Genomic DNA, 288,358 nt, shown 5'->3' with positions numbered 1-288,358 from the left:
TTCCATTTCCTATCACTCTCTGCCCTCCCTCACTCCGTTCTAGACAAACACGTCTTACCTGGCAGCCTTTGAACTTGTGTTTTCTACTTGTAAGGTTGTTCATACGGCTCTCACTATAGTGAAATCCTATAATTTGTCAACAAAAACGGTCAAACTCTATAAAATATTTGGAGAGATTTATTCTGAGCCAAGTATGAGTGATCATGACCTGAGGCAGAGTCTCAAGAGGTTCTAAGAACATGTGCCCAAGGTGGTCAGGCTACAGCTTGGTTTTATACATTTTAGGGAGACATAGGCATCAATTACTACACGTAAGGTATACATCAGTTTGGTCCAGAAAGGTGGAACAACTCTAAATGGGTGGGGGAGGAGGCTTGCCAGGTCATAAGTGGATGCAAAGATTTTCTGATTGGCAATTGGTTGAATGACATAAGTTATTATTTCAGGACCTGGAATCAACAGAACGGAGTGTCTGGGTTAGAAGAAGGCATTATGGAGAACAAGCTTCTTATGCAGATGAAGCCTCCAGGTAGCAGGCTTCAGAGAGAATAGGCTGCAAATGTTTCTTATCAACTTAAAAAGGTGCCAGATTCTTAGTTAATTGTCTCCTGGATTAGGGAAAAGACCTGGAAAGGAAAGGGATGCTCTACAGAATGTACATTTTCCCCATAATAAACAGTTTTGCAAAGACATTTCAAAATATGTCAAAGAAATATATTTTGGGGTAAAATACTTTTTTTGACTTATTTCAGGGCCTGCAATCTGTGGTGTTGGTATCTTACTGCTACAAATTATCTGTTGAAATGTTAAGGCTGGTCAGTTGTACCTAAATACTAAAGGGAGCAGGGTATAATGAGGCATGCCCAATCTCTTCTTCCCATCATGGCCTGAACTAGTTTCTCAGGTTAACTTTGACATGCCCTTGGCTTAGAGTAGGGGTCCATTCAGTGGGGTAGGAACTAGAATTTTATTCTTGGTTTATAAATTTTATGTTGCTTCAATATGCATCTTGAATATAAGTTTCACTTTCTCATACCAGAAGCAGGACTCATTTGTCCTTGACACAGTTTCCAGTTACACACCCCCTCCCAGTTCCTCTATGTGGTCAGTCCAGATATCACCTTTTACCACTGCCTTTTGGTGACCAACTCTCCAACCTCCCTATGGCTCAGCTAGATACTCCTACTTGACTCGCCCCTCTTGTTCCCCACACCCTACAGGCACTGCATAGAAGTGCTGCAATAACCACCTCTCAGTCACTGCGTGACCCCTCGGAATTCATGCCTGTTGCCTTTAAACCCACCAATTAGAAGCTCCCTATAGGAAGCCTGCTTGGGTAACACCCTGGACTCCAGTAAAGACTTTGGTCCCACAGATCCTCTCTTGCTCCCAACTCACTGGTTGAGCAGGCTTGTAGGGGACAACTTCCTCACTCCCTCACCTTCCCTCTGGCCCTGTGAAGCCTGCTGGCTTCTTCTCTTTGGGGGCTGTGAGTGATCAAAATGCTTCTGCCATTTCATGGGTTTTATTGTGCTGCTTCCTCTGTGTCTCACCTGACTGATACACCCAAATCTAACTTCTTTTCTGTTCAGGGCTAGAATTTATAGCCACTCTCAAATGAGACCTTGAGACCAAATTGGAAGGAAATGATATCTACAAAACAGCCCCTCAGTTTCTTCAGATCTCCATTCAAGTTTCTGCTTACAGACTTAGGCCTTCTATGACAACTTTCGTATGTAACAGCACCCATTACCCCCTATCCCCTTACCCTGCTTTAGTTTTCTTGAGGGCACTTATCACCACCCAACATCATGTGTATTTTCATAGTTCTTCTCCCCATTTTTTCACTGTTCTATTCCCAGCACCTAGTACATCTAACACAATGTGAAGAGTGCCTGGCTTTCTCACATGGAGCACTTTCATGGGTGATCTGTCCCAGGCCTGGGACTGAAACTCCATGATGCTGCTCATCCTTCACTCCCAAACTCACTTTTCTACTGGGTCTCTTCACCAGCATAGCCATCCCTCTAGCCCTTGAGGCATTCCTGGTAGACAGAGTCCAAGACTGACTCTCTTACAAATGGGCTTCACATCTGGTCCCCAGAAAACACATTTTAATTCTGCTAATACAGAAAATTTTAGTACCTGAATATGCCAAGCTCTTGTCTGGGCCTCCGCATTAGCTGTTTCCTTTGCCTGAGAATCTCCCAGCCTCTTCCCATTACCCCAATTTAACCCTCACTCCTCAGATTAAATACCACCTCCTTCAGCGGCCTCTGACTCATTGGCCTAGATTAGGGCCAGCTGATGCATTGTTTCTCAAACTTTAATCACCTGGAGGCTTTGTTAGGTATGTTCCCTGAGCTCCATTTCCAGCCTCTGATTGAGTCCATCTAATGGAGTTAGTAAACCTGTGGTTCAAAAAGCTCACAGGTGAGTCTGATAATGCTTGTCTAAGGCCCATGCATTGAGAAGCACTAGATTCTCTGCCTGACACATCCAGCTCACCTTTCACAGCCCACTTTTATTTCATTTCTGTTGAAATCTTCCCTGATCATTCCCAACAATGAATCATCCTCCTCTGTGTATAGTTTGCCTTGAATTATGGTTAACTGTAACTGCAAAGTATTCATCACACTTTATTATAATTAAATATTTAAACACATGTATTTCCAGCAAAAGAGTAAATCCTATAAGTACCTGTAAAGTACTCAACAACAAATAATTTTTTAAAAAATAAGTACCCACTTTGGGGTTGAGGAATATGGAGTTCAGACATGTAAAGTAATTTCCCCAAGGTCACAAAACCACTAAAGATAGAGGCAAGAAGGAAGAATATGGAAAGCAAAGAAACTACTCCAGTTCTAAAAACCCTGAAAGGCAGTGAAAATGCAGCCATTCTAGGACCAGAAATATTGTTACTGGGGGGCCTTAGCATTAACCTGTAGTTGAAAAATCCACAAACTAGTGGAATAGAAGTGAATGTGACAGAGGTTGAATTCTATCACCTCTTCCCTTTTCCCATCTTCCCTTCCTTCCTAGATCCTTCATCCCCATCACACACACGCACCTGCTTCTATGTCAACATTTACTGAGATCTTGAATACAACCAAGTCGGAATTGCTGATTGAGAAAATGGCTTAAAGGGTAGCTGGGAGGTTTCAATTGCCTTGCAAGATATTAGGAACCTCCTCTGTAGAGAAGCTTGCGAGGAACCCTGAGACATACCTTTGACAGACCCCAAGGAAAAAAAATTAAATTAAAGGAAGTGAGTTGCTCAATGAACTAATACTCCCATTTCCATTTTCCAGAAGTTCGTATTTGAAGACTGACGCAAAGGCTTAACAGTCACATCCTGTTTACCAAAGTCATACTGCTGTTCTTTGCATTTCAGTGAATCAAAGCCACATTACAGATTTCTGTAAATGGAGGAAGAGATAAATGTATTTAAAATTAAGCTATGTAAATCTATGCTATATGACTATGCTTGGGAAATGCTTAACTCTCAACTCTCATGTGTCCATAATACAGTATAGGAATTTTTACTTCCAGGAGGGAAAAGTCTGGAAGGAGGAGTTCTAAGCCTCTTTTTCTCTGGCTCCCTAGCTTACTTCTCCTCAGCAACTAATGAGTTTGAAAAGAAAGGGAGTGTATGTGGACTTTTTTTCTGTTCTTTCTTTAGGACTGGCCTGTCCTCACCCTGTTTCTCCCTGCAGTGAACTTAACTTAACATGTTCTGAATCTGCAAGGGGAAGGCCTGCAGTTTGGAGGTGGGGAAGTAAAGTCAATTCCAGGAAATCAATTCAGCCTTATCTATAATACAGCTGAACATGTTGGTGTCTGAGGGATCCCTGCTTTACTTCTCAGCTGACTCTGAAATTCAGGAGAGGGGATGGGGCGATCATTTATTGCACCCCTAAACCCCAACAAGCCCTCGTGCTTCAAACTTTTGCTCCTCTCAATTTTTTCTCCATTTGCCATTCTCAGCCTGACACATTCAACTCACCTTTCACAGCTCACTTATTAGTTTTTATTGAAATCTTTCCTGATCACCCCCAAATAAAATGAGCCATCCTCCTCTCTATATAGTCTGCCTGAGTGATGGTAAACTGTGACTGCAGCTGTCACCCTTATGAGATTATAAACTCTTTGTAGATAAGGACTATATTTTACTCCTGTTTGTGTGCATGGAACTACATGGTTCCTTGCCAATACAGTATTCAATGCAATGTCTTTTTCCATTCACTTATCAAATTTTTGCTGACAATTGGTTATGTATCAGGCTGCTTGTTAGATGCTGGGACACAGACCGAGACAAGATAGATACAGGCCCTGCCACCACTTTGTTGAATAAGTACGTTGACCATAATGAGCCCTCAAGAAAGTTGAATTGATTTGCTGCAATAGATGAAGGACTGCTTCCCCTGCCTCAATGTTCACTCAGATTCTGAGGGTTGAATGGGGAAAAATGAGAGATGAAATCTAAGATCAATATTATTTTCTACAACAGCTTTCAGGATATGACACACTACACCTTACATGATAATTGTTCTAAACTCCTATCATGTCTAGTATTTATTGAGTACTTAACTACGCACCTAGTACTTTATATGAATTATTTACACTTACTCTTCATAACCATACTACCAAGAAGCTGATGCACAGGTTGTGAAAAGTAAACAACCACCTAAAAGCAGATTTGATGTTAATTCTAAAATGGATACTAGATATCACTTAAAATTATGTTATCTTCCATGTATATGTCTCGTAGGTATAAGAAAAAGAAATTTTTAAGCATTTGTTTACCTCTAAGAATATTGCACAGATTGGTTATTCATTTTTATCCTTCTAACACTGCTCTTCAAAGAAAGTCAGTGTCTATTTTCTAGAGAATCATTCTCTGTATAAGTCAGAGTATAGTCAGGAAAATAAAAGTCACCCCAACCCAGGCACAGTGGCACGCACCTGTAATCCCAGCTTCTTGGGAAGCCGAGGTAGGAGGCTTACTCAAATCCAGTTCAAGTCCAGCCTGGGCAACTTAGCGAGGCCCATCTCTAAAAAATAATAATTATTAAAATAAATTAATTTTTTTAAAGCCACTCCAGCTATTTTGTATAGGAAGAGTTTTAACACAAAAAAAATTATTACAGAACCATCAGGAATTGGGAGGAGCAAATATCAGGAAGAACTCGGGAAATTCAAAAGAACAGAGGCCAAATTCAGGGAAAAGGTTCCACCAATGGTCTCAACTGCCTGCAATGCCAAAGTGAGAGATTCTCAGGAAGTGCCCACAGCTGCAAGCAAGAACAGTAGCAGCTCTTCTAAAGCAGGTCTTCTGCTGCCTTCTAAACTTTGTGCTTGAGACTTCCATTGACAGAATCTAGCTGGCACTCTGCTGGCAAGGGAAAAAGCAGTTTCCAGGCTCAGTGCTGCTGTAGTATAGAGAAAGTTTAAAATGTCAGGGATGGAACTGTAACAATATCTGGTAATTTCTACTCTTTGGATATTCAGTGTCCATTCACAATCTTTGGCCCGTCATTAACCTTCCAAACAATAATAATATCAAAAATGCACTTCCAAATAACATAATAAAACTATATCTTATACTAACAAAGACACATGCAAATTCTCTCCCAAAAAAGAAAGAAAAAATTCCCATAAATTACTGTATCAATGTCTGAGTAATATTCATTTATTTTGTAGCTCAGACACGACCCCTCTTTAATAGATAATTTATAATGTAAACAATAAATGATAATGTTAATTCCAACCAATACATATCATATAAAACAGTAGAGAAAGGGGGAGAAAGACAAACAGTTAATATATAGAAATATATATATATATATAACAAAGTGATGATTTAAAAAATATACATAGTTGCCCTTGATTCTGAAACTGTTCCCAAAGTCAGAATTGTTAAATTTTCTTCTACTACATTCCATTTCGCCTTTTGCCTTAACCAATACTGAAATTTGTCATTGTTGGAAGACAGTTCATGGATCTCTCACTTTGCTATACATCTTTTGAGCACAGACACTGAAAGTAGTTGTTCTGGAATTCTTTTAAAGGATAGTTGCATAGCGAATCACCTTTGAAGACAGAGATAGGGTATCCCTGCAGAGCAAAAGGTAGATTTATTTATTGTCCAGTATAATAAAGACAGTATCTCTCACTGATACATGGCCAGGCAGGCTTACAGCCCTTTATAAAGGACTGGGGTTTCCTAAGCTCAGGGTCCTTCTTCTGTAATGCAACTCAGTGTGTGTATACATTTTCTACCACCATGTGGGAATTGGTACTTGAGAACCAGCACAGATGCAGACATTCAGCCTATTACTATTGGTAAAAAGTGAAGTCTTTTTTTTTTTTTTGCCTATCCCAAGAATCTCATGCCATTTGGCAACATTCATTAAACTGTGACAGGCTAACTTGTTAGCTTGCAGTAAAGTCTCAGCTTCTCCAACTCTTGACATTCAAGACTCTATACTAGTGACCTAAACTTTCATTCCTGAAGAGCCATTTATTCCTGAAGCGATGTGCGGTCTTGCGTTTTTGGGTTGCTATAGCTAGTCTCCCATTAACTTTTATTACAAAATGTGGAACTATTAAAAGACAACCCAATAAATCTTTTGGATTCTCAACATACTCCTCTCTGTCTCCATTAAGAAGTAGCACCCTCGTTCCCCTCAATAGACAAGATCAGTCACATTAACAACTTTGTTAACCCCTTTATTTGTTTCTTTGTTCAATGGCATAAGAAGCCCGAAGTGGCCAAGTGATAGTCTCAACCTCCAGTTTGATGGAGTTGCTGTTGAGTCCCCTGGTAGAAACATTTTTCCCTTGGTAACTAAGACCACAAACTAGCAGAGCTCAAGATAGAAAGCAAAATTTTACAAGTGATCACTAAGGAGCCACTTCTATTTCTATTCTTTTGTTCCAGAACCTGGTTCCATAAGGTGCTATGACCTATACAACACTGTAATTGAGCCTTCAATAGATCATTTCATCATCCCAGTCATCAGTAGGTAATTTCATCATTCTATCAGGCCAGTTGTTTCTGGGAATTGAGCATATGGAAACACAAGTGAATTCCATGGACATAAACCTATACATCATTTCTTTAGCTGTTCTTTAGTCAGAGGAAATCTTGCGTGCAAAAGCAAGGTGGTGAATAAAACATTGGAAGATGGTGATGACAAAAGTAATGTGCACAAGAAGGACAAATCTGTATCCAAAATATATGTCTATTTCAGGAAAGACTCGGTGACTAGCAGATGCCACTGGGGAACAGTGTCATGTTGGAAGCCCAGTATTGTTCGCTGCTGTTAATAAGCTGATTAGTCATCAGTGGTGGCAGCAAGATCAGGCTTGATAAGGGAAAGTCTACATATTCCGTCTTTGCATAGCTTACATCCCTGACATAATGGTCAGTTTTAACACACAATTATTGAGTAAGCACTGGGGTGACTGGAGAGAGAAGCTAACTTATGCCCATAAACTGGATCTTCTGGTCTATATGATTCCTGACAGACTTATATGCAGTAGATCCCTATGATCATGAGATACAAAAATAATCCATTCTGTGGCTATTCTGAGTGGTTCATCTTCACATACGTCTTCTTGACATCTTCTAATCAACAATCTTTCAGTTTTATTCCTTCCAAGTCCCTAATCACTTAACCAAAATTTCAGCTACTACCTACCAATGACATAATATAGATATATATTACCTCAGACCATCTCTTCTTCTAGGCAAAGTGAAAATCCAGATTTGTGTTTACACTTCTACCTTCTAGGAGGATTTTTCTTTACCCACTATCCATCAGGGCTATCTCTGAGTCGGGATAGAATAATGTGTCACTTTTGGTACATTATTTGCTCCCCATGATATCATAGGGTTGAAGAAAAAGCAGTAATGCCACAAAAGGAGGTGTCACATGGGTTTGAGCCACCTGCTCAAGCAGCTTAGCTTGTATCTTGGGATCTGCCAAAGCTCAGCATCATGGAGGACACAATACAACTATTTAGGGCTGAATTTGTAGCTGGATGGGTTAGATCATTCTCAGTTCATGATTAAACAGTTCCAGTTGCTTCAAAACTCTGAGTTTTCTCAGAGTCCCAAGCTGCATTTCTACCTACCATTATTTCAAGTGCCAGTAGATCTGTTGGGTCATAAGGCTAAGTGGTGTACCATTGCATTGCCTGAACTGGTTGCAGAATTTTATTTTGTTCTGGGCACCAATCAAAGCTGAAAATCTTAATAGTTATTCAGGAAATGGATTAGAGCAGCACACACTCCAATGCACCTCAATGTGGTGTATGTTGATCTAGAGTCCAAAGATTCTGTCAGTCATATCACAATCAAGATGGAAATGTGAGAGCTTAATTCTGAGAATTTTTTACGCTGATTTGCCAGCAATACTGCATGCTGTCTACAGAGCAATCCAGATAAACCTTTGGCTGCAGGAAGCACTACTTCTTTACCCCCTTTGAGAGTACCAAAAGAACTTGAAATCCCATATTTTCAGTCTTTTGAGAAATTACAGAATTTGCTAAAGTTCCAAGCAGAATATGCATAGAATAAATTGGTATTGTTTACTTCCTGACTCTCATTTTGAGGCATTCTAATATAAGAGGAAGTTTTATTGAAGCACTCTATAGCAAAAAACAATTGTTGTCTGACCTTAAATTAGAAACGACAATAAAATTAATAGAAGCCTTAGTACAGAAACTATTTTGAGATAATCATGTCTTGATTATAAGTACTGATGTTCTTACAGGCATGCAAGCTTTATCAGAAATCCCAGCAAATATTTCAATGCCTGAAATCTATTGTTCTGGATCTAATATGATTCTGGGATAACCAGTTTAAGATGACAGCATTAACAGCCCAATTAAATCACAGCATGGCACTACACTTTTCTCCCATTGTGCAAATTCACTGGAATTCTCCAAGGTAATGTCCTTATCTTAAAAATCTGTAGTTAATGTTTTTGCTCAAGGAAGCTGAAGATTATCAATACTCCGTGGTTCTAGCTTGTTAAATAAATCTTAGAATTCATTTCTTAGCACTTGCTTTTGACTCAAAGAGTATAGATCATCTTGGTTTATCACTGGGTAAAATCTTCAAAAACAAACCATTCTGTAATTACATGTGTGATGTGAAATGAGGCATTGGTGATATCTGAGTGGTTTTCAGAAAAATGTCAACAACTAGAGGAAGCTTTCTGTGATGTGACACTAAAATATGACATATTCCTCTGTATATCAGAGAATTGATGTTTTTTTTTTCAGGATACCTGCTGGCAGGGGTTATTTTCATCCCAACCTATTACCTTGGTGATTACGTAGTAATGAATATGATCCTCTTAGTAAAGGAGAGATTATTAAATCACTCTGACTGGCTGAGTCATATTTTGGGTGGAACATCAATCACAATTTGACCTTCTCTAACAGTGCTGTTTATACACTATCACCACCTTTCTAATAAGCATATAAAATAATTCATTTTTAAATTATCTCATATCAGTGAAGTATTAGCAATGTGTTTCTGCAGAGGGTAAATTTTTAAAGAATTCATGACAGATTATTGAGTTATAGTATATCTTTTCAAATGAGAAAGATAACTCACAAATGGCTTAGCTACAAAGATAAATGCCATAATAGTTCATTTCATATAGATTGGTGAACCTAATATTCTAATATTCTATTGCAATCTTCTTTCTTCAAAATTCATTTCCATTGAAAGTTTTTCCATTTATGCACCAAGACATTAAAGCAAACAACAGTCACTGTACATCAGAGGAAAGCAGCCTGATGAAGTAAATCTAAATGAAAAACAAAAAGGCTCTGAAGCCACTCCTAATGCTTTTCCTTCCTATGTACGAAACTGTCCTGCTTCAATTAATAATCAAAGAGGTCAGTCATTTCAAAGCTGATGTTCAGGCCCCTGAAAAATTGAAAGCAATGAAATTAGATTTTTTAAAACCTATTTTTTCCCATGAATTTCCATAAGTTGACTTAAAATAGTTTGAGTATTTTAAAACAGAAAGCTTCTTTTCTCAACAACTGTATTAGTAAAGACACAAGAAGGAAGAAATCCCTGGGTAGGTTCCTCAAACAACATTGCACAATATAGTTAAAGGTTTTGACCATAGGGAATCATCATTTGCAATATGTTTTCAAATAGTGATTACTAAATAAATGTGAACTCAAAAGAAATGGTTTTCCAAACAGTGCACCTCAGTTCAAAGTTCAATAAAGGCCTTATCACTCATCAGTATGCACCATTTTGTGTGAATTCAATGTCTAAGCAAGATAACTTTCCTCATTTTTAATGTCTAAGTTCTTAAGGTAAAACCATATATTTTGGAACAACATCTTAAGACCACACTCAATTATTTATCATATGAGACCACCATATCTTAAGAAAATCTTATCAAAAGGTCCTTAAGAGTATTTAGTAACTCAATTCCTCCTGGAGAGTACTCAAGATACAGCATCTTGATATGGAAACGTATCTTGTATTCTACAGCAAATATTCTAGCAAGGTCCCAATGTGGTAGCAGAGGGTAAATTTTTAAAGAATTCGAGATAGGCTCCAAATTTGTGTTTACTCAGAAGTCATGTTATAGTAAAAGAAACAAATTAAGCATTATCTAAATGTAATGCCAAGGGATGTATGCTCCCCACAATGCTCACTTTCAAAGGCAAGAAATAGTCAAATGTGGTCGAATATAAAAATCCTTGATTAAACTGCTCCACTTTTAACTCTTATGCTTTTTTTTGTGAGAGATTATTTTATTGTGACAAACATAATCTGTAAATATGCAAGATGTCCACTGGCCCAAAAATATAAAAAGACTGCAGGATATTAAACTATAAACCATTTCTAACTCTTCTCTCTTTCTTGGGTTAAGAAATCAGTTAATAGACTTTCATTTCCTTCATTTCTTTGTCATTCTACTGAAGTTTGGTTTTTTTGTCTGTTTGTTTTTGTTTTTTGTTTTTGAGACGGAGTCTTACTCTGTCGCCCAGGCTGGAGTGCGGTGGCTCCATCTCAGCTCATGCAACCTCTGCTTCCCAGGTTCACGCAATTCTCCCTGCCTCAGCCTCCCCAGTAGCTGGAATTACAGGCGCCCACCACCATGCCCGGCTAATTTTTGGTGGTGGTGGTGGTGGTTGTTGTTTTTTGTTTGTTTGTTTGTTTTTAATTTTATTATTATTATACTTTAAGTTTCAGGGTACATGTGCACAACGTGCAGGTTTGTTACATATGAATACATGTGCCACGTTGGTGTGCTGCACCCATTAACTTGTCATTTAGCATTTTTAAAATCTTTAAAGCTTTTTAAAATCTTTCTTAAATGTACTGGTAAACTTAACTCAATAAATAACCTCCACACCTCAATACGTTAATTTTCATAGCATTATGGATAACTAAGGCCCTTATAACCCCTAAAGAAGATGATGACATACGTCAGTTCTTGTTGAAAAATAATTGTAGATGAAGACAAAGACAGAGCTAAAGACTGAATCAAATTTATACTCCAAGACAAATGCTGAATGTCTTTTAAAAATAGTTTCCCTCATCTGAACTTATTTTTTCTTCCACTTGCCTAACTCTAAAAATAAAATAGCTCTGCCCAAAAATACATTAAGCTGAGGGGTTTATGAGGGGATCCTAACTCCAATTAAACTCTAGGATAGCCACTGTACCTATGTGTTATGTTATTTCATTTAATCCTCACAAGAAAACTTAGTGATAGGAATAATCATTCCAACTTTACGAAAATGGAAATAGAGGTTCAGGAAGTGTAGTTAACTTGCCAAGGTCCACAGCCAATAACTGAAAGAAGCAGTTATGCCTGTGTCCAAAATGTATTATTCCCAGTACATCACGTTGCTTCATAATCTAGTTATCTGGATTCTAGATATTGGAAGATGCTCAGAATTATGAAAACGTTATTTGCAACTGACCTTTTATAATTTATTCCAATAATTTTATTTACTTATTATTTATTGAGTGGCTCCTACTAACTTCATATCAGATACCATTGTAGGGACAGTAAACACAACAGTGGGCAAGGTGTAACGTCCACTCTCAGGAAACTTATAGTTTAGATTGACATAAAAAAAGAAAAGTAGAAAGACAAAATAATCACAAGCCGTAATAGATGCTAGAAGCAAACAAACAAGGTGAGATAGAGAATAACAATGGGAGACCTGAATTTTTCAGGTGATTTTAGGGTGATCAGGAATTAGCTATCTGGTCAGGGTCCTGCCAATGCTGGGACATCAGCAACACAGGCGAGTGAGAAAAGCAAAAAAAAAAAAAAAAAAAAAAAAAACCACACAGAGCTGAGATTCAACAGAGCAAAGAAACCCACATGAAAGACAAACCTGTTAGAAGAGAAATCTAGAAGGCCAACTACACTTGGAATCAGAAGAACCCAGAAAAATCTGTCTGGATGGAAAAGGAAAGAGATTAAGATCTAAAACCCCTAAAAGAGATGTGACGGAGATTAAGCAAGGCTATAGGCATATTGTCAAGGAAACACCTCAGCCCTAAACAGAAACTGAGGTTCAGTGAGGCAATTGTGCAAAAACTACGAAGGTTGGACCCAAAGCAGGCGGCCAAAGGAAGATGGGATACATAGTGCTAAAGGCATAAGATTTCAGGACTGGTTGTCAATGAAGTAGCCTTCTGCTATGGTTTCAATGTTCCCTCTAAAACTCATGTTGAAATTTGATTGTCAATGTAACAATATTGAGATGATTAGGTCATGATGGCGCTGCACTCATGAATGGATTAATGCCATTATTGCAGGAGTGGGCTCCTGATTAAAGGATAAGTTTGGTCCCCATTTGCTCTCTGTTTCAGGCACTGTTTGCCCTTCTGCCATGGGATAACATGGCTCGCAAGATGCCAGCACCTGGCTCTTGGACATCCCAGCCTCTATAACTGTGAATGAAATAAAATGTTCTTTATAAATTATGTAGTCTGTGGTATTTTGTTATAGCAGCAAAAAATGAACTCAGACACCTTGGAAGAGGGAGGGCACATCAGAATTATGTAACTAAGGCCAGGTTAGTGGATTTCTCATTGAGAATATAAACTTCTCTAGGATGAAGCTAAGGTCCCTGATACGACCAGGCCCCACCTTCTGAGATTTTGATCTGATTAGCCCAGAATGGGACCCCAGTAGTGGTATTTTTAAATGAACTTTTTTTATTTTGAGATAATAGAAGATTTCTATGTAGTTGTAAGAGATAAGATTCTATGTATATTTTGCCATTTCCTCCAATGATAATATCTTGCAAAACTGTAGCACAATATCACAACCAAGATATTGGCAATGATATAGTCAATATAGAGAGTGTTTTCCTCACTTAAAAAAACACAAGTTTTCCATGACATTGCCTTTTATAGTCACATCTGTTTCCCTTTTACCCTCATCCCTTCCTTAATGTCTGGCAACAACTTTAATCCTTTACAATTTCTATAATTTTTTATTTCAAAATGTTATATAAAAAGAATAATACAGTATGTCACTGTTTGGGGTTTGGTTTTATTCAGTCAGCATAATTCTGCAGTGATTTTTTGAGTTGTTGTCTGGACCAATAATTTGTTCATTTTTGTTACTGAGTAGTGTTCCATGATATAGATATATCATAGTTTAGCCGTTCATCCATTAAATAACATCTGGCCGGGTGCGGTGGCTCATGCCTGTAATCCCAGCACTTTGGGAGGCCCAGGCGGGTGGATCACGAGATCAGGGGATCAAGACCATCCTGGCTGACACGGTGAAACCCCATATCTATTAAAAATACAAAAAATTAGCTGGGTGTGGTGGGGGGCACCTGTAGTCCCAGCTACTCAGGAGGCTGAGGCAGGAGAATGGCGTGAACCTGGGAGGCAGAGCTTGCATTGAGCCAAGATGGTGCCACTGCACTCCAGCCTGGGTGACAGAGCGAGACTCCATCTCAAAAAAAAAAAAAAAGCTGGGTCGTTTTTATATTTTGAGTATCATGAATAAGGCTATTATAAACATTTATGTACATGATTTAATATAAAATTAAGTTTTCATTTATCTTGGATAAATGCTCAGCTGGGTCATATGGTTGTTGCATGTTTAGATTTTTACAAAACTGTCATGTTATTTTCCATAAGGGCTGTATCATTTTACAGTCTCACCAGCAACGCATAAGTGACCCACTTTCACCACATCCTCTTGAGCAATTGGCTTTGTCAATATTTTTTATTACAGCCCCTTGGTTAGGCATGTAATTATAAGTCACTGTGGTTTACATTTGCATTTCCCTAATGGCTAATAATGTTGAACATTTTTCCATGAGTTTATTTGCCATCTGTATATCCTCTTCAGTAGAATTTGTCTTTGTGCCTTTTGACCATTTTTAATTAAATCATTTCGTTGTAGGTTTGTGTATGTATGTATATATTGGGTTGGTGCAAAAGTAATTGTGGTTTTTGCAATTAAAGTAATGGCAGAAACTGCATCTACTTTTGCACCAACCATATACACACACATTTATTTTGTTTATTTATTTATTTTTACTGTTGAATCTTGAGAGTTCCTTATTAGATTATGTGCCTTGCACATATTTTCACCCACTATGTAGTTTTTCATTTTATCCTCTTAATAGGAATTTTCACAGATAAAAAGCTTTTAACTTTGATGAGGTGCAATTTATTCATTTTTTATTTATGAACAATGCTTTTTGTGTCAAGTCTCAGAACCTTTTGCCTACTTCTAGATCCCCCAAAATTTTCTCCTGTCCTTTTTTCTAAAAGTCTTACAGTATTTTACATTTTACAGTTTAAGACCATGATATATTTTGACTTATTTTTTTGTATAATGGGTGAGACATGTTAAGGTACATGTTTATGCCCATGAATGTTCGATTGTCCTAGCAACATTTGTTGAAAGGCTATCTTCTTTCCATTGAATTGCTATTGTGCCTTTGTCAAAAATTCAGTGAGCATACTTGTATGGGTCCATTCCTGGGGTCTCTGTAACTATTCCACTAATCTAAGTATCTATCCTCTGCCACTATGCCCCAGAATTGACTACTGTGGCTATATTTCAGAACTTCAAATTGGATAGATGGATTTCTCCCATTTTATTCTTTTTTTAATACTATTTTATTCCTTTGCCTTTCCATATAAATTTTAGAATAATTTGGTCTATATCAACAAAAAGGTCTTATTAAAATTTTGATAAAACCTCTATATCAATTTGGAAATATTTGTTTTTTAAACTATGAGCATGGTATGTCTCTCAGTTTATGTAGATCTCATATAATTTTTTTCATCATCACACTTATAATTTTTATCATATAAGTCCTGTATGTATTGTGGTATATTTTTAACTAAAATCTTTTATTTTTAACAATTGCAAATAATATTATATTTTTAATTTTTTTGTTCAGGTGTCCACTGTAATTATATAAAAATATAATTAATTTTTGTTTGTTGATTTTGAATCCCATGGCCTTTCTGAACTCATGTATTAGTTCCAAAGTTTTTGTAGATTCCTTGCGATTTTCCACATAGATAATCATATAAAAATATAGACAATTTTATTTCATTCTTTTATTGCCTTTATTGTATTTCCTTTTATTTCTTTTTCTTGCCTTATTGCACTGGCTGCTAGACTTTCCAGTAATATGCTAAAAAGAGTAGTAAAAGCCAGTAGCCTTGTCTTGTCCCAGTCTTAGGGGTAAAGCTTTCAGTTTTTCACCATTAAGAATAATGTTAGCTATAGGTGTTTCATATATGCACTTTATGAAGCAGAGGGAGCTCTACTGTTTGCTATTTTTCTGAGACTTTTTAACATGAACAAGTGTTAAGTTTTGTCAAACACTCTTTCTGCATCAACTGATATGGTAATATGATTTTTTTAGCCTGTTAATACGGTTGATTGGTCTTTAAACACTGAAGCAGTGTTACATGTTTCAAATAAACCTCACTTGGTCATGATATAATTCTTCTTATATATTGTCGCATTTTATTTGCAAATATTTTGATGAAGAAATGTGTGCCTATGTTCATAAGAGAGATTAATTTGTAGTTAAATATTTGTACTGCATTCATCTAGTTTTAGTAACCAAATAATTTGAATTTATTAAGTGTCCTCCTCTATTTTCTGAAAGACATTATATAGAAATGATGTTAACTCTTCTTTATACATTGGTGGAATTCTCCAGTAAAACCATCTCGTCTAGGGCATTTCTTTTTTGGGTGTTTCTAAGTTACAAATTGAATTTTCTTTATAATTATAGGGCTACTCAAATTACCTATTTCATATTGGGTGAGTTATAGCTGTTTGTGTTTTTCAAGGAAGTGGTTCATTTTGTCTAAGCTGTCAATTTTATGTGTGTAAAACTGTTCGTAGCATTCCCTTATTCTTTTGATGTCTGTAAGGTAGGTTGTGATATGTTCTGTTTCATTTCTCATATTAGTAATTTGTATCTTCTCTCTTTTTTTCCCTTGTCCATCTTGTTTGTCAATTTTATTGTTCTTTTCAAAGAAACAGGTATTTGATTTATTGATTTTCTTCTACTGGTTTTCTGTTTTAAATTTAATTATTTTCTAATTTCTGTTCTTACTTTATTTTCTTGTTTCTGCTTGCTTTGAGTTTCTGGTGGGAGATAAGACTATTATCTTGAAACTTTTACTCTTTTCTAACAGACAAAGAGATAAGTAAACAGATAAAGTAAAAACTAATGTGTAAAGTATAAATTTCCCTCTCTGCATTGCTTTAACCATGTCTTATGAATTGTTATATGTTGTATTTTTATTTTCATTCAGTTAAATGTATTTTTATTTTTATCTTGAAACTTCCTTTTTGATCCATGGATTATTTAGAAGTGTACTGTTAGTTTCCAAGTGTTTGGAGATTTTCCTATTATCTTCCTGTTATCCTTTCTGGATTCATTCTTTCATGGATGGAGAACACACTCTATATTATATAGATACCAATTCTAAATTTGTCGATGTTTGTTTTATGGCCTATCTAGGTGTATGTTCTGTGGGCATGTAAAAAGAATTTGTATCCTGATGTATTGGGGTGGACCACTGTATAAATATCAATTACACATGGTTGGTGGATGTGATTTTCAGTTCGTTTACATCCTTGATGGTATTTTGTCTAGTTGCCCTATAAATTGTTGAGTGATATTGAGGACTCCAACTGAAACTGTTGACTTGTCTATTTCTCCTTTCAGTTTTATCAGTTTTTGCTTTACATATTTTGCAATTCTGTTGATCATTGAGTACATAGGTTGGTGCAAATATAAGCCTGTATCAGTAAATACAGGTTTACTAAGTGTTAGTAAACCTAACATTTAGGATTACTATATCTTCTCGGTAGATAGAAACTTTTATCATTATATAATATCCCTCTCTGTCTCTAATCATTTTCTTTGCTCTAAAACTTATTTCATATAATATAGCAGCTTCTGCTTTCTCCTAATGAATGTTTTATAATACATATTTTTCCATTCTTTTACTTTCGATCTGCCTCTATTGTACAATGAAGTGAGTTTCTTGTAGATAGCATATAGTTGGATGAGTTTTTAATCCACCCTACCAGGCTTTGTTTTTTAATTGTGTGTGAAGACCATTTACATTTAAGGTAATTATTGATTTGTTAAGACTTAAGTCTGACAATTTTATTTTCTGTTAGTTCTCTCTGTTTTACATTTTTCTGTTTTCTTTTTTCTGCCACCTTTTAAGCTACATTTTTAAATTTTTATATTTTATAACATTATTTAAATTCAATTTTGATTTATCTACAGTGTTTCTAAGTGCACATCTTTGTATAGCTGTTTGACTGATTGCTTTGTTACATTATATACATGTAACTTAACATCAGTCTTCTGGTGTCCCCATTTTCTCAGTTTGAGTGAAGTATAGAAACCTGCGCTTCCTTTATGTCTCCCTTTGCCCTAACCCATTTAAAATATAATTGCCTTAATGATTTCCTCTATCTGTATTTAGAATCATTTCAGATAGTGTTATAATTTTTGCTTCAACTGTAAAACTTAGAAAATTTAATAGAGAAAGAGATTCTATTCTATTTACTCATATTTCTACGTAATGTGTTCTTTAAGTATTAAGAACAACAAATAGGTGCTTCCAGATCAGGTTCTATTTTTTTAGTTCCACTGTCATTGAAACGAATGAAGCAAATTTTTTTTTTTTTTGAGACGGGATCTCGCCTTTTCGCCCAGCCCAGAGTGCAGTGGCGCAATCTCGGCTCACTGCAAGCTCCGCCTCCCGGGTTCACGCCATTCTCCTGCCTCAGCCCCCAGAGTAGCTGGGACTACAGGCGCCCACCACTGCGCCCGGCTAATTTTTTGTATTTTTAGTAGAGACGGGGTTTCACCGTGTTAACCAGGATGGTCTCGATCTCCTGACCTTGCGATCCACCCGCCTCGGCCTCCCAAAGTGCTGGGATTACAGGCGTGAGCCACCGCGCCCGACCAAGCAAATCTTTTGTGATGGTTTCAATGCCAAAAAAATCTGCCATATGCCTTTTTAACTCAATCCTACAATTTTCTAATGGTATGCAGAAAAATTGAAGTTTACCAATGTTCTTTTATGGCTAATTTTATTATAAGTCTTCTGGCAGTTTTGAAATTAGGAAGTAGAGGCTGGCTGCAAACAACAAAGCTGATATAATCAGTTTATCACAGCTCCAACATGAACAAAAGCATCAAGGTTGGTTTTCTTCTATTATATATGACACTTACTAATAGGCCATGCTATCTATAATCTGAATATGTGTCCTGCAAAATTTATACACTGAAATCCTAACCCCCTAGGTGATAATGTTAATGGAGGTGGAACTTTTGGGAGGTGAAATGGTCATGAGAGTAGAGCTTTCATGAGTGAGATTAGTGCCCTTGTAAAAGAGGCCCTAGGGAGCTCATTAGCTCCTTCTGCCTTGTGAGGATGCAGTGAGAAGGCAGCTGTTTGTGAACCAAGAGGGCTTTCACCAGAGGTCACATTTGCCAGCTCCTTGATCTTGGACTTCCCAGCCTCCAAAATTGTGAGAAATAAATTTCTGTTGTATGTAAGCCACCCAGTTTATGTTTTATTATAGCAACCCAAAGGGACTAAAATAGGACAGACACATAGGTACACTTCAGGTAAGGGGTCATTAACACCAAAATCTATTCTCATTTATTTATTACCAATGAAATATAGATAGGTAGTCATGTTAATTAAACTGTTTTAGAATCATATAATAAAACTAGAATAATGAATAAGCCAAATATGGTTTTTAATTTACTATCCACATCTGTCATTCTTTAATTATCCTACCATTTTATAGAAATGAATCGTTGAAAAAACTGTTAAGCCTGTAATTTATTCCATCTTAGGAATTCTTAGGAAACAAAGCAATAGACAAATCTCTTAAGTATATATGCTATATAACAGTGTCATGTCTGAAATTTGGCAAAACGATTTTGAGGTCATGAAGGGTAGAAACTTAAAAAAAAAAACAAGATTGACATTTAAAAGTCACATGCAGTTCCTATCTCAGAAAGTAGAATTCTGTTTTTTGCTTTGAGAAACTGTTTTCATCCTAAGAAAACCACGTAATAGGCTCCTAAGTTATGCAAAGATAAACCAAAGTATCTGCCCATTTTTTCTGTGGAAAAAAAAAATAATAAAACTACCCATAATCTGAAAGCACATATTTTAGACAAGGAAGCTAAATGTTTGTTTGGTATAGTAATACAACTTTTATTGGATCAAAGTTCTAAGCCTTAAACCTGCAGATTTTATTGCTTTTATGAGACGAGTGAGAATGTTTCTGTAGGGATTTAGGTGACAGGAATAAATTCCTTTCTTTTTGGACCTTGGAATTGTCGAGTATTCCTAGGGGTGGGGGAAGGAAGTGAAGGTGGGGTTGGTGGGGATTTCTGTATTGCTAATGGAGGGCAGAGAATTTGTTAGAAAGTGCCTTACCTTGTAAGGAAATCTAACCCTATAGGGAAAGTTTCAAAAGTTAGCTGATGGTTTCTACTTTTTTTTTTTTTTTTTTTTTTTGTGACAGGGTCTTGTGCTGTCACTCAGGCTAGAGTGCAGTGGCACGATCACAGCTCAAGCGGTCCTCCTGCCGCTGGGTATCACTATGTTGCCCAGGCTAGTCTCAAACTCCTGGCCTCAGATAGGAGGCCAAAGTGCTGGGATTACAGGCATGAGCCACGACACCCAGACAGTTTCCACTTCTTAATGGAGAATCAGAGTCAGGCTCTATTTTAAGATTGTTAAAGTGGTAAGAACAAGAAACAGTGCTGCCTACATTACAGCAACCATAAGCAGAGCCAGCAAAGGTGGGGCATAGCAGCCTGATGAGGAAGCAAAGCAGATCATGAGGAAATTTGCCTCTCAGCACATGAATGCAGAGTATGAGGAACCACTCAGAAATGACTAAGGGGCACGATAAAGCGAACCAAACTCTTGGGATCCAAGATTTCTCGGTGTCCATTCTGGGGTGGAATCAGTCTATCTGCACTTTTAACAAGCTCCTGGACTCTTCCAGTGCAGTCAACACTGGGGCCTCATTCTACTGGAGGTCACAAGGCAGTGGTTCTCATGATTCAGGATGCTTAAGGATCTCCTGAGTGTTTGCTAAAAAGACAGAGAGATCCCAGGCCTCCAGTCCAGAGAGCCTGATTTATGTCTCTCATTTTAGTAAGCACTCAGATAATGCTGATGCAGACAGTCAAGACAACACTTTAAGAAAAATTGCCTAAAAACTTACAGCATTTTTATCAGGTATTAATGTGAGACCTATAGCAAAGAGTCAAGCCATTTCTTAGTTAAAATAAGACAATACATTTTAGCTCTTTACATCTCTGGCTAAAAGCTATTCTCTAATCAGTGATAACTCTGGAGCTTCATTTTGGAATAATTAGCTTAAATGTCAGCACTAGAAGCTATTATCTTAATGAATTCTTCTTAAATATTAATATAATATGTTCCTGTTTTATACTTTTAAAATCAATAATAATTTTATTTTTTTTCCTCCATCCACATTTTTTTTTTTTTGAGACAGAGTCTTGCTCTGTTGCCCACATTTTTTTTTTTTTTTTTTGAGACAGAGTCTTGCTCTGTTGCACTGGCACGATCCTGGCTCACTGCAACCTCTGCCGCCCAAGTTCAAGTGCTTCTCCTGCCTCAGCCTCCAAAGTAGTGGATTACAGGTGTGCACCACCATGCTCAGCTAATTTTTGTATTTTTAGTAGAGACAGTGTTTCGCCATGTTGGCCAGGCTGGTCTTGAAAACTTGACCTCAGGTGATCTGCCCGCCTCAGTCTCCCAAAGTGCTGGGATTACAGCCGTGAGCCACCGCGCCCGGTCACAATATTTTTTGAATGCCTACTATATGCAAGAAATAAAGCATGATAGAGAACATAATGTTAATTTAAACAAACTTGTTTCAGGTACTTTAAAACCAGTGGGTTTTTAGAATTAGTGAACTAACACTTATTGGCCTTCTGGCTAAGATCAAGTGTAGATTAGAATTAGTGAACTAAAGATATCTACTAGGTATTCTGTTCCATGGAAAATGTCTGATTATATAGGATTTAAAAATAAATATTTTCTTAAATAATGATTATGTACATAATTCCCTCCCTTGTGTACTGCAATTGGATTTTAAGTGCTTCATTTATACATTGCTGTAAATCTTTTCTATTTGCTATTTTAATGATTTCCCTAATTGATTTTAGATAATTTGTAAATGTGTTTATTGAATTTTTTATTTAATAACACTGTATCATGCTCAAAACTATAGAGTTTATTTTTATTTACTTAGCTAAGTCAAATTCTTTTTAAGGAAAAAAACAGGTAGGTACCATTGTTATATGGGGATATTGCTATTGGAATATATGAATGTTCAGAGTGATAAAAGCTAGTTTTTAAAAATTCACTTCCAGAATATCAACACAAGAGGAGTTATTTCAGATAGCTTGGAGTCCATTTCTTATTACAGCAGTAAAAGTATTTCCAGGAACAATTAGCTTCTCATCTTAGAGTTCACATTTACAAACAACATTATAAAAGCATCTTTGAAATATGCTTCTCTGTTTTAACTTCAAAGAAGATATTCATTCATGAGCTTTTATAGGATTTGGTGAATTCTCAAATGTCAATACCGGACCAATATTTAAAAGGAACATTTAACTAAACTTTTTAAATAAGTGGTTCACAAAATTGCTTGATATGTGCTGTGATAATTTTATTCATTTTAATTAACTGCACTATAAATTGCCAAATTCAATCACTAGCAGGATAATGCATGCTGATCAGATCACAGGAGTCACACAGAACTGTGAGGGAAATGGAGTCAGATTAAAGCTATAATTAAGTATCTCTTCAGTCATAGAGGACAAACGGAAAGATAAGGTAAATCATTCAAATGCCAAAAAAAAAAAAATGGTGGCAATCAGACCTTAGAGCATGAGAATTAACCCATTGGCCAAATGATGAGTCATGTTCATACTAAGCTCCAAAAGGCTTTTCTAAGAACCATTTATCTATCCAAATATTTTCATCTTCAAACTATTCTATTACTAAAACTATTATCAGAAACTCTTAGCCTTCCCTTTTGGAGTTATCTGAATTTCGTGTTTGACTTGGTTCAATAAACTAAATGGAAGATATGGGAATATAAAAGAAAGGGTATGTTTTATTTACAAACAACATTTTGTTATTTAATCTGTCTTATAGTAAAAGGCTGACAGAGGTACTGTATATTCAATGACTGAGGAATCACGATTTCTAAATGTCTGGCAGAAACCTCTTTCACGTAATTCTAATTTTCATTAACTGTGTTAGAGTGTTGGATTTACTGGTTCATGGCACTTGGCTAGAATGTTTTTGCTGAAGTTTAATTGGATTCAGGCAGTAGAAACTGTAAGTCAAAACAAAGAAATAAAATCACATGATATATTATTGATAAAGTCCACACTACACATGAAAATATGAACTGTTCTAGTGAGGAAAATTTCATGTTCTAAAAATTTAGAAATTCTATTCCAAAGTGTTCAAGGTCATTCATGATTCAAGTCAGTATGCCAAGAACTATTATATCTCTATACTATTTCTTAAACACTACATACGCATCCTCAAAGGAGAGATTATTGAATGAATAAATAAAACACAAATTATTGTGTTTAATACGTCTTTTGATCAGTCACACAGCTCCCATCTTTGCTTCCACCTAAGAATAATAGCCTCATCAGCTGATAATTCATGCTTTTAACCCATCTCTTTTTTAAGCCTTTCATAACACTTCCTCCCCACCTTTTCCTATTCCCGTCCTAACTCTTCTGGTCCCTCTACCATATTTCATTCCCTTCACCAAGTGGCAGACAGTGCTAGGGATTACTCACCATCCATTCTCACCTTCTTCTTTTTTAGCATTGATTTTGTATCAGATATACATGTGCTAGGTTAAAAATACTCATCTGTCGGTCTCCCAAGTAGCTAGAGGTGAGCATCTGACTCAATTCTAGCCAATGAACTAAAAGCTGAAGTTAATTAAATGGGTCTTACCAAAATAATTGCTTTAATCAAAGTGTTGGAAGCAACTTTTGACTTTCATTCTCTCCTTTTACTTCTTACCTGGAATTTGAATGCAGTGCCATCCTTTGCACATAAGGACTAAGGCCACATGCCAAAGACAGCAGAGTAAGAGGGAAGTGGATCCTAGGAAGTTGATGATTTTTTTAAATGGCTTCTTGCTGCATCAGAAAAATGAAACTGCTATTTGCTTAAGTCACTGTGAACAGGTTTCTTTTTCTTTTTTCTTTTTTCTAAGACAGAGTCTCACTCTGTCGCCCAGGCTGGAGTGCACTGATGCAATCTCGGCTCACTGCAACCCGCACCTCCCAGGTTCAAAGAATTCTCTTGCCTCAGCCTCCCGAGTAACCGGGATTACAGGCGCCTGCCACCACGCCTGGCTAATTTTGTATTTTCAGTAAAGACGGGGTTTCACCATGCTGACCAGGCTCATCTAGCACTCCTGACCTCAAATGATCCACCTGCCTCAGCCTCCCAAAGTGCCAGATTACAGGCATGAGCCACCGCGCCTGGCCCCCTTTTATGTGTAATCAAATGTAGCATTAAACCAAAACAAACAGGAAATGAGTGCTCTTTCTCTTTACATTAACATGCATATAAATGTTTAAACTAAAATCTTTATTTTTTCTCATACATCAATACAGATTTTTAAAATAAGGGAAAACAAATATTCAGCCAAAAAAATTTAAATATACACAAAATTGTTAAATATGCATTTTGCTAATTTTGGTTTTTGTCAGTTTTGTTGTTGTTGTTTTTTTGCCCCTGATTAAACAAATTTTTAATATTATATGCCATAAAAACTAAAATTTAGTTGTAGTGGTTTTTTAAAGAAAAAAATAGTGGCTAATTTTTTGATATCCCTCCTCAAAGGGGAAGTCTATGTCCTTTCCCCTTTGAACCTGAGCAGACTTGTTGTGTCTTCCCTGTAACCAACAGAATTCAGCAAAAGGGACTGTGTGATTTCCAAACATGGGTCAGCAAGAGCAATGCAGCCTCAACTTTGCACTTAGACCCCCGGGTTACCCAGTAAGAAATCCAACTACTCTATAGCCACCATTCTACAAGGATGCCACATGGCGAGGCGCTCCTATAAGGAGTCTTAATCCAAATTCTTCCAGCCCCAGAACCAGACAAAGGAGTGAACACGACTTTAGCCCTCAGCAATTGAGTCCCTCTCCTGGCCTTTGAGTTTTTTTAGAAATGATCAGACGTCATGGAGCAGAGACATGCTGCCCCCGTTGTGACTAGTCCAAATTCCTGACCTACAGAATTTGTTAGCAAAATATAAAATTGATTTAAGATTAGATTTTATGATGATTTGTTTTGTAAAAATGGCAGCCACAACACCGGGGAAAGCTACTTCCCCACATTTAAGAATATGGAAAAAAAGAGATAAGTTTCTCAAAATGAAACAATGACACACGTTAATGACAGAAATGGTATCTGAGAGGAATGAAGCAATAATAAATACAAACAATATTTTACATTTACATTGTGTCTTTTGAGTCCACGGTACTCAGGACTCATTACAAACTTAACTAACTCCCTAACAAAATACATAGAAATCTCATTTTATGTGTAGGGGTACTGAAATTCACAAGAAAGATAGTTGAAATAATCAGAAATGAAAATCTAAAATAAAAAGATGACATTAAACTTTCTTTTTTTAACTTTTATTTTAGGTTTCGGGGTACATGTGGTTTGTTACATAGGTAAACGCATGTCACGGGGGTTTGTTGAACTTATTATTTCATCATCCAGGTATTAAGATCAGTACCAAATAGTTTGCTTTTCTCTTCCCCTCTCTCTTCCCACCCTCCCCCTCAAGTAGACTCCAGTGTCTGTTGTTTCCTTCTTTGTGTTTATAAGTTCTTATCCTTTAGCTCCCACCTACAAGTGAGAACACGTGGTATTTGGTTTTCTGTTCCTGTGTTAGTCTGCTAAATTTTTTTTTTTGTTTTGTTTTGTCAGCTCCATCCATGTTCCGTCCACAGACATCTTGTTGTTTTTTATGGCTGCATAGTATTTCATGGTGTATATGTGCCACATTTTCTTTATCCAATCTGTCATTGATAGGCATTTAGGTTAATTCCATGTCTTTGCAATTGTGAATAGTGTTGCAATGAACATTCACATGCATGTGTCTTTACGGTAGAAACACCATATGGTCAATTTATATTCCATTCCTCCGGATATATACCCAGTAATAGAATTGTTGAGTCAACTGGTGGTTCTGCTTTTAGCTCTTTGAGGAATCAGCATACTGCTTTTCACAATAGTCGGACAAATGTCTACTCCCACCAACAGTGTATAAGTGTTCCTTTTCTCCACAACCTCACCAGCATCTGTTGTTTTTTGACTTTTTAATAATGGACATTCAGACTGGCATGAGATGGTATCTCATTGTGGTTTTGATTTGCATTTCTCTTATGATTAGTGATACTGAGCTCTTTTTCAAATGCTTGTTGACTACATATATGTCTTCTTTTGAGAAGTGTCTGTTCATGTCTTTTGCCCACTTCTGAATAGGGTTGTTTGCTTTTCTCTTGTAAATTTGTTTAAGATCCTTATAGATGCTAGATATTAGACCTTTGTCTGTCAGATGCATAGTTTGCTAATACTTTCTCCCATTCTGTAGGTTGTCTATTTACTCTGCTGATACTGTCTTTTGCTGTGCAGTTCTTAAGTTTAATTAGATTCCACTTGTCAATTTTTGCTTTCATTGTGATTACTTTTGGTGTCTTTGTCATGAAATATTTGCCCATTCCTACGTCCAGGATGGTATTGCCTAGGTTGTTTTGCAGGGTTTTTATAGTTTTGGGATTTATATTTAAGTCTTTAATCTGTCTTGAGTTGAGTTTTGTGTATGCTGTAAGGAAAGTGTCCAACTTCAATCTTCTGCATATGGCTAGCCAGTTATCCCAGCACTATTTATTGAATAAAGAGTCATTTCCCCCATTGCTTGCTTTTGTCAGCTTTGTCGAAGACTAGATAGTTGGAGATGTGCGGCATTATTTCTGGGCTCTTTATTCCGTTCCATTGGTCTATGCACCTGTTTGTGTACCAGAAACATGCTGTTTTTGCTACTGTAGCCTTGTAGCATAAAGTCAAGTAGCGTGATGCCTCCAGCTTTTCTTTTTGTTTAGGATGGCCTTGGCTATTAAGGCTCTTTTTAGTTCCATATTAATTTTAAAATAGTTTTTTCTAGTTCTCTGAAGAATATTGTTGGTAGTTTGATAGGAATAACCCTGAATCTGTAAATTACTTTGGGCAGTATAGCCATTTTAATAATATTGTTTCTTCCTATCCATGAGCACGAGATTTTTTTTCATTTGTTTGTGTCTTCTCTGATTTCTTTCAGCAGTGTTTTGTAATTCTCATTGTAGAGATCTCAACAAATTCAGGAATTGGTTTTTTGAAAAAATTAATAAAATAGATATGTCACTAGCTAGGCTAATAAAGAAGACAAAAGAGAGGATCTAAATAAACACAATTAAAAATGATGAAGGAAATGTTACTACTGGCCCAACAGATATAAAGACAACCATCAGAAACTACTATAAACACCTCTATGCACACAAACTAGAAAATCTGGAAGAGACTGATAAATTCCTGGACACACACACCCTCCCAAGACTGAGCTAGGAAGAAATTGATTCCCTGAACAGACCAATGATGGGCTCCAAAATTGAATCAGTAATAAATAGCCTACCAACTGAAAAAAAAGCCCAGGACCTGATGGAGTCACAGCCAAATTCTACCAGATGTACAAAGAAGAGCTGGTTCCATTCCTACAGAAACCATTCCAAGAAAGTGAGGAGGAGGGACTACTCTTCAACTCATTCTATGAGGTCAGCTTCATCTTGATACCAAAACCTGGTAGAGACACAAGAAACAAGAAAACTTCAGGCCAATATCCTTGATGAATATCAATGCAAAAGTCTTCAGCAAATTACTTGCAAACTGAATCCAGAAATGCATTGAAAAGCTAATCCACCAGGATCAAGTAGGCTTCATCCCTGGGATGCAAGTTTAGTTCAACATATGCAAATCAATAAATGTGATACATCACATAAACAGAACTGAAGACAAAAACCACGTGATTATCTCAATAGATGCAGAGAAGGCTTTTGACAAAATTTAACATCTCTTCATGTTAAAATCTCTCAATGAACTATCTATTGAAGGAACATACCTCAAAATAATAAGAGCCATTTATGACAAGCCCACAGCCAACATTATGCTAAATGGGCAAAAGCTGGAAGCGTTCCCCTTGAAAACCAGCACGAGAAAAGTATGCCCTCTCTCATCACTTTTATTAAACATAGTATTGGAAGTCCTAGCCACAGCAATTGGGCAAAAGAAAGAAATAAAGGGCATCCAAATAGGAAGAGAGGAAGTCAAACTATCTCTGTTTGTAGGCAACATGATTCTATATATAGAAAATCCAATAATCTCGGCCCAAAAGCTCCTCCAGCTGATATACAACTTCAGGAAAATTGCAGGATATAAAATCCATGTAGAAAAATCACTAGCATTTCTATATATCAACAGTCAAACCAAAGAGCCAAATCAGAAAGGTAATTCCATTCAAAATTACCATCAAAAGAATAAAATGCCTAGGAATACAACATTGAACTTTAAAAACACAAACTTTTAATTCAGTAAATAGCATTCCTTTCAAGAACAACTGATACTTATCCTCCCTCCTGTTACCTCCTCCCATTATAAAAACAGCAGCATCGTTATGATCATGATCATCTTTGTTTCAACTTTTAACCCAAATGCTGAGGGTACAGTTAATGAAATGCCATAGATTTCTATATCATGTTATGCATTTCTTTTATTTTCTATATTTAAGGTTTGATTTCATCTGTTCCCACTGGTGATCACAAACTTTGTAAAGGCAGAACAAATGTCATGAAAACTTGATCCATCACTTAGACTGTTACACTTAACTAGACTATAATAACCCACATTGAAAATAAAATTTCATTACTTGAACCATTGTCATTCTTTCTATTAAAAAGTTGAAGCATACTGTCTAAATACCTTATTCTCTAAAAGATTTCCCTATGCTTTTTATATTTATAACACAGAAGCATTTCTACAAGATGCTTTCAAATGATTCTCTATATTTCATTCCATAATTATCTTCCTTTTCTGCTTGGTTTGTCCAAAGAGGCATGCAGATATAGACAGGGTATTGAAAACAAAGTGTCATGGAAACCAGACTCACTGACAGTCAGCCAAGTGCTTCTCTTTAAATCATTCCTCTGAAACAAAGTTGAAAATTATGAACTTTTTTAAGTCCTGACATTGTCCTCCTCAAAACAACCCACTTATGTCATTCCAAGGGTTTTGTTTACTGTCATGTACAGACAGCCTACATCCTCTCTGTGGCCTGAATTGCTCAGATTGTCGTCAAAATTCACTCAATTCAGTATTTTTTAATATACCTGTCCTAAAATTGTGAAGCTACTCTCCACAAGTTTAGTATTGAAAAATTGAAATTAGGTTACCTGCTTTGTGCTGACCATAAAAGGTACAATTTTTTTAAATATGAGCATAGATTTTAATGGATTACATAATAGAAAAAAAACTTAAAGACAATCTGGTAAATTTATTTATGTTAGCAACAACAGAAATATTACAAAGATTTTTTTTCAGTCTTCACTGTAGCATTTTATTGGCTTGTGAAGGCATGTAGATTGTGCCAAGCTTAATGTGTTAGGTAATTGTTTGAAGGTTTAAGATTCCATATCAATGGCTGAATTTTAGATTATATAGGCTTATTTCTTAATATATTTTAATCATTAGTCACTACCTATTTTGATTTCTCTTACATGCTTTGAATCTTTTAAATATCTTTAAAAGAGTTTGCCTTCCCTCTATACCAGAAATAACTTTTAAAATATTTCATTAAAGAAATTAATTTTTCACAAATATGATTTAGATGAAATCAGTTCTCTTTGAGTAAAATGGGATTTTATCTCATGGTTTGTATCTAAGTTGATTTCCAAAACAGTCAATGCCTTATGCTTTGTAATGTTATTGTTGGCTATTTATTAAGTTCATCTATTGGCATGACCCTTGAATTTAGAAAACATAACAAAGTATATTGCTATATTTCATGAGTTAATACTTTCAGAAAGTAAAACACTAAGTAGTTAAGGGTGGACAAGCATTTGGAAGATTATTCAATTTTCTAACAGATTTGTTATAATGGTTGTGGTAGTTAGTACTCTTGAGATCAAGTGCTGTATAATGGAAACGTGTTAAGTTTCTGTTGAGTGTCTTCCCTTGCTTTATAAGGAAGGGTGTGCTGCTTTAATTGAGACAGTGCCTAAAACAATACAATAACATTTTCTTATAATAAATGCCCTGACTGCCAAATATAATTAGAGAATCTCCAGGTTTCTGCCAAAAAAAAATCAATTAGGAAACATAACACCAGCAAGTCCAGGTATAATAAGAAAATTAACATGGTGGTCACTGTTACTGAAACCTAGATTAGTGAACTTCCTCAGATATCCTTCTCAAGTCCTTAATTCACCTACCTCTACTTACCAGGCTTCTACATTTTTATTTATGCAACCTGTTCTTATATATATATTGTAAGACAGGTCACACTGAACTACAGTCCATGGTATAAACAGTCTGTCTGTCTCAGTAAGATTTGAAGTTCTCAAGGACAGGGACACATTTTTTTTCATCCTTGTACTTATAGCAACTAACACTGTATCTGAAATAGAGAAGATACTAATATATGGAAATGGAATGGAAAGTGGTGAAGTAGAGCAAGATTCTGACACAAAGAGGCATGATAAGATAGTCTGTATGGAAGTACGTTATTGTCAAGACTGCTATATCCATAACACATGCCACAAAGTTTCTTAATGCTTTGGCTTCACCAAAACTTACAAAATTTAGTAGATTGAAAGGTAATAGAAAGTACAATTATTTCTAGTGCCACTTTTTATTGTTTGCATATTTAAATTTCATAAATGTAATCAGCAATATAAAAAGACAACATCGATTACCTTTTAGAGTGGCACAACTTGCTTCCACACTGCTATACAGGGATTTCTTTAAAAGATATATTGTGGGTCATCTTGATAAGCATTAATAAAATTAATATATATGTGGAGTTAATCAGCTTAATCAATCTGTCTTTCTTAGTAAACTAAATTAAATATGTACATTGTCACAGTAAAGGCCTAATCAGGGAGATTATATCACTACACATCACGGTTCGAAAGCATGACTTCAAATATAAGTAACAGCCATGACATGAAGTCAGTGAGATCTTGCCAGAGTCAGCACAATTTAGAAAATATTCGTTTCAGGTGAACTCAGACCTGCCTATCGGTCTCAGAAAGGAACACAGGCATTCTGCATACATACTCAAGGATGTGGCTGAAATTTTACCCGTTACTATGTTATTCAGGTCATTCCATTAAAATGAAATTTAAGAAATGTCACAACAGTTCATGTTACCTAATATAAATTTTTTATAAGAATAAAATTAATGTATGAGTATTTCCAGATTTTCTTTTTATTTAGCTAACTAAAAAGATTTCTGGAATGACCCATTTGATGATGTATTTTGCTCCCCACCCTTTTTCTCCAGGGATCAACTCTTTCAGGCTTTGCAATATGAAACTGAGCAAAAAATGTGGAGAGCCAGAGGGAAACTAGGTTTATAAAGTTAGGGAGGGGTGGAATTTCTCAGAGAATTTGGGATATGAGGCATAGGACTTCTCATGTGTAAGGGAAACAGATAAGAGAGAATGGTTTTTCTTTTTAAATGTTATTCTCATCTATTTATTCTTCCCCACCCAGTCCCTTCACAGTTTTTAGAAAATCAAATAAAGAACTCTAAGATTAGAGGACTGTGAAGCCCACCTTTTAAGGATTACATTGCATAACAATAAAGAACAGAGGGTTTAAATAATCAAGATTCCTCAGGATAAGTACATTCTGCAAGACTTCTGAAGAGGCAGCATTATATTACAGAAAGAAAATCCATGATAGGAAGTCAAATAAACTTCAGTTTCAAACCTGTTTCTCCTACCTACTCATTATATAACATTGAGCACGTTACTCTCCTCCTCCAGAGATAATACTGAGATTGTGCAATCAAAATACATGTAATCCAAATATATACAATTGAAATATTATATAGAAAGAGCATGATTCATACTCAGGTTGTCGTTAAATGCCTGTTAATTCTAATCGTGAAGCATCAATTGTCAATAAAGATACCCTTACACTATTAGCTTGGAGCAAAATTAATTGCTGGTTTTGCCATATTTTCTCACTGAGCTTTTTGTCAATTGCTGAAAATAATGTGTACTTCAGGAATATAATTAACAGTAGCACTCTATAGCATTTGCAGCATAAAAAGCACTTTTTACAACTTTTTTATTTGAGTCTTACCACAACTCTATTAGGTATGACTCAGTATAAATAGCCCTAATATAAAGATAACCTGAGGCTCAAAGAAGTAAAGGAGCTTGTACAAAGCCAGCCAGCCAGTAAGTAAAAGAGTTGAGGCTTGCATCCAAATCATCTGAACCTAACTTCTATGATATTTCCACCAAATCTCCACAGTTGCAATGAGGCTATATCACATGAAATGCAATAAAGATATAAAGATAGAACCTAAGTTCCTTGAGAAGAAGCTGATCTACAGCATGGAATATCAAAGGAAAACCCACTACCAGAAATTGTCGATACAATCTCTGTGGGATTCTCTAAGCAGAAAAGCAGTGTCATTCCATCTGTACAGAGGAAATATACAGCTTCACAGGACAGTTGTGTTTGCATAAGGAAATAAATATCAATGACCTTGCTACTTCTGTGCCTAACCCCAGCCCCTCTACCTCTTCGCCTGGCTACATATTTAGTGTGTTTTAAAATTCAGTTTAAGCATCCTTTCATCTCAGAAGCTTTGTCTCATCCTTAACCCCACCCCAGACTAGGTTAGAGGTCCATCTGTCTTCCCACAACATTGTGTGCATAAGTCCATACAGCCCTTGCATGCACCAGAACAGGAGCTCAGTGAGGGACTTCTGTCTTGTTCACTCTGTGTTCTTAGCATGTAGAACAGTGCCAGACATTTTAAAACGGGTTCTTAATAAATATGTGTAGAATGAATTAATAGAACCTATCACTGCTTTTGAATTGTTCAATGTCTGGGTCATCAGTATACATATTCCATGAAAATACATGCTTTCCCATATCTGTGGATTCAGGTCCTGGGGTAGATTATGGCATATACAAACATTCCATAAGTATTTGTTAAATAATTCGTACTGAGCACCAGGCACTAAGTCTATTATGGACATTAACGCATATATTCCTCATGATACTCTAGGAGGTAGTTACTATTATCTTGCCCATTTTTCAGATGAGAAAACTCAGACACAGACGTGTGAAATAGCTTGCACAAAGTCACACAGCTTGAAAGTGGTAGAGCCAATATTATCAAAAAGACCAAGAGATAACAAGTGTTGGCATGGGCGTGGAGAAAAGGGATTTCTTGAACACTGTTGGTGAATGTAGACTGTTGCAGCCATTATGGGAAACAGTATGGAGGTTCCTAAAGAAATTAAAAATAGAACTACCTTCTGACCCAGCAATCCCTCTTTTGAGTGTACACTCAAAGAAAATGAAATCACCCCTCATAAAGATAGCTACACCCCCATGTTCATTGCAGTGTTATTCACAATAGCCAAGAAATAAAAACAGCCTAAGTGTCTTTCAGTGGATAAATGGATAAAAAACTGTGATTAGCATATATACATATGTGTGTGTGTGTGTATAATGGAATAAATTCACCCTTTAAAAAGAAGGAGATCCTGCCACTTGCCACAACATGGATGAAACTAGAGGACATTATGCTAAGTGAAATAAGCCAGCAATAAAAGAAAAACATTATATGATCTCACTTACATGTGGAATTAAAAAAAAATTTTTTTAGGTCAAGTATACAGAAACAGATAATAAAACAGTATTACCAGGTTGCCAGTATTGGGAAGAAGCAGAAATTGAAAGATGTAGGTCAAAGGATACAAAGTAGCAGACATGTAGAATGAATAATATCGAGATCTAATGTATAATAGGATGATTATTAATAATATTGTATTCAGGAATTTTTGCAAAATGAGTAGATTTCAACTACTCTTGCCACACACACAAAAAAATGGGTAACTATGTGTAGATGATGGAGATGCTAATTTGCGTCATTATAGTAACTATTTTACTATCCATATGTATCCCACTAGATTATGTTGTGTGCTATATATATATAACTTATTTTAAGAGGGAAGGAAAGAAGGAAGGGAGGGAGGGAGGAAGACGGGAAGGAAGAGAGGGAGGAAAAGAGGAAGGAATGAGGGAGAAAGAGATGAAGGGAGGGAGGGAGGAAGGAAAGAAGGAAGGAAGGAAGGAAGGAAGGAAGGAAGGAAGGAAGGAAGGAAGGAAGGAAGGAAAGAAAGAAAGAAAGAAAGAAAGAAAGAAAGAAAGAAAGAAAGAAAGAAAGAAAGAAAGAAAGAAAGAAAGAGGGAATGAATCAGGACTAAGACTACAATCCAGGCAGTCTAGCTCCAGAGTTCATACTCTTAACCACTCTGCTCTATTGAATAAGCGCATGAGTGAACAAACCAACAAAATAAAGATATTACAATGATAAATGCAGTAATAGAGGCCTGAAGTAGTGCTACAAACACAGATGGGGGAGTAATTAATTCTGCCTGAGGATGGTGGAAACCTTCATATAACAAGTAGCATTTTTGTTCAGCATTGAAAGGTGAAGTGCACTAGGCAACAAACGTAAGTATTTATTGTGACTTTACATGTCATTTATTGCAAACAATATTATCTATTTGAAGTCTAAAGTTTTAACAGTGTTTTTATTTGTTAGCAATATTAACTCTAGTCATCATTTTAGTTCCTCAGTCACTTCTGTGACGCAGGCCTCACATTTTTTTCTAATTTCTTTGATAAAGATAACATTTGAGGGAAATGCAGACTTTTATCTTTGTGAGGTAGATTGTTTTTGCTGATGATTATGAAATGAACTAGAACTGAGATGGAAAATATGAAGTAACTTTTTCTTCTCTGTTTCATAAGATTTGCTTTGGCTCTCAATTCAGAGGAGCTTGAAACTGTAAACTGATCACTCCAGAGACCACCCATCCATTTTACAAGGTTCACATCTGGTTTTGCCAAACTTTCATTTGAGACCATGCCCAGTCCTCAAAGGAGTCATGAGAAGGAAATTGAAGAAAAGGGGAGATAGGAAATGTGGCCTATTGTGTCCAGAGAGTGTGATAGGAAAATGGGAGTCACAGGGATGTGGTGGACGTGAACTAAACACCACCAGAGCAAAATTAGGTGTCAAGTTCCCCAAAATGATTCCTACTGGAGGTTAGATTAGCTAGAGCTGATTCTACCTCTGCAGCCCTTTGGCATATTCAAGGAACAAGGCTTAGCTTGCAAGTGTGCAGCTGCTGAGCTTGCAAAGGAATGAAGAAAAAAATGTGAAAAACATCTGCAAGCATGTCATTCAAAAAAGACCTTGAGATAAGTTAACTCTTAACATGTGAAAATCAGGACTCGGCAGACAAATAAATTTTGTTATTTTACCCAGTTTCTGAATTGTGGAAGGAGAAAATAATATACTCAACTTTATCCCTCTGAAATATTTGAGTTCCTTTCAACTCTAAAGGTCACTGTTGAATACTTCTGACAAATACTTTTTAAATTAATCTCCATAAAACAAAGCGTCTACATTTCAGCTTGATACCAGAAAAACTATACCCTGAATGAGAAGTTTTGTACTACACAGCATCAGTTTATATTCTTTTACAATGGAGTAAGATCACACATTTATCCCCTAGCTACACGCAGAAGATAATACATAAAACACAAACACAGGACAGGCTGACCCCCAGTTCGGCAATCATAAGCAAGCATTACCAGCAGGGCTACTGCTGGCACCATGGGCTCTGCATGATGTCATAATACAGTTCACTGTTAAGGACAGGAAGTAGCCCTGGAGGACTTAAGATATCCATGTAGTTAAAATGATGCAATGAATTGCGGAAACATTAAGTAAACTTCAACACTGTCATCTTGCTGTTGGATAGTGCTCTATTTGGCAAAATACAACAATGTTGAAATAAGATCATTTCACACAATGACAACTGCAATAAACACAGTAAAACAGGGTGATGTGTGAAAGCAACTGAAGTATGTAGTACTTACATAGGACAGGGGTGGTTATTGTCATGTAAGATCTCTTGGGAAAGGTAATACTTCAGCTGTGTCCTGAACAATGAAGAACCATAGATGTCAAGATCTGGAGTAATGAGATTATGGGGAGAAAGAATGACAAATTCACACAGTTAGTGAACAGTAGTGCTGAAAACTTAAACTCAGTCTTCTACTCTTTCCATAATCTGAAACTCTCTCTTTTCACTTAGTAAATGACGAACTGTGACCAATAGGTAAAACAGCACCCATGAGGTCAAATTAAGGCTATCATAATATTCTTATCTACAATCTTTTTAAAAAATCAGTACTGAAATTGATCATATGTTCCAATTAAGAGCTAAAATTTTCAATTTTAATCAATATGAAATCATTTTAATAGAAAATAACATGTATCCAAATTAAGGCCCATATTTGATATTTAATTGCAAGTTTTTGTCCCTCAAAGCATTTTTATGAATTTATTTGCCTTCCAGTAACACAAGAATAAATATACAAGCCTTGAGTAAAAAGATAACTTCTTTGCTGTGAACCTAAAACGTCTCTTTGAAAAAGTCTATTAAAAAGTTTAACTAATACCTTAAATGCTAAAACCTTAATGTGACATTTAAGATAGTCAAGAATGTATATACACACATATACATATATAGTGCTTCATCCCCCAGTCTAAATCTTTTGGATGGGTATCAGAAATTGTCATCAAATGGAAAAAAAAAAAACACACATACTATTATATACAAAATCAAAAATGTCAAAAACACGAATTCAGAACATCAAAATCAAAAGCTCTAGCAGGGTACCACTTCTAAGGAGACAGTACTTCATAGTAGAAAGATCTAGACTGGGAGTAAGTAGATTTGGCTTCTCATTTGACTGTCGCTAGCCAGATATATAAGACTTTGGAAAATTGGCTGGGCGTGGTGGCTCACACCTGTAATCCTAGCACTTTGGGAGGCCAAGGTGGGCAGATCATGACATCAGGACCATCCTGGCTAACACGGTGAAACCCCGTGTCTACTAAAAATACAAAAAATTAGCCGGGCGTGGTGGCGGGCACCTGTAGTCCCAGCTACTCTGGAGGCTGAGGCAGGAGAATGGCCTGAACCCGGGAGGCGCGGCTTGCAGTGAGCCGAGATCACTCCAGCCTGGGCGACAGAGCAAGACTCCATCTCAAAAAAAAAAAAAGACCTTGGAAAATTAATTAACCTCCTCAAATCTGCTTTTTACTTGTAAAATTGGTGTAAAAATATTTCTTCTTTCTACCTTGCAAGATTGTTGTGTGGATCAAGTGAAATGATAACTGGAAGTTTTCAAAATATAGTACCACCCAATTAAAATAAAATAACTTTCCCCCTCCCATACAGACAACTCTCCCTAAAAACATTGGCTAAAATAATCAGTGCTGGCCCATCACCAGATGAAAAAGAAAACATACTAAAATATTTTTTCAAGTTCTCCTACAAAAATTAGCAGTTGTGCACTAAATTATAAAGTTTATGCATTTATATCTCATTACACATTTAAAAGTTCTTCACTACTTAGGGCAGAATGATTAGAGAATTAAATTCATTTCCAATTCTAGACTGTTGGCTTAAAAAAAAAAAAAAAAAAACCTTAAAAGATTTCCAACTCTCAATACTCAACATTTTTAGTGGAAGATTTTTGCTTATTTCATATGCAATTGTGACTAAAAATGAACCTGCTTGTTTTATTATTTTGTTCTCTTTCACATTCTCGGTGCTTATCAGTCACTCTCACACCTCATTACCTGGAAAGATGTGCCTCAGAATACACAATAAAGCATCTCTCAGAGGTGCCTGACTTCAACAAGCAGTAAGTCACTGTTTTCTCTGTTTCAAATGGAAATCAGTGTTGCCTTAAGAATGCTGGACAATACTGTCAGTTATCATCAGTCTTTTATGGACAACATTCAAGACCAAATTAGAATTTGTCCTTGTCTGGCTAATCTTTCTCTTATTTTAGAGAATCTGTTAAAAAAAAAAAAATAACACCGAGGCTGGGGACTTGTTTTTCACAGATTTGTGTTTTTATTTTGAAATGTTAGGTAGTGGTAGGCTATGTTTTGCAGAAGTTGCTATTTAGTAGGCTAAGCATTGGTTTTAACTGCAGACTTTTATTCCTTGAATCCTTAGAATCCTTTAATACTAAAAATGATTTCAATAGACTATGAGGTTCTTAAAAAAGAAAAAAAAACATATTTTATTTAGCTTTTATCCCCAACACCTAACCCCATGCTTGTCACATCAACTGGCATCCATTGGTAATTCTTTACAATCAGGGATTTCAGGGAGTCCTTGAAATTAATCACTAAGGTGACCTACTTCTAAACAATCTAAGCTTCTGGAATATTCTGCCCTCTCAGAGTTAAACCACAGTATTTCACAAACTGAATTCCCTACTGTCAAGCAACTCTCACTAAAACTAAACAGTTACCATATGCATAATTCGAATTTTTTAAAATGTTTTTCCTAATTAAGCTGAAATTTCCAGTTCATGTGTATGCTGGAGGTGAATATCCATATTCATTATATTATATACACCATTTGTCTTGAGAAATTTTGAGAAAGTGTGGTCCTGTATTTAACAGTGTGAACTATCTAAAGAAGACAACCATATATATATAATTATATATATATATATAATTTTCAAGTACCAATCCTCTTCTCTATCACAATAATTCTGCGGAGTAGTTAGGAGAGCAGGCAATATTCCACAGGCGAGATCTCTGGCAGGGAAACCTTCTAGCCACATTTAGTTGATGATTTACTATGATTTAAGGCTTATGTCACTTACTGTTTTGTTTTTTTTTTTTCTCTTTACATACTTCAAAGGGTTTTCTGGTATTCATCTTGATTTTTAAAATGGATATTATTTTAACTTCAAAAGTGACTGTTTTATTTTTAGAAAATACAGCTCTCATCCACAGTGGCACGTTGTTGGCCTGAGTACCATGGGATAAAGAAGTCTGAGACCATGCTCAGTTTATGAGATGTGTGGCTATTTAACTCAGCATCACCACCACCCCCTCTAAATATCTCCAAATCCCCTTCCCTACATAGTTCCAAGATAGTGTGATAGTGAAGAGTTAACTCCAATTTTGACATTTAACTACTGACAGTTTTTCAAACTCCACGACTCCCCTTCTGCCTTCTGTACTGCATCTGGGAAAGCTGAGAAAGCCTGGTAACAGCTTCCTTTGTGCCAGTGGGAAGTTTAAACTGTGCAAGCTCTGGCCTATGGATGTGCAAAAATTATGACAACTCTACCTCTAACCACAATAAAAGCCAAACAGTCTCTATTCCCCTTCAAGCAATTTTTTGGACCTGCTTGGAAGAATGCCCTGCTCTCTCCACAAAGTCTCATTATGTAACAAACCTTTTTATACTCTCTTGATACCTGCATGGATATCATTAGTCTTGATATTCAAATCAAATTTGGGGTGGAGGATCATCTCATTTTTACAAGATGACCACAAGTGCCAAGGAAAGATCATAATTTCCCAGAGGCAGATGGAGCCATATGCATGAGCAGACATGAGATTCACTGCAGGTTTAAAGTGGCCCTTTACAAACCTCTCACTTAAATGCTACATATCAGGAGAGTTGCAGAAGAGATTTCCAGAGAAGCCTGAGATTTTCAGTGGCTTCCAAGTGAGCTTGAAGAACCACTGCTTCAGTGATGTACTAATGGTGACTTTCTTCCCTTTTATTCTCCTGTCTGTCAATGATTCTATAAAACTCAAATTTCCTACTAGACTCTCCATTCTTGGAATATATAGGGGACTTCCATTTTCTAGACTGAAGCCTGACTGAAAGAATCAATCAATAACAGGAACAACTGAGTCTCAGACTTAGTCTACAGATCGACACTCAATATAATATTGATCTTATGACGGCAGACTTCCCCGTTATCCATGAGAGTCTTAGTCAGCAAAATGAAGTAGCATGAAGAAATCGGTGCCAATTTAAGGGAGAAAGCTATCACAGTAATTCTGGAGAGTAGTTAGGTCAAGAATCCAAAGGAGAAGAGCAGGCAATATTCCACAGGTGAGATCAAACCTAGAGCCAGAGATGAAGCTGGAGGGGAATGAGATATCATATGGGGTTGGGTAAGGAGCAGATGCATTTTTCAAACACAGTGAATCTTTGGCAAATATGCTGAACAATTTGCTGTTGGTGAGACCATGTTTTATTAGCCTACACTCAAATTTTGCTGTTCTCTCCTATGTATCTTCTAAGAATCGCATGGCTCCCAATTCACTGTGCCTCAACTATTATGCCCTGCATAATAAGACCTGACTGGAATGGAGTCCATGGACATATCTAGGAGAAAAGCCAGCTATGGATGCTCAAGGAAGCAAGTAAAAGCAGCTCCAAGGCCTAAAGTTAAAATATGCTTTTGTTGAAGAGTCCCTAGGACTGATTTCCAGAAAACCACGTTACAGACCAAACAATTTGTATGTTTCTGGAAGGCAATCCCCTTGCTCTTGTTTTTATAAATTCTCTGGGCACTGTGTTGCTGCCCAAGTTGGCTTTAATGTCCATGAACTTCTTGGGGGAAGTCTGTCTTTAAGACTCTTTAAAGCCACTGAATAATTTTTAACATTATTTTTAAGTTTTATACCATTTTGTCTTATATATCTGCAGAAATCAGCACCTTCCACCCTGACTGCAACTCCCTTATTATGTTATTCATGAAATCATTTGCCACTGCTGTGACCAGTTGTGCTTCAAAATACATCAGTATCACAAATTAATGACTGAAATTTTCATTGATGTCTTCATGTAAACATAGTCAGAATTTGTCTGTTTATTATTTTTCCTGATTCCTCTTTTAACCCTTAATGATAACTGCTTCATCTTCCAATCCAATATCTGTGGCCCCTTTTCTCTCAGCTAAGATGATATGCAACTCACTCCAGTTTTCTTTTCATTTATCCCTAAGATAAAGAGAAAAGACTAGAAATTGCAAAGTGTTTTCGTAAGTTTCAAATCTACTGAAAGAGAAGATATGGGAGAACTATGCAGAGGGGAATTATTTTGCTTATTCAAAACTAAAATCAACTTGTAAGATAGTGGATAAAAATATAGCAATGATCTCATAACTGTACATTTTTGCTGAAGCATTAGGTACATCTATAGCTTTGTCCATTGTGCTTGAGGATGAAGTTATCATTAATATTTTCTTCTGATTCCTGATTCCTGATCCTGAGTCTGAAGTTTTTGAAACAGCAATGACATGAGAGATAGCACTAAAGTTCCATCTTGGTGATGGTGAGTGACTAGGATGGCAGAAAACAAAGTAGGACACCGGTAATCAATATTGGTAATCAAATGTTTTAGAAACAATAATACAACAGAAATAAATAAGATTATAGCTTCATCCAAATGCAAACATACTAATTTGCATGCTCTTTGACATAGACACATAAATGCAAAGTCATATTCAATCATACTCACACCCTTTGACTAATGTACATTCATATATGATACATGGTAGACCAATATTCAGAAACATAGCTCTCCCAGATGCAGCTCATGCAGATGTCTGAGGCTGATAATCCCCTAGATAGAGCACAAATATGCATGTATATTTAGGCCCACACTACCCCAGTGTACACTCACAAAAACATTCTACAACTGCGCCACTGCTAGCATTCAGAAGCCCTTAGCCATGTAATAGGTCCACCCTCTGTTATATGCACTTATCTGTAATGTAATTGTAATGTAATGTGATCAATTTTATCCTTAAGTATTTTGTTTCTTTTCACTGATTAACAGCTAAGTTCCTAGAAACTTATTTTGACAATCTTATTGATGAAATATTCACAAGAAACATTAAAATAAAAACTGAAGCACACTTCAAATCGCTGAGTGCAAAATATTGAATCATCTTTTACTACTACGAAATTTAGTCTGGTACTCAGCTGAAAGTTGAATTTTCTTGAGTACTTTTACAACAGAGCAGTCATTAAATAGCATTTTCCCCTTTGCTTTGGATTATGGTCTGCATAGAAGTACTTTGAAAGCTAGGAAATATTTCTACTCTAATTAAAGCATATAAACACTTCAGACTAAGTGTAGGCATATGAAGTTCCTATTCAATTTTAGGAACTGAGTACTTTTTGGGAAAAAAATTAAAACTCTGGTATTAAATAGTACATAATTGTAAGAATTAAAGAATAAAAGATCTAACACAATAAAGTACATGTGGGGAATTCGGGAAAAGCCCACAAAGTTGCAGAAACAAAGATCTTCATCTACAATAGCTAAGGCTATTGACATTGTTAGCTATGACATAACAGAGGGTTTATCCAAAGGTCCTTTGTAAGGTTCATTCTAGGTTTCGCTTTGTATTTAAAAATGGAATCTTACACAGGTTAATTATACTATTCCCCTGCTGTTTTTAGTACTAATACAAATTCATAAGGCTTGATGTCCCTTCAAAGCATTGGGATTTCAACCTTCAGTTCACCTACTGATGTCACTATGTCTCTTGAAGGAGGACAAAATCTAAGGCCTAAATATAAATTTTATATGCTGTTCAACACCTACATGAGAGGTGTTCTGGTAATAAATTATATTTAGAAGACTCTTTTTTGCATGTTTTCAGATTAAAAACCGGATATAAATATGTCAAAGTTCATGGTTGGTAAAGTGCTGCCTTTCAGTACAGTCAGTGGACCATAAAACTGCTGTTAGACATAAACTGCTTACCACACTGATAAAAAGCAACAGCTGTGTCTAAAGCAAAGGTCCTACTCAGTTAGGAGTGTCCTACAGACACCAAGAGTAGCAAAAAGATTGAAAGATGAGTAACCATTGTAAAGTGTATCAGCTTTTCATTTTTTGGTGCCCTAAGTTAGACTATTCAGATGGCAATAATTATTACATTTTTTACCAATAATAATAATACTAACTTTTCTAGAATGGCTTACTCAACTTCCATTTTCTCCTCTTTCCAGTTGAGAAGCTGGAAATCTAAAATTTATATTTCCCAGACCCCCTTGCAACTAGGGTATTATGTGCAAATCAAGTTCTACCCTGTTAATATGCTCAGGTGATATGTGGAAGAGAGAATTGAGGCAAAGACCATTTTCCTATGACTCTTGGCTGTTGCTGCTGGCTAGCACAGTCATGGAAACATGGAACTTCCCTGCAGAAACTTTATATTATCCACTCTCCAGCTTCCTGGGCATCCAGAAGCAATAGTAGTAATAGTAGATTTTTTATTTAACTTCCCTGGAGAACAATTTTAATTGTCCATTCTCCAGATTTCTCAGACAGTTGGAGAAGCATTGGATATAGTTCTTGCTCTGACATAGGTCTAACGGTGGCCCAAAGGTATCACCTCTGCATATTTCTGAGAATCATCTAGGAGACTCATCCTAGAATTTGCTCCTTTGGCCCTTCCAATAAATTTGCAAGCTTCAAAATCCCTGAATTAAATCCCTATATGCTTAAAGTACCTAGAGTGGTTTCTGTTTCATGCAATGAACCCTGACTAGCCTCTTATCTTTTGTTGCTTTATCTAGTTTACAAAGTAGGCTGTATGATATAGTGAAAGAGATGTTTTACAATTGAATTCAAACCCTGGTATGTGAGGTCACATAATTTTTCCTAGCCTCAGTTTCCTTATTTCTAGAGTAAAGGAGGATCATAGTTACTTCCAAAGATAAATACATCTTTATTAAAGTACACCTTATAAATAAAGTTCCTCTCTCAGCATAAAGCATAGAATTGGTCCTTTATAAGTCGTCTATTCTTTCACATACATACATCAGGCCATTTATATCAAGTCTCATTCAATGAATGTAAGATACTCAGCAAAAGTTATTTTTTTCCTTTTTCCTGTTCACATATGTAATCTCGTCTATATTATATTCTTAATGTAAAACAAATATTAGTTTTTTCATGAAATCTATGGATCTGAATACCCACTAGGCACATATTAGATTATCAAAAAAATGAATTTGATTAATCTATATCAAAACTTACCACAAAATTATCAGTTTATAAATATTGACTCATGAACTCTCTCATATGCTATTAGAGAATGTCAAAAGAAAACTACTCAAAAAGCCAAGGTTTACAAATGAGACACCAATTAACTGCCTAACCATTGAGCTCTTGTTTATTGTAAAGAACTAAAAAATGGTGGTTTTTTTCCTACATTGATAACACTTTAAACCTCATAATCTTTGAGGTAGGTATTATTAAGCAATTAAGAGTACTGATGGAGTCTGGATATTAGCCCTTTGTCAGATGAGTATGTTGCAAAAATTTTCTCCCATTCTGTAGGTTGCCTGTTCACTCTGATGGTAGTTTCTTTTGCTGTGCAGAAGCTCTTTAGTTTAATTAGATCCCATTTGTCAATTTTGGCTTTTGTTGCCATTGCTTTTGGTGTTTTAGACATGAAGTCCTTGCCCACGCCTATGTCCTGAATGGTATTGCCTAGGTTTTCTTGTAGGATTTTAATGGTTTTAAATGATTAAAGACATTTAAGTCTTTAATCCATCTTGAATTAATTTTTGTATAAGGTGTAAGGAAGGGATCCAGTTTCAGCTTTCTACATATGGCTAGCCAGTTTTCCCAGCACCATTTATTAAATAGGGAATCCTTTCCCCATTTCTTGTTTTTGTCAGGTTTGTCAAAGATCAGATAGTTGTAGATATGTGGCATCATTTCTGAGGGCTCTGTTCTGTTCCATTGATCTATGTCTCTGTTGTGGTACCAGTACCATGCTGTTTTGGTTACTGTAGTCTTGTAGTATAGTTTGAAGTCAGGTAGCGTGATAACTCTGGCTTTGTTCTTTTGGCTTAGGATTGACTTGGTGATGCGGGCTCTTTTTTGGTTCCATATGAACTTTAAAGTAGTTTTTTCCAATTCTGTGAAGAAAGTCATTGGTAGCTTGATGGGGATGGCATTGAATCTATAAATTACCTTGGGCAGTATGGCCATTTTCACGATATTGATTCTTCCAACCCATGAGCATGGAATGTTCTTCCATTTGTTTGTATCCTCTTTTATTTCATTGAGCAGTAGTTTGTAGTTCTCCTTGAAGAGATCCTTCACATCCCTTGTAAGTTGGATTCCTAGGTATTTTATTCTCTTTGAAGCAATTGTGAATGGGAGTTCACTCATGATTTGGTTCTCTGTTTGTCTGTGATTGGTGTACAAGAATGCTTGTGATTTTTGTACATTGATTTTGTATCCTGAGACTTTGCTGAAGTTGCTAATCAGCGTAAGGAGATTTTGGGCTGAGACGATGGGATTTTCTAGATATACAATCATGCCATCTGCAAACAGGGACAATTTGACTTCCTCTTTTCCTAATTGAATACCCTTTATTTCCTTCTCCTGCCTGATTGCTCTGGCCAGAACTTCCAGCACTATGTTGAATAGGAGTGGTGAGAGAGGGCATCCCTGTCTTGTGCCGGTTTTCAAAGGGAATGCTTCCAGTTTTTGCCCATTCAGTATGATATTGGCTGTGGGTTTGTCATAGATAGCTCTTATTATTTTGAGATACATCCCATCAATACCTAATTTATTGAGAGTTTTTAGCATGAAGCATTGTTCAATTTTGTCAAAGGCCTTTTCTGCATCTATTGAGATAATCATGTGGTTTTTGTCTTTGGTTCTGTTTATAACAATGAACTCGAACAAATTTACAAGAAAAAAACAAACAACCCCATCAAAAAGTGGGTAAAGGACATGAACAGACACTTCTCAAAGGAAGACATTTATGCAGCCAAAAAACACATGAAAAAATGCTCATCATCACTGGCCATCAGAGAAATGCAAATCAAAACCACAGTGAGATACCATCTCACACCAGTTAGAATGGCCATCATCAAAAAGTCAGGAAACAACAGGTGCTGGAGAGGATGTGGAGAAATAGGAACACTTTTACACTGTTGGTGGGACTGTAAACTAGTTCAACCATTGTGGAAGTCAGTGTGGCGATTCCTCAGGGATCTAGAACTAGAAATACCATTTGACCCAGCCATCCTATTACTGGGTATATACCCAAAGGACTATAAATCATGCTGCTATAAAGACACATGCACACGTATGTTTATTGCGGCACTATTCACAATAGCAAAGACTTGGAACCAACCCAAATGTCCAACAACGATAGACTGGATTAAGAAAATGTGGCACATATACACCATGGAATACTATGCGGCCATAAAAAATGATGAGTTCATGTCCTTTGTAGGGACATGGATGAAACTGGAAAACATCACTCTCAGTAAACTATCGCAAGGAAAAAAAAGCAAACACCGCATGTTCTCACTCATAGGTGGGAATTGAACAATGAGAACACATGGACACAGGAAGGGGAACATCACACTCGGGGGACTGTTGTGGGGTGGGGGGAGGGGGGAGGGACAGCATTAGGAGATATACCTAATGCTAAATGACGAGTTAATGGGTGCAGCAAAACAACATGGCACATGGATACATATGTAACAAACCTGCACATTGTGCACATGTACCCTAAAACCTAAAGTATAATAATAAAAAAAAAGAAAAAAAATAGAGTACTGATGGAGTCAAGCCCTTTCTAACCATGTGACCCTAGACAAGTTTTCTAGCTTCTTTGAACCTCAGTCCCAACAGTTATGCATGAGTATAATAAAAGTTCCTATCTGCTTGGGCTAGTAATAGAATGAAATAAGCCACTAGTCACAGTGGCTCAAACCTACAATCTCAACACTTTGGGAGGCCAAGGTGGGAGGATCACTTGAGTCCAGGAGTTCAAGACCATTCTGGGCAACAACAGTGAGACCCCATCTCTATACAAAATGTAAAAATTAGCCAGCATGGTGGTGCATGCCTGTGGTCCCAGCTACTTGGGAGGCTGAGGTACGTAGGAGGATCACTAGAGCCTAGAAGGTCAAGGCTGCAGTAAGCTGTTATCATACCACTGTATTCCATCCATCATGGGCAACACAGTAAAACCCTGTCTCAACAACAACAACAACAACAACAACAAAAGCCATTTGGTGTTGTTATGCTCCTTTACATTCTATACTCTGGAATCTCTTGTACCTAGTCCTAAGAGATGATATTTCCATACACTAACCAGCTTCCCTAAACTCCTTTGTTCCTTGAACTTCACTGCAATCAAATTCTTTCTATTCGTGCTGTGAACCTGGAAAAATGCAACTGCTTTCTTTAACTTTCTCCTGTCTCTCTCTCCTCTGTTCCCTTAAGATTTGGAATTCAATGTTGTGATTGCTTCCATCCAAGATACTCATCTGTCTTTAGATACCCCACTGTTGACCAGACACAAAATACAAAGGGCATCTGTCCTCCTTGATTTTTATTGCTTTCTGCACTAGGGGATGCCCCAGGGGATGTAGCTCAGAACGCTGTTTGATGATCTGAAGCCTGATGTGTTGTCCTTTGGCAGCCAACTGGGTCAAGTTTCCCAATAGCAATCTTCAAGGCTTTAGCCCATCAAGACAAGATCAGAGGAGCATTCATCTTGGTAAGCTGAGCTTTTTCATTCTCTCCTCTTCGTAGACAACCCCATTATTATTCATTCATACCTTCAACAAAAGTTTAATTTTAAAAAATAACATGGGTGTTATAATAATTTTCTACAAGTATAGTAATTAATTCTGGTCTTTAAAATTCTGCTTTGAAATAACAGTTTTGTGCCATATTTTTAGTTCTAATGTCTGGGGGACAGATGAATAAATCCCGATACTCTGGAGCATGCTACACAGAATTACCCGCATGAGAAGCAAGTTAACTGCACATCACTGCCTACTGTTTGGAAAGTCTGCTTTCATTATTTCTATTTGGGCACGTATTTTTGGAACCCTTGTTGTTTTCTAGTGTCCACTATGTCTTAATTCAAATTGTAGTCACACAGACTTGCCATAATATCTAATATCTGCTGCTGTATAAAATGTCTGGCCAGGTGCAGTGGCTCACACTTATAATCCCAGAACTTTGGGAGGTCAAGGAAAGAGGATCACTTGAGGCCAAGAGTTCGAGACCAGCCTGGGCAACATGGTGACTCTGTCTCTACAGAAGATTTTGGTTTTAAATTAGCCAGGTATGGTGACACATGCTTGTAGTGCCAGCTATTCAGGAAGCTGCAGCAGGAGGATCCCTTGAGCCTAGGAATTTGAGGCTGCAGTGAGCTATGACTGCATCACTGCACTCCAGCCTGGGCAACAAAGTGAGACCCTATCTCTTAAATAATAAAAATTAAAAAAAGTCTGCATGTATTTTTGTGGTGCCCCTGGCCCCACTCATACATCAAATTATTTATGCTGTGACATAGGTTGTATATTAAATTAGATCATCCCAAATGTACCTTTATCCCAATTTGGTAAAAAATGAATTTAGCTTTTTTGTGTGTCATGCAGTAATAAAGGAAATGGTCAATAATCAGAAGCTAAACTTTATAAACTCTTGTATCTGTTTTTTAATAGATTGATGATGCATTTTATCTTCATTATTTCCACTCTGTAGTTTTCCTTAGAATTACTTAGTTGTTCATTTTACAACTGACAGGGATGGAGCTATGTTCTAGGTAAAAAAGGGTGAATAAGATACCCTCCCTATTCTCAAGGCCACAATCTAATATGGTTAGTCTTTCTTACACAAAGCCACAGATTGATGTCCCTTCTCATTAGAAGCAACATATCTTTATTTCTGTTTGTTGGCTTTATAAATGTCTAAACACAAGTGATCTATATGGCCAAACCACATTCCTTTTTATTCTGCTTTAGGTGACCTGACCAGGACTTTTCTAGAACAATACTTGCCCTGTAGCTGCTATTCTGTAAAAACCTAGAAAGTGCTTTCTCCTGTTTTTTTCTCATGTTAATTGCATTTGTTTACATAAAATTTACAAAAGCTATCAGGAACTGTATTTTGTTATCCCAAATTAGTGTTTCACAAACTTATTCTGGAACCTCAGCCTCCCTCAGATCAGTATAGACTCCACTTACTTTGGAACTCGATTGTTTTGTTTTTATTAGGGCAATCTTACTAAAGGAAAAGGATGCTAAGGTCAACATGAAAAGATATGGTAGTTAGCAAGATGATTCAAACATGTACAAAAGCTTGTTTTTCCATCCAAATGTTATGGTATCTGACATTTCACTACTACAGATTCATTCCTTTGTATTGTGTTCCTTACCATCTGCTGTAAGTGCTGGTAACATCACACTAATTTATACTGAAGGGACAAAGGGTTATGTTCTAGCAAGGACTTCCTGCTATGGATGCTTTAGTGAAGATTTTTCTTCATTATTTTTAGTAATACTATCAACCATTTATTGATTGCCTAATGCGTAATGAAGTACTACACGTTTCACAGTTCTATTATTTAATATGTACAACAACTCTGTAAGAGGTGTTATTATCATCCATATTTTACAGATGAGAGGAAGTTTAGGAGAGTAGTTAGCACTGGCTCTGAGAAGAGATCGAAATAGTTAAAATTTCACATTCATTACTTACTAGCACTGTGTCCTTGGAAAACGTACAGTTTCATCACCTGTAAAACAAGGGCAATGGTATTTTCCTCCTGAGCTTGCTACAAAAGTAAACAAATGCCTGACACAGAGTGAGTCTGAAACACAGGGGCGATATAAGAATAAGCAAATAATGATCAGAGGTCAAGCAATTTGCCCAAGACACCATCAAATAAGAGCCCCATAGCCTGGACTACCTCCACCACAGTGTGATGATTTTTGCAAAAAGTAGGCATGTCTCTATACCTCTGAGTCTTTCCAAAACAATTTAGGTAAATAAATATAAAACAGGAAGACAATAGTCACATAATAATAACAGACACTGCAAAATTGACTTATCTCCCCCAGAATGGGCCGTCTTTCCTAGCCAGCATCATTAAGGTCAGCTATGGATTCAGCAACAGCAGCTTCATTTTTCTTCCTGGCTTCATGTGGATTGGTTTTCCAGTCAATCCGTGACACTAATTGTCCTCTGTTAGGAGCTCCGTGAGTCAGTGGCAATACCGAGGCTGAGTCATGTTGGGTAAAGCAATGATGCAGTCCTGAGACACTAGAGACAGCAATTAAAAATGACCTTTGTTGTCTCCACACCACTGGCTCCATACCTTCACATTAGTATCAGCAAAGAAGGCATTTCCGGGCTCATGAGTAGGAAATGTAACTGTTAAGAAAGATATGATGATACAACTGAGAAGAAATCAAGAGAATAAGGCTCCTACACATGCTGTGATTGGGACTGAACATAAGTCTTCCATTTTGCTTTTTAGTTTATTCAACTTGGCACTGCAGACAACTAATTATTTCCAATTCAAACATTTTAAGTCTCTTTTTCTCTTATTGACATATTTTTTTCTCATCTAGCAATTTTTATTGCCCCCAGACCTAGCCTTTTGTGTCCGGTATTTTGCAAGAACTATCAGAATAATCAAACGTAAACTTGAAGAAAAAAGTTGCTTTCTTCTACTCTCTCCTAATACCTCCTGCAGGGATATGAGAGATTGTCTATCTCTTCATTATTTTAACAAGGCTTCTTTTCCTTATAACACTAAGGTTGTATAATGACCTTCCCTAATTTTACTCCTTGGGCCTGAACAAGTCTGATAACTCCGTTTCCAAAGAAAAGGAAGTCAAAATCATCAACCAGCTTCCTCTTTACCGAATGTTCAGTTTTTTTAAAGAAGAAAACCTTTCCTTTGGTAGAAAATGCCACTTGGTTATGATAAACACTCGTGAAATTTCTGTCATCTTGAAAATAGCGAATATCTTAAAATTCACAAAATTTTTCACAGATTATAAGAAATTAGTTGGAATAGGTGTGCTCTTAAAGGCCAAACTTCCAGAGCTCCAGCTCTGCTTTTCCCACTGTCTCTCCAGCAGCACCATGTGGAGGTCCTGCCAAAAACTCACATTCAACTGGTTCAAAGCTTAAATCTCTACCCTATCCTCCAACTTTCCTCTCACAGAAAAAGGCGCCCCCAGCTTGCCTTGCAGATGTCTTCAGGTTCTCCCTCCCCTCACCACTGATACCCAGTTCATCACCAAGTGCTGTCAGCTGTCCGTGTCAGCAGCTCTTGTTTCTGTCTTCCCTTTCTCATTGTCACTACTTGGCCCTCTCAAATGACCTATTGCAGGAACCTCATCAATGGTCTTCTTGCCTCTTCTAATATCCTTCACAGAGTCACCAACATTATCTTTCTAAAACACAGATCAGTTTCCAGCTGCCTACAGAATGTTATCAAGACATAACCTGGTAGCCACCTTCCTTCCTAATTCCCTCTCATTACATCCTCCCCACATTTTGGATGCTCTAGCCACACTGGAAAACTCACTGTTGCCCAAACATGCCCATCTCATTGCTCAGAGCACTTCCTCCTTCTCAATGCCTCCCCAACTTTATTTTTTTAGAGATGGAGTCTTGCTATATTGCCCAGCTGGAGTGCAGTAGCTATTCACAAGCACACCCATAGTGCACTACAGCCTCAAATTCCTGAGCTCAAGCAATCCTCCTGCCTCAACCTGGTGCACACCACTGTGCCTGGCTCCGTCCCCTAACTTTTTCAAAGTAATGTTACTCTTTCTCTTCTTTGTGCATGATGTACACATTACATTTCGTCATAGCAACCAGTGTGATATTTTTCACAAAACCATCAAATAATATATTTTCTCTGCTTAAATTTTATGAGCTTCCTCTAAATTCAGAATGATAGATTAGATACTTCTAAGTGTATTATACAAGGCTCTGCATTTTTCTGGCTCCTGCCTCCATCTCTAGATCTCACTTGTACCACTGTTCTTCTCGCTCTCTATGTTCCTGTCACATAATCTCATTTTTATTCTGTAAAACTCCAGTGTCATCCTCACCCTATGGTCTTTGCCCTACAACCCCCTCTGCCTGGATTACTCTTCCCACGCAAATTAACATGACTGACTTGTTCAGGCCCTCAGAAGAGCACTCCACTGAAAATAGCCAACACCAACCTAAATTTTTTTCTAGCACCCGTCACTATCAACATCTCAAATTATTTTATGTGTATATTTCCTTTATGTTCTCATCTGTCTCCTTCCAACAACAGGTAAGCCCCTTGAGGACAGGTTGCTTATGGCTTTGTCCATCACTGAATCCTCAGCACCTATTACAGACCATGACACATTTGATGAGTGTATATTAAAATAATTAAACGGAAAATACAGCACTTGTCATGTATTACCTCGTTTTCAGTAAGTTGTGTACATGTCCATCTTTCTCCCTAGACTGTAATCGTCTTGAAACCAGGGACTATGTACTAATTATATGTGTATTCCCCCACAGCAATATCCCAAATTGTCATAGGAGGTATTCAGTAAGTTTTCTGGTTGGAATTGAGTTGAGTAACTCTGTCCTTCACTGAGCTATGGTTATCTCTCCAAATTTAAAGAGCATTTGATCTAGTAAGATTGACCCCAGCCTCAGCTCTGTCAGTTAAGAGCTGTGTGACCATAGTCAAGTAGCTAAACTTCTCTGACTCTCTCCGACTGCATATATGAAAAACAGAAATAATAAAATTCTCTCTGCCTAATTCCAGGGTAGTTGTGAGATCAAATTAAATCACATATGACCTTTCTTCTCATTAAACTGCAAACAGTTCAAGGTCTGAGATACCAGTTGTTTCTTTGTTGCCTAATGTATACAGAATAGCCTCGTGCTGTGTGCACATAAGTCAATCAATAATAGCCATCATTTATTGTATAGCTACTATGTGACAGACACTGTAATAAGCACCTTTTATAGGACACATCTTATTTAATGTAATCCTTAAAACCATCATGTAGGAATATATGTTGGTATCCCCATTTATAGATGAGAAAAATGGCACCTACAGAAGGTAAGAAATGTTCACAAAGCCATACACTTAGTCACTGGCAATCCTGGGATTTGATAGCACATCTGTGTGAACAAGTAAGTATAACTGCTGATACTTATCATTTGTTCAAACTACCCAATATCCAGACATTTCTTCAGAGTTCCTCAACTGCTTTGGTGTTTACTTGAAGCTAAGAAAATCCTTTCAGACTTTTTCTTTCAAGTCCTCCCACCCATGATACTAGTACAGCTAAGGAACACACTCATGGCCTGAATTTGGCCATGTTCTCTCAGAACATTAAGTCTTGATAAGGATGACAATGGAAAGAGGAAAGAAAGAGAGTTCATTCTTACCAGCAATGGTTCTTGTGCAACATTGCCCTGCAGTTTCCTCCAATCAAAAACTTCTGGCACTGCCTTTTCTCTTCTAAACCTGGTTCTCCAATCCTGTCTTCCTTACAGTCAGTTCCCAGCATCCTTTCAATAAATTGTTTTTGTTATTAAATTGGCAAGTTTCTGTTGCTAGTCTAAACAGAACCTCAACTGATACGATATGCAGAAAGAAAAATAATATGAACCCATAATGAATTCTCAAAACATATTTAATGAAGAAATAATCAATATGCTAATGAATGAATAATCCCTACTCATATGTAAGGGTGTAAAATGTTTAATAGGCTAAGTACTACATGAAAATATATTACAAAAACAAGTCACAAGATAGTATATGATTAATCACCAAATTAATAGCCCAGGCTGTACATGCTGAAGATCAGAGGAGAAAAACACAGCAAGCTTGAATGATCCAGGAAGCCTATATAACTTAATAAATACTTGTTGAATGAAGTCCTGATATGATTCCCTAAGGCAAACCTAAGGAAGCTAATGAATGTAACTTTCCTTCTCTTAGAGACATAAAGCCTGGGGTGTTGGAATGATTCAATACATAGTCATTTGAACTACTCTTCTTCAGAACTGTGCAATTCAGCAAAGGCATGTTACAGAAAGACAGGTTTCTGCCACAGTCGTCTTAAGTACTTTCAGTCAACAAGCCTAGATCAAGTGACCACAGGGTCCCAGGCATCAGTCAAGGTGCTAGGAACACATAGAGAAGTAAAATTCAGACAGCAGGAGTGCACCATCTAAGTGGAAAACAGAGACACAGGCAGCATGTTATGAAAATAGTGCATAATTGCAGATAGAGAACTGTCCATGGATTGAGGAAGCTCTCAGAAGGGACACTTTGTCCAACTTGAGGAGGGGAAAGCCTTTTGAAGGAGAGTTGACTAGCTAGGTCTTAAAAGATGGACAGACTTGACAAAGGAAGAGGCAGGAGAAGGGTATCCCAGGAAAAGAGGCCAAGATAAGCAAGATAAATAATCAAATAACATAAGCAAAACCACCATGGTATGTACAGGTGTGATGTGAGACAGTCAGTGATGGGAGATCAGGTCCAAAGAGAAGCAGCAGATGGACCATGGAGGGTCTGGTTTGTGATAACTGGGATATAAAATCCTAATTGACTAGATTTGAGTCTCACGGACGCCTGTGGAGGCTGGAGAGGAATCAGTGTCACTCAAACCAGAAGACCTGAAAGTGAGTGGGTTGATGCCTGGAGGATTATCTGGGAGCTATTACCAGAAGAGTGAATAGATGCCAAATGAAAAAGAGCTGATAATACCTATTAATATTTTTCCTAAATGGAAGACTAAAATGGCTTCCTAGCAATCGATTAGGCCTGAGATCTCAATAATAATAATTTATGTCTTTTACTCTTGAATAGTAATTTAAACTTCATGATGTGTAGGAACCTCTATAAATGTGCTGGACTATGAGCACCATAAGGGCAAGGACATTATCTGTATTATAACCACCATGCCTGGTACACAACAGGTACTCAACTAAATTTGTTTAATAAAGAAGTGAATTAATGCATATAATACCTAATTTCATGTTCACCATCAATTTTATAAGGTACCAGTTTCTAATTCCATTTCCTAAATAGATAAATTATGTAGGTAATTAATAAAATTTTGGTGAGGAAATATGTATTTCAATTATTTACTTTTATGGATATTGAATAAGAATAAATGACTCAAAATCTAGAAGAAAGAATTGTAATTGTATTTACAAAAGAACTTCTTAATTCTAAGGTTTATAAAAATTAAAACTACTTTCCCAGAAAGGCCATAAATATCCTACTCCAAAGATGTTTTAGGCCAAGTAAGATGCTGGTTTTAATGAAGCTTGCCTTCTTCAAAGCAGGGAGATGGACACGCTGAGCTTCAACAAATAGTCTATAATTTCTCTTATAACGCTGCAATGTTTCCTAGAAAAAGGAAAAGAAAAAAAAAGAACATCATTCTTAATGGCTGATTTCTTTTGCTATAGCGACACCTACTGTTATTGCTGGTACTTTGTTTTTAAGAAAAATGTGGAAAAATAACAGTACATTTAAGCTCTAACAAAAAGGCTGTGAATATGAATTTTTATTTTAGTGGTTAGGGATCTTTTCTAGCATCTCAGAAATGAAATATTAAAAGTAGAGATTCAAGGGAACTTGACTGTATGAAAAGGCAGACTTTATAGCTATCAGCACTCATCCATTTGAAGGAATACTCTTGATATATATAGATAGATGATGATCTAGATACAGAGATAGATATAGATAGATAGAAATATAAAATAATGTATGATAAGATCTACATAGATATCTATAGCTATATATGAGTTTAGCTTTTCTACCTGGTCTTCCACATTATCATAAAACTACAATAATTAATAAGAATAAAATCACTCAATATGCATATTCTGAAGAGAACATTAGACTATGGCACTATGAAGGACAGAAAGAAAAGGATAGAGAGAAATGTATTAATAAGCAAGTTGGCAGATATTCTACACATATGCAAAAACAATATCAGAATATGAGTTTCATATATTAAATTCTACAATGATTTGAAAGGAATCACAACTTGCAACTTTGGTCATCACACAAGACTCAAAAATAGCTAAGAAATATGAACCATATTTTTGGTCATATTTATAGAGACAAAGAAGAACACGGAGAAAATTCTGGGCAGATGAGAGGAGTCAAGTTTCAAAACAAAAGTGAAGTCAAGACTATTCAGTATGCATTAGAGACCATGCTTGGATTAATTTGCTTAGAGCTGAGATCCTAGAGAACTTCTAGAGTGAGCACTGAAAACAGTGAATTCATAACTTATCGTGAAGTGTGCTGAATGCCAGGCTAAAGACTTGGTCTTTCATTCTATTTAGTGACAAGATTTTGAAAGATTTTGATCATGAGGATGATACTATGAAAGTAGCATTTGGGGGATAATTTGGGTGAAAATATAAAGGATCATGAAAGATAGAGAGAAATATGAACAGCTGAAGGTTGCTGTACAGGGATGAGATTGTAAGAATCTGAAATAGGCTGGTTTTGTTGAAGGCAGTAAGAAAAAAGCATAAATGTGAGAAATGTTGCCACGATTAAGTTTAAAAGATTTGGTAAACAGCAAGAATACAGGTGTTTGGCTTCAGTGTAGATGTAGGGTACAAAAAGCAAGTAAGCAAATAGAATAACGACTCAGATAGATCAGCTGTCCTGCGGTCTCAACCTTTCAGGATGGCACCCAATGGGGAGGAAGGGTAAGTACCTCTAGAAGAGGAAAAAAAAATCACAGCAAAATTGTTAAGAATAGAAGAGCTGAAAATTACACAGAATATGCTATGATTGGTCGAAATGTTACATTAAATGAAAGGATATTCTCTAAATAGTTAGTAATGACTGTAAGAGCCAAGCCAATTTGTGCAAAATCCAAGCCGTCTGGACCAAGTAACAGAAAAAAATAGAGAGAGAGAAGAAAAAGGAAAAATAAGCAAATGGCAAACAGCCAAGATGACAAGCAACAGAAGTGGCAGGGGAGAATAGAAGCACTGGAAGTGACAACAGCTGTCACTTTGACAAAAGAGAAGAACAGAGTTAGCAATGGAGAGAGATATGCTAGCACAACTCTCAACTCTAGCATGACTACAAAATTAAATGGGTATCATTTAATCATCATTATGATGACTGTTTACGTGAACAAAAATTAAGAACCCATGTAGTTGTAAGTTCAGATTTAGTTCTGAATGCAACAGACAGAATGCTAGAGCTATAGACATCTAGGAATGGGGGAAGGAAAAAAATTTAGTGGAAAGAAAATCTAAGCCATGTGAGTCATCTCCCAAGGCCCTTGCCGTCTGTCCTATGGAAATGTATTCCCCTAGACTTCCCCATGGTTAGTCCCTGCACAAATATCATCTCCTTGACCTCACCAGCTAAATTCACCACTCACCCACACAAATTCTTTAGAGAACTTGCCAATACCTGCCCTTATTTTTCAATATTTTATTTTCTGCCTTGACCTGGAATGTAAGCTCCATATAAGCAGGCACATTTCTGTCTTTTTTTTTTTTTTATCATTGCATTCTATAGCATTGAAAAATGTCTAAATATTTGTTGAATGAATGGATGACCATATTTTCACATTGTTGTTCTAAGATCACACAGAACTGGCTGAAACTCTGACTTGGTTGTCTCTAGGTTTATAGTAGACACTTTCTTTCTTCCCAGCATATTTTGGAAAATGTCCCGTTCCCAGTCTAAGTCCAAGTGGCTCAGGAGTCTGACCCCACCTTCCAGCACCAAGGGTGACATCTAATACAGGATGTGTTGCTCAGAGAACACAATCACCCTGGTAACAGTGGATTGCTCATGGATTGTCTTTGAACCCAAATCCAGTCAATTCAAACTCAGCCCCAGGATTTTTTCCAGAGCTATACAATCAGTCTATATTCTGGGGTCTCTAGAGGTAGAATGTAAGTGTAAAGCGACCAGCATTGATTTTTGCTACTGCATAGGAAGAGGCTGCCAGAAAAAGAATTCAACTAGGAGGGAAAGCTGAGAAATGTTAAATAAAAGAGAGAGAGAAAAAAAAATTTCTGATGACATGGTTTGAATCCCTAGATCCAAAAATGCCAAAATTTTAACCTTTTCCACTTTCCATGAACATGAGACAATCAAAATTCTTATTTAAGCTAGTTTGAGTTGGATTTATCTCACTTGCAATAGAGTCTGGTTAGTGAAAATTGTGAGAGATTGAACAAATCTCATTTCAGTTACAGTGCTGAAATATGGCTGAGTGATGGACAATTAAAGAGATATAATACTGCAACCATGTCTTAGTCCAATGAGGTTGCTATTACAAAATACCGTAAACTAGGTGGCTAATCACCAACAGAAATTTCTTTCTCACGTTGTGGAGGCTAGGAAGTCCAAAATCAAGGCAAATTCAGTTTCTAGAAAGGGTCTGCTTTCCGGCTTATGGAGAGTCCTTCTTAGTGTGTCCTCGCATGGTAGAAGGGGTGAGCGAGCTAAGGATACTAATCCCATTTGTAAGGGCTCTACCATTGTAACTTAATCACCTCCTAAAATCCCCTAACACCTCCTAATACCATCATCTTGGGGGTTAGGATTCCAAGACATGAATTTGGAAAGGAAGGATATAAATATTCAAGCCACAGCAAAACGTATACACTGATGCTGTCATGGAGAGAACCATGAAGACCCTAGCCTGATTCACTGGGCCAATGGCATACCTTTGAAACATCAGGAACATTGTCTGTTTACACCCTGAACTAATCTACCCAATTAATAAATCACAGTTAGGTACAGACAACCTCTTGAAGTGTGAATTCCTTCTTTCATAAGCTAAGAGCAAAGAATAAAGCTTTAAACAGTTATATTCTCTCTGAAAGAGAAAATGACTGTACATAACTTGAAAAGAGCCAGACCTGGAAATGGCTAATGGATCAGCAGGGTGTTCAATCTTCCACATTATTTGACATCAGAAGGGCAGCTGGTCACAGTATTTGTCATTTTTTAATCAACTACATATCGTTGAACATGACTGTACCAAGCAATTAGGTGAGCAGTTCTCAGTGAAAAGATGAATGTATTTCCTTACCATGTGTTCAAAGTTACCTGAAAATAAATATAAATGTGTATATTGGGCAAATGCAATTCATTTATTGACAAGCATTTTCTGATGATTAATTTGATATTTCAAAATAGAACACATCAGAGAAGACAAACAGCAACTTGAAAGAAAATCTGAAAACTCTGAAGGCAAAGAACTATAGAGTTCTTCCAATAGATCCAGATTGAGGCCAAAACCTCACGCATCCCCTAAAATCCAGGTCAAATGTCATTTCCTCTAAGATGCCTTCTTGGTACCTTCTCCCAGGAGGGGTGATCTTCCTCTCAATCATGTTTCATCCCTATATCTATTATAGCACTCTCCACAGTAAAGTAATTCTTATTTATTTTTCCCCATTTACTTCCATTATCCCAATAGCCAAATTGTGACCTTCTTGAAAGCACATCCCTGTAAACCTAGAACCTAATACAAACCCTAGAACTAGGCAGATGAACAGTGAGAAAATGACAGCCAAATGAAGGAGTCCAGTCTTTTTGAAGGTTCTACCTTGCTGTTCGTAACAGTCTACTTTGGTAAACCCTGCCATTATCTAGACAGTGAATCAAGTCCACCTATATTTTATGGGAATAAAAGGGAATTGATTGTTCTAGTATTTGCAAATCTTAAATTTCTTATAACTTAGAAAATATCATCATTTTAAAGCTTCCAAAGATATTTTCTCCTTGTTACATACAGAATTTGAGCTAATTCATGGATGAATGAAAAACATTTTCTGTATTTTTATCATCATTTCATATGTTTAGTGAAGGTTAATTTCTGAACTATATGCTTAGCTGAAGACAGCAAAGCTATTCTACTGCTGTAATATTGAAGAACTCACCCTGAGGAAGCAGGGTTACTGGCTGTTAATATTTTTAGCATTTTCCTCTCTCCATTGTTACCTCATTGATTCAACTAATGAACCAGAATGTTTTTCACAATATGAAATGTTATTAAGCAGAGTTCTGAGGGAAGCTGATTCACCTGAAAAAATATCAGAAGAGTTCTAAACTCATTACAACATTAAAGATGCAATTTCTGTGATATTGCTCATACCTAGGATTCTACTCAGAGTCAAGTGTTTTAGAAAACTTAGAGGAAAGTATGACCTGAGGTCACATTTGCAGAATTGTCAGTATAGAATAAATGAGTGGTTACGAGCACAGGCTTTGAAGTTGGCATACCTGTGCTTGAATCTACCACTTGTAGGTATGTAACTTGAACTTTATCTCTCTAAAACAGCAATCAAATAATAATAACACTGACCTCCTAATTAAATTAGGTAATACATGTGAAATAGAGCATTCAATATGTATTCAGCTAATACTATTAATGCTATTATGAATATTAATACTATTATTATTAATTTATGATTATGAAGAATTTTTAGGCTTTCCTCAACTGATGCTTGAGTTCTCCTAAAGAATGCATTCTGGCATATACATTAAAATGATAAGGATTATTCCTCCCTCACACCCATCAATAAAGTACAGACTAATGAAATAAATTATAATTTCTGAATTAGTTAATAATAAGTAATATAGAGTTGGATAACGTTAAGAGATGAAAAGACGCGGGCATCTATACTGAGGAGAAAAAAGGCATTTTCTAGAAGATGAGGTAACCACTTGGTAGAAGGTTCTTTAGCTCAGAAATGCAGAACAGAGCTGAGTGAGTGCTCACTCCAGCATTGCCCTAGAACTTGCTTTCCTGAAAGATTAACTAATGCGAGCCTGTGTGCATGTGTGTATATACGCACGCACACACACATGCATGCATGTTGAATAACTCCATCATTTTTTCATAAAAGAAATGTGGATTATACAAATACAGGACTCCCAGGTAGGGTTGCCAAATTTAGCAATTAAAAACACAGGATGCCCAATAGGATTTGAATTTCAGATAAATAATAGATCATTTTTTAGTACAAATATACTTCATGCATACCCCCTACACCGGGTTGGCATCCTGAAAGGTGAGGGTATTCAACATCAAATTAATATGATTAGTTCTGCCCCAGAACCAGTGGTAGAAGAGAATAAAAGATTATGAAAGCACCCAATTAAATGAGACTTCCCAAGAAAAGGTCATAAAGAATTAGGGACATAACCACCATAGCACCCTCGGCTAAAAAAGGTTGCATAGTGTATTAGTCCATTCTCACACTGCTGTAAAGAAATACCTGAGTTGGGCCAATTTATAAGAAAAGGGGCTTATTTGGCTCACAGTTCTGCAGTCTGTACAGGAAGTATGGTGGCATATGCTTCTGGGGAGGTCTCAGGAAGCTTCCAATCAAGACAGAAGGCAAAGCAGGAGCAGGCACATTGCACGGTGAAAGCACAGGCAAGAGCAGGGTGGGAGGTGCCACACACTTTTAAACGACCAGATCTTGAGAGAACTCACTATCATGAGGACAGTACTAAGGGGATGGTACTAAATCATTCGTGAGAAATCTGCCCCCATGACCCAGTCACCTTGCACCAGGTCCCACCTCCAACATCAAGGATTACAATCCAACATGCAATTTCAGTGGGGACACAGATCCAAACCATACCACATAGATATTCTAGAACATTACCTCTACATTGTGAGAGCACAGATACCATGGAACTTTAAGATTTAAGTTTTTGGTGCATAGTGGTTCTTAGTAAATGCATTTTATTCAATAATTAGAAACAAAAGCAACATTGGATTTTCAGATTAGTTCATTTCCCAGAGTAAATGGCAGTATACTCTTGTGTTCAATTGGTACTGAAAAGTTGGAAGTTATTAAAGGAAACACCCTTAAATTCACTACCTGCTTTCATATCTTTGTATGAAGCTTTTAAAAATAATTCTCCTATCTATATCTAAGCTTCTTTGTACCTAGCTATTGTATGATGAAAATCTTTCAAAACCATTTCCCCCAGCCCTTTAATATTCTAACTGTCTGTGCAGAAGTCGAGCATATGCATTTAGAATTGAGATTAAATTCCCTGAATGCTTTTGGCATTGTGCAGCTTTGTCATTCTCATCAGTATTCATCACCAATGCCAATGGATAAAGTAGTTTAAAAAAAAAAAGTGAAAATATTGCAGCAACTGAATGATATGTGGGATGTGCAGCTGTAATAGTGACAGAGTTTGAAGCAGTCTTACTCGATATGACAGAGCATGTAATGCACCTGAAATTGGGCCCTGTGTAGTGACTAAGAGTTTCAATTTTCTGAGTCTTATAGAATTCTGTATTATGTTTGACAGCTCTGTTTCACACCAATGGCTGGTTCCATAATGCTAACAAGTACAAAGATGAGAAAATGTCACTTAAAAAAAAAGGAAGAATACAAAAGTTTACGCAAGCTTCAAGCCCATAAAACCTAATTTCCTATGGGAAATTACCATTTTTCATATTGTTATGACATTTTCAGGATACTGCCACTGCAAAATTTGTTTCTTCCCTACGCATATATGGAAAAGGTCATTCAAGGGTATAGACTGAGGGTGAAAAAAGAGTGAGGCAAGGTGTGGCCAGACCTGTCTGTGATCCCCCAGTGGCCTTTCTCTCTGTTGCCCTAACCTGCACCCCGTACATCTGCTGTTAAAAACCCAGGAATGTCACATTCACAGAAGAGAGTTTTTTTCCCCAATCAAAGATGAGTTTCTAGCAAGATTGAAACAGATGACCTGTCTCACTGGGCATTCCCTCCATCACTCCGTGGCAATATCCATACAGAGTGAGGAATTAAGTTATACCATTTTGCATATAAAAATGAAAATCCAGCTCACTTTTTAATGGCTTTTCTCTGTCCGGTGTGGTTCTTGTTTCCTCCTTTCCTCCTCCCAAACCCCTGTTAAATTATGCCTGGTGGGGTTCCCCTGCCATCCCCCATGCCTGTAATGCAAAGGGTCCAGCCCCCTGGGCAGCTCATTGTCCTCCCAGCAGGAAGTTCCCAAGGACATGTGAAAAAGTAACAGGAATCAGAATCTTGTAGCCTATTCCATGCTGCCTCTGCCTTCTCTTCCTTTTCCAAATTTCTTCCTGCTTTGGCCAAATCTACACTGGCATTGTAGGTTCCCTTTTTTTCTGGCCTCCCAATTCTGCTGGTCTCCTTTTGTGCTGGCAGCCATTTGTCAAACTGATTAATTACTGGTAGCTACTCCTCTGACTCAGCCTTAGGGTCCTGTCTTCTAATTTGTTCTCAGAGGCAGCCCTGGGGAGAGTTTTCTGTCATTTCTTGAGCTTTATTCTCCTGGTCTCACCTTTCTGGTCCCAAGGACTGTGGTGAACACCTGTTCTCCAGTACCCATGAATAATGACTCATAATTAGACAGCACTTCTTTAAGAGTAGGTGTATCATGAGGTACCGAGCCCAGGCTTTGAAGTCAAGCAAGGGTTCAAAATCCTGACTCAGGTCCTAATTAGATGAATGACCTTGGCAAATTTACTTAACCTTCCTGATTGCCAGTTTCTACATCTGAAAAATGGGGATACTGCAGCTGTATCTATAAGGAGAGTAGTTAAATGAAGATTCAGATCGTACGTATTGGAACTATGCCCCCAAAGCTAGGTTTTCTCATTACCAAATACATTTTATTTTATACCTTACTAGCTTTCACCTTCTTTCCTGCAAGAATGTGGGATTAGAAAGCTCCTATTGTCCATATGCCAAATATGCTGCTATTGTGTACCCAGATAAACATATTTGGCAAGATTGTTGGCATACTCAGGGCAATTTAATGGGAAGAATTTATTATATTACAAACCATTGCCCCAAAGATGATAGTTGTGCTTATAAAATTCATTGGTCTCCTAGGTTTTCTGTGTTTATATTATTATTAAATGTAACTAAAATCTACCAACAAATAAAAGGTTATTTATTTTTTAAAAGGCAAAGATATTTTATTTAAAAGGTAGACTGCTTGCTGCCTATGTGTTTGTTTATGTGATGTTCCATGGTCACTAAAGGCAGATGCACAATGGTAACTCGCTCTCTCATACTGCTATTTGCATCCCCATCTGTGCTACACAAATGGGCACAGTGGTAAAGTCATTTGGTAAGTCATGTTTCCACAGAAATTTGGGCCAAAACGTACATCAACCATACCATGTAATAATGATATGGTAACTGTTTCCACTCTTCAGCCACCAAAAAATTACCTTCCTTTAGTCCTTTCAAATGCTTAAGGGAATCCCATGTGTCTGGGTCCTAGGCACTTCTTACCAATGACAGATAATGCCCTAAGAAAAGGAGTTATGGCCAAAAACCATGCACCATACTCCTTGCTGAGAAATCACTCCTGGAAACTTCTTAGAAAGTAGGTTTTTCAAAATGACAGTAATCTAAAGTATATTGCCATCTTTACTTATTGAGGTTAATAACTATAACAAGCATAGACATTACACTATAAATGTTTATTTTTTATAAGGTTACTTCTATTAGTATTTATATCAACTATGGGTATTTGAAAACTTACTTGGTAAGGCTATAGAAGACAACAATAATATCTTCAATTATTGAACATGTAATATTATATACCAGATATCTTTTAATGTGATCCTTACAACAACCCCAGTGTTAGAGATTATTATTTTTTTCCATTTTACAAATAAGGAAACTGAGACTTACAGAAGATAACGTAGCTCGTCTTCACAGCTAGTGGTGAAATCCAATTGAATTTCAGTGTTTAAAGTTAAGGTACAACTACTAATCAAAACATGAGTATCATTTTGGTTATTTAGACAGCCAGTTCATCCTCAATACTCAAGCAAAGATCAAATCTGAAGGGTCCTCAGGGGTCACTCAAATTTATAAATGAATGTCTGCTGTTAAAAGAATAGAAAATGGTAGGGTTTGTGGCAGAACTAGAGTATGAGTCTTCTCTAAAGACATTCAAATTCAACATTTTTTTTACACTAGCAATCAAACTAAACACATCTAATGACTACATTCAATCCAGAGACAATGTGCTTAACATTTCAATCTCCAGACTGATTTAAAGGAAACATCAGCCTTGGAATATTTTCAGAACAAGCTATCTTGTTGAGAATTACTCACTCCCTGGGTGTCTCCCACGTATATGAGAAATATACATGTTAATGAACTTCTGTTTGTTTTTATTTTTTTAATCAGTCTTTCATTACAGGGATCCGTTTCAACTAAGTCTAAGAATGTTGGAGAAAAAAATTATTATTCTTCCCCTATACAAACGTTCTACAGAAAGTAAAGCCTTCCTTCCACCATTTTCCTGAAGAGAAATAATATATTTTATTTTAAATTAGACAAATTGAAAGATATCAAACAAACCTAGTCTGGGATCCCAGCTCTACCATTTACAAGCTATATGAATCTAGACTTTAAACCCTCTGAGTCCGTGGAATGAACTTGGCAAGAATTTAAAGAAAGCACAGTGAACAAGGAGAGAGCAAAAGGCAATAGGACTGCTGAGGTAGGTCCTGGACAAGTTATGAAGGTCCATCCTAAGGGGTTTGGATGATAGTCTAGGAATGATGTGAAGACCAATACATGCTGTAAGCAGAGGAGCGAGGTTGTGTGGGTAGCAACATTCCCTGAATTACAGTTTTATCAACCATTAACCCTAACTATCCTGTGCATGGTTCTGAAATCTGGGCAGGGTACCCAAAGTTTGGAAGTGGCAACCGTTTATTAAGATCATTGCTCTTTATATCAGGCATTTGTAAGTGTGTTCTACTTAAATATACGGTCTGTGCTAGGTGATTCATTAAACCCAGCATTCATAAACTTATGATGCTGTGTATACTGTATATAAATAATATTCAACGTAAAGTGGAAACAGGAAAAAACACCTAAAGAAAACAAATTTTTGAAAATGTAAATAAGTAATCATGGTCTTTCATCCACTCTTCCTACATGCTGAGACTCCATTAAATCACTGATGTGAAAGAATTCTAATGAAATCTGCAACAATACTAACAAACACATGTACAATAGACTCCTTCAGTTTTTTTTTAATGTGTGTTTGTCACTTCAAAAATATATCTTTACTACCTGAGGAGAAGTAAAATGAAAGAAGTTTGTCATGCTGCATGATTTTGAATTCTCAAATGTTCAGAATAAATTTATAATCTTGATACACTTTATTTAACTAAAGAAAGAAAACCATAGGCCTTAATAACAGGCATCAATGAATAGGAAACCAACTGCAAATTACCTAATTTGTTGGATTTGAAAGTATGGAAATAAGGGTAGTTTTAAAATCAAAGCTATTACATTAACAACACATCACCATACAAGAAAAATGTTGAGAGGTTGATCCCATTCCCACTCCAGAATGTACCTGAAACAGCTGTCCAAAGCAACACACAGTTTCAAGGGTTTCTAGAATGTGCCTCCATCTAGAATGTGCCTCCATCATTGCCCACTAGCAGGAGTTCTTACGTGTCTGATTGGAAATGACCACCCCTGTTGGAAGCCAACAACCTCTACAGAAAATGGAATACAGGTAAGGGGGATAAAGGCTAAGAATCTGATAGTGTTAGTTCTGTAGCTACACACCCACAAGCAGAGTCAAGTTCCTAGGACTCTTGGACAAAGCCACTTTGTAGCCAGGATTGAGAATCACAGGCCCAGAGGCAAATGACCGTACCGTGATCACAACTGGAACATGCACTTTGCCGAACATGGATCATGGTCTTGAGAAAGAAAGCAGCTGGGGACTTTTTGCATATCACAAAATATGCACTATTGATTAAATAATTTCTAATTACTTCCCGACCTACTGGGAGGGTTTTCATTATATTTGGTTTGTTTTCAAACTTTTTATTATGGAAGCCTGCAAATCATATATGACAATAGAATAGTATCCTGAACTCCCAATTCATGATCAATCCTGTTTTATCTGTTACCTTCTCCCCAACTGTAGCATTTTAAAGAAAATCTGGAATCCCAGCTCTACCATTTACAAGCTATGTGAATCTAGACTTTAAACCCTCTGAGTCCCTGGAATGAATTTGGCAAGAATGTAAAGAAAGCACAGTGAACAAGGAGAGAGCAAAAGGCAATAGGACTGCTGAGGTAGGTCCTGGACAGGAATGAATTTGGCAAGAAAGTAAAGAAAGCATTCGATCTGTTATCTTGCTCATGTTTATAAAACATAATAACTCCTTTTTTAAACATAAAAAACCGTGGCTGGGCATGGTTGTTCACGCCTGTAATCCCAATACTTTTGGAGGCCAAGGTGGGCAGATCACCTGAGGTCAGGAGTTTGAGACCAGCCTGGCCAACATGGTGAAACCCCATCTCTACTAAAAATACAAAAATTAGCCAGGCTTGGTGGCGGGTACCTGTAATCCAAGCTACTCAGGAGGCTGAGGCAGGAGAATCGCTTGAGCCAGGGAGGCGGAGGACACAGTGAGCCAAAATCACGCCACTGCACTCCAGCCTGGGTGACAGAGAGAGATTCTATCAAAAAAAAAAAAACAAAAAAAACCATAAAGCCATTATCAGTGTAATTAGCACGTCATTGGGAAAATGTAAACTACATCACATACAGACCACAGTGGAGTACTCTTGCCCATGTGGATCTGGGTAATACCTTTATGGCTTTATATGACCCCACTCTCCAAACTACAAAACAGGTTCTAAATTAATTTAACTAGTCCTAGAATGTATCTAGCTGTAGTGCTTTTGAGAAACTATATTCTTGAAAGCTGATGGAAGACTGCATATAACTGTATTTCAATCATTTCGGAAAATTAAGGATGAAGACCCTTTCAGATGAGGAACTGAAGATCTGGTGTAGCATTCTAAGGTTTATTGGGGATCAACTATCTCCATGATTATTATGTAGTGTTAAATAAAATTTACAGGAGGACATTGGTTTGGACTGAGCTCCTGCACTAGATGAAACAGACCAAACCAAATCTAATTACTCATCCTGAAGTTCCACACCACCACACCAAAAACAAGTTGTTTATCTGACCTTCCAAGAACTTGGGAGAGAGAATCCAAAACCCTAGGAACAGGTAGGTTTGAGCCAGCATGGTAAGGAAGTCCCCTCTGCTTTAAACTTTACAAAGAAAGTAACTTTGAAATGACCAATCCACTTTTTCTTCTCTGTTCCTGCTTTCCTCAGCCCTTTTCTGTCTGTAAAGCCAACCTCCTCTGCCCAGCTCATCAAAATACTCATTCTACTTTATAGAATGAGGTGTGCCTGGTTTTAGAATTACAAATAAAAACCGGTAAGATCTTTACACTAAATTTGTTGTAATTTTACCTTTTCACAATAGTAAGCCTGAAGCTACTGGTTATGCAATGATAAGAACATAATAATGGCTAATGTTTATTGGACAATCAATTTGTCCCATGCACTGTAGCCTTTACATATACTATCACATTTAATTACCAAAACGCCTTTCTGGTATATCATTGCACAAAAGTACACAGTGGGGTGAATGTATATTACTGAAAATGCTTCAACCAGACATTGTATACAATTCCTAAGAAAATCCCAAAAACTATTAGCAAACATCTCAACACTCCTTGGAATTAAATATAATGCGACTTAATACCATCTATAAAGTATATAGTTGTTATATATTATTTAATCATCTCAAGTTGGAATTTAGTTTTTTAAAAAATCACGTTTATATCATTAGGAATAATGACTTCATGTATGGTCCAATATGCACTTACACACATGGTGATTAGCCCATTGCTCAGAGCAGAAAAGTACAAAAAGACTGACTCAAATCATATTTGTTCATTCATTCACTCATTGATTCAGCAAGTCTTGCTAGATTTGCTGAATTTACTCATTCTTTCAGCAAATATTACTAGAACTGTACTACTAAAAAGCAAGAGGAACATATCTGACTTCACTGTTATTGTAAGCTTAGTAGAGAAACATAATTACCCACTGATGAAACATAACACCTTGAATTACTTTAAAAGTGCTTGAGGGAAAAGTAATTCCTCTATTAGACAATCAGGCAGTATCATACATTGCAAAACATAACAATTGTTGGTTAGTTTGTGTTTGGCAAAAATAGCATTTTCCTTGGCCAGCTCTGAGTGTAAAATATACAAAGGAAAAATTAATGTGGTTCTTTCGCACTTTGTACCTAAACGTGCGACACACACTGAGACATTTAGGAACATTTATTCAAAGGTGTCTTAACTCATTTAAAGATAGGAACTCTAAGAATTAATGAGATTATATGAGACCCAACTAAAAATATTCATTTAATACCATATCCTGGCACTAGCAATACGAGCAAGAGATATTTTATTGGTGAGCATGGTAAGTTGCCCTACATATCAGCCTCAAAAGGCTCACTTATTGTCTCAGCCTGAATGATTCGTATAACTATCCATTGTGAAAAGTAGCACTTGCTATTATTTGTCCTAAAGTGACCTCTTTCGAGCTTTAAGATTTGCAAACATCAGTATTCCAAAATTTGGTGTGCTCATTTGTATGCAAATTACATGTATTTGGTGTGCCAGTTTATATCCAATTTGGAGTGTATTCAGCAAGTATATAGACTGCAATCATATTTCCTCCAAGTCATCACAATTTTATCAGTCCACTTGTGGAAATCACTCTAACCTTGATTGATTTGGTTCTTCTCTGAGCATTTCTTGTACTAGTATGTCTTTTTAAAGTGGCAGCTATCCTACACAAGACCTTCCAAATGCACATAGTTCCAGTTTTTATTTAAGCTAGAATAACGTTCAAAGATACGAAGGGGATACGAAGACAGGGGCCTAAATAAATAATTAAGATTGTTTACTACCACTGTAGTAAGTATTCACATTCTGTTATTCTAAAATATTCAAAACACAAACAGATCTTCTCTGTTAGAAGTTATCTCCCTGCTATATTGTAAACTCCTGAATACAAGAAGCCACGTATATTTTTAACCTCCAGTTCATAGTTTAGTCTCAATATATTTTTATCAAGTTAAAGTTGAATTATATTATTTTGAAACAAGCACATCTTGTTCTATGCTTATCTGAAAGGTTCATTTTAACCTAAAATGTCAATCATACCAAAGTTAACTATTTAAAATTCCACTTGATTCCTAAGACCTCATCCTTTTCCAAAAAAAATCGGGAGATGAAGAAAATGTCCAGTAATTAAGGAACAAGAAATGTAAGAAGTGAGTGGACTGTTTGGTTTACAGACTGCATAGTCATCGCCCCTCCCACCCCTACCCATCCTTAGCTGGCTATGAAATTGTCTACTTATGGCCCACAAAAATAGCAATGTAAGCAAAAATACATCAATGGGGCTGACCTTTTATAAAGGAAAGACTCCTTACAAAATGAAAACCATTCGTTTGATGAAACAGGCAAACCTAACGGAATTTTGTATTTAAATCAAAGTCATAAGATTATGAAAGTAACATTGGATTAATGAAAACTACTGTGACCTTCTCTCAAAATAAGTCTACACTTCGGAGAAGCAATTAAAAGAGCTTACAAAATGTAGACTACACAGCCAATGCCACAGAATGCAAGTCTGAAGAATTTACAGGGAACTAACAAAAATGTCTAAGTTGCTGCACTTGAAAAGGCAAAAAGACAATCGATGGGTTAATCACTAGACTGCAAAGTATAAAATATTTGCTGAAATGAAAACTAATTGAATCCATAAAGCTTTGGTAAAGGCAATCCTGATAGGAACTAACAAAGTACAGGACCTCATGTAGAATCTAAATTCTATCAGGCTCACTTTTCTTCCTTTGTACAGGAAGCTACTCACCACGAAGGATGCCAGGGTAGTAAGGAGTACAAGAATGCTCTCCAAAAAGATTTGGCAACTCTGCTTTCAGGGACTCTCTCTATGTGAGCCTGATATGCATGCACCCTTGTTTCTTTTTTAACAGTGTGATGTGAGAAGCAGAAAATCACATGTTGGTTTATTCTCTAGGTGATAAGAAAAGCCATCCTCCACCCCACAAGCTTTACTGATGCAGATAAGAATTACGAAAATGCATCATTGCTTGCTACTCAACAATCTAATCTTTATCAAATGAAAGAATTTGGCATAGGAGCTCAATTTTTGGACTGACTACTGTGCCAGATAAATCTGCAGAAAAGAACTTTCTCCCAAGTTTTGCTGTGGGGAAGAAAGGATGTTTGCCCCCAGTTGTAGATTCAAGGGAAAAGTATCTTCATGTGGCTCCTGGCATTTTTCATCTCCTTCGAGGGCTGTGGTCAAAATGGAATAAAGTTAGGGCAAAAGTACTAGGCTTGGAGGCTCCAATGCCTATTAGGAATCCTCCTTAGAGTGTGGCAAGGCCCTTACATATACTTCCCAATATTCTGCTAAAAATAAAAAGAAGTAGAGAGCTCTGCTAGAGTTGATACCCAACAGCTACAAACAAAAGCATGGGCAGAGAAGGCTACTCTGTATTTTCAGGAATTCAAATTTCTTAGTGTCAAAGTTTGTGGAGAGATAATAATTTAGCTAAAACCTAAAAATAAAAATGAAACAAAGCTAATGTGCTAAGCAAATCATTCTTTTGAAAAATGTAGTATTATTTCATTATCTAGGTAATATGCATTCACTATAGAAAAAAATTAGAAAACACAGCTTAGCAAAAGAAAAAATCCAAAATATAGTCTCATGTACTCATTGTCCAGAGATAATCACTAGTAACATGTTGATATATATTCCACTCTTTTTTTTTTTTTCTTTTTGAGACGGAGTCTCGCTCTGTCGCCCAGGCTGGGGTGCAGTGGTGCAATCTCGGCTCACTGCAAGCTCTGCCTCCCGGGTTCATGCCATTCTCCTGCCTCAGCCTCTCTGAGTAGCTGGGACTACAGGTGCCTCCCACCACGCCCAGCTAATTTTTTTTTTTTGTATTTTTAGTAGAGACGGGGTTTCACCGTGGTCTCGATCTCCTGACCTCGTGATCCGCCCGCCTCGGCCTCCCAAAGTGCTGGGATTACAAGCGTGAGCCACCGCACCCGGCCTATTCCACTCTTTTTTTATACATCTTACAACTTTTTTTTAATAAAATGGGATCAGACCATGCATATTGTTTTATATTTTTTTCTTCATAATGAACACCTTTTCCTACAAAAAACTAATATACAGGTAACATTTTTAAAGTCTGTATAATATTCCCATTTATGTATATATCCTATTTTGCTTATTTCAACATTCCCCAAAGTATCTTATGTAAAACACTAGTTCCATAGGCTATAGTTTAAGTGTATTAAGAGGACTATAGCATGCTGCATCTCCTAAACATGGCTTCATGGAGCTCTTTTTCAAGGATCTCTCAAAAGTAATGTTCCTCAGAACACTTTTTGGGGAACATTTTCTAGGGTGAATTCAAGCACTGCTCTAAGTCAATACTAAGAATATTGGACTATTATTAGGGAAGGGAGTTGTCAATGGAAGGAATGATGAAGTTCGCAAGTTCGTGCCTCAGTGTGGAGTAGTAGAGACCATGACCTACCTTTACCCTGGCAAAAGAACTCCCTGCAGCTCAAGTTTCTCCAGGGGAGATAATACGTAAGAATTTGAGACCAAAGATTTTTCTTTTTTATAGATGGACTCTCACTCTGCCACTCAGGCTGGAGTGCAGTGGCACAATCTCGGCTCACTGCAATCTCTGCCTCCCGGGTTCTAGCAATTCTCCTGCCTCAACCTCCCGAGTAGCTGCACCTGCACGCTGCCATGCTCGGCTAATATTTTTTATTTTAGTAGAGACGAGGTTTCACTGTGTTGCCCAGGCTGGTCTCAAACTCCTGAGCTCAGGCAATTCAACCACCTCAACCTCCCAAAGTGCTAGGGTTACAAGCGTGAGCCACGGCGTCTGGCCAGATTTTTTAAGTAAGAAAAGGTAATTTTGCCTAATCTTGTCTATATTGAAATAATCCTCAGAAACTTGATGGGGATATCTTCAGCCCTGGAACACTGATAAGTCAGGCAAGTAAAGCCCTAGCTACCTCTCTCTGGAGAAATAGATAACTAACCTCTTCCTTTGGTTCCAGTGCTGCATAAGGTAGCAGGAGAGAATGTGTGAGGAACCCAACTGTTCTCTCTCTTTGGAGCCGACTAACATCCAGTGTAGATCAACAGAACATAGGAAGAATGTGTGTAGGGAAAAAGGCAGCCTCACAATGTGATCCTCAAACAGAAACTCCCTTCTTGTGAGCAAAATCCCACGTGCAGGGCAAATCTCCTGAATTAGAGAGGATCTCGAGCTCTATCTATAGTAGTCATTTACAATTAAAAATAAGAGAGATTCATTGTGAAATTCAGAGAAAGTTCACCTGGGATCCTAATGCTAAGAGTTAAGACTTGAATCTTATGATGGCAGCATCTCAAATGGAGCAGGCAAAAAACGGTCCTTGTAATAATTCACTTCTGGGGCCCAGACAGGCTGGCCTCAGAGTAGAAAGAGTTCATATACAAGGTTTCTGGTTTTAGTTCATTTCAGGTATTTTCCAGATGTAGAGGTTTTTTACCCTATCCTCTTCCCTCCCTTTTTGTTCTCTGTTCCAGTCAAGGCTGAAAGACTTGCATATGAATTTTAGAGAAAATAGAATCTCAGGCAAAGTCACTGGAAAAAAATACTCATATCAGAATAAAATAGATTACACAAGACCAATGAAAGCAAAAGCTTTCAAAGGGTCAGATTTCCAAGGAGTATCTATGACATAAAGGATTTGTGTGAACCCCTGACCAACATCCACAGCAAAGCAGTAAGTAAGCTCTGAGACCCTGAAAGAACTTTTAAAAATACAGACAAAATTCAAGGCCAGTTTTAATCATGAAGTGCTGTGCTCAGCAAAACTAAAGCCATCATCTTTAGTAGTAGTAGCTTAAAATCCTCATTCAGTTCAGAATCAGGATACTAGGAACTTGGAGTCAAAGGATGAATGGAAAGCCAAGGCAAGAGACTCTACATACATAATGTAAGCAGAATTAAAAAACAAATAGTAATGCTAACATGTACTGAGTACTTACTATGTGCCTGGCACTATTCTAATTGCTTTGCAGGTAGGAGTTATTACCATGCCCATTTGCAGGTGAGGAAACTGATGCATGGAGAGGTAAAGTAAATTGTCCTCCATTATATTGCCACCAAGCCACAGAGCAGAGACTCCCAGCCAGGCTTCCCAGCTCCACACCCTGAAGAAGAGAGTTTTAGAAAAGACCTGGGAACTGGGGGGTACCACTTCTTCATGTCTCTATTTTGCAAGAAAATGGAGGTGTTTTGACAACCTTTATGACAGAGAAGATAGTCAGGACAGATAGTACACAATATGCTGCCCCACTCACCCCATTCCCAGGTAGAGTGAGCTCTGCAAAGGCTATTCTGTGAGCCACAGTGCTACGAAGTGGCCATCTCTCAGAGCAAAGTAAAAACGTCAGAGGCTCTTTCATGGAGGATCTGCCTCTCTTGTTGGGATCATTTCCTTGTGGTGGCTAGTCTTAGGATGACCAATCTGTTCTGGTTTGTCTGAGACTTTCCCAGTTTCAGCATTAAAATTCCTGGGCAGTCCAAGATAGTCACTCTAAATCTTATAAAATCATTATGGCATAAGACACCCATCTAATTCTGCCTTCCCCTTAGAAATCAGGATGGAGCTCAGGGTGAAGTAAATCTGGGAAAAGAATTCCTTTTCTTCACAGGGTAGAATGTCAGACCCATCCTGCCCAAGTGTGGTCACACAGGAGCTATCCAGTGGCAGTATATACTGACTGAGGATATGGATTTTCATGTATTTCATGAGTTCAAGTGTCTAAGAGTAAGACAGGATGGTGAAGATCTTACCACAGTCCAGAAGAGTCATGCTGAATGAATGTCCTCCAGAAAATGCAACAGGCCTGACAGTTACACACATAAACCTATCATTTCAATGTTTACTTGTGAAGGGTATTTGTCCATGACACAATGAACAGAGAGTCCAAGGACAATTCACTTACCCTGTGTATTGGTAACACTGTATGTAAATAAATCCCTCACTATTTCAAGAAAGAGTAATCAGAACACACAGCTAAACAGTTTGGTAAAAATGCTGCAAAACATGGGAAAAGTAACACTGAGGACTGAGAAATCTTAGGATGCCACACCTCTGAGAATATACATATAGTCAGCGAACTGTACACTTTAAATGGGTAAATTGTAGAGTATTAAATTATACCTGAATAATTTTTTTAAAAAAATAAATCTTGAGTGGAAAAGAGACCTGGCCTCTAAAACCTGAAAAAAACTTCAAAGCTTCTTTAAATGCAGTAATAGAAGGACAAGAAAAAAGTGCCAAAGAAAAAGGAGAAAAAGAATTAATAAACTGGGAGTTTGCCTCATGAAGTTACAAAATGAACAACTAAGTAATTCTAAGGAAAATTACAGAATGGAAATAATTAAGATAAAAGCCATCATCAATCTATTAGAAAATAGATACGAGTCTATAAATAAAGTTTAGTTTCTGATTATTGACCATTTCCTCTATTACTGCATAACACACAAAAAAAGCTAAATTCATTTTTCACCAAATTGGGATAAAGGTACATTTGGGATGATCGAATTTAATATACAACCTATGTAACAGCATAAATAATTTGGTGTATGAATGGGGTCTGGGGCACCACAAAAACACATGCAGACATTTTTTTTTTTAAGAGATAGGGTCTTGCTCTGTTGCCCAGGCTGGAGTGCAGTGGTGCAATCACAGCTCACGGCAGCCTCAAATTCCTAGGCTCAAGGGATCCTCCTGCTGCAGCTTCCTTAGTATCTGGCACAACAGGCATGTGCCACCATACTTGGCTAAATATATATATATATTTTTTTTTTTTTGTAGAGGTAAGGTCTCACCATGTTGCCTAGGCTGGTCCAGAACTCTTGGCCTCAAAAGATTCTCTTGCCTAGACCTCCTAAAGGGCTGGGATTGTAAGTGTGAGCCACTGCACCTGGCCAGACATTTTAAATAGCAGCAGAAATTAGATATTATGGCAAGTCTATGTGACTACAATTTGAATTAAGACATAGTGGACACTAGAAAACAACAAGGGCTCCAAAAATATGTGCCCAAATAGAAGTAATGAAAGCAGACACACCAAATAGTAGGCAGAGATGTGCAATTAAGTTGCTTCTCATGTGGATAATTCTATGTAGTATGCTCCAGAGTGTAAGGATTTATTCATCTGTGCCCTAGACATTAGAACTAAAAATACAGCATATAAACACTTTAATTTCAAAGCCAGAAATCTTAAAGACCAGAATTAATTACTATACTTACAGAAAATTATTATCACACTCATGTTATTTTTTTAATTACAAAATTCACTTCATATTGATATTAATGATTCTCTCTGTAGCATCAGGTAATAAAGCCAACTGATAAATAAATCCAAGAGCTGATTATTTGAAGAGTCAAGAAAAAGATTAAACACTTACCAAGCTAGTCATTTAAAAGACCCAAAAATGAGGTTTAGAATGAGGATACAGTTTGTATCTTGATTAGGACCTGCATACTATACTTTTTCCTCTCTTTTACTTTGAAGTTTTATATAGTTACATATTTAAAGATTTTCTCTTACATGCAATATGGTCAACAAAACTCTAAGATGATAACCTGACTTTCACCTTTGTATAATTTCCTCCCTTTGAATAAAAGTGAAAATGCAAAAAAAAAAAAAAGAAAGAAAGAAAGAGGATACAATTAGAAATGTGGAAGAGATTTACATTAATTTTAAAGCCTAGGTAAAAATGTTACCTTTGATCTAATAAATTTGAAGATCTAGAACTTTCACATGTCCCACAATCACCTACAGATCTTGTTAAAACAACAGTGTCTGACTCAGTAGACCTGGAGTGGTACATGCACACAAAATAAATCTCATTTCTAACAAGTTCCCAGGTGATGCTGATGTTGCTGGTCTGGAAGATACACTTTGAAAATCAGAATTAGGTAAAGTGGAGCTATTTCTGTGAAAATATGAACAACTAAATGACTCGAAAAGTTAAAAAAAACTGAAAAACATAAAAAAGTTATTGAGGAATTACTTTTTTTTTTTTTTTTTTTTTTTGAGACGAGTCTCGCTCTGTTGCCCAGGCTGGAGTGCAGTGGCAAGATCTTGGCTCACTGCAAGCTCCACCTCCCGGGTTCACGCCATTCTCCTGCATCAGCCTCCCGAGTAGCTGGGACTACAGGCGCCCGCCACCACGCCCAGCTAATTTTTTGTATTTTTAGTAGAGACGGTGTTTCACCGTGTTAGCCAAGATGGTCTCGATCTCCTGAGCTCATGATCCGCCCGCCTCGGCTTCCCAAAGTGCTGGAATTATAGGCGTGAGCCACTGCGCCCAGCCGAGGAATTACTTTTTAAAGTGCTTCTTAAGGTAGAGAATTTGCCTGTTGAATTTTTATAAAATTATTAAGAAACATACTCTCCATGTCAGGACAATTTTGCCTGAGCATTAAAAAATATGAAAAAGGGCTGGGCGCGCTGGCTCACGCCTGTAATCCCAGCACTTTGGGAGGCCGAGGGGGGCGGATCACGAGGTCAGGAGATCGAGACCTTCCTGGCTAACACGGTGAAAACCCGTCTCTACTAAAAATACAGAAAAAAATAATTAGCCAGGCGTGGTGGCAAGCGCCTGTAGTTCCAGCTACTCGGCTGACTGAGGCAGGAGAATGGCGTGAACCCGGGAGGCGGAGCTTGCAGTGAGCGAGATCGCGCCACTGCACTCCAGCCTGGGCGACAGAGCAAGACTCCGTCTCAAAAAAAAAAAAAAAAAAAAGAAAAGAAAAGAAAAAGTATCCGGCCCACTTAGAAGCTAGTACAACCCTAAATGCAAAACCTGAAAAAGGAAACAAACAAACAAAAACTCTAAGCCTATGGCTGTTCAAGTTTTATATAGTCATATAATCTTGTTGTTCATGTAATTCTATGTGGAAGGCCAATTCTTAAAGCAGATAAAAGCAGACGTTCTCAGCAAAGTGACTTCTCAGCCCTAGATAATGGCTTAAAAATGGTTAGTCACTCCTTTAATCCAAACTTACATGGGAATATGGGTGTTATATGGACTACAGCATGAAAGCATATGAAAAGGCCAACAGTATAATAGCAAAAGTCTGTTTAAATTCCAAAAGGGAATTATTTACTGCATTCTGATTTTGCTAATGAAGAAGGTTAAAATTAATGTTAAGGCATTTATTTTCCATGAGAGTAATTTGAAAAGGGAATAGACTATCAGGAGGAGTGATTGAAGTAAGCAATATGTATAAATTTTAAAAAGAGTACACAAGTGTGCTGAATACCCTGGGTAGACATGCAGAATCATTAGCATTTTCTGCCAAGTGTCATGAGGATGGACAAAGCATAAGGGGAGTAATTTTCATCTTATGTATCTATGCATTAGGGAAAAATGTAGGAATATTATTTTCCCAACAGAGGTAAAAAGTGAATATGGACTAACACATACTAAAAGTCAATCTTCATCATTACTTAGCAAAGAATTCTTAATAGAAAGATAGTTTTTCAGGGCTTCCAGATGCTTAAGGGAGTTCTACATCTGGCAGCAAAAGGACAATAACTACTATCATGAGAAACACAAAAGTATAAAACTCACTGAAAGAGTAGAAACACAAATGAGAAAGAGAAAGAAATCAAACCTGATCACTATAGAAAACCACCAAATCACAAAGATAAACAATAAGAGAAAAACAAAGAAACAAGATATGCAAAACAACTGGAAAACAATTTTTAAAATGGCAAGAGAAAGTCCTCACCTGTCAATAAAAACTTTGAATGTAAATAGAGTAAATTCCCCAACTAAAAGATATAGACTAAAAGGATCTTTAAAAAATGACCAAATTATATACTGACTACAAGAAACTCACTTCATCTATAAAGACAGAAATAATACAGAAAGTAAAAGGAGGCAAAAATGATACTCCACACAATCAGAACCCAAAAGCGAGCAGAAATAGCTGTAGTTACATTAGATAAAATAGACTTTTAAGTCAAAAATGTAAATACTAAGAAAATTATTATATAATGACAAAGGGATTGATTCAGCAAGCGAATGTAACAATTGTAAATATCTATATACCCAACACCAGAGCACCAAGATATACAAAGCAAATATTATTAGATCTAAAGGGAGACTTAAACCCCGATACGATCATAGTTGAAGTCCTCACTTTGCTCTCAGCATTGGACAGATCACCTAGACAGAAAGTCAACAAAGAAACATTGGATTTAAACTGTGCTGTACACCAAATGGACCTAACAGACATTTATAGAATATTTTATTCAACAGCTGCAGAATGCACAGTCTTCTCATTCTCCAGGATTGACCATATGTTAGGCTACAAAATAAGTCTCAACAATTTTTTTAAAATTGAAAACATATCAGGTATAATTTCTGGCCACAGTGGAATAGAACTACAAATCAAAACAAAGGGAACTTTGGAAACAAAGTACAAACCCGGAAATTAAGCAACATGCTCCTGAATGACCAATGGGTCAATGAGAAATTTAATAAGAAAATATTTAAAATTTCTTGAAATAAATGAAAATATAAACATAATATATCAAAACCTATACAACAAACCAAAAGCAGTACTAAGGGGGAATTTATAAGCACCTACATCAAAAACATAGAAATATTTCAAATAAACAACTTAACAATGCACATAAAGGAATGGGAAGAACAAAAATAAACCAAACCCAAAATTAGTAGAAGGAAAAAAATAATAAAAATCAGAGCATAAATAAATGAAATGGACGCTAAAAAAAATTACAAAAGATCAACAAAACAGTTGGTTTTTGGAAAAGATCAACAAAATTGACAAACCATTAGGTACACTAATAAAGACAAAAAGAGAGAAGACCTATATAAATAAAATCAAAAATATGAAAGGAAGCATTACAACTGATAGCACAGAAATACAAAGAATCCTTAGAGATTATTATGAACAACTATTCACTAACAAATTGAAAAACTAGAGGAAATGGATAAGTTTCTAGACACATGCAACCTACCAAGATTGAATTAGGAAGATTAGAAAACATAAACAGAAAAATAATGAGTAATGAGACTTAAAAAGTAATAAAAAGTCTCCTAACAAAAGGCCATGAATGGATGGCTTCAATGCTGAATTCTCCCAAACTTTTAAAGAAGAATTAACGCTAATTTTTCTTAAACTATTCCAAAGTGGTGAAAGAAGGGAAATTCTTCTAAACTCATTCTACAAGGTTAGCATTACCCTGTTACCAAAACCAAGCAAGGACACAACAACAAACTACAAGCTAATATCCCCAATGAACATAGATGCAAAAATCTTCAAGAAAATACTAGCAAACAAAATCCAACAGCACATTAAGATCAAACGAGATTTACCTCAGGGAAGTATGAACGATTCAACATATGCAAATTAATAAACATGATACATCCCATAAACAGAATAAAGAACAGAAATCATATGATCATATCAATAGAAACAGAAAAGGCATTTCATAAAATTCAGCATCCTTTTATGGTTAAAAACTCTCAATAAATTAGGTATGGAAGGAATGTATCTTAATACAATAAAGACCACATGTGACAAACTCACAGCTAACAGCATACTGAACAAGGAAAAGTTGAAAGCCTTTCCTCTACGAACTTGAATAAGTCAAGCTTGCCCAATTTCAGCGCTGTTATTCAACATAGTACTGCAAGTCCTACACAGAGAAAGTAGTTCAGAGAAAGAAATAAAAAGCATCACAATTGGAAAGAAAGAAGTCAAACTATCCCAGTTTGCAGATGACATCTAACATATAGAAAAACCTCCACCAAAAACCTCTTAGAACTGATAAACCAATTCTACAAAGTTGCAAGATACAAAATTAAAGTATTAAAATCAGTAGCATTTCTATACACCAATAATAATTTAGCTGAAAAAGAAATCAAGAAAGCAATCTCATTTACAATAGTTATTTTAAAAAACAAAGTACCTAGAAATAAATTTAACCAGGGAAGTCAAAGATCTCTACAATAAAAACTATAAAACACTGATGAAGGAAATTGAAAAGGATACAAACAAATAGAAAAACATCCCATGCTCATGGATCAGAGGAATTATATTGTTAAAATGACTATGAAACCCAAAAGCAATTTAAGATTCAGTGTAATCTCTATCAAACTATCAGTGTCATTCTTCACGTAAATAGAAAAACAATCCTAAAATTTGTATGGTACCACGAAAGACTCTGAATAGCCAAAGCAATACTGAGCAAAATGAACAAAGCTGGAGGCATTACACTACCTGACTTTGAAATATGCTGCAAACTATAGTAACCAAAACAGCATGGCACTGGTATAAAAATAGATGCATAGACCAGTGAAACAGAACAGGAAACCCAGAAATAAATGCATGTATTTATAGCCAATTGATTTTTTACAAAACTGCCAAGAACATACTTTGGGGAAAGGAGAGTCTCTTCAATAAATAGTGCTGGGAAATTGGATATCCACATGCACAAGAATGAAACTAGACCCCTATTTAAAAAAAAAAAAAAAAAAGTCAACTCAAAATGGATCCAAATGTAAGATCCAAAGCTCTAAAACTAGTAGAGGAAAATGTAGGGGAAATGCTTCAGGACTTTAGCCACGGCAATGATTTTATGGAGAAGACTTCAAAATCACAAGCAATAAAAGCAAAAATAGACAAATGGGATTTTATCAAACTTAAAAACTTCTGCACAGAAAAAGAAACAATCAATAATAGAGTGAAAAGACAACCTATAGAATGGGAAAAATATTTGCAAACTATTTCTCCAGCAAGGGAATAATATCCAGAATATACAAGGAATTTAAACAACTCAACAGCAAAAAATAATAATAATAACCCAATTAAAACATGAGCAAATCCCAAAAACATATACAACTATAATACATCAATTTTAAAAAGCATTTCAGGAAAACAACGGGCAAATTGTGTGAGTAGATATTTACCAAAAGAAGACATACAAATAGCAAAAAAGTATATTTTCAAAGGGCTCAATATCACTAATCATCAGGGAAATAAAAATCAAAACCACAGGGAGATATCATTTCACTCATTAGAATGGCTATTATTAAAAAGACAAAAAACAACAAAATGCCAGCAAACCACATTCAACAGCACATCAAAAAGGTTAGACACCATGATCAAGTGAGGAGAAAGAGGAACTCTTATTCACTGTTTGTGGAAATACAAATTCATGCAACTGTTATAAAAAAAGTGTAGAGTTTCCTCAAAAAACTAAAAAACAGAACTACCATAGGATCTAGCAAACCCACTACTGGACATATATTCGAAGTGAAGGAAATCAGTATGTTGAGGGGATAGCTGCACTCCTATGTTTATACCAGCACTTTCACAACAGTCAAGATATGGAATCAACCTAAATATCCATCAACAGATGAATAAAAAAAGAAAATGTGATAGATATATGCAATGAAATACTATTCAGCCATAAGAAAGAAGGAAATTCTAATATTGGCAGCAACATGGATATGTCTGGAGGACATGGTGTTAAATAAGCCAGGCACAAAAAAATAATTATCACATGTTCTAAGTCATATGTGGAAGCTAATAAAGTTGATCTCATAGAAGTAGAGAGTACAATAGTAGTTACCAGAGGCTGGACAAGGTAAAGGAGAGAGGGGATGAAGAAAGGCTGATTAAAAGTTACAAAACTGGCCGGGCGCAGTGGCTCACTCCTGTAATCCCAGCAGTCTGGGAGGCCAAGGTGGGCGGATCACGTGGTCAGGAAATCGAGACAATTGTGGCCAACATGGTGAAACCCTGTCTCTATTAAAAATACAAAAATTATCTGGGTGTGGTGGCACGTGCCTGTAATCCCAGCTACTCAGGAGGCTGAGGCAAGAGAATCATTTGAACCAGGGAGTGGGAGGTTGCAGTGAGCCGAGATCACGCCAGGGCACCCCAGCCTGGTGACAGAGCGAGACTCCACCTCAAAGAAAGAAAAAGATACAAAACTACAGCTAGATAGGAGAAATAATTTCCAGCATTCTATAGCACTGAAGGGTGACTACAGTTGACAATAATTTGTTGTATATTTTTAAGTATCTAAAAGAGAGGATTTTGAGTGTTCCCAACACAAAGAAATGATAAATATTCGAAGTGATGAATATGCTAAATACCATGATTTGATCATTACACATTGTATACATGTATTAGAATATCACACTGTACTCCATAAGTATATACAATTATTATATATCAATTAAAAATCAATACTTTAAAAAAAAACTAGGTGAATCCATGCACACAGACAACTTACTAAAAATTGTCTTCTTGGCCAAATGCAATTCTTACTACAGCTGCATTCCAGTTTGCTATTATTTTAAATAAAATTTTAAATGTAGATAAAATATGTCACAGCAAAAGCTATAAAGCTGCAATAAATCATTCTGAAAGCACAATTCATAAGAATTTGCTTACATAAGCACTATGTTAGTAATTTAGCCGTGGATCTTCTTGACAGGTAGACACTATTGACTGCATGATTCTAAAAAGAAAAATAAAGCCTTACTGCAATACTAACCAAGTACGCTCAGCATTAAACACAAGAGCAAGACACACTAGCAGTACAGTTATCACAGGGGAACCAACCACAGTTGACCCTTAAACAAAAGGGATTTGAACCGCGTAGGTCCAGTTATATGCAGATTTTTTTCAGTAAGTACAGTTGGCCCTCCACACCAAACTCAAACCAAACCCAGACTGAAAATACGGTATTCTCAGGATGCAAAATCCTGTATAAGGAGAGCTGACTTTTCCTATCCTCAGATGCTTCAGAGCCAGCTCTGGGATTTGAGTATGCATGGGTTTTAGTATGCAGAGGTGAACCTGGAACCAATACCCTGCAAATAAGGAGAGACAACTGTACATTGATGACTATTAATATAAATTGTCTTAATCATGAGCCATGAGAAAAAAAAAATGGAACAGACTCTATTATGTCCTAGGGAAAATTAGTAACCAAAAAAATGCTGGGTATGCAGGGTATACCACGTGTATGCCCTACAGTCTTGAAACAAAAGTTTCAAAAACGTTAAATTCAAGACCTAGTTCTTCCATTTACTATTGTATGTACATTGGGAGAGTCCCTTCATCACTCTGGGCTTCCATTTCCTCCTCTGTTATCTTGCAGCACTTAATTACAATTTGTAATTATTCGATTTATTGTGGTTTTGTCTATATCCCTTAATAGAATATAAACTGCCTAATGATAAGCATCTTGCCTGTATCAGTCACTACTGTATCCCTATCACCTAGCACAGGGCCTGGCTTATTGTAGAGGCTCATTAAAGATATTGAAAAAATGACTTAAATCTTATAAATAAACTCTAACTCATACTATTATCTTAACTAAACAAGATCATTTAGTGCCAGCTCTTTTGCAAACCATAAACTATTGTAAAAAAAATTGTCATTATTAACCAAACATATCAACCAAGTCTTCCTGAATTTACAAAAATCAAAATGAAGACTTGCTAGCTCTGCACTGTAACTGGTAACACTGCCAATGAGTCACTTGACTTTTGTAGACTACAGCTGTACATCTTAAAATGGAGCCAGCCTACCTCATCCTGATATGAGAATAAAATAACGTATGTATGGTAAGCTGCACAATGATCCCGATCCCAATGTCCTAATCCCTGGAACCTGTGAATTTTTCCTTAAATGGCAAAAAGGGCTTTTCAGATTTGACTAAGTTAAAGATCTTGAAACAGGTAACTTATCCTGGATTATCCACATGGGCTCAGTCTAATCACGAGGTTCCTTTTATTTATTTATTTTTTTTTGAGACAGAGTCTCACTCTGTCGCCCAGGCTGGAGTGCAGTGGCGAGATCTTGGCTCACTGCAAGCTCCACCTCCTGGGTTCGTGCCATTTTCCTGCCTCAGCCTCCCAAGTAGGTGGGACTACAGGTGCCCGACACCACGCTCGGCTAATTTTTTGTATATTTAGTAGAGACGGGGTTTCACTGCATTAGCCAGGATGGTCTCAATCTCCTGACCTCGTGATCCACCTGCCTCAGCCTCCCAAAGTGCTGGGATTACATGCATAAGCCACCGCGCCCGGCCACAAGGTTCCCTTTAAGAAGCGGGCTCTAAGCCAGAAAAGGCAATCTGATGATGGAAGCAGAAATTGGAGTGATGCACGTTGAAGATGTAGGAAGCCAAGGAATACAGGCAGCCAGTAGTAGCTGAAAAGGGCTGGGAAATGGAGGCTCCCTTCAGAGCCTTCAAAAGGAATCAGCCTTTTGATGCCTTGTCTTTAGCCCGGTGATACTGACTTTAGACCTCCCACCTCCAGAACTGTCAAAGGATAAATTTGTGTTAAGTTGTTAAGTTTATGGTAGTAATTGCAGTAAGACACTAATACAGTGAGTCAAGTTGGTTTGGCCGTGAAGCAGTATACTAGAATAATGTGTAGCATTTCTTGTCTGAGGGAAAAGTATAAAGGGATCTCTATTTCCAAAGGAGCAAGCTATCAACTATTGAACTATATAATATTATCCTAAAAAGATTAATTGCTTAGGACCTTGATATTGTTAGAAGATTGCTGCAGGGAAAAATATTAATCCCCACCTCTCTGACGAGGACATTTTAGAATTATAATTAAGGCCTCCATGTGTTGTAGTACATGTTTTTTGTACATTGACTCATTTAATTCTTGCAACATCCCCATGTGGTTAGTATCAATGTTCCCATTTTTTTATATAGGAAGGCTGTAGTTCAGAGGAATCAAGTAACTTGCCCAAGGTGAAACACATGTCTAAGTGAAGGAGCGGAGGTTTTTTAGTTTTTGTTTTGGTGGCAATTTGGCTATGGAATCATGAAGTTTCCTTACAGATCAAGCTGAGAGCAATAAGGAAAAAGTGCTTTGTCCTGCCTCCTGCTATCTCACCGGTTGCCTGGGGACTGACTTCTCATGTGCTCTATCTCTACAGTACCTATGTAGAACAAAATGAAATTGGACTTCTGCCTAGAGTTGCACAGTTTCACTCCAAAGTGTCCAAGATTGCAGATTTCTCTATCCACATTAACTTGCCAGACGTTTAATTACATGGAGAGCTCCTTACTCTGTTCCATAGTTAAACTTTAAAACAGGAATAAAAACTTACCAGAAAATGAATTCATTCTTTTAGGTCTTTGCTGGGGACTGGCTGGACTGAACAAACTTTGGTGTGTTTTATCCTTTTTTGGTCTTTCCTCCTAAAAAATGATACATTTGTAAAAATAGTGTTCACTTGCAGCTTGTCTTGCAACTCTATGCTTATCTCCATAGGCTCCTAGAACCGTGGATCTTCCCATGACCAAGATAGGGATGAAATATACTAGGTGATTAATAATGCTCTTTAAAGTCTGAGAGACCCCTAAGAATACTAGCTTGTCTACACTGTTTCCTGAAAATATATGGACTAATATCGTAGACTTGGTTCACTGGGTTACACAGCCCCATTTTGGCTACATAACCAGTGAGACATAAAACATCCCTCAGTAAACTTTTGCTTGGTTTCACATATCTTAGTGGATTGTAATCCAGAGACTAGATGTGCCCTTTGCAGCTGAGAGGGGATCCTTGAAAGCTGCACACGAATGTCTCAAATCTTCCTGATATTTGCCTGTGCTTTCTCTTTCTGCTGTTTTGTGCCCTTTGTCTTTACTAAAACTTTTTGAAAGCTTTGTGGAGTCCTGTGAATTCTTCCAATTATACAACCCTATGTAATTGCTGCAATATGCATTCTGGTCCACTGTAATAAAGCCCAGAAGAGCAACGGATTTTGTCACTTTCAAGAAAGTGACAGTGAAGGTGTTTGAAGTATGCTCAGGATTTGAAACTTGCTCCCCAGTTCTAGAACTTCAAAGTCATTTTTCCTTATTTATTGGTTCATTATTAAATATTTAATGAGCACCTACTGTGTGTAAACACATGCCAACAATCCAAAGGTGTATTTTCCTTCCCTTTTTCTTTATGACATTCTCCTCTACCTTAAAAAAACACGTACAATATTTGAGTTCTAGTGTCATTTGATTAATCTCACATTTGAACCCTTCCCTAGAAACAAATGATAGACTATATTTAACCTAGTGAATTTTGATCTATTCAAAGAAGTAGATGTATTAAATTTTGGTATTTCAAGCTCTGTGTCTAAAATAGAAGAAGATGCATGTGACTGAGAAATGAGAGTCAAGCCTCCATTATCTCCCAAGAATTATATTCTCTGAAAATGTGTTGCCTTTCAACTGCTTCAAGCAGTATTAGACTATTCACTAACATCCTAAAATGATGACTAAATCTTGCTCACATCTATACAGTAACTCTATATCCTACTGTTCTTTAAAACGTGAATACTAGAAGAGTGATGTCAGCAAGACTAGAGATGCCTGGCACTTGTGCCGTCTTCCCCAAGAAAGGACCAAGGCAATTAATAATTAGCTAAGACTTGACTGGAGTGTCGAAGGGAGAGTGCTGGAGTGCAGCTGAGGAGTGAAGATGCACCTTTGATGATTGAAAGTCCAGGAAAGCAGCATGAAGATACCTGGCCACTGCAGCTATGTCTCTCTGCCCTGATCAGACCTGCCCAGAGTAAGGGAGGGCTTCCCACTGTAGGGAAAAGATAAGCAGAAGATCCCCACCAGCCCCCATTGCCACAACAAACACCTACAACTTATACCTACAGTCCTTACAACTGGAGAATCCCATACCTTGCAAGCCCTGAGCTCAGTTTAGAGAGCTACCAGGAATTCATGCAGCTGTACTACCCCCAGGTAAGGAGCACAAGGTGTGTACTCCTTACCCCCACCCACTCCTTCTGAGCCAAGTTGCTAAAGCATGGCATCATCTTGAGACCAGGGCCACATCTGAAGGGTGCCCTGCTCGGTGGGTCAGTATCCAATGCATTTCTCCAGAACTGGGTTCCATCTTCATTTCACCAAGCCCACATAGGTAACTGAACATCACAACCCCAGCCATACTGAGCCTGGGCCCATGATCCAGGATCAGCTATGACTCTATTCTTGCACTGCAGGGAAACCAACTCTCACCACCATATTTCCAGTGAGAGGAACTGTCTGGTAGTTCCACCCAGGGTGAGCCTCCCTTGAGCTTACCAAACTGCTATATGCTCTTTTCCAAAGGGGAGATGTCTCCAAGCCTTCAAGCAGCTGACATGCCCCCAGGCCAGCAGAGTGGCTATGCACCCTTGCTCAGGACCTGAGAAATAGCCCTGAAGGGCCCTTCCCCCTGTAGACATGCCCTGGTCTGCCCAAGGCCCCTGTGCCTAAAATCAGGGCCTAAGAAACAGTCCAGCAGGCCACCCCTGGTTAATACTCCCCCAGACTGACCAAGCAGCCAAGAGCCCACATTCCAGAACTGAGAAGCAGCCCCATGAGCCACCTTGGCAGACATACCCAAGACCAACTAAGCAGCCATACTCCCACATATCAGGCCTAAGAACAACCCCACGGGCCATTTCCAATGGCCCATGGGCCAGCCAAGCAGCCTTGCACTTGCATCCTAGGCCTATAAAACAATCCTATAGGCCGCTCCCATAGAAACACCCCCTGGCCAGTGAAGCAGCTGTATAGCCACAAACTGGGCCTGAGAAACATCCCTGTGGGTGTTTCTGGGTGCAGCAAACATACACTCAGGACAGCTGAGAAGCCATATGACTGCATCCCAGGCTGAGAAACAGCCATATCCCCTCCCCCAAGCAGATACTCCCCCAGGCCAGCTGAGCAGCCATATGCTCTCATCCTGGGCCTGAGAAGTAGCCTCCCGGGCTGCTCCTAGCAGACACATTCCCAGGCCTGCCAAGCATAAGCCCCAATCTGATAAAAAGCCCAGAAATCGCCCTCCTGGAAAAGCTGCAACTATCACCATAAACTCTCTCAGCCTACGCCACTGAGAAATTCACAAATGCCACAAGTGTGAATTATAGCTGAAGAAACTACACAGAGACCACACTGCTGTGTCCACCTCAAAGCAAGGTCAGAGTAACAGCCTTGCGGATCACTCTCAGAAATGTACTCTCAGGGCAACAGAGCAGTCATGCAGCTGTGCCCCAGGCCTGAGAAACAGTCCTGATCCTGGCAGGCGCACTCATAGGCAGACTGAGCAAACATGTGCCCATGTTCCTGGCCAGAGTAACAGCCTCATGGCCCCAATCCTAGCAAACCAGAACCCAAGTTGGCTGACCCACCACATGCACAGATGTGTCTGCCACCTGACAAATAGGTTGAGCCCACCCCTGGCAAAGCCACACCGTGCTCACCATAAACTCTCAGGCTAGGCCACTGAGAAATTCACAAATACCACTAGTGAGGACTACAGCTAATGAAACTACATGGGTACTACACTACTGTGTCAACCTTGAAGCAAGGCCAGCATCCCAAGACCCATTCATATGAAAAACACTTTCCCTACAAGACCTACTCCATAAAATTGGAAGAGGCAACTTTCTCATGAGATGCATGGAAATCAAGATAGGGACACATGAAACATTAAAAAGCAAGGAAATATAACACCTACAAAGGAAAACAACAATTATCCAGTAACAGACCTCAGTCATAACGAAATATATGAAATGTCAGAAAAAGAATTTGAAATAATAATCTTAAAACACATGGAGATAAAAGTGAATACAGACAGTCTATTCAATGAATCAGAAAAGCAATTCATTATTTTAATGAGAAAGTCAAAAAAGAGATAGATTTCATAAAATAAAACAAAGCGGAAGTCCTAGAGCTGAAGATTTCAATGAATGAAATAGCACAATTGAAGGCCTCAACAAGAGATTAGAACAAGCAGAAAAAAGAATTTCTGATCTTGAAGACAAGTCTTTTGAAATAACACAAACTGACCAAAAAAAGAAATAAATTGGACACTTTTAAGTGAATAAATGCTTGTATTATGGACATTCCAGAAGGAGAGAAAAAGGGGAAGGGAAAGGAAAATGCATTTGGTGAAATCAAAGCAGAAAAATTCCCAAGTATCGTAGAGAGATAAACATCCAGGTCCAGGAATCTCAAAATGCCAAACAGATTCAACCCAAACATGTTCTATCCAATGGACATTCCAGAAGGAGAAAAAAAGGGGAAGGGTGAGGAAAATGTATTTGGTGAAAACAAAGCAGAAAATTTCCCAAGTCTTGGGAGAGAGATAAACATCCAGGTCCAGGAATCTCAAAATGCCAAATAGATTCAACCCAAACATGTTATATCCAAGGGAAATTGTAGTCAAATTGTCAAAAGACAGAGACAAAGAAAGAATTTTAAAGGCAGCAAGAGAAAAGCTTCAAGTCACATATAAGGGAATCCTCATTAGACTAACATCAGATTTCTCAGTGGAAACCTTATAGGCCAGGAGATATTGGGATAAAATATTCAAAATCCTGAAGGAAAAAAAAAAAACCTACCATTCAAGGATATTATGCCCAGCAAAATTATCCTTCATATACAAAAGAGAAATAATCTTTCCCAGACAAGCAACAGCTGAGAGAATTTATTACTACCAAACTGGCCCTACCAGAAGTGCTTGAGGGAAACCTAAACCTGGACACAAAAGGACAACATTACCATTATAAAAACACACAAAAGTATAGAAATCACTAGTAAAGCAAAAACACAAATGAGGAAGAGGAAGGAATCAAACTTTATCACTACAGAAAATCACCAAACCACAAGGACAAACACTAAGAGAAAAGGAACAAAGACTATATAAAACAACCAGAAAACAGTTAACAATGTGACAAGAACACAACTTCACATAGCAATAATAATCTTAGATGAAAATAGCTTGGATTCCAATGGGAGAATTATTATATTATATATATTACATTAATATAATTATAATATAGTATATATTTATATATAATTATATCTTAGTATTATATATACTATTAGTATTATGTAGTAGTATTATATACATAATATATTTTATTAATTTATTAATAATTTTATTAATTTATTAATTTTTAATAAAATTATAGACTGAATGGATACAAAAAAATTTGAGACCAAACTATATGCTGCCTACAAGAAACTTGCCTCACTCGTAAAGACAATCTGAAAGCGAATGGTAGAAAAAGGTATTTCATGCAAATGAAAACCAGAAAAGAGCAGGAATAGCTATATTTAGATAAAACAGACTTTGAGTCAAAAACTATTTTAAAAAGACAAAGAAGGACATTATATAATAATAAAGAGATCAATTCAGCAAGAAAATGTAACAACTATAAATATATATGCACCAACACCAGTACAACCAGATATATATGAAGCCAATATTATTAAATCTAAAGGGAGAAATCCCCACACGATCATAGTTGGGGACTTCAACACCCCACTCTCAGCATTGGACAGATTATCTAGACAGAAAATCAACAAAGAAATACCAGATATAAATTGCAGCACAGACCAAATGGACATAACAGACATTTACAGAACATTTCACCCAATAGCTGCAGAATACACATACTTTTCATCAGCACATAGAATTTTCTCCAAGAATGATTATGTGTTAAACACAAAAGAAATCTCAAAATATTTTTAAAAATCAAAATTCTATCAAGCATCTTGTCTGCCCATAATGAAATAAAATTAGACATCAAAACAAGAGGGACATTCAAAACTATGCAAATACATGAGAATTACACAATGCACTTGTGAATGACCAATAGGTGAAGGAGGAAATTAAGAAAATAAAATTTAAATTCCTTAAAACAAGTGAAAATACAAACACAAAATAACAAAATCTATGGGATATAGCAAACAAAGTATTAAGAAGCAAGTTTATTACAATAAATGCCTACATCAAAAAAGTAGGAAGATTTCTAATAAACAACCTAACATTATACTTCAAAGAACTGGAAAAGCAAGAACAAACCAAATCCAAAATTAGTATAAGGAAATAAGATCCAAGCAGAAATAAGCAAAATTGAGGTTAAAAACAAAATACAAAAGATCAATAAAGCTAAATGTTTGCTTTTTGAAAAGATAAACAAAACCAGCAAATCATTAGCTTCACTAAGAAAAAAGAAAGAATTCAAATAAATAAAATCAGAAATGAAAAAGGAGACATAACAATGGATACTACAGAAATACAAAAGATCATTAGAGAATACTATGAACAACTATATGCCAATAAATTTGAAAAACTAAAGGAAATGGATAAATTTCTAGACAAAACCTACCAAGATTGAACCAAGAAGAAACAGACAACTTAGACTGATAATAAGTAACAAGATGGAAACGTTATAGTCTCTCACCAAAGAAAAGTCCAGGACTGCAAAATTACTGTGATAACAAAACCAAAGATATTACAAGAAATAATAATGATAATAAACCACATGTGCAATAGAATGAATGTTTATATTCCCCCAAAATTCAAATGCTGAAATACTACCCCTTAATGTGATGTTATTAGAAGGTGGGGACCTTTGGAAGGAAATTAGTTCATGGGGGTGGAGCTCTCATGAATGTGATGAGTTCCTTATAAAAGGAACCCCAGAGCCATTTCTTGGCCTCTTTCTACCATGGGAAGATACAACAACAAGTCAGTAGTCTACAACCCAGAAGAAGGCACTCATCAGTACTGGACCACATTGGTGTCCCCTTCACAATTGCAGCCTCCAGAACTGTCAGAAATTAATTTCTGTTGTTGATAAGCTCCCAGTTTATGGTACTTTCTTATAACAGCCTTATAAACTGACTAAGACAACAGGCCAATATCCCTCATGAATTTAGATGCAAAACCTTTGGCAAGTTAAATCCAACAATGTATAAAAATGGTAATACATCATGACTAAGTAAGATTTCATGTTTACCTTAACATTTCAATCAAATCACCATATCAACAAGCCCAAAAAGAAGCACGTATGATCATCTAATTAAGTGTGGAAAAAGCATTTGACTATTCCAAAATCAATCCCAATAAAAATTCTCAGCAAACTAGGCATAGAAGGGAACTTCTTGATTTGATAAACAACATTTACAAAAACCTAAAGCTAACATCATGTTTTGTGGTTAAAGACTGAATAGGATAATTTCCTCCTAAGATCTGAAAAAATAATGTTCACTCTCATCACTTCTAAGATTTTACAGAAAGATTCAGCCATTGCTATAATGTAAGAAAATGAAATAAAAGTTGTCTAAATTGGGAAAAAGTAAAACCGTCTTTCTTACAGATGACATTATCATTTATTTAGAAAATTGGATGGAATCTACCCTTTTAAAAAGGCACTAAAACCAATAAGTGAGTTTAGCAACATTGCTAGGTACAAGATCAATATACAGGCCAAGTGCATTGGCGCACACCTGTAAACTCATTGATTTGGGAGGCAGAGACAAGAGATCACCTGAGACCAAGAGTTTGAGACCAGCCTGGGCAAAATGGCAAGATTTCATCTCTACTACAAATTTAAAAATTAATCAGGCATGATGGTGTATACCGTTAGTCCCAGCTACTCAGGAGGCTGAGATGGGAGGATTACTTGAACCCAGGAGGCCAAGGCCACTGTGAGCTATGATTGCACCACTGCACTCCAGCCTGGGCAACAGAGTGAGACACTGTCTCTAAAAATAAATTAACATAAAATAAAATATTAGAAAAAAAACAAAGACAATCCAGGACTGAATAGTTCACTACTGAATTCTGCCAAATCTTTAAAAAGGAATACCAATTCTTCCCAAACTATTTCATAAAATTGAAGCATGGGAAATTCTTTCTAACTCATGATACCAGGCAAGCATAACCCAAATAGTAAAGGCAAAAAGCAACACAACAACCAAAAAAAAGAAAATTAAAAGAAAAAATGCCAATATATCTGATGAATATAAACACAAAATCCTCAATAAAATACTAGCAAACAAAATCCAACAACACATCAAAAAGACAGTACACCATGATCAAGTGGAATTTATGCCAGAAATACAAGGATGCTTTAACATATGCAAAACAATAAACATCATATATCACATCAATAGAATGAAGAATAAAAACCATGTAATTTTCTCAATAGATGCCCAAAAAAGCATTTGTTAAAATTCAGCCTTCCTTCATGATAAAAACTCTCAACAAATTAGGTATAGAAGGAAAAAAGTACCTCAATATAATAAAGGCCATATATGACAAACCCACAGCTAACACCTTCCTGAACAGGGAAAGACTGAGAGCTTTTCCTCTAATAACTGTAAAAAGACAAGGATGCCTACTTTTAGTATGTTTATTCAACATAGTACTGGACATACTACTCAGAGCAAGTAGACAAAAGAAAGAAAGAAAATGCATCCAACGCACCCAAATTGGAAAAAAAGAAGTCAATTTTACTTGGTTTACAGATGACATGCTCTTACGTACAGAAAAACTAAAGACTCCACTGAAAACCTCTTAGAACTGATAAAATAATTCAGTAAAGTTGGAGGATAAAAAATCAATATAAAAGATCAGTAACATTTCTTTACATGAATAATAAACTATCTGAAAAAGAAATCTAGAAGGCAATCACATTTATAATAGCTGCAATAAAATCTAAAAATAAATTTAACAAAGAAGGTAAAGATCTTTGCAATAAAAATTACAAAACATTGATGAAAGAAATTGAAGGGGATACAAACAAATGTAAAAACATCACATGCTCATGGATTAGAATAATTAATATTGTTAAAATGCCATACTACCAAAAGTAATCTACAAATTCAGTGTAATCTGGATCAAAATACCAATGATGTTCTTCACAGAAATAGAAACAGCAGTCCTAAAATTTGTATAGAACCAAAAAAGACCCCAAGCAGACAAAGCAATCCTGAGCAAAATGAACAAACCTAGACGAATCACACTAGCAGACTTCAAAATATATTCAAAGCTATAGTAAGCAAAACAGTATGGTGCTGGACTAAAAATAGATACATGGACCAAGGGAACAGAATAGATAAACCAGAAATTAATCCATGCATCCAAAGACAACTGATTTTTTTTATTATACTTTAAGTTCTAGGGTACATGTGCACAACGTGCAGGTTTGTTACATATGTATACATGTGCCATGTTGGTGTGCTGCACCTGTTAACTCATCATTTACATTAGGGGTATATCTCCTAATGCTATCCCTCCCCCATCTCCCCACCCCACAACAGGCCCCAGTGTGTGATGTTCCCCACCCTCTGTCCAAGTATTCTCATTGTTCAATTGCCACGTATAAGTGAGAACATGCGGTGTTTGGTTTTCAGTCCTTGTGATAGTTTGCTGAGAATGATGGTTTCCAGCTTCATCCATGTCCCTACAAAGGACATGAACACATCCTTTTTTATGGCTGCACAGTATTCCATGGTGTTATATGTGACACATTTTCTTAATCCAGTCTATCATCGATGGACATTTGGGTTGGTTCCAACTCTTTGCTATTGTGAATAGTGCCGCAATAAACATATCTGTGCATGAGACAACTGATTTTTAATAAAGATACCAAGAAAACTCTTTGGGGAAAGGCTACTCTTCAAAAAATGGTGCTGGGAAAACTGAATATTCATATGCAGGGGAATGAAACTAGACACCTATCTCCCATCATATACAAAACTTAACTCTAACTGGATCAAAGACATAAATGTAAGACCCCAAAATATAAAACTATTAGAAGAAAGCAGAGAAAATGTTTCAGTACATTAGCCTGAAAGAAAAAATTAAAATAAGACCTCAAAAGCATAGGCAACAAAAGCAAAAATAAACAAATGAAATTATATCAAACTGAAAAGCTTCCTTACAGCAAAGGAAGCAATCAACAGAGTGAATAGACAATCTACAGAATGTGAGAAAACATTTGCAAAGTATTCCTTCAACAGGTGATTAATATCCAGAATATATAAGGAACTCAAAGATCTCAGCAGCAAAAAATATAATTTTTTTAATTTTTAAAAAATCTGATTTAAAAATGGGCATATGATCAGAAGACCCATTTCTCAAAAGAAACATATTAATGGCCAATAAATATATTAAAAATCTACTCAATGTCACTAATCATCAGGGAACTGCAAATCAAAACTACAATGCACTATCATTTCACCACAGTTAGTATGGCAATTATCAAAAAGACAAAAAGTAACAAATGCTGGTGAGACTGTGGAGAAAAGGGAACTCATACACTGCTAGTGGGAATGCAAAGTAGTAGAGCCACTATGGAGAACAGTATGGTGCTTTCTCCAAAAATTACAAATAGAACTACCAAATGAGTCAGCAGTCCCACTACTGGGCATTTATTGAAAGAAAAGGAAATCAGTATATCGAAGAGACATCTGCACCCCCATGTTTACTGAAGTACTATTCACAATAGCTAAGATATGGAATCAACCTCAATGTCCAATAACAGATGAATGGATAAAGAAAACATGTTATATATACACACTGGAATAATATTCCACCATAAAAAATGAAATTCTGTTATTCATGGCAAAATGGGTAGAACTGGAGGACACTATGTTAAGTAAAGTAAGCCAGGAAGAGTTAGACTGCTCATGTTCTCATTCATATGTGGACGCCAAAAAATGTTGATCTCACAGAAGTAAAAAGTAGAACAGAAAATACTAGAGGCTGAGAAGGGTAGGAAGGAGGGAACTACAGAGGGGGATTTGCTAAAGAATAAAAAATTAGGGCGATAAGAGAGGTAGGTTGTTGAGTACAACCATACAGTTAGATAAAACGTATAAATTCTCTCATTGGAAAGTAGAGTATACAGTGATTATAGTTAAAAACCATGTACTGTATATTTCATGGTAGCTAAAAGAGATGATGATTTGTTCCCAAAACATGGAAATGACAAATACTCAAAGTGATATTGATCATTATACATTTTATGCATGTAGCAAAATATCACCTGTACCCATTAACGTGTAAAATATTATGTATCAGTGTGAGTTTTTTAAATTTTAAATGAATACAAAATTACATCTAGATAGGAGCAATAAATTCTAGTGTTCTATACCAATGTCAGATGACTATAGTTAACAATAAATATACTTACAAAAAGCTAGAAGGACGATACTGAATGGTCACAACACAGAGAAATAATAAATGTTTGAGAAGATGGATATGCTGATTTTCCTAATCTGATCACTATTATATGTACTAAAACATCACTATGTAACTGATGAATATGAATATATAATTATTATTCATCAAGTTAAAAATTAAATAAATAGTTATTTTTAAAATGTGAATGCTAATGATATTGGGGACACCAGGTATAGCACATCCTGTCACTAATGGATGACTTCCACGTGACTTCCTGACTTGGTAGACTGATGAAGCAAAATACTAGGTAGTGAATTATGTAGGCTGCTCTCTGGACATTAGATATTCTGTTCATCATGGGCTCAGCATGCATTAGTTATTTTCTCTCCTTTAAGCCATGTGCTTTTATGACTCCCAGTAGTATCAGGAAACTGTATTTTCAATCCTTCACATCATGTTCTTTCTCTTCTTTCCAGGTCATTGCACATGTTTATCCCACTGTATAGAATACTTGTCCCTCCCTTTTATTCTTGTTTTCTTTCCAAATTACTTGGCCACATCAACTTACATGTCCGGTCTCAGCTTAAGTACATTTCCTCCACAAGGCCTTTCTGAATTCTTGGACAAAATTAAAGGCCTCTCCCCGACATGTTCCAATAGTTCCCTCTACTTCCCCTTTCATAATATTACCTCTCTTGTAATTAGCTGTTTAATCCTGTGACTTTATCCTTTACATTGTAAATCCCATCAAATTCACTGTTGACATTTAGCAGCTGGAATATTTCCAGACATGTGGTTTTAAAGAATTGACTCATAAACTCTCTTTGTTCTGTTTTGTTCACTGGAGATAATACACACCACTCAGTGTAAGATTATTTTAGTAATAGTGCTATGAGAAACAAGAAGCTGCATACAATAGTATACACATATATTTATATGCATAGGTGCTACAAGAAAGGCAACCTGAATAGCTCTTTTCTTTGATAGGTGATATGGGGTCACACCTGACAAAACTGTAAGGTCTAAACAACCCATTCCCACTCTCCAGTCCCTCCTTTTATCATTCTTTATCCCCAAACCACTGGCGACTCATATCCTTATCTTACACTTCAACTAAGCATTTCCCTTTTGTTCAACATCTATCCCTCAAAAAAATCTGAGAGCTCTAGTACCACCATTTCCATACTTTAAAAAAATATAATAAAGTGTTTATGTAGTACTAGCTCATTTGGTCACCTATATTTGAACCAATATAACCAGATTTTCAACATACAGATTTAAAAAATAATTTCTTAAGAAAATTAACTCTGTATCATAAAACTACATAAGATCAAAATCTGGATCACGATGATAAAACTTTGTGATGACAACTACTTTAGACTGTATAAGTACTAGATAACTTTGATTGCTTGTTATAAGCCAGATTCTGTTAAACACTATACATGGATTATCTCATTTAATCCCCTACATCAACTCTATGAGGTCCGTACTCTTCTCTCCTCATTTTATTTTTTTATTTTAAATAAAATTATGAAACAATCTTAAAACTTCTGATTCAATGTTTAATAAAGTAAACATTATGTTAAGGACTCACAAAATCAATAGCTCTTTGGGGTCCTTAATACATTTTTATTATTATTATTATTATACTTTAAGGTTTAGGGTACATGTACACAACGTGCAGGTTTGTTACATATGTATACATGTGCCATGTTGGTGTGCTGCACCCATTAACTCGTCATTTAGCATTAGGTATATCTCCTAATGCCATCCCTCCCCCCTCCCCCCACCCCACAACATTCCCCAGTGTGTGATGTTCCCCTTCCTGTGTCCATGTGTTCTCATTGTTCAATTCCCACCTACGAGTGAGAACACGCAGCGTTTGGTTTTTTGTCCTTGCGATAGTTTGCTGAGAGTTTCCAGCTTCATCCATGTCCCTACAAAGGACATGAACTCATCATTTTTTATGGCTGCATAGTATTCCATGGTGTATATGTGCCACATTTTCTTAATCCAGTCCATCATTGTTGGACATTTGGGTTGGTTCCAAGTCTTTGCTATTGTGAATAGTGCCACTATAAACATATGTGTGCATGTGTCTTTATAGCAGCATGATTTATAATCCTTTGGGTATATACCAAGTAATAGAATGGCTGGGTCAAATGGTATTTCTAGTTCTAGATCCCTGAGGAATCACCACACTGACTTCCACAATGGTTGAACTAGTTTACAGTCCCACCAACAGTGTAAAAGTGTTCCTATTTCTACACATCCTCTCCAGCACCTGTTGTTTCATGATTTTTTAATGATCGCCATTTTAACTGGTGTGAGATGGTATCTCATTGTGGTTTTGATTTGCATTTCTCTGATGCCAGTGATGATGAGCATTTTTTCATGTGTTTTTTGGCTGCATAAATGTCTTCTTTTGAGAAGTGTCTGTTCATATCCTTCGCCCACTACACTGCGTGTTCTCACTCATAGGCAGGAATTGAACAATGAGAACACATGGACACAGGAAGGGGAACATCACACACCGGGGAATGCTGTGGGGTGGGAGGAAGGGGGAGGGATGGCTTTAGGAGATATACCTAATGCTAAATGATGAGTTAATGGGTGCAGCACACCAACATGGCACATGTATACATATGTAACAAACCTGCACATTGTGCACATGTACCCTAAAACTTAAAGTATAATAATAATTTTAAAAATGTATTAAGGACCCCAAAGAGCCCTTAACATAATGTTTACTTTATTAAACATTGAATCAGAAGTTTTAAAATTGTTTCATGATTTTATTTTAAAGATTAGAAATTGAGTTCAAGAATGAGTAAGGGACTTGGCTAAGATCACCCTGGCTAAGATCACCCTATTAGTAGAATGCAGATCTGGGACTCAAACCAAGGAGGTCTGACCGCACAGCTCATCTGATCACATAGCGCTTCTCAATAATAAGAAAAGTCAAACTTTTACAACTACCACCTAACCAAATAAGTTTTATCAATTTTGCAATGAATTCACCTGCTGGTAATTGGATGTCTTATAAAAATACAAGTTTTTTATTTTCAACAAATATTTTTCTATAAGAAAATGTTTCAACCACAAACATTTAATGACATGAGTTGGTGGCACTTTGTCTAGAGCTGCAACTTTCTCTTCCGTTTGAATTTATTAATATAAACATGATGCTGCAAGTACTAAAATTGAATCATCACTTGGTTCCTTATTTGTTTTTTTCAAAAGTTTTACAGATGGTTTTTATTTAAGAGAGTACACTTCAATAAAGAGAGGAGCGCAGCAATATTCACTGTACTATGAACATCTGAAAATGTTTTGTGAGTAATTTTAACCAACTCAAGATTTTCCACTTTTTTAACAGATGTAGTGAATAGTAAATTTAACCTGTGCATCATGCCAAATATTTTTTGCATTATGGAATAGAATTAACAGCTTTGAATACTAATGGTAAATTATGAGTCACATGAATAATGCATTAATATTAATTATTCAGGCACAATTCATGTCTGATGACCATTTTGCTTGCCTTACACAGTGCCATGAATGCCCTCAGCAGTCAGGTGAGATGACCCCCAGGAAGAGGGGTTCTGTATAGAGAAGAAGTCCAGTAGGAATCTTCAGAAACCTCCAACCACATGCCTTCTTAGAAAATCAGCATGCAGAAGCCTGCCACACAGAAGCCCTCCATGGCCAACAGGTGTTACTTAGAGAAGCAAAGCCTTCCCTACAGGAAATCAAACATAGGGAGGGACAAAGATCATAAGCAATTAGGAAAAAAGGAGCATTTGTCCTTCTTCCCTTCTTATCCTTGACATCAGACAATTTAGGTCTTAAAAAGAGAAGAGGAAGAAGTATCCCAGAATCAGACTCTTCACCCCCTACACCACACACACATGCACATATACACCCTTTTCACCTGGTGTATTAGTCCATTTTCACGCTGGCTATGAAGAAATACCCGAGATTCGGTAATTTATAAAGAGAAAATATTTAATTGACTTACAGTCCCGCCAGGCTGGGGAGGCCTCAGGAAACTTACTATCGTGGCAGAAGGCACCTCTTCATGGGGCAACAGGAGAGAGAAGTGCTGAAGAAAGGGGGAAAAGCCCCTTATAAAACCATCAGATCTCATGAGAACTCACTCACTATCAGAGAACAGCACAGAGGTTGGCCCCATTATTCAATTATTTCCCACCAGGTCCCTCCCACAACATGTGGGGATTATGGGAGCTACATTCAAGATGAGATTTGGGTGGGGACACAGCCAAACCCTATCATTCCACCTCTGGCCCTCCCACATCTCATGTCCTCACATTTCAAAACACAATCGTGCCTTTCCAACAGTTCCCCCAAAGTTTTAGCTCATTCCAGCATTAACCCAAAAGTCCAAGTCCAAAGTCTAATCTGAGACAAGGCAAGTCCCTTCTGCCTATGAGCCTATAAAATGGAAAGAAAGTTAGTTACTTCCTAGAAACAATGGGGGTAGAGGCATTTAATAAATGCACCCATTCCAAATGGGAGAAATTGGCCAAAACAAAGGGGCTACAGTCCCCATACAAGTACAAAATCCAATAGGGCAGTCATTATGCCTTAGAGTTCCAAAGTGATTTCCTTTGACTCTATGTCTCACATACAGGTCATGCTGATGCAAGAAGTGGGCTCCCGCTGCCTTGGGAAGCTTCACCCCTGTGGCTTTGCAGGATACAGTCCCCCTTCTGGCTGCTTTCACAGGCTGGCACTGAGTGTCTGTGGCTTTTCCAGGTGCACTGTGCAAGCTGTCAGTGGATCTACCATTCTGGAGTCTGGAGGCCAGTGGCCCTCTTCTCACAGCTCCACTAGGCAGTACCTTAGTGGGGACTCTGTGTGGGGGTTCTGACTCCACATTTCCCATCCACACTGCCCTAGCAGAGGTTCTCCATGAGGGCTCCACCCCTGCAGCAAACTTCTGCCTGGACATCCAGGCATTTCCGTACATCCTCTGAAATCTAGGGGGAGGTTCCCAAACCTCAATTGTTGACTTCTGAGTACCCACCGCTCAACACTCTGTGGAAAACACCAAGGTTTGGGGCTTGCACCCTCTGAAGCAATGGCCCAAGCTGTACCTTGGCCCCTTCTAACCATGGCTGGAGCTGACGCAGCTGAGACACAGGGCACCATGTCCTGAGGCTGCACAGAGCAGGGGGACCCTGGGCCCAGCCAGGGAAACCATTTTTTCCTCCTAGGCCTCCAGGCCTGTGATGGGAGAGGCTGCCATGAAGGTCTCTGACATGCCCTGAAGACATTTTCTCTATTGTCTTGGTGATTAACATTCAGCTCCTTGTTACTTATGAAAATTTTTGCAGCCAGTTTGAATTTCTCCCCAGAAAAGGGGCTTTTCTTTTCTGTCACATCATTAGACTGCAAATTTTCCAAACTCTTTTGTTCTGCTTCTTCTTGAAAGCCTTGCCACTTAGATATTTCTTCCACCAGATACCCTAAATCATCTCTCTCAAGTTCAAAGTTCCGCAGATCTCTAAGGCAGGGGCAAAATGTCCCCAGTCTCTCCACTAAAGCATAGCAAGAGTCATCTTTGCTCCAGTTCCCAATAAATTTCTTATCTCCATCTGAGACCATCTCAGCCTGGACTTCATTGTCCATATCACTATCAGCATTTTGGTCAAAGCCATTCAACAAGTCTCTAGGAAGTTCCAAACTTTCCCACATTTTCCTGTCTTCTGAACTCTCCAAGTCTCTAGGAAGTTCCAAACTTTCCCATATTTTCCTATCTTCTTCTGAGCCCTCCAAACTATTCCAACCTCTGCCTGTTACCCAATTCCAAAGTTGCTTTCACATTTTTGGGTATCCTTATAGCAGCACCCCACTCCTAATACCATTCTTTTGTATTATTACGTTCTCACACTGCTATGAGAAAATACCCAAGACTGGATAATTTATAAAGAAAAGAGGTTTAACTGACTCACAGTTCCACATGGCTGGGGAGGCCTCAGGAAACTTACAATCATGGCAGAAGGCACCTCTTCACAGGGCGGCAGGAGAGAGAAGCCCCAAGCAAAGAGAAGAAAGCCCCTTATAAAACCATCAGATCTCATGAAAACTCACTCACTACTATGAGAACAGCATGGAGGTAACCAGCCCCATGATTCAATTACCTCCCACCAGGTCCCTTCCACAACAGGTGCAGATTATGGAAGCTACAATTCAAGATGAGATTTGGGCGAGGACACAGCCAATGCATATCACATGGATATCATCTGATCATCTTTCATGACTCATCTCAGCTCTCTCATTATTCTCTAGGAAACTACCTTTTCCAAGTTCCAATTCCACTCCCCACCTGCCTCCTATCCCCCTAACAACTCCATTCCTAAACTCTCTTTTTGATGCCCTTTTACAGTTCTTCCCCATCCTACCTCTATTATACCACTCAGCAGCCCCTGCCACACTAAATTCTGTCCAATTTATCTTACCTGTCTTTCCTTTAAACTATAATCTTTTTTTGAAAACAGAGGCTGTATTTTTTTTCTCATCTTTGTATCTCTAGTGCCTAATGCAGTGTCTGGAATTTAGAAGGTGCCTAAATATTTGTTGAATGAATGAATAATGACTGTTAAGTCAAGGGTAGTTTAAGACACTTTTTATCCTCATATTTATCATACTCTACATAACCATCATGGTGACTTCCCAGAATTTCCTCCCAGAGTCTCTTCTGTTTTCATTCACTCTGTAAGTAACCTAATCCACCATTCCTCTGGCTTCAGTAGTCACATGTATGACTCTGACTGTGGATGACTTCCAAATCTATATCACTGTCTTTCATCCAAACTCCAGATGCACATTTCCAACTGCTACTGAACATTGTCATTTGGATTCTTATTCTAAAACCACTCATTTCCTTCCCCCTCATGTTTTCTCTTTCTCCAGCTCTAGTTGACAAAATCATCATCTGTGCTTTCATGTTAGAGACCTTGGAATCTTCCTTGATGCCTTCCACTCTAGCACCACCCTTAACCAGACACCTAATTGTGTCAGTTTTTCCTTTTATATCTTTCTAATTTTCTTCGTCTCAGCCACTGTGGTCTGAATGTTTGTGTCTTCCAAAATTCATATGTTGAAATCCTAACCCCAAGGTGCTGGTATTAGGAGGTAGAGCCTTTGAGAGGCAATTAATTCGCGATGTAAGAGCCCTATGAATGGGATTAGTGCCTTTATCAAAGAGGCCTAGGGGAGCTTGTTTGCCTCTTCTACCATGTGAGAACACAGCTAGAAGGTGCCATCTATGAGGAACAGACCTTTACTAGACATCAAATCTTCCAGTGCCTTGATCTTAGACTTTCCAGCCTCCTCAGCTATAAGAAATAAATTTATCTTGTTTATAAGCTACGTAGACAATGATATTTTGTTATAGCAGCCCAAAGAGACTAAGAAATCATTAATCTTTCATTTCTGATGCTTGATCTCTTGCATGGGCTATTCTGAAAGCTTCTTAGATATTTTCCTTAATGCTAATCAAACAACTTTATAGTCTCTTTTCATCATAGTGATACCTTCCTATTTGAGTGTCATGCTGGCATTGTGGATATAATGGTGAGTTAGACAGACTCCTTGCTTCCATGTAGCTAAAATAAGAGCTAAGCTCTTCAGAGTCATACACAGGGCCCCATATGGTCATATGCTAATCGTTCTTCTAAAACTATCTCTCTTCATTATTCAGCTCACATTTTCTGCTAACATATTTCTGCTCACACACTCACTGAAGTATTTTATTTCTTCATAAAACTGTGTGTCTCAAAATCCCTCTGCCTGGGATTCTCACTTATACCTATACATTTTTACCACCTGATCAATGTCTACACATTCTTCATGACACAATGTAAATGTCATCTCCCAGTGAAGCTTTTTTTGAAGTTAATCTTTCTTTTTCCATGTTTTCATAGAATTCTGGACCTGCTTCTATTATAGTATTGGTTACACTATGCTGCAATTGTGAATATATGCAAGTCTGTTTTAGCCCTTTTGACACTGAGTTCTTCCAGGGGAGACTCAATTATCCTTATATCTGTGCAGAATCTAGCACACTGTTTGTTACATAGTAGATAGTCAATACTTATAAATAGTGATGAATGAATAAACAGAAGAGCAAAAGCAAATCTTCATTCTGTCTTTCTTATTCCTGATTCAGAAGTAAAAAGCAGAAGGTTTAAACAATGGGTCTATTCATTCTTTAGCTTGTAATTTGTGTCATTTTTTTAAGATAAAGTTAATGGCACAACTAAATTTTAAGGATGTGTTCAATGTTTTAATAAAGGCTTATTTTATCCATTGCAATAACAAATATGTCCATTTCTTTGCATAATATACCATAAAACAATAAATTGCAGATGGAAGACTAAAAGTGTCTTTCGAAATGATAAATGCCCCTAGAGAAGTGAAATATGTGCTGGCCCTTCTTAATCCTACTCTGCCCAAGCAAGCTGCAAGCACTGGACATGACATTTTTCCGCTCTGAGACTCAGATACATCATCTGTAAACTGAGCAGGATGGACTCCGGCTCCTTCCACTCTAATAATCAATAACACTAAAATACTTCACAGAATCACCAGAAATGCCACCAATGCATAAAAATGAATACAAAGCTACAGACAGGAAAAACCCACTACAGGGCATCCTTGACTAAAGCAAACATGACTACACATAGCAAGAAGGCTGCAGTAAGTTAATTTGAAGTATGCCAAGGGATTCTGGCTGAAATTCCAACAAATAAATGCAACTGTTCTAAGTGTGCGTGCACAGGAGAAAGACATAGAATGAGACTGCTGAAGCTTTAAAACGTCTGAAATAATGTGAATCTCACAGGACTCAATCAAATGACACAGAGAGGCAAAGTATTTAAAGACTTAGAGACAAGGAATTAAAAGCACCTGACTATATCATAACCTTTTTCCATCCCCTTCTGAATTGATAAAGTGGAAACTTATAAAATATTCTGATTGCATATAGTTTCAAAGACTTGCTTTGCAAAGTAATAGTCCTGGTTTTTTGTTTTATTTTAGCCAAAGCCTGCTTTGTTTTTCTTCATTAATATATATGAAGGTGAATGGGGAAAAGAAGAATATCAGAAGGAGCGTTCATCTTATTAAGCTACATAGATTTGCCAATCTCAAGAATTAGTTACACATCTAAATATTTCTGGGTCAAATGTTCTAACCTGCAGACTTGCATCAGTTTGTTCACTTGAGTTTCCCCCCTTCGTCTCCCACATGTCATGCTCTGTTCCCCTAACAGCTGCTCTGTTTTGCCACTCTGTTGGTTTCTAAGTTACTCTGCCTGTGACTGGCTGTGATCTGAGAAGATGAAGAATAGATGGAAGATGAAGGGAGCACTAGAGCAAAGCAAACCAGCTGCCAGAGGAAGATGTGTCACTGCAACGTGCGTAAAAACAGACACTAGAGACAGAAAACTTTTGAATGTCTGCTGGAACAAAGATTGTAGAAGGTGGAAAACAGGAATTAGCACCAAATCTCTAAAACCATTGTTACAAATTCTGTGTTCTCATCAACCTTTGAACAAGGCAATTCCATTCCAAATTAATCAGAGGGAAATGATTACTTAAAAGCATCAAGAGCAAGAAATAACTAAAATGAGAGCAGAACTGAAGGAAATAGAGACACAAAAAACCCTTCAAAAAATTTATGAATCCAGGAGCTGGTTTTTTGAAAAGATCAACAAAATTGATAGACCGCTAGCAAGACTAATAAAGAAGAAAAGAGAGAAGAATCAAATAGATGCAATAAAAAATGATAAAGGGGATATCACCACTGATCCCACAGAAATACAATCTGCCATCAGAGAATACTACAAACACCTCTACTCAAATAAACTAGAAAATCTAGAAGAAATGGATAAATTTCTTGACAAATACACCCTCCCAAGACTAAACCAGGAAGAAGTTGAATCTCTGAATAGACCAATAACTGGCTCTGAAATTGTGGCAATAATCAATAGCTTACCAACCAAAAAGAGTCCAGGACCTGATGGATTCACAGCCGAATTCTACCAGAGGTACAAGGAGGAGCTGGTACCATTCCTTCTGAAACTATTCCAATCAATAGAAAGAGAGGAAATCTTCCCTAACACATTTTATGAGGCCAGCATCATCCTGATACCAAAGCCTGGCAGAGACACAACCAAAAAAGAGAATTTCAGACCAATATCCTTGATGAACATTGATGCAAAAATCCTCAATAAAATACTGCCAAAACGAATCCAGCAGCACATCAAAAAGCTTATACACCATGATCAAGTGGGCTTCATCCCTGGGATACAAGGCTGGTTCAACATATGCAAATCAATAAATGTAATCCAGCATATAAACAGAACCAAAGACAAAAACCACATGATTATCTCAATAGATGCAGAAAAGGCCTTTGACAAAATTCAACAGCCCTTCATGCTAAAAACTCTCAATAAATTAGGTATTGATGGGATGTATCTCAAAATAGTAAGAGCTATCTATGACAAACCCACAGCCAGTATCATACTGAATGGGCAAAAACTGGAAGCATTCCCTTTGAAAACTGGCACAAGACAGGGATGCCCTCTCTTACCACTCCTATTCAACATAGGGTTGGAAGTTCTGGCCAGGGCAATCAGGCAGGAGAAGGAAATAAAGGGTATTCAATTAGGAAAAGAGGAAGTCAAATTGTCCCTGTTTGCAGATGACATGATTGTATATCTAGAAAACCCCATTGTCTCAGCCCAAAATCTCCTTAAGCTCATAAGCAACTTCAGCAAAGTCTCAGGATACAAAATCAATGTGCAAAAATCACAAGCATTCTTGTACACCAATCACAGACAAACAGAGAGCCAAATCATGAGTGAACTCCCATTCACAATTGCTTCAAAGAGAATAAAATACCTAGGAATCCAACTTACAAGGGACATGAAGGACCTCTTCAAGGAGAACTACAAACCACTGCTCAATGAAATAAAAGAGGATACAAACAAATGGAAGAACATTCCATGCTCATGGGTTGGAAGAATCAATAGCGTGAAAATGGCCATACTGCCCAAGGTAATTCATAGATTCAATGTCATCCCCATCAAGCTACCAATGACTTTCTTCACAGAATTGGAAAAAACTACTTTAAAGTTCATATGGAACCAAAAAAGAGCCCGCATTGCCAAGTCAATCCTAAGCCAAAAGAACAAAGCTGGAGGCATCATGCTACCTGACTTCAAACTATACTACAAGGCTACAGTAACCAAAACAGCATGGTACTGGTACCAAAACAAAGACATAGATCAATGAAACAGAACAGAGCCCTCAGAAATAATGCCACATATCTACAACTATCTGATCTTTGACAAACCTGACAAAAACAAGCAACGGGAAAAGGATTCCTTATTTAATAAATGGTGCTGGGAAAACTGGCTAGCCATATGTAGAAAGCTGAAACTGGATCCTTTCCTTACACCTTATACAAAAATTAATTCAAGATGGATCAAAGACTTACATGTTAGACCTAAAACCATAAAAACCCTAGAAGAAAACCTAGGCAATACCATTCAGGACATAGGCATGGGCAAGGACTTCATGTCTAAAACACCAAAAGCAATGGCAACAAAAGCCAAAATTGACAAATGGGATCTAATTAAACTAAAGAGCTTCTGCACAGCAAAAGAAACTACCATCAGAGTGAACAGGCAACCTACAGAATGGGAGAAAATTTTTGCAACCTACTCATCTGACAAAGGGCTAATATTCAGAATCTACAATAAACTCAAACAAATTTACAAGAAAAAAAACAACCCCATCAAAAAGTGGGTGAAGGACATAAACAGACACTTCTCAAAAGAAGACATTTATGCAGCCAACAGACACATGAAAAAATGCTCATCATCACTGGCCATCAGGGAAATGCAAATCAAAACCACAGTGAGATACCATCTCACACCAGTTAGAATGGCCATCATTAAAAAGTCAGGAAACAACAGGTGCTGGAGAGGATGTGGAGAAATAGGAACAGTTTTACACTGTTGGTGGGACTATAAACTAGTTCAACCATTGTGGAAGTCAGTGTGGCGATTCCTCAGGGATCTAGAACTAGAAATACCATTTGACCCAGCCATGCCATTACTGGGTATATACCCAAAGGACTATAAATCACGCTGCTATAAAGACACATGCACACGTATGTTTATTGCATCACTATTCACAATAGCAAAGACTTGGAACCAACCCAAATGTCCAACAACGATAGACTGGATTAAGAAAATGTGGCACATATACACCATGGAATACTATGCGGCCCTAAAAAATGATGAGTTCATGTCCTTTGTAGGGACATGGATGAAACTGGAAACCATCATTCTCAGTAAACTATCGCAAGGACAAAAAGCCAAACACCGCATGTTCTCACTCATAGGTTGGAATTGAACAATGAGAACACATGGACACAGGAAGGGGAACATCACACTCCGGGGACTCTCTACTGGCATACCCTAGTATTCAACTAAAGATTGGAATCTTACCTGGAGCTCTCTCCCGCTTTCCTACAGTCCTGAGGGTGGGATCCTGCTCCCACTGTCATGAAGGAATAACGAACGGTCCTGCCAGACTTCACACCAGCACCAGGCTCCAAAACCTTACCCTGCCAAACCACACCACACAAGGCCTCCCACCCAGTGAGCTCCCTGGTAGCACTGGCAGTTTGAGCCACACTGGCCTCTAACTTATTCGTTTATACATTTATAGTCAAGTCAGTTTCTGAGACTTATCCAGTCTTAGGTCAGTTCCCACCCCCTCGGCCCTGAAATGCTTCCTCTTATCCAACAATAACTTCAATATGAGAAACATGCATTTTAATTAAAAATTAAATTTATGCTCTCAATGGCCCATCTGCTAATTATCCTTCTTCTGTTCCATTATCTCAGCTCTCTTCCCTGAACAAGAACCTCAAAAAACGCATAAACACATTCGCAGGTTATGATTCTGTAGAAGAGGGGAAGCATTCTAAATCTTGATCCAAATTTTCTTCAGATAATTGGGACAGTGAGTTAACTGATTACTTGAGGAGCCACTCCAGGATCCCCCACCTATGTGGTCCACAGATGTAACAGCTGGGCCAGGTCAGCCTACTGACAATCTACTATCGCAGCTGGCCTTAGGCTGCAGTGAGCCTCTCTCTTAAAACTGCCGGTTGTTTCCAACCACTTCCTGGAGTGAGCCCCAACGCCATGTCCAAGCATAAACTAACCCGACACCCAGAAACTCTGGCTTTTCCCACCACTTCCAGGTTCCAATGAAGCAACTCCCCATGAGGCATGCAATCTGAGTTCTCCAACAGCTGCTCAGAGGAGGTTGGTCTGCTTAATGCCCTGGAGGAAAAATATTAACCAAGGAGGAACAGGAGATTACAAGAAGATGTCAGATAAATTATTTTGCCTGCCTCCCCTCTAATCCAAATAGATTTTTCTAAGACAATGATTTCAGGTGACCACTCCAGAAATGTCCTATGTGACCAAGCAATCAGCTGTGTCACCTATAAGAATGTAACCAGCTGAGTAGCACACTATCTGGTATTTGCTCTTCTTCCTCCATGGCCAAATTTACTTTATTCTTGCTGCCCCAGGATTGAAGTCCTCAATAAAGCAATGGCATGTAAACTTTGCCTCAGATTCCTTTCTTTTTTTTGTAGGAAACTTGGACTAAGACATAGATTAATGAATAATATGACTCCTGCCTCTCCTCCAGGGAAGAGGAGACATACACAGGCTGGAGAGATCCTATTCTTTTTAGCTTGTAATCAGAAATTTATCTGGTAAGAATGTCAATTCATTATTATCACTGACCACTCTGCTGCCCTTCCCTCATCTGCTTCTCTCTTTCTCCCCTCTTCTTTCTCTCCCTTTTTCCCTCTCTCCCTCTCCCCTATCTGCTCTTCTCTTCCTGCTTCTCTCTCAGCAACCCAAGAAAAGATTTCCTACAGTCAGATAAGCGGTGGTAAGAGAAAACTTTTTTTTAATTTAGCCAATGCATGTGAGTGATTAGAGAGAAGAGCTAAATAGATAATAAAATGCAATAAAAACAATTTCACAGACACCTAAAGACACCTAATATTTCACAGAGTAATAATATATTCCAAAATAAATAAATGTTCTAATAAAGAAAATTAAAATGTTACATTCCAGGTGATTTTCAATGCAATTCATGTTAATATGCCCATTAGTCTCAACAGTGTGAAGAGCATAAGTTTGAGGAAATTGTTCTCAAATTTTTCTAATTATGCATGACATCTACCCTAATTTTGACACTTAATTTTAAAGCACAATGTGTTCTTGTGAGGAAGATAAGGAAATAGACCATGACCTTCCTGATAAATGTATATTTATATTTTTAATTCTAGGTGATTCTTTACCCAGAGATTCCAACTTGCCTTTATCTCCCAATTCAATACTCACCATGGGCTTAGAAATCCCATTGATTAATACAAAGAGTAAACCTGGCTTCACTTTGGTAAGTTTACAGCTTGGTAAATTTAGCCTCTTGGCTTTAAAATAACCACCAAGTAGAAAATTGTAGCAGCACTATCAGTGCAACAGAAGTAAGCTGATAAATTAGAAATGCAAGAGGAGAAGAATTAATCGGCATTGGACATGAAAGGGGATTTTTAGTTCCTAAACATTTGTGCTGTAATCTCCTCTAAACTTTAATTAAACTCTCTCAAAGTTTATAATCTTAAGATACATTTATTTTAAATTTACCCACATGCCAGAAAGATTTAATCAAGCTGTCAGTTTTTTACACTTAAGCATTTAATTCTGAAGTGACTGATTACAATCATCGTGCCTCTGATGAGGTAAAGTATTTTAAAGCTGACTCTTGGTAAATTTCTCCTATAAAAAGAAACAGACTTTTCTACTGCAGGTGTAAGTGTCAACTGATGCAACCGTTTGTATAGTAGTTAGGCATTCTTGGGAAAGTTAAACATGCACATCACCTATAATTCAGTAATTCCACTCTTAAGTGGCAAAGAGAAACTCTTGAGCATCTATGACTGAAGACATCAACAAGAAATCCCACAGCATCATTGCTCATGGTAAAAAAAAATAGAAAAAAATGATACAACAGATATGTAAATTGCAATATATTCAAATGGTGTATAATATAATAGTATATGGTGCAATATCAACAGCCATACATCAATATGTAAGAATAAGAACAATAAAGATAAATTAAGATCATAATTTTGAGTGAAAGAGAAGAACCACACTATGTATAAAATTCAAAAAGAGGCAGAATAAACACTATTTAGTTTAGGGATAGAAATATACCTGTCAAAACAGTAAAGAACCACAAAGGAATGATTAACAGAAAATTCAGGAGAGTAATAAGCACCAAAAGAGGACAGAAAGGAAAATTATCAAAGAGCACTTTGATTATAAATTTTAAAAGAGGAGCACTCAGGGGATTTCTAAGCCACTACCCAAGTAATTTCTCAACCTGGTGTTGGATATGTTAATATTTACTTTATTACTATTATTAACCTGTTTGTTCACATATCTTTGCATGTATATTCCAGAATAAATTTTAATAAAAACAATCAATAACTTAACCTTAAAGAGAACAATACTTCATTTTTAAAGTTAATTTTGTATAGTAATAATTAATTAAATTTTATTTAATAATAATTTTAAAAAATAATTTGTTATTGATCCAGGATGCCTGTAACCAAATAGTCTATAACTTGAGAATGCTGTCATTTTAGTTTGATGATAATATACTGGCCAGTGTCACTCCATGTTAACAGGAGTGAGAATGTCAAAGTCAGATGAACAATCAGTCTGAGATGGACATATCATATGATGGTGTATTATCTTTATTGCTATAAAGAAATACCTGAGACTGTGTAATTTATGGAGAAAAGAGGTTTAATTGGCTTGTAGTTCCACAGGCTGTACAAGAAGCATGATGCTGGCATCTACTTGGCTTCTGGGGAAGTTGCTGGAAACAAAATCATGGTGGAAGGCAAAGGGGGAGCCAACACTTCACATGGCCAGAGGAGGAGGAAGTGGAGTGGTGTTACACACTTTTAAACAACCAGATCTCATGGGAACTGTATCACAGGACAAGACTATGGGGATGGTGCTAAGCCATTGGAAACCGCCCCCATGATTCAATCGCCTTCCACCAGGCCCCACCTCCAACAATGGGGATTACAATTCAACATGAGATTTGGGCAGGGACAGAGATCTAAACCACATCAGGTGGCCATTATGGTCCCACCTCCTGGTATTCATTCTCTTGTGTAGTACCCCTATCTTAAATGTGGACAGAACCTGTGACTTTCTCTGGGCCAATAAAGTAGGCAAATGGGATGTACATGATTATGTTTCATAAGATATTGACATCTGTCTTGCAAGGAGATTCTCTCTTGCAAAGAAGCGACTTTCCATTATGAGCTGCCTATGGAGATGCCCATGTGGCAAGGAGCTGAGAGCAGCCTCCAGATAAACAACCAGCAAAAAACTGAGGCACTCAGTCCAACATACCATAAGGAACAGAGTTCTTCTAACAACCACGTGAGCAAGGAAGTGGATCATTCCCCATTCAAGCCTCAGGTGAGACCACATCCCCAACTGGTGCCTTTACTATAGCCGTGCAGAGGACCTAGCTAAGCCATGCCTACACTCTGACCTGGATGGGGCTAACAATGTTAGACTCATTTTACTAAAGGCACTAAACTGGAAAAATGAGAGATGGCAATAAGGATGGAAGATCTATATTAAGACACTGGTGATTTTTTTTAAATGTTACTGACAAAGCCTGGGAAAACTAACAAACAGAAAGGACATCCACACCAAAACCCCATCTGTACGTCACCATCATCAAAGACCAAAGACAGATAAAAACCACAAAGATGGGGAAAAAAACAGAGCAGAAAAGCTGAAAATTCTAAAATTCAGAACACTTCTCCACCTCCAAAGGAATGCAGCTCGTCGCCAGCAAGCAATGGAACAAAGCTGGATGGAGAATGACTTTGACGAGTTGAGAGAAGAAGGCTTCAGATGATCAAACATCTCTGAGCTAAAGGAGGAAGTTCAAACCCATCGCAAAGAAGGTAAAAACCTTGAAAAAAGATTAGACGAATGGCTAACTAGAATAACCAATGTAGAGAGGTCCTTAAATGACCTGATGGAGCTGAAAAACATGGCATGAGAACTACGTGATGAATGCACAAGCTTCAGTAGCCAATTTAATCAACTGGAAGAAAGGGTACCAGTGATTGAAGATCAAATGAATGAAATGAAGCAAGAAGAGAAGTTTAGAGAAAAAAGAGTAAAAAGAAACAAACAAAGTCTCCAAGAAATATGGGAATATGTGAAAAGACCAAATCTTCATTTCACTGGTGTACCTGAAAGTGACGGGGAGAATGGAACCAAGTTGGAAAACACTCTGCAGGATACTATCCAGGAGAACTTCCCCAACCTAGCAAGGCAAGCCAACACTCAAATTCAGGATATACAGAGAACACCACAAACATACTCCTCGAGAAGAGCAACTCCAAGACACATGTCAGATTCACCAAAGTTGAAATGAAGGAAAAAATGTTAAGGGCAGCCAGAGAGAAATGTCAGGTTACCCACAAAGGGAAGCCCATCAGACTAACAGTGGATCTCTTGGCAGAAACTCTACCAGCTAGAAGAGAGTGGGGCCAATATTCAACATTCTTAAAGAAAATAATTTTCAACTCAGAATTTCATATCCAGCCAAACTAAGCTTCATAAGTGAAGGAGAAATAAAATCCCTTACAGACAAGCAAATGCTGACACATTTTGTCACCTCCAGTCCTGCCTTACAGGAGCTCCTGAAGGAAGCACTAAACATGGAAAGGAACAACTGGTACCACCCACTGCAAGAACATTCCAAATTGTAAAGACCATCAATGCTAGGAAGAAACTGCATCAACTAACGAGCAAAACAACCAGCTAACATCATAATGACAGGATCAAATTCACACATAACAATATTAATCTTAAATGTAAATGGGCTAAATGCTCCAATTAAAAGACACAGACTGGCAAATTGGAGAGAGTCAAGATCTGTCAGTGTGCTGTATTGAGGAGACACACCTCACATGCAGAGACACACATAGGCTCAAAATAAAGGGATGGAAGATCTACCAAGCAAATGGAAAATAAAAAAAGGCAGGGATTGCAATCCTAGTCTCTGATAAACAGAAATTGAACCAACAAAGAACTAAAGAGACAAAGATCATTACATAATGGTAAAGGGGTCAATTCAACAAGAAGAGCTAAATATCTTAAACATATATGCACGTAATACAGGAGCACCCAGATTCATAAAGCAAGTCCTTAGAGACCTACAAAGAGACTTAGACTCCCACACAATAATAATGGGACACTTTAACACTCCACTGTCAACATTAGACAGATCAACGAGACAGAAAGTTAACAAGGATATCCAGGAATTGAACTCAGCTCTGCACCAAGTGGACCTAACAGACATCTACAGAACCCTCCACCCCAAATCAACAGAATATACATTCTTCTCAGCACCACATCACACTTATTCCAAAATTGACCACATAGTTGGAAGTAAAGCACTCCTCAGCAAATGTAAAAGAACAGAAATTATAACAAACTGTCTCTCAGAACACAGTGCAATCAAACTAGAACTCAGGATTAAGAAACTCACTCAAAACTGCTCAACTACATGGAAACTGAACAACCTGCTCCTCAATGACTACTGGGTACATAACAAAATGAAGGCAGAAATAAAGATGTTCTTTGAAACCAATGAGAACAAAGACAACATACCAGAATCTCTGGGACACATTCAAAGCAGTGTGTAGAGGGAAATTTATAGCACTAAATGCCCATAAGAGAAAGCAGGAAAGATCTAAAATTGACACCCTAACATCACAATTAAAAGAACTAGAGAAGCAACAGCAAACACATTCAAAAGCTAGCAGAAGGCAAGAAATAACTAAGATCAGAGCAGAACTGAAAGAGACAGAGACACAAAAAACCCTTCAAAAAAATCAATGAATCCAGGAGCTGGTTTTTTGAAAAGATCAACGAAATTCATAGGCCACTTGCAAGACTAATAAAGAAGAAAAGAAAGAAGAATCAAATAGATGCAATAAAAAATGATAAAGGGGATATCACCAACAATCCCACAGAAATACAATCTACCATCAGAGAATACTACAAACACCTCTATGCAAATAAACTAGAAAATCTAGAAGAAATGGATAAATTCCTTGACAAATACACCCTCCCAAGACTAAACCAGGAAGAAGTTGAATCTTTGAATAGACCAATAACAGGCTCTGAAATTGTGGCAATAATCAATAGCTTACCAACCAAAAAGAGTCCAGGACCTGATGGATTCACAGCCGAATTCTACCAGAGGTACAAGGAGGAGCTGGTACCATTCCTTCTGAAACTATTCCAATTGATAGAAGAAGAGGGAATCCTCCCTAACACATTTTATGAGGCCAACATCAACCTGATACCAAAGCCTGGCAGAGACACAACAAAAAAAGAGAATTTTAGACCAATATCCCTGATGAACATCAATGCAAAAATCCTCAATAAAATACTGGCAAACCGAATCCAGCAGCACATCAAAAAGCTTATCCACCATGATCAACTGGGCTTCATCCCTGGGATGCAAGGCTGGTTCAACATATGCAAATCAATAAACATAATCCAGCATATAAACAGAACCAAAGACAAAAACCACATGATTATCTCAATAGATGCAGAAAAGGCCTTTGACAAAATTCAACATCCCTTCATGCTAAAAACTCTCAATAAATTAGGTATTGATGGGATGTATCTCAAAATAATAAGAGCTATTTATGACAAACCCACAGCCAATATCATACTGAATGGGCAAAAACTGGAAGCATTCCCTTTGAAAACTGGCACAAGACAGGGATGCCCTGTCTCACCACTCCTATTCAACATAGGGTTGGAAGTTCTGGCCAGGACAGTCAGGGAGGAGAAAGAATTAAAGGATATTCAATTAGGAAAAGAGGAAGTCGAAATGTCCCTGTTTGCAAATGACATGACTGTATATTTAGAAAACCCTATCATCTCAGCCCAAAACTCCTTAGGCAGATAAGCAACTTCAGCAAAGTCTCAGGATACAAAATCAATGTGCAAAAATCACAAGCATTCTTATACACCAATAACAGACAAACAGAGAGCCAAATCATGAGTGAACTACCATTCACAATTGCTTCAAAGAGAATAAAATACCTAGGAATCCAACTTACAAGGGATGTGAAGGACCTCTTCAAGGAGAACTACAAACCACTGCTCAACAAAATAAAAGAGGACACAAACAAATGGAAGAACATTCCATGCTCATGGATAGGAAGAATGAATATTGTGAAAATGGCCATACTGCCCAAGGTAATTTATAGATTCAATGCCATCCCTATCAAGCTACCAATGACTTTCTTCACAGAATTGGAAAAACTACTTTAAAGTTCATATGGAACCAAAAAAGAGCCCACAGTGCCAAGACAATCCTAAGCCAAAAGAACAAAGCTAGAGGCATCACGCTACCTGACTTCAAACTATACTACAAGGCTACAGTAACCAAAACAGCATGGTACTGGTACCAAAACAGCATGGTACTGGTACCAAAACAGAGATATAGACCAATGGAACACCACAGAGCCCTCAGAAATAATACCACACATCTACAACCATCTGATCTTTGACAAACCTGACAAAAACAAGAAATGGGGAAAGGATTCCCTATTTAATAAATGGTGGTGGGAAAACTGGCTAGCCATATGTAGAAAGCTGAAATTGGATCCCTTCCTTACACCTTGTACAAAAATTAATTCAAGATGGATTAAAGACTTAAATATTAGATCTAAAACCATAAAAACCCTTGAAGAAAACCTAGGCAATACCATTCAGAACATAGGCATGGGCAAGGACTTCATGTCTAAAACACCAAAAGCAATGGCAACAAAAGCCAAAATTGTCAAATGGGATCTAATTAAACTAAAGAGCTTCTGCACAGCAAAAGAAACTACCATCAGAGTGAACAGGCAATCTACAGAATGGGAGAAAATTTTTGCAATCTACTAATCTGACAAAGGGCTAATATCCAGAATCTACAATGAACTCAAACAAATTTACAAGAAAAAAACAAACAACCCCATCAAAATGTGGGCGAAGGATATGAGCAGACACTTCGCAAAAGAAGACATGTATACAGCCAACAGACACATGAAAAAATGCTCATTATCACTGGCCATCAGAGAAATGCAAATCAAAACCACAATGAAATACCAGTCATAAAAGAAATGAGTTCATGTCATATGCGGGGACATGGATGGAGCTAGACGCCATTGTCCTCAGCAAACTAACGCAGGAACAAAAAAAAACAAACACTGCATGTCCTCACTTATAAGTGGGAGCTGAATGATGAAAACATATGGACACAAGGTGGGGTACAACACACACTGGGGCCTGTTGGGGGACTGGGGGAGGAGAGCATCAGGAAGAATAGCTAATGGATGTTGTGCTTAATATGTAGGTGATGGGATGATGGGCACGTATGTGCATGGCACAGATTTACTTATGTAACGAACCTTCACATCCTACACATATACCCCTGAACTTAAAATAAAAGTTGAAGAAAAAAATACATGGATAAATCATGTAACATTTATGCTATTGAAACATAGTCATAAAAAGAATGAGAAAATTTTCTATTAGTATTTCTCTACGATCCAGTGATCACCTGCACCAAAATCACTGGGTTTTTTTAAATAAATAAATTTTATTGTGTATATTTAAGGTATATAACATTATGTTACAAACTACATATATAGTGTAAACCAAAAGGCATCTGAGACAGGTCCCAACCAATTTAGAATGTTTATTTTGCCAAGGTTAAGGACAAACTCAAAGTTATCCCTCTGATCACGTGAGACAAACGCAAATCTGATTGCTTCCTTTGCCCTAATGTGTCACTAAGCCAGACTAAGGCGTAAGTGACTATTCCCGTAAATTGTGCATTCAGCGAAGAGATAACCAGAAACTACTCAAAAGAATGCAACAATTTGTCTCTTATCTACCTATGACCTGGAAGCCCCCTCCCTGCTTCAAGTTGTCCTGCCTTTCCAGACTGAACCAGCATACATGTTACCTATATTAATTGATGTCTCATGACTCCCTAAAATATATAAAACCAAGCTGTCCCCCAACCACCTTGGACATATGTGATCAGGACCTCCTGAGACTGTGTCACAGGCACATCCTTAACCCTGGCGAAATAAACTTTCCAAATTGATTCAGACCTGTCTCAGTGTCTCAGATGCCTTTTTTTTTACAATAGTAAAATGGTTACTACAGTGGAACAAACACTAACATCCAGTGTCTCACATAGTTACTCATCCCCTCCTCAAAACAGCATCTGTAATCTACTCATTTAGCAAAAATCCTGAATACAGTACATTTTAATTAACTATAGTCCTCATGTTGTATATTGTTTATCCTGCATATTCACTACTTTATATCCTTTGACCTACATTTCCCCATTTTCTCTCCCTACTCCACTCCAACCCTGGTAACTACTGTTTTATTCTCCCCTATATATATGATCTTTTATTTTTACATTCCACATATAAGTGAGATCATGGTATATTTGTCTTTCTGTGTCTGGTTTACTTAACTTAGCATAATGCCCTCCAGGTCCATCCATGTTTTGGCACATTGCAGACGCTCCTTTTCACATTGCAGACGCTCCTTTTTTAAGGCTGACTGGCATTTTGTTAAACAGGCAGATACCCTGAGCCTCATCCCAGACCTACTGAATTCATTGGACATAAATGTTTCATTAAAGCCTCAGCTGATTCTTATCCATAAAAGTTTGAAAATCACTATTATGTGTTCTAACAGGGAAAGCTCTCCTAAATAAAATTGTTAGAAGGAAAAGAAAGATTCAGAATAATATGTATATAACAAGCCTGTGTTTATAAAAGCAGAAGTGTGTAAATGTGTGTATGTTTGTGTGTATATGTGCATATAAGCATTTATGTTTGTGTATAAAAATATACACAAAATTTTTGTGTAAGCAAATGTATACATATAACAATAATATAATATTGTTAATATTGAATATAAACGAATAGTATGAAAAAGTCCAGAAGGCAGTACAATAAATGTTAACAGTGACAAAGGTTAGATCATCCAGGGCCCTTGGGGCCATGTTAAGGAGGTAAGATTTTATGAAGTTATTGAAAGGTGTTAAACAGGGACTAAGGAGGGGAAATAAGAGTGAGAGAGGCTATGCAGAATATGATACAATTTAGGGTCTTAAAAAAACCACCCTGGCAGCCATGTGGAGACTGGCTTAGAGGAGCACACACCAATAAGAGAATGGGGTGGACTACCAATGGTGAGAACAAAGGTAAACATGGAAGGGACCCAACCAGAGCAGAATCTAACCCATCAGGAAATTGTGTAGTGGGGAGACACACACTCCTCAGAGCCCTTTAAATAACACACATGTGGGACATCCCAAGAAAGTCAGCATGTGGATACTGTAGGTCAGAAGACATCAACAGCTGGTAGTTACGATGCCAGAGAGAAGCAACCATCCAAGAGAGGACCATGACAATAGCCAACGAAATAAAGAGACATTTCCCTTTCGCTCTCCTTCCTCTCCACTCTAACACAACTGAGTGCTAGAGCACTAGAGCCTAGAAAAGGCAGGAAAGAATGTATGCTGCAGTGTTTCTGTTTTTGTTGTTTGTTTTGTTTTTGTTTTGTTTATCTTTTTAATTTTTATTTTTATTTTAAGTTCCAGGGTACATATGCAGAATGTGCAGGTTATAAAGGTAAACGTGTGCCATGGTGGTTTGCTGCACCTATCAACCTATCACCTAGATATTAAGCCCAGCATGCATTAGCTTTTTTTCCTAATGCTGTCCTTTCCCGCACCACACCCCTGAGAGGCCCCAGTGTGTGTTATTGCCCTCTCTGTGTTCTCACTGTTCAGCTCCCACTTATAAGTGAGAACATGCGGTGTTTGGTTTTCCGTTCCTGCATTAGTTTGCTGGGCACAATGGCTTCCAGCTCCATCCATGTCCCTGCAGAGGACATAATCTTGTTCCTTTTTATGGCTTCATAGCATTCCATGATGTATATGTACACGTTTTCTTTATCCAGTCTATCATTGATGGGCATTTGGGTTAATTCTATATCTTTGCTATTGTGAATAGTGCTGCAATGAACATACATGTGCACGCATCTTTATAATAGAATGATTAATATTCCTTTGGCTATATACCCAGTAAGGTGGTTGCTGGGTCAAATGGTATTTCTGGTTCTAGATCTTTGAGGAATCGCCACACCGTCTTCCACAATGGTTGAACTAATTTACATTCCCATCAACAATGTAAAAGCATTCCTATTTCTCTGCAACCTCGCCAGCATCGGTTTCTTGACTTTTTGATAATCATCATTCTGACTGGAGTGAGATAGTATCTGATCGTGGTTTTGATTTGCATTGCTCTAACGATCAGTGATGTTGAGCTTTTTTTCATATGTTTGTTGGCTGCATGCATGTCTTCTTTTGAGTCGTGTCTATTCATGTCCTTTACCCACTTTGTAACGGAGCTGTTTGTTTTTTCTTGTAAATTTTTTTAAGTTCCTTGCAGATTATGGATAACAGACCTTTGTCAGGTGGATAGATTGCAAAAATTTTCTCCCATTCTGTAGGTTGCCTGTTCACTCTGATAATAGTTTCTTTTGCTGTGCAGAAGCTCTTTAGTTTAATTAGATCCCATTTGTCAATTTTTCCTTTTGTTGCAATTGTTTTTGATGATTTCGTCAAGAAACCTTTGCCCATGCCTATGTTCTGAATGGTATTGCCTAAATTTTCTTCTAGTGTTTTTATAGTTTTGGGTTTTACATTTAAGTCTTTACCTTAATTTTTGTATAAAGTGTAAGGAAGGGGTCCACTTTCAGTTTTCTCCATATAGCTAGCCAGTTGCCAGTTCTCCCAGCCCCATTTATTAAACAGGGAATCCTTCCCCGTTGTTTATTTTTGTCAGATTTGTCAAAGACCAGATGGTTGTAGTTGTGCAGTCTTATTTCTGAGTTCTCTATTTTGTTCCATTTGTCTATGTTTCTGTTTTTGTACCAGTACCATGCTGTTTGGTTACTGTAGCCTTGCAGTATCATTTGAAGTCGGGTAGCATGATGCCTCCAGCTTTGTTATTTTTGCTTAGGATTGTCTTGGCTATACGAGCTCTTTTTTGGTTGCAGCAGTGCTTCTTAAATGTTGGTTTCCGGAAAGCAGCAACAGCATCACCTAGGAACTTATTAGAAACATATTCTCAGGTCTTTCCACAGACCTGAATAAAAAACTCTGGGGCTAGTACCCAATAATTTGTACTTTTAAAAAGCACCCCAACCTCAGGTGATTTTGATACATACTAAAATTTGAGAACCATCAATATGGAATATTGGACATTTTAAACCGTACTGGAATGAGTTCTAATAACTATAAATGAATTGATTGTTATGAGATTTGCCTGAGATGTTATTTAAGGATAACAAGAGAAATTGGACAGAATACATTTAAAAGCAGTGGCTTGAGAAAAAGAAAACTTTTCATATTTCATCCTAATGATTGAAGAACAGGAGCATTAACAACAATTCATTAATGATTCTGTATTTGTAAATATCCATTATTTTAACAAGAATGGGATGATATTTTAGTTTTATATTGAATATTAAATCTGATCAACACCAGCATTTTGTTGATAAGCCATGTTAATACCTGCTCCTAAAAAATAAGCAAACCCTTAATGGTTTATTGCTGCCCAGCCTCTACATTGCAGATGGCTGAAAGAAGATAAATGATTGTTCTTGCTCCCAAGGGACCCTACCACTCTTTAGACCAACTTACTGTGAGAGTAAATTCTGAAAAATCCAAGACTTACAAAATACACAAACATGGGGGAATGGTGAGGTGGGCAATTCTTGAGTGATCTTTAGCTGTTTTAGCGATGCCATAAAGGCACGGAGACAGGAAAGCATGGCAAAATATACCTTTTTTTAGGTCTTAAAAATAGATATGAGCCAGGTGCAGTGGCATGGGCCTATAGTCCAGCTACTCAGGAAGCTGAAGCAGAAGAATTGCTTAAGTCCAGGAGTTCAAGTCTAGCAACATAGTGAGACCCCTTGTAAAAAAAAAAAAAAAAAAAAAAAAAAAAAAAAAAAAAATTTTCAATAGATACAATAGAAACCAAAAAGACAGTATTTAGGTTTTGTACCCTAAATTCTTAGGAAGATAGATGAGTAAAAATATACTAATAATTACCTAAATAAGAACTCCCAAAACACACCTGCCCAATTTTAAATTACTTGAGCTATAGAAGAAGAACTTTAATTGGATTGCATTAAGAAGTCAGTTTTATTTGAATTTACTTTTTGAACAGATGTGTTGTTGAAGCTGTCATATTCAATATCCATTCAGCTCCTCTCTCTGACACAATGTATTTGCTTCCATCTGTGTGTTGCAACAGTGACATCTATTGACTATTTTACTGAAGTGCATTCTTGGAGAAAAAAACACACATCATAAAAATAATTATTATTTCAGCCCCTATTATTTCCACAAGTCACCTCTGGTATGAACCTTCCTAACAGTATGAAAAGAGTTAAGAAAAGATCTGTGCTACTCAAATCATTCAAATTGCATTTTATTTATGATTAGTACTTATATGAAGCTAGAGAAATTCAAAACATAAATTCAACCTGGAAACAAAGCCATATCTGGTAGGCAGTTACTAAAGTCACCATTTAAGTTGAAATTAGACTTCCTAATAACTCACTTTTATACTACTGTTTATCCATTGAAGCCAAGGAAAATGACCAATTTTTTTTTTGCTTTATCTTTCAGCCTACAGTTTCTACTATATGTATATGTGGTTCTGAACTTTAGATTCCACACAGTAGCATTCTACTTTTCTTTAAGATGAAGAAACAAGAACATTTAGTGGGACACTTTAGGCAATGAAGAATTAACACAGTTTTCTGGGAGTTATCTATAGATAATCCCAAAACACAGCTGACATGCTGCTCCATTGTTTCATTCATTGTGCAGATTTTAAGTAGGCAGGTGTAAACATTCACTTCAGGAAGAAATTTCACTGCACAGTGTTGCTTACCATGTGAAGAACTAAAGTTCCAGCCTCCAGGAAGCAAGCTTATATGTTGGCCCAACTGCAAAATGGGAGGAGGAAGGCGATGTTGTAGAAGGCAGTACCACTGTCCTATCTCATTTCTAAAGCATTCGTGTAAAAGTGGCACTAAATCAGGTAAGTGTGGTCCCAGGCAGGAGTGTCTCATTTCAGTCATATGCACATGTAACATAATCATCACTAGTGGCATCTTACCAACATTAATTAAATCAAGATCTTACAGATCTTATGATACTACACCATTTGGTGGGGGAGAAAGGGGAGTAAAGAGAAAGACCACAGAAAAAATAATGGATGTCTGGGGTTAATGTAGGTAACCCAAGGTCAGCTAGCTGTCTCTATGTTCTCTAATGTTGTGAAATCATCTTTTTTTTTGTTTGTTTAAAAATTGGCCCAAGCACCTATGCCATACAGGTGAGGAAATGTGCTATCGGGGCCCTTTCCCCTACCTCTACCTCCAGATACCCTTGTAGGATTTAAATTTATCTTATTCATCTCTTGCTATCATATCCTGCCTCTGCTGAGTTCTCTCTTGGTCTCTGTACCTGCAGCTGTTCTCCACTCTCATTCCAGCTAAACTAAAAAGAGGCTGCTTGCCAGTGCGCCGTGGCTCATGCCTGTAATCCCAGCAGTTTGGGAGGCCGAGGTGGGCGGATCACGAGGTCAGGAGATCGAGACCATCCTGGCTAACACAGTGAAACCCCGTCTCTACTAAAAAATACAAATAATTAGCCGGGCGTTGTTGCGGGTGCCTGTAGTCCCAGCTACTCGGGAGGCTGAGGCAGGAGAATGGCGTGAACCTGGAAGGCAGAGCTTACAGTGAGCCGAGATAGCGCCACTGCACTCCAGCCTGGGCGACAGAGCGAGACTCCGTCTCAAAAAAAAAGGGGGGGGACTGCTTAAAAGCAGGAGCCCCTTCTAAGCTCCCCACTTTATATCCAGTGCCTACAACAGCAGTTGCTGGATAGTAGTCACATCGTCTCATTTTCTCATTCAAAGCAATTCTGTCATTCTTTTATCTATTCTCCCTTCCAGACCAAGCCCTGAGCTCCATCTTTTCACACCCAAGTAGCTCCTTAAAGTGATTTATTGAAATAAAAGATGACTCTTCCTATAAGAAATTCTGTCCCCAGAATACTCTCACTTCTTATATATTTAAGAAACACCTAGAGTATATTTCAAAACATTTTGTATACAATAAATATATATCATTTTTATTTGTGAAATAAAAAATAAAACAAACCTAGATATAGTAAGCTGGCCCACCAGAAATGAAATTTTACCTCTTCAACAACAGAACCTGAGACATGGTCTGTACAGTAAGAAAAAGAGTTACCCTGGAGCAGAACTTGAAAATTCAATTTTAGAAAACAACCCATCTCACCTTTCTCTGCATGGTAATCAGAGACCTCAGTATTGTCGAAGCAGAAAGCATGTGGGAGAGAAACAGCACCAGTATAGACGGCACTTCACTCATTCGTCAATGACGTGAGCAACTCTTTTGCTAAATAAGAGAATATTTTCTGACACTAAGAGAATATTTTCTCAATTTTGTGTGCTATTCTTACTGCAAAGATTATAGATACAATGCACTTTTCAGTTTATTCTGAGTTATTCACATTTTCTCCGTGACTTTTTTAAGCCTAGACCAGGACTCAGCGAATGACACCAGCAGATGAAATCTAGCCTGCCCCCTATTTTTGTAAGTTTTACTGGAACACAGCCATGCTGCTTGTTTAAGCATTGTCGATGGCTGCTCGAGTGCCACAACACAGTCAGGCAGTTTGACAGAGACGGCATGGTCCTCGAAGCCCAAAATTGGTACTGCCTGGCTTGCTACTGTCAAGCTTGCCAACACATTCTGTACTCTCTCTCACTTTGTGGTACTCTATCTCCCTCACCTCAGGGATCAACATGCCCTTCTGGTGAGTCAAAGCCCCTGCTGCTTTCACCACCTATCATAACTCCCCCCATTACTTCCCTGACCTCCTTTTCTTCCATAAAATATTCATTTATGTGTATTTTAATTAAAAGGTGAGAAAGGGGATTATATAATTATTTTATGGTAAGTTTTGACTGTTAGATTCAATCCTTCTACTTTTAAAAGAGGAGCTTATAACTTATTAAAGAAAAACAAATCTTGCTAGAATGACATCTGCAGAACATTATTATGTTTGCAGCTTTATCAGCCATGTTCCTATCTTCTTGGCATTTATCACAGACTTTCTAGGGAAGAATAATGGAATGGACAGAGAGCCAGAGCCATCCACACGTCTGGGGATCCATTTAGAAAGTGAGTCACTTTCTATCAATTCTCTATGAAAAGGATGAGATTGGTTCTGACTTTAACCACCATTAATTAAATTTTGCTTATTTATCTCCATTCCTACTTTTCTGAGGTTTTAGCCTAGCTCCAGGTTTATTCCTATCATTTCTGGGTAAAAAAAATATAGGAATATTCAGATATTGTACTTTTTGTATTTAATACTTTTTGTAAAGTGAAGTTAACAAATCTTTGATGAATGTGGTTTTCTCTCAAGGTTCCATAACGTACTAGTTCCATTTAAAGGTTTAAGTTATTTGTGTGCTTTTATTTACCCATAATTGTTGACTTTTTTAAAATAACCTTGTTTATTGTAGAAAATGTTTAAAAATACAGATAACAAAATGTAAACTCCCCCCCAAACATAATCGCCACGAAAATATGGGTATACCTATAATATTTTCTCCACACAGACACATGCACAAAATTCTGTATATGAGTATATACATATAAAGGCATAATGTGTTTCATTTTACTTTATTACACTTTGCAGATATTGTGCTTTTCTAAAATTCAAGGTTTGTAGCAACTCTGCATCAAGTAAGTCTCTTGGTGCCATTTTCCAACAGCATATGCTCACTTTGTGTCACATTTTAGTAATTCAATATTTCAAACATTCTCATTATTATCATATCTGTCATGGTGATCTGTCATAAGTAACCTTTGATACTTCTATTGTAATTGTTTTGGGGCACCATGAACCATTCCCACATGAGACAGCAAACTTAATAAATGTTTTGTGTGTTCTTATTACCCCATGGACCAACCAGTCATTCCCCCATCTCTTCCCCTATCCTTGGGCCACCCTATTATCTGAAACACAACAATATTGAAATTAGGCCAATTAATAACCCTACAATGGCCTATCCATGTTCAACTGAAAGGAAGAATTACATTTCTCTCACTTTAAATCAAAAGCTAGAAATGGCTAAGTTTTGTGAAGAAGGCATGTCAAAAACCAAGACAGGCTGAAAGCTGTACTACTCCAGTGAACACATGAATGATAAAAAAGCAAAACAACCTTATTGCTGATATGCAGAAAGTTTGAGAAGTCTGGATAGAAGATTAAATTAGCCACATTCCCTTAAGCCAAAGCCTGATCCAGATCAAGGCCCTCCCCTTCTTTCTCTATGAAAGCTGAGAGAGGTGAGGAAGTTGCAGAAGAAAAGTTGGAAGCTAGCAGAGGTTAGTTCATGAGGCTTAAGGAAAGAAGCCATCTCCATAACATAAAAGTATAAGGAGAAGCAGCAACTGCTGATGTAGAAGCTGCAGCAAATTATTTAGAAGATCTAGCTGAGATCATTGATGAAGGTAGCTACATTAAACCACACATTTTCAATGTAGATGAAATAGCCTTATTTTGGAAGAAGATGTCATCTGGGACTTTCATAGCTGGAGAGAAGTCAGTGTCTGACTTCAAACCTTCAAAGGATAGGCTGGCTACCTTGATAGGAACTAATGCATCTGGTGACTTTAAGTTGGAATCAATGCTTATTGACCATTCCAAAAATTCTAATGACCCTTAAGCATTATGCTAAATCTACTCTGTCTGCGCGCTAGAAATGTCAAAACAAAGCCTAGATGACAGCACATTTGTTGACAGCATGGTTTACTGAATATTTTAAGCCCACTGTTGAGACCTCCTGCTCAGAAAAAAAAATGAAAGATTTGTTTTAAAATATTACTGCTCTCTGACAATGTACCTGGTCACAAGGGCTCTAATGGAGCTGTGCAATACATTAATGTTGTTTTCATGCCTGCTAACACAATATCCATTCTGAAATCCATGGATCAAGGAGTTATTTTTACTTTCAAATCTTATTATTTAAAAAATACATGTTGTAAGACTATAGCTGTCATAAATAATGATTATTCTGATGGATCTGGACATAGTAAATTGAAAGTAATCTTCTGGAAGGGATTCACCATTCTAGATGCCATTAAGAACATTTGTGATTCATGGGAGGAGGTCAAAATATTAATATCAAAATTAAAAGGAGTTTGGAAGGAGTTGATTCCAACCCTTATGGATGACTTTGAGGGGTTCAAAACTTCAATGGAGGAAGTAACTTCAGTAGTGGTAGAAATAGCCAAAGAACTAGAATTAGAAGTGGGGTCTGAAGATGTGGCTGAATTGCTGCAATCTCATGAAAAAACTTGAATGGATGAGTTGCTTTTTACAGATGAGCAAAGAAAATGATTTCTTGAATAGAATATACTCCTGGTGAAGATGCCATGAGCATTGTGAAAATGACAAGAAAGGATTTAGAATAGTACATAAACTCATTGATAAAGCAGTAGCAGGGTTTAAGAGGATTGACTCCAATTTTAAAAGAAGTTCTACTGTGAGTAAAATGCTATCAAACAGCATTGTGCGCTACACAAAAATCTTTTGTGAAAGGAAGAGTCAATCAATGCAGCAAACTTTATTGTTATTTTAAGAAATGCCAAAGCCACTCCACCTTTCAGCAGCCACCAACCTGATCAATCAGCAGCTATTCACACTCTTCATCAGCAAAAAGACTATAACTCATTCAAGGCTCTAATAATCATTAGCATCTTTTAGCAATAAAATATTTTAATTCAGATTTGTACATTTTATTTTTAGACATAATGCTATTGCACATTTAATAGACAATAGTATAGTATAAGCATAATTTTTATATGTACTGGAAAATGAAAATATTTATGTAACTTGTTTTATTGCAATATTGGCTTTGTCACAGTGGTCTGGAATCAAACTCGCAATATCTACAAGGTATGCCTGTTTGTGTGTATGTGTGTGTGAGTGTGTGTGTGTGACTGTGTGTGTAGTTATAATGTGTTTATTATTTTAGACACAACTACTTTCACTTAATCATATATAGTGAAGGTCTTTCAATGTCATTAAATGTTCTTCCACAATATCATTCTTATTTGCTATTTAGTGTTTGCTTATATAGCTAGACCACAATGAATTTAACAAATAGCTTTATATATGATATTTCAGGTTTAAAACTATTTATTATTCACAACACTGCAATAAGTACCCTAGGCACCTTCTATGGTCTGAATGTTTGTGTCCCTCCCAAATCTACATGTTGAAATCCTAACCCCAAGGTAATGGTATGAGGAGGTGAGGTGTTTGGGAAGGTGATTAGTTAACAATGACAGAGCCCTCAAGCATAGGATAGGGCCCTTATAAAAGAGACCCCAGAGAGATCCCTCGCCTGTTCAACCATGTGAGGCCACAGCAAGAGGATGGCTGACTATGAACCAGAAAGCAGGCCCTCACCAGACACAGAGTCTGTTGGCACGCTGACCTTGGACCTTCTAAACCTTCAAAATTGTGAGAAATAAATTTCTATTGTTTATAGCCACCCAGTTTATGGTCTGTTGTTTATAAACCACCCAGTTTATGGTATTTATGGAACCAGCCGGATCAACACCCATCCAGTTACCATTTTTTTTTTAGGTAAGTACTTTCTGAATCAACAACTAGGTATACCTTTTGATACAAATTGTCCCCCCAAAATATAATAATGTGATCACAGCTGTGAACTCTGAAGTGGGATTATGGGTGACTTAAATTTCCTTTTTATTATTTATCAATTTTTCCAATTTTTCTACAATGAGTCAAATAGAGGTACTCAGAATATTTCAAAGCCATTCTCTCTTTCTCTCTCTCTCTCTCTCTATTAACAGTAAATAGACGCATATACCAAATTATGTATTTATGGATCTACACCATTTTGTTCGTTATAAAACTATAAAACTTAATTTTGAGCTGTAAAGTCCTCTTTCATGATATTTAGCCATTTAAAACAAACAGCCTATGCTTAATGTATGCTTTAAATTATTAGAATAATATAACAGAATCTGTTGTTTTTAACATGTACGGTAGCATCTTTCCCTAAAACATAAATGAGGCAATTTTCCCTTCTATTGATAAATACAATTTTATGAACAGACTCTCAAGTGTTTCATGTCTTATTTCATTACCAGCAGTAACAACCTACTTCTGCCATCTTCCTAATGACAATTTTCATTATAGAGATAAGAAAAGGCTTTACATTTAGAAACTCGGCATCTCAGGTGTAACTCCTTGGTGAATATTTCCATCAGTTCCTCTCATTTTCCTGTTCAACATTAATCAACTCTCTCCCTATAAATATGCTGTGTTTCATTTAGAGATAATGTTTTAAGTTAATCAACTACCTACATCATGTTTAGCTTTCAGGAACCACTTCGGTATATATTAGGGAGCACAAATATTAAAGCTGTAAATGTATTTCTTAATCAATTTACAGTTACATTTCATTAAATTTAGAGCCCTTTGATACAAAATAAGGGCAGCAATAGAAAAGTCCCTACATTCTATTCATCCTGTGAAAGTAATTGCACTCAGAAAGAGGTTTCCTGGCACAATTTAAAGAGGATGGTAAGGAAGACTTCACTGGCCTTGGAGTATATCGCTACAGTTCCCCAAGCTATACAAGACGGTTCCAATTTGATAGTTTTCAGTAAATATCCAGCTCTGTGCTTCCATAGAAAATTCAAAGCAGCATGGTTGATTTTCCTACTTAGTGGTATTTTCTGGTCTCAGCCAGCCATTAGATGCATCTCACCACTGTTATTTGTCAGATCAGTGTGGTATAGATGTCACGCAATGGACATTAGAATGATTCTTCAAGGAGTTCCTATGCTAGGGAACTGAAATTCAGAAGAATGGGATGGTGAAGGATCAGTGTGCTCTATGCATTGTTTATTCAAAAAATATTTACCAATCATTACTTTCAAGCACCAAGCTATGTGCTAAGTAATGCACTCCCTGATACTTCCAGATTGTAACCCCTAGATTACTTCATTTGCTCCAATATTACTATTGTCTTTTAAATATCCACTTGGATCATCCTTTGAATAATCTGACTTATCAATAGTTCAGTTTTATTTCCCAAAGTGAATCCCAAGATAAGTACTTGAATGCAGTCAGTTTAAGAAACAATTCCAAGAAGTAACAGTGAGGGAGTAATAAGAGTGAGATTGAGGTGTATGCTATGACATTAGTTACCAGAATACACTGTAGCAGCTCAATCCTTCTGAGTACCTTCTGGAGAATCATGTTGAACTGAACTACCCTTCCAAAGAAGAGCAACTGAGGCATTTATCCAACTCCTTTTCCCAGTTGGTATGGATTTGTTGCCAGAAATATAAACCCCTACATGCTTCAAAATTGCCTTCCCTGGACTGAGGGAGACCTTAAGGCTTCAGAGAAAGATCTGCAGGGAGATAGCATGTACTGAAAGTGGGAGAGCATCATCAATTTTCTGAATTTGAATGTCGACCTCTCTAGTGAAGTTGGGGAAATTTTTGTGGACAATATCCTCAAATATATTTTTCAAGTTGCTAGCTCTGTCTCTCCCTCTCTTTCAGGTATGCCAGTGAGTCATAGGTTGGGACTCTTTACATAATTCCCTGTTTCTCAGAGGTTTTGTTCATTCTTTTTTTACTCTTTTTTTATTTTTGTCTGCCTCAGTTGATTCGAAGAACTAATCTTCAAGCTCAGATTCTTTCCTCAGTTTGGTCTATTTTACTGTTATTACTTCTGATTGTGTTACGAAATTCTTTCAATGAGATTTTCAGCTCTATTAGATCAGTTTGGTTCTTTCTAAAAATGACTACTTCATATTTCATCTCTTGTATCATTTTACTGGATTCCTTAAATTCCTTGAATTGGGCTTCAGTTTTTTCCTGAATCCTGATTATCTTTGTTGCCTTCAAGATTCTAAATTCTAAGTCTGTCATTTAAGACATTTCAGCCTAGTTATGAACCATTGCTGGGGAGCCAGCGTGATCATTTAGAGGTAAGAAGACACTCTGGCTTTTTGAGTTGCCAGAGTTCTTGTGCTGGTTCTCATCTGTATGAGCTGATGTTCCTTTAATGCTGGAAGTTGCTATGCTTTGGATGCAGCTTTTTGCTTTTATATTCTTTGATGCCCTTGAGGGTTTGACTGTGGAATAAGTTGAGTTCCGTCAACTGGCTTCCTTTCTGGATACTTTCAGGGTGCCTGAGTTCAGCTCAGCACACTTGGGCTGTATGCTGTAACCCTAGGAGGCTGACACCAGGCCCATACCTTTGATCTCTGGCCCCTTGAAGTTAAACACCTGCTGCACTGGCAGAGCTGAGATGTTCCCAATCTACTAGCAACAACACTTGAATGGGGATGCCAGCAGAAGCACTTCCATGGGGTCACATCTGCTGAAGCTCTTCAATGGTTAGGCACGGCCTTCTGGTAAAAGGAGTTATGACAGCAGCCACCAGGAGGAACCCCGTTGGGTATCCAAGGCTACGTTGCAAGTGGATATAGCCAGGGAGGGACCTTGAAAGGTAGGTCAGCAGACAGGGGTGCTCTGATCTGACTGTCCCCGTCCCATGGGCAAGACAGTTCTTTTCTGTCCATGTCCTGCAGTCAACAAAGGCCAAAGTCACCTAGAGGAGCATGGTGAACTTTGGGGGATGGGCTTCCTTGGCCACGCTCCACTGCAACCATTCCCATGCCACACCCTCTGGGTTCAGCACAGGCTGGAGTCCTGTCTCTGCCACCTCTCCAAGTAGCTCTCCCTGCCATTTCAAATGTCCATGGGGGTCATGGGGTCTCCTGCAGCTAGGATTCCAGAGGGCTGGTAAGAGTGGGCCACTCCTTGCCTATTTAATTCACTCCCTCCCCAGCAGCCACTGGTGAGGGTGGAGGGTAGAAACAAGTCCGGTTCTTGTGAGCCCCATGCAAAATTCCCAGCTTCCTCTTCCTTCGCCCCAAGGTTTGCATACTCCCTCCATCCACTCTCAATTCCTACCTTCCAAAGATTTGTTCAGAATGTGCCGGTCTTCTTGATGGTCTGGTCTCTCAGTGGGAGATGCTCTTCCTGGCTGGGTCTAGTCAGCCATCTTAGCTCTGATTTTAACCATTCTTAAACCTTATTGGATCCTACCACCCATTTATCCTACCGTCTTTCCACTGTCCATCATTTTCTTCATATACTCACTTCCTTTCACAGCTTAAATCTACAGTTCAACTTCATAATTATTTTCTTGCACATATTCTCAACTCCCTTGCCTCTCTCAGCTTCTCACTGTCTCCTGGCAAAACCCTAATACTGGGGAAGCCATCACTCCATCTATTCTGTGCCTGTATCCTTGCAGTTGAAAGTATCTGGAGAGAAACATACTACCATGCGGACTGTTTTCACTTTTAATGCCTGGCCAGTCTGCACAAGTGGGCTCTAAATGCTGCCCAACAATCAAACCATATTTCCCTAGTCATTCGCACTCTCACCCTGTAAAAGTGTTTCATATCTTCTAGTCTCACCTCAAACCTCCATCAACTACTTGTTCATCCTAATTTTCAGCTGACAATCATGCTTCCTGTATCTCGGAGAAAATAAAAATGGAAGAGAATCCCCATAAGCTCCCATCACCATCACATCTACCCATCTCATATATGTACCTCCTTACACTCTTTTTTACTGTTAATACAGATTAGTTGTCCACACTTCTATGCAAGCTTAATGCTTCATCTTGTCTACTCCTGCTCAAGAACATCACACTTACAAATATTCCCAATTCCCTCTTTTTTCTCATATCATAAATGTTTCTCCCCCTGCTGAAATGTTTCCCATATGCACAAAAGCATGCTAACATTGCTACCATCTTAAGGAACAACAATAATGATAAATTCTCTCATTGTCTTACTACCCTTCCAGCTTAAACTCCATTACATTACTTTCCTTTAAACAAAACTCCTAATTCAGAGTTGTCTCTATTCAATGTATCTAATTTACCTGCACTCATTCTCTTTTGAATCAACTCCAGGCAGCCCCAGCCAAACTGCTCTCATCAAGAGAAAATATGAATCCCTTTCATATTTGATTGTTAAATTCTACAAGAAATACTCAGTCCTCTTATTTTTATTTTTTAATATATTTTTATTTCAATACCTTTTTGGGTACAAGTGGTTTTTTGTTACATGGATAAATTATATAGTCATGAGTTCTGAGATTCTAGTGCATCTGTCACATAAGTAGTGTACACTGTACCCAATATGCAGTTTTTTTAATCACACATACCCCTTCTAGCCTCCCCCTTATGAGTCTACAAAATCAATTACATCACTCTGTATGCCTTTGCATACTCATATCTTAGCTTTCATTTAACAAATGAGAACACATGGTATTTGGTTTTCCATTCCTTAGTTACTTCGTTTAGAATAATGGCCTCCAATTCCATGCAAGTTATTGCAAAGACATTAATTCCTTTCCATGGCTGCGTAGTATTCCACGGTGTGTGTGTGTGTGTGTGTGTGTGTGTGTGTGTGTGTGTGTGGCGTTTAGGTTGGTTCCATATCTTTGCAATTGTGAATTGGGCTGCAATAAACATATAGGTGCATGTGTCTTTTTCACATAATGACTTATTTTTCTTTGGGTAGCTACCCAGTAGTAGTATTTCTGGATTGAATGGTAGGTCTACTTTTAGTTCTTTAAGGAATCTCCATATTGTTTTCCATCGAAGTTGTACTAATTTACATTCCCACCAGCAGTGTATAAGCATTCCCCTTTCACCAGATCCATGCCAAGATCTATTATTTTTTGACCTTTTAATAATGGCCATTCTTGCAGGCATAATGTGGTATCTCACTGTGGTTTTAATTTTCATTTCCCTGATGATTAGTACTGTTGAGCATTTTCTCATGTTTGTTGGCCATTTGCATATCTTTTGAGAAATGCCTACTCATGTCATTTGATCACTTTTTGATGGGATTTCTTTTTTTCTTGCTGATTAGTTTGAGTTCCTTGTAGATTCTGGATACTAGTTCTTTGTCAGATGGTTTGCAAATATTTTCTCCCATTCTATGAGTTTTCTGTTTACTCTATTATTGCTTTTGCTGTGCAGAAGCTTTTTAATTTAATCAAGTTTCATTTATTTTTGTTTTTGTTGCATTCACTTTGGAGTTTTAGTCACAAATTCTTTGCCTAAACCAATGTCCAGAAGTTTTTCTGATATTATTTTCTAGAATTTTTATAGTTTCAGGTATTAAATTTGAGTTGGTTTTTGTATAAAGTGAGAGATAGGGATCGAGTTTTATTCTTCTCCATGTATCTAGCCAGTTTTCCAAGCACCATGTATTCCCATTCCCCATTTATTAAATAGGGTGTCCTTTTCCCAGTTTATGTTTTTGTATGCTTTGTTGAAGATCAGTGGGTTGTAAGTTTTTAGCTTTATTTCTGGGTTCTCTATTCTCATCCATTGGTTTTTGTGCCTATTTTTATACAAGTACCATACTGTTTTGGTAACTGTAGCCTTGTAGTATAACTTGAAGTCCAGTAATACAATATGCCTCCAGATTTGTTCTTTCTGTTTAGAATTGCTTTGGCTATTCAGACTCTTTTTTGATTCCATATGAATTTTTGGACTTTTTCTAATTCTGTGAAAAATGATGTTGATATTTTGATGTGAACTGTGTTGAATCAGTAGATTGCTATGAGCAGTATGGTCATTTTCACGATATTGGGTCTTCCAATTCATAAGCATAGAATGTATTTACATTTCTTTGTGTCATCTATATTACTTTCTGCATTGTTTTGTACTTCTCCTTGTAAAGATCTTCCACCTTTTTGGTTAAGTATATTCTTGGGTTTTTGTTTGTTTTTTGCAGCTGCTGTAAAAGGGACTGAGTTCTTGATTTGATTCTCAGCTTGGTTATTGTTCATGTTTAACAGTGCTACTGATTTGTGTACACTGATTTTGTAAGCCAAGGCTTTACTGAATTTGTTTATCAATTCTAGGAGTCTTTGGTAGAAGTCTTTTGGGTTTTCTAGGTATACAATCCTATCATATGTGAACGGTGATAGTTTGATTTCCTCTTTTCTAATGTGGATGCTCTTTACTTCTTTCTCTTGCCTGATTGCTCTGACTAGGACTTCCAGTACTAGGCTAAATAGTTGAATAGAAGTGGTGAAAGTGGGCATCCTTGTCTTGTTCCATTTCTCAGGAGAAGGAATGCCTTCAACTTTTCCTCATTCAGTATGATGTTGGCTGTGGGTTTCTCATATTATGGCTTGTTTTAGTTTGAGGTGAGTCCCTTCTATGCCTCATTTGTTGGGAGTTTTCATCATAAAGTGATGCTGGATTTTATCAGGTGCTTTTTGGCATCTATTGAGTTGATCATATGGTTTTTCTTTTTAATTCTGTTTATAAGATATACCATGTATTTACATGTGTATTTTAAACCATCCCTCCGTGGGATGAAGCCCAAATGATCATGGTGTATTATGTTTTTGTTGTGCTGTTGGATTTGGCTAGGCCATATTTTGTTGAGGATTTCTCATCTATGTTCATGAGGGATAGTGGTCTGTAGTTTTTTTATTTTTTGTTGTTATGTCCTTTCCTGGTTTTGGCATCAGGGTTGATGCTGGCTTCATAGAATGATTTAGGGAGGATTCTGTTTTTCTCAGTCATTTGGAATAGTTTCAGTAGGATTGGTACCAATTCTTCTTTGAATACCTGGTAGAATTCAGCTGTGAATCCTTCTGGCCCTGGGCATTTTTTGTTGTTGTTGTTGGCAATTTTTCATATTACTGATTCAATCTTGCTGCTTGTTATTGGTCTAGTGAGGGTTTCTATTTCTTCCTGATTTAATCTAGGAGAATTTTATGTTTCTAGGAACTTATCCATTTTCTCTAGGTTTTTTATGTGTGCATAGAAGTGTTGATACTAGTCTCAAATGATCTTTTGTATCTTTTGCATTTCTGTGATATTGGTTGTAATTTCTCCAGTTTTATTTCTAACTGAGCTTATTTGAATCTTCTCTCTTTTGTTGGTTAATCTAGCTAATGGTCTATCAATTTTGTTTATATTTCAAATAACTAATTTTGTTTCACTGATCTTTTGTATTGTGTTTTGTTTCAATTTTATTAAGTTCTGCTCTGATCTTCGTTATTTCTTTTCTTCTGCTAGCTTTGGGTTTAGTTTGGGTAGACAGTTTGTTCTCATTATTCTTGAACGTATTTTTTATTTGTATTTTGTTAAATTTCTTTTCCCTGTTTAAGGATGTGACTTTTAATGTTTATAGTTTATAGCTTAATTTGGCTCTCGGTGCTTTCACGGATGAAGACTATGTATGAGTTCCTTGGTTATAGACAGTCTTTTTATGATGGCTTTCTCAGATGCTGGTTGCAGTAGCAATGTGCTCGATGAGTGAGCAAGTTCACTGTCTCCTATAGGGTTGGAATGACAGAGGTATCTTGAAGTGTATTTGATTCTCCCTTGGTGTGTACTTATTTATTCCCCAGTATTTTATTTACTGGATTGAAGAGTTCAGTATTGGGGCCACTAGGAAAGGTGTCCACAGATTAAAACCAGCTGTAGCTAAAGCAGGTGGGTAAATGCAACACTCAATGGTGGGCAGAAGTCCCAGCCTTGACAGAAGTGATTGGGGGCACTCTCAGTGAAACACACTGAGGTCTTATCAGAGGGAAGGGCCATAATCATTTCAGCTCCCCTGCCAGGCCAGCAGGAAAGCTATCCACCTCCCACACACACTCCTGACCCAGTGTTCCTGCTATTTAGATCAGACAGGTGCCTCTTTTCATCAGCAGAAATGCCGACGTTCCAAGTAAAGAGGAAATGTGACCCTACTTCTCATGCAAGCCTGCACCTGGAAGGTGCTCCTCCTGTGGAGATGCAGTCACCCTGACGTGTTACAGAAAGGCTGTGTATAGGTGCACTCATGCTAAGCTCCTGTGGGGAGAACACCAGCTGTGTCTGCAGTGGTGGACGAGGAGGAGAAGAACCCCCCTTCTCCGAGATCCTTCATGGGCACCAGGGCCTCCTGATTGTTGGGGCAAAACTGCAGACTTTCCCTGTTGAACCCAGCATTGCAACTGCGCATCAGCTGAAAGAAACTTCCCACCAGCAGAAAGATCTGGGACTCAAGCCTGCCATCCAGGTTCCTTTGTCCTACAGGGTGTTTCCTTGATGTGCTGCACTCTCCCTTCCCCTAGAAGTAGGAGCCTCTGAGGGCCAGACTACTGTGAATGCTGTTGCCCCTGAGTCAAGTTGCCCAGTGGGGCTGATACACTCCAGGCTGGTTCTGAGGAATGTCTTCAAGGGATCCAGAGATGTGATCTGTCTTTAAGTTTCCCAGCAGTGTGTACTAGCACCAGCTCTGATGCGGGTGGCAAGGGAGTGATGTAGATCCTGTGAAATTCCTTGGTTATAGATAGCCTTAGTGTGTTGGCTTTCTCAAATGCTGGTTGTAGTAGTAATGAACTGGTCACATGTACAGAGTTAGGACCCCCTGGTTAGCCAGGGTTGTGTAGGCAATGGTGATAGCTGAGGTCACACACAAGTTTTCTCCTTCCTGGGTGCAGTGTTATTCAAATTGGAGGTGCCGTAAAGGACTGCGTCTGTTGGCCTCCAGCCAAAATGTGGCACTTGCAAAAGAGCACCAGCTATGGTACTAGCAGTGGGATTTGTGCTTGCTTTACGTTACCCAGGCGAGGTACTCTGGTTTCTCAGGTGATGGGCATAAAGCTCCCAAAAGTTTCTGTCCTTTGTGTTAAGCTACCAGGCAGGTAGAGTGGCAAAGCCAGGTGGGGGCTGAGTTAGGCAGGTCTTTGCTCTGACTCTCCATGTGCAGAGCAAGCAGCAGCCCCTGTGAGAGTCAGGAGACAGTTCTCTGGCCACTGGGGTAATGTGCCAAAGAGGATCATAGCTGCCTCTGTTGAACAGAAAAGTACTGCAGGAAATGTGGAGTAGCAGGCAGTGGTAAGTCCCACCCAGCTCCCACACACTCAGCAAGGCAGATCTCACACCTGCAGCTTTCCACTAGCAGCAATGACCCTAAGTTCCAGGCCATCTGAGCACAGAACTCAAAACTCCCCCAGGCCATATACCTTCTCTGCAGGGATAACAACCACAGCTTTCAAGCCATGCATGAAAAGTGTACCTGCACAACTGAGGTGCCCAGCTCCTATGCTCATGATTGCAGCACACTTCCCGCTTACCCCCAGTTCTGGCAAAAGGAGTTCTTCCCTACTCCAGGTTGTATCACAAAGTTCAGTTGGGAGCTTCTTCCAACCTGAGACCACTGCCTGAGTCAGTTGGCAGACTTCTGCAAGGTCCCATATGAGTCAGAACAGGTAATGGCTTCCCTTGGTCCACACTGGAGACTGGGAATGCACACAAGACTCATCTTGCTGCCACTCCTACTTTTATATTCTTCACCCTCCTAAATTAGTTCTAGTACTGGATAGGATTAAGGACTTCCCTTGTGGCCTGGATTTCCAGGTTCCCTAGTGGGGGTGTATAACCTAGAGGCAGTCTCTCCCCGTCACACACTCTGGGGACTTACAGTTTCTTGCCTGACTCATGGTGTAGGCTGCAGCCTGCCACTTCTTTCAAATAATTTGTAGATTTCAGTTTTCCTGTTAAGTTCCTGCATTGCTTCTTGGAAAAAAACTCACAGTGTGAATATGTACACACTACTTTGTCTCCAGGTGGGAGAAGCATGCAAACACTGCCTCTAATCTGACATCTTGGGGGAAAAAATCCTCATATTTTTAATGTATCAACAGCATTTGACACATTCACTCTTTTTGAAATACTTTTATCAGTTGGCCTCCAGGACACCACACATAATTGGTTTCCTTCACCGGCTACTCACTGAGTCACATTTGCTACTTCCTTTTCATTTCCCTGTTTTCTAAACATTGGGATATGTTAGGACTTAATCTTTTGACTATATGTATACATATACACACACACACACACACACACACACGCACACATTATTTTTCTCAGTGACATCATCCAGTTTCATAGCTTTAAATTTTATATGCTCAGGAGTCTCAAATTTATGTCTCTATCCCAGACCTCTCCCCTGAATTGTTGTAATTAGTTCCACTGAGGTATAATTTACATTCAACAAAATTCATCAATTTGCAGTATACAATTTGATGAGTTTGGCAAATGAATATAGTCATATAATCACTACCAAAATCAAGATATAAAATATTTCCATCATTCCAATCCTTTGCCATCAATCCCTTCTCTCCACCCTTTGCCCCTGGTAACCAAAAATCTTCTTCCTATCATTAGAGTTCTGTCTTTTGTGGAACCTCAGATGAAAGGAATCATATATTTTGTGGTATTTTGAGAATAGCTTCTTTCACTTAGGACAATGCTTTTGATACTCATCTACATTATTGCATCTCTCAATAGTTCTTTCCTTTTTATTGCTGAGTAGAATTTTACATATGAATGTACAATTTATGTATTCATTCATTTGCATTCCCTTAATAATAATGTTGACCATCTTTTCATATGCTGTTTACCATTCACATAATTCATTTGGTAGAGTGCCTACAAATCTTTCACCTATTTGTTATCAGATATTTATCTTCTTATTATTGAATTGTAAGAATTCTTTTTATATTATAGATACAAGCCCTTCATCAGATGTATACTTTGCCAATATTTTCTATCTGTAGTTTGCCTTTTCCTTTTCTTAACAGTGGGTTTTAAAAAACAAACGTTTTTAATTTCAATTAATTCTTTTTTTTACCATTTATTTTTCCTATGGTTCATACATTTTGTGTCCTATCTAAGAAGCATCTGCCTAATCAAGGTTACAAAGATATTTGCCTATACTTTCTTCTATAATTTTATAGTGTACAGTCCATTTAAAGCTAATTTTTATAGTATGTATGGTAAGAGTTAAGGCCCAGATGGCTATCAAATTGTTCCAGTACCTTTTGCACCTATTGCAAAGACTATCCTTTCCTCCAATGAATAATCTTGAAGACTTTGTCAAAAATAAATTGACTACATGTGTATCTATCTATTCTGGGACTACTATTTGTTTCTATTTTTCTATATGTCTCTCTCTATGCCAATGTCATGCTATTTAATAACTACAGCTTTACAAAAGACTAGAGATCAGCCAGGCATGGTGGCTCACGCCTGTAATCCCAGCACTTTGGGAAGCCAAGGTGGGTGGATCACGAGGTCAGGAGATTGAGACCATCCTGGCTAACATGGTGAAACCCCGTCTCTACTAAAAATACAAAAAATTAGCCAGGCGTGGTGGCAGGCACCTGTAGTCCCAGCTACTCGGAAGGCTGAGGCAGGAGAATGGCGTGAACCCAGGAGTCGGAGCTTGCAGTGAGCCGAGATTGCGCCACTGCACTCTTGCCTGGGCAACAGAGCGAGACTCCGTCTCAAAAAAAAAAAAAAAAAAAAGACTAGAGATCAGATATTATATATCTCAAATTTTGTTCTTTTCTAACACTTGTTGCAAAGCTTATGAACTTTTGGACTGACAGATAAATTCTTGAGTTGATTTGTCAAAAGCTACCAGGATTTCAAAAAACATAGAATCAGTTTGGGGACATTTGATATTTTAACAATTAGTCTCCCAATCTGTGAACATGGTTTATATCTCCATTTATTAAGGTTTTATCTAGTTTCTTTCAGTACATTTTGTGCTTTTGAGTATACAGATTGCATGCATATTTTATGACATTTATCCCTATAATTTTTATTTTATTGCCATCAAGTTAAGTGCCATAAAAATGGCATTATTAAATTAATATAAAATCCCAATTGTCAATTGTGACTATATAGAAATATAATGAATTTCTGAATATTGACCTTGTATCCTGCAGCCTTGTGAAACTTACTTATTAGTTCCAGTAGCATAATTCTTCAGTTTTTTTTAAATGTGGATTATCATGTCATCCACAAATAAAAACACTTTCCTTTCTCTATGTATTTTTTTTCTTTTTCTTGCCAAACTTCACTAGCTAGGAATCACAATAAAACACAGAAAGAAAGTAGTATACATGGACAGGAGGTAAAATAGAAGTATATTGTTGAAGGTTTCTTTCACTATATGGGAAATGATTTGTCCTCTGGTGGTAGACCGTTGTGTTAGTTACCTATTGCTGAATAACAAAATACCCCCAAACTTAGCAGCTTAAAACAGCAATAAACATTTATGATCTCCCACAGTTTCTGTGCATCTGGATGGGTTTAGCTGGGTGGTTCTGGCTAAGAGTCTCTCAAGAGGTTGCAGTCAAGATGTTGAAAGGGGTTGCAGTCATCTAAACACTTTGCTGGTGCTGCAGAATTTGCTTCCAAGATGGTTCACTCACATAACTGGGAAGTTGATGCTGGGTCTTGGCTGGAGACTTCAGTTTCTCTCCAAGTAAACTCTCTGTAGATGGTGAGCATCCTCAGGACATGGCAGCTGGGTTTTCCTCAGAGGAGCAATGCAAGAAAGAGCAAGTTGGAAGCTCCAATATCTTTTTGACCTAGGCTTAGAAGCCGTACATTGTCAGTTCTCCATATTCTATTCTTTACAGAGTTTGGCCCTATGTCATGCAGGATGAGACTATATTAGAGTTGAACAGTAGAATGCAGAGACTGTTGGGGAGCATCTTAGAAGCTGCTTAACACAACTGTGGTAAGTTACAGTGTCCTTATCATATACTTTACTTCTATATATGTTATAAAGCCAACAGTACATTATTTCTATTTTGCTTTAAGCAGTCAATTATCTGTTAAAGAGACTTAAAAACTAAGAAAATTAAGTATTTATCATGTATCCATATATTTATCATTTCTGGCATTTTTTATTCCTATATGAATACACAAGTTTTCATCTGGCATAATTTTCCTTCTGCCTGAATAACTTCCTTTAATATTTCTTACAGTTAGTTGGCTGACAATGAATTTTACCTCTTTGTTTGTCTGGAGAAGTGTTTATTCACCTTTATTTTTAAAAAATCAAAAACCTGGATATAGAATTCTAGATTGACAGGTTTCTTTCTTTCAACACTGGAGGATTGTCATCCAGTTTGTGTAGTTTCTGATAAGAAGTTTCTGTTGAGACAGCACCTTTTTTTTCCTCTGGCTGCTATTATGATTTTTCTCTTTATCAAAACTGGTTTTCTAAAATTCAATTACAATATGTGTTAGTGTGATTTTCTGAATGCTTTTACTTCTTAGGATTCTTTTAGTTTCTAGGATCTATGAGTTTATACTTTTCATCACAGTTGGACAAACATTTGGCCATTATGTCTTCTCTTTTTACCCTCCTCCACCTTGCTTCAGTGGTTCCAATTATAGGTATATTAGATCTCCTGACTTTGTTCCTCAGGTCACTGATGCTCTGTTCATTTTTCTATTAGTCATTTTTCTCCCTGAGCTTCACTTTTCATAGATTCTATTGCTCCTTCAATTTCACTCATCTTCTCTTCTGCAGTATCTAATCAGCTGTTGATCCCGTTCAATCTATTCATTTCAGAGATGAAATGAAGAATCTATTGTATTTTTCAGCTCTATAACTTTGATTTCAGTCTTCCTCTATTATCTATATCTCTCTTCATCATGCTCATGTTTCCCTCTACCTTACTCATGATGTGAAGCATATTTACAATAGACGATTTTAGTCATTACATCACCTCTGTCATTTCTGGTTCTGTTTCTATTTATTGACATTTTTCTTCTGATTATGGGTTAGGTTTCTTATTCTTTCTAGTGTCTGGTAAATGCTTTATTGCTTTGCGACATTGAAACCTCACTTAACAGGGTGGTGGATTTTGTTGTAACCCTTCTAGTAGTCTTAGGCTTTGTTCCAGCACACAGTTATGTTACTTAGCAGCAGTCTAGCTCTTTTGAGGCTTGTTAGGGAAATCCAGAGTATATTTTAGTCTAGGGCTAATTTAGCCTCACTACTAACTTTACTACTGAGGTATTCTTCTGAGGATTCTATTCAATGCCCCTATATAATACAGTGTAATAAGGTCTTTCCACTCTAACTGATGGGAACACAAACTCTTCCCAGCCTTAAGTGAGCTTCAGGAATTATTTGGCTTATTGCCTCCCAGTAGTTCTTCCCCCTGCCAGGTGTATCTGCCTCTCTCACATGCACATACCAAGGCTCAAGGGACCCCTCTGTGATCTCTGGGTATATCTCTCTTATCTCTCTCTCTCTCTTCACCAACCCCCCCACCCAAAATCTCTATCCACTTTAGTCTCCATGAACTCTAATTTCTAATCCCTCCACTAAGCTAGACTGCCAGGATCTGTTCGAGGTTTCCCTCTGATATGGTTTGGCTCTGTGTCCCCACCTATCTTATCTCAAATTGTAATCCCCCATGTGTCAAGAAAGGGACTTGGTGGGAGGTGACTGGATCATGTGGGCAGTTTTCCCTACGCTGTTCTTGTGATAGGGAGTTCTCATGAGATCTGACGGTTTAAAAGTGGCAGTTTCCCCTGCGCTCTTGCTCTTTCTCTCTCTTTCTCTCTCTCTCTCTCTCTCTCTCTCTCCTGCCACCTCTTAAAGGCATGCCTTGCTTCTCCTTCACCTTCCACCATGATTGTAAGTTTCCTGAGGCCTCCCCAGCCATGAGGAACTGTGAGTCAATCAAACTTCTTTCCTTTTTAAATTACCCAGTTTCAGGTCATTCTTCATAGCAGTGTGAAAACAGACTAATAAACCCTCCATCTATTAAAGCTTGAAAACTGCCTCTAGGTGGCAAGCCAAGATGGGGCAATAATAAGGTTCAATTTGTTTATTATGCCTGAAAACATTGTATTGTCCAATTTTCTATTTGTTTGAAGTATACAGTAAATGTAGTCTCTGTCATCCCATTATAGCCAGAGCAGAAATGATCTCCAGAAATCTTTTTTAAATGTCAAACTACTTGCTGGGTACTTCTTTTTGCAAATATAAGAAGATACTTCTACTTGCAAATATAAGAGGCATATGAAACTTAACATATACAAAGTTTAACTCTGCTTTCCTCTGCATGCCCTGAATCAAGTAAACCTGCCCCTTCTTTCATGTTCCCTGTGTCAGTAAATGGCAACTCAATCATTCCCATTGTTTGGACCAAAATTTCAAAATTTCTCTTTCACACTTAATAGCTAAACCATCGGCAAATTCTTTCAAATCTTGTCCTCAAACGTATATACAGACTCTAATCCGATCACAACCATCCTAGTTTACTTCAGCTCATCATCCACTCTTTCCCTGGATTATTGCAGTAGCTCCTGTATTAATCAGGTTCACTGCAGTAATCCTGCATAAAAATTATTCCTCCAATCTCAGTAGCTTTCAATGCAATTTATTTCATGCTCATTGGTCTACAAGTCTGCTGTGGCTGTGCTATGCTTGGCTGGGCTTTGCAGGGTCATCCTGGCTTGGCTCTAGGCTGCTGGTCAGGCTCAGGTTTGCTCCATATCTCTCGTTCTGAGACCCAGGCTTAAGGGGCACTGACTGCTCGCAGTATTCTTTTGGCAGAAGCACAAAAGGGCTGGAAGAAATTTGCTGGGTCTTTTAAGGCTTTGCCTCCCCACTGGTACAGTCACTTTTCACTCACATTCCATTGACTACAGCAAGTCAAATAGCCAAATCCAGTGATGGTGGCCTGGGAAAATTTTATGGGGAGGACAGTAGGGCGAATATTTGCTGAATAATAATCTACCACAGCCTCCTAATTGCTCTTCCTGTTCTTTCCCTTGCGCTTTTCAGTCTGTTTTCAACATAGAATCCAGAATGTTCCTTTTAAAATACACCAGGATCCTTCTGTGCGAAAAACCCATCAACGACCGCTCATTTCCCTCAGAGTCTATACAGCAGTCTACAAAGCCTTAGTCACTCCTGCATCTGGTCACTTTTCTGGCTTCATTTTCTGCTATTGCCTCTTTCCTCTCTGAGTATCAGCAACATAGACCTGTTTCTTTACTAAGCTGGAACAGGCCAAGCAAATTCCTGTCTCAGGCCTTTGCAGTTGCAATGTCCATATCTGAAACATTATTCTGCCCCCCACCCCATCCCCAGTTGTCTCTCAGGCTGTTCAGATCTCTGCTCAAATGTGACCTTAGTGAGGTCTTCCAAGAGTACCTTATTTGTAATTTCAAACTTTTTGATACTTTCTGGCCCTCTTCTTTGCATTACTTTTCTCCAGAGCACTTATTATACTTTATTTTATTTATTGTCTGTCTCCTCCCACTAAAATGTGATATCCAGGTTCTAAGGGTTCTAAGGATGCTGTTGGAGAAACAGACTTGGGAAAGTACTGCTCCAAGCTCAAGCTGTTCTCACTAATGATCCTATTTCTCATCTTCATGTTAGGTGTTTTCTTAATAACGGCCACAAGGTGGCATACATAATACCTAATTCCAAAAACGTAGCCAAACATACTCTTAGGAGTTCAAGTTATATCATCCAGTATATGTAACTTTAGTTCACAATGGAAACAGCAGAAATTTTCCCAAATAAAATTTGGAAAAAATAAACAAGGAAAAAAGCAGCCCAAACCACAACTACTATCACCACACTGACCACTGACACCACAAGATACATAGTTTAAGAAATCTTTTTCATTATGAAATTTTAGCATGTGAAAGCACAGGTTGAGGATTATTCTGGAATTTTCTTCAGGTCTTTGTTGTTTACTTGGTTGCTTGTTTGCTCGCTTTTTAAATCTCTGTAGCTACTAAGCTTTCCTTTTGAGAATGACAGTGGTAAGGGTCTCTCTTATGTCTTTAGGCATTTTATTTCAAAAGTTCACATGATGTAATCTTTATTATGCTTCTCCCCTCATAACAGATAAGTCCTTGAGTTCACGACCATGAAGAAGTGATTAGTCAATTATCTGAGAACCACTTCCTCCTATGTGAGAAGAAGAAACAAGCCAAAGACAGAAGAGGCAGCAGTGTGGGAAAAATTAAATGAAGAGACCTTCCCAAATACTTCTCTTTTCCTGGTTCTCCTGTAAGGTTAGAATGGGCTGTATACACTCTAAAATGCATGCAACATCTATGGAGTGGTTATCTGTTACTCATTATATCGTAGTTCTCTGTTGTCATCCCTGAATCTCTGGTAAATGCTTGTTAGAGGCTACAGTGTGATCTCAACTGTACTGCAGGAAATTCAGGAAGGGTTGTATGCCCTAAATAGGCCTGGGTGGGAAAGGTGGAAACATCAACATTTTCCTTAGTGCCAGGGTGGGAGTGGGAACAGTGACTAATGAGTTCTTTCAGGAGCAGAGGGCAGAAGTCCTGAGTGCAAGATCCAGCTGTCCCTTCCTCCACAGATCCTCACTCCACTGCCAACTTTCAAAGTACTAATGAATAAGGAATCTCATTGGCTTCCTTTTAAGGGGCATCAAAATTCTGGTTCCATGTAAAATTTCTTATAGGTTTATACAATGTCTCTGCATTTTTAGCACCCTCTGTGTTTTCCATTGAATCTCATTTTTGAACAATTTCCCTTTCAAAAAAAGCAAAGCATTTTCCTAGTCATTCAAAACCATAACCAAGTTACTTGAAAAATACTTGGAAGTACTCAAAAACACAGCCTGAATTTCATAAACCATGGCCTGAATTCCATCCTTTATATATTCACTAGTAGGTATGTGGCTAGAGAATAGTACGCAATCACATTCTGCTTCCTAATTAGAAAGCAGCATATCTAAAGAACTACATTTGATATGTCATGAATAGAGGGCTCAAAATCTAAGCCAAAAGTAAAAAAATACATTATAACTAGTGATAAAAACATGTTGTAGGCCGGGCGTGGTGGCTCACGCTTGTAATCCCAGCACTTTGGGAGGCCGAGGCGGGCGGATCACGAGGTCAGGAGATCGAGACCATGGTGAAACCCCGTCTCTACTAAAAAATACAAAAAATTAGCCGGGCGTGGTGGCGGGCGCCTGTAGTCCCAGCTACTCGGAGAGGCTGAGGCAGGAGAATGGCGTGAACCCGGGAGGCGGAGCTTGCAGTGAGCCGAGATTGTGCCACTGCACTCCAGCCTGGGTGACAGAGCAAGACTCCGTCTCAAAAAATAAAAAATAAAAAAAACATGTTGTAACAGGAAAGTAAATCTTCATAAGAAACGACAATCTACAATTTAATGAACTCAGAATTACTCTAATCTATTAATCTCCAAATATTCCTCAATATTAACAGCCATTATATGAAGGTACATACATGAATCAGATGAAGTAATTCACAAAGGCACTCAGAGAATCTTGGACTCTTATTAGCTTCCTTAAGTCTGTAATATTATTCAGAAAAGGAACTAGGTGGAAGTCTACATATTATTTTCTGAACTTGATTGTTAAGACTAAACTGGTTATACATGTCTAGCTTCTCTAACTGGCCTGACATTCAAATAAAGACTATGTAAATACACTATTTATTTATGCACACTTGTACATGGTTGTAACAATTTTTATATAAATATAATAAATATTTTTAGAATAATGTAGAAATACACATGATCGTGCTGTAAAACAGTCCCAGTTACCAAGTTCTCTTCTCTCTTATGTCTAAGTCACTGTCTTAGATGATAGTTTATGCTATGTGAAGTCAACTCTTTGCAGCCACAAGACAGCCTTTAGTTCTGTGCTCTACTATACTAAATTCGTGGTATTTAGTTATGAAATTCTGGACTTTTGACAGTCCTCTAGCAGAAAAGCCATGGGTTTCCATATGCCCTCGAATATAGCACTTCTGAAACTTTACTGTGTATATGAATCACCTAAAAACCTTCTGAGAAATATTCTTAGTTCACATTTCAAAGGGCTCCATGCAAACAAAGCAGCAATGGCTGGAAATTATTTGGCCTTTGTTGTTTCCCTGTTTCTACCTCTGCTCAGTGACAAAAAACTAAAGAACATATATATTGTCCTTGATGTATGACTTCAACTATTAACACTAAGTAAATTATAATCCATAGGCCAGTCTAGTGTTTGTAAAGAAACCCCCATTCTAACTGGCTAGTCTCCCTGCTATGATGTAATCTCTTCTTGTGTGTCATTCCAGTCCCTTACAGTAATTTCCTAATTTCAGGGGAAAATTGAGTTTGCCTCTCAAAACAAAGCTGATACATGGTATTGTAAAGAAAAGAACAAGATTTCAATGCATCTTATTTTAATAGTCTATTACGAAGCAAGTCACTACAGCCAGCCTTTACAAAACAGCTTATGTTAAAAGTTGGGATATTCTGAAAGGTAGTTAAAGAGTAATTTTTATTTGTTCTGTACAAAATAACCTTTCCTCTAATTTAAACCATGCAAGTGTAAACTAACAGCATAATCCCAATATATAACTCTTTCCAAATCCAGAGAAAGAGATGAAGTGATGTCTTTTAACCATCTTTCTGTCTCTAAGAATAAGAGATTATAGAAGATGAAATGTAGGAGACACAGTGTGAGATCTTCTCAGAGAGCTTTAGGGCCCCTGCTACTTGTAGATAAGAACGATCTAATTAGTGGGTTTGAGCAACAGGGATTTGATGATGCCACACCAGGAAGACCCTCAATCAGTGCCCATTGCAGAAAAGACTGCCAAGGTGTTCTCAGCCCAGCTGAAAGCACTTTTCCTGGAAACAGACAATATAAATACGAACTTTAAAAGGACACTAGCAAGTATTATTCTTTCCATTTTGGGGACTTTACACAGTGTACAGTGAATAGTGGGTACTTCATTAATAACTCAAGGCTTTTCAAAGCCTAGAATCAGAGCATTTGCAAATGCTGATTAGCACTGGAGCCAGCATTTGTCAAGCTCTGACTTTTAACTCCTTTCCCCTCAGAATATCTGTGGTCCAATAAAATATCCCTGCCCCAGAAGGCAGGTGTGAGAGAGTACTGTGTTTGGCAAAAAGGAACACCGAGCTCTCTCTAAAAGGCAAATATACTTCTGCTTTTTATTTGTTCTAACAAAGACAATGGCCATCCGTCATGTTTCAGAGGAGCAGAGGACATACACATGCATACTTGGAGGCCACTTCCCCAATCTTTGCTGCAATCCCCTTGTATCTGCCCACTGGAGACCAAGAAGATACACAGTTCAGCTCCTCTAATATTTTCACAAATATAACACCGCTTAGGTGGGTTTGTAGAATCTTGGGGTAATCTCATGCCTAGCAGTTAATTACCAGTTCCTTGGTGTGCCTTACAAAACTACACTCACTAAGTAATCACACACGACATGCTTATTCATTTAGGCCACCACCTACCTCAAACATTGTTCAAGACTTAAGAGAGAGAGGTGCATCTTCATGAAGAAATTATTGGTACTATTTTCTCTTCTACTTAGAGTCGTAGGACAGCAGAGCCATATGCCACAAACAAAAATCAAACCAAAATAACATAAAATATTACCACTGTTAAAATGAGAAAAATAATGTGTTAAGGTGGGGCAGGAATGCTGAACACACCTCTTTCCTTTCCCTGACTTTTTAAAACACTGCTACGTCCTTGTCAAATTCTGTTTGAGAAGTTAGACTCACACGCTTCCCAAATCTTAAAGCCTAGGAATACATTTTCCAGTAATACAGTAACTAGCGACAAAATTACTCTTCAGTCAAGCAAGTTGAAAGAAGTATGGAATTCATTTTAAATGGGTTATTAGCTAAATATTAAAATCAATCGTTCAATATCCCAGGATAATTTTATCAATTAGATTTAACTGTAATTTAAGACAGTCATTAGCTTCCTAAATTCTTAAACTTTCAGAGCTTATAAAAGCAACACAGCCTGGCTGTGTATTTCAATCACCAAGTAGAGTCAAAACGTGTTTCAAAAGATCACTAAAATGCCTGCTGGAACAGAGGAAGGAAAAAAACAAGATAAAAACAAACACTAGCAAAACCTATACCCTAGTCTCCTAATAAGCTTTTAGACAACAGATCTCCCTCCAGATTCTTGCAAGATTTCTTCTTTGACCTGATTCCCTTTAGATATAATAATTTATATGGTGCCCCTACTGTCAGGGTTTAAGTGAGTCATCGCTTTGTTCTCTATATGTCAAAAGCACTCAGTACCTTCCACATATTCCTCTCTTGAAATTCAGAGTGGAACAAGTCACAAAACCTGTTTTCCCTCAGAGATAAAGTTATGACAAATCAGCCAACTCCCTGAGAAAAAAGCATCCCCAGTATTTTCATGTACTGGTACCATTTATTATAAAGGGAAACTTTTTAATTTTGTTGATTTGTTCGTTTTGAGGGGCCACATAAATTACTGTAAAATTGCTTTAGATTTCAAACTCAGGCAGTGACACATAGTAGCTAAGAGACTAGACTTTGTCAGACAGAATGGGAATCTGGTACGTTGTACCACTTACTAACCCACATGACATTGGGAAAGTAACATTAGCTAAGCATTAATTACTAAGGCACGGTTCAAAGTGCTTAACATGAATGAACTCATTTACTCCTCAAAAGTCCCTATGAGATAGGATCCTATAAATGAGGTAACTGAGGTAAAAACAGTAAGTAATATGCTCAAGATCACAGAGCTGGTAAAATAAAGAACTGAGAATAAACTCAGGTAGCCCTGTTGCTAAAGCCTATATTCTTAACCACTTCATTGGTGGTTTTTAAAAAATTTAAATACAACCCACTCCAAGAAGTAACTTTTTAAGGCTGGGTGTGGTGGCTCACACCTGTAATCCCAACACTTTGGGAGGCTGGGGTGGGCGGATCACCTGAGGTCAGGAGTTTGAGACCAGCCTGACCAACATGGAGAAACCCTATCTCTGCAAAAAAAAAAAAATTATCTAGGCATGGTGGCACATGTCTGTAATTCCAGCTACTCGGGAGGCTGAGGCAGGAGAATTGCTTGAACCTGGGAGGTGGAGACTGCAGTGAGCCAAGATCATGCAATGCACTCCAGCCTGGGCAACGAGAGCAAAACTCCATCTCCAAAAAAAAAAAAAAAAGTAATTTTTACTAGGACTCATTGTAAGAAATATGTTCTGTAACACAGCCCAGTGCACACACATATGTGTTTATTTTATAGATATGATATGATATATATATAATTGAAACCAAAATTTGATGAAACTGTGCCTACTCTTACTTCCTGAAATGTGATATTTCATATTCTATTTTATTGTTTAATAACTACTGATCACTCCCTAAAAAGTTGATTTCAAAATCCACTGAGAGTCATGACCTGAAGTTTGAAAACAAGAAACATTTATTTTTACCACCATGGAAAATTTTGGAGGATTAAGTAAGATAACATATGCAGAGCATTTAGCATAACTCCTGGAACATACCATGTGCTAAATTCACGGTAGCTATTTTTATGTATCTTTTTGAAAACTAGCTGCAATTGTGGAAGGCAGGGACAATGAGGGGAAAACCCTGACTGGGCTACAGATGAATTTATTGTCAGTTAGGTCTGTCCTTGGTAGTGAGATGGGGAATTTCCCCAGTATCTTTAACTTGTGCTGCAATGGAAATGTGTATGCAGAATGAGAGCTGACTGATGGTTACCTCTTCTCCACTACAAAAAATTGCAAATTACAAATTATTGTGCCTCACCACTGGAAACCTTAGTAAATTCCAAATTATTGATCCATATATACATCCAATACTTACACTGGATATGATGATGTATACTGAACTAGTCTTCAAAAGGAGTCCTGCTGGGGTGAAGTGTTCATTTTTTGTTGATGCTTTATCAAATTACCACAAACTTAGTGGCTTAAAACAACACAAATTTATTATCTTATAGTTCTAGAGGTCAGAAATCTGGACAGTCTCACTGAGCTAAAATCATGGTATCAGTAGGGCTGGGTTGCTTTCTAGCAGTTCTAGGTGAGAATCCATTTCCTTACCTTTTCCAACTTCTTGAAAGAAGCCACCTGTATTCCTTGGCTCATGGCCCCTTCTTTCATCCTCAAAGCCAGAAACAGCACGTTGAATCCTTCTCACATCACATCACTCCAACTCTGACACTGACTCCATTGTCACATATCCTTTTCTGGCTCTTCTGCCTCTCTTCCATCTTTGAAAAACCTTTGTGATTACACTGAGTCCACCTGAATAATTCAGGATAATCTCCCCATTTAAGACCCTTGACTCAATCACATCTTCAAAACCCTCTTGCCATGTGAGGTAATATCAGAGTTGCTGGAACATTTGGTGAGGTTGGGGCAGTAGGCAACTATTCTGCCTAACATAGGACATAAACCACAAAAAAAGAGCAAATAAGATGCAACAACAATAATGATCACACATAACATTTACTGAACATTTACTATATGGCAGGCATTGTGCTGAGTAAATTATTTGCCTTGACTCACTTTCTAGGTGAGAAACCAAGACTCCAAAAGATAATGCAAAGTACAGAGTTATAGAAAGTGGCAAACCCAGGTCTGCCTGACTTCAAAGATCATACTCTCAACTACTTTATTACACATAACAAAATACCAAATCTACATACAATTAGCGGTTTGCAACTTTTCTCTATTAGGAATGCCTTTTGCTATTTTCCCTCCAGGGACCTGATCTTGAAAAATTTTGTAAATTAAACAGCAAAACATTTTATTAACCTAAGCCAAACTTCTGATTCCAACATCTGATAGCTTTGAGCTAAACATTTTCTTTGTCTCTTTTGGGACTTACATAGTTCTAACCCCCTCAAAAAAATGCAATTAACATTTTATTTTACATGTCTTGGCATTATTTTGGAATCCTAAAAACAGGAACTCAAATAACCACCTTTATAGATACCTGATGAGTTGTTTCAGTTTGAAGTAATGATCCAGGAGTTCAGAGAAGGAGATTGATGGTGGTGGTGTAGTCAGAAGAAGTGGAATCTAACTTCAGTCTCAAAGAAGCAGAAATTTCTGATGAACTAGAGAAGAAGGAAGAATATAAATAGTGTCTAGGAAGTGAGAACAAGTAAATCTAGGGAAGCTTGTTAGGAAGAACTGAAAAAGAAAATTAAGTAGTGAATAAATAAAGCATTCAGGCTTTGAAACACAGGTAAACACAGTTAAATTCAACCAGAGAGGAAAATACAGAATCTGGAAAGTTTCTGGGCCACAAAGTGCCATACAGTAAAATCAGGCATCTGCTCCTGGCATGCTTAAGAGCTCAGAATAAACGACTTCCCCATTCTGTCCCTTCCCCCACTGTAAAGCTCACTGGCTTAAGAAACTCTCCTTGGGCTACTATCTACCTCATTCTAAGCATCAACTCTAGGTGGGGCTGGTGCCTAATCATTTTATAATTACTTTTCTATGTCTGCCTAACTTGGCTGAGAACCTACTTCAGAACTGACTCAAAAATCTCACAGATGCTGTCATTCACCCTCAGGATCTGTGTTTAATAATAGAGTCACAAGGCCTATGCAATCCAACACAGCCCAGGGTCTGGCTTAGCCAATGCCTGCCAGCTGGTCTCACCCACACACCCCCGGCTCCCACTTCATCACCAGTACATTGGTATCAATATTTACCTTTTCAAATTAGCATGCAATTCAAAAGAATGCTTTTATCTCACAGATCAACAGGTATCCTATTATTATCTAGTTTTATGCTGATTTTTTACGAGCTAACTAATGAAAAGACTCAATCATTGTTTTTGTGGGAAGATGTTGAACCTTTGCCCTTTCTGGGCAATCTGTGCTTCACTATTGTTTCACTATATTTGTAATATTCAAAACCTCAATAGTCAAAACAAGCATCCCATAATGCCAAAGCAGCCAACCCATTGCATTAGTGCTATGAGTGGTAACTGAGGCAAAAGAAGAGCCTTAGAATTCTCTAAATGTTTTGAGGTTTAGGGAAAGAGTTGTATTAGAAAACAATCCTGGCCGGGCGCGGAGGCTCACGCTTGTAATCCCAGCACTTTGGGAGGCCGAGGCGGGTGGATCACGAGGTCAAGAGATCGAGACCACGGTGAAACCCCGTCTCTACTAAAAAAAATACAAAAAATTAGCCGGGCGTGGTGGCGGGCGCCTGTAGTCCCAGCTACTCGGAGAGGCTGAGGCAGGAGAATGGCGTGAACCCGGGAGGCGGAGCTTGCAGTGAGCAGAGATCGCGCCACTGCACTCCAGCCTGGGTGACAGAGCGAGACTCCGTCTCCAAAAAAAAAAAAAAAAAAAAAAAACAATCCTTAATCAGGTTGAGATTTAACTGCATTCAAAGTCAGAGTGTTAAATTCTTGCTAAGAGATTTGATGTTATACATGAGATTATATAAACAGGTACAAGTCACAGCAAATACAAGAGACATAATAAACCTGACCGTCACAACTAGATCCTGAAGGCCAGTTTGGTAACTCTTTGGCACATTTTGCCAATTTCCATGTATAAGATCACATGCTACACTGTATGAATGAAAGTATTACCTCCAATTAACTGATCTGCCTGTCATATGTTAGTCAGTAAATATTTATTGAACACCCCACAGATGAGTAATTTTAGAAACTATGTTAATAGCAAAACATCTAAAGGTAGAATAATTGCTACTTTTTCTGCATGTGCCTAGCACGGTGTTCACCCTCAAAACAACACTAAGCTGGAAAAGAGAAAACCGTAGAGCAGAGCCAGGATCCAAAACTAAAATTAATTAATGCACCACAGTTCATGAAGCAGTTCCACATGCATTATCGTATTCACTCCTCCTATAACTCTTACAAATGAGAAAAGTGAGTTTCAGCAAGGATGGGCAATGTGAGTACTAAAATAGAAACTGAACTTAAAACCAAGCACAATCCTGTTAACATGTTTTTATATGTGTGATTTGGGCTAGGCATACATTATGCAGATTTTAGAGCCTTTGCACATCTGCCTACAAATTATGAATACAAAATTACAAATTCATATTATGGTACTCACCTATTAAAACATTTTATTGCCCCAGAGTGTAATAGGACATACACATGATTAACCACGACCATACATTAAAAATGTACCATCCAGACTCTGGAAAAACTTTTTCTTGTCTGTGATAGCAAAGATAGTCCCCTCGTCTAAATTGCACCTTCAGATCTTCTCTTTCTGTAAATTTTCCTCAATAATTTATTCCCTACAAAATACTACTGATTTGATTCTTCATTCACTACCTCCCTAGTCTTCTTCTCATTTTAGCATGAATATTACTGAATCTCTTTACAGTGTTTCTGTTAAATATTTGTGTGGATATACATATGTATACTCTGCTGTCTTCCATGTAAGCTGCTTAATAACTGAGCTATGTTAGACATTTAATTTAGATGTGTGTATCATTTGATTACTCACTAAATAGAAATTTACATAATCCCTTTATTCTAACAAGTTTACCACCTTATCACAAAGCAAATCTAAAGAAAACTGCAAACCTGGCAAGGTGGCTCACACCTGTAAAACCCAGCAATTTAGGAGGCCGAGGTTGGTGGATTGCCTGAGCTCAGGAGTTTAAGACCAGCCTGGGTGATATGGTGAAAACTTGTCTCTATAAAAAATACAAAGGCTGGGCGCGGTGGCTCACGCCTGTAATCCCAGCACTTTGGGAGGCAGAGGTGGGTGGATCACGAGGTCAGGAGATCAAGACCACAGTGAAACCCCGCCTCTACTAAAAAATACAAAAAATTAGCTGGGCGTGGTGGCGGGCGCCTGTAGTCCCAGCTACTTGGGAGGCTGAGGCAGGAGAATGGCGTGAACCCGGGAGGCGGAGCTTGCAGTGAGCCGAGATGGCGCCATTGCACTCCAGCCTGGGCGACAGAGCAAGACTCTGTCTCAAAAAAAAAAAAAAAAAAAAAAAAAAAAAAAAAAAAAAAAAAAAAAAAAAAAAATTAGCCAGGTGTGGTGGTGCATGCCTGTAGTCCCAGCTATTTGGGGTACTGAGGTGGGAGGATTACCTGATCCTTGAGCGGTCCAGGCTGCAGTGGGCCATGTCTGAGCCACTGCACTCAAACCTGAGTGACAGAGTGAGACACCATCTCTAAAACATATTAAAATAAATAAAACTGGAAATTTATGTTATTTGGTTCTGATGTTTACATGTCCAGCTTCAGGCTCTGAAACAGCACCAATGCCATAGACAAAATCCTTAGAGAAGTCAGAGGAGCCACCTCTGACTGAGATAGGGAGAGGGCTCCTGGCTAAGTAATAACTACTGTATGAATTTGTCAACGTCCTCTAGTCAAAGACCACCAGCAACACATCTGCAGTTCTATAAAACTGGGTTTATTAATTCATTGCAAGGGGGAGAAACAAATACCATGGGGGACCCTTGAGCATATCAGTAAGAAGGTGTTAGAAAAAACTTACAGGATTTGAGCTTGTGGTAGATGATTTGGGGGAGCTTTTAAGAAAATGTGGATCTTCCCTGGACTGGATGTTGTACAGAAACAGGGGGAATTCCCTGATTAGGTATCTGAATTATTCTTATCTAAACATTGAAAGGAATGAAGTAAGCTAATGCTATAATTGGAAAGAATCAGCAGTTATTCATTATTAGCCAGGAAAAAGGGGATATTCACTCATTTTCATGGATTGGACAGTGTTCTTATTTTTCTCTGTTCTGAAATGATCATGAAGTAGTCTAATTTCTATCTTGCTCAATTACAGTCACAAAGAGATCATGTGTGAAGTTTGTGTTCTGTGACAATGTATATATTCAACAAGAGAACTCCACAGCTTCACTGTGAGTGCTAAGCCAAGTCTTGGCCAGTAGTGCAAACTACATAAGAAAGCTTTGCTCAAAGGGCAGAATTGGCCAGAAAACAACAACTATTATTGTCATTTTTACGAATATTGACAAGCTTATAAAGTCCTTATATATTCATTGTGTAACTTGAGCCTCTCAGAACAATCTTGGAAGATAAGTAGACCATAGTACCTCCACATTGCACAACTCCAGGGGCCCCATTGATCATGTATTCCATGTGAATGATACCTCCCCACTGTGAATAACATCCCCACTGGAGTTGTGCAAAAATGGCTGCCCTGGAAGGACAGACATTTCTATTCTGTTTGACAACTATTAAAATTGAGCCAAAGAAGGTTCCTGAGTGCTCTTTACGTCTCAATAAACTCCACAGTTTTGTCATGTTCAGCTGCTGACGTTGGATCCCTGATGCAGTCATAGTTCCCCCTTCCAGAGAACTGCACTAGCCCGCCCTGTGATGACCTAGATTACACGGGCTACTACAATAAGAACAGCTCTGCCTTCTTCTACAACTGTATCTGCCCAAAACAGGATGCTAAAAAGGTTACTGAACTTATAACCTCCTTTCACAGTCACTTCTTAAGAGGCGTGTGTGTGTGTTGCCTAAAAAGCTTTTTTTTTTTTTGAGACGGAGTCCCCCTCTGTCCCCCAGGCTGGAGTGCAGTGGCAGGATCTCGGCTCACTGCAATGCAAGCTCCGCCTCCCGGGTTCACGCCATTCTCCTGCCTCAGCCTCCGGAGCAGCTTGGGACTACAGGCGCCCGCCACCACGCCCAGCTGATTTTTTTGTATTTTTAGTGGAGACGGGGTCTCACCGTGTTAGCCAGGATGGTCTCGATCTCCTGACCTTGTGATCCGCCCGCCTCAGCCTCCCAAAGTGCTGGGATTACAGGCGTGAGCCACTGCGCCCAGCTAAAAAGTTAATATACCTTAGTATATTTTGTTTATGACCCAGGAGTGACAGGTGAAAAATACAATTTTGAATTCTGAAAAAAAATTAAAAAGCAAAATATCCTGCTAAATTCCAAGGCTAAAATGTTTAAATGCAAACGAAATACTAGTTACATGTCCTTCCACATTCTTGGAAACCTGCCAAGTAAAATATAAAAGGAAAATGGAATTTCCTATGTATTGTCTATTAATAATAAATATTTTTCCAATACTGTCTTTTTGTAGCTGGGAAATTCCCTCTTGTCACTAAGTTTCTCTCCTCAGACATTACAGAAAGTAAAACTGAAACTGAAGCACTCTACTGATAAATCAAGTAGTTCCCAGAAATAATATGAACTTTGATTCAAACAGATGTGTTCAGAAATCCTATTTCCATAATTCACAAAACTGTGACTTCTGGCAATTTACCTAACCTCTACAGACCTCACTTTCATTAAATTACCATACATACTTCTCTCGCCTATTATTGTGAGTGTAACCTAGAATTCCCTATCGGAACTTGGACTTCCCTATTCTAAAATTAATGACGCTGTAACTGCATATTCTGGTGTCTATCTTCTTTAGAGCACTAAAAACATTTCAGGGCACATGTATTTTGTTATTCTTGTATTTCCATCACCTAGCCTAATGGTACATAAAGTATCTGTTGCTTTTTGTTTGTTTGTTTCATTAGGAGAGACAGACTAGAGATCTGCAGTATCAGGAAGGTCCATTTTTCATCCACATGCCTTTTTATAATGTTTGGATGTCTTACCATGCCTATTTGATACATGTATTTCTTTTTAATTAGAAATCATAACAGAGGGCCAGGCACAGTGGCTCATGCCTATAATCCCAGCACTTCGGGAGGCCAAGGCAGGTGGATCACTTGAGGTCAGGAGTTCAAGACCAGCCTGGCCAAAATGGTGAGACCCCATCACTACTAAAAATACGAAAATTAGCTGGGTATGGTGGTGCATGCCTGTAATCCCAGCTACTCAGGAGGGCTGAGGTGAGAGAACCACTTGAGCCTGGGGGACAGAGGTTGCAGTGAGCTGATATAGTGCCACTGCACTCTAGCCTGGGTGATAGCACAAGCCACTGTCTCAAAAAAAAAAAAAAAAGAAAGAAATCATAACAGAGAGCCAAGGGAAATTAAGATCAAGATTTATCTTGTTCCCAAATAAAGGAACAAGGTAAATCTACAGAAACCAATCTGAATGAATTGGAGATATGTAGTTTATCTGACAGGGAATTCAAACTAATGGTATTACAGATCCTCAATGAAGTCAGGAGAGCAATACAAAAACAAAATGAGAGCATTGATAAAAAAAGATAGAAAGTAATAAACAGTATCGAACAAAAGTTATAGACTGAAGAATACTATAACTGAACCCTAACTAAAAAATTCAACAGAGGGGTTGAGTAGCAGACTAATCAAGCAGAAGGAAAGATCAATGAACTTGAAGACAGATCACTGGAAATCATTCAATCTCAGGAACAAAAAGAAAAAATAATGAAAAAGAGTAAAGATAGGTTATAAGGCTGGGCACGGTGGCTTATGCCTGTAATCCCAGCACTTTGGGAGGTTGAAGTGGGCAGATCACCTGAGGTCAGGAGTTTGAGACCAGCCTGGCTAGAACATGATGCAACCCCATCTCTACTAAAATACAAAATTATCCAGGCATTGTGGTGGGCGCCTGTAATCCCAGCTAGTCGGGAGGCTGAGACAGGAGAATTGCTTGAATCCAGGAGACGGAGTGAGATCGCACCATTGCATTCCAGCCTGGGCTACAGACCAGGACTCCGTCACCCCCAAAAAAAGATAGGTTACATATTATCAGTGTACAAGAAGGAGACTAGAGAAGGAAAGAAACAGAAAACATATTCAAAGAAATCGTAGCAGAAAAATTCCCAAGACTGGAGAAGAAAAGAGAAAGCCAGATCCAGGAAGCACAAAATACACCAAATAAGATGAATCAAAAGAGACCCACACCAAGCTATATCATAATCAAATTGTTGAAAGCTAAAAGCAAATGGAGTGTTAAAAGCAGCAAGCGAAAAGTGAACATCATTTATAAGGGAACCACCATGCAACTATCAATGGATTTCTCAGCAGAAACCTTGCAGGCCAGAAGAGTATAGAATGATATTTGCAAAATCCAGAAAGAACACTGCCAGTCAAGTATATTACACCAAGCAATCCTATTTTTCAAAATGAAGAGGTGATAAATACTTTCTCAGACAAAAAAAAATGAGACAGTTTATCACCACTAGACTTGCCTTAAAATGTCAAGGGAGTTCTTCAAGCTGAAGAGGACACTAGTTAGTAACACAAAAACATATGAAAGTATAAAACCCAGTGATAAAAACAACTACACTGTCAAAACCAAAACACTGCTACTGTTACGGCAGTGGGTAAATAAAAGACAAAGCTATTAAAAATAACGAAAACTGCAATAATTTGTTGAGGGATACAAATTATAAAAAGATGAAAATGAGACATCAAAAACATAAAATGTGAGAGGAAGGGGAGTAAAAGTTTAAAGTTTTATATGTGATCAAAATTTAGTTGTTTCCAAGATAAATACCACATTATAAGTATAAGATGATTTATGTAAGCCTCAGGATAATCACAAAGCAAAAGCCTATATTTGATATACAAAAGATAAAAAGAAAAGATCCAAAGCATACTACAGCAGAAAGCCATCAGGCCACAAAGGAAGAAAGCAACAGAGAAAAGCAGAAACAAAGGATTTACAAAACAAACCAGAAAACGATTAACAAAATGGCCCTAGTAAGTCTTCACCTACCAATAATTACTTTGAATGTAAATGGACTAAATTTTTCAGTCAAAATGCACAGAGCAAATGTCTGCACTAAAAAAATAAGACCCAACTGTATGCTGTCTACAATTCACATCATCTTAAAGGATACTCATAGAATGAAAATGAAGAGAGGGAAAAATATATTTCATTCAAATAGAAAACAAAAGACAGCAGGGGCAGGTATACTTATTTCAGAAAAAAAATAGACTTTAAGTCAAAACTGTAAAAAGAGACAAAGAAGGTCATTATATTGTGGTAAAGGGTTTAACTCATTAAAAGGAGCAAACAATTGTAAATATATATATGTAAATATATACATAAATGTGTGTGTGTGTGTGTGTGTGCGCACCCAACAGCAGAGCATCTAAATAAATAAGTCAGGCTGGGCATGGTGGCTCATGACTATAATCCCAGCACTTTTGGAGGCCAAGGCAGAAGGATTACTTGAGCCCAGGAGTTCAAGACCAGGATGGGCAACATAGGGAGAGCCCAGCTCTACAAAAAATTTAAAAATTAGCCAGGTATGGTAGTGTACACCTGTGGTCCCAGCTGTTTGCTTGGGCCTGGGAGGTCAGGGCTGCAGTGAGCTATGATTGTGCCACTGCATTCCTGGGCAACAGGGCAAAATCCTGCCAAAAAATAAAAAAAGATGGAGAAATAAAGCAAACATTAAGAGATCTGAAAGGAAACACACTGCAACACAATAATAGGATATTTCAGTACCCCACTTAAAACAAAAGACAGATCACCCAGAAATAAAATCAATAAGGAAACACTGGATTTGAATTATACTTTAGACCAAATGGGCATAATAGACATGTACATGACATGCCACCCAACAGCAATGGAATACGCATTCTTCTCAAGTGGATGCAGAATATTCTCCCAGATATATCATGTGTTAAGCCACAAAGAAAACAACAAATTTAAAAGTATCAAAATCATATCAAGTATCTTTTCCAACCAAAATGGCATAAAACTAGAAGTAAATAACAGGAGAAATCAGGAAAATTGCCAGCTGTATGGAAAGTAAACAATATGCTCCTGAATAACTATTTGGTCAAAGAAATTAAAAGGGAAATTTTAAAATGGAAACACTAAGTCAGAAATGGAAACACAACATGCCAAAATTTATGGGGATAGCAAAAGCAGTTCTAAGAGCGAATTTCATAGCAGTAAATGCCTGCCTCAAAAAAAATGGAAAATTGCAAATAAACAAACTAATATTCCACCTCAAGAAACTAGTAAAAGAATAACAAACTAAGCCCAAAGTTAGAAGAAGAAGAAAAAAGAAAGATCAGAGCAAAAGTAAATAAAATAGAGACTAGAAAAGTTATACAAAAGATGAATGAAACTAAGAGGTTTTTTTCTGAAAAGGTAAACAAAATTGACAAACCATTAGCTAGACTAAGAAAAAAAGGGAGAGGACTCAACCAAAACTCATTTCAAAAATGAAAGAGGAGACATTGCAACTTATTACACAAAAACAGAAAGCATCATAACAGACTACTATAAATAATCATATACAAACAAATTGGACAACATACAAAAAATTAATAAATTCCTTGAAACAAATAGCTTACTGTATTAGTCCGTTTTCATGCTGCTGATAAAAGACATACCCGAGACTGGGCAATTTACAAAAGAAAGAGAAGTTTAATGGACTTACAGTTCCACATGGCTGAGGAGGCCTCACAATCATGGCAGAAGGCAAGGAGGGGCAAGTCCCGTCTTACATGGATGGCAGCAGGCAGAGAGAGCTCGTGCAGGGGAACTCCTCTTTTAAAAACCATTAGATCTCATGAGACTTATTCACTATCACGAGAACAGTGCAGAAAAGACCTTCCCCCATAATTCAATCTCCTCCCACCAGGTTCCTCCCACAACATACGCAAATTGTGGGAGTTACAATTCAAGATGAGATTTGGGTGGGGACACAACCAAACCATATCACCTACCAAGACAGAATCATAAAGAAATCAGAAATCTGAACAGACCAATAATGAGCAAAGAGATTGAATTAGTAGTCAAAAATCTCCCATCAAGGAAAAGCCCAGACCCAAATGGCTTCATAGTTGAGTGCTACCAAACATTTAAAGAACTAATATCAATCCTTCTCAAACTCTAACAAAAAATTGAAGAAAAGAGAATACTTCCAAACTCATTTTACAAGGCCAGAATTACCCTGATACCAAAGCCAAAGTCACTATCAGAAAAGTACAGGCCAATATCACTGATGAACATAGATGCAAAAATTATCAACAAAATACTATCAAACTATATTCAACTGTACATTAAAGGATCACTCACCATGATCAAATGGGACTATCTCTGGGATGTGAAGATGATCAACATTCACAAATCAATAAATGTGATTCACTATATTGGCAGAATGAAGGACAAAAAACATATGATCATCTCAATAGGTGCACAAAAAGCATCTGACAAAATTCAACCTCCTTTCACAACAAAAACTCTCAACAAATTAGGTATAGAAGGAATGTTCCTCAACACAACAAAGTCCATATATGAGAAGCCCACACCCAACATATTCAACGGTGAAAACATGATGACTTCAACATATTCAACGGTGAAAACATGATGACTTCAACATACTCAACAGTGAAAACATGATGACTTTTCCTCTAGGAGAAGGAATAATACAAGGATGCACACTCTCACCCCTCTGTGCAACATAATATTGGAAGTCCTACCAGAGCAATTAGGCAAGAAAAATAAATAAAAGGCATTCAATTAGGAAAGGAAAAAGTGAAATTGTCTCTGCTTGCTGATAACATGATCCTATATAAAAAAAAAAAAAAAAAAAAACTGTAAAGGCTCCACCAAAGAACTGTTAGAAGTGATAAATAAATTCAGTAAAGTTGCAAGATACAAAATCAATTTACAAAAATCAGAAGTATGCCTGTACATTAACAATGTGCTGTTTGAAAAAGAAATTAAGAAAGCAATCCCACTTACAATCATATCCAAAAAGTACAGAGGAGTAAATTTTACCAGGGGGTCAAAAGTCTGTACACTGAAGGATCATCATGGTGGACAGGAAGCAGGACTAGATTGCAGCTCTGGAAAGAGCAGCATGTAGGCTCACATTGTGAATTTAAGCTCCAGATCAACTGCAAGAACTACCAATCCCGAGAGGACCCACAGAACCTCTGAAGGAAGCAGACTGCTCCTGCAGAACCTGGGAGACACACCAAATACTGTGAGTGCCCCAACTGCAGAAGTGGGAAAGGGAGGCCCTCCTCTCCCAAACACACACCTGCACTAGAGAAACTACAGGTCTGTTTGCAGGAGAAGTTTCCAATCTTATCTGGAGCTGAGTCAGTTTAGAGAGCTGAGCAAAATACAGGGGTAGAAGAAGCAGCAGAAAGGCTCTGGGAGCACACTGGATCCCCAAGCAGCCCATTCCTACCTGGCACCACAAGGATCCACCAGGAGGACAGCCAGAGGAGCAGGGGGTAAAACTACACGGGGAAAAGGAAATCTCTTGTTGAACTTTGTAACAATTTGAATGGGGCGAGAAGCCTCCTGGCCAGACCTGAAGGGAGGGCGCAAATCCAGTGTGCAGACTCCACAGGCTGGTAAGAACCAAGCTCTTTTCTTTCTCAGCTGGCAGGCAGGTAGCCTGGGGCAAGTTTTCAAGCCCATCTTGCCCACAGCCTGGAAACATACTTGGGGCTGTTTTAGGGGCCATGGTGGGAGTGAGATTGGCCCTTCAGTTTGCATGGGAGCTGGGTGAGGCCTGTGACTGCCAGCTTTCCCCCACTTCCCTGACAACATGCATGACTCAGCAGAGGTAGCCATAATCTTCCTAGGTACACAACTCTAGTGACCTGGGAATCCCACCCCCATCCCCCACAGTAGCCACAGCAAGACCTGCCCATAGAGAGTCTGAGCTCAGACACACCTAGCTCTGTCCCAACCTGATGGTCCTTCCCTATCCACCCTGGTAGCTAAAGACAAAGGGCATATAATCTTGGGAGTTCTATGGCCCTGCCCACTGCCAGTTCCTCTCCATACTACTACAGCTGATGCCCTCTGGAAAGTGCCACCTCCCAGCAGGAGGCCAACCAGCACAAAAAGAGAGCATTAAACCACCAAAGCTGAAAACCCTCACAGAGTCCATTGCATCCTCCTACCACCACCTCCACCAGAACAGGAGCTGAGAGACCCATAGTCGGTTCACATCACAGGACTCTGTGCAGACAACCCCCAGTACCAGCCCAGAGCTGAGTAGACTCACGGGGTGGCTAGACCCAGAAGAGAGACAACAATCACAGCAGTTCAGCTCACAGGAAGCCACATTCATAGGAAAAGGGGGAGAGTACTACATCAAAGGAACACCCTGTGGAACAAAAGAATCTGAATAACAGCATTCAGCCTTAGACCTTCCCTCTGACAGAGCCTACCTAAATAAGAAGGAACCAGAAAACCAACCCTGGTAATATGACAAAACAATGCTCTTTATCACCCCAAAAAAATCACACTAGTTCACCAGCAATGGATTCAAACCAAGAAGAAATCCCTGATTTACCTGAAAAAGATTCAGGATATTAGTTATTAAGCTAATCAGGGAGGCACCAGAGAAAGGTGAAGCTCAATGCAGGGAAATCAAAAAATGATACAAGAGGTGAAGGGAGAAATATTCAACAAAGTAGATAGCTTAAAGAAAAAACAATCAAAAACTCAGGAAACTTTGGAAACACTTTTAGAAATGCAAAATGCTCTGGAAAGTCTCAGCAATAGAATTGAACAAGTAGAAGAAAGAAATTCAGAGCTCAAAGACAAGGTCTTCAAATTAACCCAATCCAACACAGACTAAGAAAAAAAAAAAAAGAAAATATGAGCAAAGCCTCCATGGAGTCTGGAATTATGTAAAACAACCAAACCTAAGACTAATCAGTGTTCCTGGGGAAGAAGAGAATTCTGAAAGCTTGGAAAACATATTTGGGGGAATGATCGAGGAAAACTTCCCCAGCCTTGCTAGAGACCTAGACATCCAAATACAAGAAGCATAAAGAACACCTGGGAAATTCATTGCAAAAAGATCATTGCCTAGGCACATTGTCATCAGGTTATCAAAAGTTAAGACAAAGGAAAAAATCTCAAGAGCTGTGAGACAGAGCGCTAGGTAACCAATAAAGGAAAACCTATCAGATTAACAGCATATAACTCAGCAGAAACTCTACAAGCTAGAAGAGTTTATTCAGCTTCCTCAGACAAAGCAATTATCAGCCAAGAAGTTTTTATCCAGTGAAACTAAGCATCATATATGAACAAAAGATTCAGTCGTTTTCAGACAAACAAATGCTGAGAGAACTCGCCATTACCAAGCCACCCACAACAAGAACTTCTAAAAGAAGTCCTGAATCTTGAAACAAATCCCAGAAACACATTGATACAGAACCTCTTTAAAGCATAAATCACACAGGACCTATAAAACAAAAATATGAGTTAAGAAGCAAAAACAATAAACAAAAAAACCAAATTACACAAGCAACAAAGAGCACAATGAATGCAATGGTACCTCACACTTCAATACTAACATTGAATGTAAATGGCCTAAATATTCCACTTAAAAGATACAGAACCACAGAATGGATGGACTCACCAACCAAATATCTGCTCCCTTCAGGACACTCACCTAACACATAAGGACTTACATAAAGTAAAGGAGTGGAAAAAGGTATTTCATGAAAATGGATACCAAAAGTGAGCAGGGGTAACTACTGTTATATCAGACAAAACAAACTTTAAAACAACAGCAGTTAAAAGAGACAAAGAAGGACATTATACAATGGTAAAAGGCTTTGTCCAACAGGAAAATATCACAATCCTAAACATATATGCACCTAACTCTGGATATCCCAAATTTATGAAACAATTACTAATAGACCTAAGAAATGAGATAGACAGCAACACAATAATAGTGGGGAACTTTAATACTCCACTGACAGCACTAGACAGGACATCAAGACAGAAAGTCAACAAAGAAACAATGGATTTAAACTATACCTTGGAACAAATGAACGTTGACAGATATATACAGACCATTTCATCCAACAACCACAGAATATACATTCTACTCAACAGCGCATGGAACTTTCTCCAAGAAAGACCATGTGATAGACCATAAAATGAGCCTCGATAAATTCAAGAAAACTGAAATTATATCAAGCACTTTCCCAGACCACAGTGGAATAAAACTGGAAATCAACTCCAAAAGGAACCTTCAAAACCCATGCAAATACATGGAAATTAAATAACTTGCTCCTGAATGAGCGTTGGGTTAAAAACGAAATCAAGATGGAAATTTAAAAATCCTTCGAACTGAATGACAGTAATGACACAACCTACCAAAACCTCTGGAATACAGCAAAGTCAGTGCTAGGAGGAAATTTCATAGCCCTAAACACCTACATCAAAAAGAAAGAACCCAAACTGACATTCTAAGGTCACATGACAAGGAACTAGAGAAACAAGAACAAACCAAACCCGAACCCCACAGAAGAAAGGAAATAACCAAGATCAGCGCTGAACTATAGGAAATTGAAACAAACAAACAAAAATACAAAAGATAAATGAAACAAAAAGCTGGTTTTTTGAAAAGATAAATAAAATGGATAGACTATTAGCAAGAGTAACCAAGAAGAGAGAAAATCCAAATAACTTTGCTAAGAAATGAAACAGGAGATATTACAACTGACACCACTGAAATACAGATGATCACTCAAGGCTACTGTGAACACCTTTATGCACATAAACTAGAAAGCCTAGAAGAGATGGATAAATTCCTGGAAAAGATACAACCTTCCTAGCTTAAATCAGGAAGACTTAGATACCCTGAACAGACCAATAACAAGCAGTGAGATTGAAATGGTAATTTAAAACTTACCAACAAAAAAAAAAGTCCAGGACCAGATGGATTCACATCAGAATTCTATCAGACATTCAAAGAATTGGTACCTGGGGTCAGGGGAGTGGGGAGAGATAGCATTAGGAGATATACCTAATGCTAAATGATGAGTTAATGGGTGCAGCACACCAACATGGCACATGTATACATATGTAACAAACCTGCACGTTGTGCACATGTACCCTAAAACTTAAAGTATAATAATAATAAAATTAAAAAAAAAAGAATTGGTACCAATCCTTTTGACACTATTCCACAAGATAGAGAAAGAAGGAACCCTCCCTAATTCATTCTATGAAGCCAGCATCACCCTAATACCAAAACCAGGGAAGCAGATAACCAAAAAAGAAAACTACAGAATGATAACCTTGATGAACATAGATGCTAAAATCCATAACAAAATACTGTCTAACTGAATCCAACAACATATCAAAAAGATAATCCACCATGATCAAGTGAGTTTCATAACAGGGATGCAGGGATGTACATAAGTCTATAAATGTGATACACCACATAAACAGAATTAAAAACAAAAAGCACATGATCATCTCAATAGATGTAGAAAAAGCATTCAACAAAATCCAGTATGCTTTATAATTAAAACTCTCAGTAAAATCGGCATAAAAGGGACATACCTTAATGTAATAAAAGCCAGCTACGACAAACTGACAGGCAACATAATACTGAATGGGGAAAAGTTGAAAGCATTCCCTCTGAGAACTGGAAAAAGGAAAGGATGCCCACACTCAGCACTCCTCTTCAACACAGTACTGGAAGTCCTACCCAGAACAATCAGGCAAGAGAAAGAAATGAAGGGCACCCAAATTGGTAAAGACAAAATCAAACTGTCACCATTTACTGACAGTATGATCGTTTACATTGAAAACCCTAAGGACTCCTCCAGAAAGCTCCCAGAACTGATAATTCAGCAAAGTTTCCAGATACAAGATTAATGTACACAAATCAGTAGTTCTTCTATACACCAACAGCGACCAAGCAGAGAATCAAATCAAGAATTCAACCACTTTTACAATAGCAGCAAAAAAAAAAAAAAATACTTAGAAATATACCTAACAAAGGAGTTGAACAACCTCTACAAGGAAAACTACAAAACGCTGCTGAAAGAAATCATAGACAACAGAAACAAATGGAAACACATCCCATGCTCATGGATGGGTAGAATCAATATTATGAAAATGACCATACTGCCAAAAGCAATCTACAAATTCAAGGAACTCTCCATCAAAATATCACCATCATTCTTCACAGAATAAAAGAAAACAATTCTAAAATTCATATGGAACCAAAAAAGAGCCCACACAATCAAAGTGAGGCTAAGCAAAAAGAACAAATCTGGAGGCATCACATTACCTGATTTCAACCTATACTATAAGGCCATAGTCATCAAAACAGCATGGTACTGGTATAAAAATAGGTACATAGAACAATGGAACAGAATAGAGAACATAAAAATAAACCCAAATACTTACAGCCAACTGATATTCAACAGAGCAAACAAAAACATAAAGTGGGGAAAGGGGCCAGTCACAGTGGTTCATGCCTGTAATCCTAGCACTTTGGGAGGCCGAGGTGGGTGGATCACCTGAGGTCAGGAGTTTGAGACCAGCCTGGCCAACATGGTGAAACTCCATCTCTACTAAAAATGCAAAAATTAGCCAGGGATGGTAGCAGGCACCTGTAATCTCAGCTACTCAGGAGGCTGAGGCAGGGAAATTGCTGAAACACAGGAGGCAGAGGTTGCAGTGAGCCGAGATCATGCCACTGCACTCCAGCCCAGGCAACACAGCGAGACTCCGTCTCCAAAAACAAACAAATAAACAAACAAACAAACAAAAACCAAATGGGGAAAGGATACCCTTTTCAACAAATGGTGCTGGGATAATTGGCTAACCACATGTAGGAGAATGAAATTGGATCCTCATCTCTCACCTTATACAAAAATCAACTCAAGATGGATTAAGGACTTAAACCTAAAACCTGAAATTATAAAAATTCTAGAAGATAACATTGGAAAAACCCTTCTAGACATTGTCTGAGGCAAGGATTTCATGACCAAGAACCCCCAAAAAATGCAATAAAAACAAAGATAAATAGCTGGGACCTAACTAAACAGCTTTTGCATAGCAAAAGGAACAGTCAGCAGAGTAAACAGGCAACCCACAGAGTGGGAGAAAATCTTCACAATCTATACATCTGACAAAGGACTATATATCCTGAATCTACAACGAACTCAAACAAATCAGTAAGAAAAAAACAAACAATCCCATCAAAAAGTGGGCTAAGAACACGAATAGATAATTCTCAAAAGAAGATATGCGAATGGCCAATAAACATATGAAACAATGCTCAACATCACCAATGATCAGGGAAATGCAAAGCAAAACCACAATGCGATACCACCTTACTCCTGCAAGAATGGCCATAATCAAAAAATCAAAAAACAGTAGATGTTGGAATGGATGCAGTGATCTGGGAACACTTCTATGCTCCTAGTAGGAATGTAAACTAATACAGCCACTATGGAAAACAGTGTGGAGACTCCTTAAAGAACTAAAAATGGAACTACCATTTCATCTAGCAATCCCACTACTGGGTATCTACCCAGAGGAAAAGAAATCATTATTACAAAAAGATACTTGCACATGCATGTTTATAGCAGCATAATTTACAATTGCAAAATTGTGGAACCAACCCAAATGCCCATCAATCGACGAGTGGATAAAGAAATTGTGATATATATATATAAATACTACTCAGCCATAAAAAAAGGGATGAGTTAACAGCATTTGCAGTGACCTGGATGAGACTGGAAACTGTTATTCTAAGTGAAGTAACTCAGAAATGAAAAACCAAACATCGTATGTTCTCATTGATAAGTGGGAGCTAAGCTATGAGGACACAAAGGCATAAGAATGATACAATGGACTTTGGGGACTTGGGGGCAATTGTGGGAGGGCGGTGAGGGATAAAAGACTGCAAGTATGGTACAGTGTATACTGTTCTGCTGATGGGTACACCAAAATCTCACAAATCACCACTAAAGAACGTACTCATGTAACTAAATACCACCTGTATGCCAATAACTTATGGGAAAAAAAAAGTTTTAAAAAATCTGTACACTGAAAACTATAAAACATTGATAAGAGAAATTGAAGAGGATACAAATAAATGGAACAATGTCCTCTGTTCATGGATTGGAAAAATTAATATTGTCAAAATATCCATACTACATGAAGCAATTTACAGACTCAATGCAACCCCTATCAAAATTCCAATACTATTTTTCACAGAGATAGAGAAAACAACCATAAAAGTCATGTGGAATCATAAAAGACCCTGAATAGACAAAGTAATCTTCAGGAAAAGGAGCAAACCTGGAGGCATTGTATTACTGAATTTTAAAATATATTACAAACTATAATAATTAAAACAGCATGATACTCACAACAGACACATCAAACAACAGAATAAGATAGACAGCCCAAAAGTAAACCCAACCCAAATATCGATGGTCAACTAACTTCCAAAAAAGATACACAATGTAGAAAGGACAGTCTTCTTTAAATGGTATCAGGAGAACTGGATATCAATATACAGAAAAATAAAAATGGACTCTTTTTCACCGGTTACAGAAAAATCAACTCAAAGTTAATTAAATTCTTAAATTTAGGACTTGAAGCTGTAAAACTACTAGTAAAAACAGTGGAAAAGCTCCATGACATTGGAATCAGCAGAGATTTCTTGCATATGACCCCAAAAGCACAGGCAATGAAGGCAAAATAGACAAATGAGATTACGTCAAATTAAAAAGCTTGTGCGCAGCACAGGAAACAACTAACAGAGTGAAGAGACAACCCACACATCGACAGATATTTGCAAATCATATGTTAAATAAGGGGCCAATATCCAAAACATACAAGGAACTCAACTACTCAGTAACAAGAAAACAAATAATCCCAAACTTCTACCTGGACATCCAGGCATCTCTATATATCTTCTGAAATCTAGGCGGAGGTTCCCGAACCTCAATTCTTAACTCCTGTGCACCCACAAGCTCAACACCATGTGGAAGTTGCCAAGGCTTGGGGATTCCACCCTCTGAAGCCATGGCCAGAGCTGTACCTTGGCCCCTTTTAGCCATGGCTGGAACAGCTAGGATCCAGGGCACCACGTCCCAAGACTGAATACAGAAGTGGTGTGCTGGACCCAGCCCAGAAAACCATTTTCCCTCCTAGACCTCTGAGGCTGTGATGAGAGGGGCTGCCACGAAAGTCTCGTACATGCCATAGAGACATTTTCCCCATTTCTTGGTGATTAGCATTGGGCTCCTCATTACTTACGCCAACTTCTGCTACCAGCTTGAATTTCTCCTCAAAAAATCAGTTTTTCTTTTCTACTACATCGTCAGGCTGCAAATTTTTCAAACATTTTTGCTCTGCTTCCTCTTGAACACTTTGCTGCTTAGAAATTTCTTCCACCAGATATCCTAAATCATCTCTCTCAAGTTCAAAGTTCGACAGATCTCTAGGGCAGGGGCAAAATGCCACCTGTCTCTTTACATAGCAAGGGTGAGGTGACCTTTACTCCAGTTCCCAACAAGTTCCTCATCTCCATCTGAGACCACCTCAGCTTGGACTTTATTGTCCATATCACTATCAGCATTTTGGTCAAAGCCATTCAACAGGTCTCTAGGCAGTGCCAAACTTTCCCATCTTCTTCTGAGCCCTCCAAACTGTTCCAAGCTCTGTCTGTTACCTAGTTCCAATGTCACATCTACATTTTTACAGCAGCATCTCACTCTGCCAGTACCAATTGACAGTATTAGTCCATTCTCACACTGCTATAAGGACATATCTGAGACAGTTAATTGATAAAGGAAAGAGGTTTAATTGACTCACAGTTCCACAGGGCTTGGGAGGCCTCAGGAAACTCACAGTCATTGGGAAAAGGGGAAGCAAACACATGCTTCTTCACAGGGCAGCAGCAAAAAGTGCAGAGCAAAGGTGGGAAAGCCCCTTATAAAATCATCAAATCTTGTGAGAACTCACTCACTATTGGGAAAACAGCATGAGGATAACTGCCCCTATGATTAAATTAACTCCCACTGGGTCGCTCCCATGGCTGGTGGGAATTATGGGAAGTACAATTCAAGATGAGATTTGGGTGGGGACACAGCCAAACCATATCAGGCAATATGGTCATTTTAATTATAGTAACTTTCTGATCTATAAGTGTGGGATGTTTTTACATTTGTTTGTGTCATCAAAAATTTCTTTCATCAGCCTGTTAAAGAGATCTTTCACTTCTTTGGTCAAATATATTCCTAGGTATTTTCTATTTTTCATAGTTACTGTAACTGAAATTGCCTTTTTTATTTGGTTCTCACCTTGATCATTATAAGGTTATAGAAGTGGTACTGATTTTTGTACATTTCTTTTCTATCCTGAAATTTTACTGAATTCATTTATCAAATCTAAGGGTTTTTTATCGAATCTTGAGGGTTTTCTAGATATGAGGTCATATCATCAACAGAGATATATTGACTTTCTCTTTTCCAATTTGGATGCCTTTTATTTCTTTACCTTGCTTAATTGCACTGGCTAAGACTTACAGTACTATGCTGAATATGAGTGGCGAAAGTGGGAATCCCTCTCTTGTTTCTAGTTCTTAAAGGGAATGCTTTCACATTTTCCTCATTCAGTATGATATTGGCTATTGGTTTGGCATACATGGCTTTTATTATTTTGAGGTATGTTCCTTCTATGCCTAATTGGTTGAGGCTTTTTATCATGAAGTGTGGATGAATTTTATCAAATGTATTTTCTGCATCTATTGAGGTGATCATATGTTTTTTTCCTTAATTATGTTTATGTGATGAAGCCCATTAATTGGTTCACATATGGTAAACCATCCTTGTATATGTGATATAAAACCCACTTGATGATGCTGTACTATCTTTTTGATGTGCTGTTTGATTTGGCTTGCTAGTATATTGCTTAGGATTTTTGCATGTATGTTAATCAGGGATATTTATCTGTAGTTTTTTCTTTTTCTTGTGTCCTTATATGCTTTTGGTATCAGCATGATCCTGGCTTCATAGAATGAGTTAGGAAGAATTCTCACCTCCTCAATTATTGTAAACAGTTTATCTTTTCAAAAGCAGTATTTTGGCTGGGTGCAGTCACACACACCTGTAAACCCATCACTTTGGGAGGTAAAGACCAGAGGAGTTCAAGACCAGTCTGGGTAATATAGTAAGGTCCAATCTCTGAAAAACACTTTTTTTTTTATTTTTTACAAATTTGTTGAGCATGGTGGTTTGTGCCTATAGTCCCAGGTACTCAGGAGGCTGAAGTGGGAAGATTGCTTGAGCCTAGGAGTTCAAGGCCATAGTAAGCCATAACTGCACCACTGCACACAAGCCTGGGTGACAGAATGAGACCTGGTCTCCAAAAACAAAACAAAACAAAAAAGAAAAGCCCTTTTGTTTCATTGACCCTTCCTATTGTTTCTGTTTGTTTGTATCTCTGTTTCATTTAGTTCTGCTATAATCTTTCTTTTTTTCTTCTGCTAACTTTGGGCTTGGTTTGTTGTTTTATATATAATCAACACCTTGAGGTGTGATGTTAGGCTATTAATTTGTGATCTTTCTTTTTTTATTATACAGGCATTTAACACTGTAAACTTTACTCTTAGCACTGCCTTTGCTATATCCCAGAGTTTTCATGTGTTGTGCTTCCATTTTCATTCACTTCAAAAAATTTAATTTCCATCTTCATTTCATCATTGACCCAAAGAGTCATCAGGAGCATGTTGTTTAATTTCCATATATTTGTATAGTTTACAAAGTTCCACCTGGTATTGATTTATAGTTTTATTCTGCTGTGATCTGAGAAGATACTTGATATGATTCCAATTTTTTTAAATTTATTGAGACTTGTACTGTGGCCTAACATATGGTCTATCTTGGAGAATGTTCGATGTGCTGATGAGAAGTATATTCTACAGTTGTTCAGTAGAATGTTCTGTATGTTTGGTGAGTCCATTTGTTCTAGATTATAGTTTAAGTCTAATGTTTCTTTCTTGATTTTCTGTCCAGATGATCTGTCTAGTGCTGTGAGTGGGGTGTTAAAATCTCCCACTATTATTGTATCGCTGTCCATATATTTCCTTAGACCTAATAGTAATTATTTTATGAATTTGGGTGCTCAAGGCTTGAGATATATATTTATAGATGTATATATATGATTCATATCTATCTACATGATTGTTACATTCTCTTCCTGAATTGATCACTTTATCACTATATACTAGCCTTCTTTGACTTGTTTTTTTTTTACTGCTTTTGATCTGATGTCTATTTTATCTGATTTAAATATAGTTATTCCTGCTTACTTTTGTTTTCTGTTGGTATGGAATATCTTTTTTCATCCCTTTACTTTCAGTCTATATTTGTCTTTATGGGTAAGATGAGTTTCTTGTAAGCAGCATATAATTAAATCATGTTTTTAAACCATTCTGCCAATCTAAATCTTTTAAATGGAGGATTTATTCCATTTACACTCAAGGTTAATATTGATATGTGAGGTTTTGTTTCTGTCATATTGTTAACTGTTATCTAGTTCTTTTATAAATTCTGTTTCTATCTTTTTCTCTGTTTGTCTTTCTGGTTTGGTGGAATTCTGTTGCGTTGCTATTTGATTCCTTTCTCCTGCTCCCTTGTGTGATTGTTTTATAAAGTCTGTGAGTTTTATACTTTCATTTCCATGTTTAGGACTCCTTTGAGCAATTCTTGTTCGGCTGGTCTAGTGGCGGCAATTCCCTCAGTGTTTGCTTGCCTGTAAAAGGCTTTATTTCTTCTCCATTTATAAAGCTTATTCTGACAGGATATAAAATTCTTGGCTGACATTTTCTTTTAGCACTTTGAAAATAGCATCTCATTCTCTTTTGGGTTGTAAGGTTTCTGCTGATAAGTCTATTAGTCTGATGGGGGTTCTTTACAGGTGACTAAATGCTTTTCTCTTTCTGATTTTAGAATTCTTTCTTTCACGGTGCCTTTTCACAGTCTGATTATATGGCATGAAGTCTGTTCTGCAATTGATTTTCTTGATGATCACTGGGGCTTTGATAGCTGAATGTCTAAATCTCTTGCTAGACTAGGGAAGTTTTGTCAATTATTCCCTTATATAGGTTTTCTCAACTTTTTACTTCTTCTTCTTCCTCAGGAATACATGTTTGATTGATCTATGCGGTCTCATATGTCTCAAAGGCCTTGTGCATTCTTTTATGTTCTTTTTATTTTTCTCTGACTGGCTTAATGCAAAAGACTTGTGTTCAAGTTCTGAGATTCATTCTTCTGCTTAGTCCAGTCTACTTTTAATGCCTTCAAATGTATTCTGTATTTTCTTCAATGAATTTTTCATTTACAGAAGTTCTGTTATTTTTTAAGATGTTTATCTTCTCAGTAAATCTCTTGTTCGTATCCTGAATTGATTTTCTGATTTCTTTGTGTTAGTTTTCAGAACTCTCTTGGATCTCATTGAGCTTCTTTAAAACCAATATTCTAAATGCTTTACCTGACACTCTAAGGATTTATTTTTGGTTTGGATTCATTAACAGAAAATTACTGTACTCATTTGGGGCTGTCATAATTCCTTGCTTTTAATGCTTCCTGTACTATTTTGCTGATTTCTGTGCATCTGGAGATATAGTTGCCACCTTTTATTTTTAAATTTACTTTTATTGAGGCAGGCCTTTTCTTTTTCTTAGAATGTGACTGTAGTATATGTTGGGTAGGCTCTTTTGGCTTTTCTTCTAGGTGTGTTCAGTGGTAAAGACAGTATTGTTTCCTTGGACATAAATAGTCTTAGTGCGGTGGCTTTCTCAAATACCAGTTTTAGTAGTAGCAACCTCCTGAGTAGCCAGGGTGGTATAGGCAATGATTGTAAGAAGCTTATCTTGTTCCCAAGTACTCTATAGTTGCATAAGCAAATGCTGTAATGGACTGTGCACTCCACCCTCTAGGCCAGTAAGTAGGTGACACTTGCAGGTAAGACCCATCTGCAGTGGTAGCAGTTTACAATAATTGAGGAGGTGAGAATTCTTCCTAACTCATTCTATGAAGCCAGTATCATGCTGATACCAAAAACATATAAGGACACAAGAAAAAGAGAAAACTACAGATAAATATCCCTGATTAACATACATGCAAAAATCCTAAGCAATGTACTAGCAAGCCAAATCAAACAGCACATCAAAAAGATAGTACAGCATCATCAGGTCGGGCGCGGTGGCTCACGCTTGTAATCCCAGCACTTTGGGAGGCCGAGGCAGGCGGATCACAAGGTCAGGAGATCGAGACCACAGTGAAACCCCATCTCTACTAAAAATACAAAAAATTAGCCGGGTGTGGTGGTGGGCGCCTGTAGTCCCAGCTACTTGGAGAGGCTTTGAAAAGGATGAAGAAAGAAAAGGAAGGGGGTGAGAGGGAGTGGGAGGAGGAGAAGAAGGAAAAAAAAGAAGGAGGAGGAGGAGGAAAAGGAGAAGAAAGAGAAAAGAAAGACAAAGAAAAAAGAAAAGAAAAGAAAGAGAAACAGAGAGAGAAAGAGAAGGAAAGACAAGGAAAGACAAGAAATGTAGTGATTTCCCTTTTGCCAGGGAATGTTCAAAAGAACTGGTCAACTCTTCATTAGATATTCTTGAATTAAGTGGAAGATTGTACTAGCTCAGTGTCTCCAACTGTTTTGTTTTGTTTTTACTTTTCAGCACTTTCAAAGAAATATACACGAACTTCACCTTCTTAGAATTTTTTTTTTAAATTTCACCTTTTTTCCAAATGGTAACATTTAAATATAACTTTAAATTGACAAATATTTGAGAAAAGTGTTATTAGTAAATATCATATTAAAAGGTTGATTTCCATGTAATGTTTGCTAATAATTCAAAAGAAAAAACATCATTTCACCAATTTAAATATGACATGTTCAATTTTAGGATTGATGGCTAAATGAGAAACATGATTTTACTAGTTAGCTGCAAAAAGTATATTTTTCTATCTCCTCATAATAATAGACTCTATCATCAGATACATCATGTATTAAAATTTTGGGGGGGAGGGTATCAAATGTACCCCAAACATTAGTTTTCCCATGCAGTACATTTATTATTATGCAATTATAGAGACTTCCCCAGGATTTGTGTTTTTAAAACTTAGTAGGTGCTTTTAGACCAAAAATTAGAAAAGTTTACAATATGAAATATTTGAAATTCTTAAATTTGTAGTTTTTTAAGTAGTTTATTTTTCCATTTTTTTGTCTCATGTCTAATGGAAAAGATATGCAATTTCAAGGTGTAATTTCCTAAAATAATACATACAGGTATAAATAACCCTTATCTCATGGAAAAACAAATCTTGATGTAATTTTATAGAATTTTGAACAGAAGAAATCAACATATAGATGTGATTCTTGTTTTTTAAGCCTACTTTGCACAAATATTCTAATATTTTCTTTCTTGTTTAGTTGATGTATTTCAGCATCAATTCCCTTAAACTTTCTATCTTCAGCCACTTAATTGTGGGAATTGAACTATATGTATATGAAGAAATATATAATTTGATTAATTCCCATATATGACTAATAATATATGTTTTTAAAACTGTATACTGGTAAAACCTATCATGAAAGCTAAAGGTTTAAGGTTGTGATTAAAAAATATTTAGAAGGCTTGTGATAAAAAGAATCTTAGCATTTATATGAATTTAGAAGCACTGAACACTTCAGGAATCAGCAGACCAACAATGTACTATCCATCTTTAAAAGGAAGGAAAGTAAGTGTGTGGAGAAATAGCTATTTTCATCATCTACAGGAAAAGAAAACTAGTACAACTTCAATGAAGAACAATTCAATGACATCAACCAAAGTTACAAACCAACATACTCTGATCCAGCAGTTTGGCTTCTGGAATATGTAGATATATATGTTTCATGCTCGCCCGTGTGAAGAGACCACCAAACAGGCTTTGTGTAAGCAACATGGCTGTTTATTTCACCTGGGTGCAGGTGAGCTGAGTCCGAAAAGAGAGTCAGCAAAGGGTGGTGGATTATCATTAGTTCTTACAGGTTTTGGGATAGGCGGTGAAGTTAAGAGCAATGCTTTGCAGGCAGGGGTGGATCTCACAAAGTACATTCTCAAGGGTGGGGAGAATTACAAAGAACCTTCTTAAGGGTGTGGGAGATTACAAAGTACATTGATCAGTTAGGGTGGGGCAGAAACAAATCACAATGGTGGAATGTCATCAGTTAAGGCTATTTTTACTTCTTTTGTGGATCTTCAGTTACTTCAGGCCATCTGGATGTATACCTGCAAGTCACAGGGGATGCAATGGCTTGGCTTGGGCTCAGAGGCCTGACAATATGTATGAAATAACATAAGCAAAAATTAACTATTGCAGCATTATCTGTAATAGCATATGTGTGAAAACAAAGTAAATGCCCATCAATGGGGGATAAATTATGGTATATCCATCAGCCTTTAGAAAATAAAAAAGATGAGGGAGCTTTTTATCATTCATATGGAAAGATATCCAAGACATATTAAGTGAAAAGTAAGCAAAGTGGATGAGTATATAGTGTTATAATAATTACATAAGTGACAGATATTTTATATATATATTTTATATATAATTAAATGTAAACATGCACACATAATATATATTTATATATAAATATATAATATAAAAAGATAAAATAAATTATAATATATAAATCTATATTTATATATGCATATACAATATATGCCTATATTTATATATGTGCATGTTTATTTTATATTTAAGCCAATTAACTTTTTATTGAAGTACTATACTCAGAAAAGTGAATGTGAGTGTAATCTCCAAGAATTTTCATAAACTGAACACACCCATGCAACTGGCACCTACATCCTAGGTCCTGAATCAAAAAATAGAACATTACCATCATCCCAGATACCTCATGATTCCCTTCTAATCAGTGCCTCTCCCCTACTAGAGAGAAGATTTCTATAAGCATAAGTTAGTTTTATTTATTTTTGTACTTTATACAAATGGACGCATGCAATATGTACTCTTCTGTATCTGGCTTTTTTCATCCAACATTATATTTGTACACTGTTTAATTTCATTCCCATTTACTATTATATTGCATAAATGTGCCAAAATTTATTTATCTATTCTACTGTTTATGGATATCTGGGTGATTTCCAGTTTGAGACTATTATAAACACCACTGCTATGAACATTCTAGTAGATGCATACACATGTCCACATACCAAAGCAAAGAATTACTGGGTCATAGGGTCTGCATATCTGCAATTTTAATAGATACTGACATACAACTTACAAAATTGATTGTACCAATTCAACACTCCCATGAGCAGTGTATAAGAGTTCCTGTTGCTCCAAATCCTCACTCACACTTGGTATATTCTGTCTTCTTAATTTTATTCATTCTACTGTTTGGATAGTAGTGTTGCAAAGTGAATAAAATTTGTGATTCCCTGATAATTAATGATGTTGAGAACCTTTTCACCTCTTTTTCAAGGTATCTAAGTCCTCTTGTCAATTTTTCTATTGCATTGAGTCCTTATTGTTTTAAATTTTAAACCATGTGATATGGTTTTAAAAAGTAAATTTAAAAGTAATGTAATTAACAATACAAATAAATTCCATGAAGTTCTATGCTTCATGCTCTCTCCTTCTTAGAGATTTATATTAGCATTTCAAAAGCTCTGAAAAGTTCTACATTTTTCACCACCACAAAACAGTTTAGAGAAATGTTGTTTCCCTTCTGATATAATTTTTGTGGAATTAACAATTGTCTCCTTTTTGTTACTGCTATTTTTTCTACAATTCGTTCTCCAATTTTATCCCATATTTCATTAGATCTATCAAACATCTATCAATATAATTTCTCAAATACTCAAAATTAGATAATCTATCATTTCAATTACTGTAACTACTGTTTTCTCTTGAAGTCTGCCATCTCCCTGTTCAGTGAAAATGGGTTGCTCTCCAGTTCTGCCATATTTCTCTCATCCTGGAGTTTCCCTTCTTAATTTCCTGGTCCTGTTTTCTGGATCTCATGTCTTTCTTTTTCTTGGCCTACTCCCATGCTTTGCTGAACACATTCTCTAGGAGCTTTCTTTAAAAAAAAAAAAAAAAAAAAAAAAAAAAATGAAATGGAAAGAAAGTATTTCATCCTTGTATATGTGAAAATGTTTTTATTCTGCCCTTATATTTGACAGAAAGTTTGACTATAGAATTCTAAGTTGGAAGTTACTGTCCTTCAGAATATTGAAAAAATTTCACTTCATTATATTTCAGGATAACAATGACTTAGTAACATTGTTAAGAAATCCAATGCCATTCTAATTCCCATCCCTTTAATTTTTGTTTCTGCCCTCTGAAAACGTTTAGAATCTTCCCTTTAGTCTTAGTGTTCTCACCTTTTTAATGATGTGCTTTAATGTAGGTCTTTTTACTTGGTGGGCCCTTTAAATATGAAGACCCCTGCCCTGGCAAAATTTTTTAAATTATTATTTTGATCATTTCTTCCCTGTTTATTTTTTGTTCTCTTTTTCTAGGACTCAGGTGTCTAATTAATTGACTAGATAAATATATCAGGCCTCTGAGCCCAAGCTAAGCCATCATATACCCTGTGACCTGCACGTATACATCCAGATGGCCTGAAGCCACTGAAGAACCACAAAAGTGAAAATAGCCAGTTCCTGCCTTAACTGATGACATTCCACGATTGTGATTTGTTCCTGCCCCACCCTAACTGATCAATTGACCTCGTGACACTCCTTCTCCTGGACAATGAATCTCAGGAGCTCCCCACTGAGCACCTTGTGACCCCCACCCCTGCCTGCAAGAGAAAAACCCCCTTTAACTGTAATTTTCCATTACCTACCCAAATCCTATAAAGACCGCCCCACCCCTATCTCCTTTTGCTGACTCCTTTTTCGGGCTAAGTTGGCCTGCACCCACGTGATTAAAAGCTTTATCGCTCACACAAAGCCTGTTTGGTAGTCTCTTCACACTGACGCACAGAACAGAATGAATGGATAGAAAAGTTTTCTGAGTACTTTTTAAGAAAAAAGCTTATTGGCTGGGCGCGGTGGCTCACGCCTGTAATCCCAGCACTTTGGGAGGACAAGGTGGGCGGATCACGAGGTCAGGAGTTCGAGACCAGCTTGGCCGACATGGTGAAACCCCGTCTCTACTAAAAATACAAAAATTAGCTGGGTGTGGTGGCAGGCGCCTGTAATCCGAGCTACTCGGGAGGCTGAGGCAGGAGAATCGCTTGAGCCAGGGAGGCGGAGGTTGCAATGAGCCGAGATCGCGCCACTACACTCCAGCCTGGGTGACAAAGCAAGACTCCCTCTCGAAAAGAAAAAAAAAAGCTTATTAAGCAATAAAGCACAGAGTATCAGACCATATATTTAGTGCTGAACATTTTATTATAAATGATCAAAAAGGTTTAACACACTATTGTGTACAACCTCCCACTACTGTAAAACCTAACATTGCTACTTTCATTTCAGATAATGCAGAAATACAAGAAGCATTAGCTGTCTGTAGGCAGAAATCTGTTCGAGTCATTCCTTATTACTGAATCCCTAGAATTAATTAAACATCTAGTATGGGCTTGATATTGTATATAACATTTGCACTCATGTCTTACAAAATAGTCATCTAAGTAGAAAGGTGTTTAAGGCAGAAAGATGGAAAAACGTTTGCAGTCTTTTTGGTTGGCATGAAACACTGACTGCATTCCCCCCAGATTTATAAGAAAGAAATATTTGCAGTCTTACCTGGAGTTAGAGGGATGGACTCTCTCAAGGTTATTTTTCAATCTCTGCACATATATACTTATGGAAGTAAGAAGAGGGAGAAAAGGCAGATCCCCCATAACAGCGGTTAAACACCTGAACTTGCTCCACTATGACAGGGTTTATCATCCACCTCTCAGTCCTCAAGTGGCTGGAAATATGGAAATTGGAGTCCAGGTAGACAGGTGAGTGTACAACCTCTTAAGTGTGGAGCCCTCGGAATTCACAACACTCCCCAAATCGCTTCCTGCGCAGGCGCAGAGTCGGGAGGGAGTCGGAAAGCAGAACCCGGTGCCCCCAATAAAGCCCCCAGCCGGACGCTGCCACTACCGGGGTTTGGCAACTTCCGGAAGACCTATGGCCCAAAGGAGAATCCTGTTGGGGGCGGCGGGGGCCGGTGGCCGCTAACCAATCCGACACCCGCCAGCAGGCTGAAGAGAGGGGCTTTCCCAAAAGGAAAACTTTCCCAAACCTGGGGGATGGGAAGAGAAGACAAAAGGAGCGCCTCTGGCTCCCTTTCCCACTTCCCGGCCGCCCGCCCCAGCCCTCGGCCTCGGCTGCACGACCAGGGTGGAGGATCTCGGCCGCAGGCCGAGGCGAGAGCCAGGTGGGAGGGCCGCGAGCGGACTGCCCCTCTCCCCGCCTTGCTGTACGCCGCTGACGTAGCCTGCGAAGTTTGGGGAGGGAGGAGCTCGGGCGGCCGGAGCTGGTCGCGGCGCGCGCCGGGGAGGGCCGGGACTGCCAGAGAGGAAGCTCTTTTGCGGCGCTACAGCGTTGGCACCAGTCTCTGGAAAAGAAGTCAGCTCTGGTTCGGAGAAGCAGCGGCTGGCGTGGCCCACCCGGGGAATGGGCGCCCTCGTGACCTAGCGTTGCGGGACAAAAAGGGTCTTGCCGGCCTCGCTCGTGCAGGAGCGTATCTGGGCGCCCGAGCGCGGCGGGGTAGCCTTGGGAGCCACCGCAGCAGGGGGCACACCCGGAACCGGCCTGAGCGCCCGGGACCATGAACGGGGAGGCCATCTGCAGCGCCCTGCCCACCATTCCCTACCACAAACTCGCCGACCTGCGCTACCTGAGCCGCGGCGCCTCGGGCACTGTGTCGTCCGCCCGCCACGCAGACTGGCGCGTCCAGGTGGCCGTGAAGCACCTGCACATCCACACTCCGCTGCTCGACAGGTAGGCAGCCACTGGGGTTCCCGGGAAGAGCCCCCAACTCTCCTGCATCCCCTCAAGCCCCCTGACAAGCGGGCTCTAGAGCCCAAATGGCAGTGACCGCTTGGGGCCGGCCCCACCTCGTCACCTCTAGGCAGCCTTTCAAGCTTGGGAGGTAGGGAGCACCGACCCCTCAAGCTCTGGCACGGTAGGGAGCACCGGCTTCTCTGGAGATGCAGCAGTTGCATTCCTCCACACATCTCTCCATTGCCCTTTCCCTCCTTACCTCTTACTCCTAGGCGTTCTGGCTCCGTACTCCAAAAATCAGCAATCACTGCCTAACTCTAAGCGCCGGGTTTATTGAAATTGGTGTGTGTTTATATATAGTGGGTGTGGGTTTTGTTTGCTTTGTTTTTTCCTTATTTTTGAAATCGGGCTGTAGGGCTGCACTGTCCAGTAGGTAGCTCTTAGCCACAGGTGAGCACTTGAAATGTGCCCGTCCGAATTGAAATGTGACTTAAGTGTAAAATACCAGAGTTCGAATGCTTAGTATTTATTAAAAAAAAAGAACTTATAATGTTTTATTATTTGTTTATTGATTATATGCTGAAATGATAACATTTTTGATATCTTGGGTTAAATATAAGATTAAAATTCATTTTATGTGTTTCTTTTTACTTTATGTGGCCACGAGAAAATTTTAAATTGTGTATGGTGGTGTTCACATTATATGTTTATTGGACCGCGCTGCTTTAGAATCAAGGATGTTTTGCTTTTTGTTGTTTTTATTTTGTTTGTGGTTTATTATGTGTTGTCAGGAACGTTTTATATCAAACTCAATACTAGCAGTTCAGTTTCTCCCAGCCTCAGTTTCTCTCACAGGGAAGATTAAGTAGAGGAAATGTGTGCTATTTTTGCCACAATAAATTGAACCAAAAGACTGTTAAATGGCCAGAAATTGTAAATGGCTTTCACTTATTGGTTTGTACAGGTTTTAAGGGAAGGTAGCATTAGTTTCTGTTTTCAGAAGAACATTACAACCGCGTGCCATAGACCTGTGACTGTGTATTAGTCAATGGGTCTGGTCACTAGTCTTGGCATTTTACTTCCTACAGGGATTTAACTAGGCCCAGCATTCAGTTCTTAGTGAGTTAACATCCATGATTACAACACTCTCTTCTCCTCCTCCTATATCTAATGTGAAAATACGTCATCACAGTTGCCTGATTGGCCAGAAGCTGTGAGTATCCAATATCAGATAAATTCCTCAGCTTCCGCCCTGCCAAAGTTACTGGATTTTCACCTACCTGTGGCTTTTCTTCATTGTCTCTCACTGTCAGGCTTAGATGGCCTAAATGGCACAGGAGATTTGGGACACCTCTAGAGCTTGTTTCCACTTCTTGTCTATCATAATCCAGATTCAGTGATACACAAGGTGTGGTGTCTGTTTACTCAGAGCCTTATATTCTGTGGAACAAGTGCTGGACAAGTGTGTATATGTGTCTGTAGTCAACTTTTAAGGGTGGTGGTTGGTTAGAGAGGGTGGATATATGTTAGAACCAGTTATGCAAACACTATATGGAAATGTAGCACTGATGGACCCATTAGGTATTGAAAAGCCAATTGATCCTCCCATTTTGGGTGCTACTTCTCAGGATTTTGATTTATCTAAGCTTTGTGCAGTTTGGGGACCAAGAAGTGAAGAGGGAGTTTCCTTTCCATACTTATGAACAATTTTCATAGTCTAAAATTCTTCACTGAATTGGGTAGGAAATTAATTCTGTCTTGGAGGAAGCCATAAGACCAGTGAAACACTCTGGCATTGCTGCATCACATTCTTTTCTCCAATTTGTTACTTAAGATCTTATCATTGCAGTATTTATGTAGTCTGAGCATTAGATGAGGCTATGCAGTTGACTCACTAGTGTCTCTTTCCTCACTCATAAAATACGAATAATAAATACACGTGTTTCTCAGACTATGGAGAACAATGTTGGCATTGTTCTTTGGGATGACCTCAAAGAAAAATAAGTTTATGCAATGTTACATGCTCTTACTTTAATGATTGGTGAATCAGTCTCCATAACCTGACTTCTCTCCGATGAGTGGACCTTCTCCAACAATCTTCCCACCCCTTATGAGTAATGAGTCCAATTGGTTGTTCAGATACCCTGTAGATGACATAACTTTTTTGATTAAATTTTTGAGTTAATTTTGGTGATGTGACTATAGAAGCTGTACTTTACACCTTTATTTTCAAAATGTAAAAATCAATTTTTAATATCTTTTGGCTTTAAAAAAAGAAATTTCCCACTCACTCAATCTTGCCAAAAATCTGTCTTCAAGAACTTTCCTACTATATTCCTTGATCAAGCAATAGGGTAGAAAGAACACAGGCTTTAATGTCCCATGATTGCAATTCAAATCTGACACCAACCCTGCCACTTATTAGTGTGACCATTAGAAAAGTATAATTTTTCTGAGCTTCAGTGCCCTCATTTATAAAGTGGAGATAATGAAACTATGTTTAGAGGGTGATCTTAGGATGCTAGTGCATATAAAGTGACTGACATATAATACGGTCACAGTGGAAAGAAGAATGCCTCTTAATGGGAGGAGGAAAGAGTGTGTGAAGTGTCACTGAGACTTACGCAGCATGCACTCTCTGTTGTTCTTAGTATCCAGGAATCTTCAGGGTCATCCTCTGTTGTTGGCCTAAACCTCTTGGGAAAGATACAGAACTATTTCCATCTAGGGAATAAACGTTTAATTAAAATGGGTCTCACAAACTGATAAAATTGGTTTCCTAGCAGCTGGAGTATTAAGTGATTGAAGGACAGAGAATGAGAGAAGCTTTTCACTGTATGTCTTCTTGTTACTCTTGAATTTTAAGACATATAAATATGTGACCTATTCAAAAAATAAATAACGAAGATTCTTTTGCTTTGTTTTTCTGTTTGTTTTTAAAAGTAGTCCTCTTAGTCTGGTCTAAAATGTCTGTTGCTATTCATATTTCAACAGCCATTCATTCAGAGCTTGGGAGGTGTAAAAACTAACTTATCATCATTACTTACCTAACAGGCTTCTCCTGGAAACATTTCTATTTCTGTCATTGCTGCAACCAACATCTAGTCACCCAGGGTAAAAAAAATAATGACATCTCCAATACCTTTTCATTTTTTTTTTTAACCCCCTACAGTCAGGCACCACAACCCGGGCATTCTATTCACTTAGTGTTTTTCTTTCCATTTCCACTGCTACCTTTGTAGTTTTAGGTTCACGTCTTAACTGGTATTAAAATCTCCTAACACCTGACTTTCAAACTCTACCACTTTCTACTAATCCTACATCTTGTTGCCAAATTAATCATCTTAAAATTTTATTCTACTGTCATTCCCCGACTCAAAAACTTTCAGTCACACCAGGTACATTGGCACACCCCTGTAGTCCCAGCTACTCAAGAGGCAGAGTAGGGAGGGCCAGTCTAGGCAACACAGCAAGATCTGGTCTGTTAAAAAAAAAAAAAAAAAAAAGCAAACAAACCATCAGTCACAATTTAGTGACTTCTAAGTGAAGTTTCACCACCCTAACCAGGCTTTAAGACTGAGATATGGCCCTAACCTGTCTTATTCACCTTCACTCCTTTTATATTACATATCCTGAACTGCATTAAACAATTCGCAATTTCCCAAATTTAGCCTTCCCTTTAACTGCCTTGAAATCATTTGATACCTACCTATTGGACATCTGATACGTTACTATGTCCAGGGCACTGTTCCAAGTGCTAGGCATATACAGGTTAAAAAGAAAGCACATCCCCTCCTCAAGTGGAGGCCTCATTTGTCTTAGATACCCTCCAGTGTTTAAATTCTGTCCATTCTTAACCTGGGACCAAAATCCTACTTTTCTGAAGACCGTAAATGACTCTCCTAACCTCAAATGTACTCTTTTCTCTGAACTCCCAATAGCTTTCTTTTCTTTTTTTTTCTGTTTTGGTGGCATTTATTACATTCTGCCTTGTATTTTTATTTTACTTAAAAGATTTCTGGGCAACTTGAAAGCAAAGACTATTTTTTTTAATCTATATATTTTCCGTAATGCTGAGCATCGTTCTTTATTCATAATAAAAGTTAAATGTGGCCAGGCAAGGTGGCTCACACCTGTAATCCCAGCACTTTGGGAGGCTGAAACTGGAGAGTCACTTGAGCCCAGGAGTTTGAGGCCAGCCTGAGTGGCATAGTGAGACCTTGTCTCTACAAAAAAAAAAAAAAAAAAAATAGGCACGGTTGCATGCCTGTGGAGCTAGCTGGCTGCTGGGGAGGCTAAGGTGGGCGGATGGCTTGAATCCAGGAGTTTGAGGCTATAGTGAGCTGTGATCATGCCACTGCACTCTAGCCTGGGTGACAAAGAAAAATAGAAAAAAAAATAGTTTAATGTGTATTTGTTTTACATATGAATAAGCAAATGAACCTGGTAGCCAGTTACCCTAGCAATCTATTAATATTATTGAGCATTTACCTGTTCTCAGTGTTCTTTTCCTGAGTTCTGGTATATAGTTTATAAATATTATTGACTTTTATGCAGCTATTAAATTTATAACATTTAAATGTTTTAATATTCAGGATATTTGGAAAATGTTTAGATGGCATGCAACCATAAAATTTAATATAATATTCTAATAAAACATGTTCACTTGAATACAATGTAAACTTAATCATGTAATTAGTTCAAGCACCAATTATTCTAACATAGATAGACTTTATAAATTTAATACTATGTTCTTTCCCTTTCCTAGGATAAGTACAATAATAATAAACCTGTGTTTAGCACTTTCACCTGTCAGTGGCTTATAGAAGTTATTTTGGTCTCTAAACAGACCTGTGGAATATATAGGGTGGTATTATTTCTATTTTAAAATGATGAAACTAAGGTGCAGAGAAGTTGCATAATTTATATGAGGTCACATAGCTAATTAATGAAAAAAATCCAGGCTTAGTCTTATAGACATGATAATTGTATATTTTTTATTACTTGAAGTAATTATGCATTTTCTTTTCTTAGTGAAAGAAATGATGTCTTAAGAGAAGCTGAAATTTTACACAAAGCTAGATTTAGTTACATTCTTCCAATTTTGGGAATTTGCAATGAGCCTGAATTTTTGGGAATAGTTACTGAATACATGCCAAATGGATCATTAAATGAACTCCTACATAGGGTAAGTATTACACATTTTTAGTGGCCATAATTGCCATTTTTACTATTCAAACTATATTTTACTTTGATTTTATATTTGATCAGATTATTTAGGGGAATATAGATGAATCAAAAAATAATGAAAAACTATCACAGGGATAAAATTTTACCTTTTGTGACATTTTTGTGTTGATTAAAACACTGTGGATTCAGGCCCTGTACTCTAGATTATTTTGCCTGGGTTACCATTCCTAACATTTATACCAAATTCTAGTATTTATATGCATATTACATGGGTAGAAATGGAAGAGATAAACTCTGCACACTGTAAAATCCACTGTTAAGTGATATTTTATTTTGTATTAATAGCAATTTCAAATTCAAATTTAATGTTACTAATACCAGTTCATAAAGTTCTGAATTAGCAGGCCAAATATTAATAAATTATCTCTGAATACCAGATACATTAGCTTTTCTAATTATAGACAGTGGTATGAGCCATTTACCTTTTTTCCCAAGGTACCAATCACTCTGTCTTTGATTATGAATCCCATGAGTAAATAAATTCAGGGGTCCTCATTCTCAAAATACATGTATTCATTATTAATATTATCATGAGTCTGTAGTTTCAATAAATCTTTTTAAACCACTTGGTCCATTTTGTGAGGGTTGGCTTAATTAAAACTGTAATAATCTACAAAATCTAATCAATGGACACTCGTAAATGATAATGTAACACAATGCCCTGTAAGTGGTCAAGGGAAAGTGGGTGCCACTGTCAGTCAGTCATAGAGTAACTTCCTCTCTGTTTCAGAATATATCACATTCTATTCATGACTTGTGACCATTTGAAACAAGGATGGAATAAGTAACTGGTGTCAGTCTGTAAGATTTGTATAACTACCACAGAGCCAAGATACAAATATTAATAAATCACAATTTCTCTTGAATTTTTGTTGAGAAATGAGTATAAGTAGAAATCTAACATTTTCTTCCCACACCCCAGCAGATACTCTGGCACCCAAATTTGCAGCTCGCTGGAAATTCTACAGCCTCCTCCAGGGGGATTGCTAACTCCTGGAAAAAAATCATAAAATATAGAGTGAGCACTTCTCTCCCTTGTCTCCGTGATCACAAGCCTCCATATTACATTATGCTGCAGAGAGGCCTGGTAACTGCTTTAAACTGCATAATTTTCAGGAAAAGTTACCTTTTTTACAGATTAAAAAATGACGTTTCTCTAGGGAACAGGCTCTGTGTATACCAGAGAAAGTAATGTTCCACATTAGCCTTTTGTGTTTCTTTTGGTTTCCTGTATTGCATTATTTAGGGTGGGATTTATCTTGAAGTGCCCTCCCCCAACCTCACAAAATTCACTGAGAAAACTCAAGATGTATCATAAACAGTCTAAAATATTTTGAACCACTCCCCCTGCCAGATTGATCACTGAACTGTAAACTGACGCATTTGCAGAAAAACTTTTCAAGAACAGTTTTGTACTTTCAGTAGAAGCAGTCTTTTTCATAGCATTTAGAGAAATGTGGCATGGTGCCTGGTGATTCATTGTCAATCTTCCCAAATTGCCTGATCTTCTGAAGTGTGTTTATTCTCCTGGGAAGCCACATTAACTTTTATGTTCAGAAAACATTTATTTTAAGAAAACTCAGATGGATATTATTTGAGTACTATGAAAAATAAAACGTTATGTTTTAAATGTGTCTGTTCTGTATAGTTTTGGAAACAAAAATGACTGTCCCTTCCACAAAAACAAAACAAAAGGCTAATTTTATAAGCTGGAATGCAGATAAATTAATTATATGATTAAATGTATGATAAGTTAATGCTTGATCAAATGCAATATGATCATAATTTGTAACTGATGCAGTGATTATAATAAAGTATGATTTTATATTAATAGAAAAATTAAAATACAAATTTTGAATGAATGGCTTGGTATTTACTAGAAACAAACTGTGTGTAATTTTGTGTGTATTTGTGTGCACTCAAATTACCTGATTAAGACATAGAATGGGGAGGTGGATGTGGGTGTAAGTATATGACTCTGGCCATACACAGACACAAAATAATTGAGATCTGTGTCAGTTGAAGAAAGACCCAAAACTATGTAGTTGCATGACCAATATAAACTAAAAGGAAGTATTGGTGCCTAAAAGTTATCATAATTTTCTCTATAAAGTGAGGAAAGTAAGACACAAAAATGTTAAACCCTATCAAATTGGTGCTATTTTATAAAAATGAGCATATGTTTTAACCTTAGTTTATACTGTATTTCCTCATGGAGCATTTAACTTTCTAAGTGTGAAACATAGTGAAATTTGGACTAATTTCATTTTGTTTCTTTTCACATATATATGAAGAAAGCTGAATATCCTGATGTTGCTTGGCCATTGAGATTTCGCATCCTGCATGAAATTGCCCTTGGTGTAAATTACCTGCACAATATGACTCCTCCTTTACTTCATCATGACTTGAAGACTCAGAATATCTTATTGGACAATGAATTTCATGTTAAGGTAATTACTTTTTTAAAAAGTTTATCTGTTTCCTTGTCCTTATAGTTTTAAAAATACTTTTTAGTTATTTCTTTGACCTAGCCAATTTCATGTCTCTCCTTAGGGGTAGGGCCTAATGAATAGTAATTTCCATAGCCCCTAATTTCTATCTTCTATTCTCCTTCTTCCTACTGCAGTTAGGAAGTTATTCCTAGACAGAGATAGAATTATGGTACAAAATACAAAGCCATTATGTTTCTTAATTGAATTGTCAAGATCACCTTTTTTTTTTTACTTTTTATTTTAAAATTATTATATGTTTATAGGAAGTTGCAAAGGTAATAAAGAGGTTTCATGTATCCTTCACCTGGTTTCCCACATTGTTATATCACACATAATTATAGTATAATTTCAAGACCAGGAATTTGACATTAGTACAATGTGTGTTCATAGTACTATTACTTTATCACATGTATAGATTTGTGTAACCACAACAATCAAGGTACAGCACTACTCATAACATCACCACAAAGATACCACTCATGCTACCTCACCCACTTCCTCCCTACCACAATCTGTACCCCTAACAACCACTAATCTGCTTTCCATCTCTTTAATTTTGTCATTTTGAAAATGCTATATAAGTGGAATCATATAGTATGTGATATTTTGAGATTGGCTTTGTTCACATCACATAATGCTCTTGCGATCCATCTAAGTTGTGCTCGTAACAATAGTTGGTTTTTATTGATAAATAGTATTCCACAGTATAAATCTACCAAAGTTAACCATTCAGGAACATTTTGGCTCTTTCCAGTTTGGGGTAATTATTTACAAAGCTGCTGTGAACAAAGCTGTACAGGTTTTTGAGTGAACATAAGTCTTCATTACTCTGTGATAAATGCCCAAGAATGCAAATGCTGGGTCATATGGTAAGGGTGTGTTTAGTTTTTAAAGAAAGTATCCAACTATTTTCCAGAGTGGCTGTACCATTTTACATTCCACCAGCTATATGTGAGATCCAGCTATTCCACATCATTTTCTAAAGGGATTCCTTGGTTTTCTTACTGTTGAGTTTTGAGAGTTCTGTATATGTTACAGTAGTAGTTCTTCATCAGATATGTAGTTTGCAAATATTTCCTCCCAGTTATAGTTTATCTTTTCATCCTTTTAACAGGGACTTTCACAAAGCAAAATGATAATACCGAATGCCCACCAGCATTTGGTATTATCACTGTTTTCTGTTTAGCTGTTCTAACAGATGCATAGTGATATCTCATCTTGGTATTAATTTGCATTTTCCTAACTGCTAATGATATGGAACACCTTTTTATATGCTAATTTGCCACCCATACGTGGTTTTCAGTGAAATGTCTCTTCATGTCTTAAGCTCATTTTCTAAAGGGATTCTTTGGTTTTCTTACTGTTGAGTTTTTGAGAGTTCTGTATATGTTACAGTAGCAGTTCTTCATCAGATATGTAGTTTGCAAATATTTCCTCCCAGTTATAGTTTGTCTTTTCATCCTTTTAACAGGGACTTTCACAAAGCAAAAATTTTAATTTTGATGAAGTCTATTTGTTTTCTTTTATGGATCATGCTTTTGCTGTCATCTCTAAGCACTTTTCACCAAGTTCTACTTACTGAAGATTTTCTTTTTTGTTATCCTCTATAAGTTTTATAGTTTTATGTTACATATGTAATCTGTGATCCCCCTTGAATTCATTTTTTTATAAGATGCAGGACTTAAGTGCTGAAGACACTGGCTGTTGTGATTTCACAGCTATTCTATATCTAACTAAGTGTAAATAAAAGTAGTTTTTGAGTAATTAATACTAAATGTAACTCACCATATTTTATATATTATTTTGCTATACTTCTTTTAATAACATGTAACCAGAAAATTATTATAAATATAAAAAATGTTCAAAGAAATCAGTAATAGAGAAGTTGAAACAACAGGGAAATTAAAACAAGAAATGTGAGAAAAAAATAAGTGGGAAAAATTTTTATTGAAGACCCTCCTCTCCCTAGAATAATGTGGTAGGGGAAGGGAGAGAGAAGCAAGCTGCTGCCTCAGTATTGCTAAGAAAAAAAGAGACTAATCTATTCCATCAATTATAGAACCATCAAGTAGAAGTACCTTAATGGTTACCTAGTTCTCTGAGCCTTCACTGCAACAATCCTTGTCTCCCAAAGCAGTTATCCTGTAACAGGGAGTCTTAACATCCTTAATTGAATAATAGTGACATTTTCTTAAATGATCAACCAAAATTCCTTCCTGGTTGCTTCCACCCATTGATCCTACTTTAACTTTTTGTGATAAACAGAATAAATCCAATTTAGTTACTTCAACAAGACCACCCTTTCAATATTTGAAGATAGCTATGAGCTGTCTCCCAACCACTCACATACAAGTGCATTTTATCCATCTCTCTGATAAATACCCTTTAGTTCCTTCAACTCGTTTTCTTATTGCATGGATTTTAATCCTTGGTGCTATGTAGATGCATCTGTTTGTTTGAATCTCTCTTAAATGTCGATCATCAGAACTGAACACAATACTATTTTTGGTGTGGTTTGATGAATGCAGAATTTAGTGAAAGTGTCATTTCCTTGGCCCTAAATACTTAATAGTTCCTTAATAATTCATCAGCTTTCCAGGGGTAGTCATATCACATGGTTCAAATTGAGCTTAGTGTCAACCAAAAAACCCTTGGAGGTTCTTTTTGCCACATATTGTTGCTTAAGCCACCTCTTCTTATCATGTACTTTGCAGAATACTTTCTAGATATGATCACATTTTATCTTGTTAGATTGGAGCAATTGCTTCAGTCTCTTAAGACCTTTTTCAATGTTATTTCTATAATCCGAAGGTTTTAAGTTTCTCTCCAAGTTTTGTGTGATGCTCAAATTTAATTAGCTAGTTTTTTGTATCTTGAAGTCATGATTAAGTATGAACCAGTACAGAGCTCGAATCAGAGCTGCATCACATGGCCATAAGAACCTTCATTTGGGTCAATATCAGTCCTTTTGTTAATCCACGCTTTTGGAGAATACTCAATTCAGTTTGTCTGGAATACTCCTAAAAGTGCTATTATACAGCCCATATTTCTTCGTTCTGTTCTTAAAAATTTTATGAAAGTCTTTGCTTAACTGCTTTTCTCAGCTATCCTCATGACTCAGTCATCTTGGTCCTTTTCTGTGAATTCAATTTTAAAATTCTTGATTATTTTTATTATTTTTTCTTAAATTTACTCTTTTATTGTAGCAAATGAATGAAAGATTCATTTATTCTACCTCTCCTTTTTGGGAATGGAGGCCATAATTTTTTTATCTCAAATTCATCTAAATGCTAATAAAAATTATGTATTTTGTTAAAATCGGTAAAAAATATAGGAGGTAAACAATGGAAACAAATTATGTGCTGCATGGAGCTCATTTCACTCTGCTGAATTCTAAAGTATGCAGTAAAATGTTTTAAGTAATTTAAATGTCTTTTAGGATTTCCCATACTCCCTTGTCAATTAAATATTATTTCTGTTCTTACATTTTGTCTTACATTTTTAAAAAATAAAGTAAAAAATAAGGAAGCTTTTAAATATTTAGTTATAAGATACTGTATAATATGTGCATAAGATTTACAATTGAAGCAAAACTATACGGGACATATCAAAGGCACAGAATATTGTCACTGATGATTCTTTAGACACCCATTGTATTGGACATAAATGTGCTTTATTTGCAGTTACACTGTTTCCATGAAATACTTCTTTTAGTGATCGGCATAAAATTATATAATAATTATCTTTACAATTTTGAGATTTAGCTTATTTCGTGATTTAAGGATGCTACCTTTAGGGCATTATTAATACAACTATATAAACCAAAATTGTAAACAATGACCGGTGACAATTGCATGAGACGTGAGTAGACTTGGCAGCTCTGTGAGATGTAGAAAGCACATGGTATCAAGCTATATATCATGAAAAGTAAAGTGTGCAAGGTACACACTCATTGAGAATATCAGACAAAGAATGTCTCTCTTTAATTTTCAAAAATTAGCCTCTCTTTTGAAATTTGTAATGTTATATTAAACTTTAACTCAGTATGTATTGCTCCTTGAGTTATTTGGCTCAGCACTATGGAATTTAATTTTGTAAGAAGTTGGGGGAATATATAGAAATAAAATATTAAAATATATTACATTTTCTCTGGTTTGATATATAAATACAGTGACTATACACAAAGATAGTTGACTTTTGGGCTTTTTAAAGAGGAAATTTCTTAATTCAATTATTTGCTCTTTTCCCTTACAGATTGCAGATTTTGGTTTATCAAAATGGCGCATGATGTCCCTCTCACAATCACGAAGTAGCAAATCTGCACCAGAAGGAGGGACAATTATCTATATGCCACCTGAAAACTATGAACCTGGACAAAAATCAAGGGCCAGTATCAAGCACGATATATATAGGTAGAGTAAAGTTGCTTCTGCTCAGAGTTAACCTTGTCTCAGACACAAAATTAGTCAACCAGAATTTTGAAGCTACATTTTAAACTGATTTTTATTCTTCTCTCATAATTGTGGTGAAAATAAACTTGAGGCCCCACAGTGATTAATATTTTTCAAATTAAGGAAATTTAATGATTTGCTTTAAGAAAGGTTTACATCCTTTAAGAAATTTTGAAGCATCTCTTCTTATCCTATCAATTTATAATATAATAGTTAAGGATTTTTATCATATGTGACTTGGAAATGCAGAGGGAAATGTGGTTCCTAACATTTTAGCTTTAAGTTTCTCAACCTGTTCAACCTTTCAGCTTTTGATATCTATATATCTTTTTAGATAAATAGATGAACTCTTAATCATACTGGGGATATTTCTATTTAAAGAATCCCTAATATTTGTATATGTGTAAATTTTTCATACAATGAATCAATGGATTTGATAAGATCAGATTTTCATATTTCAGATGCATATTACTTATAATCTTATAATGCAGTAATAAGCATAACACATTGTTATTGACACTGGTTATTTAACCAGAATAAAGGAAGATGATTATTTACACAGGTTTAGGAGATGGGGACATTCACCTCATGTGTAAGTTACTCATCTCTTTTAATATACTAATGAATGCAAAAGCAGACTCTCTAAATTTGCTCTGAACACATTTTATAGTCCTTTAAATGGATTTTTGCCATCTTTAATAAAAAACCTGTTAATGAATCATTTTAGGAATGAATGCTATATCTCTACCAGAAAACTATATATTTAATTAAATAGCATATTCCTTTTCCTCAAAAGTATTTTCATTTTTGTTATTTCTCATTAAATCCAAAGCCAGGCAATCCATTTTAGTGGCTGCACTAAAACAATTCATATAGTGTCTTTTACATTCACATTGTATGAATATAAAAAAACTGTCCTTTTATATTTTGTTTTCTGATATTTTTAATTCATTCTGAATGATGTACTGAGGGGAGGGGAAATGTATTTATAGCTTTCTAAGGTAAAGATCATGTTCTACCCAACAATTCTTGAAAGCTGGTTTGATTCTATAAAAATGGGCCAATTTAAATCTGCCGGTCATTCATTTTGTGAATTTTCCCTTTATGTTCAATTTCAATATTCTCTGTCAGGGAAAAATGAGGAAATATTATTCCTTTATTTGGGTAGGAATTCCCTCTGTACTCCTCGCTCTCCCTGTAACACAAGGTGTTGGTAGTAATAAATTCTATTTGTCCATTTTGAATGCATGGTTAATGTTGGGGTGTAGCAAAATTATTATATCCTATTTAACCATTTATTCTAATTATAAACTCTATGCAGCTTAACCCTGTAATTGACATCTGAAGTTAAACTGTAGGCAAGATATTTCCACTACCAAAGAAGATAGTGCTGAGAGCAGAAAAAAATGCAGTAGAATAGAGCTCCATGAGACAATTTTTTTTCTTGCTCTTTGTTCTTTGTGAAAAATAATATCATTTAATTAAAGGGCATAGCTTATCTGGGTGTTCAAGAATTAATCCTAGTATTAAGTCATCCACAAAACGTTAATCTTGCATGTAACGTTAAGCTTTTATTACAGTAATTTCCTAATTTTTTAACTTAAAGTTGATTTTCTTTCAAAACTAGGTGAGCATTTATCTATTCATTGTATACAGTAATTCTTTGCTGCCTTATCACTTTCAAAAATGGTATCTTCACAGTCAGCTTTTAAAAATAGTGCTATTTTAGTTTATTATGCAGAGTTCATTTAAAATATGTAACATGTATGTTCTTATGTTAAACAGCTATGCAGTTATCACATGGGAAGTGTTATCCAGAAAGCAGCCTTTTGAAGGTAAGTATATTTTGACTTTTTTATGCTCAATAACATCATGTTAGTAGGTCACTCTCAGAACCATCTAAAAATCATGTTATTTTAAATCTGCTTATTCATTTTGTGGAAAACACACTAAACCAATTTATCAATTGTGAATGCATCACATACTGCAAAATATACTGGGTTAAGGATCCAGTTGTGAGTCTACTATCTACTGGAAAGTGTACTGGATTAAGGATCAGAAAAACCCAGATTTTAATTCTTGTTCTGACAGTAATTAGCTCTGTGATCAAGTAACAAAATCTCTTGAGTCCTCATTTTTGTCACCTGCATAATAAGAATTTTAAATTACTATTTCCAAGTTCTAGTCTAGCTATAAAATTACTTATATGATAATTTAATTATTGCTCCCTCTATTAAGACTAGCAAATATTGAAGACTAATCTGTCCTTTATATTCCCTGAAAATATTGTTTATTTCTTTATTTTGAGGTTTGTGTAGGTCAGCTTGTTGTGTAACAAAAAACAACCTCGGAATCCCCATAGCTTCTGAAATAAACATTTATTTCTCATTCACATTAAATATTAGTTGCTGTAGCCCTTCTTAGTTCTGCTAGGTTTCGCTCAGCTCTGCTTTACAAATACTCTGTTGACCAAATCCAATCACATGGCCAAGCCCAAAATTAATGAGGTGAGGATATAAACTGCTTCCATAGGAATCAGACAAGTCTGGCAATGGTTTGGGGTATATATATTCCTTTTACAGAAAGGGGGGTAAGGCATCATTCCTAAAATTTTAATAATCACTTATTTTCTTTTAATTAGTTTTAGATGTAAGTAATACACTGAATCATAATATATTTCTAATGAATGCAATCTATTTGTTTTGACAGATGTCACCAATCCTTTGCAGATAATGTATAGTGTGTCACAAGGACATCGGCCTGTTATTAATGAAGAAAGTTTGCCATATGATATACCTCACCGAGCACATATGATCTCTCTAATAGAAAGTGGATGGGCACAAAATCCAGATGAAAGACCATCTTTCTTAAGTGAGTATACAGTTTTAACCTGGACTCTTTGAATTACAGAATTAGTTAATATACTGTGAATAAAATATTCCTTGAAAAATTGTGCAAATTAGATGACTAGCTAGAAGTTGTTTAAATTATTTTCTGTCTTATCATAGCATTTATATATGAGTAACTCCTTCTAGAGCAGAATTGAGAATTCCTAACATAAAAGAGAAATCGTGTGATAGGAGTAACAATTTCCTTCATATATTTAACAAATATGTTTTGAACCCCTACCATGTGCTAGGTACATACTGGAGTGAGCCCTGGGAACAGACTAGTAAACAAGACAAACTTTCTGTAGCTAGTTCACATTCTAGTTGAGAAGGCAGAGTGAAAACAAATAAAGAAGCAAGATACAGATTGTGACAGTCTCATAAGGAAATAAGCAAGGTAATAGACTAATTAAGGGAGGGAAACAAAGGCCTTTTTTTAGGGGCAAACATTTGAGCCGAGATTTGAAGCTTGAAAAAGAGCCAGTCATTCAAATGTTGAAGAAAGAGTATTCAGCCAAACAAAACAGCAAGCATAAAGGCTCTGAGCCTAGAAGAGGAAAAAGTTTTATATTCTCAAGAAACAGTGAGAAGGCCTGTGTGGCTGGAATATAGTGAGCAAGGAAAGGAATTAGTTGATATTGGAGAGGTAAGAGAGAGGCTATTGGCCATCATAAAAAGGTTAGATTTTTATTCCAAGTGCAATGTAAAGCCATTAAAGTATCTTTTGCAGGGAAGTGACATGATCTGATAGAAGTTTAGGTGAAATTCTTACTGCTGTGTGGAAAGTTGATTGGAGAAAGGCAAAAGTGGATGCAAAGAGGCTAGAAAAGAAACTTTCAGGAATTTTCTAATTAAGGTGGAAATTCTGAAGACAGAAGAGTTACAGAATTAAGATAGTATTTCAGAGGTAGAATGGATCAGACATCCAAATGTAAAGGTAGGAGAAAATCTTCATGACCTAGGGTTAGGCAGAATCTTTAAATATGACATCAAAAATAAATAGGATTCATTAAAAAATTTATAATCAGACTTTGCAAACATTGGAAACTTTTGCACTTTGAAACATACTGTTGGAAAAAGAGAAAGCCAGGCATTTAGTGTCCACGACTTTAGTCCCAGGTACTTAGGAGGCTGAGGCAGGAGAATCATTTGAGCCCAGGAGTTTGAGGATGTGTAATAGTGCGCAGTGATTGTGCCTGTGAAAAGGTACAGCACTCCAACCTGGGCAACATAGCAAGACCTCATTTCCAAAAAGGAAAAAAAAAAAAAAGCAGAGCCACAGACTGGGAGAACATATTTGCGTAACATGTATCTGCTAAAGGGCTTGATTCTGGAATATATAAAAAACCCTGACAAGTCAATAATAGGACATATAGCCCTATTTTAAAATGAGTAAAAGATTTGAATTTCACCAAGAGAGATATACAAATAGCTAAAAAGCACATAAAATGATGCTTAATGTTATTAGTCATTTGGAAATGCAAATTAAAACTGCAATGAGTTACCACTTCGTATCCACAAAAATAGCTATAATTAAAGACAAAATAACAAGTGTTGACAGTGATGTGGCAAAACCAAAATCCGTATACATTGTTGGTGGGAATATAAAATGATGCTGCCGCTTTGGAAAACAGTTTGGCAGTTTCTTAAAAATGAAAGATAAATTTATCATACAACCAAGCAATCCACTATTGGTAACCCAAGAGAAATGAAAACATATGTTCACACAGTTGTATGTGATTAGTGATAGCAGCATTGTTTATAACAGCCAGCAAGTAGAAACAGTCGTAATTACTGCTGCTACTACTACAACAATACATGAATCTGTTGTTCCAGGAAGAGTCCAGGATCCTAATATAAAATTGAACATTACTAACATATTGATAGTCTGGACTGGTTCATCTAAGAAGGGAATATAGATAGCAAAGAGAGGACCCATAGTAGAGGTCTGAGGAATTCCAGCACTTAGAAATTGAGAAGAGGAAGAAGAAAAAGAGATTGAGGAAGAGAAGACAGTAGAGAGTGTAGTCTTTGTGTCTTGGAAGTCAAGGAGAGGTATAGTCAGACATGTCTAATCTGCCAGGAGGCCAAATGCGGTAAGCAGGATTTTCCAATATTGTCATCACCAGTAATCCAAACAAATGGAGTTTTAATAGAGATATGAAAACAGAAGACTGATGTACATTTAAAAAAATAGAAAGAAGTGAAGGCAAATATGGACAATTCCAGCAAGATGCTTGGCTCTGAACAGAAGCAGAAAAAAATGAGGTGATAGCTAAAGGATGATATGGGGTCAAAATTTTTTCCTATGGCCAGGCACAGTGGCCCATGCCTGTAATCCCAGCACTTTGGGAGACCACGGCAGAGGGATTACTTGAGTTCTGGAGTTCCAGACCAGCCTAGGCAACACAGCAAGACCTTGTCTCAACTAAAAAAAAAAAATTAAAAAATTAGCCAGACATGGTGCGTTGCCTGTAATCCCAGCTACTTGGGAGGCTGAGGCAGGAGGATTGCTTGAGCCCAAAATGTTGAGGCTGCAGTGAGCTATGATTGTGCCACTGCACTTGCACTCCAGCCTAGCTGACAAAGCAAAATGCTGTTTCTTACAAAAAAAAAAAAAATCCTGGAGAAAGATAAGATTATTGCTAGTCAAATGATCCAGTAGAGTCAGAGATTGTCAGTGCAAGAACTGAGAGTATCAGAAACAGAATGCTGGAGAGATGGAGGAAATGGTATTCAGAATGCAAGTGATACTGTTTACATTTGTATGAGTATATGGACACTTTTTTCTACTGTAAGAGAAATGAGGTTGGAGAGATGGATACAAGTATGAGAATTTTGTAGATCTGGTTGTAGAACCCTGAAGGAATTCCCTCTCATGGCTTCTATTTTCTCAGTGTAGGATGAGAGCAGATGATCAGCTAGCTCAAAGGAAAGATGGAGGATGGGATGTAAGAGGTTGAAAAGGGGAAGATAAAGTACAATGCCTATTACCCCCGCCTTCCCTTTCTAAGTTCAGAATATATTAAGAAAAAGCCAAGGAAGAAAGAAAGATGGTGGCCAGAATATCAGTTTCATTACTGATAAAGCTAATTGGAGAATGTACCTTTAGATCTGCAGCCAAATGGGCTTAGTTGCATTTTACCGCTACAGTCGATAGCTTTACCAACCTACCACAGGCCTCACCCTGCTTCTACATAGGTAAGCAGAAAATGTATGCATTCTTTAGACAAGCTGACTTTTAAAAGAAGGAGAAAACTGCAAAGGGACCAGATAAGCATGCTCAGTTTTTCTCCAAGATTAACAAATGAGGTAAGTCTGAGGGGCAAAAAGAAGCTGGAAGAATTCCTCCTATACTTCTCCTTCCTGAGGATTGAACTGGAAATGTCATCTTCCTGTTGGAAACATGAAGAAAAGGACTTAAGTGTCTCCTCCAACAGTATAAGATAATCATGTAAGACAGCAATTCTCAAACTTTCAGATCTCAAGACTCTTCAAAATTATTGAGGACTTCAAAGAGCTTTTGTATGTGTGGGTAATATCTATCTATTAGCATTTACTGTATTAGAAATTAAAACCAAGGAATTTTAAAATGTAGGAATATACAAGAACACATTCTATTATCTATTGAAGCAGTGATCTTATCACACCTTATTTATGGGCCTCTGGGTAAATCCACTATATACTTATTTGGGGATGACAGTGAACAGGGAAAACAATGTCTTAGTACTTGTTATTTTGAATATAGTTTTGACTTCGTGAACCCTCAGGAACCACCCCCGCCAGGGGTCCCTGGACCACACTTTAAGAACGACTTATCTATGAGAACAGAATAGTAGATGTATTTGGGAAGCAAAATAGGATTGCTGAGAAGCGGTATTTAGTGTCTAGTTTGGGCCGTTAATTTAAAGAAACCAGCGACCCCACTTCTGGTCAAGATGGAGTAACGGGCCAATTTACCCTCCTGCCTGAAACAACCAAAAAACCTAGACAAAATATGTGAAACAGTGGTTTTTAAGACACTAAATATCAGGAAACAAAGAGCAGCAATCTTTGATGGATGGGAAACAAATGAAGTGAGCCTTCCGATTGCCTAGCTTCCTGCCTTGAGAGTTTCTAGATGCAGCATGGGGAGAGGAAACTGAGGTGGAACCCAGTGGACACTCAGGGTCAAGGAGACAGGGATGACAGTTTGGGTAGACCAAGGCAGATAGACTTCATAGGACATTGCACCAGAAGGGAAAACGTACACAGAGGGAGAACCCCAGAGATTTACAGAGGGTTCCTTTCAAGTATTTGGTGGAGCACTGATCAGTACAGGGTGGAGAAGTCAGTAAGCCAAAAGCCAAAATCTTCAGTGAGCATAGGAGAAAAGCAGAAGTTTGCAGAGAAGTAAGTATTGCCTAATGGCATGAACTTTAGAGGATCTAGAATTTTCACAGAAAGAAGAAATTTGGAAATGGCAAAGAGAGGACAACAGAGATATGTACCCTTCCTCATGGCTCCGGAAAGAAAGAAATAAAATGTGAACCCATTACCTTAGCAACTTTTGATTTGTAAATATAATGCTGATGAACAATGGCTATACATATTGAATGAAAAATACAATGCATTTTTTTTTAGTAATAAGAACTCAGAGTTTATTTTTAAACTGTCTAACTGAAATGGCCTATAAACATATCCACCTTTATATCTAATAGTACGGTGTGAGTGTGTGTGTGTGTGTGTGTGTGTAATTTATCACATTTCTTACAAAGTACTGTTGTCTGCCTTAGATGTTTTTCATTTATAGCCGTTGGGATGCTACTGGTTTTGTTGTTATTGTTAGGTTTCGAACTTTGTTTGTAAATGGAAGTACAACTTTTTTTCCTAGGATGACTGTTTCCTGTTTTCAGTGGGAAGGTACCATCACTGATTTATAAACACACTACTGCCTATACAGCCTGTCAGTTTTATTGTAAGGCTCTGGTGTATATTGGAATGGTGAAAAGCAGGTTCTGGGAACCCGAAAGGGAAAGGAAGAATAAAAAAATCAGTAATAGGGAAAGTTTAAATGTATTCAATAAAGAAATTCTGTCAATACGACCAAATGGAAGAACATGAAATTCCAAAGGGATCTGTAGATACCAGAGTAAGCACAAGATGCCTACTTTTGGATAAACCTACTGAAAAGAAATGAAAAGTTCACAATGAAAGAAATTTTAATAAAAAAGTAAAGGAAGCTTGAAAAACTAGAAGCAAGCAATATTTTTCCTTTTTTAAAAAAAATGTAGGTTAACTGAATTAAGGAAAAGAGGAAGATCAGTAAACCTTTGTTGAAAAAGTGACTAGAGTATACATTCTGAAAATAGATTTAACTGTTCAATTAATGTACATATTAAATGGCAAAGTAACACAGTAGCAGAGAGGAATTATATAATAAAGATTCTTTTTTTCAAAAGCCTATCAAAGTATAATTTACTTACCATAAAATTTATCTATACATTCATTGACTTTTCAGTATTAATAATTTTACAGTTTGCAACCATTACTATAATCCAATTTTAAAGTATTTCCATCACCCCCTACAAAATCCCTCATAACTATTTGCAGTCACTGCCTGTTCTCACCACTAACCCTAGGTAACCAGTAATCTATTCTCTGTCTTTCTAGATTTGCCTTTTCTGGATATTTCATATAAATGGAATGATAACAATGTGTGGTCCTTTTGCATCTGGCTCTTTTCACACTTAGCATAATGTTTTTCAGGTTCATCCAGGTTTCGGCATGAATCATAGTTCAGTAATTTATTGTTGAATAATACTTCATCATATGGATGTATCACATTTTGTTGATCCATTGGCCAGTTGATGAACATTTTGATTGTTTCTACTTGTTGCCTATATGAATAATGCTGCTGTGACTGTTCACACACAAGTCTGTGAACATATGTTTTCATTTCTCTTGGTTAATTATCTGTGAGTAGAATTGCTGGGTTATATGATAAATTTATCTTTAATTTTTAAGAAACTGCCAAACTGTTTTCCAAAGTAGCTGCATTATCTTATTCCCACCAGCAATGTATGAGGGTTTCATTTTCTCCACGTCACTGTCAACACTTCTTATTTTCTTTTTAATTATATTTTAGTGAGTATGGAGTGATATCTCATTGCAGTTTTAAAGTGCCTTTTCTTATGATGTTAAGCATCTTTTCATGTGCTTCTTGAAGACATTTGTATATCTCCTTTAGTGAAATTCAAATCTTTTACTTGTTTTCTAATTTTGCTATTTCTCCTATTATTGAGTGTCATGGGTCTGTATATATTGTAGATACAAACCCTTTAGCAGATACATGATGTGGAAATATAGTGTGCAGGGCTGCAGCTTATCTTTTTATTTTTTCTTAATACTGTCTTTAAATGCAAAAATGTTTAAATTTTTTGAAGTCCAATTTTTAGGGGTTTTTGGGGTTTTTTTTTTTTTTTTGAGATGGGGTCTTGCTCTGTTGCCCAGGCTGGAGTGCAGTGGCGCAATCTCGGCTGACTGCAAGCTCCACCTCCTGGGTTCACACCATTCTTCTGCCTCAGCCTCCCAAGTAGCTGGGACTACAGGTGCCCACCACCACGCCCAGCTAATTTTTTTTTTTTGTATTTTTAGTAGAGACGGGGTTTCACTGTGTTAGCCAGGATGGTCTCAATCTCCTGACCTCGTGATCTGCCCGCCTCGGCCTCCCAAAGTGCTGGAATTACAGGCGTAAGCCACCATGCCCTGCCCAATTTTCAAGTTTTTTAATGGATTTCATTTTTGATGTCATATCTAAGAACTCTGCCTAACCCAAGATCATGAGGATTTTCTCCTATGTTTACATTTAGGTGTGTGGTCTATTTCAAGTTACTTTTTATGTGTACTGTGATGTAAGTATCTAAATTTATCTGTTTCCAGGTGTATATCCAACTGTTTTAGCGTCATTTATTAAAAAGGCTATCCTATCCTTTCCCCATTGAATTGGCTTAGCACATTTGTCCAAAAACAGGTGTTTTTAGATTGTCAACCCTGTTCCATTGTTGCTTATGTCTATCTTTATGTCAGTAATAAAAGCTCATAAAACAGCTGAATGTCATCACTTTGTGGAAAAACTGACTTGAGGCCTTGAACGTTAAATGTTAGAATTTCACTTTAATAATCAGAAGCAATCTGAACTCAACCTGTATTTTTTTTTCTCTTATGTAGAATGTTTAATAGAACTTGAACCAGTTTTGAGAACATTTGAAGAGGTAACTTTTCTTGAAGCTGTTATTCAGCTAAAGAAAACAAAGGTAAGTTGCTAAACGAAATGCTGGAAATTAGAAATTTAAACAACTATATAATATTCATGGAGATTCTTAAGTGTAGTTTTTAATATATATACTTTTCACAGATATAAGCTACAGTTTTGGAGTGAGAAAATTTACCAGAGACTAGGAATACTACTTTTCCTTTGTCACCAAAAGCTTTTCTATTTCATTCAAATGGCCACCTTCAGATTTTAAAGATATTTCCAGGACCAGGCATGGTGACTCACACCTGTAATCCCAGCACTTTCGAAGGCCAAGACGAGTGAATCACTTGAGCCCAGGAGTTCGAGACCAGCTGGGCCACGTAGCAGGATCCCACCTTTATTTAAAATGTAAACAAACAAACAAACAAAAAAACAACATTTCCAGAACCCTTATATATCAGATGTAAATTTAAAAATGTATAATCACAGCCAGTTGTGTACAATGAGTGCACTGAGCCATTAGAGGAGTTTGTTTGTTTTTTAATGTACATTTATTTTCCTAAAGTTGTAATGCCTAGAGAATAATAGATGTCTGGGTTCTCGCACTTCTCTTTTTATTTAATGTACTTTTTTTTCTGAGATTCCTTGCCAAGTTAAGCTGTAGAATTTTTATTATATTTGAGACCAAAGTGTGTTTGTGGTTTGTTTTTTCATTTTTCCTCTCAAACACTTCATGTTTTATAGACCAAGGTAGCAGTAACAGTTGATAGGAATTACCCAGGAGAGTTGTATTATTTACTCATCTGATTCTTGTGGGTCGGAACAATCAAAGGAACCTAATACTGCAGGGTTTTTGTTTTTTTGTTTTTTGGTTTTTTTTTAGTATTACTCAAAATTGTTTAAAAAGCAACCATAGTTCATTAGGGCAAGTGCTAAACTATGCTTACTTTGCCCTAATGAACTGTGGTTTGTTAGGGGATATAGGCTTCATTAAATTGTACTTAATATGTGATATAAAAACCAGCAGTTAGCCAAACTCTTGGGGTGTGAACAAGCAACATCTACAGTTTTTATTACCAAATGACATTGCTTGCCTGCCCCTTGTGGGTTGCTGGATCTAGTGGCATAACCCTTGGTTTCAAAGGGAAATGCATAAAGGAAGGAACTAAAGAGGAACTGTGTTTTCATTCTTTTAATAACTTTTCACTGGCTCCACCACTTCTGAGTAGGTAGTGTTTTCCAGAGAATACCAATTTCTCTCTTCCTTAATAGATTCAAAATTTTTTTTTTAATTTTTTTTTTTTAGTTTTTAAAGACAGGGTCTCCCTCTGTCGCCCAGGCTGGAGTGCCATGACAGGATCATAGCTCACTTCAACCTCGAAGTGCTGGGCTCAAGCAGTCCTCCCACCTCAGTGTCTCCAATAGCTTGAAACTACAGGCATGGGCTACCACACTCAGCTACTTTTTAAGTTGCCATATTTTTTCCACTTAGGATTGTTCTTTTTTTAAAAAAAATTTTGTATCAATTCTGTGATACTTATAGGGCAAGAATATCATCTGATTTTTGTAGATAAGATAACTAAGGTACAGTAGTCTTCCCTTGTCCATGGGAGATACATTCCAAGACCCTGGTAAATGCCTGAAACCATGGGTAGCACTGAACCCTATGTATACTGTACAAACATACCTATCATACATACATACATACTTTTCCTATGCATATATACCTATGATAAGGTTTAATTTATAAGATAGGCAGAGTAATACATTAACAATAACCAATAATAAAGTAGAACAATTCTAACAATATTCTAGCATCACTATTCTTGCACTTTGGGCCATTAGTAGTAAGAGTTGACTTAATTAGTAATAAGAGTTACTTGACCAGCCTAGGCAATATGGCAAAAAAAAAAAAAAAAAATAGCTGGGTGTGGTGGCACATGCCTATAGTCATAGCTACTGAGGGCTGAGATAGGAGGATCACTTGAACCCAGGAGGTAGAGGCTATAGTGAGCTGGCACTCCAGCCAGGGTGACAGAGTGAGACCCTGTCTCAAAAAAAAAAGTTACTTGAGTACAAGCACTGTGATCCTGACAGTTGTTCTGATACTAACAGGGTGGTAGCTTATACACAGCATGGATATGCTGGACAAAGGGATGATTCACATCCTAGGTGGAATGGAACTGTAGGTTCATCATACTACTTAGAACTGCATGTGATTTAAAACTTACGAATTGTTTATTTCTAGAATTTTACATTTAATATTTTCAAACCAAAGTTGAGCAAGGGTAATGGAAACTGCGGAAAGTGAAACCAAGATAAGAGGGGGACTACCGAATAGGGAAGTTAGTCACTTATGTACTCCTCACACAGTAAGCTAATGTCAGGGACAACAGTAGAACACGAATTAAATAAGATTCTTCATAAAGAAATTTCTGAGCTAGGTGTGATGGTACATGCCTATAGTCCCAGTTACTCTGAAAGCTGAAGCAGGAGGATCTCTTGAGCCCAGGAGTTCCAGTCCAACCTGGGCAACATACCAAGACCCTGTCTCTTAAGAAAAAAAAAAAATTTCTGAAAGCCAAGATTAGTAGGGAAATTTGTTTTGAGTTTCCTACATTTTTTCAACTCTTGGAATCAGCTCCCGTAATTTATGTTTTCCTAGGTAATTGGCTTCTAAATATTGAATAATAAACACTGAACAAACAGTTTTTCTTCAGTTGTTCATTTCTTCTTAGGGACTGATTCACTAGTTCAAGTAATTTCAATTATCATAACTGATCAGTTATGAAAAACTTACTAATTCAAGGATATTGCATTATCAGAAATGTTTTGGCAAATTTTATAAGCAGAGAAAAACCTCACATAACAGAGATAAAACCAAAAACTCATTTTAAAGGGTCATATAACAATATATTTATAGATGTTAATTGAACTGCTGTGTATAAAGCCCTGTGCTAGGTACATTATATACACAGATGAATAGGAGTAATTTCCTCCTGAAGTTCCTTAGCCATGTAAATAGAGCATGCAGTCATAAATGTGCATCATGGATGGCTGGGTGTGAATTCACCAGTTTCCAAATTCTGAAGAGTAGTTGACATTATGATGGTCTGGGGAAGAAAATGATTGATAGGTTTGTTTTTAAATCACTGAGTAGTGATGGAAACTAATCCAAGCCTAGCTTGTATAGACAGGAATAAATCACTTAATTTTAACACAAAAGAATAGTATTTAAGTAAATCATCTACTCAGCAGCTACCATTTATTGAATGCTTACAAGTAATGTTTGGGCCTTTTTGCATATATTACTTTTCATTTTCCTTACAGTAATCCTTCAAAATAGGAATTTTTATCTCCAGTGTACAGATAAGTAAACTGAGATTAAATCTAATGTCTCACATCAAACAGATGTGGGACTCTAAATCACATCTGATTGGCTCCATGGCCCCGCCGTTCCATTATTGACACTCTACCTCCTTTACTTAGTCCAAGCCTCAATCTCTTAACTATAAAATGAAAATCATAATAGTACTTACAGGCACAGTGCCTAAAATGTGGTAAATACTTAATTAGAGATAGACATACAATCACACTCCCAAAAATTCCCAAAAGTTTATTAAGTACCTAGTTTATACCAGATATTTCATATTTATAAGCTTAATCTCTAGAATCATCCTGCATGTAGGTATTATTAGATATCAAGGATGAAGCTCTGAGACACTGAGAGAAGGTAACCCATTAATATGAGCCAGTATTCAAAGTCTGTGTTTCTAAAGTTATTTCCCCTGTTCTACACTGTCTTTTCCTTCAGTTATATGTTATATTCTCAACTCTTTTTTTTTTTTTTTTTTTTTTTTTGAGACGGAGTCTCGCTCTGTCGCCCAGGCTGGAGTGCAGTGGCGCGATCTCGGCTCACTGCAAGCTCCGCCTCCTGGGTTCACGCCATTCTCCTGCCTCAGCCTCTCCGAGTAGCTGGGACTACAGGCGCCCGCCACCACACCCGGCTAATTTTTTTGTATTTTTAGTAGAGACGGGGTTTCACTGTGGTCTCGATCTCCTGACCTCTTGATCCGCCCGCCTCGGCCTCCCAAAGTGCTGGGATTACAAGCGTGAGCCACCACGCCCGGCCATATTCTCAACTCTTTATATTTTCTTTCCATGTATTTTGTAAAAACATATAAAATGTGTTAATTAGATTGTATTTTACTTCTATAATTTCCTAATCACCTCCAGTTAAAGTGTATATATATTTATGTATTCATTCCAGTTACAGAGTGTTTCAAGTGCCATTCACCTATGTGACAAGAAGAAAATGGAATTATCTCTGAACATACCTGTAAATCATGGTCCACAGGAGGTAAAAAAAAAAAAAGTTATATTAAACTCAAAATGTGAGAAGAATTTGAAAAAATGATTTGGTCTAAGCCTTTCTTTTATAGAAGGAAAACTAAAGCCCAGGGAGCTTTTAGGATTTGTTGGGTAGCTCATGTCAATCTCCAACTTGAAACCCAGCTCTGCTGATTCTCAGTTCATTGTTCATCCCATCAAATCACAATTATTGCCTCTTTGTTTGGTATTGAGTTCTGTCATGTCAATCTCCAACTTGAAACCCAGCTCTGCTGATTCTTAGTTCATTGTTCATCCCATCAAATCACAATTATTGCTTCTTTGTTTGGCATTGAGTTCTGTCCCTGTCATTGTTTTATACAATAAATGATATCCCAGGGTAGTATGTAGGCAAATCATTGATTACAGTTTTAACACTGTATTTATGCTACCTTGTTCTTACCTCTTATAATAATTAATGAGAGGAAAACATTGCTGCCCAGGAAGAAAGATCTCTTTAGTAGCATTCAATCAGACTTATATTAGTCCAAATTAGTAATTTCTTTTAAGAATGTATATGTATGTTCATTTTACAGAATTAGAAAAGTAACATAGATTGAGCATCCCTAATCCAAAAATCAAAGCGCTCCACAGTCCAAAACTTTGAACACCAACATGATGCCACAAGTGGAAAATTCCACACCTGTGTTAGTCTGTTTAGTGTTGCTATAACGAAATGCCTGAGACTAGGTAATTTATAAAGAAATGAGGTTTATTTGGCTCACAATTCTGGTAGCCAGAAAGTCCAGGATTGGGCAGCTGCCTCTGATGAGGACCTTAGGCTGCTTGCACTCATGTTGGAAAGTGGAAGGGGAGCGAGCTATGCAGAGAAATCACATGGTGAGACAGGATGCAGGAGAGTGAAAATGAGGAAGTCAGGTTCTTTAACAGCTTGCTCTCTCAGGAATCCATTCACCACCAAGCTATTCATGAGGGATCTTCCCCCATGACCCAAACACCTCCCATTAAGCCCTACCTCCCAACACCACCACACTGGGGATCAAGTTTCAAAGTGAGATTTAGTGGGGACAAACAAACCATATCAAACCATAGCAACATCTGACCTCATATGATGGGTCGCAGTCAAAACATTATTTCACGGGTGAACACGGTGGCTCAAGTCTGTAATTCCAGAACTTTGGGAGGCCAAGGTGGGTGGATCACTTGAGGTCAGGAGTTTGACACCAGCCTGGCCAACATGGCAAAACCCCATCTCTACTAAACATATAAAAATTAGCTGGGCATGGTGGCACATGCCTGTAATCCCAGCTACTTGGGGGGTTGAGGCAGGAGAATTGCTTGAACGAGCCAAGATCGCACCACTGCAGTCCACCCTGGGCAACTCCATCTCAAAAAAAAAAAAAACACTTTGTTTCAGGCACAAAATTTTTTTAAAATATTGAATTAAGTTACCTTCAGGCTGTGTGTATAAGGTGTATATGAAACATAAATGAATTTTATATTTAGACTTGGGTCCCAACCCCAAGATATCTCATTATATATATACAAATATTCCAAAATCTGAAAAAAATCAAAAATTCCAAACACATCTGGTTCCAAGCATTTCAGATAAGGGATATTCAACCTGTAGTGTCTTTAAAACGAACCTTAAAGCATAGTATATCACATTTTTAATCACTTGATGTACAGTATTTCATTTGATCCTCGAGCCTATTCATGCATATTTTTAGATAGACAGTGTGAATAATACAGCCAAAAACCTGAGAGCCAGAGAAGTTAAATACCTTATTGAAAGTTAGCTAGTAATTCCATGACAGAGCTAGGAGTAAAATTCTCCATTACTTTTTCCATGGTTTCCTGTGCCTCCATGTGGAAGGAACCTGGGGTGCTAAGGACAGGCATTTCTAAATCTGTAGGAGACCAGACTTGCAGATACCAAATTTCTCATTCACTATTCTAGCTACTGGCTGCAGCATCTGAGATCATGTAGAAAATACTGAAAAAATAATTATTTCTAATGTTTCATTATTCCCCTATTTCCCCCATTTGTGTTAATTAAGAAAATAAGTTTATCTTTGTTGGTTATTTTATAGATGTATGTGTTTCTTTAATTTTGTAAAGTATAATTTTTAGTAGTTTTGTAAGTTGGGCACAATGACTCACACCTGTAATTCCAGCACTTTGTGTGGCCAAGGCTGGTGGATCACTTGATCACAGGAGTTTGAGACCAGCCTGGGCAACGTAGGGAAACCCCATTTCTATGAAAGATACAAAATTTAGCATGGTGTGGTGGTGTGCACCTATAATCCCAGCTATTCAGGAGGCTGAGATGGGAGGTTCACCTGAGTTCAGGAGGGCAGGGCTGCAGTGAGCCTAGGTTGTACCACTGCACTCCAGACTAAGCAACAGAGTGAGACCCTGTCTCAAAAAAAAAAATTAGTAGTTTTTATCTTCATTTATGATAAGCCACAAACAAGAACTATTTAGAAATTAAAGCTCTATAATTTTTACTAACCTAAACCCTTTATTTTTTATTTACTTTAGGAATCATGTGGATCCTCTCAGCTCCGTGAAAATAGTGGTTCTCCTGAAACTTCAAGGTCCCTGCCAGCTACTCAAGACAATGATTTTTTATCTAGTATGTAGATTTTCCAATCATTATTTACTTGCAAGTTTTCCATTTTCTTTCAAGATCATATTTCTGGCAAGCAGTCATGATTTCTGTGGAACTTTAATTTGCATATATAACTCATTTTCTAAATGACAGAGTCTAAAGATACGAAAATAGTAGTGTGATATTCGGCAAATACATTTAAGTTTTAAGGCATTATGTTTGGCCAGGCGCAGTGGTTCACACCTATAATCCCAGCATGTTGGCTGGCCAAGGTGAGCAGATCACCTGAGGTCAGGAGTTCGAGACCAGCCTGGCCAACATGGTGAAACCCCATCTCTACTAAAAATACAAAAATTAGCCGGGCATGGTGGTGGGCACCTGTAGTCTCAGCTACTTCAGAGGCTGAGGGGGAAAGATCGCTTGAACCCAGGAGGGAAGTTGCAGTGAGCCAAGATTGCACCACCACACTCCATCCTGGGCGACAGAGTGAGACTCTGTGTTAAAAAATAAATTTTAAAAAACAGGCATTATGTTAGACACTGCCAGAAAATGTCTGCAAAAAAATCTCTTATGAGAAAAAGGAGAAATGTTTCTAAATAACTGTTATATGAGATAGTGATATAAGAGAGACGTGGATCTAGAGCTATGGTAGTACAGTGGAAGAGTAACACTGTACAAAGGACTTTCACAACAACCTTGTGAGAGAAATGTCCTCATTTTACAGATTTAAGGACTCTGGATCACATAGCTAGTAGCTGGCACATCTAAGACTTTTGATAAATATTATCATGTCACTCTACCATGTTGTCATCACAAAATTATTTCTGGCTGAAGGCTGGATCTGTAATTACAAAGGATAGGCATTCCAGGCAAAAGGAACAACATACAGGTACAGAAGCATGAAAATACAGAGAACAGTGAGTAATTTGGTTTAGCTAGTAAAGAAGGTGAATGAAAGAAGGTAAGAGCTAAGTAGATTGGAGTCGTATCATCAGGAATTCTAACTTTCAGCTAAACTATTTGGACTTTTATACTTGAGTAGGAAGCAACTATTGCAATTTTTTGAGCAAGGGAGTGACATAAAATTTTTTACTTTGGGAAGATTCATTCTGGCTGGAATGTGTAGGATATTTTGGAAGGAAAAGGAAACTTGAGATGGGGAGATCAGTTAGGAGACTATTACTGTAGTACCCGTGAGAGATTATTAAGAACCGATACAGAGTGAAAGAAAGGAGGTGAGATGTTATAGACAACTAGATGATAGGACTTTGTAACTTTTCATTTAGAGGAGCGATGAGAGAAAAAGAGGTAAAGCCAAATAAATTGTTAAGCCTGGGGACTGGGAGAACATTGGTGCCATTAAAAGAAATAGAAGTTAAAACAGGCTGCAAGCAGTGGCTCACACCTGTAATCCCAGCATTTTGTGAGGCCAAGGTGGGCAAATCACTTGAGGCCAGGAGTTCAAGACCAGCCTGGCCAACATGGTGAAATTCCATCTCTACTAAAAATACAGAAATTAGCCAGTTGTGGTAGCATGCAACTGTAATCCCTGCTACTTAAGAAGCTGAGGCAGGAGAATCGCTTGAACCTGAGAGGTGGAGGTTGCAGTGAGCTGAGATCGCAACCATTGCACTCCAGCCTGGGTGACAAAAGCAAAACTCCATCTAAGAAAGAGAGAGAGAGAGAGAGAGGGAGGGAGGGAGGGAGGAAGGAAAGAAGGAAGGAAGGAAATATAAGACGAAAGTTCAATGAAGACAGAAAATGTAATTGTGTGGATTTGGGAAGAGAGGGGATGATTAAGTCCCTGAGGCTGAGTGGGATTGCCAGAAGAGAAACTAGAAAGACAGACATCATATATAGATTTAGAGAACATACTTAAACTTCAGAAGGAGTAAGAAGACACGCAGCAAAAATATGGGACTATGTGAAGAAGTAAAATTCTATGATTTATAATTTACATAGGACACAATTGCTGACTGAAATTGTAGTGAAAGCATTCCATATAAACCCTTTTTTGTTTTAAGAAATATCTACTTGCAGAATTAGGTTTCTGAACCAGCCTTAATATTAGTGGAAACTAAAGACATTGGAGCCTACCTTCTGTCTGATCAGATGTTGACATGTTAGCCAATAGGAATTTCTAAGGAGTATTCTACCTCTAATGAAGATGTTGTATTTTGTAGGAAAAGCTCAAGACTGTTCTTTTATGAAGCTGCATCACTGTCCTGGAAATCACAGTTGGGATAGCACCATTTCTGCATCTCAAAGGGCTGCATTCTGTGATCACAAGACCACTCTATGCTCTTCAGCAATAATAAATCCACTCTCAACTGCAGGAAACTCAGGTAAATATTTACTGTGAAATACCTTGTAAGTGATGCCATTTACCTTACATATCTATGTTCAGTGGATTTACCATACAGTGAGGTTTATTTGTCTTTATTTCCTCAATATGATAAATATATACCTTCTTAAGTAGGAAAACAAATCCCAGGAGATGGGAATGATGACATGGCCCAAATGTTATTCTATGAACATCTAAATAGGGAGGCAGTGCTAAGAGGAGGTATTAACATACTACTAATGGTAAAGTTATTTTTGTTTATTTAACAAATTTGCAGGTATCTTTTACATTTGAAATAAAATGGACATCAAACAAAACTGAACAAATCCCAGAAGATGGGAATGATGACATAAAGTGGTTTTTGCCCCGTGATTTATACCATAGGAAAAGGCAGTGCCTTTTCTGGGGAGTGAGGGGGAGATAATCCAAATCTCTGAATGTTTCCTGAAAAATGACAGCATTCCCCAAAGTATTGGTATTCCATATTGGCACAATCACAGGAAAATTAGGTTTTATGCTTTATTTATTTTTCATGGAATTTTACTTATTGCTATGTATCTGTCCTCACCTTTTAAATTATTCATTCCTTGTTCTTTTTCAGAATATCTGCAGCCTGGTATAGCCCAGCAGTGGATCCAGAGCAAAAGGGAAGACATTGTGAACCAAATGACAGAAGCCTGCCTTAACCAGTCGCTAGATGCCCTTCTGTCCAGGGACTTGATCATGAAAGAGGACTATGAACTTGTTAGTACCAAGCCTACAAGGACCTCAAAAGTCAGACAATTACTAGACACTACTGACATCCAAGGAGAAGAATTTGCCAAAGTTATAGTACAAAAGTTGAAGGATAACAAACAAATGGGTCTTCAGCCTTACCCGGAAATACTTGTGGTTTCTAGATCTCCATCTTTAAATTTACTTCAAAATAAAAGCATGTAAGTGACTGTTTTTCAAGAAGAAAAGTGTTTTATAAAAGGATATTTATATCTCTGTTGCTTTGACTTTTTTTATATAAAATCTGTGAGTATTAAAGCTTTATTGAAGGTTCTCCTTTGGGTAAATATTAGTCTCCCTCCATGACACTGCAGTATTTTTTTTAATTAATACAAGTAAAAAGTTTGAATTTTGCTATATAGTTCAATTTTTATGTCTCTTTTGTTAACAGAAACCACTTTTAAAGGATAGTAATTATTATTCTTGTTCATAACAGTGCCTTAAGGTATGATGTATTTCTGATGGAAGCGATTTTCACATTCATGTTCTTCATGGATTATTTGTTACTTGTCTAAGATGCAATTTGATTTTATGAAGTATATACCCTTTACCCACCAGAGACAGTACAGAATCCCTACCCTAAAATCCCAGGCTTAATTGCCCTACAAAGGGTTATTAATTTAAAACTCCATTATTAGGATTACATTTTAAAGTTTTATTTATTAATTCCCTTTAAAAAAGATATTTCAAAGGTAAAACAATATAATATAAAGAAAAAAATATATTAATACCGGCTGTCTGTCCCCATTTTTAACCTCAGCCTTCCCTACTGTCACCAACAACCAAGCTAAATAAAGTCAACAGCCTGATGTGTATCCTTCTGTCCCTTTCTTCCTGCTTATATTTAGAACATATGCTCATTTGGGAAAGGATCTTTTCTGCATAATATTATTATAATAATACATCATACTGCAACCTACTTTTTGCATTTAATAGTACAGCCTTCCAGATCAGATATGGCTCTAATTTACTCTTTTTACTTACTGCCTAATACCCACAGTTTTTATTTTCTTAACTTGTCCATATCAAATTTAGCCCAAACAATAAAAGTACAGAGTGAGCACTTTTTTGGTTAATGGGTTATATTACTATAGGAGAACTTACAAGGAATAATAGCCCTTTTCTGAAACTGCATAGCAAAGTCAGCAGAAAGTGAGATACAGAATAAATTTGAAAAGATGAACTTTCAAGAAGCAACAGACCCACAACCTGAAAAAAGTTTGAATAAAAGAAATTAGATGCCATCAAGGCGATTAAATATTAATTCGAAACATAAGTATTTTATTCTCCATTTTAGAGCTTGACATTAGCTTGTAGTACCTCTTACTGTGCCTTTCAGAAATATGGAAATTAATAGGGAAAAATGAAAACTAAACACGAGTTATCTATTAAATTTTAGAAAGCATTAAGATGCAAATTTTATTTGTGAAGTAATAAATAGAGAAAAAAATTATTTTGGAAGCTTTCCCTTTTCTCTATACATACTCTGAAAAGAAATTATTTTGAATATTGATGGCCTCAAATTGACTTTATACTGATTTCATGAGGTATATCTGGATTGATAAAATGAACTTTGCTCTGTTTTTTATTCTCTGCAAAGACCTAAAAACTCATAGTTTGTGTGCTTTATGGCTATGTGCTTACAGTCACTTTCTCCCACAATTTTCTGTATGGAAGACACGGGTAGTCATCCATCATCACAGCTCTGCAAACTTTTTCTGCATAAATAATAACATGTTGATAAGTAAGAAGATGTTGTCAGGGATTAAGATGAATCTGCAATGAGCTGTCATCATCTCTTCATGGGATTGTTACAATCTCAGCAGTTGGTTTTTATTATAACACCTATTTAGTAACTGCTACCTAGGGGAAGATGAGACAGATTATGCTGAGTATGACTAGTTAGTGTAGAACAGGGTCTGGCATAGAGTAGGCACTTTCTGAATAACTCTTTAATGAATAGTGTAATGGAATGAAAAAATAGAGAAGGGGAGATGTTTCCTTTAAATCTTATTTCCCAAAATGTAGTGCAAGCACAGCTAGTAGTAAGTGGGATTATTTTAGGTCGTATGTAGGCTCACCACTAAATGGCATTTGAGTCATTTAGTAAAGGACATTCTTTTCTGTTCTTTTTTGAACCTTATAATTAAATAAAGGAGAATATCTCAATTTTTGTGCTAACATCTTTTTATCCCTCTTGTTAACAAAAGGAGAACAGGCTTTAGGCTCAGAACTTCAGAGACAATATTTAGCAAGAATTTTATGGGTTTTTTTGTTGCATTCTATTTGAAATTTCTACTTCTACATATGACAAGTAATGGTTTTCTGTTTATACTAAAGTTTTATTTCATAATATTTAAATAAAGACAATTTAAGTACTATTAAGCAAATCATAATATAGATAGGACACGAATGTGCCAGCAATCATAAAAGTAGTAAGAAAATGACAGATTAAAATTCAGTCACTCCAGGAAGGGACCTAGTAATTTATTTTTTAACTAGCTAGTACTAGATAATGCTAGAGATGTCATTCCTTGCAGTGCATTTTAAGACAGTGCTACCCAGAAGTACAGTGCACAGACTGGCTACATTTAGCATCACCTATAGCATGTTAGAAATGAAACTTCATGGCTCCTATCTCAGACTGACTGATTCAATCTCTGGGGGTGAGGTCTAGGAATCTGTTTTAACAAACTCTCCAAGTGATTTTTACTCATGGTAAAGTTCAAGACCCTTTATTTTAAGAAACACTATAGATTTGTGCATAAAATAATTTCTCTCTAGGTTCACAGATGTGTTTTCATGAAATCTGATTGCCATGTGCCTTCAGAATGTACACTCTCTGAGCTGACGTTTGATTACAAAATTTTACTTTTGTTTTGCATCCAATTTGAATTCTCAACAATTTTAATCATGCTTTGAATTTTGGAAAGATAGCTTCACTTAAACATGAAAATCAGATCACTATATTAGAATCTACAATTCAGTTCTTTAGGGAAGAACTTCAGAAGGGGCAAACGCTTGAATTATGACAGCAGTAGAGCTGAGCCGATATAAGAGGATCAATACAAGAAGCAAGACTAAATTGTGCTGAAAGTTATACTAAAGAAATTTGCATAACTATGAAAGATTTGGGTGTTGCAGCAGTTGTGTCAAGCAATGGGGGCTATTTTTTATTTCTCTCTACCATTAATCTGCCTACCCTCTGCCCCTTCAAATAATTTATGAAGAAAAAAACATGGCCAACTGGGAGAGAAGGAAAATCAGTAAACGTTCATGTTTAGCCATTCTCACAAACATAAGTTTCGGCCAGGTGCGGTGGCTCACGCCTGTAATCCAAGCACTTTGGGAGGCCGAGGCGGGTGGATCACCTGAGGTCAGGAGTTTGAGACCAGCCTAGCCAACATGGTGAAACCCCTTCTCTACTAAAAATACAGAAATTAGCTGGGCGTGGTGGCAGACGTCTGTAATCTCAGCTACTCAGGAGGCTGAAGCAGGACAATCATTTGAACCTGGGCGGCAGAGGTTGCAGTGAGCCGTGATCGCACCATTGCACTCTAGCCTGGGAGACAAGAGCAACATTCCATCTCAACAACAACAACAACAAAAAGTTAGTAATGTGTTTCTTCAAAATTGTACCTCCTATCTCCCATACAGCCTAGTTCCCAAACTACCTGTTGCTTTTTCTCTCTCTCCACTGGATCATTTCTTTTCAAACACCCAGATTTCCTTTAAAAACAAAATTTCTTTACTTAACCTATCTATCCTTTTTCATCCTCTTCAAGGAATTTATTCTACACGACCTCTATTTTGTTACCTATTTCTTCGTTTAAAATTTGGTGTCATGTAATTAATGAATGGGTTGAAAGGAACAAGTGTGCATCTGATGCTTCAAAATCCTCTACTGGAAAGATGTTAATAGACGTTTATCTCATGAGTAAACACTTCCACAGATAAAGGGGGAGCTTATTACCTTGTCAGGCAATTTATTTCATCTCTAGACAGTACTATCCATACTTTCATACACTGATTTAAAAATTGATTTCCGGCCGTGCACGGTGGCTCACGTCTGTAATCCCAGCACTTTGGGAGGCCGAGGCAGGCAGATCACGAGGTCAGGAGATCGAGACCATCCTGGCCAACATGGTGAAAACCCATCTCTACTAAAAATACAAAAATTAGCCGGGTGTGGTGGCGTGCGCCTGTAGTCCCAGCTACTTGGGAGGCTGAGGCAGGAGAATCGCTTGAACCTGGGAGGCAGAGGTTGCAGTGAGCCGAGATTGTGCCACTGCAATCCAGCCTGGGTGACAGAGCAAGACTCTGTCTAAAAATAAATAAATAAAACAATAAAAAATAAAAATAAAAATCGATTTCCCTGTAGTATATATCAGCTCATTCATCAATCATCCTGATTCCAAACCTTGGAATATTTTATAGGGTAAATCTAATCCCTCTTCTATGACAGCATCTTATATATTTCCAAGGAGCTTTTTTATTTCTGGTGTTTTTTTTTCTGCTTCAGAATAATTCCTACTTTCTTCAGTGGTTATTTAAGTGGCATGGTCTATATTCCTCCCAAAGTATGGTAGCCACAACTAAACACGGTGCTCCTACTCAGGTCTTGCCATCACAGTTGGAATATCTGCTCCCTTATCCTCAAATAAAATGCTAAAGCACCGTTTTATAGTAGTCACGTCATTGTCAAATTAATATTTAACTACCAGCTAACAAATTCTTCATCTGTACACCTGTGTTGTTTTGCCTTATTTCTCCACTTTTCAAATAGGTAAATTGGATTGTTAGGCCCATCTATAACAATTTGCCTTTGTCTCTTTTTTTTTTTTTTTTTTTTTTTGAGACAGAGTCTCGCTGTCGCCGGGCTGGAATGCAGTGGCACGATCTCGGCTCACTGCAACTTTGGCCTCCTGGGTTCAAGCGATTCTCCCACCTCAGCCTCCCAAGTAGCTGGGATTACAGACACGTGCCACCACACCCAGCTAATTTTTGTATTTTTAGTAGAGACGGGGTTTCACCATGTTGGCCAGGATGGTCTCAATCTCTTGACCTCATGATCCTCCCTCCTCGGCCTCCCAAAGTGCAAAGTGCTGGGATTACAGGCATGAGCCACTGCGCTGGCCTATCTCTATTTTTTTTTTAATTCATCCTTAGTTCCAGTCATTCAATACATTTTTTATCCCTAAGTCTGGAATCTTCCAGCTTGTCATCCACAAATTTGACAAACTTGCTTTTTATAGTTTCATCCAAGTTACTAATTAAAATGTCAATTGTGCTGAGCCATTCAAGCATAAAGTTTGCAAATTACCACAAGCCTTCTTCCCTTCAATTTGACAAAGCTCATCACTATTTAAGTACAATCATTCGTCTAATCACTAATGAATATAATTGGAATATTTTAAAGTGTTTCGTTTTTTAACATAAAAAATGTGGATTCTACAAATTTAGCCTACATGGTCTCTATTTCTGGGCAGTTTTTTAAAGAATTGCCTTGTGTTTTCATCGAAAATGTGTGTTTCAATATAAATCCACTTTTTTTGCTACAAGTACATTCAGTTATTAAAGTGGGGCATGCCTCTTCTCTTAAAATATTAAATGGATATTGCTCAGGCTGTGCTTATAAAATCTGGTGCAAGACACTCTCTGTCCACCAAAATCCCATGATTTAAGGATGCCAACCACATAAAGAAACTCCAAATTCCACATTTGAAAAAAAAAACTAAGAAAATTAAAGACTAGACAAGATAATTTTAAAATACTTATATAATACCCTTAGAGAGACTTGAGAAAGCTATCTTCAAAACTAGAAGAGATTGTTAAAAAATAGAAACAACTAATGATCTAGAAACATTTAAACTATGATTCTCATAATAATAACCCAGAACCCGTACATTCTTGAAAACTGTCCAAATTTCTCACCAGGACTCCTAGCTTGGGAGTTTGTTAGGGTAGATAACCAGTCCAAGCCTCTAGCTTCCATATCTTTGGTTGATTCCTTTTTGGATGTATTTAGCAACCCTGAGCAAACAGGGAAGCTACCAACAAAATAACCGCAAGTACTTTTTTCATTGCTAGTTTGAAGTCTCCTCCCTTCACTAAACACATGTTGCTGAGCTTTTGCTTTCTCACTTCTTCCTTCCCCCTGTGACTGATGCACTCCTCATCATACTAAGAGACGCTTAGGACTGGCAGGGTGCCCATCACCTTTGTTTCCACCAGTGCCCCTTAGTGGAATGGTACAAAGTCTAAAGGGGCAAGAAAAAAATTTTGTGAAAAATTAACTCTTTCGTGTTTTGGGCACAGCCTGATCACAAACACATGAGATATGTTTTGCATAGGCCTCCCGACAAAGTTAAAAGGACTCAAAATTCTGAATTAATTTCGACCCCAGAAGAGAGTTAATAGTTTTAGAATTTTAAGCTCATTAATCTAACTGAATTCATTCTAAGGAATATGGAAGCTAGTACTGGGAGCCTGGTCCCAAGAAAATGTTTTAACTTTAATTATTTTTAAATTAGAAGAAAAAAATGAATATATAACAATGAACAGTTTAGATTACATATATCTTTATAATAATGCAATTGTAAAAAATAATTTTAATATCTTTTATAGAGGACAGAGCCACAAAAGCATAAGTGCCTATGTCAGAGGTGTTTGAACCAGAGTAACTCCATTTTTAATAGGGGCTGAGTAAAATAAGGCTGAACGCTACTGGGCTACATTCCCAGGAGGTTAGGCATTCTTAGTCAGGGTGAGACAGGAGGTTGGCACAAGATACAGGTCATAAAAACCCTACTGATAGAACAGGATGCGGTAAAGAAGCCAGCCAAAACCAAGATGGTGACAAAAGTGGCCTCTGTTCATCTTCACTGCTCATTATATGCTAATTATAATATAATTATAATGCATTAGATTGCTAAGAGATACTCCCACCAGGGCCATGACAGTTTACAAATGCCACGGCAACCTAGGGAAGTTACCTTATATGGTCTAAAAGGGAGAGGAATCCTCAGTTCTGGGAATTGCCCACCCCTTTCCTGGAAAACTCATGAATAATCCACTTCTTATTTAGCATATAATCAAGAAATAACTATAAGTATACTCAATTGAGCAGCCCATGCCACTGCTCTGTCTTATACAGTAGCCATTTTTTATTCCTTTACCTTTTTAATAAACTTGCTTTCACTTTATGGACTCACCCTGAATTTTTATCTTGCACAAAGTTCAAGAACCTCTCTTGGGGTCTGGATAAGGACACCTTTCCAGTAACACCTAGGGCCCATGAATGTCCTAATGCAGCTCTGATTGTGAAATGGCTTACCTGATGGTAGTCTGAAAAGTTTGCTTGAGACTGTAGCCACTGCGAAAGTTGACCTTACAAACTGGGTCATTCTTGTCACGCCCAACTAAAACAGAGCAGTCAGGGCACATACCATTGCTCCAAGAATGTAATTCTCTGCAAGCTTGGCTGCTGAGACTGCCTGCTGTAACCTGAAACCAGTTTTATCTAAAGGCTACTGAAACAATCTACTGCACCTCTAAGACTAGTTTTACCCACCACCATCACTCACCAAAGAGCTTGCCAGCTCCCCAAAACCTTACTTGAGCCGATGAACTTTCTAGAGTAGTGGTATGTAATATTTCTCCCTGTTATAAAAGCTCCAACCTTCTCTTTGTTCTTTAGATATACCAAAGACCACCCGGTCTGTGTGTATGCCCCTAATTGCAATTCTTTCTTGCCAAATAAAATATTTTAATTTCAGAGATTCATCTTTATGTTTTATTTGACTTTGACAGCACTAATCAGACACAGTACTCCAGAGGTGCTAAGATAGGGGGCAAAGGGCAGGGAAACTGAATAGTGACAGATTGGGCTTGTCCATGTCAGGAAGGACCAGTGACCCACAACACTAGCATGTAGAGGAAAAAGCAAGTAGAAACACAATGAATACTGCAGGTTAAAGGAGTGGCCCTCAGAGCTTGAGCATTCTCACCTTTTCACTTGCCAAGACCCTGAAAAAAGGCTGAGATTCAGAGTTCCCACCAACCCTTTCAGGTTAGAGCCTGGGCCACATTCAATTTAAATTAGAAACATAAATAAATCTGTCTTGTTCCTGAGTGTTATAGGCAAAATCATGCCTGATATATTGACTGGTATGGTCTTTTTTAATACTACTATTGCTTTAGGTTGTGTATTGACTGGTTGCCCCCAAAATGATCTGCTGAAGTCCTAATCCCCAGAACCTGTGAGTGTGACTTATTTGGAAAGTGGGTTTTTACAAGTGTCATTAAATTAAAGATCTCAAGATGAGACCATCCTGGATTAACTGGGTGTGCCGTAAATCCAGTGACAAGTGTCCTTATAAGAAGAGGGCTGGGCATGGTGGCTCATGCCTGTAATCCCAGCACTTTGGGAGGCTGATGCAGGCAGGTCACTTGAGGCCAGGAGTTTGAGATCAGCCTGGCCAACACGGAGAAACCCCATCTCTACTAAAAATACAAAAATTAGCCAGGTGTGGTGGCAGGCATCTGTAGTCTCAGCTACTCGGGAGGCTGAGGCAGGAGAACTGCTTGAATCCAAGAGGCAGAGGCTGCAGTGAGCTGAGATCACACCACTGCACTCCAGTCTGGGCAACAGAGTGAGACACTGTCTCAAAAAAAAAAAAAAAAAAAAAAAAAAAGAAAAAAAGGAGAGAAGACACAGACAAAAGAAAAGGCCATGGAAGGCAGAAGCAGAGGTAGGAATGGCACAGCCACATGCCAAAGAATGCCTGGAATCACCCAAAGCTGGAAAAAGCAAAGGCAAAGGACTTTTACCCCTGTAGCCTTCAGAGGGAGTGTGGCCCTGCCAACACCTTGATTTTGGACTACGGACCTCCTGAACTGTGAGAGAATAAATTTCTATTATTTTAGGCCACCAAGTTTATGGTAATATGTTAATGATAGTCCTAGGACACTAAGATACTTCATTTTTAAAAATATACTTTATTTTTTAGAATAGTTCATGATTTCTTGAAAGATTGAAAAGCTAGTGTAGAAAGTTCCCATATACCCTGCACCCAGTTTCCCCTACTATTAACATCTTCCATGAGTATAGTGTATTTGTTAAAATTAACGAACTAATATTGATAATATAAAAATAAAATCTCAGAACCCTCTAAATTTATCATGCCAAGGGGGAAATTAAGCTCTGGAGACTGAGTCATGAAGCATGTTTGCAATTAGATTATAGATTAACTCTCTTCCTCAGTGTTCTTGTTCTGTAAATGACCAGAAGAGACTAGAGACCAGACCTGTCTCCACTTACAATTACTGATCTTTGTTATAGATTAACTGCCTCCTTTATTGTTCAATACCTAACTCAGACCAGATGGTGCAAAAGACCCCATAACTATTAGGTTCTCAGTGTGAAATGTTAAATATACCTCTGAAAATAGGTAATTGGAAATCCAAGCTGTTGGAACTCTAAATTACTTTGAACCTTAAAGAAATGTGAGGTTATGGGGCCTGAGTCTTGTGACAGGCAGCTGTAACCTTTCTTGCTCTGATTATAGATTAGCCTTCCCCACCTACATTGTTTTCTAAAATGTTATATATTACTAAAGGGCACCAGGGAAGACCCTTTCCCTCTTCCCTGTTGATCTTTATTATAGATTAACTTCCTCTTATCTTTCTCACAAAAAGGCTTTATGGTTATCACATTGTCTTCAGATGGAATATTAAAAATACTCTTTTAAATTGGAAAGGACATGAAAACAAGCTGTATGGAAAACAAAATGAACTATAACTAATGAAATGTTTATAACTCAAAAACCAGCCTTGTATAGAAAATGTTATATATAATCCTACTCTATTTTCTGCCTATATAAGAACCTTTAACTTCAGAGCCCTGACCCCATTTCTCTGGAGTCTGTGTCTTTTAAATGGCTGTTCCCAGCTTTTCACTTTAATAAACTCTTTATAACTAGATTCCGATCCGTTCGATTGTTTCAGCTTGACATGCCTTTCCTGAAAGAAAAATACCACCTCAACAAATCAGATCATTGTAACTATACATTAAGCCTAACATAGAAAGATGTTGATATTCTGCTAAACTTCCCTAAACTTTGTGAATATGAGTAAAAACTTCTATACTTTGGAACACTGACTTCCATTCTTTAGAATCTGTGCTTCCCAAGAAGCCTGGCTTCAAACTTTGCACTTGAATCAACTCTGTTTAAACTAGATTCTGAGTCAGGCATGGTGGCTCACGCCTGTAGTCCCAACACTTTGGGAGGCTGTGGCAGGCTAATCACTTGAGGTCAGGAGTTTGAGACCAGCCTGGCCAACATGGTAAACCCCATCTCTACTAAAAATACAAAAAAAAAAAAAAAAAAAAAAAAGTTAATCAGGCAATCCCAGCTACTGGGTGACTGAGGCAAGAGAATTGTTTGAACTCGGGAGGCAGAGATTGTAGTGAGCCGAGATCACACCATTGCACTCCAGCCTGGGCAACAGAGCGAGACTCGCCTAATGTCTTTTTTCTGCTCCAGGATCCCATCCAGGATGCTGTTGAGGTGTAGAAAATGATTCCCCAGCCTATGGGGCTTGGGCATGCTGAAGGCTTTTGAAAATTGAACGGCCTCAGAAACAAGGTCCCGTCTAACCTTGTGTTGTTTCCCCAGCCCACTTCACCTCCCAGGACAGGAAGGGACTCTCTCTGGAGTTTCCTCATCTGTTCAAAAAAGTGTCTTACAAAAAAAAAAAAAAATTGCCTTCTATCTGCTTCCTAAAATCTCATTATCTATTGCAGAAAAAAGACAAGAATGCAACCACACCTGGACAGACTTGTTTTTAAGAAGATAATTCCTGCCACTGGAGCTTAGAGAAAATTCCAAAGAAAATCCTTTACAAGTTAATTACTGTTCCCCTGGTCCGTCCATTCTCCCTAATAGTCATTTTCTGCCCCTCAAAGAATTGTCTATATCCCCCAGCGCCTCCCTCCCCTATGAAAAAGGGTATATAAGCCGTACCCCATTGGAAGATTGGGGTAATCCCTTTGTGATTCCACCACATTAATACATTCGTATGCCTTTTCTCCTACTAATCTGCCTTTCATCAATCGATTTTCAGCAAACCTTCAGAGGGCAAAGGGGAAGTTTCCCCTGGCCTCTATAATACCACATTACATTTGGTTGCCCTGTCTCCTCAAACCTTTGCACTTTTTGACCCATCAATGAAAACACCTTTGCAAATATTATGACAGTGAGAGAATGCTAGCATGACTCATGCCCTCTTACTTGTAGTCTCACAGGCTGGCTGTCTTCTTCACTCATTCCTGGGCATAGACCAAGCTAATCATGGGAAAATTTTAGTATATAGTTTAATTTTGAAACAAGGATCATAATAGTCCTTCCCTAAAACTGATCCCTGCCTTGCTCAAGAGACCAAAGCTGCCTTTGTAAAACTAATGAAAGTTTATGACACTGGGATGGTGGGAGGGATCTGAATTCTGCTAAAATGTAGGCATAGTTTCTATGTTTCCTTACTGCTCAGGAGTGGTCATGTGGCCAGAGGTCACAAGATTTGTGACTTCCCCACTTGCTCCTAAAGATAGTGTCACTATTGTAGAACCTGAGATTGGTCTTTTGAGATGTTTTTCAGATTTTTGCATTCTGGCAACTGACTGATCCCACCCAGACCCGTGACTTATGACTCAACCGGTTCTACTGCTCTCACTCAGAGGCAGACACAGCACACAAGCACCATTTTCCACACCCCTATGATTTCATTCTCACCCAATCAGCAGCACCCATTCCCTATCCCCCTGCCCACCAAATCATCCATAAAAACCCTAGCCTCTGAGTTCTTCATGAGACTGGTATGAGTAATAACTCCAGCCCTTCCATTTGGCCAGCTCCACGTTAATTAAACTCTTTCTCTACTGCAATACTGCAGTCTCAGTGAAATGGTTTTGTCTGTGCAACTGGCATGAAGAACCCATCAGGGGATTACACGAATTCAATATCCAAGAATTTATTCTAAGGAAATAATCATAGGTGTGTGTAAAGATTAAGCCATGATGGTGGTCACTGAGGCATTGCTTAAAAACTATTGAGAAACCAAAAGAGATTTTGCTTTTGGGGGTTGTATCAATCCTTATTTGCCACTAGAAATTAAAACTGAGAATTCAAGAATATATTAATTAATTTAAAACAGTAATGAAAAATACAGCTTTATGAAACTTCATAAAGCTTTTCTCATTTTTCATCCAAAATTTTTGCATATCTCTTTGAATGTTTAAAAAAGTAAGTAAATAGAAGAGAACTGGGTTTTCATATCTGCATTCAATCTGTTGCAAAATCACATGTCATGTAGCCTCTGGAAAACACCACTGTTCACCTGTGAGAGTATGAGAGTAATAAATACAATAACGTCTCAGAATTATTATGGAAATAGGTTTGACCTAGCAGACCCCCTGAAAGGTCACAGAGTCTCTGGGTGATATTTTGAGGAATGCTGGTTTATACAACAAAAAGTTTAAAACAACATAAAAATTTCAAATAATCTAAGATATTATAAATGACCCTCAATACTATTAAATAAAGAATAAACACAATTCTTATTAACTAAATCATATTCATATTTTTGTCTTTTTATTCTCTTATTATGCTGGCAGAATTACCCCTTCTCCTGCTAAGAATAATCCTTTGTTTCTGCATTTCTCCTCTAGCTTGTTAGATGACTCCCCCTCTCACTTCACTCCAACCATTCCCTTAGATAGTTTCCTTCTAGAAACACTTAAGCCTGCCGAGATTTTCTCATAAAAAAAAAAAAAAATCATCCCTTTCTGTCTGCTTCTGTCTTTCTCTTTCCTCTTTCCATAACAGAGAGGATTTTTTCTCCTTTTTACCTCACTGCTTTCTAAATTCACAGTCTAGTGATTAGGTTTCCAGATTTTGTTTTTCTGTAAACTAATTACACATTCTGTTTTGGAATTTGCGTCTTACATATTTCTATGTCATTACATGTAAATTATATTATTTTTTAAACTATTATGTGGTGCTTCATCATATTGATGTACCAATATTTAATCTATTTCCTCTTGATGAACGTTTTAATTTTCCTAACTTTCTGCTATTAGAAAAAATATGAATAGGTATGGTGTATATATTATTATGTTATTCATTTATATGTAAATGAATTTATATAAAATATAAATTTCAATTAATTTATATAATTTTTTAAAAAATTTTACTTTAAGTTCTGGGATACATGTGCAGAATGTGCAGTTTGTTACATAGGTATACATGTGCCATGGTGGTTTTCTGCACCTATCAACCCGTCATCTAGATTTTAAGCCCCACATGCATTAAGTATTTGTTCTAACACTTTCCCTCCCCTTGCCTTCCACCCCAACAGACCCTGTTGTGTGATGTTCCCCTCCCTGTGTCTGACTTCAAACTATACTACAAGGCTACAGTAACCAAAACAGCATGGTACTGGTGCCAAAACAGATATGTAGACCAATGCAACAGAACAGAGCCCTCAGAAATAACACCACACATCTACAACCACCTAATCTTTGACAAACCTGACAAAAACAAGAAATGGGGAAAGGATTCCCTATTTAATAAATGGTGCTAGAAAAACTGGCTAGCCATATGCAGAAAACAGAAACTGGACCCCTTCCTTACACCTTATACAAAGATTAACTCAAGATGGATTAAAGACTTAAATGTAAAACCCCAAACCATAAAAACCCTAGAAGAAAACCTAGGCAATACCATCCAGAACATAGTGTAAATTTTATATATATGTGCATACTTATTATTATTATTATTATTATTGAGACAGGGTTTTGCTCTTGTTGCCCAGGCTGGCGTGCAGTGGCACGATCTTGGCTCACTGCAACCTTCACCTCCCAGGTTCAAGCAATTCTCCTGTTTCAGCCTCCTGAGTAGCTGGGATTACAGGCATGTGCCACCACACCCAGCCAATTTTTTGTATTTTTCGTAGAGACGGGGTTTCACCGTGTTGGCCAAGCTGGTCTCAAACTCCTGACCTCAGGTGATTCACCCACCTTGGCCTCCCAAAGTACTGGGATTACAGGCATGAGCCACCATGCCCAGCCCATACTTTTTAAGTATTATGGCACAGGTCTAGAAATTGAACTACTGGGATCAAAGATTATGAACATTTTAAATGTTAGTGAATATTGGCAAATTCTCTCCTAAGGATTGGTATCAATTTACATTCCCACCAATAACTTAATTATGGCCGGACTTCTTGAGAGAGCTGTCTATAGCAATTCTCACTTTTACACTTCCTCAGTCGCTCGATTCACTCCTCAGTCCATTTAATCTGGCTTCTGTCTGAACCACTCCACTGAAATTGCTCTTCCCAAAAGTGATTAATACACCCTCCTAGTTTCTAAATCCAGGGGAAGCTTTTCAGTCCTCTTCCTATGTGATGTGGCTGAGTGTCCTCTCCTTTTCTAATGGTTCTCTTCCCTTTTGTGACACCAGACATTCCTGCTTTTCCTCCTATGTCTTGGTCTTCTGGTTAGGGGCTTTAGGTGTTTAAACTTCTTACTCAGATTCAGTCTGGGCCTCACCTTCTTAATCCAAACCCTTTCCCGGATCTACCTCATTCCCCTGTGTGGTCTTATTGTCATCTAGACATCAGTACTCCCAAAGACAGCCCTTTCTCCTAAACCTGAGATTCACTTCATACCAGACCTGCCAATTGGCATGCTCCACAGCAATCTCCACATTCCAAAGCTGACCTTTTCATTCCTCACTGCAACATACATCCCAAACTTGATTTCCTTCTTATGTTTCCTTTCTCAGCAAATAATACCCCCATCTGTCCAGATGAACTTCAATCTTCTGTCCCTCACTTCCTTCTCTCTCTATGCTCAAATCCCCCACTATCCATATCCAGTTAATCACAAGTCCTATTGATTCTACCTCCAAAATATTTTTGTTTTCAGTGTAGCAACGTCAGGGGCATGTGAACCAGAGCAACCGTATCTTGAATAGGAGCTGGGTAAAATGAGGCTGAGACCTGCTGGGCCGCATTCCCAGATGGTTAAGGCATTCTAAGTCACAAGATGAGATAGGAGGTTGGTACAAAATACAGGTCATAAAGACCTTGCTGATAAAACAATTTGCAGTAAAGAAGCCGGCTAAAAACCACAAACCAAGATGATGATGAGAGTGACCTCTGGTTGCCCTCACAGCCACACTCCCACCAACGCCATGACAGTTTACAGATGCCATAGCAACGTCAGGAAGTTGCCCTATATGGTCTAAAAGGGGAGGCATGAATAATCCACCCCTTGTTTAGCATATAATCAAAAATAACCATAAAAATGGGCAACCAGCAGCCCTCAGGGTGGCTCTGTCTAAGAGTACCCATTCTCTTATTTCTTTACTTTCTTAATAAACTTGCTTTCACTTTATAGATTCTCCCTGAATTCTTTTTTGCATGAAATATAAGAACCCTCTCTTGGGGTCTGGATCCGGACGCCTTTCCTATAACAACTTTTTCCATCCCCACTGCACTACCTTACTTCTGATCAACAGCATCTCTTTACCAGATAACTGCATCCACTTAAACATTCATCTAGTATTAAAAGCAAATCCATCCAAGTCATCCTCCGGCTTACTATACTTCCGTGACTTCTCATTATACTTAGAAGAAAAACCTGCAGGAATCTGCTGATCTCTCTAATCTCATGTCACTTCACCCTCCTCTCTGGCTCCTCTGGGGCTCACTGGCATCCTTGCTCTGCCTTTCACAAATGGGATTTCTTGACAAGGATCTTCTCCTGACTTCTTCAAATCCCAGTTCAAACCTCATTTTTACAGATGACCTTCCCTAGGACCATATCTAAAGTAGGTGCCCAGTCACTCTCTCTAACATCACATCACCAAAGTATTCCTTTTTTTTTATTCTACCATATCTCAAAGTGTAAATATTTCATTTAAACATTTATTGTCTGTTTGCTTTATCTCCTTATAGAAAAAGTTCTATAAGGGTAAGTGGGAACCAAGTCTGACTTATTCTAAATACTTTTAGGACCTAGCATTTTCTAGTAGTTTGAAAAAATATTTATTGAATTTGAATGAATGAATGACCACTTTTTTTTCCCAATACATTTTCTACTCTAGAACCAAGGATATCTCTCTACAGCACAAGCTGGGTCTGTCTGTCCCGCGTTTAAAACCCTTTGACAATTTTCTATTGCCCCAGGACACAAAGCCGTTCAAATTCTGACTTCTGCTTGCCTTTTTTTTTTTTTTTGAGACAGAGTTTCACTCTGTCACCCACGCTGGAGTGCAGTGGCATGATGTCAGCTCACTGCAACCTCTGCCCCCTACAACCCCCCCGCCAAGTTCAAGCGATTCTCCTGCCCCAGCCTCCTGAGTAGCTGGGATTACAGTTGCCCGCTATCATGCCCAGCTAATTTTTGTGTTTTTAGTGGAGATGGGGTTTCACCATGTTGGCCGGGCTGGTGTCAAACTTCTGATCTCAAGCAATCCACCCACCTTGGCCTCCCAGAGTGTTGGGATTACAGGCGTGAGCCACTGCGCCCAGCCTCTGCTTTCCTTTTCTTTCTCTCCTTTCCCTAAATCCTTCTTATTGAATTTGACTCACTCAAGCTATCAGCAGTTCCCATAAACTCCAGCTGTCCTCTGGACCTCAGCTTTATCTGGCTCCTACAACTTCAATAAGACCTTTCTTCCCTTTCCAACTAATCAAGACTTTTTCTGAAAGGTCACCTCTGACGTCTACCATTGCACCCAGGCTTCCTGACCCTGGGGTGTGGGTTTCTTTCCATGGGCCCCTGCTAACTCTCTACCCACCACTAAGTAATAGCTGTCAAGGGTATTGAAATCCTAAACCCTGAAACCCGTGAATTTTACTTTATATGACAAAAGGGATTTTGCTTTTTGGCAAAATCTTGAAATAGGGAGATGATCCTGGCTTTTTCAAGTGCATCCTAAATGTAATGACAAGTGTTCTTAAAGAGTGAGGGAGAGGGACATTTTATTACGGTTGAAAGAAAGCATACAATCAAGGAAACAAAGAAAAATTTAAAGATGCTATTCTGCTATCTTTAAGATGGAGAAAGGGTCCAGAAGCCAAAAATAATGCCAGGAATGCAGCTCTAGAGTCTGAAAAGTCAAGGAAACTGATTATCACCTCAGAACCTCCAAAAGGAACAACCAGCCCTGCCGACCTTGACTTTTGCCCAGTGAAACTGATTTTGGACTTTTGGTCTCCAGAACTGGAAGAGAAGAAATTTGTATTGTTTTAAGCCACTAAGTTTGTGATAATTTGTTGTAGCAGCAACAGAAAACTAAAACACCCACTCCCTATCACAGTTTTAACTCACTATCTTGCAACTGCCTGCTATTTGTCCCTATCCCCCACAAGACTGTAAGCTCCTTTTAGAGACAGGTTCTCACTGTGCCGCCCAGACTGGGATGAAGTGGTGCAATCATAGCTTATTGCAGCCTCAACCTCCTGGACTCAAGTGATGTCTTTTCACTCCCAAACCCGGCCTCATCCCCCTAAAGTGCTAAGATTAAAATGTGAGCCACCATACCCAAACTTTCTATAAGCCTAGCAGAATACCTATCACAAATGTGCTCAATTAATATGTCTTGAATATTGTTAAATAAATTATGGCATACCTACTGATATGGTTTGACTGTCCCCACCGAAATCTCATCTTGAATTGTAGTTCACATAATCCCCATGTGTCATGGGAGGGAACCGGTGGGAGATAATCGAATTGTGGGGCAGTTACTCCTGTGCTATTCTTGTGACAGTGAGTAAGCTCTCACCTGATCTGATGGCTTTATAAGGGGCTTCCACGGCACTCAGCACCCATTCTCTCTCCTGCCATCCTGTGAAGAGGTGTCTTATGCCATGATTGTAAGTTTCCTGAGGCCTCCCCAGCCATTCTTAATTGTCAATTAAACCTCTTTCTTTTGTAAATGACCCAGTCTCTGGTATGTCTTTATTAGCAGCATAAAAACAGACTAATACGGTAAATTTGTACCAGGAGCAGGGCACTGCTATAAAGATACCTGCAAATGTGGAAGCAACTTTGGAATTGGGTAACAGGCAGAGGCTGAAACAGTTCTGAGGGCTCAGAAGAAGACAGGAGAATGTGAGAAACTTTAGAACTTCCCAGAAACTTGGAGGGCTCAGAAGACAAGATTTGGGAAAGTTTGGAACTTCCTAGAGATTTGTTGAACAGTTTCAACCAAAATGCTGATAGTGATATGGACAATAAAGTCCAGGCTGAGGTGGTCTCAGATGGAGATGAGGAATTTTTTAGGAACTGGAGCAAAGGTGACTCTTTTTATGCTTTAGCAAAAAGACTGACAGCATTTTGCCCATGCCCTAAAGATCTGTGGAACTTTAAACTTGAGAGAGATGATTTAGAGTATATGGTAGAAGAAATTCCTAAGCAGCAAAGCATTCAAGAGGTGACAGAGCATAAAACTTTGGAAAACTTGCAGCCTGACGATGCAGTAGAAAAGAAAACCCATTTTCTGGGGAGAAATTCAAGCTGACTGCAGAAATTTGCATAAGTAATAAGAAGCCAAATGTTAATCACCAAGACAATATGGAAAACATCTCCAGGGCATGTCAGAGACCTTCGTGGCAGCCCCTCCCATCACAGGCCCAGATGCCTAGGCAGGAAAAATGATTTCCTGAGTTGGGTTCAGGGCCCCCCTGCTGTGTGCAGCCTTGGGACTTGATGCCCTGAGTGCCAGCTTCTCTAGCCATGGCTAAGAAGGGCCAAGGCACAGCTCAAGCTGTGGCTTCAGAGCGTACAAGTTCCAAGCCTTGGCAGCCTTCATATGGTGTTGGGCCTGCAGGTGTGCAGAAGTCAGTAACTGAGGTTTAGGAACATCTGCCTAGATTTCATAGGATGTATGGAAAGGCCTGGATGTCCAGGCAGAAGTTTGCTGCAGTTGGGGAGCTCTCATGGAGAAGCTCTGCCAGGGCAGTGAGGAAGGGAAACGTGGGGTCGGCACCCCCACACAGAGTCCCCACTGGGGCACTGCCTAGAGGAAATGTGAGAAGAGGGCCACTGTCCTCCAGACCCTAGAATGGTAGACCCACTGACAGCTTGCACCGTGCACCTGGAAAAGCCATAGACACTCAATGCCAGCCCACAAAAGCAGCCAGGAGTGGGCTGTACCTTGCAAAGCCACAGGGGCAGAGCTACCCGAGGCCATGGGAGCCCACTTCTTACATCAGCATGACCTGGATGTGAGACATAGAGTCAAAGGAGATTATTTTGGAACTTTAAGATTTAATTAACTGCCTCTTTGGATTTCAGACTTGCATGGGGCCTGTAACTCCTTTGTTTTGGCCAATTTCTCCCATTTGGAATGGGTGCATTTACCCAATGTCTGTACCTCCATTGTGTCTAGGAAGTAACTAACTTGTTTGTGATTTTACAGGCTCATAGGTGGAAGGGACTTGCCTTGTCTCAGATGAGACTTTGAACTTGGACTTTTGAGTTAATGCTAGAATAAGTTAAGACTTTGAGGGACTGTTGGAAGGGAATGATTGTGTTTTGGAATGTGAGGACATGAGATCTGGGAGGGGCCAGGAGCAGAATGATATGGTTTGGTTGTGTCTCCACCCAAATCTCATATCAAATTGTAGTTCCCATATGCCCCATATGTCGTGGGAAGGAACTGGTGGGAGATAATTCAATCATGGAGGCAGTTATCCCCATGCTATTGTCATGATAGTGAGTAAATTCTCATGAGATCTAATGGTTTTATAAGGGGCTTCCCCCTTTGCTCTACACTCTTTCTTCTCCTTCTTGTCACCATGTGAAGGACATGTTTCCTTCTCCTTCCACCATGATTGTAAGTTTCCTGAAGCCTCCCCAGCCATGCTGAATGGTAAGTCAATTAAATCTCTTTCCTTTATAAATTACCCAGTCCCAGATATGTCTTTATTAGCAGCATGAGAATGGACTAATACACCTACATAATAAATATCTATACATCCTTAACATGGAATTATAGAAAAATATCTAATGTCATTAAAAAGTGAGCAGAATATATTTAGTGAAAAGTGTGAGTTTCCAAAACAACATATTCACTATGATTCAAAATTTATAAATTATATATGTACTATGTGTAGCATATACAAAAAATTTAGTAACAGTCTCTAGATGTTGAGACTGTGATCATTTTATCTCAAGCTTTTAAACTATCTGTACTTAAATTTGTTTCTGCAATGAACAGATATTTGTTTTGTAATAGAAAAATATGATGTTTTGAAAGGAATGCTCTTCTACAATATTTAAGCTGGCCATGCATCAATAACATAATACTGGTCTTAAAATGGTAAACTCTTGCACAGGGATGAAATTAGTATCTTCTTCATGGAGAGATAGAATCAAACCTATTATTTCTAAAGTTTTCAGATGAATTACTTAATAATTAGTATTCCTTTACCAAAAGGCAAAAACAAAAGGCTTCAACAGAAGTGATTTAAAGAGCCTCCCTCTCTTTGCTGATATCTCTTGTGCATGTGTAAAATAATCATTAGGAAATAGTACTAATGCACTTCAGAGTCCTCAGGTAACAGCCCTATTTGTCAGCCATTAAAGGAGTTAGGCTTCTAGAAGTCCACCAGTAGGACTAAGACTGAGCTGAAGCTCCAGAAAACAAAAAGGCCAGTGCATCATCTGCCAGGTAAGAGAAGAAGGCTTCAGATTCCTAAGGAAAGAATTTCACAATTGCTGTTCTTCACACTGGTAAAACCCCTCACTAACCGTAACTATTTCCCATGTGGAAAAATCAGACCTCCTTTTCCTTCTTTTTTACTTCCTGTCCCAAACCACAACCCCTCTCTCTCACTCCTTCTCCCTAAGAATAGATGCAAGATTCCATGTGCCCTGTTTTATTTAAAAAATACTGAGCAATTAGATACAATGTTCTGGGCTTTCCAATCATATCATGGGAAGAACCTGTGCTTTTCTCAGGTCAGGCCTCCAAAGAAAACTCCACTTCACTAATCAAAGAACTCTCTTGTGGACACAAGACTGCAATCTGACTCAGCTAATGCCCAGCTCAAGCTAGATGGGGCAGAAGCAGCATGACTGGATTTTCCCCCAGGAGAAGGAAATTTGACTATTTCTATCAATTACCAATCATAGTAGCATAACTCTTTGATTGCTTGAACAGAGAGAAAAGTACAAAGGTACTTTTCTTTAGGGAATTTCTAATAGCTGTTCTTAAAAAACCAAGTGGCATATGTAATGTATTTGCTCTGTGAAGCTTTCAGTTATCTTTCAAAAAATGCATAGTTCTTACTGATTTATGATGTGATTAGAGTAAATGTGTGGCTTAAATGATCAGGTGTTCTGATTGTTCAGAAAGGATATAAATAGATTGATGTATCATGGATTCATTTTCCTGCACTTTACTAATCAGAAATAATGTTCCATCCTGTTGACCTTGTATTTTTGCATGATTGATTGATTGATTTTGAGACAGAGTGTTGCTCTGCCACCCAGGCTGGAGTGCAGTGGCACAATCTGGGCTCACTGCAACCTCTGCCTACTGGGTTCAAGTGATTCTCATGCCTCAGTACCCCAAGTAACTAGGACCACAGGTACATGCCACCACGCCTGGCTAATTCTTGTATCTTTAGTAGAGACAGGGTTTTGCCATGTTGGCCAGGCTCGTCTCAAACTCCTGACCTCAGGTGATCTGCCTTGGCCTCCCAAAGTGCTGGGATTACAGGGGTGAGCCACCACGCCTGGCCAGATTTATTAAGATAAATCTGAGTAACCGTATGATCTGGATTTTCAAAGAGAATTTATTCTTTGCATAGGCTGTCAAATCTTAATTTTTGTCTTACTGAAATAGAGTAAGAACCATACCACTTTCTATACCATTTCTATATCATAGCTATAAATGTTTTGAAAGTTCTTTTTATGGCTGCAATTTCCTCCCCATTAACTTTTCATTCAATGAGTTTGCAGTGATTCATATGTCATATCTGGTCTGGATGAAAGCATTTTTGAGCCTTAATACAGACTGTCCTCAGGGACTCAGAGAAAACCTTTTGTATGTTTGCATCCAGGTAAACTCAAATTTTGGCATAATTATATTTCAATTCAATGACAATATACAAAAATGCATCCTTAAATATTTTTGAATTTAAAAATAATAAAGTATTTGGTATGTTAATATAGAAAAATACAATACCAGTGAGTGAACTGTAGTGAATTTAGAACCTCTTACAAGAAAATTTTCCTTCAAGAAAAGCCAACCTATCCTTTGAGACTGTAAATTTTTCACTTGAAAACACTGCAGAAATTCCCAGTGGGGTAGCAGAGAAATAAGGATGTAAAAGTAGTGGCTTAGCTGAAATCCTCGGCACACTCTGCTAAGAAAGACACACACACACACACACACACACACACACACACAATTGCCTTACACAGCATTATCCGCATTGTTAGGTTTCGTGACTTCTTGCTGATGTACCCCCTCCCCAACAAGAAATGTAATGATGATATTTACTATTTACTCATTCCAGAATTCATGGTGAACATTAAGCATATGTCAGGCACTGCTCTAGAGAGTAGAAATGCAATGAAAACATAAAATTCCTATCTTCAAGGTGTTCATATTCTAGGGGGAGAGACCGATCATACACAATGTATGAGAATGTATCTAAGTGAGTAAGAGATTCTGTTAGATAGTGATTCATGTTATGAAGAAACCAACTTAGAATAATAAGTTTCAGATGGATTAGGGGAAGAAGACCTACTTTAGGTTAAAAAATTGTTAGAATACTTTATTTAAAAGCAAGCCCTGAGAGATTCTCCTGATGAAGAGAAGGAGCATGCCAAATAAAGATTTGGAGGAGGAGCTCTTAAGGTAAAACAACAGCCAATGTTCTAATGGGGGATTAGCTTCCCATGTTTAAGGGACCAAAAGGAGGCCAGTGTGATTGGAAGGTAGTGAATGAGGGCAAGGGAGCTATGAACTGAAGCAGAATAGTGTGCAGAGGCCAAAATAGAATAGGGCCTTTGACGAAGAGTTTGGATTTCATGTTATGTGTAATGGAAGCCACTGGTCAAGAGAAACAATATAGTGTTGTCTGATTTATGTGTTTGAAGATCACTAAGGTTGCTGTGTAGAGGATGAATAGTGAGGGACAAGAGCAGGGAGAGCCATTTAAGAGACTGTTCCATAAATGATGCCTCCTCCATCAGGGGAAGGAATGGTCAGATTTCAAAAGCAGAACTGATAAGATTTGGGAAGTTTCTTAAATGACTTATTAATAAATGCCCAGCTATTCAATGCTAGCCTTCCTCCATCTTTCTAGGATAAAGCTTATCATGCTGCATCAGTTTAAACTTCAAAGGTCCCAAATAGTCATAGGATAGAGGCCAATATTCTTACTGCAAAACTCCTTAAAGTTAGCAGCTATATATAAATAAATATATCATATATTAATTATTATTAATATATTATCACTATTTATTATAATCAATAGATAATCATTAACAGATCACTAATAATATATTAGTTATATTATATATTATATAATGATTATTATATAATATACAATATATTATATATAATAAATATATATACACACATTAATAATATATATTATAAAGGCTAGGCATGGTGGCTTACACATGTGATCCCAGCCCTTTGGGAGGCCGAGGCAAGCAGATCCCTTGAGGTCAGGAGTTTGAGACCAATCTGGCCAACATGATGAAACCCTGTCTCTACTAAAAATGCAAAAATTAGCCAGGCATGGTGGTGCACGCCTGTAATCCCACCTACATGGGAGACTGAGGCACAAGAATCACTTGAACCTGGGAGGCAGAGGTAGCAGTGAGCCACAATCGCACCACTGCACTCCAGCCTGGGCAACAGAGCAAGACTCCATCTCAAAATAATAACATAAATTATATTACTATATAATATGTATATACACATTAATTAATAAATATATAATATATATATACACACACATTTTCAGGTTCCACTCCTAATACCACCCTCTCTGTGTCCTGAACTTCAGCTGCACCAGATTACTAGGGCTTTCTTATGTCATTGTCTTGCACATGCTGTAAACTTTACCTGCAATGCCACTTTTTCCTCCTCTTTCATGTACCTGAGGAACTCTGAGACATCGTTCCAAACCCAAAAGACATTCCCATAATCCCAGAGACAAGTTACTTGCTGCTTCCTCCAGGAGCTCATTGCAGCCCAACTAATCTTTTACATTGCATTCTAATTTTTCTCAACAGGCTAAGATCCCTGTGGCAAGGATTATGTTTTATTTGCATTCCTAGAACCTATGTCTCTTGAGTCCTTTAACTGCTTGTTGAAATGGATAAATGAATGAGTAAATCATGCTAAAAATAAAGTCAGTCATTGTATTCAGTTGGTGACAGCATATTAGAACCTTCTAGATAATTATTTAACTACTCTTCACATTGACTGTTGGTTTGAGAGTTGCCAAGAAATGTTTTCGCCACTTCTTGTGTGGTCTTATTAATAGCATTTCCTTTCTTCTCACAACCCACAGGTGTGATTTCAACACAAGATGGCTGGTCCTTTTTCTATAATGCCGTGGTGAATGTGCCACATCCAGTGATGGAGAACCAGCAGAAGGCAAGCAAGATGAGGACCAAGAAGAAAAAGTCCAAATGAAGCAGAACACCACTTTACTGAATGGTATCTGTCTCACATGGGGCATACGGTTGGCTCAGGTATATTTGTATCTGCCAAGGGAGTTCTGATGCATAGCGCTTCTTATGGGCTTTCCCTTGTTATTTGGGCCATTGCTGGATTTTTTTCACTGTTTGGGGATTTGTGTTATGCAGAGCCAGGAATCTCGGTCCAAAATCAGGAGCAACCTGTACATACATCATGCATGGAAGCTTTCAGTGAATTAATTCTCTTCATCCAGTCTTGGTCATCTTTACTCCTCACTGAGCTAACAGGACATGCCATAAACGCAATCAATCATATTTATAAAATATGTCATCACACCACTTTGACCAGACTGTGAGTCCCCATATGGAGGCAGTGAATTGGATCTTGGCCACCTGCCTATGTGAATGTAGTACTTTTCCCTTCAGACTCTAATCAAGGAGAGTGCATAGGATTTTTTTTTATTTTTTTTATTTATTTTTTATTTTTTTAGACAGAGTCTCGCTCTGTCACCCAGGCTGGAGTGCAGTGGTGCAATCTCAGCTCACTACAATCTCTGCCTCCTGATTTCAAGCAATTCTCATGCCCCAGCCTCCCAAGTACCAAAGTAGCTGGGACTACAGGCATGCATCACCACACCAGGCTATTTTTTTGTAGGGACAGGGTTTTGCCATGTTGGTCAGGCTGGTCTTGGAACTCCTGACCTCAAGCGATCTACCTGTCTTGGCCTCCCAAAATGCTAGGACTAAAAGCATAAGCCACTGCACCCAGACCATAGGCTATTTTTAAGGCCCTATCAACCTAATATTTTAAATTGAGCTGTGAGCCAATCAAATTGTGGAAAGTAGCTGTTTCTACTTCTAGTAATATTCAATTTTTAAACTTAGGGCCTTTTATCACCCTGAAAGTTGTATTCATTTATTGCAGATTATTTTAATTACAAATTTTATTTGTAATTTTACTTTTATTTTAATTAATTTTATAAAAAATAGTTGGTCACTTCAGGTTCATTCGTCACTAATGGTTTATAGTTAGTGGGTGATGAACCTAGAATGAGAATCTAAATCTTGATAGTTTATTTCTGTTCCATTGCATGTCATTATGAATCATCTATATGTTAAAAATTGTGGGAACATAAAAATAAAGTCTTGCTCAATGAGCTAAGACACATAGCTTAAGCAAAAATAATATTCCATCAGAAATGTATGAACAAGTACTGTAATATTTCAAAGGTGAGAGAGAGAATATATGAATTACTTTTAAGAAACAGTTTCTTAGAGAAGGTGACTTAAAGATTGGATTTTAACAAACAAGAAATATGAGGATCTATACAAGAGAGCATTTCATGAGCAGAATGAGCAATCTAATGGTGGGATGTGGTCAGGAGGGAAGGCATAGCAACGGGGAAATAAGAGCCGTCTTCCATGTGAATGGCATGCCTGGAGTTGTATTAAATACAAGGAAGCCTTAGTTTTCTCCACATAAGTAGAAGAGACGCCTGCTGGAGTTCAGCTCAGGCTTTTGGACCTAACTCTGAGATCTCCTTTATGAAAATTTTCAGAGCTCATTGAGCCACTCTAATCATAGGGTAGGGAAGGGTAGGAAAAATAAACTAAGTAGATAAGTTTAAGAACTACTGTGCAAAATCTATTTCTTTAGCATATAAAATGTAGTTTCATTTTCTTAAATGTAGATTTAAGAGTTTTATTTTTTAAACAATAGACTTTTGTCCTATTGAAAGTTTTCCATGAACATTGATTCTTGGAATAATGTGTCCCTGTGATGTAATTAGCATAATGTTACATTTCACTTACTGTATTCGTTTTCTCTATTTATTAATTGCCTAAGTTTGAAGTGGGGACCAAAGTGCAATATATCTTCTTCACGTATGCCAAGGTCTCTACCCTCATCTTAACTGTATCTGTGGGTGGCTATTTCAATATTAAAGGTAAGACCAAAAGCTAAGTATATGTAAGTAAATAAGCAAAAAATACTCATGGAGTAGTTAAATAAATATTAATTATGTAAATATTATTTATCAGTGAATATTAACTACTATATCACACGACTATTAACCTATGATATAGTTTTTAGAGACTAAACTAGACTGATTAGTAAACTCTGTCAGCTAATATTACAGTTTAAAGAAATGTAGACACATATGCAAATTTGTGAAGCACTTCATGTTTTTGAGGATCAAAAACTACCTATCAAGTTCTATGCTAATTACCTTAGTGATGAAATAATCTGTACACCAAACTCCTGTGACATGCAATTTACCTAACAAACATAGCTCTTCCATGTTGCTCTATTTGTTGCTTGTCTCTATTTTTAAAAACTTTTTAAAAAATGTATCAGAGCTTACCTTAAAAAAAAAAAAGAAAATGCTATGACATCTCAGATGTAGCCACTATTAAAGGTTCTAACTATGAAAAAAGTAAATCTATTGAGCTTTTCAATTTTCAGTGGCTTTTTGGTACAATTATCTCTTTCAGTCATCAAAACCCATCTGTAGAATAAGCAAAGCAAGTATTATTCCCACTTTATAGATCAGGAAAATGAGAATTAAGATGAAATTTTTTCCCAAAGTTACCCAGGAAAGCCACTCACTAAACCTTTTGCTTGAAAAATGGTAGCTCTGGGCCTGGCACAATGCTAAATACTGGCTATACAAAGACAAACAAGACATATTCCTGTCCTTCAGGAACCACATCACCATCTTGAACATGTCTTCAAAATCTTGGATATTATAAAACAAACTGCTTTAGTAACAGACTCCAGAAAAGCACTATAACACCAAGTCAGGAAACAGATCCTAATTCAACTCTAGTGGTTTAGATCAGTTTGAAAAAATTACTGAAACCATGCTAACTTTGTTTTCTCAGCAATTAAATAAAAGTGACCCTGAGGTGAAATTCTTAGGACCTTCCAGTGTCAAAAATTTAATAAACTGGAGAACACTAAGGATTAATACCTGAGGCTAGGCATGGTGGCTCACATGAGCCTGTAATCCCAGCACTTTGGGAGACTGAGGCAGGTGAATCACCTGAGGCCAAGAGTTCGAGACAAGCCTGATGAACATGGTGAAACCCCATCTCTACTAAAAATACAAAAATGGCTGGGTGTGGTAGCTCAAGCCTGTAATCCCAACACTTTGGGAGGCCAAGGTGGGCTGATCACTTGAGGTCAGGAGTTCAAGACCAGCCTGGCCAACATGGTGAAACTCCATCTCTACTAAAAATACAAAAATTAGCCAGGTGTGGTGGCATGCCCCTGTAATCCCAGCTACTAGGGAGGCTGAGGCAGGAGAATCGCTTGAAACTGGGAGGAGGAGGTTGCAGTGAGCTGAGATCACACCACTGCACTTTAGCCTGACAGACCAAGACACTGTCTCAAAAAACAAAAAAAAAAAAAAAAAAAAAAAGAATTGATACTTGGAAGTCCAAAGTCAAATTTGTATCATTGTGGCCAGGTGTGGTGGTTCAAGCCTAGGATCCCAGCATGTAAGGAGGCCAAGCCGGGAGGATCACTTGAGCTTAGGAGTTGGAAGGAAGTTACAGGGAGTTATGACTGTGTCACTGCATTCCAGCCTAGGCAACAGAGTGAGACCCTGTCTCTAAACATTAAAATTAAAAAATAACTTATATCATTGCGTGATGAATATACCATGTCTTATTAGCTTGCTACTTTGATAAGGTAAACACTTTTTAAAAACCATTCTGATAATAGCAATTGTTTTATTTGTTACTAAATGGTTTAGGCCATGCAAATTAGCACCATCAACAGCTCAGATAACTCGAATTAAATCAAAAGTTCTGAAACATTTTTTTATTTATTTTTATTATTTTATTATTTTATTTTTTTTTATTATACTTTAAGTTCTAGGGTACATGTGCGCAACGTGCAAGTTTGTTGCATATGTATACATGTGCCATGTTGGTGTGCTGCACCCATTAACTCATCATTTACATTAGGTATATCTCCTAATGCTATTCCTCCCCCCTCCCCCGACCCCACAACAGGCCCTGATGTGTGATATTCCCCTTCCTGTGTCCAAGTGTTCTCATTGTTCAATTCCCACCTATGAGTGAGAACATGGCGGTGTTTGGTTTTCTGTCCTTGCGATAGTTTGCTCAGAATGATGGTTTCAAGCTTCATCCATGTCCCTACAAAGGACATGAACTCATCCTTTTTTATGGCTGCATAGTATTCCATGGTGTATATGTGCCACATTTTCTTAATCCAGTCTACCACTGATGGACATTTGGGTTGGTTCCAAGTCTTTGCTATTGTGAATAGTGCTGCAATAAACATACGTGTGCATGTGTCTTCATAGCAGCATGATTTATAATCCTTTGGGTATATACCCAGTAATGGGATGGCTGGGTCAAATGGTATTTCTAGTTCTAGATCCTTGAGGAATCGCCACACTGACTTCCACGATGGTTGAACTAGTTTACGATCCCACCAACAGTGTAAAAGTGTTCCTATTTCTCCACATCCTTTCCAGCACCTGTTGTTTCCTGACATTTTAATGATCACCATTCTAACTGATGTGAGATGGTATCTCATTATGGTTTTGATTTGCATTTCTCTGATGGCTAGTGATGATAAGCATTTTTTCATGTGTCTGTTGGCTGCATAAATGTCTTCTTTTGAGAAATGTCTGTTCATATCCTTCGCACACTTGTTGATGGGGTTGTTTTTTTCTTGTAAATTTGTTTGAGTTCCTTGTAGATTCTGGATATTAGCCCTTTGTCAGATGAGTAGATTGCAAAAATTTGTCCCATTCTGTAGGTTGCCTGTTCACTCTGATGGTAGTTTCTTTTGCTGTGCAGAAGCTCTTTAGTTTAATTAGATCCCATTTGTCAATTTTGGCTTTTGTTGCCATTGCTTTTGGTGTTTTAGACATGAAGTCCTTGCCCATGCCTATGTCCTGAATGGTATTGCCTAGGTTTTCTTCAAGGGTTTTTATGGTTTTAGGTCTAACATTTAAGTCTTTAATCCGTCTTGAATTTATTTTTGTATAAGGTGTAAGGAAGGGATCCAGTTTCAGCTTTCTACATACGGCTAGCCAGTTTTCCCAGCACCATTTATTAAATAGGGAATCCTTTCCCCATTGCTTGTTTTTCTCAGGTTTGTCAAAGATCAGATGGTTGTAGATGTGTGGTATTTTTTCTGAGGGCTCTGTTCTGTTCCATTGGTCTATATCTCTGTTTTGGTATCCGTACCATGCTGTTTTGGTTACTGTAGCCTTATAGTATAGTTTGAAGTCAGGTAGCGTGATGCCTCCAGCTTTGTTCTTTTGGCTTAGGATTGTCTTGGCAATGCAGGCTCTTTTTTGGTTCCATATGAACTCTAAAGTAGTTTTTTCCAATTCTGTGAAGAAAGTCATTGGTAGCTTGATGGGGATGGCATTGAATCTATAAATTACCTTGGGCAGTATGACTATTTTCACGATATTCATTCTTCCTATCCATGAGCATGGAATGTTCTTCCATTTGTTTGTGTCCTCTTTTATTTTGTTGAGCAGTAGTTTGTAGTTCTCCTTGAAGAGGTCCTTCACATCCCTTGTAAGTTGGATTCCTAGGTATTTTATTCTCTTTGAAGCAGTTGTGAATGGGAGTTCACTCATGATTTGGCTCTCTGTCTGTTATTGGTGTACAAAAATGCTTGTGATTTTTGCATGTTGATTTTGTATCCTGAGACTTTGCTGAAGTTGCTTATCAGCTTAAGGAGATTTTGGGCTGAGACGATGGGGTTTTCTAAATATACAATCATGTCATCTGCAAACAGGGACAATTTGACTTCCTTTTTTCCTAATTGAATATCCTTTATTTCTTTCACCTGCCTGATTGCCCTAGCCAGAACTTCCAACACTATGTTGAATAAGAGTGGTGAGAGAGGGCATCCCCGTCTTGTGCCGGTTTTCACAGGGAATGCTTCCAGTTTTTGCCCATTCAGTATGATATTGGCTGTGGGTTTGTCATAGATAGCTCTTATTATTTTGAGATACATCCCATCAATACCTAATTTATTGAGAGTTTTTAGCATGAAGGGCTGTTGAATTTTGTCAAAGGCCTTTTCTGCATCTATTGAGATAATCATGTGGTTTTTGTCTTTGGTCCTGTTTATATGCTGGATTACATTTATTGATTTGTGTATGTTGAACCAGCCTTGCATCCCAGGGATGAAACCCACTTGAACATGGTGGATAAGCTTTTTGATGTGCTGATGGATTCGGTTTGCCAGTATTTTATTGAGGATTTTTGCATCGATGTTCATCAGGGATATTGGTCTAAAATTCTCTTTTTTTGTTGTGTCTCTGTCAGGCTTTGGTATTAGGATGATGTTGGCCTCATAAAATGGGTTAGGGAGGATCCCCTCTTTTTCTATTGATTGGAATCATTTCAGAAGGAATGGTACCAGCTCCTCCTTGTACCTCTGGTAGAATTTGACTGTGAATCCATCTGGTCCTGGACTTTTTTTAGTTGGTAGGCTATTAATGATTGCCTCAATTTCAGAGCCTGTTATTGGTCTATTCAGGGATTCAACTTCTTCCTGGTTTGGTCTTGGGAAGGTGTATGTGTCTAGGAATTTATCCATTTCTTCTAGATTGAAACACTATTTTTTCACCAAATGTGTATTGAACTCTTGGAGGAGAAAAAGATAGAAAAGAAGCATTCTTGCCCTCAAGGAGATCAGATTAGGGATAAAAGAAGAAAACAAAAACGAAAACAACCAAATATAATGTACCTGTCTACTAGGAACAATCAGGCCTTAGGAGCTGGAAAATCTTCACCAAATCCAATATGGAAATTAGAAAGAAAGTGGCATTCTGACCCTCAGTTTTGTAAACTCAAACACAGATTTTGGCATTAGGCTGGTAATAAACTTTTTGTTAATAAAATCAGAATGCAATGCCATTTTTAAGGGCAAGTAATAGAACTGTTGCTGGGCCTCCATAATTTCTTGGGGAATACCTTCTCTTCTAGTAGTCAGATTTGTGCTCAAGCCTAAATTGTAAATAAAGGAGCATAGATAGGGGGCGTCTGGTCATCTTCCCATCAGAGATACTGTAAATGGGGCTTTAGACTTGAGTATTTGCCCAAGAAATGCATGAATGGATACTACAAGGGTCACTTCTCTGACCTTCTGCCACCAATTTTAATTAGCTCATTCTTTAGGTATGTTAATACTTCCCAGAAAACTAGCTGTTTTTCAATTTATAAACTATTTCAGATGTACAGAATATAACAAGGATTTCATGTACCACACATATAAGGTGTTAATATTTTACCATATTTGTTTCCAGATTTTTTTTTGAGACAGGGTTTCGCTTTGGCACCAAGGCTGGAGTGCCATGGCATGATCATAGCACACTGCAGCCTTGAACTCCTGGCCTCAAGCAATACCCCTGCCTCGGCCTCCGTAAGCGCTGGCATTACAGGTGTGCACCACTTTGCCAGCCTCTTTCAGATTTTAAGAAATAAAATACTATAAATAGAAGGAAAGCTTCATCTCCTTATCTTTCTCTCATCATCACCACCTTTTTTCTCCTCAGTTTAAACAACTATCTTAAGGTAAATATGAATCATTTCCAAGTACTTTTTACAAATCTGACTACATATGAATATATCCATACATAATTATGTCATTTCATAAATGGTACTATACTGTTCATATCTATTTGAAACTTGAGGTTTTCTCTCAACTTACTGGATGTGTTGAGGCACATCCACGTCTCTACATCTCACTGCATTTGCCATAGCGCGCACAGCAGAAAAGTGGAAGAAGCTGAACTCTACCTCAGGAGGGGAGTAGACTATTTCTTTAAGACAACTGCAAATCTCTCCTCTAATCCTGCATGTCATGACTTTTTCCCCACTCTTCCAGTAAGTTTTTATTATCAGTTAAGTCATGATTCAGGGTCCCACGATGAGCTCCATGTACCCAAGTCCCCCTTTATCACCCTGGGAGAAGGACTTAGGACAGAGGAAAACTGGGGCGGAACCCATTCTCATCTTTCCAGGAATTGTGGCTTCTGCCCCATGGTCACCCCAGGTTGAGACCCTGGATATGAAGCTGGGAGATTTGTACACATTCCCACTACCATTTGCACACAGAGACATCACTCTCTTCAGCCATCATTACCTTTCCACAGTGGTAGAAATCTGGGTAGTTCTGCCAGCAGTTCCTGATCTGGTTCTGGTTGGGGAAGCAGCTGTCAAAAGCGGCAGTTCTGTAGTTCTTGACATGGGTCTTGATGTATTCTGCTATGTTGCTGACTCCTAAAGATGCCCCTGAGATGCCTCTCAGCTCAGTGTGACCCTCAGCAAAGACTATCATGATTTTTTAATTTATTGGGCAGAGAAATCTTATTATCAAACTCTTGAAAGAAATAACATTTTTGTCAATGGTACTATTCACACAAGTAACAATTGCAAAAGGTCAGGGAAAATGAGTAGTGTACATTAATAGCCAGGAAAAGATTAAAATTGAAAAGAAGGCCCTACATGTCTTGGGAAAATTTTCTTCAAACTACTGATCCTGTGAAACATTTTTAGAATGTTGTCATGTTTGAAAAAGCTCGTTGAAAATACCTGGGGAAATTTTTGAAAGGCAAAGAGTTAGAAAATGAACTAACCTCATATCAAGTTAAAAAGCTTCTGCAAAGCATAGGATACAGTCAACAAAGTGAAGAGACCACCCACAGAATGGGAGAAAATATTTGCAAACTACCCCTATGATATCCAAGTTGTAAGACAAACTCCTCTTTACTCTTCCCTCTCCTCTCCCCAAGCAAAAGAAAGAATTCTCTTCTGGGGCTGTGAGCTGTGCTGCCTTGGGATGCGGGGAGGGGTGGCACACACACTCCCTTGGCCACCCTGGCTGGTGTCTCACTAGGTCATATGCCTGCCAAATCTACTGACTCTGAGCCCAGCACAGCACCAGGACTTGCCCAGGAATCGCAGTTCTTGTGGCTTAGACTACCTTTCAACTTTATTTAGGACCCAGAGCCCTTTAGTCCACAGTGGCAAGGCTTGCCAGAACACAGGTTCTGACTACTGGGATAGGCTACCCGCTCTGGATAGGGCTGGTCTAAATGCTGCCTCCATGGGTGGTGGCTGAGTTCTGTCCTGTGTTGCTTTTCACTGTGACAAGGTAGCACCGAGTTCCAATGCAAAGTCCACAGATCCTGCACTCTCCCACCCCCAAGGGCACAGGCTGTCTTTGTACCATGTAGCCGCTGCTGAGGAATGCTGGAAGAGCACTGTCAGCAATTTAAGGCTGTCTTTCTTGTCCTATTCAGTGCCTCTTTGGGTAATGTGAGGTTAAAACCAGGTACTGTGATTATGCATCTGCTTGTTTGTCATGAAGGTTTTTGTGTAGATAGTTGTTAAATTTGGTGTTCCTGAAGGGAAGACTATTGGTGGAGGCTTCTATTCAGCTATCTTGCTCAGCCTCCACAAAGGCTTTCTGTGAATTTTTTTTAAAGCAGTCAGATATAGAGAGAATAAAACAGTGATTACCAGGGTTGGAGTGTGGGATATGAATTGGGAAGATATTAGGCCAAAGGATAAAAATTAACAAATATATAGGATGAACAAATGGAAAGATCTAATATACAATATGAGGACTATAGTCAATAATAGTGTATTATATTCAGGATTTTTTCTAAATGAGTAGATTAGAGCTGCTCTCGCCATAGGGGGATAAATGAGTAACTGTGTGAGATGATGGATATGTTCCTTTGTTCCACTATAGTGATCTTTTTACTGCATATGTGCATCTTATAATATCATGTTCCATATCTTAAATATACATAATGATTTTTTTAAAGAGTCAGCCTTTTCCAGGATGTGGGAAAGGATTTGCTTGCAGCAGCTGAGTAACATCACATAGTGCACATAGTTGTTGGTCAGGATAATTACATAGCAAATCACTCGTGGAAAAATGCTCAGTAGACGAATACAGAGAGACAGGAACCACCTGATGAGCACAGCAAAACAAGCTGTGAAAAATAAATACACATACACACCCTCTGCTCTAATGTTCTTAAAATCCCCTCCTGTCACACACTGCAGTTCCCTGTTTGGCCATCTCAGCTGCCCTAAAGCTGGCTAGAAAAATGATGGGCAATTAGAATGCTGCTCAGCAAACCAATTACAAAGAGAAATAAGAAGATTAGAATATGGACATGTTTGGAAGAAGATTTAGGGGAAACCTTTCTAGTTTGAAATGGTGAATATTAAAGATGGAGCAGTTCTCACAATCATTTGAGTCTATTTTTTATTGAAATTATAATAACAAATTAGCTTTGCTAATCTTATTTCATTTACTACAACAAACCCTATGAAATTTTTGCTGCTTATGGTATCATTGTCCTTATCTTTGAGATGGGTAAACCAGATCATTCAGAGTGATGTAAGAGGGATTTATCCAAGACTATATATCAGTGAGTGGGAGAGCCCAAGGCTCAATCTCGGACCTTTTTTTTTTTTTTTTTTTTGGTGCAGTGATGTGATCATAGATGACCACAGCCTAGAACTCCTGGCCTCAACCTCCCACAGTGCTGGGATTGCAAGTGTGAGCTACCATGGCCAGCCAATCTCATGTCTTCTGACTCCAGCTACTATGACATTTCCGCGACACTATGCCTTTTCTTGCCAGTGATGAGTGAGGTCAGCTGCTATCCAGTAAATGAAATGGCTCCAGTTTTTCATTTCCTCTTGATTTTCTTGTCTAGTGGTTTCATTAAATCTGGAAGTACTTGGTCCTGTCTGCCTCCAGCCTACTGTTCCCCCGATTCCTGATAAGTGACTACACAAAATGACAAGTACAAGGGGATTTCCAGTCCTACTGGCTTGTTTCTGTGTGGTCTTTGATTTTTCAAGAGTAATGAGCAAAAAAAAAAAAAAAGAAAAAAGAAAAAAATGTCTCTTATACATGCCATCTGAATTTCTCTCCCTTTCTTACCATGTGTACTTACATAGAAATACCAGTTGCTGTGTTTGCACAGCACCCAGCTGATAACAGCGAAAGCCTCTCATTCTTCACACCCATTTCCCAGGCTCTTTAATGTGAGCTGAAGAGAAGGGCACCTCCCCTGCAGTTTAAGCATGATCCAAGTGGAATGATTCACACCAGGCCCTGCTCTTCTTTTCAACATAGGTAAATCTGATGTGTATCTTACAGAAACTGTTATTGGCAAGAATTCCTCCCCTGTCCCACTCATGTTCTATATTCATATTTCTGAGGATATTCACAGATCTCTACCCATATTTAAATTAACAGAAGTACATCTTAAAGCTTCTTAAATCTATGAGAGACCTAAGATCCTGGGCCAGAGACTGACCAGAAACAAGCAGGACATAGGGTCTGAAGAAGCACATTCCTCCCTCAGGTCCTCTGCACACCTTCCTTCCCCCTTTGATGGGACAATCAGGAGGCAACGTTACATCTGTCCTTATTGAGTTCTTGCCAGTTTTTTAAAATCTATTTATGTATTTATTGACTGGATTATGAGACCAGCTAATTTTTGCATTTTTGGTAGAGAGGGGGTTTTTACCATGTTGACAAGTCTGGTCTTGAACTCCTGGGCTCAAGCTATTCTCCTGCCTCAGCCTCCTGAGTAGCTGGGGCTACAGGTGCATGCCACCATGCCCGGCTAATTTAGAGATGGGGTTTCACTATGTGGGCCAGGCTGGTCTTGAACTCCTGACCTCAAGTGATCCACCCACCTCGACTTCCCAAAATGCTGGGATTACAAGCGTGAGCCACCACACCCAGCCCCATTAGGTTTTGAGTTTGTAATCTTAATTACAGTATAGTCATATAAACATTAGTTTTTCTTCATGAAATAACTGTGATTGAAAGTCATTTCTTCCCCTGACTATACACTATCCTTTCAGGTTATATTTGTGTTTTGCTGTTGTTGTTCTTGCTGCTGATGCTTTATGGATTTCAGAATGAAGAAAAAGGAAAACAGCATAGAGAAGCTGATCCTCTTCCACACCCAGAGGGCCATTCTGCTGCCTCTCTTCCAGCCACAAAAGGAGACAGGGCAGACATTCATGTGGCTGAATTCCTAATTTTCCATTATAGCTGTCTGCATGTGTGAAAACAAGGATAAAAACCAATAACTTACCTTAATCTTCATTTCAGTCTATTTGGTATTTCTTGCACTTCCAAGTCTGAGGGATGAGTTATCTACCACCGCTAGGAAAATTTATCTCTATGCATTTACATTTGAACATTTTTACCAACTAAATAAAAGATAGATTGATCTTAACTACTGCAAAAAGATGATTACTTTTTTCTAATATATAAGACTAAAATTTCTGCCCTATCTAGTTTTTTACATAGAAAGGTTAATTTCTATGAATCATTGCAAAGATAAAAATAAATTTTCTGGATAAAAATAAATTTTCTGTATAAAAATATTTATTCAATGGAAATACTATAAAGGGAGGATTTTAATATTGTTTCTACTGATGAAACTTGTCTTAATGGAAAACATCAGTGGGTCATGGCTTTGAGAATCTCAGACTCATAATAATTACCACCTGTTTTGTGTTTGCAATGTGCCAGACACGGTAGTAGAGATCAGGATTTCAGAAATAAGTTAGATGTAATTCTGTCCCCAAATAATTTATGCCTAATAATAAAAACAGGTTTATGCCCACTTTGGAACTAGTTGGAAGCCAAGTTTTTATTATTTATTTGTTTATGAGACAGGGACTCATTCTGTTGCCCAGGCTAGAGTGCAGTGGCACAATCTCATCTCACTGCAATCTCATTGTCCCAGGTTCAAGTGATTCTTGTGCCTCACCCTCCCGAATAGTTGGGATTATAGATGTGTGCCAACACACCCACTAATTTTTGTATTTTTAGTAGAGACATGGTCTTGCCATGTTGGCCAGGCTGGTCTCAAACTCCTGGCCTCAAGTGATCCACCCACCTCAGCCTCCCAAAGTGCTGGGATTACAGTCGTGAGCCACTGTGCCCAGCTGGAAGCCAAGATTTTAATGCAAAATAAGAATTATCTAGGGTGAAACTATAATATTGTGAAGGGAGTACAGAGCTGGCTTGAGATTAGAAAGGTTTTCTAGAGAGGTCACCCTCTCTAGAGTCAGTTTCAAAGTTGGGTAATACCAAGTGATTAACAAATACATCAACAGTTAAGGGCAGTTTAGGTGAACAGACTATGTGCAGATCATCTAACATAGTCACTGAAGATTAAGTAAGAATAAGAAATAGGCCTTGCTAAGCACTATAGGGAGGGAAGACAACCTAACCGATAATTATGATGAGTATTATAACAGAAGCGAGCACAATGTCCAAAAACTGCATAGAGGAGGGTATTTCACTCAGCTCTGCAGATCAGAAAGGCTTCCCAGAACAGTAATGCTTTAGCTGAATCTTAATGAATAAGGATTTTCCCTGTGGTCAGGGAAGTGGGAAGGGAAGGACAGTTAAGGAGAGATTGATTATACAGAAGATATTGGAAATGGAATGGATAATTTGTGCTTAGTCATTCGGCACTTACTATGTGCTAGACACTGGATGTCATCACAAGATGGGGTGGAGATTGATCTTGGACAAGACATACAGCAGCCAGATCATCTTTTTAAAAAGTAAATCACATCATTTTACTCTCCTATTTAACAACCTCCAAAGTGTGCTCCCCTTGCAAGCATAATAACTGTCGTGGGTTCTTAGCATGACCCACAATGTCCAATATGATCAGTTCCCAAAAAATTTCGACAAGCTCACCTCCTGCCACATGCACTTACTCCCTCTGGCATTTTTTCTGTTTTGTAGGACAAACCTTTGGCTTCCCCAGGGGATTTTCTCCCTCCACCTGGAATGCTCATTCCTCATCATTTAGGTCTTAGCTCAGATGCTTTCAGAAGCCTTTCATTATCACCATATGAGAGTAACCCTCTTCCCCCAATGCCCTGCCCTAGACTATCTCAGTTCCATCTCCCTGTTTTTCGTTGTTTTATTTTTATTTTATTTTATTTTATTTCTTGAGATGGAGTTTCACTCTTGCCACCCAGGCTGGAATGCAGTGGCACCATCTTGGCTCACTTCAACCTCCACCTCCTGGGTTCAAGTGATTCTCCTACCTCAGCCTCCCAAGTAGCTAGGATTACAGGCACTCACCACCACGCCCAACTAATTTTTTGTAATTTTTGTAGAGACGGGGTTTCACCATGTTAGCCAGGATAGTCTCAATCTCTTGACCTCGTGATCCGCCCACCTCGGCCTTCCAAAGTGCTGGGATTACAGGCGTGAGCCACTGCCCAGCCCCATCTCCATTTTACTCTCATAGTATTTATTACAATCTTAAAATGCCTATTTCTTTGCTTTGTGATATCTGCCTCCTCCAACAATACTCCACAGAAACAGAGATCTTATTTGTCTATTAGACACTGTTCTAGCTTCAGCATCTAGAAGACTTGGCAATTATCTATTGGATAAATGAATAAATAATGACCTTGAGAGTGAGTAAGCTGAGGGATGTTCATGATCACGAGAAGTGAGATTAGTTTAAAGAGCTTTCCTGGGTAAGAATAAGCTCAGAGTAGGAAACCGAAAGGTGGATTGATGAAGATATAAATAATAATCCATGGCCAGGCACGGTGGCTCAAGCCTGTAATCCCAGCACTTTGGGAGGCCGAGGTGGGCGGATCATGAGGTCAGGAGATCGAGACCATCCTGGCTAATATGGTGAAAGCCCGTCTCTACTAAGAATACAAAAAATTAGCCGGGCGTGTTGGCGGGCGCCTGTAGTCCCAGCTACTTGGGAGGCTGAGGCAGGAGAATGGCGTGAACCCAGGAGGTGGAGGTTGCAGTGAGCGGAGATCACACCACTGCACTTCAGCTTGGGGGACAGAGAAAGACTCCGTCTCAAAAAAAAAAAAAATAGTAATAATAATAATAATAATAATCCATGAGGAACTACATTATAAAAGTTTCTTTAAAAAGATTCTTAACATAGTAAGCATGACTGTATACATTTTGAGTATACAATCCTGGAAATTTATACCAATAAATTTAAAATTGCATCTCTATAACACCATAAATCAATTTATTGTTTTGGCAAAGTATGGTAGCTATGCTATCTCTTCTGTTGGAAGACGTCTTTCAACTCATTATCTGTTATTCTTTTAGCTACTGATTCTATGCCAGGCTCTCAATTATAGGATTCATGTACTTAAGGAAAATATAGCCTGAAAGACCAAATCCAATCAAAGTAGGTAAAATATATACTGTCTGAAATTGCCTCACCATATGGCTTGAGAATTTCTCAACTAGCATTTATTTATGCATTATTTGTATGGTTTTTTATTTTTTAAATTTCCTTTTTTTCTTTGCTCCTACCTAGTCCTGCACATCTTATTAATTTTTTAAATAAAAGAAATACCTATGAGAAAGAGGCCAGGCATGGTGGCTCACGCCTGGAATCTCAGCACTTTGGGAGGCTGAGGCGGGTGAGTCACCTGGTTTCAGAAGTTTGAGGCCAGACTGGCCAACATGGGGAAACCCCATCTCTACTAAAAAAACACAAATATTAGCTGGGCATTGTGCTGCCACCCATAATCCCAGCTACTCGACAGGCTGAGGCAGGAGAATCACTTGAACCTGGGAGGCAGAGGTTGCAGTGAGCCGAGATCACGCCACTGCACTCCAGCCTGGGTGACACAGTGGGACCCTGTCTCAAAAAGAAAAAAAAAATACCTATGAGAAACAAAGACAACTTTTTAAAAACCTACTCTTTTATCAAACATACATACCTAGGAATTTATCCTAAGGATAAAATTTAACAGAATTGAAAAGATAAGTGTGGCAATTTTAACATGTTAACTATACTTTTATTTGTAAGAATAAAAACAAACAATAACAAAAAAAAAACTATGCATCAACTTGGAGGAGAATTCCGTGGCTTATAAAAATGATATTCCAAAAAACATAGAAAAATATTTATGATTATGTATCAAATGAAAATAGCAGAGCCTGACATGGTAGCCTGTGCCTAGGATCCCAGCTATTTGTGAGGCTGAGGCAGAAGAATCAATTGAGGCCGGGTGCAGTGGCTTACCCCTGTAATCCCAGCACTTTGGGAGGCCAAGGTGGGCAGATCACCTAAGGTCAGGAGTTCGAGACCAGCATGGCCAACATGGTGAAACCCTGTCTCTACTAAAAATGTGAAATTATCTGGGCATAGTGGAGGATATCTGTAATCCCAGCTACTTGGGAGGCTGAAGCAGGAGAATGGTGTGAACCTGGGAGGTGGAGCATGCAGTGAGCCGACATCGCACCACTGCACTCCAGCCTGGGTGACAGAGAGACTCCGTCTCAAAAAAAAAATTTATTGAGCCCAGGAGTTTTTGAGTCTGCAGTGAGAGCCATGATCATTCAACTGTGCTCCAGCCCAAGTGACACAGCAAGACATCGTCTCTTAAAAAGAAGAAAGAGTAAATAAGAGAATACAAAATAACATTAGATGTATAGCATGTTGGGTCAAAAACAGATTTTTGGAATATGACAATCCTGATCCAAATCACATTTAGTTACTTAGGAACTATGTGACTTTGGGCATGTTCCTTATCCTTACTAAGGCTCTGTTTTCTCATTTGTAAACTAAGAATACCAATAGCACTAATTCTATCACATAGGAACAATTCTTTTGTTAACTGGAATTCACATTTAAAAATTTTATCAGAATGCCCCCATTAAAAATATTCATTTGAAAGTCATTTACACTCAAAAATTTCACCTTCCTTGCAACATACTTTATATTTTAGATTTAAATTTTGTATTTCATCATGAAATAACTGACAGAATCTACTGCTGTGTTGTCAAATGTTTTGCAGAACTCGATAACTCTACACTCTTCACAGTGAATAAGCCTTAAAAATTAAAACTAAGCAACTGAAAATAGGGAAGTTATGGCTCTCATTGTTTTTTTCTTCCATTGCATTCATGGCTCAACATCAAAGCCATTTTTCTTATGAAAGGACTTCAATAAGGTTTCATTAGAAAACTTAATTAAGAGAAGTTGAAATATTAACAGAGTAGAAAAGAAGGAAATAATGATCAATCACATAAAATAGGAAAAGAAAGCAAAATTAGTGAAAGAGTACTTGTACAGAGAACAGATGAAATGGGTTAATGAAATGGAATAATAAATCTGTGTATAACTTTCACAGATGGCTATGATTCCAGATATGATATCTACATGCAGCATTTAGTATACTTTATAGTTTCATTTTAACTCAGCAATTGTAAATCTATAAAATTTAGAAATGCTGAGATAATATGACTTGCTGTTTCTGGCTCATGGATTTGTCACTCAAGGCTGTGATACAAAATACATTATCAAGCTCACCAGGCTGCCTCTTTCATTTAGTGCAGAGGGCTGTAAATGATACCATATTTACCTACAAATGTTAACTAGCTCATTTGCTCCTTCATCGTTGGCAGCACTTCATGAATATCATAAATACCAACAGGCATTTCTATTGCCTCTTTTATAATAAGTTTATTGAGATATTTATACTCTTTTACCTAGAGATGTTTTTGATTATCATCAGTGCTACAAATTGGGACAACTAAAGTAGTAGATCCCAAGAGATTTCTATCCTGATAATAGAATATCAGGATGGGATATTCTATTATCAGGATAGATGTGTTTCTTAGTTGGAAGGCACAGTTAAAAGTAATTTTAGTGGGCACAGTGCATCCACCTATAGTGCATCCCCCTATAGTCTCAGTCACTCAGCAGGCTGAGCTGGGAGGATCGCTTGAGCCCAGGAGTTTGAGCCCAGCCTGGGTAACACAATGAGGCCCCATCTCAAAAAATGATAATAAATAATAATTTTAGTTTCCCATTCACTTGATGCTTTTCATGATCAAGCGAAGATTGGGCTAAAGATTCCAGTATTAGGAGGTTCCCAAAGACAGTTGAGAGTTGTATTTTCACAGGATCAATTTTCCTGGGGCTTAGGGCAATCTTAAAAGTCACAATCAGCTCTGAATTTGTTGCTACACAAGCAAAACTAAACTTATAAATCTGGACCCATTGCTATATATCACCTACAAAACAAGATGGGGCCATGCAGTGGAGTAGAACAAGGTGACTATAATGGAAGAAGCTGTAAACATCTTACACTGGGAAAATAGTGGAATAAAGAGCAGTGTCAGAGAAAATAGGCCACGTGGTAGCTCCAACATTTATGTAATCATTTATTTCGCTTCCTTGTATCCCTAGCTAAGCCTCTTCTTCCTCTGTATGTGTGTGTGTGTGTGTTTGGTTGTGTATCCTCTTCCTGATAAGATTCTCTCTTTACACTGGTACAATCAACTCCTTAATTAGAATTAGAATTTCTCTGTCCGGAATTTATACATATATCATAGGATTGTATTTACTAGTAAAAAAAGACCTTCAAGTTTACAAAGACTATATGGTAAGAAATCTAAGCTTAATTTTCCTTTCATTGCACTACTTGACTTACAACGGTAACCATGCAAATGGATTTATGCTTCAATGTGTAAAATGAAAGGACTTTCCTCCTTCACTTTGCACATGTACACATACATATCTGAAGGCATTTAGCAATGTGTCCAGCACAAAACAGACACTTAATGAATGTTACTTTCTGTTTCCTTTTGAAGGACAGTGTGTTAGCCATCTACACAACACATTAAGGAATTAATGGGCAAAGCAAAGGCCAAGAGAGAATAGCTCAGTAGTTAGAAATATGAGCTTTGGTGTCAGACCGGATGTTGAATTCTGGCCTTACCATTCAGCAGCTCTCTGTCCTTAGAAAAATCACTTAAACTCTGATTCTCAGTTTCCTCTGGTAAAAAGTGGGGATAATACTACTTAGGCCATAGAATGTTTGCTAAAAGTAACAAGCTATTGCATGCATGCAACACACAAAGCACAGTTCCTAGAACATAATATGTACTCAATTATGAAAAGAATTTCAATTTCTTTTTAAAAAGGCATACCCACTAATCATTAGAGTAAAACACAAATCAAAACCACAATGAGATATCACCTCATACCCATTAGGATGGCCACTATCAACAAACCAGAAAATCACAAGTCTTGGTGAGGATGAGGAGACATTTGAGTCTTTGTGTACTGCTGGTAGAAATGTAAAATGGTGTAGCTGCTATTGAAAACAGCATGATTCCTCAAAAAACTAAAGATAGAATTACCATGTGATGTAGCATCCCACTTCTGGGTATAAATACAAAAGAATATAAAGCAAGAGCGTGAAGAGGTATTTGTACACCTATATTCAATGCATCATTATTCACAAGAGCCAAGATGTGGAAGAAGCCTGAAATTCCATTTATAAATGAATGGATAAAGGAAATGTGGCATATACATATTTAGCCTTTCATAAAAGAAGGAAATTTTGTTATATGCTACAACATCGATGAACCTTGAAGACATTATGCTTAGTAAAATAAGCCAGTCACAGAGGAACAAATACTGTATAATTCCACTTATGTAGAGCTATGCAGAGTAGGGGAAACCATGGAAACAGAAAGTAGAATGGTGGTTTCCAGGAGCTAAGGGGAGGGTGAAATGGGAGTTGTTATTTGATGGGCAAAGAATTTTGGTTTTGCAAGATGAAAAAGTTCTAGAGATCTGTTACCCAATAATGTGGATACAGTTAACACTACTGTAAAAGTGCACTTAAAAATTGTTAAGAGTGTAAACTTCTATTATGTGCTTTTCACCACAATTTTACCAAAAAAAAAATAGGGCATACTAAAAAAAAAAAAAAAGTGCATATTTAAGGATGTTCTCTCTAGCTCTTCTCCAATGCCAGAATACAGAATGGGGAGGAGAAAGGAGAGATGAAAATAAAGAAAGTCAAAAACGGTTTTCACCATTCTTAAATTATGTTTATGGGGTTCCTTCAGGTTAATGAGGAAAGAAAAATCTGTGTAATTGATAGCAAAAGCGAATTCGAAGCATCCTTTGTCCCTCAGCTTTGGGAATACTCAAAAGAGGGGACTAGAAATCACCCATTATAGATAAGAAATGTCTTATGGGAATGTATTTATACAATACATCTTATGTGAATGTATTTATACAAATGCTTTGCCTTCGAATTGGAAATAAGAATAGTTAAAAGAGAGGAAACAAAACTTTGAAAGGGAGGGAAGGAAGAAGGCACTGTAGAAAACTCTTATAGTTTGGAGTCAAGATGATGAGTTTGAATCCTCTTTCTACTTGGTTATCCTCTCTGGGGATGACTTTGTCAGTAAAAATGGTGATGATCATACTTTCTAACAGAGGTGTTGTGAGAACTAACTCAAGATATTATGTTTGAAATGTTCTTTTCATCTCATGAAACATAATCCACATTTTACTTGTGATTTTACAGACAGCAAACAGTAGCTAATTACCACCCCAAGGAAAAACAATAAGTAATTTCTACCTTCCTGCTCACGGGGCTGTAATCATTTATTATTTTGACACTTGTTGTTAGTCTTGTTAATGAATGTCAATATTAATTCAGTATGGGAAAGTGTAGGAAATTTCTATCTTCAAAGTGAAAATGTGACAACATACCCCCGGGCATTAAAGGAAATAAATCAAAGCATTCTTACTAAAACAAGGAAGAAATTTAATGTTTCTTAAGGGCAAATAAGTATCTCGAATCATAGCTCAAGAATGTGATTCTATTCATGGTTCTCCCTCTTTCTACAGATAATCTAAAATATTTACAAAAGGTAATAACCAAATTCACTTCCAAAGACAAAGGAGAGAATTTCACCATGAAAGAGAGGAAATGAAATAATTTTTGAACAATGAGGCTGATGGAATTATGGATTTTTTCCAAAAAGGAAATAATTAAAATTTTTTCCTTGGGGTTTTTAATTAAAGGTCCTCCACATCCTAAAGTATGATGGGGGGAATGTCCATCGGAATACCTCTTGGAGTTAGTTCACAATACTTAGAATTAATGTTTCCTAAAATTGTATTTCAGTAATGCTACTTTCTATGTTTTCTTTTTTCTTGTATGTTGTAGCTCCAACAACAAAATACACTTAGTGGCTTTACTACTCTTGACTAACAGATTTGGGTGATGAACAAGAAAAAACAGAAGAAAAATCTAAGTAGAACTCACTGGATATTAACAGCCATGTGCCATTTTCTAAAATAGCTGAGATTTGTCTGTAGCCTTGTTTCTTTTGTTTTGTTTTATTCTCGCTCTGTCACCCAGGCTGGGGTGCAATGGCGCCATCTCAGCTCACAGCAGCCTTGGCCTCCTGGGTTCAAGCTCAGGTGATCCGCCCACCTCAGCCTCCTGAAGGGCTGGGATTACAAGCATGAGCCACCATGCCCAGCTATAGTCTTGTTTCTTGATCAGTTTTGCTTGTTGGTTTGTTTTATTGGCAAAGAGAACTCATGAGATAGGGTGTGTCTGTGTGTGTGTGTGTGTGTGTGTGTGTGTGTGTGTGTGTGTGTGAGAGATAACCCTTTCTCTGCTGGAGTTGGTTTACTTTACTACTAAAATTTTTAAAGTATTTGATTAAATCTTTTATATTAATATTTATTTTTGCTTTAACATGAAAATTCAACCAGTATAATTTGGGTGGGGGAGGGTGCATACTTAATATTACAAGCACTCGCTTATGATCTTAATGAGTTCATTAAAGGAAAGTTATTAAGTAATATTACCATAGTAAAAGTAAAATAAGTAAACGAAAGTTCAGCTCTATCTTCCAGTGGTTATTGCTTTTATTAGCTCACAATGAACCAACATTAGTTTCTTTTGCTAGTGTCTCTGAATACTAACAATAAAGCAGTTCTGCTGGTTTCCACTTTACTGATCTACTCTTGATTTACATCAACGGTGAACCTTTCACTTAGTTACCTCTTTAGACTTGCTTTCCACACATCCTGTTTATGTGCAGTCAGCAGGAAGAAAACAAGAATGTGCATATGAGCAGGAAGAGAAAGATGAAGAAATAAAACGCTTTCAGAAAAGTAGAAATTTCTATGAAAGTCCCCAGCATATTTTTTTTAAACACTGGAAACGGTCTTTGTGAATCATCCAATCTGACTGTTTGTTAGCTGTCATCCAGCAAATCCTTGAAGATGAGGAACTTGAACGTTTAAATAGAAGTCGATGACACATTCTTTGTCATGTTTTCTTATTTCTCTAACTAAACCAAGAGTTTGCCATAGAGATGTTCTTGAATTAGGCTTCACATCTGTGGCATTATGGTTTAGAGAAATAAACCAGACTCCCTAGAATTGGAGTCTGGATTCTAGCTAGACATGACTGTCCAGTGATGTGACCTTGGGCAATTTTCCTTAATTCACAAGGCCTTACTTACTCTCTGGAGTTACCTAAAATTTCTGCCTTTAGAGATTAAGGGATATTGAATTTAACAAGAATTCATAAACCCATAAACAAGAATTCCAGAGATGAAAGCATCGGATTGATTGCCCTATTGGATCAGGAAGAGGCAGAAAGCTCCACTATGAGGTGTGGGAATAAAGAGCAGATACAGTTGATTGAGGTTGAGCGTGTCAATGAAAGCAGAAATGTGGTGGGTTATCCTGGCATCTGTATACTGCTCTTCTTTACCCCAAGGACATTCAGGGTTGGCTGAGATGCCTGGGAGTGACATGGGTTGAGAGCAGGTTTTTGAAGGATGAAAAGAGGATATTTGCCTAAAAGTGTCACCAGGAAGCAAGGAGAAAGCCATTGTCCTTGTACTTGGCAACAAAGTTCAAGAGTAAGACTATATCTGAGATTGCAAAGAAAGAATAGCAGGTTAAATATGGAGGCATGGACAACATTATAAAAAGTGTATCTTTGTTCAAGTAACACATACTCATTGTTGAAAAGTTAAAAGGTACAGATAATCACAAAATAAACTCACTACAGATAAGTGCAGAAAAAATAAGCACTGTGAACATTTTGCTGCACATCATTGCAGGCTTTTCATAGATAAACCTTCTGCAGGTGTAAAAAGTATCAGATTCAAATATCTGTGGGTTGTGCTTGCTAGACAAGTCTTAAGCTGTGTATTGTTAAAATAAACCTTATATAATATATGGTAGCTTATTGTGAAAGGGTCAAGAAATCAAGATAGCTGTTTCTCTTATTTCCATTAAAAATCTATTCATTTCATGTTAGGAGGACAGTTAACTTGTTACCAAGCAGAACTGTATTTAAAACAAATTTGAAAACTATTCATAACCTATATGTATTTAGTCCTGGTTAGAGATAAAGCTTCACAGTGCTGTTTTATGCATCACATTAACCAGCTATGAAACACACAAGCCTTTATCTATAGCAGACAGAGAATTTCAGGATTTATATGCAGATACCCTACAAAGTCATGTGATTTTAAAATCAGTGTTTTCTTATTTATTTATTTTGAGATGGAGTTTCACTCTTGTTGCTCAGGCTGGAGTGCAATGGTGCGATCTTGGCTCACCATAACCTCTGCCTTCCGGGTTCAAGTGATTCTCCTGCCTCAGCCTCCTGAGTAGCTGAGATTACAGGCATGCGCCACCACGCCTGGCTAATTTTGTATTTTTAGTAGAGACAGGGTTTCTCCATATTGGTCAGGCTGTTCTTGAACTCCTGACCTCAGGTGATCCGCCCGCCTTGGCCTCCCAGTGCTGGGATTACAGGCATGAGCCACCGCACCCAGCCTTCAGTGTTTTATTATTAAGAAATCTCAAGTTACTTGTAAAACTATTCTAATTAAAAGTAGGTCTAAATATTTTCCAAAAAATAGGTTTATGTTCTATATACTGTTTTTTAATTGAGGTGGAAACCACATAACATAAAATTAATTAACATTTTGAAGTGAACAATTCAGTGGCTATTAGCATATTCACAGTGTTGTGCAACCAGCACATCCATCTAGTTTCGGAAGTATTTCATCACCCCAGCTGGAAACGTGGTACCCATTAAATAGTTGATCTCCATTCCTCCCTCCCCCTAGTGTCTGGCAACCACTATTCTATGTTCTAGCTCTAAGGATTTACCTACTCTGGATATTTCATATAAATAGAATCATACAATGTCTGACCTTTTGTGTCTAGCTTCTTTCACTTAACATAATGTTTCTGAGATTCATACATGCTGTACTATCAATACTTTTGTAAAAAGTTTTAATACTTATTATGGTTGAATAATATTCCACTGCATATATATATATGTGTGTGTATATATATATGTATATATGTGTATATATGTATATATATGTATATATGTGTATATGTGTATATATGTATATATGTGTGTATATATGTGTATATATATACGTGTGTGTGTGTGTGTGTATATATATATATATCTCCTGATTTGTTTATCCAGTTATCTGTTTATGGACATTTGGGGCCATCTGCATCTTTTGGCTATTATAAAAAGTGCTGCTATGAATGTGCACGTACTTGAATTTGTCTGAGTACCTGTTTCACTTCTTTGTAAGTTTAATTATAGAAAGCATATGAAATTTTAATTAGAGGAATTTGTTCTAATTCTTTTTAAAGTATTGGTGTAGGGTTCCCTAATTATTTAGACTATTTCTCCTCTTCCGAATGAAAAAAATATATATTTTCCAAAAGTTGGGAAACAGGCTATAGCTACAACCACAATCGGTCCAACCTCCCTCTTACTCCCACCCTCACCCACACCCATGTCTCTGCTCTCATCTCCCACCCCAACACTCACTCTAAAAAGTTAACGATGGCCAGGCTCAGTGGGCAGTGGCTCACGCCTGTAATCCCAGCACTTTGGGGAACCAAGGCGGGCAGATCACCTGAGGTCAGGAGTTCAAGATCAGCCTAGCTCACATGGTGAAACCCAATCTCTACTGAAAATACAAAAATTAGCCAGGCATGGTGGCAGGCACCTGGAGTCCCAGCTACTCGGGAGGCTGAGGCAAGAGAATCACTTGAATGTGGGAGGCCGAGATTGCAGTGAGCCAAGATTGCACCACTGCACTCCAGCCTGGGCGACAGAGCGAGACTCTGTCTTCCTTAATCAGACTAGCTAAGTGGCCCATGGAAGGTAAAAAATAAAATTCATTTTAAGTAAAATTTTCAAAATGTTTAAAATATACACAGGTATTAGGCCCATTAGATCCAACACCTTTATGTCAATAGTAAGACGCACATACATGACTTGGTGAGGATATAATTGTTTGCTACAGACAGTCCCCTACTTAAGATGGTTCAACTTGCATTTTTTCACTTCACAATAGTTCAAAAGTGGTTCACTTTCTGTACATTCCTCAACTTAAAATGGGCTTGCTATGGTATTTTCAACTCAGGATGGGTTTATCAGGATGCGACTCCACTGGTAGTCAGGAGCGTCTGTATTTGCACATATCTAGATGATGCTTAGCATTTCCAACTAGGCTTCCTAAATTTATTTTAAATGGCTGGTATTATTTTGAATTGTGTTCACTAATACAATGTAACAAAAATGTTTTAAAATACAATGATAAATAAGTTTAAGCAGATTTTAAATGGGTTAGTGAAAGCACCGGAGTATTTCTGCCATTTTCTTTAGGGAAACTATACTTATTTTGGAATTGTGAAAGACATTTCCTCTTTGAATAAAGACAGGGTCATGCCGTGTCACCCAAGCTGGAGTGTGGCTGCACAATCATAGCTTGCTGTAACCATGAACTCCTGGGCACAAGGGATTCTCCTGCCTCAGCTTCCCAAGTAGCTGGGATTACAGGCATGTGCCATCATGCCTGGCTAATTTTTTTGTTTAAGTTTAGTTTTTGTAGAGACAGAATCTCGCTGTGTTGTCCAGACTGGTCTCAAACTCTTGGCTTTGAGTGATCCTCCTGCCTCGGCCTCCCAAAATGCTGAGATTACAGGCATGAGCCACCACACCCGACCATCAACACATTTTTATTACACTAAGCATTTGGTTACATTTCTTTCCAATTTCAGCTTTTGTTTTGAATAACCTAAAAGTGCTTCTCACAAGGCAAAAATAACATCCCATGTTAAGTTCCACAGAGAATATCACTTTGGATGCGACAAGCTTTTGCCTTTTTAAAAAAATTAGAAGTTTTAATGGATGAAAAGAAGCCAGAAAAGGAGACTGAGAAGAGCCAGAAATGTAAGAGGGAAATCAAGAGCATGTAGTATTGATGAAGCCAGAAGGAGTTTCAAAGAAGAGAAAGAGTGATTATAGAAGAACCAGGGAAAGAGGTGCTTGCTGCACATTCCCACCTGATGACTTCACTTCCCCTCCTCTCCTGAACCCTTTCTCTATGCCTGAAAGCACAGTCAGTTCTCCCCTGGCTACCAGTACCCTCCTTCGTTCAGAACGGCCAGGCGGGGTGGCTCACGCCTGTAATCCCAGCACTTTGGGAGGCCGAGGCGGGTGGATCACGAGGTCAGGAGCTCAAGACCAGCCTGGTCAACATGGTGAAACCCCGTCTCTACTAAAAACTACAAAAATTAGCTGGGCGTGGTGGTGGGCGCCTGTGGTTCCGGCTACTCGGGAGGCTGAAGCAGAAGAACCCCTTGAACCTGGGAGGCGGGGGTTGCAGTGAGCTGCGACTGCGTCACTGCACTCCAGCCTGGGCAACAGGGTGAGACTCTGTCTCAAAAAAAAAAAAATTGTTATGAACACGGGAGGCTAAGAACACCATTCCTATTGGGGGGAGAAAAAAGAAAATGGGAAGGAAATGTAAGTGTAATAGCATATCTGAAAGAGCTTTGGAATCTATAGGACACTGTGTACATGATGGAAGTCGGAGGAAATGTCTGCTGGTCTAGATTACGCAGATGTATCTTTCAGTGGAAAAGAGTTATAACAACATGGGTCAGATGTGACAGTGAACCATCTCAGCAGGAGGAACTATTACATGTGAAACAGTTCACCAGCAAATTCTTCACAATTTGCTATTCATACTGCCTGTATTTCATCACCATGATTCACTCCTTATTCTCTGACCTTTAGTTTCCCCCTCTGCCTTAATGCTCTTGTGCTGTGAACGTTGTGCAGAGTTCTTTCAAAAGCTCAGATTTTAAATGGACAGGTACAAAAATCTGTAGCAGAGATATAAAATAAAAAACAAATTGAGAGTCATGGCTGGACCTCTATGAATAATGCTAAGATGCCAAATCTTTAAATGAGTTCATGAAGCTAGGAGTTCAAGGTAAGCCTGGGCAACTTAATGAGATCCTCATTTCTACAAAATAATCAAAAATAAAAAAAAATAGTGAGGCATGGTGCCGCTCACCTGTAGTCTCAGCTACTCAGAAGGCTGAGGCAGGATGATTCCTTGAGTCCAGGAGTTTGAGACTGCAGTGAGCCATGATTGCATCACTGCACTCCAGCCTGAGTGACACAGCAAGACCCCATCCCTAAAAATAAATAAATGAGTTTAGACTTGAGAAAGCAATTAATGTTGAGAAATAATGAAGGCAAGAAGGATTTCTTATCATTAGTGATGGTGGCGCAATGTTTAACAGGTGAAAATAAACACTTAGAACTACACAACTTCTGTCTGATCCTCTTCTTTTCTATCAAGAAAAATAACTTCAATGAAAACTTTCAGCACTTGGAAAAGATAAAACAAACACATTTAAGAAAGACCCAAAGTTCATTTGATAGATGAGGAATATGAAGTCCATTTAGTTATTTTCATTGTTCAAGAGAAATACTTTTCAGAGCACTAAAAGGAGTTGTCCATGTCAGCACAGGTCTGTTCTCAGTAATCTTTTAAAAATTTCAGAGAAGGGATATAAGTATGATCTAATGTAAGAATAGAAAAAAAATTCTGTCTTCTAAAAAGCACACACTGGACAAGGTTGCTGTGATTCCCAGTGCAGCTTTCTAGTAATTGGTTACCATGGAAAGGAGTAAGTGGCTTCCTGATACAGCTGGCTGACTGGATGCATGCATTTACCTTTCTTCCCAAATCCCATAGAAATGTCAGGAGAGTAAAATTAAGTAAAAATAAATCTCAATAAATTTTAGAAAATTCAGAAGGGGTTATTGGAGCATATTGAGGAATTTCTGGAATATATTGATGCTGAAACATAACAGAGCTAAGCAACCCACGAATCCAGATCCATGAACAAGAACTTTAAAAATAAAAGATTGCCCAGCAGAATTCTGCAAAAGTCTCACAATCAAAATAAACAGGCTGGCTGGAAAAAGTAAGCCCTGGGCAGGGGCCAGGCAAAAAGTAAAAGCAGAGCTGGTCCTCATGCCACCTAAGGTCCGATGCTGATGTGTGCCCCAGGCTGTACATAGTGAGAGCTTCTGTGTAAAAGATTCTCAACATGGACACTCAGTCCAGAGAGTTAGGGCCTCGCCACCAGCTAATGATAGCTGCATATTCTGTAAACGAACCATACTAACATCTTAAAGAAAAGCCCACCTTCTCTCTGCCATACGTAGCTGCTTGAGTCAGAGCTGGTTTAATCCAAACTTAAGCTTCTAGCCATGCAAAGAAGAATTCTTTTATTTTATTTACTTATTTATTTTTAACTTGTGTTTTAGGTTCAGTGGTACACGTGCAGGTTTGTTACACAGGTAAACTCGTGTCATGGGGGTTTGTTGTACAGATTGTTTCATCACCAGGTACTAAGCCAAGTACCCAATAGTCTCTTTTTCTGATCTTCTCCCTCCTCCTACCCTCCAACCTCAAAGTAGACCCCAGTGTCTGTTGTTCACATCTTTGTGTTCATGTGTTCTCATCATTTAGCTCCCACTTATAAGTGAGAACATGGGCATTTGGTTTTCTTGTGTTAGTTTGCTAAGGCTAATGGCCTCCAGCTCTATCCATGTTCCCACAAAAGACACGGTCTCATTCTTTTTTATGGCTGCATAGTATTCCATAGTGTATATGTACCACATTGTCTTTATCCAGTCTACCATTCATGGGCATTTAGGTTGATTCCATGTCTTTGTTATTGTGAATCGTGCTGCAATGAACATTTGCATGCATATCTCTTGATGGTAAAATAATTTATATTCCTTTGGTTATATATCCAGTAATGAGATTGCTGGGACGAGTGGTAGTTCTGGCAAACAAGAATTTTTACACTCTCTAGAAACCAATAATCTTTGAATTAGTATCCTGTCTATTAAAATGACCAAACAACCAAGAATCAACAAACAACCAAAAATATATACAGAGAGGCTGGGCGCCATGGCTCACGCCTGTAATCCCAGCACTTTCGGAGGCCAAGGTGGTCGGATTACCTGAGGTCGGGAGTTTGAGACCAGCCTGACCAACATGGAAAAACCCCGTCTCTACTAAAAATACAAAAATTAGCCGGGTGTGGTGGTGGGCACCCGTAATCCCAGCTACTCAGGAGGCTGAGGCAGGAGAATTGCTTGAACCTGGGAGGTGGAGGTTGCAGTGAGCCAAGATCATGCCACTGCCCCAGCCTGGGTGACAAGAGCAAGACTACATCTCAAAAAAAAAAAAAAAAAAAAAGAAGATGTACAGAGAAGCAACAAACTCAATAATCAGAAACTACAACCTGAGAAAATGCAATATAGGGCACAGAATAAGGTGCTGAAATAAGTATGTTTAATGTCTTCAGAGAGATTCTAGGGAGTTCCGAACCCATAAATAAACCCATAAATAAAAAAAATTAAAATAAAAATGGCCACTAAACACTAATAAAGATGTTTAAGATTATTAAGTATTTACAATAAGTAAAAGAGTTGGAAGAAAGGGAAGCAGTGATCATTCCAAGTCCATATGAACTGATGAAGCATAAGTCATGCCTCAATCATTTCATTTCCTGTTTTTAGAGGTCATCAGACTAGTAGATTGGGGAATGCCAGTGGCATCATATGTCTTGTGTCTAGAAAGACATTATTGTTTCATGATACTGTACTCTAAAAACTAATTATATCTTACCAATGATTGATGGTTAGAAAAGTAAGCTAACAGAAATTTCCATCACCTCGTATAGAAATTTCTAATTATCCCTCTAGATTGTAAACTTCTTGAAAGAATAAAACATTTTCTGTGTCATATTTAGCCTATCCCCATTGCCTAGAACAATACTCAGCAAATGACAGAGACTCATTAGAAATTTATTGAATGATAATTATATTTAATTGTAATTCATGCAAATCTGTGTCTAAAAGCATGTATGAGATGAAAGGGAAGTAGCCGGCTTCTCAGTTCATTTGGGAACAATGTAAGGGTTTTAGTTGATTGTCTACTTAATGTTGCCAATATTGTGACATGGTGGTTAAGAGAGATATAGATAAAAGGCTATGGTCATTGACAAATAGTGCAGAACACAGGTAGAAGAGCTGTGACAGAGTGTATTTTTCCAAACAGTATCTCTCATCCCACATGCTTTCTTACAATGTGACTTTGACTTTTGACTTCTCCCACTGACAGGTGGCGGTCTATGTTTCTACTCCTTGAATCTGTGTGGGTTTGTAACTATGCAGAAGTATGACCATTTGACTTGCTAGGCCAGATCATAAAAGGCCATACAGCTTCTTCCCAGTTCTCTTGGGATACTCACTCTTGAAATCCATGATGTAACATCAACAGCTCCAATTGAGGTCTCAATTGACAGCCAGCATGAACCAGATATGTGGGCAAACAAGCTTTCAGATGATTTCAGCATTAGCTATTAAGTCATCCCAGCCTTAAAATGTCCCCAGCTGAGGTCCCAGACAGAATAGGCAAGCTATTCTTCTGTGGTCCTTTCAAATTCCCAACCCACAGGATCTATTTGCAGAACAAAATAGTTTTTGTTTCATGCCACTAAAATTTGGGGCAACTTGTTACGGCAGCCATTGATAACTGGAACAATAAGGAAATAGATATGTAAATTGTGCGGTATTTACTCAATGAAATATTATGCTGCCACAATTAGAAGAGTTCATATTGAAATAGAATGTTTATTATTATTATTATTCATTTACTCATTAAAGAAACATTTTTGAGCCTACTATGTGCTAGGGGATGTCTGAGGATTACAACACTGACCCAAACAGAGTCCCTACTCAGAGTCCTCTCCCTGGCCTGTACATTTTGATGTCTCCCATTATTAAGTCCTCAGTTTTTGTGGTTTTAACCACTGACGATGTTCAGAATTATATCTTCAGCTCTGATCTCTATCTTGAGCTTCACATCTGCATATTGAATGCTTACCTGCTGTCACAAGTTGGCTATCCCACAGGCACCCTAAACTTTAGTCAGCGTCACTAACACCTACAAATGGTCCTGAACCACCAACCTGGGAGTTATTGAAGATTTCTCTCTCTCCTCTCATCTCCCACCACTTGACAACCTTGGCTCTACAGCCACAGAAGCCACTGAGCTTACGTCCACATTATCTGAACCCATCCCCTTTTTCCATCCCACTGCCACTGCCTGGGTCTATGTCATCATTTCTTTCTTGGGTCCCCAAAACAGTCTCCTAATTAGTCTTTCCGCCACCAGAAGCCTCAAATTTCTACTATACAATGCTGTTATAATATTTTTTCATAACATACAAATATAATTGTTACTATCATATTTAAAATTTTTCACTTATCCTTCTTCAGAGTAAAGTCCAAGATTCTTATCACTGACATATAAATAGAAGGAAGTTACAGAACAGCATGCAGAGTATGATCCCACTTTCTAAACATATATAAACCTACTCCCACATATATGGGTATATGTATGTTTATATATGTATAAATTTACTGGATGTTCAACAAAATGTCAACAGGTGTAATCTCAGAGTGAAAGATTTCAGATGATTATTTTTTTCTTTGTACTTGTATGTATTATGTTAGTACATACAATATCAAAACCCTTTTCAAAAAATGAGCGTTTCATTTTTACAGAAACAAGAAAACATTAAAAATATTAAAGAAAGAGACTCTTTGATATCCAGTGTTGGTCTGTGCAGCTTTGCAGTTTCCCTTTCTTCTCCCAGTCCCTGATATCATGTTGATCACTTTCATCATCTTGGCAAATTTGCTCTCCAAGAGCCTCCAGTCCTTCAGACATCCAGCTTCTGATCCCTACACACTTACCAGAGTTCAAGTCAGTTATCACTTACAAGAAGCTTTTTCTAGCCAGTCTCTTCTCTAAGCTCCTATGTTGACTTCTACCACCACCTATTACACTGCTCCATAACCATCTATTGGCCTCCATCTTTATAGTCAGTCCTACACACCAAGGTATCCACAGAACCCACCACAAGGCTAGCATACTGACAGCATTCAATAAAATGTTTCTCAAGGAACTCAGTGAAATACTATTTGGGGGAAGCAAGAGAGGTCAGTGGCAAAGGTTTTGGCATTCTACTCCTTGGGTTCAAACTTGTAGTTCTGTCACTTTCCAGCTGTGTAATCTTAGAAAAGTTACTTAACCTCTTTGTACCTTAGTTGTGACATCTATAATATGAAAATAGTAACTATGCCATAGGGTTGTTGTGAAGATTGATATAAAGTGTAAACAAGTTCCACTGATGGCTTCACTACTGAATTCTATCAAACATTTAAAGAAGAACCAATACCAGTCCTACTCTAACTTTTCCAAAAAAATGAAGAGAAGGGAAACTTCCAAATTTGTTTTACAAGGCCAGCATCTTCCTGATACCAAAGACCAGTAAAGAAAATTACAGGCCAATATTCCTGATGAACATGGATGCAAAAATCCTCAACAAAATATTCGCAAACAAAATTGAACAGCACATTAAAAGGAGCATTCACCTTGATCAAGTGAGATTTATTCCTGGGATGCAAGGATGGTTTACCATATGCAAATCAAAAACTGTGATATATCATATCAACAGAATAAAGGACAATAACCATAAGATAATCCCAACAGATGCAGAAAAGTTATTCAACAAAATTCAACATCCTTTAATGACTAGGAAAAAACTCTCAAAAAATTAGGTATAGAAGGAATGTACCTCAACACAATAAAGGCCCAAATAGGACAAGCTCATAGCTAAAGTCATACTCAAGGATCTATAATCTTCTATGAATTATAAAGAAAATTTCCACACAGTGGAAATCCTATCATCATGTCATTTGTGAAAACATGGTTGAGCTTGGAAGACATTATGTTTAGTGAGACACAGAAAAACAAATACCTCACTTACGATCTCACTTATATATGGAGTATAAGAAAGACAAACACATAGAAACAGAGAGTAAAATGAAGGTTACCAGAGGCTGGGGTGGAGTGGGGAGACTGAGGAGATGGCAGTCAAGAACACAAACTAATAGAGCTTGAATATTGTCTTTTTAACACTCTGCTGTACTCACACGAAATATTTTCAGTTATTGTAATTTCTATTTTTAGTGATCCTTTAGAATTATAGTTTTACTAAATGTTTCCTTAGCAAAATTTCTGACTTGATAAATACCTGTTATATAAAATGAAGGGGAAATGAAAGCAACTGAATTTAACAGAATTAAACATAATTGAATTGAATTGCAAAATATGCAAAGGTATTAAATTACTTAAATGTACCTATATTATTGTCACTAGGGGGAGCTCAGCACTTAATTTGTATTCGAAAAGAGTCCACCCTGCTGGCAAACAAAACAGCAGTTTGTATCCCATTGTGCTGTGTGAGGGGCTTCTAAATAAACTAACAGCATTATTTTCCTAGAAAATGAAAGCGACTGAATGCATTAGCTCTCATGCTTTTCACGGTATTTGGAGCAAGTATAAATGGTTCGTCTCTGTGGCGCCACTGTCAAAATAACACATACACTTCTTTGAATGTAGCTCCAAAATGGCTCATGCTTTTTGCAATGGTCCAAGATGGAACAGAGGAATAAAGATTAGAACACGATGCATGAAATGTGCTTCAGCATAGAGGTCTCAGTGGGAGAGTCTATGCAGGTCAGACAGCAGAGTAAGCACAGGAGCAAGAACTGAACCTCAGGAGATTCTCCACATTTAAATCTGTATCATTATTACATGTGAACTTCTTATAAGTATACTTCTTACAATAAATGCCTTTTTTATAAGCAAGGGAGACCACTATTTTGTCGCCACTCCTTACGGCCAAAAGCCATGAACTTTGGACTCAAGCTGTTCTTTAAAAAGATTAGATGAGATGTTTAAAAGACAGTCGACCTTTGCCATATCCTGGGGCTGACAGATTTTGAACAAAAATAAAAGACCGAACTAGTTTTCATGAGAATAATTGAATCAAATGAGCCTGTAAATAAAATTAAGATAACATCATACTTTTATTCTGATTTTCTTTTCAAGCCTGATTTCTAGTGAAGCCTGATTTCTAGTGAAGAAGTTAAAACACAATAAAAATAAGAGATCCAGGCATTCCTCTCTACTTTCCCAGACAAGAGCCAGTAAATACGAGCCTCAAGACACCCCAAACATGGCTATGTGCAAGACCTGAGAGGAGGTGTTGAAATTCATGAAATCACAGACGTAAAATCTGGAAGGAACTCCAGAGCAACTGTCTACCGCTCACCTACACAGAAGTCCCTCGTGTGACCTCTGATCCCTGTGCCTTCTTGGGCAGTTGTGCTGTTCACATAGCGGGAAGGGGACTCCACCCTGTGTTCAGGCAGCCTCATCTCATTGGATGTCTCTACTTCTGCCAGAGAAACTCTTCGGTCTTCAGAACTGGAATTTCCTGCTGTATAACATCATACTTTTATTCTGATTCTGCCTTTTGGCAGAAGGTTAAAAAGTCTCTTTTCTTGTTCTCGGGGAAGGTGTTGAATATAAACATGGACACAAGTCCTCCCCAGCTACTACCTTCTTTTCCCCAGTCCCATGCCCCCTCCCACCAAGACTTTTTATATCCAGCCAAAATATTACAGGCTTAATGACTTTTTAAAATTAAAATGTACTTTTATCATTTTTCCCTTGGTACAAAACTTTGGAGAAACATTAGAAAATTCAGACGTGCCAAATGAAGAAAATGACCTTACTGCTCAGAAGTAATCTTAGTTATCTGATTTCCTATGTCAACATATATCTCTTTATTAAATTTTTTTCATAAAATAGGATATTATTGTTTCCAGCTCTTTGTCATATAATCAATTAATAAATTACCTACAACCACATTTTTAAAGCTGAATAGTTCTCTACTGGGTGTTTGTACCATATTTATTTAAATAATTCACTACTGTGGGATATTCAGGTAGTTTTGAATTTGGGCTGTTAGAACAATCACTAAAAAATTATTGTAGATGCATTTTTTGCAAGACACTTGTATTATTTTCTTCCATATTCATTTGCTAATCTAAAATTTGTAGTTTTTAGTGGTTAAACCTTTTAATTCAAAAGTAAACATATGTTCTTTATTTCCACAACAACTTCTTATGAAACATAGTCCAACTCCATCACTGTCCTCATTGACTGCAAAATCGTAAAAAGTGTACCTCTCTTTGGACACTTTTTCTAAAAAGCTGCCTCTCTCCCTCAATATCATTTTGTCAAAGAGGTTACCTGAGCTCCTAGACTAGGTCTCTGTTATAAAGCCTCATCACACCTTTTACTTGTCCTTCATGGTATTTTTCATTATTGTAACTAAGTAGTGATAGTATGATGATTTATTTAATTCCTGGCCTTTTAGAGTCACAAAAGTAGAAACTATGTCTGCTATTTCAGTGACTAGCAAAAAAAAATGTACTAAATAAAACACTTATTGAATAAATGGAAATATTTCTATATTTTAGAGCAGAGGGTATGTAGACCAATGAAGTCTACCATCTCTGGTGAACAAGAAATATGATTTAATGTTCTATATTCACAGTCCTTATTCTGCAGGGCTTACAGAAAGTTATATTGAGGGTTTCTACAGCTTGTCACCTCACCTCCTGAGGAGTCATAGTTTAGGGATTTTTCTACACAGGGCATTGAAAAAGTCCTTCTGGTCGTTGATCATCTGTCCTGGCCACTTTTCGTCTCTGCATGGCCTCTTTAGGTCTGTCGCTTTTCACAGCTTCTGTGATATGTCTGGGACATGCTGGTGGGGATGTAGAGAGGTCCTACTTTAAGGTAAATAAAAGCTGGCTGAAAATTTTTTGTTATCACTCCCTAGCTGTTCTAGCCCAGGTGCTTAACATGTGAGTGAAAGGTCTTCAGATGACTCTTCCCTCAGCAACCATCCAAATGCAGGTATACAGGAAATGTCAAGCAGAAACCACCCAGCTGAGCCCAACAACCCCCAGAACAGTGAGAGATAATAATAAGTCACTAAGTATGCAGTATTTGATATATAGCAAGAGACAATTAGAATACACCACTTGGGAATATAATTTGACAATATTAAAATTTTAAATTAATACATTAACTCCAGAATTTCATATATTTACTCTATAGATATACTGAAACACATACAAAGTAACATGTAATAAGATATACATTGTAGCTTTGTTTACATTAGCAAAAGACCAGAAATAATCTATACGTCTCCACAGAGGACAGGTGAAATACGGTCTGGTAAAGAGAAACAATGGAATATGCTATTTAAAAGAATGATGAGTCACAGTATACACTAATATGAAATCATATGGAATAATCCCCAAGTTATTTGTCATTTTCACAGCAAAGTACAGGACAGTATGTTTAAGGTGCAATCATTTGTACAATAAAAATAATATGCATATGTATACCTTTGTAAATGCACGGAAAATCTCTAGAAGAATACATAAGAAAATGGGTAACTATCGTCTCTGGGAAGTGGACTTGGACACCTGAAGGACAAGGAGTGAGAGAACAACTTTTCATGTAAAATGTTTCAACTCTTTACTATTAGCACGTATATATTACCTATTCAAATAACTTTCACATAAATGACCCAGTTACACCAGTACACTATCTTCTCTTTTTTTTTTTTTTTTTTGAGACAGAGTCTTGCTCTGTCACCCAGGCTGGAGTGCAGTGGCTTCTGTCTCAGCTCACTGCAACCTCCGCCTCCCAGGTTCAAGAGATTCTCCTGCCTCAGCCTCCCAAGTAGCTGGGATTACAGGCGTCCGCCACCATGCCCAGATAATTTTGTATTTTTAGTAGAGATGGGGATTCACCACGTTGGCCAGGCTGGTCTCAAACTCCTGACCTCGGTGATCTGCTTGCCTCGGCCTCCCAAAGTGCTGGGATTACAGGCATCAGCCACCATGCCCAGCCACTATCCTCATTTTAAAGATGAGAAAACTAAGCTCTGAGAGCTGAGGTGATTTGTTCCACATGTGAGAGATAGCCAGCAACAGAGCAAGGTCTGGAAATGACTCCTCAAGTGGAGCTCTTTTGCTTGGCTGGAATCCCTTAAGTTTATCGCTTTTTAGTGAGTCCTTTCTTTTAGCATTTCCAAGAAGTACATTTTTTAGCCTGTTCTACTTCCAGATTAAAGTCCCTTAGAACTAAATATACGTGTGTTGTATTAGTTTCCTATTGCTGCTGTCACAAATGACCACAAACCTAGTGGCTTGAAACAACTCAAATTAATTTTCTTACAGTTCTGGAGGCCTTAAGTCCAAAATGAGTCTTACTAGGATGAAACCACAGCCTTGCTAGAGCTGCATTCCTTCTGGAGGCTCCAGGGAAGAGCCTATTTCCTTGTTTTGCGCAGCTTCTAGAGATGGCATGCATTCCTTGGTTCATGGCCCTGTTCCTCCACATTCAAAGCACATCACTCCGACTTCCACTGGCCCATTTCCTTCTTTGATCATCTTTGATCTTCCTGCCTCCCTGTTTTAAGAACCCTTGTGATTATATTGGGCCTACTTGGATAGTACATACAGGATAATCTTCCCATGTCAAGACCCTTAATTTAATCACACTGGCAAAGTCCCTTTTAAGACGTAAGGTAACATTCATAGGTTCTGAGGATTAGGATATGAACATGTTTGAGAGGCCATTATTCAGCCTACCACATTAGATCTAAGTTTAGGGAAGTCTCATAAATGCTGTCTCAGTTTCTCCATCTATAAACCAAGGATAAGAATGCTATTTTGTATGGTTATTTTGCAGATTACATAAGTTAATATATTTAAAGAGCATGGAACACTGCCTGACACATTGTAAGCACTTGATATATGTTCTCTGTAATAGTAGTTATTGTTTACTGACCCTCTAGTTGATAGCATGTTAGAGCCTTTCATCAAGAGGATTAATAATCTCTTATTTCTTCCTTTGGATCTAACATATGCTAAGAATATAAAAAAGAGGCTTTTACTTAATTTTAGCAAAACACAGTGTAACAAAGTCAGTTTTGAGGGAAACAACACACTCAACAGATGAATAGAATTAATTTAGAATAATAGCTAACATTTTAGATCATATCTCCCATCTGTGCATTTTCAAGTATTTAACATACACAGTCAGCCCTTGTAATCAATCTGAAGTGTTTGTTGAGATTTACTACTTTCAAGGTTCTGTGCAACAGGGATACAAAAGGCAGAGACATTTCAGGTTATCCTGGATTTTAACAGCTGAGATAAGTGAATCTCAAGGAGACCAACTCGCAGAGTGTCACACAGCCAGAACTGAAGCTGCGAATGTGACTCAGAAGATGAATTATAAACAGAAAAAAAAATGGGAAAGAAACTGCACTATATATTATATGTGCTAAATGGCTATAAGTGTGAGGAGATTTCAGATTAGGAAAAATCCATTAAGATGGATGGATCAGAAAAAGCATCATTAGAGAAATGCGTAACTTTTGGATAAAGAGAGTAAAGAGAGAGAAGGGAAAAGATAAATTTTGAGTGTGAGCCAAGACACAGAAGAAAATATCCCAGAAATGTGCTGGAGAAAGTGTGCATTGAGTATTTATTTGTAACGGAGAGCAGAGATAGAAAGCAAATGACTTCTCCATAACTTACACTCTGGGGCGAGGATGGAAGAGAACTACATGTGGGAAGGGAGGGGAGGATTTTGGCCAACTCTTCCACAGTGCAGGGTAAGGTCCACAGGACGTCCCATCTCCCAAGCCACTCCTGATGCAGCAGGAAGCCAAGCAACAAGTGGCCAAAATAGTTCATTTTAAAAGAAGGTAGAGACAAAGTTGTCTTTCTTGAAGCTTGAGACATTATGTAAGCTCTGATTCTTGATATTACAAATACATGTACCTGGCCAGGAGTGGTGGCTCACGCCTGTAATCCCAGCACTTTGAGAAGCCAAGGCAGGCAGATCACAGGAGGCCAGGAGTTCAAGACCAGTCTGGCCCACATGGCGAAACCCTGTCTCTACTAAAAATACAAAAATAATTAGCCGGGTTTGGTAGTGCATGTCCAGAATCCCAGTTACTCAGGAGGCTGAGGCACGAGAATCACTTGAAGTCACCAAGCAGAGGTTGCAGTGAGCTGAGATCACACCACTGCACCCCAGCCTGGGCGACAGAGCAAGACTCTGTCAAAAAAAAAAAAAAAGAAAAAACAAACAAACAAACAAAAAATCACCCCCCAAAACAAAAACAAATACACCCACCTACAAGGTAGAGTTCAACATGAAAGCTAAGGCCTAGGAAAGTTTGATAACTAATCTTCAAAAGACATGTAATTACTACGATTATTGGACATTTAAAAAACGCTGAGAACTGTGCTATCACTTGCTTTACATATATTAAGCCCTTTTAAAACCCCACTGAGGTAGGCATTATTATCTCCATTTCACAAAATGAGAAGCCAGAAAGACAGCCAAGAAGTTAGTGTTCATTCTCTACATAACTGCACTGAGTGTCTCACATTTCCCACCCATGGCAGCCTCTCTCCATTCAGTGGTGGATTCTGGACAAATGAAATAAATTCTTCCCTGGCTTGTTTTTGTTTCTTGAAAAATATTGCAAGAGATTTCTGTAAACTGACTGACAAAGTCCCAGAAAGAGAAATGTAATAAATGCTAGATAATCTCTATGTTGAGTAACCTCAAGACCATGCAACTTGATTCCTCTACATCTGTACTGAGAAGATAGCAAGGAGAGGGGAGAATGGCAGCAGCATTTCCTTTTCTTTTTGCTTCCTCCAATCAGATATGGCTGAAGCAAGCAATCTTTGTCTGAGGTGCATACCAATAAGTTGGGAAAGGTTTGGGATAGATCACAGATGAGTCAGGAACGATTCTATCTCCTATTGCCAAGAAGAAATAGCTAAGCACAGGTGGGCAACCTGAGCCCCGTGTAATTCTATTATAGCTAAGAGTACCCAGAATATCTGGACCATCAGCTTATTGACTGCTACCTCTAATACTAGAAGAAATGAATGTTTTCTCTATGAAAAAATTGTTGAAATGCATTTAAAATTTTAAAGAAATTCTTCCCAACACTACCCCCACCCAACTCCTTCCCTTCCAAAGCAAAAGTTCCCAAAATATATGGCTTTATGATACACTTAGTGTCTCAGTATTTTTATCATATGCCTCAGGCCAAAAGAAATATCCAATAGGCCAGGTGCGGTAGCTCACACCTGTAATCCTAGCCCTTTGGGAGGCCGAAGTGGGTGGATCACCTGAGGTTGGGAGTTTGAGACCAGCCTGCCAACATAGTGAAACCCATCGCTACCGAAAATACAAAAATTAGCCAGGCATGGGGGTGCATGCCTCTAATCCCAGCAACTTCACAGGCTGAGGCACAACCATGGCTTGAACCCAGGAGGTGGGGGTTGCAGTGAGCCAAGATTGCACCACTGCACTCCAACCTGGATGACAGAGACTCTGTTTCAAAAAAAAAAAAAAAAAAAAAAAAAGAGAGAGAGGGAGAGAAAAGAAATACCTAATAGTTAGGCTTATTAGGTAGTTAGGGCCAATTTAATTTGACAAATAAATACTTATGTCTTACCAATGTAATGGCCATTTGAAAAAAATCAGATACATAAATAGAAGAAAAAATTATACTGTCATTTTGCTCCTAAAGGGCTTCAATTACTTACTGAGGGGATATGTGTGCTGGCTGGGGATTGGACAACTTCTCAAACCTCAGACACCACCACCCTCAATTTCTGGTTACACATGGATTTTTCTAAGGGTAACTACTTTTTATCAGCAACTGCTTTTGTTAAAGCAACAGCTGAAAACACAACCTCACAAAAATATTACAGGAGGATTAGCATGAACTAATTTTAAAACTGAACTATTCTGAGCTTGGAATTTACAAATAACACTGTGATCCCCCGTGAGTTCATTGAGGGTGCTAAGGCACACAGTCTGGGATCTGTGATGGAAAGTTAAGCTACTGAGGTTGAAGTCTTAGAAGAGTACATGAAGTGGAACTTCCCTATTTTCTCAGTATTTGCTCGTTTGCCCCGGGGAACACATGTTCTAGGGGAGAACATAAAAAGGAAGTAGCAGCCAGGGGCTGAGATCCACCAGGTGCTGTTCTTTTAGTCTGATCCTTAGAGAATCATCCCTGCCAAACTCTCAGAACCACCACCACTTGCCCCTGTCTAGCATGGAAGTGGTGATTTTTTAATCAGGCTCTTTTCATTCATATAATCCTTTCTTAAAAAAACAACTTGAGGCCGGGCGAGGTGGCTCATGCCTGTAATCCCAGCACTTTGGGAGGCCGAGGCGGGCGGATCACGAGGTCAGTAGATGGAGACCATCCTGGCTAACACAGTGAAACTCCATCTCTACTAAAAATACAAAAAATTAGCTGGGCGAGGTGGTGGGCGCCTGTAGTCCCAGCTACTCGGGAGGCTGAGGCAGGAGAATGGTGTGAACCCCGGGAGGGCGGAGCCTGCAGTGAGCCGAGATCGCGCCACTGCACTCCAGCCTGGGCGACAGAGAGACTCTGTCTCAAAAAAAAAACAAAAAACAAAACTTGATGTTGTATAAGGAGAGCTAGATTTACAGATGACTGGATTGGGGCCCTTTTTCTACCACCTCATAAGTAACCTTGGGCAGGTCACTTACTGTTTCCAAACTTTAGTTCTGAAGATAATCCCTTTCCACGTGCAATCCAATATTTTAGTCATAACTATATAACACATTTGAATGAGGCAAAATTTTTCTAACTCAATGTGTATAAGAATCATTTGAGGACCACGGTTAAAACGCAGAAACCTAGGCTCAATTCTCAAATATTCTCATATAGCAGGTCTAGGATGGGACCCAGGAATCTGCTCTTTTAACAAGCAGCGCCCCCCGCCCCCCAATGACATAGACTCAGGTAGGTTAGTTGAGAAACATTAGTAAAAGGTATTGTTTATTTAAATAGTTGCATGTATATAATTTCATCCTCTCAACTAACCTTTTAAAGTAGTTGGACTGGCATTATTTTCATTTTTAGAAGAAGAAACTGAGATTGTAAAAGTAGGATGATGGTGGCAGCCCCAGATCTTCTGTGCAGGTACTGCGTTGGCATGGCAACCTGGCCACAAAGCTGGAGAACTGGTTTGGTAGGCACCATTGCATAGCAGGTACGCTATTTCACTCAGATTGGATGGAGCTTGAGGCTGCTGATGGCCTCTCCCAAGGCCCCACAACTGCCAAGGTCCTTGGCCCTATTCCATTAAGAGGCTTGCCTAACTTTCTCTCAGTCACTGTGAGGCAGAGTTCGAACCAGAGCCAGAACTCCTAGTCTAGTTCTCTAACCATTACTGCCTCACATTGACACTACGTTTGTTTCTGGAAATATAATATCTGTCTGAATTTATGCTATCTTTTTAGTTAACACTCTGCCCTTAGTAAATACAGAAAAGTGATGTATTCTTCAAAAGTAAGGTATTTAATCAAGGCTTAGGGAACTTTTTTCCTAGACATTTACTTTGCCTACCCTAAGAGGAGTCACTAATCAATATTATTGTTACTAAAGTAATAGGATTAATACAAGACCCACTTTACTGATCTTTCACTCTGGGCCAGGTAGCATGCTAAACTCTTTACAAATAAGATGTCTAATCCTTACATCAGCACAATCAGAAAAATGTCATAGCTTCATTTTAAAGATGAGGGACTGAGACTCAGAGAGACCAAATAACTTAAATTCACATGGCTTGCTAACATACATAGACTCATCATTTAAAACCGGGTCTCTGGGATTCTAAATTCCTGATATTTCCTCTGTATCGCTCCACCTCCTTGTGTTAGACAATATTCTAATGATCAGAGAGACTAAAGTTGTCTTATTTTTTAACAGACCTAATACTTAAATGTCTGTCCACTAAACTGCATATTCCTTGAGGACAGCATGTCCTACTCATTTTTGGATTTTGCATACCTAACAAAGTGCCTGGCACACAGCAAATGCTCAGTAAGTGTTTAATAAATTAAAAAATTTTTTGAGTATATAGATATATCTAATATTTCAAACAAAGCATACTTTAAAACATTTTTAGTTTTTCTCAGTCAATGAAACTCTTGACCAAATAAAATCTCTGTCAAGCTACGGTTTTCACAACATATAAAACTTTCTTTGTTTCCTAATAGCTGAGCTACAAGTAACTTTCTCACAGTTGGGGAAGGATCATGAGGTCACTCGGTCCACCCTGGAATGGAATGCCCACTTGTTGCTTGTTCAGGGAACTGATGATGCCAACAATTCTTTGTCTTTGGTATAATCAGACTCTGAAGTGGGTCCAGCCCTCTCGGTACAGGCTGCCAATGCAGGCAGCATCGCTTCCAGATAATTGCCCTCGGTTCTGCTGACTTGGAAAATCAACTCCCAGTCAGACAGGGTGCCCCTATTCAGATGGGACCAGTGTTTCTTAACCTTTTTTTGGGGGGCTGGGGGGTGCTGAAGGAGATGCGTGAAACACTTTGAAATAAAAGTGGATTCATGTGAATCCTGAAGCCAATGTCAATCAACACCTAAAATAAGATTTAAAAGTAAACTATTTTACAAAACCAAGCATTTTCTTTTCCCACTTCTAAAATATTTTCTACTGGAAATGATTTGAGTTGGGTAAAGTATAGCCTTCAGTGGCTTAGATGGAGAGACATCAGAGTGATTTCTGACACTCCTTATGACCCAAAACAGTATTCAGCAGCAGCTTGTCCTGGCTATTTTTTCATTCTATTGTTGGCATTGGCACATCTGGGGAAAGTTCGTATTTCCATCAAAGAAAAACACAGGTTAAAAGAAAACTACATAGTATAATTTTATTTCCACTGAGTGAGCTTGGCAAGCTATTACAACTTTCACTCCTAAGCTCAATGTATAAGATGTTAGTTATCTAGGGGTTATACTCACTTCTTACACATTTAAAGGCAGCAATACATGCTGACTGAGCTATTCTCAGAGTCAAGACAGTGCCCTGACCACTGTTTACAAGTGTTTTTGACTTTGCAGTATTTGCAACTACAGATGGCACACATAAAGTATCCCCAAACACTTTCTTGGCAAAACCAGTTTGGAAACCTTTATCTTACTCATGAGGCATGTTTCTGTTATGTAATACAGCACCCTGTGAAGAATCACAAGGCCTGGAAGGACTGTACCCTCTCTGGCATTTCCAGATCAGAGGTGAAATAACAAAAGAATATGAACTGATAAGACTATAAAGAGGAAGTGTTTTATCAAGCTGTAGTTGAGGGAAATTGTAGTGATCCACTCAAAGGCCTGTTATTTGCTCTGGTAAATATTATCATTTTACTATTTTACAACTGAGGAAGCCAAGTTTGGGAGAATATAAGTAACTTTCCCAGTAGCACTGCTAGATAATACGACAAAGGTAAGATGACAAAGTCAAATGATCCCATATTCCAATACCACATGGATTCTAACATCCTTTCCTTAACTGAATATATGTGAAAAATACTATTGTTTAGTTATTTCAGTACTATGGGAGGCAACATTAGTGTGAATAATAGAGTGTAAATAAAAGAAACATTTTCTTAAACTTTGATATGTGTTTCCATATCTGTGTTTGAATATGGATGTTGCTAAAACCCTTAAAATTCATAAAACTGCCTCATTCCCCAAAGCCAGGATAGAAATTTAGCTATCTTGATTTCAAAGCAAATCTCATATTTCTTTCCCTTTCAATGACTTTTGGATTTGGAATTTCCAAGGCACAAAATGAGATTAATGTACTTATGGGGATAAAATAACTGACTTGAAATCAGAATTGTCTGAAACACATGGTTACCGTTTTGCAAAATATAATCTAGGGTTATACACAAGAAAGGTGATAATGTTAACAGAGAAGTTACTAGAACTGAGATAATGAAAATGTCATCGGAAAGTTAAAGACAAAATTTATTTTAGATAAGTCTGTATTGTTTACACATTCACAGGACTAAGCAGGTGATACTTTAGTAACATGCCTTGCTATTTCTAAATCATGGAGAGACACAAGAATGCTTGGAACTAAAAAGGCAGTTGAACTAATTAGTCTGCGATGATGTTTTCAGACTGAAATGTTATATTCTAAGTTTCTGAAAGAATTACACTTTGTAGCCAGCTAAAGATCCTGGAAAGGAATACACATATTAAACATCCTGACCAATATTTTCCTATCTACAAGGTTTTTAAATTCCTACAGCATATGATAACAATGGAAAATCTAGATAACTAAAACCGTATTATATGATTTGGGATTGTGGTTTTCATTAAATAATAATACAACATCAAAAATATTAAATCAACAATAAAAGTAGTATATACTTTTAGAAATTAAAAAAATTAAAAAGAAAATTTTAAAATATACTGAAAGGTAAAGAGCAAAAACAAATACTAAATCATGCCAAACACAAATAAAGATAACACGTTGATGTGTTTTCTTCCTATCTTTTTTTCAAACATAAGGCTTGGGCATTTTTTAATACATATAATTGAAACCATACAAATCTGTACACTTGTTTTGCATTCTGTGTGAATCTACCCCATCTTATTTAACCATTCTCCTATAGTCAGACATAGAGAATATATTCTTTTCAAATATAAGTAACATTGTTACTACAATTATATTGAAAAAAAGATTGTTTCTAACAGTCTTTTGTTCTAGCAAAAGATGGTTGCTAGCAAGAGGATCAAAATATATAAATCATTTAAAATTTTATTCAACATTACAAACTATATTTCATTAGTTCTATGATGCACATTTAAAAAAAATTTTAAATCTCTGAATTTGTAATGCAACATACAACCCATGATGTCAAATTTCACTTTTGGCTAGGCAGTAGTTTTCATTGTCTTCGTGTATGTGAACTCAGTGGGTACACCTGGTAGCAACAACTGGATCACAGTACCCCTCCACATTTTTGGTTCACAAGCTCTAAAAGTGATCATTTGAAGAAAAAATAACAGTCTTGGCTATTCCCTGAGAAATTTCTATTGACATCCTTCTGGCAAGATCAAGAACACACATTAACTCGTCATTTAACATTAGGTGTATCTCCTAATGCTATCCCTCCCTGCCCCCCACCCCACAACAGGCCCCGGTGTGTGGCACTTGTATACATATATAACTAACCTGCACATTGTGCACATGTACCCTAAAACTTAAAGTATAATTAAAAAAAAAAAGAAAAAGAGCACACATGTTTCAAAATTTACATACTGGGATTTAGCCACTCCCACTGAAAGAAGGACATAACATTTTATCCTTGAT

At 37.7% G+C, this 288,358-nt stretch overlaps 1 protein-coding gene and 2 long non-coding RNA genes across 5 annotated transcripts; 1 reads left to right on the top strand and 2 right to left on the bottom strand.

The window, feature by feature from the left end:
* Positions 1-27,352: 27,352 nt before the first annotated feature.
* Positions 27,353-41,496, bottom strand: LOC115830654. 3 transcript variants are annotated; one of them, XR_004026189.1, is made up of 5 exons: positions 41,400-41,496; positions 41,049-41,219; positions 38,732-38,879; positions 35,912-36,005; positions 27,353-27,511 (listed from the first exon to the last, which is right to left on the bottom strand). It is a non-coding gene; the product is annotated as an uncharacterized LOC115830654 (long non-coding RNA). The 3 variants fall into 3 exon arrangements; XR_004026188.1 differs by lacking the exons at positions 38,732-38,879; positions 41,049-41,219 and having other exon boundaries at positions 41,398-41,496; XR_004026190.1 differs by lacking the exons at positions 38,732-38,879; positions 41,049-41,219; positions 41,400-41,496 and adding an exon at positions 37,686-37,899.
* Positions 41,497-85,928: 44,432 nt separating this feature from the next.
* On the bottom strand, positions 85,929-183,557 carry LOC105737637. The gene is made up of 4 exons (XR_004026191.1): positions 183,502-183,557; positions 153,996-154,131; positions 153,110-153,447; positions 85,929-86,017 (listed from the first exon to the last, which is right to left on the bottom strand). It is a non-coding gene; the product is annotated as an uncharacterized LOC105737637 (long non-coding RNA).
* A 711-nt stretch (positions 183,558-184,268) lies between these two features.
* On the top strand, positions 184,269-217,830 carry RIPK2 (receptor interacting serine/threonine kinase 2). The gene is made up of 11 exons (XM_003268275.4): positions 184,269-184,692; positions 189,730-189,883; positions 192,240-192,395; positions 196,692-196,849; positions 198,674-198,723; positions 199,598-199,759; positions 206,986-207,071; positions 211,284-211,373; positions 213,908-214,001; positions 216,161-216,322; positions 216,923-217,830. The coding sequence occupies exons 1-11, from the start codon at positions 184,520-184,522 to the stop codon at positions 217,258-217,260; spliced, it is 1,623 nt and encodes a 540-aa protein (XP_003268323.1). The 5' UTR covers positions 184,269-184,519; the 3' UTR covers positions 217,261-217,830.
* The last annotated feature ends 70,528 nt before the right edge of the window (positions 217,831-288,358 follow it).

This window comes from Nomascus leucogenys, chromosome 16 (assembly GCF_006542625.1).
Source record: "Nomascus leucogenys isolate Asia chromosome 16, Asia_NLE_v1, whole genome shotgun sequence".
Lineage (NCBI taxonomy): Eukaryota > Metazoa > Chordata > Mammalia > Primates > Hylobatidae > Nomascus > Nomascus leucogenys.
This window is presented reverse-complemented; position numbering and strand designations above follow the sequence as displayed.

Bases quoted from the DNA above. Each gene is read 5' to 3' on its own strand.
- RIPK2 (XM_003268275.4), top strand. From the start codon at position 184,520: ATGAACGGGGAGGCCATCTGCAGCGCCCTGCCCACCATTCCCTACCAC. The intron at 192,396-196,691 runs GTAATTACTTTT...TTTCCCTTACAG, and splicing joins ACAATGAATTTCATGTTAAG to ATTGCAGATTTTGGTTTATC. The intron at 207,072-211,283 runs GTAAGTTGCTAA...TATTCATTCCAG, and splicing joins TTCAGCTAAAGAAAACAAAG to TTACAGAGTGTTTCAAGTGC.